Source organism: Talpa occidentalis, unplaced genomic scaffold (assembly GCF_014898055.3).
Source record: "Talpa occidentalis isolate TD23 unplaced genomic scaffold, MPIMG_talOcc4v2.1 talOcc4.7, whole genome shotgun sequence".
Taxonomy (NCBI): Eukaryota; Metazoa; Chordata; class Mammalia; order Eulipotyphla; family Talpidae; genus Talpa; species Talpa occidentalis.
Window position 1 is genome coordinate 117735022 of NW_023605083.1, and position 258593 is coordinate 117993614.

The window sequence follows — 258593 nt, forward strand, 5'->3', positions numbered from 1 at the left end:
TTCATTGCCGTGATCTGGAAGCCCCACATCTGACTTACATTGTGCGAGTTCTTCCTGGCTGCCTTGTGGAGAATGGGTCACAGAGGCACGGAGTAGAAGAGAAAAAGTTGGCCCGGGGGCCGCTGCCATCGTGAAGGTGAACAATAAGGGCAACCAGGACTGGTGTAGTGTCAGTGGAGATGAAGAGAGATCTTTTGAGACAGTGAGACAATAGGTTCAAAATATAGTCACAGGGCCTCCCCGGTGGCGCAGCGGTTGAGCGCTGGGTTGCGAAGCTGCCCGCAGCCTCTGCGGCGCCGGTTCGATCCCCGGCTGCTCCCCGGCCACCAGAGGAGGGTCCCACATGGCGCGCAGACCTCTCCTGCCGCCCGCTGCTCCCCTCAGCAGTGTACTTCGGTCCTTCTGCCTGCTCTGCTCCCCGCTCTGGCTCTGGTGGATTCTCTCACCCTCCTGCGCTTCTGACCGTACCCAGTGCTTGTATAAATAAATAAAAATAAATCTTAAAAAAAAAAAAAGAATTTATCTCCCTTTCAAAAAAAAAAATATATAGTCACAAATTCCTTGCTATGTCTCCTTTCAGGAGAGGACATTAATTCTCCTACCCTTGAATATGGGCTGGACTTGGTGATTCATTCCTGATGAACAGAATACAGCAGACATAACAGTGTGTGACTTTCCACACAAGATCAGAAAAGGCTTGCTCCATACTCTCTCAAATCACTCACTCTGGCAGGAGCCAGCTGCCATGTCCCGAAGACACTCAGGCAGCTCTATGACGTTAACATGGCAAGGAATTTGGGCTTCCTGCCAACCATCAGCACTAACTTAGGTAGGTGAATGAGCACCCTTAGAAGCAGACCCTCCAGCCCCAACATGCCTTTGAATGAGTGCATCCATGCCAACATATTTTTTTAAAAGACTTTATTTTTATGTATGCATTCATGCATACAAGAACTGAGGTATACAGAATTGCAGGGGGGAGGTGAGAGGATTCACCAGAGACAGAGGGGGGAACAGAACAGGTGGATTGACTGAAATACACTGCTGAGGGAACAGCAGGCAAGATAGGAGAGGTCTGCTGCGCCATGTGGGTCAGCTCCCTGGCTAGGCATAGAACTCATGCTGCAGTGGCTGGCGATAGCTTGACAACACTGAGACTTCAACCCCTGCACAATCAGGGAGGCCCATGCCAATGTCTTGAACTATCACCTCATGAGAGACCTTGAGTCCAGCTTAGTCACTTCTGGATTCCTGATCCAAAGAAGCATGTCTTATGTGACATAATAAATGTTAATTATTTTAAACCACTAAGTGTTGGGAGTGATGTGTTACTCAGCAATAGATAACTAATACAGAGGTGAGGGAGAGAGGATCAAAGACTTATTGTGGATTTTTGGTCTTGACCAACTGGATAAATGACAGTTACTGAAATAGGAAAGCCTGGGGGAGAAAAAGAATTAGAAATCACAATACTGTTTCAGTCATGTTGATTTTAAGATGACTTTTAGACCTCCAAGTGGAGATATTAAGTTGGTGTTGGTAGGAGTCTCCAGGATGGAGAAATAATTGGGAGCCCCTGGTGTGGTGGTTAAAAGCTTGGACACCCAGGGAGAAAAGATGAGGGTTTCTGGAACCAAACCCTGGGGCTCTCCAAACTTTACAAGTAGAAGAGAGAAGGGGTGGCCAGCAAGGTGGGAGGAAATCCAGGTGGCAACTCAAAGCCAAGAGAAAAGATTTTCAAGAACAGAAGTGTGATTAGCTAAGGGATTGGCAAGGAGTTCAGAGGGACAGCTCCCCCTTGGTGTCAGCTATGGCACTATCTACGCTGAGAAACAAGCTTATTGATAAGTACAACAGTTGCCATTTCTTGAGTGCCTCCTGAACGCCTGGCACTTGAGTAGATGAGGGTAATGAGCCCCCTTAGAAGCAGACCCTCCAGCCCAGACTTTGAATGACTGCATCCCAACTTCATGCAATGTGGGGAGTAAATATCATTCCCATTTCACAGGTAAGGGGAACGAGGGACAAAGACATTAAATAATTTGCTGGAGATCAGACAATTTGTGCAGTGGCAGAGGTCAGGTTGAAACTCAAGCATGCGGGACACCAAAGCGGATCTAGACTACAAGAGGGGAGAAGAATGCAAGTAGCCTGCCTTCTTTTTTTCCACATCTCACCGCAAATGTGTTTCCTGGTTTTTTGTTTTTTTGTTTTTTTTTTTTGTGCTAGCCCCTGGAGAACTTAAACGAACATGAGACCCATGATGGATGTTCCCCAGAATGTGAGCAAAGAAAGAGTAGGGGCCTCCCTGCACAGGAGTTAAAGACAGTGCTATCAAGCTATCACCAGCCACTACAGCACGAGTTCAATCAATCGCCAGCCAGGGAGCAACCCACATGGCACAGCAGACCTCTCCTGTCTCGCCCACTGCTCCCCTCAGCAGTGTATTTCAGTAGACCCGCCTATTCTGCTCCTCACCCTCTCTGGTGAATCTTCTCCCCCCATCCTTCCACCTGCACCTCTGGCTTATACCCCAGTTCTTGTATGCATAAAATAAATAAATCTTTTAAAAAAGGAAGAAAAAGAAAGAGTAAAGGTGCAGATAGAAGTCCTTGCAAAACTGGGAAAGGCAGGAGAGGGGCCAGGAGATCTGTGCCTTTTGACTTTAAAGGAGCAGCATGCAAATTATATTTGAAACATATGCAAATGATATGTAAATTACATTGCCAAAGCGCATCTGTTCTTTTTGCATCAACTGCTCAGGCACTTTTGGGTGAACCCTCCCCAGCTTTTTCCCAGAATTGCCAGGGGTCAAATCTCTTACAGGATCTATTAACTAAACTGGAGAAGTACACAAACCACCCCCAGCAAAGTAAACTGGGCTCCGGACAGGAAGGAGAGTGCTGTCTACCTCCTCCATATAAGTCGTGTGTCCACCCATTCATCTGACAAATACTTGCAAAGTGCCCGCTCAGGGTGAGGCACAGAGGGAGATGTGGGAAACAAGCAGAAAACTGGTTATTTCTAACTTCTGGGAACATGCTCTCAAGTGGAGAAATAAATAGATACAGTAGGGACTCTGGTACCATCCAGAGTTTCCACCGAGGTTTCTCAACCTCAGTACCATTGACATCTGTGTTGAGAAAGCTTTGTCTAAGGGAGCTGTCCTGCAGCGTGCTTAGCAGCATCCCTGGTCTCCCTATCCATTAGATGTCAGTAGCAGCCCCTGCCTGGTCCTGACAACCAAAAATGTCCCCAGACAGTGCCAAATGTTCTCTGGAGTATAGGGGATCACCTTTTCCCCCGCTGAAAACCACTTCCCCAGACCCTAAGGCTGCCAGCTCTCTGGATCAGTGGACATATTAAGAGAGCTAAGGTTTCACCTTCAAGGACCCTTGTTGTTCCAGGTTTTTCTATTTTAACCATTGTGGAGTGCAATCTTTCTCAATTTCTCATCTAATTCCTTTCCACTGAACATGACCTTCCCTTGATGTACTGTTACTGAGCCCAGCCCCCAGAGAGTCTTGAGAAGCAATCAAGGTCACCCTAAACTAAATGAGCCCAGCCTACACACCTTCAGGTTTGCACGTCTGCTCCTTAGCATCATTCTACATCTTCTTCCTTTGTCATCCAGTTGTCACCTATGGGACAGTCACCCCTATCTTTGCCAGCCCCCATTCCTTTTGATTGGCAGCTTCTAGAAGTACAAAAAGTAGATTTTGCAGATCAGTGTTTTCTCACTGTGCTCTGCCAGCACTGGGGGTCCTGTAGGGTCTCTCAGAAGTCCCTGGGGGATAGTGGGACAGGGGAGAGGCTTCTGAGAGGCAGGATGGGTAGAGAAGAAAGGGCCCCCACCCCTTGCCTTGCTCCACAGCTGCTGGACTGCGGACATGCGTGATATTCTTTGAGCAAAAAGTCTCAAGGTAAAAAGGTGTTTGCAGCCACTGACCTAGGTGGGGGGCACTGTGAGGAACAGAGGGCTCCCCCAAGTGTAAGATGTCTGTGCTGTGCTGCACATCTTGGTGGGCTCCACCATGGCTGTCTGGGAGCCCTTTAAGATTCTTTCCCAGCTCCCTGTTGCTAGATGCATGGTAGGCGTGCTGACCAGGGGATCTCACTTTATAGAAGCCAAGCCCTCTACATATGTGGGCAGGGGGATGGACCTGAGAGGCAGACCAGGTGTCCAGGCTTCCATCTCAGGCCACAATGCTTCTTCCTGGGTAGAGGAGGCAGCAAACCCCAGGACATAAGAGCCCTGGTCCGCTCAGATAGAAGAACAGAGAGTAACTGCCCTGAAGTACTAGCAGAAGAAATGAGGTTAGACACCAGGAAGAACTTCCCACTTGGCACCTGGCATCTTGGAAACTGCTCTGGAACTGTCTGGGGCAGGAGGGCATCCCAATTGCAGGCTGAGGGATAATCACATATGCTCTTCCCTGTTTACCCCTTCTTAGCCCCCTCCCCCAACCAGAGCTGAGTCCTACACAGATAAACCTCCAGGCCTGGAAACTTGGCAAGGGGGTGGGGGGGAGCAGGATGGGGCCACACCCTATTCTGCCATCTCTAAGAAGCCCTTTCTGTGGGAGCCTGGCCAGGCTGTAGCAGAATGTGTGGTGATCTTGTTCCCGAGGGCCTTGGAAGATGGAGAATCCTCTCCCCTCTCCCCCTTCTCACAGCCCCCCCCCGCCCCCCCCCCCCACCCCCCGACCTCCAGGCCCCACTGAACCCTCTGGACACAGGCACAATCAGGCATTTCATGCCTTGCAAGGGTCAGAATGAAAGGCCTGTGTCTGTCTGTTCTCCCCTCCCCCACTTCCATCTTCAGATTTTTCCATCTACCCTGGGGCCGGAACCTCATCTTCTCCCTCCATTCCCCCCCTCCCTGCTAAGAAAGATTCTCTGCAAATACCTGGGAACAGAAGGAATTGCCTTCAATATTCTGTCCTATTCACCACCAACTCAGTCTCTAAGATGCAGGGGGGAGGGAAAACGCTGATGGTCCATCCCTGTCACTCACAGGAACCTGGAGAACTCAATGACACTCCAAGGTCACACAGCAACTGCCAGATCCGCTATTCTCCTGCCATCTCCTCCCTCTTGTTCTGTCCTCCATGGTTTGCCCTGGTCTGAGGTGACTCACCATTTCCCCCCATGGAGTCAAAGAGCTTCCTCTCGTTAAAAAAAAAACCTGACACTGAAGACCAAGGCCCAGAGCAGGCTCAGAAACTGAAAAGCAAGTTCATAGGAGGGCTTCCCTGGCAAGGGCGGTGTGCCCCAAGGAAGGGAGGGGCTCTGTGCAGGTGTGGGGGGAGGGGCTGCTCTGAGCATCACATGCTCTCCCCACCCCCACCCCAATGCTGGAGCCCAGACAAGCAGCCAGGAACTGGCGTCACCATCCCCTAGTCCCCCAGACGCCATCCTACCACCACCACCCGTGAGCAGCCATTCCGGGGCCTGACATTTTGTCGACTTCACACCACCTTCCAGGGCCCCAGCCAGGAGTGCTTCCTGGATAAAATATTAAACATGCAAATCTGAGACAGTGCCTTAACGAGCGACAGACTGCACGACCACAGCCTGGCAAACGAGATGCACGCGTCCGGGGGTGGGGGTGAGAAGTATATATAGATAGAGTCTGTGGATCTATCTGTGCAATGTGTGTATAAGGCAGAGAACAGCAGGGATGGAAAACTACCGCAGCAGCCTCCAGCTGGGGAGGCCTGAGGTTGACAGGAGGCTGGTAGGGAGGGAGGGTCAGGAGGCTCCCCAAAGCCAAGCTCAGAGTGGGGAGTGACAAAAGCCCTTTGTGCTTAGATTCTGTGTGGCAGGGGCCAGAGACTCCGGGCTGGGGAAGAGGCCTTTGGTTTTGGAGAGGGGTATTGGTTAGGGACAAGGCTTCAGAGGAAGAAGAGGAAGGTGAGAGAAAAGAGGCAGAGGCCTGGGGACCCTCAGGGAGAACACAACTCACATGGACAACTGAGGGCTCTTACATAATGCCCAGTTGGCCCCAGCATCTTGGAACTCACTGGGTTGGTACAGTTAGCTTTGACTTGCATTTGACAGTGGGGCACCTCGAACTTTAATGTGTGTACAATTATGAGGGTCTCCTTAACAGTGCAGCTTCTGATTCAGGAGGTCTCAGATGATGGCCCTGCAGCTGGCTCGTGGACCCCAATCCAGCAGCCATGGTCTACAAGGAATCAGAACAAGATGCAGTTCCCCTTGACTCAGTTGGACTTGGAACGCACAGAAGGCCCAAGGAACCAAAAACTGATGAAGAAGGACCAGGGGTTAAGACTATACAGCACTTCGTTACCCAGGCCCCAGTTGACATGCAGCCCCCAGCCTGGAATGCCAAGAGCCCCCACTAAGGAGTCCAGACTGGCAGGAGCTCAAAGAGCTTGGAATGACATGGAGCCCAGGGGACCTTGAACTAGCTAATATGGGGCCCACAGAGCTCAAAATATCACAGAGCCCACATGGAATTAGACTGAATGGAGCCCGTGGTGACCACAGGGGTCTAGACTGACTTGGAGCCCACCAAGGACCAAGGTGACACCCACATTGGCCCAGGAGACAAGGGCTTGGACAAGGGCTTGGACAGAAATGATGCCTAAAACCACACTTCTGCCCTAAAAAGGCACTGCAGTGTGGGTCCCAGATATAGCAGGGGCCTTGCAAGTCCCCTGCAGGATACAGAAGACAGGAAGGGAGGGGCAGGAGGAGGCTGCAGAGGGGACAGGCTGCAGGCAAGGAGTGTGCCAGCTCAGGACTGCTGGGAGCCGGCTTGCCGTGGGCTGAGCGGGACTTGGCTGGGCCCCGGGTTGGAAGGTGTTAGGAGAGAAGGTGCTGTTACTGCGGCTGCAACAGCGCAGATGGAGGAGGAAGTGGGAGGCTGGAGGCAGGGTGGGCACAGGAGAGATGTTCACCCCAGGGAGGCCTGGCACAGGGGAGGGCCCACAGCCCTCTCCAGGGTCCTGCCATTCAGACTCCATGCTCCCCTTTCTTCAGGGACCATGGGGTGAGGGGGTTAAGGCTTAGCCCTGAACTCTGGGTCCTGGAGTATCCAGCTTCAGGGGGGACAGACTGACAAGCCTGATCTTGGTGGGGAAGCTCTAGGCCCAGAGGAGTAAGGATTCTGGCTCCCTGTGATGGGAGGTCTGTCCCATGCTGCCAGGTTCTCGCCAGAGTGCCCTGAGCATGTTTATCCATCCCCAAGGGAAAGAAAAATGCAATGTAGATCCCCCGCCCCAAGTCCCAGGCAAAGGCACATCAGTGTCTGGAGACAGGTACCATCCATCGTTTTCTTAGCTAACCTAGCTCTCACTCCCGACCTGGCCAGACACCCCACAGTCCTCTTGCACACCGAGGAGAGAGGCTACCCGGGATCTACCTGCAGCTTCCCTTCATGCCCAGGTGAAGGCAGCAGAGGGCAGGCTGGGGGAGAGCATGCCACTGTGGAATCTTGCTACAGCAGATCCGGTGGTACCAGGCAGGAGAGACCTCAGCCTTTTTCCAAGGGACAAAGAGACATTTTTTAGACCAAAGTCCTAACAGCTGTTTCATGACACCCCCAGCATCTGTCTGCCTGTCTCCTCCACCCCATTCCTAGTCCCTGAGTGATAAGGTTCTCCCCACACCCACTTCCTCCCCCAGGGCAGGTGTCAGGAGAGACTAGGAGGCTCCCTGCTCCCTCCTCCACCCCGCCCCTGCCTTTTCTCCCCATTCATTCTGTTGATGCTGGAGCATCGATCCCTAACTCCACGCCCGCATGCTGACCTAGTTTCTGCCTCAATGCAGAGGGGACGCGTCCTTACACGCTCCTAGACACAGAGCCTGCATAGACGAGAGGTGGAGCTCAGGGCGTGCTTTCCAAACACACTCAGACTCACACACACGTCTGGAGACACCTCCCCAGCTCGTAAACATGCCAGGAACCCCCTGGTGCACACACGCACAGTTCTTTGCTCAAAGCACCAGCAGATACACATGAACAGACACACAGTCCCTGACAAGCCAGGGACTAAGTTCCCCTAGGGCCCCCCCTCCATGCCCAAGTCCCCATCCTCCTGGCCAGCACATGCCTCCCCACGCCATCCACACTGCCACGGCCCTAGGATCAGGGAGCACCTGGAACCTGGGACTGGAACCCCAGTATCCCCTCCTCCCCACACCGTGTCCACCAGAGACAGCAGCAGCTGCCTTGCTTCCCGGAGACAGGAACTTCCTGTACCTCCAAGGGCAGGACCAAGGGTGGGAACATGCTGTTTCATGGCAACAAGCTTAAGGTCATGTGACCTAAGTCTGTGTGTGAGCAGGAGGGGGGTAAGGTGACCCCAACCCCCAACCATGGGGCCTTACCATCTAATCCCTCTCAGCTGTTCCTCTGTTGAAACAAATACTGGACCGCTCAGGGAGGGAATACGAAAGCCTTTGTAAATGGTCAAGTAGGATGCCATAGATGAACAAGATCACTGTTTATTCTGCCCATGGGTGTCAGCAGAGGGGACCGCCCGCCTCTGCCTTCAGCAGCCCACCCTGTGCTGCAGGAAGTCCCTCATCCTGGGAAGGAGGGGGTCGAGACCCAAGGAGGACATACTAGGAGCACAAGGAGGCTCAGACCACCACTCTCTGGCTTTTTCTGGGTGATTACCCTGCCCACACCACCCCCACCTCGCCCATACTTCAAATCCTCTGCCTGAATTCTCAGAAAGCCTCCACCCAAGTTCTATTTGTCATCCTGGGCTGCCCTGGGGTCCCTGTAAGAACTTGAAGGTGGGAGCCTCCCTGGAGGCCTAGGGGTTAAGTCTCAGTGCTCCCACCTAAATGGCCCACAGATGGCCTGAGTTGGATCCCTGGCCAGGGAGCTACCCACATGGCAAAGCAGACCCCTTTTTTCTCCCCCCACTGCTCCCCTCAGCAGTATATTTCAGTAGATCTGCATGTTCTGCTCCCCATTCTGTCTCCGGTGAATCCTCTCACCCCCCACCTCTGGCCTACACCCCAGCTCTTGTATGCATAAATAAATAAAAATAAATCTTTAAAAAAATAAAAGAACCCTAAGTGGGCAGCCTCCACTAACCAAACTCTCCTCCTTCCAGGCCTCTTCCCTGCCTTCTGTCACAGCTGCTCTGTGCTCTCGCCAACACTTCCACATCCCCCCTAGTCTCAATTTTCTACCAAATTCTACTTAATACCAAGCCCAGACTTCAACTTCCCACCCTGTCCAGCCCCCTGGATGCCCGCTGCTCTCCAAGACCCCAGAATCTAAGTTCAAGTGGAAGGAGACCCCACCCCCAGGAAGCTGGTCAATTTCCATGCTCCCTCTGCATCTGTATTGCTCCAGAGTCCTCCTCTCAACTTCACACTTACTCCCAACGCCTCAGTCCTCCACCCAGCTTCCCCCTCCCCCACAGCACGCCTCAACCTCGTCTCCCACTTCCCAGAGAAAATGGAAGCTCTCTAGAAACCATCCCTACCCCCCTGTCACCACAGCTGTCAACTTGCCTGGCTCCACACTCATCCACTTTTCTGTGTGTGTGTGTGTGTGTGTGTGTGTGTGTGTGTGTGTATGTGTGTGTGTGTGCTGGGGTCCCGGAGTCAGAGTGTGTTTGCTCACCTGGTGCGAGTCCCTGCCCCTCCACAGAGGCCAAATTCCACACCCATCCTTTTCCCAGTGTCTCCAACCCTTACTCTCCCCAACTCCACTGTCGTCATGCTTGGTTCTGGGTCTCCTTCTAGACCCTTCCTGTCTCTTTCCCTCACACTTAATTTCCTTGGAAGAGACGCCTGCATTTGTGGCATCTGCTTCTCTGCCTCCCATTTCCCCCACTCCTTGCTACTCCACAAAAGGATTGGCCAGAACTGCCACTAACCTTGTCTGCCAAAGCCAATCAAGCTTCTTCTCCCCTGTTCTTTTTTTAAGATTTATTTTATTTATTTATGCATACAAGAACTGGGGTCTAGGCCAGAGGTGCACGGCAGGGGGTAGGAGGTAGAAGGATTCACCAGAGACAGAGTGGGGAGCAGAACAGGCAGATCTACTGGAATAAACTGCTGAGGGGAGCAGTGGGCGAGACAGGAGAGGTCTGCTGTGCCATGTGGGTAGCTCCCTGGCTGGGGATCGAACTCATGCTACAATGGCTGCCAATAGCTTGATAGCGCTGAGACTTTAACTCCTGCACCATCAGGGAGGCCCTTCATCACCCCTGTTTTTTCTGATCTTGTATATTCAGGTTTCCCTCTTTCTCGATACACTGCCCTCCCTTGATTCTTATATTAGTGAGAATGTTTTATTAGTTGGGCTAATTGTTATTATATTGTATTTCAATTTTATATTGTCTTTGTTAGGTTAATTTTTTTATTAGGTTAATCCCTTATATTCATTGGGTTATGCTAAACTGTATTTCCTTGGTGAGGTTAAGTTACTTAGGCTAAACTACAACAAAGGGCCAATAAAGATAGCGACTTAAAGAATAAGAAGCTTCTGGGCCTCCCCGGTGGCGCAGCAGTTGAGCGCTGGGTTGCGAAGCTGCTCCGCGGCCTCTGTGGCGCCGGTTCGATCGCCGGCTGCTCCCCGGCCACCAGAGGAGGGTCCCACATGGCGCGCAGACCTCTCCTGCCGCCCACTGCTCCCCTCAGCAGTGTACTTCGGTCCTTCTGCCTGCTCTGCTCCCTGCTCTGGCTCTGGTGAATTCTCTCACCCTCCCGCGCTTCTGACTGTACCCAGTGCTTGTATAAACAAAACAAACAAACAAACCAGCAAACAAATAAATAAAGCATGCCTCTATTAAAAAAAAAAAAAAAAGAAGCTTCTTTCCTGTGTTCCAAGGAAACATTCCAGGTCAGTGGAGACCTCTGATGGAACCTCACTCAGAGGCCCGGGTTCCTCCCTCCACCTTGCCCACAGCCCAGTAGCACATCCCTGGGTTCCAGCCACAGGGAGGGTAAAGGGGGTGCAGAGAGGATAGGCCCAGGGTCTTAAAGCCAAGGGTATGATGTCACGTGGCCACACCTGACTGTAAGAGAAGCTGGGAAATGAATCCAACCAGGCAGCCAGGGGAGCACATATTTAGGGGGACACCCAGCCGGCTTGCTGTCCCTCGCTTCCCTCTTGGGGAAGCTTCTCAATGGACACACGTCCCCTGGTCATTCTCGTCCAGTCACAGGCTGATGACTCCAAACATTTCAGTCTCCACTCACCATTTTCCTTTTGAGTGGCAGACCCATCTCAACACCAGGGCCAAAATCTGGGACCCACGCCAGACCCCTCTCCCTCACCCCCACTCAATCCATCCCTATCACCTGGCTGTCCTACTTCAGGAAGGCCTCGCCCATGAAGCCTCTTGCTCTTCTTGCTGACTCCCCCATCATTTCTCAAAGTCTCCACGCTGGTCTCCCTGCCTCCACCCATCCCTAATACTTCATACCATTCTCCAGTGAAATTTGGGGACATATCAAAGCCTGGCACTAAGTCCTCTTCTCACTTTTAGTCTCCCTGGACCCCACATCAGCCTCCAGTCCCACAGACACCCAGGTGGCTCCCAAAGTAAGTGTAGCTCTGTTCTCACCTTTTTTTTAAAAAAAGATTTATTTATTTATGCATACAAAAGCTGGGGTGCAGGCCAGAGATGCTGGAGGTGAGAGAGGATTCACCAGAAACAAAGTGGGGAGCAGAACAGGCAGATCCACTGAAATACACTGCTGAGGGGAGCAGTGAGCGAGACAGGAGAGGTCTGCTGTGCCATGTGGGTCACCTGGCCAGTTGTACCCCCATCCACTTCACTCCCGCTCCTGTCCTCCAGGTTCAGGCCACCATCCTCTCTTGCCTATCTCCCCACATCTGCTTTTGTTGCCATTGTCCGCACAGATGCCATGGTGATACTCTCCAGACGTAAATCTGATTGTCACAGCCCTGCTTAAAACCTATCTCTGGCTTCCTGGTACTCTCAGAACAAGCCAAAATCCTTCCCTTACCTGCAAGGCTCTCAGCATGTCTCAGCCTCTGCCTCTGCCCTGTCTCACCCCTACTCTGGGTTCCCCCCACCCCGGAGTTTCTCAACTCTGGTGCACCTTGCTCCCTCCACCCCAGGACTGTTATCCACACTGTCCTCCCTGGGGTCCCTCTCCTCTTCCTGTCCTAATTCCTAGGCAAATCCAAGCGCAGCTCCAACATCATTTCCCCAAAGAAGCCTCTTCTATTCTTCCTGATGAAAGCAACCCCTCCTGGCATAGCCAGAGACCCTCTCCACAGTGCCCATCTCAGCTGTGTGGTGGTTGATTATGATCAGTGCCCCACTCTGCAAGCTCGAGAGGGCCAGGACCCTGGCTGTTCTGCTTACCACTGTCTCTCAGCAGCTGGCACAATGCCTGGCCGAGAGTAGGGGCTCACAGCTTATTGAACAAAGAATAAGAGAATGAAAGTTTATGGCCAATACAATCTTGATTGAGTGATCCCTCAGGAGACTCCCCCATTGCCTTCGAAATAAACTCCTTACCCTGGCATTCAAGACCTTTTATGATGTGACCTCACCTCAGATCACATGCACCCTGTGATCGAAGCAATATGATCACTCCAGCTTCAGTGCCTTTGTTCTGCCTGCTTGTACTCTCTCCTTAGCACCTCCCAGGCCTTCTTTGTTTCCTGAATTCAAGCCTACCCTTCAAGACACAACTCAGCTCTCTGCTCCACAGGGAAGTCCTCCCTGGCCCTGCTACCCCATTGTTGCCTCAGCTTCACTGATCTTCATCTCCACCCTCATCACCTCCATCCTTGCTGTACTGTGACTATTTGCTCACTTGTCCCTCTTCCCCACTAAGCTGTGAGCTTTGAGGAAAGAAATATGGAGTTTTAGTCATTTCTTATCTCCAGCCCTTAGCCCATTGTCAGGGAAGGTTAATGCTTGAGTAAATGTTAGCTCCCTCTACCTCTCTCCCCGGCCCCCTCCCCAGTCCCTTAAAACTGTCACACCACTTTATACATAAAGCTAAAAACGGGAAACAACCCAGACATCCACCAGCAATGTATAAATTGTGGAATAGCCATACAAAAAAGTGTTACATGGCAATGACAAGAATAAACCACTGTTATATGCAACACATGGTGAATTGCATAGGCAAAGACTGAACAAGAGAAGTCAGACCCAAAAGAGATCCTTCCATTTCTATGAAGGTCAAAAACGGGCAAAATGAACCTGCCGTGACTGAAGCCAGCATGGTGGTTTCATCGGAGGTCAGCGAATTACCTGGGAGCGAGCCTGATGGTGCCCCCGCTGCTGGAAGTGGCGTGACCACCAAGTGTGTACATGTGCCAATGTTAATCAAGCTGGGCTTTTTGTGCACTTGAGAGTGGGTAATGTGACACCTATTTTTTAAGTACTATAATTTTGTAATAAATCATTGTGGATAACAACACCCCTGTGTCTGAGAAACACTTGCTGCTACACAGTGACATGATTTCAGGTGACAAGGCTGAAGCCCAGAGAGGGTAAAACATTTATCTGGAAACACCCAGCACCTCTGTGGAGCCCACACTGTAAGGAAGGGCCTGCTTGTCCTACTTTCCCCATACAACTAGAGGTTCCACAGAGAGTAGGCTCTGTGTCTTTGTGTCTCTGGCACAGCATTCTGTGACCTCCAAATATCGGTGGGGCTGGGTGGGCCACCCCAGTCTGTAACTGTCGGAGTGGTCAAATCAGGCAGCAGCACAGTTATTAAGAGCACAAGCCCTAAGGCACAATCTGTTGCTGTGTGGGTTTAACCTCCTATACCTCAGTTTCTTCATCTGCAAAATGGGAATAATAACTTTACCCAGCTCATAGCGCTGATCTGAGGATTACATGAGTGACCAGGCATTCGGCACTTAGAACAATGCTTGGCTCCAAGTAAGTACCATGTGAGTGTTGCTACAATAACCCCTACTACGGAAAAACTCATCAGCCAGCTCAGGATTAAATTGCTGCTCCACCAGCTTTGGGACTTCAAGCCAGTTACCCATTCTGAGCCTCCATCTCCTTATCTGTTATACAGATAATAATGGCTGTCTATTGTCATGAAAGCAAAATAATGCGTGTAAAGCACTGGACACCTATCCTAAATTCCTTGTGTGACATCTCTCTCCCCACCGCTCAGCACTGGGAGGCACTCAGCTGCTTGGGAGATTTAATCCCTTCCCCACCCACCAGTCCCCGGCTGGGCATCCTCCCTTTGGAGCTGGCAGACAGCAGCATCTAGTGGAATGTTTTGGAACTACACTCTGGTCAAGCGCCACTGGTCAAGTTTCCATGCAGTCCGTCCTTCAAGTCTTTCAAAAGGGGGCCTGGACTAGACAAGTATTCACCAGGTACCGTAGTGTACAGGACATGGATGCCGGGAGCTAAAGAAAATGAAATGAGAGGTACAAGGTGGCCAGAGAGGGGTCATCAGGGAAAAAAAAAATCACAATTGTAACTTCATCTTCAATACCCAAACTTAAATGTTTTTATCTTAAATTAAAGAAAATATAAACACTCTGTAGGGCACTTAGCACACATAGCAGAACTCTTGGGGAAGCTCCTACAATTGCAGGAGTGATTTTGAAGTGGCCATTTCCTGTCACTGACTCAGTTAAGGCCAAAGCAATGAAAGGAAAGCTTGGGTCAGAAAGTGATTCCTGGGAGCTGACTTAGCTTCCCAGGTCCTTCATGGAGTTGGGGGAGCCAGAGTGCTGGACTCCAAAGGCCATATGTTCTACCCCAGGGTCTAGAAGTAGCACAGATCACATGCAACTGGGGGAATCAAAGATCACATGGAAGAGCTGTGATTTCAACTGAGCTTGGAGAATAAAGGTGGAGAAAGGGGTGGGTAGCCAGGGAAGGAAGGGAGTTTCAGGGCGATGACCATGCAGTGCACAAAGCAGCAGAGGGAGGCTGGACAGGAGAGTTAGGACCAAATCAGGAGACCCTAAATGACAGGTCAAGGAAGCTGCATTTAATAAAGTCAGGGAAGTCGCCAGAAAGAAGGTAACCTGATCCCAGAGGAATCCAAAAGGAAAAGAATAAAACAGCTCCAGAACCAAGCTAGGTGGCTACCACAGCAGTCCAGAGTAAAAGTCAAGTCTGGGGCACTGCACTCTAATGGGCGGATACAAGAGATGCTGGGGAGGTGATGAGAAGCAGGAGGAGGTTCAGAAATTGGTAGTAGTGGGGCAGGCAGGTGACAATTTAAGGTGCTGAGTCTTGGGGAGACGTAAAGGGGAGAAAGGCCGAGCATTACAAGAACAGGACTTGGACTTGACCACAGGCTGGGAGTGAGGGGTTCTCATGTGGCCAGGGGGTGGAGACAAGCTTGGTCATCAGCAACTAAGAGTTTAGGGTATCCACTTGGAGAGAGGGAGAAAAGGGGCCACAGCTCAGAAGAGGACTTGAGCTGGAGGGAGAGGAAGCAGGGACGGTCATTTGCAAGTCACGGACCAGGGGAGGAAGACAAAAGCAATCCTGGGAGGCTTGGGGAGTGGAGAGCAGACACCACCTGGACAGAATCAGGCTTCCTCTTTCTCCAGCTGCCTAAGGACAGAGGAGGAGGCACGGAAGTCAGAGGAGAGAACTTTGAGGGGAAGAATTAGAAGATCCTGGTAAGCATCCAGCAGTGTCAGAGGTCAGAGATCGGGTCAGAGTCGCAGAGAGGCAACCGTTGGATTTGTGGTTGGGGATTGTGATGGGGGACCCTGGAAAAAGCAGTTTCAGGGGACAGAAGTCAAGCCCCAAAGATTTAAGAGATAAGAGGCAGAGGTGGGGGGGCAGCTGAGGCTTCCGGGAGAAGAGAGGTGATGGCAAGCAGGGCTGGACTAGGATGAAGGCAGGCAAAGCACCTTGGAAACAAAACGTAAGGAGGTGCTGGCTCTTGGGGTGTTACAGGTGGCCCTGATAATGAGAGTAGAAACCCAGTCCCAGTACTGCAGAAAGATAGAGGCCCACAGAGAGCAGCAACCCTCTGAGACTAAAGAGACACCGGCAGCCAACTTAGAGCCCCGGAGAGAAGCTCAGACCCTTCCACCTCCACATCCAGGCCTCCACTTGGTGGCCAGTGGCAGAGCCTCGAAGGACAATGGAGGCTGGGGAGGGGACGATGAGAGGACACTGCCTGCATGCCCATGGAGGGGGTCCTCCCATCTGGGAACACTGAGAGGAACCAGGGTGGGAGGGTGGAAGCTTCCTCAGACCCTCCAGGAGAGATTGAGCTCCCGCCCCGCTCCTAGGGGGAGGAGGAGTCTCCGTATCCATGAGAAAAGCAAGGGAACATTTCCACCCTTTCCCCAGGCTGTTTCAATTCAAGGAGATTCCTGGTGCCCCCTAATGGGCCACACCCCACACTAACCTCCCCAACAATGCTTTCTTCCCCACCCCCCTCAGCCCCCAAGTCTGAACAAGTGTCTTCTTCTGGGGAGGTGGGGGGGGCTCAGTTTCTGTCCTGGGCTAAACAGTGGCACCCAAAAGAAATACATTTCCTAACTCCTCCTCCAGACCTGTGACCGCGATGTTATTTAGAAAATGGGTCTTTGCAAAAGAGATTAAACTAAAGTTGTCAAAATGAGATCATCCTAGATTAGCTGAGTGGTCCTCAATCCAGTGTCAAGTGTCCTTAAAAGAGGCTGGGTGGAGACAGAAGCCGAGGTAGGAGTGGTGCAGCCCGAGCCTGGGAGACAGAGCTACCAGAGGCCTGGAAAGCTTCTCCCCTAAAGCACTGGAGGGAGCCTGCCCCACTGAGCCCTTCGCTCAGACACTGGCCTCCAGAGCTTGTGAGAATAAATGTCTGGGGTTTAGACTTGTGGAAATTGGTTAGGGCCATCCTAGAAAACTAATATAGGCTGCTAGTCCGTAAAATGCCTAGAAGTTTCTAGGAATGCTTCCAGCCTTGAGGTTCTCAGAAATAAACCATGCAGCAAGGATGTGACCAAAAGGTGTGCTTTTTAACTCACCGCCCACCCCCTTCCAGGTTGAGGTTTAATACTTTACTTGAGGGGGAAGGAGGCAGCGGCCAAATTAAGGCATCACCTCCCACTCCGCAGGGAATATTACTAAAAGAGTTTTTCCTGACCCACCTCCTGCACCCAGAGCTCTCATCCCTCCCAGGCAGGTCGAACCCGCCAAAGCAAGCAGTCTACGAGCAGTCTGCTCTTCTGTATTTCTCCTTGTAAACAGGATCCCCTCTTCACAGACCTTCTCCCCACCCCCTCCCATACTTCCTCAGCCTTCCCCATTCTTGGGGGGCTGGATAAGATGGATACCCCTGAAGCACAGGAATGGAAGTCACTCTCCCGCTCCCCTGCCTCCTCCCCACGACACAGCTGGAGGGGGGAGGGGAGGTCAGCAGGGTTCATAAAGGCCAGATGTTGAGGAGAAAGAGAGCAGTGCCCACCCCACGCCCACCTACCCCACCCCCACCATTCCCAGAGAAAGAAAAATTAAGAGCCGGCTTTTAAAACAAACAAAACTTTTTAGTCCAAAACAGTTTTTCTCAAGAATCTGCTCTATGCAAACAATAACAACTTTTTACAAAGCATTTTCACAGAAAAGGAGACAAGTCCTTCCCCAGTATCGTATGTGGGAATTGTTCCTCCCTTGCCCCATTTTGGGGGGAAAGGGTGCTATTCACTAGTATGGGCTGAAGGGTCCGTGACTTCCTCAGCTGTTGGGCAGATCCGAAACCCCAGGGTCCCCTCACACTCAGATTTTGGATCTCCCTAAGAGCGACCGTGCCCTGACCTCACCTGGGTGTTGGGGAAAGCAGTGCTGCCTCCCTGTGACTGGAGGGGATTGGAGGGCGTGGTCCAGGCCTCCCCTCCCCCCCAAAAAACAGAACCTCTGACCTCAAAACTAATCCCCTGGCCCTGCCCCCTTCGGATCCATCAGGTCCCTGACAACTCCCAAAATGCCTCAAATTGGGGGTGGGAGGGGGGGAGCTGAAGGCACCTCAGCCCAGTTCCCATCCAAATCCAGACTTTCTCCTTTCAAATCCCACGGGCCCCTTGTGTGTAGGCCAAGAGCCCTTCATTTCCCCTCCACAAAAAGCAGCTTGTCCTGTCACTACTCTTTAAAGGGGCTTCGTTTGGGTGTCAAAAGAATGGACCCAGGCCTGCTCCCTACCTCTACCCCCTCCCATCCATAGATCGTGGAGGACCACGAACGGCAACTCTTTGGGTCTGATTTTACTGATTTCGCCCACCTTACACTTCCATGACTTTCCCCGGGACAATCTCTGGCCCCTTCTCCAGGCAAAGTCTGCCCTTTTGGAAGGGAAGAGATCCCGCAACCCTGGCCCTCCTGATGAGAGACGTAGTGGCTGGTTTATCACAAGAAAAATCCTTTTACCCACCAGACCTTACAAGTTGAAAGCAACAGGGAACACCAAAGAGAGAAACTCCAAAACTGGACAAAAGGGAAAGGCTGGTGGGTGAGGCTGAAGATCTCACCAATTAGAGGTCACCTGACTTGGGGGCCCTAGGGAAAAAAGCAGGAAGGGGTGATCTTCCCCTTGCCCAAGCTGCCCCCAGCCCCAGGGAGACTCCGATGGTGCCAGGAGCGCTGGGGGAAGGCCTGAGGGGAGTAAAGGGTTAAAGGCCTGGATGGTGGGGGTGGGGGGGAGTGGATGCCCCCAGGGAGCTGCCAATCACCTCCCCACCCCCACCGCAGCCCCCACATCCCCAGGCTTGCCCACAGAAACAACCGGTTTGTCCATCACCAAGGTCTCTCTCCCTTTTTTTTTTTTTCTTTCTGTCTTTGAGCCGTAGCCTCCTTTGCTCCCCCTGGGGTGAAGGCCCTGCCCCCAAAGATCCGAGATGGAAGAGCGGAGGGGTTGCCATCTATGTCATTAAGCCTTTTTCGGTTAAGTCTTCTCCTGACTCCAGCCCTGGGCTCATCTCCAAAGGATAAGGGGGAGAGGGTGTCACCCCAACTAGTTAGGTGCTTGAAGATCACTGTCATTTGAGCACCTTCTGATCACAGCCCATAAAACGTAAAGGGGACAGGCAGATGGAAGAAACGAGGCTCAATCCTGCCCGCAGTTTGGCTGTGGCTCCAGCTTGTTCCCCTAGGCAGAAGAGGTCTCCGGCTCAGGGTTCCTCCAAGTTGATCCCCCAGAATTTGAGGCCGGGGGGCTCAGGAACAGCGGGACCGCCGACCTGCCACCTCCACAGCGGGTGAGCAGGCGGAGGCTTAACATCTCCCTGGAGGCGAAGCGAGGATGCCGGCCCCAGGTCTCCGTCCTCCCCCACCACCAAGGCCGGGGGGCAGGGGAAGCAGTCGAGGAGGCTGAAGGTGCTCGCGGTGGGGAGCGTGGGTGCCGGGCGGCGGGGCTGCGCTCGGCGACGCGGGGATGTCGGCCGCCGGCGCTTCTTGGCGGCTCCCCGAGCAGGCCCTTTCGCTGGCGGCCGCTCGGACCCCCGGCGCAGACTGGGGGTGTCGAGGGCAAAGCCCTTCGCGTAACACCAAAGTTTCGACCGGCGGATCAGACGGTCGAAATGCTCCTGGCGGAGCTCGCCGGGGGCTGCCGGGGCTCCGCTGGCCGTCGAGGCGCTGCCGGCGGGTGCCTCGGGGGCGGCCTCCGGGGGGCTTCCATCGGCTGCGAGCGTCGGGCCCGGCAGGGCTGGCTCCGGCGCGGCCGCGGGCCCCGCGGGCTCGGCGCTGAGGTCCGCAGGTGGCGGCGGAGGCCGAGAACCCGGCTCTCCGCGCGGGCTGGCGGCGGGGCCGGCCCGGGCGTCCAGAGCCGGGGCTGGCCGAGGCGGAGCCGAGGCGGAGTTGGTCGGAGATTCCCGAGGGCGCCGGGGCGCCAGGCAGCGGCCGGGAGGTGCGCCGGAGCGGGCGCCGAAGTGCGGGAAGCCGCCTCCGCCCTCTTCCTCCTGGTCGCGGCCCCGGCACACGGCGGCGTCCGCATCCTGGCCGGCCGCGGCGTCCGGGCCGCTGGACCGCCCGGCCTGTCCCGCGAGGTGCTTCAGGCCATCCGCGGCCCAGGCGCCGGTGCACAGGGAGGCGCGCGGGCCGAGCAGCAGCGGGGCCCGCGACGCCGGCTCCCCGGGCCCCAGGCCGAGGGCGGACGCCCGGGGCTTGGCAAGGGCGCAGAAGGCGAGGGCGCGCAGGCACAGCGGAGAGAACTCCTGGGTCCCCCGACGCGGCTTCCGGGGTGCGGGGGCGCAGGGCGACCCTCGCGGGGACGCCGGCACTGCGAGGCGGGGAGCGGGGCACAGGGTCTCCATGGAGCCGCCCGCGGGGGTGCCCGCTGCGGGGGCCCGGGTCCCAGCGGCGGATGCCTCGGCTGCCCGAAGAGCCCACGGGCGAGGGGAACATCGCCCCCCCTCGACGGGGAGGTCTCCGCTCACGGGCGCCCCCGGCCCGCGACCCGGCCCGCGGCGCTCGGGCCCCTCTCGATCTCGGCGCGCGGCCCTCCCGGCGGCCGGACTCCTGGGTCCCCGCGAGTCCCGGCGCGGCCGGCCGCCCTTCCTGCCGCCGCTCCCCGCGCTGCCCCCGCGAGCGCCCCTCTCGGGGGGCCCCGAGCGCAGAGGCTGGGGAAACAAAGCGGCCGTCGGCCGCGGGAGGCGGGAAGGACCCCGGCCCCGGCACCCGGAGCCGGGCCCAGGCGGCGGGGAGGGCGCCTTCCGCCCGCTCGGCTTCTTTCTTCCCCGCTGGCTCCGGAGACCGCGTTATAGAGAACTGCCCCCTCGCTGCCCCAATACCAGCGCCGGGGCCGCGAGCCCGCCGCCGATTGGCCAGCGCTGCCCGTGACGCGCGCCGGGCCCCGCCCCCGCGGCCCCGCCCCCGTCCCCATTCCGCGCACAGACCCACACACGTGGACCCGGCGCGGCGCGGCGGCGGGGGGAGGGCGCGCGGCGCGGGGGGGGGGGGGGCAGGGGGGGCGGGCGCGGCGGGCGGGAGCGTGCGCGGGTGGCAGCGCCGCGGGTGAGGAGCGCCGCTCCACGTGGCCCCGCCGGCCCCGGGCCCAGCCGTCACAAAGCGACCCGGCTTTGCCCTTCGCAGTCCCGGTTTTCATGTCTGTAAAATGGGAACCTTCAGATCCCCGCCCGCGGGGCTCGGAGCAAGGGACGCACCGCCGTGGGCGGCTCTCAAGACAGTGTCGGGGAGAAGATGGGATGAAGCGATGGCTGTTGACACGCTTGGCGCAGCGGGGACCCAGGCCGGCGGAGCAGGCGCCCCGCCGCCCCCTTTCGTCCCCTCCTGCGTTGGTCGAGTGAGGAGTTAGGGATTCAGGGTGTCCAGGACGAACAAAGGAAAAAACGAATGAAGAGCGGCGTGGTATTAGTACGCCCGGGGAGGTCGATGAATAGGCTTTCTCGAGACCCGTTTCCTTTTCTCTGATGCGATTTCTAAAGGGCCTCCTGCCCACGTTCTCAGGTGCTGACTCTACAGCCCCCCCTCTCCAAACCCCAAGATTCTGCCCTCAGGTTTGAGTTGCCAAAATGGGCTGAGGAGCGGCCAAACCGACGCTCACTCTTATCTCCTCCACAGAGAGTGAAGCAAAGAAGTGAATTCCCAATAAAAAATCCTGATAATAGAGAACACACAGTTCTACCCCTTCCCTTCTTTAATTTCTGCAGTTACAGTTATAGGAAAGTCTGTGAATATACTTGTTCTCTACTGTCTCTCCATTAGCCTGAAAATGAGCTGGTGAGGATTTGTCTTACTCATTACTGCATCCCCACTGCCTAGAACAGTGCCCAGGCTTAATAGGTGCTCAGTAAATAGTGGTAAGTGAATGAAGGAATCCCTGGACTATTTCTCTCTTGATAAAGATCGGATTGTTGGAATATGGCTGCTTCCCATCCCCAGAAATACAAAGAGAGGGTAGCTTGCATACTGCCAGTGACAGGGGAAGCATTGTTTTCCAACTTGTCCTCAAATAACATTTGGGAGGAAAGGTTTAAGGAAGGTCTGCTTCTCCACCTCCCTTTTGCAGAGGCCAGAGTTGAAGGCCTGGGGATGGGGCTAGGTTTTGAGGGATGAGTGTGTGTGGTGTTCTGTTGCTCAAAACATTTACCCCCTGCAGAATTATCTGCAGAAGATTCAGGGCTATAGTCATGAGGGGAAATGCTAGGGTCTTGTGAGGTCTAGAGTCCAGATTTCCAGGGTGCCCCAAAGTCTGTACACAAATACACACTTGGGAAGAAGTTTCTAGAAGGATAACTATCTTCCTCTCTTTGTCTTCTAGGGGACAGTACTAGAAACTCTTACCCTGAGACAGCAGTGCCAGATTTCTTCTGCTTGGGGGATAGGGGGGCATCTGCTTCAATCGACTATCCCCCTAACTGCTTTGCTATGGAGAGCTTAGAAAGGGGGACTTAGACCCCACATGTAGGAGCCTGGACTGGGGAACTCCTTTTATGCCTGATTCTCTACCACATTTGCTTTCCTGTGCATAGCACAATGTTGACAAAGGAGAGAACATCGAGAAATTTTCCAGCATGAATAAATGAATCTTACATAATAGTGCAGATCAATGGTTTCCTCTTCCCATCCCAAAAGCCACCAGTCCCCCAAATCTGAATTTAAGGGCTTTATTAGAGTCATTACTATTGAGAATCCTTCTCTGGAGAAGGAATTCCCTTACTTCCATCCTCTCTTCTTCCCCTTCCTTGAATCAAGCACCTGGGAATATAGCCAGGATGGGAAATTCTTTCTTGGGCTCAGAAGCACCTTACAATCAGTAAGTGTTAATATGAGCAATACTCCAGCTGAAAGTATCTGAAGTCATCGATCCTCGTTTTTTTCAGAAGACTTGGGCTGGGGGAGCAGACTGTGCACCCTCATATACACTATAAGTCTCAGTGTCCCTGTGCGTAAAAAGGGGCCAGTTGCTTTCTCACAACAAGAGGGTGGAACTGTAAGGTGAGTAGTTGGCCCATCTGTTGCAATATCCGTTGCCTGCAGCAGAGGGCACTGCACTCTGTCCTCAGCCTACCTCTCCTCCCAAAGGAGGAAAAAAAAGGCTGGAGGCTGGGTCCAACTGACACTCCAATGGGTGTCAGTTGGGAATGACCCCCAAGGATCTGGGAGTGAGCCCTTCCCCTTCTTTGGTCCATCCAGGTCTCACCCAAAGGCCTGTGATCACTGATCTGGGAGCAGAGCACCTGCCTGGTTGCCCTTCCCCAGAGGATGGCGCAGCAGAAACTGTGTCCTGCCTCATAGTATTCATTTCTATAGCATGGATGGTTTTGAGGTCTGTTCTAAGAACTTTGCTATTTAATTCCTATAAAAATTCAATGAGATAGATGCATTTAATTTAAAATTTTTTACATTCCATACATGACCCATTTAAAGTGTCCAACTGAATGATTTTTTAGTAAACTTGCAGTTATGTAACTATCACCACAATCCATTTTTGGACATTTCCTAAGAGATTCCCCATTTGTAGCAACTCCCCATTCCCACCTCTAGCCCTAGGTCACACATCTACTTTGTCTCTATAGATCTGCCTTTGCTGGACATTTCAGTGAATGAAACCATATATTAATTGTATGTGGTCTTTCGAATTTGACTTGTTTGACAAAAGCATAAATTTTCTAGATGTATCCATGTTATAGCAAGATTAGTATCCTGCTCTTTTTTATTGCTGAATAGTATCCCATGGTATGGATATATCACATTTTGTTTCACTCATCACACTTGGGTTGTTTCCACCTTTCATTATGTTATTATGAATAATTTATGTTATTAAGTTATATATCACATATAATTATAATATTAAGTCATTATTAATACTGTTAAGAAGGGAACAATGGTTTACAAATCTTTGTGTGGATACGTTTTCATTTCTCCGAGTAAATAGTTAAGAATGAAATCTCCAGGGCTTATGGTAAATTTTTATTTAGCTTTTTAAGAATGGCCAAATTGTTTTCCAAACTAAGCCATTTTACCTTGCCTCCTATCCAGGCTTTAAATGAGAAAAGTGAGAGAAAGAAGCTTTAAGTGACTTTCCCAAAATCACACTGCTAGAAAGTGTGAGAGCTGGGTCTCAAACCTGGGCAGCTGTGCCCCACATCCAGGTTAAAGACAGTGAGTTCACCCCATGATGATGAATCAAAAAGGGAAGCCATTTCCCCTCCCACCACACGATGGCCTCCACCATGGTTGCAGGTCTTGCTCCTAGAATTCCAAGTCAGACTCTTGTTCCACAGATCAGGGTGTATTTTTGCCAAGAGCTATACTTTATCTCTCTAAAAATTTGCACCCTCGATTCATAGCTTAAGTTTTTAGACTTAAATGATTCTGTTCATATTCCAAACTCATTATTTTACCAGCTATGTGATTTGAGGGTAGTCACTTAACCTCCGCTTTAGATTCCTCATCTGTAAAATAGAAGTAGCATTTTCCTTCACGGAATTAAAACAATGCTTTATTATGGAAAATTGCAAAACTGTACAATAGGAAACAGGGGATATAAGCTTCAATGTCCCAATATCACACCTATATACAGCCTTAACAGCATCAACTCAAAGTCAATCTTGTTTCATCCTTCCCACCATCGACACCCCTCCATCCAATTTAATAAATCCATTTTATTGAAATCTGATTTGCATACAATAAAATGTACATTTAAGTGCACAGTTCATGTAGTTTTCACAAATGAATACACCCATGTAAACACCACAATTAAGATATAAAACATACCCTATATTACCTCACGCACACTCCAGACATATAATTTTGTTCCTAAATATTTTAATACATATTTCTACAAGATAATGACCCTTTAAAAAGTAAGCACACTACCAACGTTATTATCAAACCTAAAATGATTTAACAACCATCTTTTAACATGTTCAAGTAGTCAATCAGTATTCAACTCTCTAATTATCTTGTGGTTGTTTTTCTGTATAATTTGTTCCATTTATTTGAATTAGAATCCAAAGAAGGATTTCAAGAAGTCCATATGTCTCTCTTTTTAATCTATAAATTCCTCTCTTCTCTCTTTTATTTTCTCCCTGCAAATTCTTCATTGACAATACCTGACTGTTATTAGATTTCCCACAGCCTAGAAATTACTGATTACATCCCCATGGTGTCATTGAATGAAGCAACAATTTCCAACAATATTTATTTATTTTAAGATAACCTTTCCTTTTTTTAAGAGTCATTTATTTATTTATGCATAGAAGAACTGGGGTGTAGGCCAGAGGTGCAGGGAGTGAGAGGATTCATCAGAGACAGAGTGAGGAGCAGGACATGAGGATCTACTGAAATACACTGCTGAAGGGAGCAGCTGGTGAGACAGGAGAGGTCTGCTGCGCCATGTGGGTTAACTCCTTGGGCCGGGATCGAACTCAGGCAGCAGCAGTGACAGTGCTAAGACTCAACTAGACCACCAGGGAAGCTCTCCAACAATATTTATTAACCATCTACTATGTCTAGGATTGCCAAATTTATCACAAAAAATATAAAACATACTTATAGTAAAAAATTATTTCTTTTTTCTTATTCAAATATAACTGTACATGCTGTGTTTCTTCCTGCAACCCTATCCACGTGCTTATCCAGTGTTAGAGGCACAGGGATGAGCACACAGACAATGCCCTACTGTTAGTAAACTAGGGGAGCTACGTAATGTACAAGAAGACAGCATTCCTCCTGGGGGTGCTGGGAGATTTAACGAAAAACCTGGATATTTAGCGCCCAGACCACAGAAGCCCTTAATGAACGGGAGTGCTCCTGGCATTGGGTTGGCCTTCCCCCTCCTCCTGTTTCTTCCCTTTTCCCATTCCTGTTCTACAGCCCCCCCACAATGACTACATTCCTTCCATGTATCTACAGTTGGTCCATCCATACAGTCCCCCTACTATCACTGAGCAGGCCCCTTGAATCAGGCCCCAGAGAAGGACCTGGGGACTCACAGACAATGGGGACAGCCTGGTGGGGGATCTGGACATCATAGGCTGTTCTTGGAAGCAATGGTGGCCCTTGGAACAGTAGAGGGAGGAGGTAAAGATGGCTGAGGAAGTCTTTTCAGAGAAGGTAACCCTGCACTTAGTCTCCAAAGGCAGAAAGAGTACACAGAGGAGATCCCAACTGAGGAAACTGTGGCCAAGAAACAGAGGCAAGTAAGAGCCTGTCCCGTGCATCACCAACTACCAGCCCTCCCTGTCTTTCCCTCCTATTGAGGCAGGCAGTGTCCTGGCCTTGGTCCTCCTCTGCCCCACCACCCCATCCCTCTCTCAGAGTCACCCCTTGTTGATCCCATCAAAAAGCCAAATTTTCCCTTGACCCCGGAGTCTCTAGGCCCCACTCCTCTCTCCTCCCTTTTGCAGCCAAACTTCCCCCAAAAGCTGTCTACACACTGTCTTCCTTTTCTCACTTCCCACTTACTCCTCAGCCCACTCCCATCTGCTTCCACCCCCGCCTGCCACTGAAATAGCTCTTGCTGCGGACCCAGTGGCCTCCATCTTCTCAAAACAGGCAGGTCCTTGTCAGCCTCTAGTGTTGACCTCTTAACAGTATCCCACATGACTGACCACTTCCTCTATCTAGGAACTTTCTAGTCCCCAGCCTCCAGGGACTGTGGTTCTCCTGGTATCCTTCTGTCTCACTGGCTGTTTTTCCTGGTCTTTAGCCAGGTTCCTCAAGGTTCGGTCCAGAATGAGATCTCTTCTCACTCCAAACACTCTTCTGTGACTGCTCCACAATTACTGTGCATAGCCCAGGGTTTGGGCCACACCTCCCAGCTCTCAGGTATGTCAAAAGCACCACAAAGTGGGTCTCCCCGGTGGCACAAGGGTTAAAGTCTCAGCGCTATTGCCAGCCACTGCAACATGAATTCGATCCCCAGCCAGGGAATTAACCTACATGGGGCAGCAGACCTCTCCCGTCTCACCTGCTGCTCCCCTCAGCAGTGTATTTCAGCCAGTCTGCCTGTTCTGCTCCCCACTCTGTCTCTGATGAATCCTCTCACTGCCTACACCCCAGTTCTCATATGCATAAATAAATAAAAATAAATCTTAAAAAAAAAGTGCCACAAACTCCACCTGTCCCAAACCTTCACTGCCTCTGCCACACGATCCACTTCCAGGAAAAGTTCTGGCTCCGCCATCCATCCACTTCCACAGCCAGAAACCCAGGAGTCATCTGGGCATCTCCCAGCTACTCATGCCATCATTCCACCCCACGTCAGCTTCTCCCCACCTCTGCTGTACCCCCACATCCTGCCGTGACCTCTATGAGCCACCAGAGTTCTCCCTCTAAGACACAAATTGAATTATGTTCCCTCCAGCTCAAAACCTCATAATGGCTTCCAGTTACTTACAGGATGAAGAGGGAAATCTTTCCCTTGGCGCACAGGTAGGGTTACCTAAGCTGACAACCCTGCACAGGTCCCCTCTCCCCCAGGCTGTTCCCTCTCCCTTCAGTATTTCCTGGCTCCCTCCTTTTGTGCTAGTCAAAACCTACTCCTTTTCAGAACTCTATCGAATCACTTCTTCCATTGCCCATCCCAGGAGAAAAATCTCTGCCCAACACTCCAGACTGACAAGGTCAGCTTCCATCAAATCCGCCATAAGAATTGTGTAACTTGGGGCCTCCCTGGTGGTGCAAGGGGTCAAGCACAGCACTATGAAGCAATCTGCAGCCACTGTAGCACAAGTTTGATCCCAGCCAGCCAGGCACATGGCGCAGACCTCTCTTGTCAGGCCCTCTGCAATGTTTTTCAGTAAATCTGCCTGTTCTGTTCCCCACTGTCTTCTGGTGAGTCCTCTCACCTCCTGCGCCTCTGGCCTGTACCCCAGCTCTTGTATGCATAAATAAATAAATCTTAAAAAAAAAAAAGAATTGTGTAACTTTCCTCCCAAATATTTTTACCTGCTTGTCAATCTTCATTTATTAGTGTGCCCTAAGAACAAGGACCATATTAGATTTTGCCTTAGCTCCTAGATAAACACATAGTTGGCTATCAAACACATTTTTAAAATATTTTTTATTATGTACATATCAAATCAAAGGAAAAGTCAAAATAGTGAAATTAATCCCCACATACCCATTACCTAGATAGGGGATTCTGTTAATTATTATTAACATCTAGTATATTTCTACTGAACTATTTTTTTTTAAGATTTATTTATTTATGCATACAAGAGCTCGGGTACAGGCCAGAGGTGTGGGGGGGTGAGAGGATTCACCCAGAGACAGAGTGGGGAACAGAAGAGGCAGACTGACTGAAATATACTGCTGAGATGAGCAGTGGACGAGACAGGGGAGGTCTGCTGCGCCATGTGGGTTGCTCCCTGGCTGACCAGGGATCGAACTCATGCTGCAGAGGCTTTGGATTGCTTCATAGTGCTGTGTTAAACCCTTGCGCCACCAGGGAGGCCCACTACTGAACTATTTTTAAGTGCATTGGAGTTTGTATGACAGTCTACTCCTAAATACTTCAGGAAATTGGGCCTCCCTGGTGGCGCAAGGGATTAAGACGTAACCTATGAAGCAATCTGCAACCACTGCAGCACCAGTTCGATTCCTGGCCAGGGAACTACCCACATGGCACAGTAGACCTCTCCTGTCTCGCCCTCTGCTCCCCTCAGCAGTGTATTTCAGCCAATCTGCCTGTTCTGCTCCCCATTCTGTCTCCAGTGAGTCCTCTTGCCCCCCAACACCTCTGGCCTGTACCACAGTTCTGATATGAATAAATAAATAAATCTTTTTAAAAAACACTTCAGGCAATTTTCTTACTATAATATGATCATGGCTTTCACAGTTAAAAATTAACAATAATTCCTTAATGTCATCTAATACCCAGCCCACATACAAATTTTCCTTGTTGGCTCCCCAAAGTAGTTTACATGCATTTGATTTGTTCCAAACAGGATCCAGATAAGATCCAAGGGTTCATTTGATTATGTATCAGTATCCGATTTATGTCTCAAAGGCAGTTTTTGAATTGCTAAAGTATCTTAAGTAAATTACAGACATAATGTCCCACCTTCTAGATTTCTCTGATTGTTTCCTCATGGTATTGTTGATAGTGGATTTCCTATAAACAGGAAATTAGATCTCCAGGCTTAATTAGATTTAGATTTCTGTTGACTCTACAGGCAAAAACACTTCTGGGGGGATGCTTCTACCCTCATACTGCACTCCACAGGGGCATCCTCAGTCCTGAGCTCCATGCTTAGTGATGGGGTGATGAGTAGGTGTCATTGACAACAGCCAACAGCTTTACTGAGAAGACACATCTTCTTCCTTTAGGGTTAGAAAATAATCATGGGGTGATACTTTGGAATCAATGTGTTTTTATTTATTTTTTATTTTTTTAATTATGTGATACCTATTCTTTTTAAAGATTTATTTATTTATGCATACAAGACCTGGGGTACAGGCCAGAGGTGTGGGGGGTAAGTGGATTCATCAGAGACAGAGTAGGGAACAGAACAGGCAGATCTACTGAAATACACTGCTGAGGGGAGCAGTGGGCGAGACAGGAGAGGTCTGCTGTGCCATGTGAGTCAACTCCCTGGCTGGAGATTGAACTCATGCTGCAGTGGCGGCAGATAGCTTCATAGTGTTTCATCTTAACCTCTTGCGCCACAGGGGAAGCCCCCACTGTGGTTTTTTTGTTTTTTTGGGTTTTTGTTTTTTTGGGTTTTTTTTTATAAATTCTTTTTTTTTTAAGATTTATTTTTATTTATTTATACAAGCACTGGGTACAGTCAGAAGCACGGGAGGGTGAGAGAATTCACCAGAGCCAGAGCGGGGAGCAGAGCAGGCAGAAGGACCGAAGTACACTGCTGAGGGGAGCAGCGGGCGGCAGGAGAGGTCTTTTGCCATGTGGGACCCTCTTCTGGTGGCCGGGGAGCAGCCGGGGATCGAACCCGCGCTGCAGAGGCTGCGAGCAGCTTTGCAACCCAGCACTCAACCGCTGCGCCACCGGGGAGGCCCCCCACTGTGTTTTTAATACATGAATGATATTAAGTCAGGGTGGCCGAACAGTGGTGAGGACAATGGCAGAATCCAGAACTCAAAGGGCTCAACCTGATAAGTAATTTGCACTTCATCCTGTGGGATGTGGGAAATTATAGGCCACAGTTTAGCAAAGGAAATTACATGATCACACTTGGGAAAGGGCAGGGGTGGGGAGGCAACAAGAGAACGGGAGCCAGGATTTCAGGATTAGTCAGCCCAAACCCAGCACCATGCCAGGCACTTGGCATACTCAGTTTCAGTGAAAACTTCACTGTGTTTAAAAGAAAAACCCTATTTTCCACGTGAGGAAAATGGAGGCTTTGATGGGTTCAGCCGTGCACCCAAGTTTGCAGCAAGAGATGGTGAAGACCTACAAGAAGGCAGTGACCATGAGTCTGGATCGGTATCTGCAGGAGAATCAGCAATGCTTGTACCAGCAGGCTGTGGGAAGGAGGGGGACCAGGGCCCTGGCTGAGGCCCAGGCTCCTGGCAGGTACAAGGCACAGTGGGCCTTATGAGGAGATGCAGGTCAGGCAGAGGGGAATATGAGCTTCCACTCCCTGCTCCCCAGATGTCTCCAAGTTTCTCTCTTGAGAAATGCTGTTTACAACATGACAATGTCTATAATTTGGCTTCCGGGATGACTTGATAATTAGCTTAAGTTATCCCTCATTGGCATTTCATGCAAAGCAAGGATACCCTTTCATTCATTCTGAGGAGTCCTGTTTTCTGAGTTTGTTTTTTTTTTTTTAAGATTTATTTATTCATGCGTACAAGAACGGGGTACAGGCTGGATGCGCGGGAGTGTGAGAGGATTCACCAGAGACAGAGTGGGGAACAGAACAGGCAGACTGACTGAAATACACTGCTGAGGGGAGCAGCGGGCGAGACAGGAGAGGTCTGCCGCGCCGTTTCGGTATCTCCCCTGCCGGCCGGGATCGAACCCGCGCTGCAATGGCTGTGGACAGCTTCACAGCACTGTGCTCAACCACCTGCGCTGCAAGGGAGGCCCAAGTTTTCTGAGAGTGTTATGGGGTGAGCGTGTACCTGGAGCTGTAAGGTCTCTCTCGGTTGAAATGGGACATAGTCTGTAGCCAGGGGTTAAGTGGGCTGCCTATTCTCTCAGTCTGTCTGTGGCTGGGGGTTGGGGATGCGGCTCCCCCTTGAGAGGGAGCTGCCTGAGGGTGGGGTCCTGGAACCTGACATTCAACTGCCCAGCAGGAGTGTGGTCCAGAGGGTTGAGCCATGTGCAGGATGCAGGCACCAGGGAGATGGGAGGTGAGTGGTCAGCGGGGAACAGTTGCCCAGCTCTGCTACAAGGATGCTTACAGCTGAAAAGGGCCGAGTTTATTGGTTTTTTTTAAAGATTTATTTATGCATACAGGAGCTGGGGATTATTTATGCTCCCTTGCTGGGGATCGAACTCCTACTGCAGTGGCTGAGGACAGCTTCATGGGTTACATCCTAACCCCTTGCACCACCAGGGAAGCCCAAGAGGGCTGAGTTTAGGGCAAATGGGAACTTTTTGATTTAAGAGGTATTGACAGGGTAGATTTTATGAGACTTGGTGACCGATTTAGAGAAGATACAAGGGAGCTAAAGAGTTGAGGAGGAGGCCTCCCTGGTGGCGCAGGCAGTTGAACGCCACACTGTGAAACTGTCTGCTGACTTTGCAGCGCGGGTTCCATCCTGGCCAGCCGGTGGGAATCCCACATGGCGAAGCAGATCTGCCGCCCTCAGCAGTGTAATTCGTCAGTCTGCCTGTTCTGTTCCCCGCTCCGTCTATGGTGAATCCTCTCACCCTCCCGCGCACCTGGCCTGTACCCCGGTTCTTGTATAAAAATAAATCTTAAAAAAAAAAAAAGTAAAGAGTTGAGGAGGAACCCTAGGTTTTTGTCTCAGGAGAGAGAAGAGGTTATTAACGGAGGATTAACCTACAAGAGGAAGGAATGGGGAGAAGTCCTGTGTTGTTTTGGACTCACTTCACAGAACCAAACCTAAGGGGGCATGATCTAGGGGGCCTGGGGAAGGAGGTGTGGGGCCGGAGACCAGTCAGGATAAAGCAACAGGCACGGTCAAGGTGGAAATTGCTTGCATGGACAAGCTTGTCCAGGGAAAGTCGAGTGGCTCCAGAAGAGGCCCCAGGCAGGATGGGCAGGGAGAAAGGACCTCGGGGAAAGCAGCTGGGAAATGCGAGGGAGTAAGGCCTGCGGGCGGTCACGGGAACCGAGAGTCACGGGGTAGTTAAGTAGGACTTCACTGAGCAGCTACCAACCTTAGAATTCTGCGTAAACCAGGTGGCTGGAGACTGGGAAACCTGACTTCTTTTTTTTTAAGATTTATTTATTTTATTTATACAAGCACTGGATACAGTCGGAAGCGCGGGAGGGTGAGAGAATTCACCAGAGCCAGAGCAGGGAGCAGAGCAGGCAGAAGGACCGAAGTACACTGCTGAGGGGAGCAGCGGGCGGCAGGAGAGGTCTGCGCGCCATGTGGGACCCTCCTCCGGTGGTGGCAGTAGAGCAGCTGGGGATCCAACCGGCGCTGCAGAGGCTGCTGGCAGCTTCGCAACCCAGCGCTCAACCGCTGCGCCACTGGGGAGGCCCCCTAAATATTTATTGAGCACCTCGTATTTGCCAGACAAAGTCCTAGCCCCTGGAATATAGCAACAAAATCCACAATAATCCTCTCTCTTGGCATTTACCTTAGAGGGGAAAGACTGACATCAAGCAACAATGAATGAATGAATAATGCAGATGTTAAAGAGAAAATGTAAGAAAGATGGTGAGTAGGGAAGGCCGGTGCAGTCTACAGTTTTAAATAGGGTATCCCCAGGAGCCCATTGAGAAGGCAGGAGCACGCCTGGTGTGCACAGTGAAGAGGCAGCCATATGGCTGCAGCACATGAGTGGGGGAAAGAGGGGAGACCATGCGGAGGGACTGGGGAGGCAGACCTTGTGGGCCCTGTCAGGACTCAGGCAGCCCCCCTGAGAGCACAGTCCCAGAGGCCTTGGGGCCCAGGGGTGACCTGACCATCTTATAGTGTAATAGGATCACTCAGGCCACTGTGTAGGGACTAGATGGCAGGGGCAAGGGTGGAGGCCCTTGAGGAGGCCACTGTCACAATCCAGCAGCAAGAGCAAGGGTGGGGAGTCATCAGTTTCCCCTATTTTGTGAAGGGAGAGCCAGCAGGATTTGCCACAGAATGAATGAGGGAGAGGAAAAACAGGTGATTCCAGGGCCTCCCCGGTGGCGCAGCGGTTGAGCGCTGGGTTGCGAAGCTGCCCGCAGCCTCTGCAGCGCCGGTTCGATCCCCGGCTGCTCCCCGGCCACCGGAGGAGGGTCCCACATGGCGAGCAGACCTCTCCTGCCGCCCGCTGCTCCCCTCAGCAGTGTACTTCGGTCCTTCTGCCTGCTCTGGCTCTGGTGAATTCTCTCACCCTCCCGCGCTTCTGACTGTACCCAGTGCATGTATAAACAAAACAAATAAATAAAACATGCCTCTAAAAAAAAAAAAAAGTGATTCCAAGTTTGAGGCTTGAACAACTAGAAAGATCAGTTCCACCCACTGAGACAGAGAAGGCTGAAGGTGAAGCAGTTGGTATGACGGGAAAGGGGCGATGGAGAATTCTAGGGTAGGTCACCTGGAATAGGAAGGTGGACACTGAACGGCCACAACCTCCAGAAAATGACCACAACAGACTGGGCAGGACTTCAGCAGGGCTGAGGGAGACAGAGAGGAAACCTAACCTACACAAAGTAGAGGCAGCCTTGGGGTCTCCTCATCCACAAAGCACAGCGGAGATGGGAGAGAGCAACCGAGAGACAAAGCCAAGGCAGGGGCTGTCGGGATGGAGGGGTCCTGGGGCCATATGGAGGCTGGTGGGGAGGAGGCCTGAGAGGGAGCGGTTGCAGATCAGGATAAGAGGAGAAATGGGCCCCTCTACAAGGCTGGCCTAGAAAAGCAGAGATTCAAGTTCAAGGTGCTGAGGGTCAGGGACCAGTGGGAAGGATGGGAGGATTTTGAATCCCGAACCCCCAGCACCTGGAGGCCTTCTAGGTCCACCTCTCAGTCCAGGCTTCCTCACAGTCACACCACTTCAGCCCCCAGGCCCCACCCCACCCCTGGTCGGGTCTGCTGCACCCCAGAATCCTTAACACTCTGAGCATAGGCTCATACCTGAACCCAAATTCCCACAGCTGACTTCTCCACTTCTGCCTCTGCCGATGGCTGGAGGACACTGCACCTGTTTCAGGGCTGACCAAGAGAATCCAAGCACAGGTGAGCACATTATATAAGATTCCACTTTTATGAAGTTCTAGAACCAGCTACACGAATCTATCGTCACCCATAGTGGTAGAAATCACATCGGCGCTGCCCCGGGGCTGGAAGAATACTCGCAGTAGGGTCTGAAGGAACTTTCTGGGAAGATGGAAATGCTGTATATCTTTATTGGGATGGTGATTACGCAACTGTAGAAATCTGTCAAAAGTCATCACTTGTACACTTAAAACATGCAAAAAGTTGATTAAAAAATACAGAAGTATGGGAGGTGGGGGGCGGGAGGGGAGGGATTGGGGTCAGAATGGGGGGGTTGCAAGTGTATGGGGAATATAAAAATAAAATTTATTATTTAAAAAAAAAATACAGAAGTAGGCAGCACTCCGTCTGCCCTCCTGTGACTATGCAGGTGCTTCTTTTCACCCACTCTCTCCCTCTGCAGGGCAGCAGCCTTCCTGCCTGCCGGTGACCTATACCATGCCAGGACTTCTCTTTCCTGACCTCCCTCAGCAGAGGCCGCTATCCTCAATGCCTCCTGCAGGCCTCTCTTAGCAAACCTGTTCCTTTGGGGCAGCTCTTCCTGCTCACTTGTGTCTATGCAAGTGTTCTCTATTCTTCTGTCCCTTTTCCTAATAAACCTGTTCTTTAAATATAAAAAAAAATATACAGAAGTAATTTTTAATATATGCTATCAAGCAGAAAGCTCCCCCCCCACACACACCTACACATTCATCTATCCCCACCTTTTGCTTCCTCCTTTTCTCTGAGGAAGCAGAGTGCCCTCAGGCCCCCCCAAACTCTCAGACTCTCCCACTGAAACTGAGGCCCCGCCTCCCTGACCTTGCCTCTGCCTCCTCTGTTCCATGTCTCCCTCTAGCTCACAGCCCAGTCCCAGGGAAGGAAGTTTGCACTCCATTGCCTCTCCTTCCTCACCACAATCTGCCTCCACCGCCTCTGCCTCGCTGGACCAGTCACCCCTCTCTGATACACTTGCCTCTTCCTTTCTTTCTCCTCCCTGGTTTCCATGACACCACTTTGTTGGGGGTTTCCCCTCCATCTCTGGACACTACTCATGCTCTGTACCTGATTTCTCTCCCTGTGCCCTCTCCCCTTAAACGATGCTGTGCCCTGGGCTGCTGGCATAGCCTTCTGCTCTCTGCAGCTGCACGACCTCCCTGTACGAGCCAGGGTTTCCGTTACCATCTACTGCTGACAATGCTTAACGATATCTCTGGCAGAAGAGGTAGACAGAATATTACATATGCTTCAAAAGCATTTTATAATTTTTAAAGAGCTATGCAGATCCAACCTTCTTCTGAGATGGTCTACTAGACCATAAATTCATCAAGCCCCAACCTGAATTCATCAACTTTTTCCTCATTCTGCTTCACCTTCCTTCTGTGGGACTCCTGATATTTAAGACAGAAACCTGGGAGTCGCCCTCCCACTCCATGACTGCCAACTATCAATTACCCTTCTCTCAATTTCACCCCCTACACTGCCCCTCTGTCCATCCTCACCGATACTGTGGAGTTCAATGTTCTTCCTCACTCCCAGAGATGGTCAAGGCTTCACCCATTCACTCATCCATCCATCCATCCATTCATTAACTGAGCATCTATTATGTGCCAGTCATTGATTCAGGTGCTTGAGGTACATCAGTGAAGACAACACACAAACCCACTGCCCTGTGGACTTTACATTCTAACTCTTGCCATCATTTCAGAAGTTACTCCATCTTCCACATAACCCCTGTGACCACCAACTCTGTTGTAGCCACAGTGAACTGTGTAACATGTGCATCTGCTCAGCCTCTGCCAGCAGACCCCAAGCTCCTGGGGTCAAAAGTCTAGGCCATTTGTGTGGCACCCTGATCCCTTCTCTCCTGTTACTCTCCTCCCCCCCTCTTCCCCTCCCCCTGCTTTCTAGTCTTCATTCACCAAACATTTGTACCACCTGAACACAGCAGGGTGCTCTTGCTAGCATATGCACTTGCTGGTCCTCTACCTGTGATGCTCGGCCCCCCAGCTACTCAGCAAATGGCTGGTCACTTTCAAGTTGTAGTTCAGACCCCAGCTTCCCCAAGGATCCTTGGCCAACATTCCCAGGTAGACTCTGGGGTACCTCCAGGGCTCCCTCTGTACATGATCCCTCCCCTAGGGGAACACAGACACTGCATGCTTGGTGCAATTTGCCTGTCCTCCCGCTAGTGTTTCCTCTGCACCCTGAGCGCCTGCCAGGCTGCACCCTGCTTTAACCAACATCACCAGTGCCTGACCCAATATCTGGCATGTAGTAGGGGTGGCAGATTAAATAAATGACACTGAAATAATAGTAGCATCACAAATAGGCAGAGGCTTGGGAGGAAGGGGACAATGAGTTCTGAACTAGCTCCAGAATAGCCCCCTTATCAATAAATTGGATGAACCCCAAAGTTAAGAGCTGGGCTCAAATCCTGCTTCTGTACCACCTGGCTGGATACTCTTTGGATTCTCTGAGTTTGTTTCCTTTCCTGTCAAGACTAGAATCCACCGCTATACAGAGCATGTGAGATGCCAGCGCGGTACCTGGCTCATGTGCTCTCATCAGAAGTGAACTGTCTCCACCCCCTAATTATTAAGTTCCTTTCACTTTCCTTTTTTTTTTTTTTAAAGATTTATTTATGCATACAAGAACTGGGGTACAGGCCAGAGGTGCGTGGAGGGGGTGAGAGGATTCACCAGATACAGTGGGGAACAGAACAGGCAGATCTACTGAAATACACTGCTGAGGGGAGCAGTGGACGAGACAGGAGAGGTCTGCTGCGCCATGTGGGTATCTCCCTGGCCAGGGATCGAACTTGTGCTGCAGTGGCTGCCTCGAGCTTCATAGGTTACATCTTAACTCCTTGCGCCACCACAGAGGCCCTCCTTTCACTTTCTTTTTGTTTCTGGTTTTCATTTTATTTATTTTTATTTTATTATTATTATTATTTTTTTAAAGATTTATTTATTTATTCATACAAGCACTGGGTACAGTCAGAAGCGCGGGAGGGTGAGAGAATTCACCAGAGCCAGAGCAGGGAGCAGAGCAGGCAGAAGGACTGAAGTACACTGCTGAGGGGAGCAGCGGGCGGCAGGAGAGGTCTGCGCGCCATGTGGGACCCTCCTCCGGTTGCTGGGGAGCAGCCGGGGATCGAACCTGCGCTGCAGAGGCTGCGAGCAGCTTCGCAACCCAGCGTTCAACCGCTGCACCACCAGGGAGGCCCTCCTTTCACTTTCTGAACCACCATTTCCAAATGTGTAAAATTAGGTGCATACCTTGAATATGCCTATAAAAATGAAATAATACAGGCAATACATATGCTAAATATTTAATAACTGTGAACTATTGATATTTTCAACTGTGATCCAAGCCTCTTTTGTACACTCTCACCATGGATACCTCTTTTGGTTCTTATGTTTACTGGTATTCATTGGCCTTTCAGTATTAATTTTGAGAACTTTCATCTTCATTCTGATTTTATTTTTTTTATTTTATTCCTTTATTGTAAGAATTTTATTTTATTTATTTTTGTGTATCGGAACCGCGGTGCAGGCCAGAGGTGCAGGAGGTGAGAGGATTCACCAGAGACAGAGTGGGGAGCAGAACAGGTGGATTGACTGAAATATACTGCTGAGGGGAGCAGCAGGGAGATCGAAAGGTCTGCTGCGCCATGTGGGTCAGCTCCCTGGCCAGAGATGGAACTCAGGCGGCTTTGCTGCAGGAGAGCCTTTATGGTGGTAGCGCTGAGACTTAACTCTTAGACCACCAGGGAGACCCTTCTTTCTGATTTTAAAATGTAATATTAAATTACAAATGATTCAATATTTCATAATGACCTCTTTTTACAAATGTGTTCACTTCACTGCTATCTGATCTTCCCAGTAGATTCATATCTCCTTCTGGAAGTAAAAAATAAGTAAAAAGCTAAGGAGGAACATCAAGTAGTGCATCTTATTAAAGTGTGACCTTTGGAGCTCTAGAGTCCACCTATGAACATCTGTCTAGAAATAACCCTGCCTTAGAAGGGATTAAATAATTACATAGAACCATTAGAATCTAAGCAGAATGGGAAAAATAACTGTAAAATAGCCATTAGTGAAGAATTTTCCCTCATTTGCAGTCAACTGATTTCTCTCAGAATTTGAAATTTTTTTCAAGAGGTCATGCAATATGGACAACTTCCAGTCCACATATATTGTATACATCGGGCATCATAAGGACTAGAAAGGAAAAACTGCATCTTGTTTGGGAGAATAGCACAGAATCTGCAACAGAGAAACTTTCTTCCTGTGGGGCTACAAAATCAACTCCTTAAATAACTGTCTCTGGCAGACTTTTTAAAAAAGATTTATTTATTTATGCATACAAAAGCTCAAGTATAGGCCATTGATGTGGGGAGAGGGAGTGGGTAACAGGATTCATCAGAGACAGAGTGGGGAGCAGGACAGGCAGATCCACAGAAACACACTGTTGAGGGCAGCAGCTGGTGAGATAGGAGAGGTCTGCTGTGCCATGTGAGTTAGCTCTGTGGCCACGGATCAAACTCATGCTGCAGATAGCTTCATGGTGCTGAGACTTAACCCCTTGCACCACCAGGGAGGCCCTCTGGAAGGTCAAAGCAAGACAGCAAAGAACATGTACTCTGGGCTATGTGTTGAGTCTAGAATCGAACACTATATTCAGAGGAGGGAGTCCCTAATGTATGCTGTCCCCTTAACCTGGAAAGGCTGGGAAAGAAATGTCCAGGCTTACCTAAAAATAAATTAAATGAGCTGCTGCTCTTTTCAGTGCTAGTGTCATCGTCATTGTCACCATCATCAGTACAGGTGTCCAACCTTGCCTCCTGTCCCTATAGTGCTATTCTCCACTATGGTGTTTTCAGTGCCTGAAACTTTTCAGGCTGAGGTCACGAGGGACCACCTGCTTGCAGGAACCCTCTCTCCCTTGACCTCTCAATGGTAGTGATCCTGGCATCACTTCCTCCCTCTTAAATGTCCTTCTCTGATATTCATGCTGTGTGTTTTCCTGCTTCTTGGGTCAGCCTCTGGCAATTTCACTCTGGGCCTCTCCATTCCAGACTGTGCTAAGTCGACCCAGACAATCCACTGTCTCCTGAGCATCACCACCCCATGTGCGAAAGACACTGGAGTCACCATGTCCACAGCAGTTCCTAACCAGCTCCACTACCCACCCCCACTAGTTGTGGACAGATGAGCCCCATCTACCAAATTCCCCAGGATGCACCCTGGGAGCATTTGCTCCATCTTGCCTTGGCAAGCAGTCCCACTTCTGGTCTTAACATCCCACCTTCTTAATATCCCCACACTCAGCTCTCCTTTCATTCCATTTCTGCCCACACTCAAGTCCTCATCTCTTCACCAGACCCTTGCACGTCTCCTCCCACCTGCCATTCAAGTGTGTGCTTTGGATCGGCCACTGGACATGACTTGGGAACTTGTTCAAAATGGTAGATCTTGGGGGGCCTCCTTGGTGGTGCAAGGGGTTAAGAGGCAGCCTATGAAGCAATCCACAGCCACTGCAGCACAAGTTCGATCCCTGTCCAGGGAGATACCCACATGGCGCAGCAGACCTCTCCTGACTAACCCACTGCTCCCCTCAGCAGTGTATTTCAGTCAGTCTGCCTGTTCTGTTCCCCACTCTGTCTCTGGTGAGTCCTCTCACACCCCACACTCTAAAGACATCCAAGTTCCCCTAATCTGGGTTTGCCTTAAGGCTCTAACCACTGCCTACTGTTGTCCTACCACTCGCATCACCGCGGTGTGTCTGCCACAGGGCACAACTTCAATAGGTTCTCCGCTGGTTCCTGCCTCTGTGCCTGCTGTTCCCAATGCTCTTCTGTTCCTTATCTGCCTGTAAACCTTCCTTCACCCACTTGGGCCTAGCTCAGGCCTTCCCTGACTTAGTAAACAAACACAGTTATTTCCTGCCTGACTGTGTCAGCACTGTTCTTAGCACTATCTCAGTCCTTATCATCTTGAATTGAAATCACTTCTCTTTATGTCACTCCCTCCAGCCCTAGAGCTATCTGTGTATTTCCTATAGCCCGCCCATGAGGGTTCAACGAAATGTTGGCTTGAAGACTGAGTAATACAACTTTTTTCAACTTCTGTGCAGAGAGCAACTCTGGACTCTGGAGAGAAAAAAGAGGGATGTAGATGAGACTTCAGGAGGAACTGGTAGAAAAGAGGAACATGTCAGGGTAACTGTCAATTCTCAGCCTGTAGGAGCAGAATCATCAACCACAGACTGTTAACTCCAAGGGGGTTTTCAAGATCCAGTCACCCAACCCAAATGACAAAGAGAGCAACTACTTTATCCAAGGTCACACCGCTACTTAGAGGAAGATCTGGGACTAGATTCCAAGTAGTTCTGTTAGGGGGAAAGGATGTCCAACGCTGGAAAATTTTCATCTGAGACTGTATCCCAGCATCCATATATTTGATCTCCATCACCATGGAAATGGTGGCAAAAAGTGAAAGGGGGGAATTGTTAGGGGGAAAGGATGTCCTGAGCTAATTCCATGCAGGCTTTGTGGACTCCACCCCCACTCCAGACCAAAGCCATCAGGACATTGGGAAAGACAAATCCCATCACCACCAAAGGGAAGGTTGCTGGGACCTGAGGGTGGACTTAAGCAGCCAGGTTTGGTATAAAAACCAGACACGTGGGCCTTGGGGTCTCACTCGCCTCCTGGCTTCATGGCTGGTGGCTCGTGGCCAGCTCTCAGAGTGCCATTTGGGAGTCCAGATCGGTGGATCGGGTAGGACGCATTTAAGACTTTATCTCCCACTTTTCTCCCTGAGCTGTACATTTCCTCATTTCCCCTTCCCTTGTAAATAAACCTTTTATTAACCTTTTGTGTGTGTGTGCCTGCAGTAGAGCATTGATAAATCCTTTTAAGCATGCGTGTGAGGACCCACAGTCAGGCAACCCGGTTTGTATTGGGGCTGCCCTGTTACAGTTCTGGGAAAAGGTTAGGCAGATGACTACTCTGCCCCATGATCCTCTTCCCCTTCCAACCCATTCTGACTCCCCAAAGGAAGTCCCTTCTATCCTACGGTCCAAGGGACTAGTTCGTGCACTCAGAGCTCTTCAAGCACTACTGAGATCTTGATTGGCTGGAGCTGCCAAAGTCCCACAGATGGGAGGAGGCGATACAATTATTCCCGTTTTACAGACTGGCAAACTGAGGTGCAATACACTGTGTCACATTATTAGCTAATGCAGAGGCAGGATTTGTCACGGAGTAGTGAGTTCTTCCGGTAAAAATTCTGAAAAGCCAAAACTCCCACCCTGCAGAGTCACTGTTTACATTAATCATGACGCTGACCTAATGCCAGGGGAAGTCCCCACTCCCACCAGTTTCTCTTTAAATCGAGCGTCTATGCCCCTTGCACAGGATGTCTCACATAGGAAAGAACCAGCACACCCACCCTCACCCCAACCAGGTCTACCAGAGACGCCACGGCAGAGTCATATAACCTTTGAAGGGGAAATCACCTTTCTCTGTGCCTGGCATTTGACAGTATCGCTGCTCACATCCACCCTGAGGTTGGTCCTAGTAATCCCATTCTGCGGTGATGAAACTGAGGGTCCCAGATGACCCATGGGCAATCAGTAAGTGGCAGCACCGGGAGTCGAACCCTCGTCATCCGATTCTAGATTCCCTCCCCCCTATTTGGCCCTGTCTCTCTCTCCCACCCAGCAGGTAGACTACCTAAAGCCTCGCACTGGCTAGGTTACCTCAGGGATGCAACTTAACCTCTCTGAACATCCCCAAGGTCAGAAGCTTGGCTTTCCGGGGAGAAAGCGGTATGCAAAGAGAAGCAAACCCGCGGCGCGGCGCAGTTCTTTCTCGGCCCCCGGGGCTTTCTAATGACCAAGCGGGGCGGGCGAGCCCCCAACCCCGGAGACGGGTGAAACCAAGCTCCCGGCCGGCTAGCAGAAGCGAAACCTCAATGCTCCTCAGCCTCCCCCGCTCGGTTCCGGGAACCGGCGAGCCTGGTTTCGTGGAAACGCGCCTGGCAGCTGCCGGCTCGGGCCCGGGGCTCGCGGGATCCCAGCCCGGAGCCCGCGGCCCGGAGGCGCCGGGGCCGGCGCGGTCGGGCCCGAGCAGCAGCGCGACGCGCGCTTCCGCCCGGCTCGGCTCCGGCAGCAGCCCCACAATCCCCTTCTGGCTCCGGGGACGGGCGGGGCGGGGCGGGGCGGGGCGGGCCGAGCGGGCGGAAATAATTTTCTGTTTGGTCCTCTCTGCCCCAGTCCTTTAACCGCGGGACGCTGGAGCCCGGCGCCGAGCCTGGAGGCGGGAAGCTGGGGCGAGAACGCGCCGCCCTGGCACGCTGGGAGAGGCCGCAGGGACAAAGCGCCTACTGTGTGCCTGAGCGCTTACTGCAGGGTCTTCGTTCAGGCTTCACCAATGCCCTTGCCCGGAGTCGGCGCCCCATTCCAGAGCGACGGGCTGAGCCGGTGAGAGTGAAGTCACTCGCCGAACATTGCACAGCCAGGATCGGCGCACAACCCAGACCCGCGCTCAGTTCCCCCAGCAGAGCGGGCTGGACTCGAACCACTTGGCCTAGGTGTGTATGTGTGAACCAGCACATAGTAGGTGCTCAGGGAACCATCGAAAGATGGAGAATGAACGTGACAGCTCAGCCTGGGGGGTACCCGCCGCGAATCCAGCCCGGTCGGCGGGGCACCGGGTTTCACCAGCCCGCAGAAGCCCACTCCGGCGGTGGGCGGGCTCCACTGACAGGGTGGCGGAGCCGCAGCCTCCCTTCGGGCGAGGTGGTTTTGGGCGTCACTTCATCCGCACCTCACTTGCTCCATCTATGAAATGGGACTAACACCCACCCAAAGGGCGGTCGGGAGGGCTCAGCGACACAGTGTCCCCCCGACGCACTTACTAAACGCACAAGTATCCTCACCGGTTGTTTCCACAGCTTTAGGGCCGTGCCCCGCGCGGGGCGAGAACCCGGGACAAAGGGGGGGGGTCCTCGGCCCCCGGTCCCCAGGTCGCCCACTTCTGCACGCATGATCCAAAGGGCCTTCGAGGGGCCCTGGTTCCGCGAAACCCAACTGCGGCCACATCAGCCGCTCTCAGTTCCGAAAGCACAACTCAAATATTCCGACGCCGGTGCACAGTTAGCACTAACACGTTTGCATTTCATTTTCTTCAAGTTTTATTCTGGTGAGTAAAAGTAATTCGTGAGAAACTGCTAAGTGAGACCAAGCGTCTGTGTTCAACTTTTCGCACGAGCGAAGTTCACCCAGCTGACCGAGACGCCGGCGAGCGGCGGTCCCCGCGGGGATCCCGGCTCCCGAACGGGTCCGCGACCGGCCCCGGCTCTCGGCCCCTCCTCCGGGCGCCGAGGCGACAGAGACAGGCCTCCCTCCGCCCCGCCCACGGAAACCACCTCTGCGTCCTGGCAGCCCTCGGGGACCCGAACCCCCGCAGGAGCGCGGGGAGGTCGGGGGCTGTAGCCGGAGCTCGGCTCCCCCGACCTCCCCAAACTCCGGGATTAAGGGAGTAAATCCCTGACGCCACAGACCAGGTCAAGGACAAGTTCTCCCCCGCCCTACTCCCCCCTCCGGGGCGGGGATTCACCCCCCTTCCCGGATGAAAGGTACTAAATAGACCCGAGGGGAGGGGTGGCGGCGGGCCGAGGCCCCTTGATGTTCCGGTTGAACAGGTGCTGCTGAAAAGGAGGCGGTCCCGGCGGAAGAGACGGCCGGGGGGGCTGTGCACCAAAGGCAGGGGCAGCCTCCTCCGGCTCGGGTCCCCCCGCCAGCCTTCCCGCTCCTCTCCGTCTGCCCCTCCCCCGCAGGAAGCGTTCCCAGCCGCGAGGCCTTTGAAGTGTGGCTGAAGCCCCCAGGGTTGCCTTCTCCCCTCAGCCACCCCACCTCCTGAGAGAGTGTGACCTTTAGTCTCTGAGGGCGTCCACCCCCCCTTTAGGAAGCAGGGGGTTCAGATTTCACCCCCCGTACCCACACTGGCCTTGGGGCTGACGCCCCGTCACTTCTTCCCCAGAACCCCGTCTCAGGGGCTTCAGTCCTTGAGGGGGCGACGTGAGCGCTCGCGCTGTGTCTGGTGCATGACCGCCCGGAGGTCAAGTGTAACCTGTAGCCCGCGCGCGTCTCTCCAGCCGTGGGTCGCTCACCCTCCTGTGGGGCTCCCCCAGGGCCGCACCTGGGGGCTGCGTGTCGGGAGGTGTGTCCGGGGAGTCCGGCTGGGTCTGTGGGTGCCTGGGGGGGGGGTGGGTCCCGGCGTGAGCGCGCCGTTTGGGAGCCGGCCCGGCGCGCCCCGAGGGCAGGAATACCTGCTCTCTCCCGCGGCTGCACATAGTATGCATTCGATAAATATTTGTGGCGTGAACAAACGTCTGCGCGCGTCTACCCTGCAGAGGGGCCTCGCGGACCGAGCGGCCATCCCAGGCGCCGTCCGGACACGGAGGGGCGAGCAGCCCACGGCGCTTCTGCTCCTTGTAGCACCCCTTCCCCTGCTCCCCTGCTCCCCGCCCTCCGGTTTCCTTGGGGTGAAGAACGGAGACTCGGGCTGAGGGGGGCTGGAGAATCGGAGACCCGGGGCCGAGACGGAAAGACGCGCGGGGAAAGTCTGGGGCGCCCGCCGAGGGCCCCGCGAGCAAAAGAAAGGGGAGAGCGGCGCGGAGCAGGCGGGCGAAAAGCTCCCTACCCAGCCGGGCTTTGTTCCCTGAACCTAAGACTTTACCCGGCGGCGGGCGGCGGGCGGGCCGGGAGCGAGCAGGCGGAGGCGCGCGGCCATGGCTGCCGCGGCCGGGCAGGGGGGCCGGGGGGGCGGCGCGTGAGCGGGCGGCGCGGGGCGGGCGGGCGGGCGCCCGCGATGTGCCACTCGGCGCCTCCCCCGCCGGGCCCGGGCTGCGCGGGGCGCGGGCGGCCCTGGTGACTGGGCGCGCGGCGCGCAGGGGCGAGTCCGGCGCGCGGGTCTCATTGTTGGGGGGGCCCGTCGGGGCATGAGGGCGAGAGCACCGCGGGGGGGGCGGCCAGACCGAGCGAGCGAGGAGGAGGAGGACGCCGAGGAGGAGGAAGGAGCAGGCAAAGAAAAGAAGCGGCGGCGGCGGAGGAGGAGGGAGCGAGGAGGCGCGCGGCCCCCCGCTCCCTCCCTCCCCCCCTGACCCCCGACCCCCGCCGGCCGGCCCCCCGCCCCAGCCCCGGAGGGAGCTCATGGGAGTATGAAGGAGATGGTAGGAGGCTGCTGCGTATGTTCGGACGAGAGGGGCTGGGCCGAGAACCCGCTGGTCTACTGCGATGGGCACGCGTGCAGCGTGGCTGTCCACCAAGGTACGGGGGTGGCCCGCGGGGGGCGGCGGGACCCCAGGGGCGGCGCGCGCGGGGCGCCCCCGGCCGCGCCCTCCCGAGACCTCCCGGGGCTGGCGCGCCCCTCCCCCACCCCACCTGAAGGCGAGGGAGGCGTCGGGGGGGGCTCCCCCGGCCCGGTCCTGGAGGACCGGGTCAGGCATTGTTTTCTTGCCTATTGTTCCAGTCCCGCGCCCCCCACCCCAAGTTGAGGGAGTTTGGGGACAGTGTGGGTGGCAGCGAGCGCGCTCCCCGCGCCCCACACTGCCGGGGTCGGGGCCGCCGGGGCAATGTTTACCTGCGAGGTGTCCCCTCGCGCCCGGTTATTTTGGTCCTGGCTCCCGGAGGGTGAGGTCAAGGGGGGTCACCCCCCCCCCGCTTCCGGATACTGGGAGGAGCAGAATTGGGAAGGGAGGAGCAGGGTCCCCGGGGAGCGGGACGCCGGCGCTCCTCCCGGGAAGCGCGGAGGCTCGGAGAGAGCCCGTACCGGGGCCCGGGGAGCGGAGAGCAGCGATTTGGAGTTTCCCCCAGCAGCACATGGCTCGGGAGTTAACTCCTTGAGGAATCTCGCCGAGGGCGCCGGCTGGCATCTCCCGCCTGTCTGGCACAGCCAGCTGGGCCCCCACTTTCTGGGACAGCCCTTAGTGCAGCCTCTGGAGGCTCTTCCCGCCACTCTCCTCTCGGTTACCTGCACGGCACCTGCCCTCAGCCTTGACTTTTGACCTGTACCTATTAGAGTTAGAGGCAGAAGATGAGGTCCCTGGACCCCCGACTTTCCTGCCTCTTCCCTTACTGGCCCTTTAAGAAATACCCCCCCCTCCAATAACAACAAAACGTGTTCGACTGTGTTGAATGTTGTCTCCTCTGGGTTTCTCTGTTCCTGAAGTGGAGGACTGGTCCCTGGCAGGAGCTATGAAATAGGTCCAGAAAGGGCATGTGGGGGGCAGGGGGAGGATCTTCTGGAAGTTTAAGGTCAAGGACTCGGACTTCCCGCCCATGGTTGCAGAGCTTGGTTGTGTGGTTGAAGGCTGGCCCTACGCTGTGCTGTCGGGCATTGGGGATGGTCTCTCAGTCTAGTCAGTGGTCCCCCCCACCACGGGAGCAGCCTCCCCCTGCCCCCCCCACCCCCGCTGGACCTGGTTCTAGTCCTTTAGTCACCCCTTTCTCCCAGTTACACTAGGACAAGCCGCTGGCTGACAGATTTGCTCAATGACTCTCCTCCCCCACCCCCAGCTTGCTATGGCATCGTCCAGGTGCCCACGGGACCCTGGTTCTGCCGGAAATGTGAATCTCAGGAACGAGCAGCCAGGGTGGTGAGTTTGAGACTCCCCTCCCCCTCCCAAACACCTGAGCGTCTCCTCCCCCTTGTACTAGGGGACTCTGAGGCTAGGGTGGGACTCAGTTCTGTCACCCGGGACTTCCTGTTTCCTGCACACCTATCTCCAGCCCTATCACTTCACTCATCCTTCATCTACACCACCCCAGGCATGCAGGCCTTTTGTTTACTTGTTGGTTTGAACTTTTATTATGGAAAGTTTACAACCTGCACAGAAGTAGAGGGAATATTCTAGTGAAAGTCTTATTCTCATTACCCATTTTCAACAGTTATCAACTCATGGCCAGTCCTCTTCCCTCTACCCCCCACCCATCCTGCACAGACATCATTTCCTCTGAGTACCTTTGCATGTGTTTAGGGAGGGCTGGGCTCAGCAGATACCCCATCTTGTTTTGGAAAGATCCCCCTCTCAATCTCTGCCCCCTTGCATTGGCAGAGGTGTGAGCTGTGCCCACACAAAGACGGGGCATTGAAGAGGACTGACAATGGAGGTGAGGGTAGCCCTGAGCCCCGGGCTCATCTGTGGAGGTCAGCCAGGCCGCCTGAGCAGGGTCTGGGAAGGCAGAAGTGGGCTGGGGTGGAGTGGAGGCTGGGTTCGCCTTCCCTGTTTGACACTGGAATCTGATGGGAAAGCCAGGGATGGAGACTGCAGTTTTGGGTTGTGAGGGGCCAGGGTCTCCAACCTGCCATCACGGCTGAGGCCTGCCCCACACCCGCTGCCCCAGGCTGGGCCCACGTGGTGTGTGCCCTGTACATCCCCGAGGTGCAGTTTGCCAACGTGCTCACCATGGAGCCCATCGTGCTGCAGTACGTGCCTCATGATCGCTTCAACAAGGTCAGCAGCCCTTGCCATGCGTGTATGATCCCCTCCCTAGCCAACACCCTTGGGTCCCTCAAACTCTGTCTTCATCCAGTGTAATTTCATTCTGTCCAACTGACATGTTCAGGGAATTCAGGAGGTGGGGAGGCGCCGTCCGCTCACACACCCACACCCATGCTCTGGAACTCCGGGAAACAGGCAGCCTTGCAGTAGCACTGCCAGGGGTCAACCTTAGAAGCAGGTCACTCGTTCATTCCCTGAATACATTGTACTGGCCTACTATGTGCCAAACCTAGGTGAGATGCCAGGCGCAGTGTTCAGTATCGATCGAGATGAGTGCGGGTTACTCTTGTGTGAACTCACACTCTTGTGTTTGAAGACTGTACATATCAAACAGGCAAATAAAGTCAATGCAGTTTATGGCATTATGAAGAAAGCAATTAGGAAGTGAATTAAAAAAAATCTTATTTTAAGGGTTTTGGATAGAGACAAGGACAGAGACATTTAGGCTGAGACCTGGAGAATGAGAAGGCGCCATCCTGGAGTAGGGTGGGGTGCCCGGTTCTAGGCAGAAGGAATAGCATGTGCAAAGGCCCAGAGGTGGGAATTGGCTCTCCAGTGAGCAAGACACAGAGACCCTAGGCCTCACCATCCAAGGTCACCATCCAATATGGTGTCCACGGGCCACATGTGGCTATGTAAATTAATTACAGTGAAATATAATTTAAAATTCTGTTCCTTAGTCACACTGGCCACATTTCAAATGTTCAGCAGCCCATGTGGTTTGTGGCTACTGTATTGGATAATACATCACAGAACATTTTATCACAGAAAGTTCTACTAGATAGCCCTGGCCTAAGACCAAAGGGAGAGGGTGGAGTTGAGGGGGAGGCCAAAGGAACAGTCAGGTGGAGGCAGGGGACCACTGCGCTGTGTCCTGCAGACTTGTTACATCTGCGAGGAGCAGGGCCGGGAGAGCAAGGCTGCCTCAGGAGCCTGCATGACCTGTAACCGCCATGGATGTCGACAAGCTTTCCATGTTACCTGGTGAGACCCCTGCCTATCCCCCATGCCCCTACCCTGTTCTCTAGGGTCCCAGGCCAACTACCAACTCCCTCCCAGGTTTGCCATAGATGGTAATGGAATGGGCTCCTCCTAGCTGCTTTCTCTTGGTGGTGATGGCAGTGCCTTTCTGGTCCTTGGCTTTGCCCCTGTGGGGTTCAGGAGGGTGGGAGGGAGGTGGCTGGTTTGGCTTGTGGCTCTGTCCTTCTCAGGCTGCTCTCTCTCGGTTAGTGCCCAAATGGCAGGCCTGCTGTGTGAGGAAGAGGTGCTGGAGGTGGACAACGTCAAGTACTGCGGCTACTGTAAATACCACTTCAGCAAGATGGTGAGTCTCATCTGCCAGAGCGCGCTGCGGCAGTCAGCCATGGGTTAGAAGGCACGGGCTCCGGGTCAGGCTGATTCCTGGTGCTAAGAGGATAGAGACGAAAAGAAATCTGTCCCTGCCCTTGAAGAGCCCACCACTGGGTGAGAAACAAATGGAAGTGCAGCCTGAGGGGTGTGAGAGCTGAACTGAGCAATTCTTTTTTTTTTTAAAGATTTATTTATTTATGCATACAAGAGCTGGGATACAGGCCAGAGGTGCGGAGGGCAAGAGGATTCACCAGAGACAGAGCGGGGAACAGAACAGGCAGACTAACTGAAATACACTGCTGAGAGGAGCAGCAGGCAAGACAGGAGAGGTCTGCCTTTCCATGTGGGCTCGAACTCGTGCTGCAGAGGCTGTGGACCACCTCATAGTGCGGTGCTTAACCCCTTGCGCCACCAGGGAGGCCCCGAACTGAGCAGTTCTTCCCAGAGTCCAGAGAACCCTGTCTGCCAGTCTGGGAGGCTTCAAGGAGAGGTGGCATTTGAGTGGAAGTGATAGAAACAATAAGCACCAACAATGAGCCTGGCCTCTGTACTAAGTTCTTTACGTGCGTTATTTTGTGTGATCCTCCCAGCCACCCCCATAATTAGCTGTACTGTATTTCCCCATTTTACAGACCAGTAAGCTGAAACCCACCAAAGTTATGAAATTTATCTCACAGCTGGTGTATGGGATTGGTTCTTTCAAGATTTTAAAACTTGAAAGAATCCCAGGCAGAGGGACTGCCATGAACAAAGTTGTGAAAGGAGAAAGAGCATTCATTTGCAGCAGGACTGGGTGTTTGGCGGGGATGAGTCAGGTAAAGAGATGAAAAAGCTCAGGCAGGGCCAGAGTCAGGCTTGCTTCTGCCCCATGCTTCAGTGGCCCAAGCAGAGCTGGAGGGGGAGTGGCATTAACCCATGTTTATGGAGAGACCTGTGTCTTCCAGAAGCTTTGGGGTGTCCTGGAGAGGCAGGCATGGCTAGGAAAGCAGCCTGGACCTCACCTCCAGGCCACAGGCTTATAAGACTGCTTTCGAGCAGAAAGGCAACCTGATCAGATTTGTTTTTTAGGAAGAGCACTCTGGCAGCCACCGTGAAGCTGGATCCAAAAGGCCCAGGCTGGTAGCTGGGGACAGCTGCAAGAATGGGGGGGTGGAGGCATAAGCCTGGGCTCTAGAACCATTTCTAGGTAGACATGCCTTTGTGTGGGGGTGGCTAAGGAAGACTTGAGGGTAGCACATAGGAGCCAGGCCCTGGACATTGGGTGGATAGGGCTTGAATCCCTGGGGGTGCTGTGACTGGGGAATGCAGCAGACTTCCGTAGGGTTAGCATGTGTCATGCTTTGCCCCCACAGTCCTGGTTTGTGACAGTTGCCCTGTGTAATTACTAATAGCTACCCCTTTCGTTTTCAAAAGTATCCTGATTTGGATCATAAGCTATATGGTCACCTTGGTTTCAGGGCTTGATGACAACTTAGGAAGGTTGGGAGTCAGTTCTTCTTATAGGAGGTACCAAGTGGGGAGGTCAGACCATTTGGTGACTGTCAAACACCTGGGCAGGGTGTGTAACAGCCCAGGTGTGTAAGGCTGGGCCTGGAATTCCCAGGTGCCCACCAGAGTAGAGTGGGTCAAGATGTGAAAAGATGCATGGAAGAGCCTAGAACTCAGCAGGGTGTTATTGGTGTCCACTGGGGGTACTGACAAGGTCGAGGCCTCAAATTAGTCCTTGGGGTTGGCAATTGGGAAGTAGTAGGTGACCCTAGAGGGAGTAACTGCAAGTCTAGGGTGGGTGAAGCCACCAGCCTGGACCTGCAGCGGGAGGTCCACTGGCAATGAAGGTTGGGGGACAGGTCCTGGCTGGGAGGCCGGCAGCATGGGGGGTCACTTGGGCTATTGCTATTGTAGATTTTACTTCCCTCTTTTAAGGGCAGCATGTGGACAGAAGGAACCACTGTTTTGGTGGAGGGGAAGGCCCAAGAACAAGAGCACAGGGGCTGGCAGCTAGAGGGAAGTGCCTGGGAGTGATGCTGTGTGGAGTAAAGGGGAGCAGGCAGCAGAACTAGGCTGCCTGAGAGGGGTCCAGAGAGGGGGGTGGGTTGAGAGACAGAAATGGGGCTCATCCTAACTCCAGGCCTTGCTGGGGCTGAGACACAACCCTGCCTCTTCTGGACTTCAGCTACCCAGTGCTTTAGATGAGCCAGTTGGGGAAGTTCTAGGATGCTTGCCCTTCTACCGAGCAGAGCACTGTAGAGGACACAAGGTCCTCCATGTGAAGGCAGGGCAGTCCTCCATGCTGGAGGACTGGCCCCCAGCATCATGTGACCGTTACGCACCTCTCCCTAAGCTAGTGAGAGGAGGGTCTGGCCATACCCCTCACTTCTTTCCCCAGAAGACGTCCCGGCACACCAGTGGGGGAGGTGGAGGAGCAGGAGCAGGCACAGGGGGCAGTGGCAGTGGCTTCATCGCTGACAGGAGAAGCCGGTCAGCTTCGCCTTCCACCCAGCAAGAGAAGCACCCTTCCCACCACGAGAGAGGCCAGAAAAAGGTAAGGCTTCTTCCACCTCCTGTCAGATTCACAGACATCTCTTTTAAGAACCCACCGCAAAGTGTCCCCAAGACCTCGGGGTCTGCCCGCTTCCTTCCTCCGAGGCCACTGAAGGCCAGGAGGAGACTGAGGAAGTAACATGTAAGGGTCACAGAGGGAAGTGAGGGCCGGACTTTCCTGAAGCTGTGTGGTTCCTCCTGGGTCCTCATGCCGAGACAGCATCCCAGTGCCCCCATGTGTGTGCCACCTCCACAGTCTAACCATGTTGCTGCCCAGTTTGTAAGTGTGCAGGACAGCATCCCTCGTGCCACATGTCCCAGCATGCTGGCACCCGTCCTTTTGCCCAGGTTCACCTCCCAGTGGACACCTTTGCAGGTGCCGGCTCATGCATGCGGTGCTCTGTGTCACTGGTATGATAATGGGACAGGCTATTTTTAGCAGGCAGTGAGGATGAGGGGGGGGGCGGCTGGCTCTCAGAGGAACCTGCCAGCACACCCCTGTCTGGCCAGAGTCACCCAGCCCCTCCATAGGAGAGGATGCCCACCTGTCACGTTTATCCTCACCCAGACTGTTCCCCAGCACCGATATCTGGTCACTTCTTCCCCAGAGTCGAAAGGACAAAGAACGCCTTAAACAGAAGCACAAGAAGCGGCCTGAGTCACCCCCCAGCATCCTCACCCCGCCTGTGGTCCCCACTGCTGACAAGGTACTATTGTCCATACCCAGGAGGGATGGTCACAACAGTGGGAGGGAGGCAAGGTATGAGAGGTGAGGGAGAGCCAGGGGCCTGGGCACCCCCCCAACTCCAGGTTAATGGCTTCTGCTCCCCACCCTATCAGCCTCTAACACCCCATCTTTCTAACCTAGCAGGGGCCTGTGCACCTCACCCTCACCAGTCACTGACCAGCCAGGAGGGTGTAGGGTCCCACCCTGCCTCCTGGCTGCCAGAGATGTTCACATCTGCCTCTGTCCAGACAGAGGCTCAGCACAGGGCTGCAGATACAGTACTCAGGCAGTTCCCCCAGTAGGTACCCCACCCCCCACATCAGGAGGATGCCCAGAACCTGTCACCTAACCAGTTGGGTGACATGCAAGTTGGAGGGATTCAAAGTGGGAGCCACAATGGCATGCAGGGCAGGCCTTTGGACAACTCCCTGAAACCCCACTCATCCCACCCTTCCCAGTGGGGCATGGTATGTCAGGCCTCTCTCCAGAAATGGGCAACATCTGGATGAGCAACTGATAGACCCTAGCAGGGGCCAGGGAATCGCTAATCCAAGCCAGAGCAGCCCTCCCCACCCTTTCCCCAAGGAAGGAGAAGAGGGATCAGGAGAAACTGCCCCCTTCCCCTCCACCTGCCTCAGGAGGTTGGCAGAGCTCTGGGCATCTTAGCAGGCTAGGTGTCAGGTTTCCAGGGTGATGTTGCTGTGGCAACTGTCCCAGTAATCTCCCCTCCCAGTTTCCCAGGACTCACCTGGAAGAGTTCATTATCCACGCCCAGTGACCTTCCCTGGGGCCTACAGACTGGTGGAAAGAGAAGGCCAGAGGTCTAGGCAGTGCCCCAAGGGCTGGGCATCTCACTAGGACAGGTTGCCATACTCCACCTATCCCCCTCCACAGCCCCAGTATTTCAGTTACCCCTCCCCCTTGCCCCTCTTTTCCCGGGCTCTCAAACACATCTGGCTCCCTTCAGAACTCCAGCTGTTGAAAGAACAAAGAGGAAGACTAGAGACCAGGGTTCCACCCATGGAGGGGCAGTGGGGGTGGCTCCCCATCCCTATCCATCCTCCCTCCAGCACGTGGGCCTTCAGCACCATACTGGCTACCTGTCTCCACCAGCAGGAAATAACAGGAAGCCCTAACTCGCCTCTTGCCAGACGCTCTTCTAGAATGGGGATAGAAGGGATGCGTGGGAAGTAGCTCATTTATCCTCAAAATAACCCGATGAAGGAGGTATTTTATTAGCCCCATTTAATAAGAAACTGAGGCACAGAGAAGTTAAGTAATTTGCCGAAAAACAAATAGCTAGTAAGTGGTGGAGCCGAGATCTGAATCCAGGTGTGAGACTTGAGGGCCTGTATCTTAGTCGCTGCACAACATCGCAGTATGTCGCAGCCACCACCATCAGGACTACCACCAGACCAGGCCCCACACCACTACCTGGCACTAAGCACCGTGTAACTCTGCAAATAGGCGTCATCAGCCCCATAAGGACACTGACGCTTACTCAGGCCGTCGAGACCATGCCCTGTCACTGTGGCAAATCATGAAGCCTGCTGGGCTCACCACTCACTCTGCCCCACCCAGAGTCCATTCTCCAGCTATCACCTCACCACCCTCGGAGAAGGGCCTCACACCTCAGTACCCTGAATGTAAGACAACAGAGTAACTGCTGCACCCAGGGATCCAGGCTTCATGGGAGGAGGGACTTTCCAGCTGGTTTTGATGGATGAGAAGTTTCCTGGGAGAGACGGGATGGGCTCCCCTGGAGAGGGCCTGCACTACAGGCTTGCATTGCTGAGGAAGAGCCCCCTGTCAGCCAGGTGGCTGCAGCTTGGAGTGGGCAGGGAGTGGCAGCAACGGGAGGGCCCACAAAGGGGGCCAGGACAGCCCATTTGCCCCGTGATCTCCCTTAAATGAAGGAATGAACGTGAGTATATCTGTCCACATTCCAGGAACAGTTCATCTCTCCCCTGCCCTCGACATTCCTGCCCGAGGTGAAAGACTGCTTGGTTCAGAGCACTCCCCGGTCCTGCACTCAGGAGTTCCACAGCCGCTTCGCCATCCGTAGTTAGGGGCTCCCACCACCATCGCCCTGCTTGAAAGTCTTTCTGAAGCTAACTGCCCTCCTCCACTCCCAAGGCGGGGTGAACCCAGACCTGGATGGCTGGCCTTGAACCTTCTCCTCTTCCACCTTCAGGTCTCTTCCTCAGCTTCCTCCTCCTCCCACCACGAGGCCAGCACTCAGGAGACCTCTGAGAGCAGCAGGGACACGAAGGGGAAAAAGTCTTCCAGCCATAGCTTGAGTCACAAGGGGAAGAAACTGAGCAGTGGGAAAGGTGTGAGCAGTTTCACCTCCGCCTCCTCTTCTTCCTCCTCCTCCTCTTCCTCCTCCTCTGGGGGGCCCTTCCAGCCTGCAGGTGAGTGTGGGCATCCTGGAGAAGGCTGACAGAGGCCACTTCCCAGCCTGTGCCTCTCTAGCAAGGGCCTTTGCATACTGGTTTGCATCTCATTTGCTTCTGGATCAAGACAGGGAAACCCCACAGAGTGACTCTTCCAAACCCTCCCTTAACTCTTTCCCTCTGAGGGCCAGTCCTCTCGCCCTACAGCAGTGTCCATTGGCCCCTGCAGAGCAAGGGGCCATTTTTTAAAAAAGATTTATTTATGCACACAAGAGCTGGGGTACAGGCCAGAGGTGTGTGTAGGGGAGAGGATTCACCAGAGACAGAGTGGGGAGCAGAACAGGCAGACCGACGGAAATACACTGCTGAGGGGAACAGCGGGCGAGACAGGAGAGGTCTGCTGCACCGTGTGGGTAGCTCCCTGGCCAGGGATCAAACTTGTGTTGCAGTGACTGTGGATAGCTTCATAGTGCTGAGATTTAACCCCTTGTGCCACTAGGGAGGCCCCACTTTTAAAGCACCAACACTGATGTTATCCTGTAATTGCTAGAGTCCTTCGGTGAGGCCCGTAGGGTGGAGTTTATTTCTTCCCACTTGATCACAGGTGGGAAAGTCAGAGAGAGGGGACACTGACCCCAGGACACAGAGACAGTGGCAGAGCTGGGACAAGAAAACAGGCGTATTCATGGCCTGACCAGAACTCTCTCCACCAGTGCCAGCCCGGTATGGGATGGAGGGGCTCTGGGGCCTAGCTGTAATCCCCTTTTTCTTCTGTGCAGTTCCATCCCTGCAGAGCTCCCCCGACTTCTCTGCATTCCCCAAGCTGGAGCAGCCAGAGGAGGACAAGTACTCCAAGCCCACAGTCCCAACCCCTTCAGCCCCCGCCTCTCCCTCAGCCCCCGAGCCCCCCAAGGCTGATCTCTTTGAGCAGAAAGTGGTCTTCTCTGGCTTTGGGCCCATCATGCGCTTCTCCACCACCACCTCCAGCTCGGGCCGGGCCCGGGCCCCCTCCCCTGGGGACTATAAGTCTCCCCACATCTCTGGGTCCGGGGCCTCAGCAGGCACTCACAAGCGGATGCCCACACTGAGCGCTGCCCCTGTGCCTACGGAGGAGACCCCGGAGACAGGCCTAAAGGAGAAGAAGCACAAAGCCAGCAAGAGAAGTCGACATGGACCAGGCCGTCCCAAGGGTAGCCGGAACAAGGAGGGCGCTGGGGGCCCAGCTGCCCCCTCCCTGCCTGGTGCCCAGCTGGCTGGCTTTACAGCCACTGCTGCCTCACCCTTCTCCGGAGGTTCCCTCGTCAGCTCTGGCCTGGGTGGTCTGGCCTCCCGTACCTTTGGGCCTGCAGGGAGCCTGCCCAGCCTGAGCTTGGAGTCCCCTCTGCTGGGGGCAGGTTAGTGACCCCTGGGGATGGAGGGCATCTCAGGGCCCAGCCAGTCTGGTGAGGGGCTAGAGGCATAAACACGCTGTTAGAAGGAAATGAGACAGAAACTGCTGCAAAGGACAGGGATGAAGGACGGACGTGACAGTCACCTCAATACATGCACTTATCGGTCTTCTGCTTGGTTGCAGGGGGAGATTGGGATAGACTACCTGTAGGACTTACCAAGTTTTGGTCTGGGAATTAGAAAAGCTAGGAATTCTCCAGGCCTGGGCGGGGCAGTTTACTAAGCAGGCACGTCAAGCAGATACTACCCAGGCAGGAAGTGACATCTTTGCCACCAGAGGATTAGACTGGAGGGTATGGCCAGTTCCCGGGGAGTCCTCTCCCTGAGGAGGGGCTGACCCAGCTATCTGACTGAGGCGGGCTCTGGGGGAGTAGTGACTGGTTTCCCTCTGTGTCTCTCTTGTGCCTATAGGCATCTACACCAGTAATAAGGACCCCATCTCCCACGGTGGCGGGATGCTGCGGGCTGTCTGCAGCACCCCACTCTCCTCCAGCCTGCTGGGGCCTCCAGGGACCTCAGCCCTGCCTCGCCTCAGCCGCTCTCCATTCACCAGCACCCTCCCCTCCTCCTCTGCTTCTATTTCCACCACTCAGGTGAGGCGTCACTCCTCCACCCCTGAGCAGGTGGGGCAGGGCTGCAGAGGACCCCGGCCGGCCTTCTGGGGAATGTGAGAGAGCGGACTTGATGGCCACCGGAATGCTCTAGTTCTGGCTCCTCCCCAGCACACCTGGTGCCCTCCACCCCAGTACACACATTTGTGCCCTAGATCCAAGAATAACCACCAGGCGGGATGTACCTCCTTTTCCCTTAGGTGTTTTCTCTGGCTGGCTCTACCTTTAGCCTCCCTTCTACCCACATCTTTGGAACCCCCATGGGTGCCGTTAACCCTCTCCTCACCCAAGCCGAGAGCAGCCACACAGGTATGTGACCCCATTCCACTCTCTTCCAAATCCTGAGAGTCACCCATTACTTGCATGTCACCCCATAAAGGATGAGCGGGCTTTCTGCCTGCCCCGTCCCTCTGGCCTTTGCCCACCATGCAAAAACAATAATTTCACACACAACCAACCAGGGTGCATTTTCACTTTAACACCAGGTAAGGGGGGCAAGGCAGCAGTCTCCATCTCACAGAGGAAAAAGGCAGATTAATGACTTGCTCAAGGCAGTTGCGCTAGGGAATTAGGGAAAGGCAGAACTGTAGCTCCAATTCTGGTTTCCTGACTCCAAGCACAGTTCTCCAGCCGCGGCAGCACCGCTCCCCGCAAGCCACTGACCCCGCCGTGGGGTCAAGGTTGCCCCACAGTCCGTAACCTGCTCTCCAGGTATTTAGGAGTTAAGGGGCGGGTCACGAGTGCCCCACCTTCTCACCGAGCCTACCCTGCCCGGGAGAGCTGATTGCAGAGACACCACTGGGCCCGCTAGGGGGCGGGATTGCGGGCCCGGCCGCCGGGTCAGGTGGGTCCTCTTAGAGGTCGAACCCACTGCAGGGTTAAGACTCGACAGAGAAGGATGACTCTTTTCCTATCCCAGACCCTAACTCTCTGGCCCAACAAAGGGTTCTACCTTCTGATTTTTGAGATTATGAACATAAAAAACCATGGAAAGCTAATTATGATCATAGCTATAATTAAGAACACGCAGCATGCCAGCCAGACCCTCCAGTTCAACACGTCACATTTATTACCTTATTTTAATTTTCATAACAGTAGCTTCAGAGAGGTTAGTTTTGCACCCAAGGTCACACAGCAAGTATCGAGTCCAAGCTTCCAGTCCAACCTAGGTCTGTCCTGATCCCAATTACAGCAGCTTCAGGAAAGAAATTGGAAGGTGGATTATGAAAGTAGCCAGGCTGCCTCAAGAAAGAAAGGCCAGATGCGGGGGTTCGTCTCCCAAGGGCCCAGATTTCAAAGCCAGGATTCCCAAGCTAGAACTCCCAATCGGGTTGGGAAATCCAGGGTGATGGACGGGGGTGAGGTCCCAGGTCCCTGGCCCACTTCTCTGGCGGGAACCCGGAGGTCCTTGGCTTCCCTTCCCCGCTGATCCCTAACCTCCCTTCTCCTTCCAAGAGCCAGACCTGGAGGACTGCAGTTTCCGGTGTCGGGGAACCTCCCCCCAGGAGAGTCTGTCTTCCATGTGAGGGAGGGGGCCGCTCGGGGGAGGGGTTGGGAGTGGGGAGGGTGGGGACCCTCGGGTAAGGCCTGGAACCCCTGTGGGGAGGTGGGAGAGGGAGTGAGACCTCACTGGGGACTTGACGCAAGCCTGAGCCCGGTTTTCCCTTGTGACCCCAGGTCCCCCATCAGCAGTCTCCCCGCGCTCTTTGACCAGACGGCATCTGCACCCTGCGGGGGCAGCCAGCTAGACCCAGCTGCCCCCGGAACCACTAACATGGAGCAGCTGCTGGAGAAGCAGGGCGACGGCGAGGCTGGAGTCAACAGTGAGAAGGGGTGTCGCCGGGCTGGGAGACCAAGATCCCCAGACCAGGGTCACGTCCCCACCAATGTCTTTGAAGTTCTGCCTCTCAGGGCCGGACTCTTACCGACTTCGGGCCTCAACTCACCTTTAACTCTTGCCGGCCGGGCGCCTGGCCCCAATCCCTCCGCACCTGCCGTCGGCTCGCGCCCGCCGAGCCACACCTTACCAAGCCCCAATTTCCGCCCGCCCCTTCTTTCTCAATCGCCAGGCCCGGATCCCGAGCGCAGGCCCCGCCCCTGGTCCTCACACCTCTAGATCCCCAGGTCCCGCAGCTCTGCGCTCACCTGGGTGCCCGAGCCGGCGCCTTCTCCCGTGTGGGACTCGGTCCCGCTTCCTCCGCAGGCCCCGCCCCTGGCCCTCTCGCCCCGCCTCCGCGGGCCCTCGGGGCTCAGGTGTGGGCGCCGTCTCTTTGCAGTCGTGGAGATGCTGAAGGCTCTGCACGCGCTGCAGAAGGAAAACCAGCGGCTTCAGGAGCAGATCCTGAGCCTGACGGCCAAGAAGGAGCGGTTGCAGATTCTCAACGTGCAGCTCTCCGTGCCCTTCCCCGCCCTGTCTGCCGCCATGCCTGCCGCCAACGGGCCCGTCCCCGGGCTCTATGGCCTGCCTCCCCAAGGTGAGGGGAATCCCCTCCAGCCCAGGAGTGGGGTCCTCAGCCGGGAGGTTCGAACTGGCTGCGACTCCAGCCCCTGACCTCCCGCCCCGATCCCGTTCTTCAGCCGGCAGCAGCGATTCCTTGAGCACCAGCAAGAGCCCACCGGGGAAGAACAGTCTCGGCTTGGACAACTCGCTGTCCACGTCTTCCGAGGTGGGAGCCGCGGGGAGGGTGAAGGGGCGGGGGTGAGTAGGGGCGGGAGGCACAGGAACTTCCTGCCCCACCTCCATCCTACAGCCATTGGAGCCTGGGCTCCAATTGATTGATCCATTCATTTATTGATTAATAATTATGAAGTGCCTACTCAGTGCCAGGCACTGGCTAAGCAATCAAAATCAACACAGTCCTGCTCCTGAAGATAGGTTTAATCCCAGAAAACAATAGCTACAAACCAGGAAAAGGACTGGGGTGAAAATAATTTGAGGGCTAGGAGGGAGGACGGGAGGGTTTTTTTTTCCATAGATATGTATAAGGTGGTGCGGGAGGGCCCCTCTGAGTATTTGTGACCGGTTTATTACAGCGCCTCACACAAAGTAATTCCTGTGTAATTGGCAGTGGTTGGGGTAGCAGTTGCTATTGTTAAGCTGTGGTTATTATTGAAATCAAACAATGTGGGTTCTTGTTCTCCCTGGAACTTACTAACTGTGTGACTTGGGCAATAATAACCATAATAATGACTAACACTAATTACCCACTTGCCCTTTGTCATGTCCTGTGCTGAGATTTTTTTTTATAGCTATAGGTTTTTTCAGTCTTTACAATAACTTTATAGGATAGGTACTGCTACCCCCCTTGTTGTCAGTGAGTAAACTGAGACAGAAGCCAGTCAAGCCACTGAACTGTGGACACAGGATTTGCATCTGAGCCTTGCGTGCCACTTGCTGGTCTCTTGCCTGCAGTTACTCAATCTAAGAGTCAGTGGTTTCGCCCATCAAATGGGGGTAACGACATAGTTCAGGCCCAGCACTGATCCCGGGCTACTAGCATCATCACTGTTTGTCATTAAACAAGGTTGATGAGTGTTGCTGGGCCTCCAGAAGTGATCTGTACACTTGATTTGTGAAGACAATTTGGGTTCTTAGTCGTGATCCCTGGGCCTTGCTTCTTCCTCCTGGGTGGCTCTGCTTGGGGGTGAGGTGGGGGTGACTGTGTACTGTGAGAATGCTGGTGGGTGCTGGGCCGGGGGCCAGTAATGTCATGCTGGCCCCCTGCCTCTCTGACCCCTCCCTTCCCCCTCCCTCCCCAGGACCCACACTCAGGCTGCCCGAGTCGCAGCAGCTCGTCGCTGTCCTTCCACAGCACGCCCCCACCGCTGCCCCTGCTCCAGCAGAGCCCTGCTACTCTGCCCCTGGCCCTGCCTGGGGCCCCTGCCCCGCTCCCGCCCCAGCCACAGAATGGGTTGGGCCGGGCACCCGGGGCAGCGGGACTGGGGACGATGCCCATGGCTGACGGGCTGTTGGGGGGGCTGGCGGGCAGCGGGGCCCTGCCCCTTAATGGGCTCCTGGGGGGGTTGAATGGGGCTGCCGCCCCCAACCCTGCGGGCTTGAGCCAGGCTGGCGGGGCCCCTACGCTGCAGCTGCCAGGTTGTCTCAACAGGTGAGGGAGAGCTCAGCCCTGGGGAAGGGAATGGGGAGGCTGGCTCTGGGGGGGACGCCCTGCAAACCCCACAGTCCCCTAGACAGACAAGTGCCCTCCAGTCTGACAGGGTATAGAATCTAGTCATCTCTTGGGCCCAGGTACTCCCCAGACGTTAGGTGCTAGTGTGCCCTTTGGATGGTCGCTCTGCAGGGACAAAGCAGTCTGTGTACTCTGTACTCTAACTTGCGTTTTCCTTCTGGGAAAGTTCTTTGGTCTAACTATCCTCCCACTGTACTCTGAGCTCAGTCTCTTTCTCTTTAGTTCTGTAAAATCACATACCCCTGCCTCTCTCCACCTGGGTCTGAGGGAGTCTGGGAGCTGTGGGGGGACAGGGAGGATTGCTTCCCTGTCCCTTCCCATGGTCTGTGTTTTCTGTCCTTGCCTCAGTCTAACGGAGCAGCAGAGACACCTCCTGCAGCAACAAGAGCAGCAGCTCCAGCAGCTCCAGCAGCTCCTGGCCTCCCCGCAGCTGACCCCGGTAAGGCCCCTCCCTTCCCGGGCCACCCGAGCCCCCTGCTTCCCTCCGCCAGCTCTGCCCAAGGGCCCATCTCAGGGCATCCTGGGCTAGAGGTTATGCCTGTGGGGCGAGAGCTGACTTCCTCTGGCATGTGGGGGCCCGGGGGCAAGGATGCTGTAGTGGCCCCACATCACAGCCTCCTACCAGGATCTGCAGGGTGCCGAGTCCTCAGTAACTGAGCACATCCTATCGTGCCCCGAGGATCTTCAGGGAGAACCCCAAGGTCTTTGTGGAGAGGTAGCTGAGCCCTCGAGCAGAGAGCTCTTCTGGGTCTTTCTTGTATGTTGGATTTTGCTAAGATTTCCTTTAGAGAATAGGAGTTTGGCCTCTTAAAAAGGCAAAGGAGGAAGTAGTTCTATCTTCAAGCACAGAGACACAGTAAAAATAATATACACACATGCATATATACACACGTAACTGCAGGAAGTTAAAAAAAATAACCGTACTCACACGAAGAGACATTAGAGATACAGACCCGAAACCAGTTGAGCCAGTTCCCTGTCAGTGCCAGATGGGAACAGGGGTTGGGGCAAGATTTGTTAAGGTAAAACCTGGATAAGTTGTTTTGGCTTGGGGAACGCTGAAAATCCTGCCTCTTCAGAGCAAAGTAATGACTCTTAAATGAAAAAAAGTGGGAGAGTCAAGAACTATTGACCTACTTTAGTGTTCCTTGACTTGGGGTGTTCCCTCCCCTGTGGGCAGCTGTGGCTGTCACAGCAACTGAGGAACTGATTTCATGAGGGAGGTTGGAGCCAGAGACGTTCGGCGTCCTGCCCTCGCCCTTAGCCCCGTCTGGCAAGCGCTGATGGTGGACAGCCACCTTCTCGCCCAGATGGGGGGCCCTGCACTGAGGGCCTAAAAAGAGAGTGGGAGATAAAACCTTGGTGTCTGCTGATGGGAGGCCTCTTGCCCCGTGGTTCCATTGTGTGGGGTGGGGCCTGGGCTCAGCAGGGCATGCCGGCCCCCGGGAGCCCTGGCCAATGGGCAGCCTGGCCTCCTCTCAGGAACACCAGACAGTTGTCTACCAGATGATCCAGCAGATCCAGCAGAAGCGGGAGCTGCAGCGGCTGCAGATGGCCGGGGGCTCCCAACTGCCCATGGCCAGCCTGCTGGCAGGAAGCTCCACCCCGCTGTTGTCCGCGGGCACCCCTGGCCTGCTGCCCACAGCATCTGCCCCACCCCTGCTGCCCGCCGGAGCCCTGGTAACTCCTTCACTCAGCAACAACACAAGTCTCATGGCCGCAGCAGCTGCGGCCGCAGCAGTGGCAGCAGCAGGCGGACCTCCAGTCCTCACTGCCCAGACCAACCCCTTCCTCAGCCTGTCGGGGGCGGACAGCAGTGGCAGTGGCCCCAAAGGAGGGGTGAGTAGGGGCCTGCGGCTGTCCTGTCTCCCTTCTCCTTGATGGGCTGAGCTAGAAGGTACATTATCAGACGCATGACCGGCAGGAAGAAGTGATCCCTAGGTCAGCAAAGTCCCCTCCCTGCTCCAGATCCTGGAGGGCCTCTGCAGCCCTCTGGCAGATCCCGGAAAGGTGCCCTCTGAGCTCAGCTAGTGGTGAAGGGACCAGTGGTGATGCCCCCCACTGAGAAGATCAGCTGGAGAATGCTGTATCCTCTGAGCGGCCACTTAGAAAAAGATGATACCCTGCGTGGGCCATTTTGAGAAGAGGGCCTCCTTCTTCCAGAGGATGTACACTGGGACCCGGGGCTCCAACCGTGGCTGGCATGTGCCCACTTAGCCGGGCGCCCTCGTATAGGGCTCCTTCCCCATCCCTGGTGTGCACTGGCCAGGGCCCAAGCCCAGGGGCTTCAGCTCGCCTCCTTCATTGCCCCCACAACAGCTTTCTTGACCCAGGAAGCTGTTCTTGGCTGGGTGTGAGGATCAGACACCTCGTAAACACCCAGCCTCCCTTCCTTTCTTTCCAGGCCGCTGACAAAGGAGCCTCAGTCAACCAGGAAAAAGGCTAATCCACCCACACCCCGCCTGACCCCCCAGGTGGAGGGGGTAGGTCCTGGCCTGAGGGGTCCCAGTCTGGAGTGAGCACCCTGTGCTCAGGCACTGGGGAGTCCCGGCCCCAAGTGTGCGCTGTGTTCTAGGGAGTGTGGGGCACTCCTGGTGCCGAGGACTGAGACCCAGAGGGGAGTCCCTTCCATCTGGTCCCCTTTGCCCTCTGCACTGACCCCTTTGTGAGGGGTCAGAGGGAGGACAGGCTCCCGGGCTGCCTAGGAGCGCCCAAACTCAGCAAATGTTTTGAGGTCGCCCAGAGAGAGAAGTGGGCATGGCATAAGTGGGGGGTTGGTTGAGCCTGCCACTAAAGTGGATCAGCAATTGAGTGGGAAAAAGTGGAGGGATGGGCCCTGGGCCTGCCCTCTTGCTGTAGTCTTTTATGGAAGAAGGGGCGGCCCTACTTTACCTGCGTTCTTCCCAACTCGGATGGATGGCAGGAGGGATCCTTGGACTGTTTCTCACTGGTCCCCTTCCCCTGCCCCCCAACAGGGTTACAAGCTGAGCTTGTAGAAACCCACAGACTAGGGGGCTGAGGAAGGGACAGGATGGCAAAGCTCCCCACCTCTGGGTTGGGGACGGGTAGGGGGAGGAGGCCCGGCCCCCTTGGTGCCCTGCCCCTTGTTTGCACTATTGGATATAGGAGTGCCAGGGTGGGAGATGGAGCTGCCTGACTCAGAGTGAGTGTGCGTGTGCGTGCATGTGCGTGCGTGTGTCTCCCACACCCCCGGACCTGGGCAGCCGAGGGCAGGGAGAGGAGCAGTGCTCAGATGACGCAGCAACACAGGGGGCTCCCAGCGCTCTTGTTGGCACCCTCCCCACCTCACCAACTTTGGTCCCCTTCTGGGGCATGAATGGTTAACAAAAACCAGAACAGTACTCCAATATTGGAGAGTAACTGGGGGCTGGGAGCTTTGAATCAGGGTAATATCCTGCCTTCCCTCCCCATGACCCATGTAGTGTCAGTGCCCCCTCAGGGCGCCCCTTCCTCCATGATAGCTGGCTCTGCTTCCCTGGCACAAGGGGAGCCCCAGGGATTGAGGGAGGGGGTAGGGGGCAAAGTGCTACTTCCTCTAGCGAAAACCTCCTCCCAGGATTAGCCAGCCTGCCTCCCCAGCCCTATCCTCAGCCCCGCCTACCAGGGGAGACTTAAGCTTAAACTGACCTAACAGCTGTCCCTTCACCCACCAGCTATTTCCCTGGGGTGCAGTGGGCAGTTCTCACCTTAAAGAGCCCCCATCTGCCTGGAGCCTTTGGTGGCAAGGGCAGGGGGAGGCGCACCGGCCAGGAGGGAGCAGACGATGCTGTGTGTGTTTCAGTTGCACTGGGGTGGGAGCGAGGAGGTGGCGTCTCCAGCTTTCCCTGATGCTCGTGTCATGTCAGTCTCTTTGCATGTGTGGAGTTTTTTGTGTGTTTCTGTTTGGGTTTTTGTTGTTGGTGGTTTTTTTTTTTTTAATAAAGAAAAGAAGATGTGTATATTTTTGGCAACAACAGAAACGTAGTGCAGATATATTTTTGCCTGTGCTGCTCAACTGGTTTTTTTCTGATACTGAAAATAATATTAATATTCCTGTTGATAAGACTTTGTAAGATGTTAGGGAGCTGATAATGGAGGGGGGTGGGAATCCTTCAGAGGCAATTTCTTAGGCACTTGCAAGGGCTTGGGGGAGGGGGGAGCAGTTGTGATGACCTCAGAAATACTCACTTTTTATTAATGCTAAATATCAGTTAGAATGAAATGATAGAATTCAGCATTTTATGCTTCTACATCTATTAAGCTCTCTAACTCCCTGCCCCCAAACCACTGAAAAGAAAAGAACCCTCAGAGAGATTTTTAGAAGAGCTGCCCATTCATACCCACGCCCTGGCCCAAGGCCGGCCACTTAGCGCTCAAGTCCACTTCTGTTCTGGATGGTGAGGGAAGGGCTCCAGGACTGCTGTGAGAGGTCCAAATGATTAATGCACTGGAACCAAGACTCCCCCCTCCCCCCGCCCCAGCCTCCAGGGCCCCAGGTTTTCATCTCTCGAGTCTGTGTTCTCCATCTTTCCCATACTGGGGTGCAGTGGCAGGTAGTCAGGTGAGATTTGAAGGACCCAGGCTGGGGAAGAACTGGGGCTGTCTCAAGTGAGGGGCTGGAGGGTGGGGTGGGCGTGATGGCAGTAGCAGCATTTCCTTCTTTTGAAGGAGCTTTATAATTGGAGCAGTGTGGAGATCCTCTGAGGGAGCTGGATCTCAGCGCAGGTCAGGGGATGGCTATCCTGGCCTCAGCCCCTCCCAGCCTCGGGTCTTTTTCCAGGATGTATTTGGATGGGGACGAGATGCAGATTTGTAGGTCATTCGTCTAGGGGGAGGGGAAGGATGTGGGTTTGGGGCGGAAGCAGAGTGTGAAAAGACCTGTGCTTGGAGCTCTGTGCACGCTCAGGAGGAGCTGTGAATGGGGTGTGGGTGCGGAGCCGCAGTCCAGCCTTGAGGTCATGGTGTGAGTGTCCGCTGGAAGGGACCTGTTTTTAGAGATTGTGTGGGCCAGCTCCAGTCACAGGTTATAACTCCAAGCCTGGGGGGCAGAGCCGGGACCAGCCCTCAGGGCCCTGACCTCCTGGTCTCTGGCTCTCCTGCCCACCCCTGGCACCCACCCCTGGCTGGCTGGCCCTGTGTATGCGATTGTGGTGTGAGTGCAGGGCGTGCCCGGTGGGGGTATCTGTGTAGCCCTGACCATGGTAGCTCAGAGCTCATGGATCCTCTCCATAGAAAATGACACTTTAAAGGTTGCCTTTTTTTTTTTTTTTTTAAAGTTTTACCTATTTGTGTGTGTGAGTTTCCCCCTCAGGCTCCTGGATCTCCTGCTGCCTCCAGGTGTCCTTATGTTGAGGCTGGTGAAAGGACCCCTGCCCATTGCTGTACTGAGTTCTGGGGAGTACTCCAAGGAAAGGCCTAGAAAGGGGAGCCAGCGTCAGGGGCCAGTTTTGAGAAGGTTAACCCCACACTCCCCTTGCGCTGAACTGGAAATGCTGGCAGGATTTCGAAGATAGGTTCCCCTGGCCAGCCGCCAGCCTCAGCACACCGTGGGCCGGGGTTCCGGCCTGCAGCTCTCCCAGTTGTCCCAAACTTATTTTCCTGGGGAGAGGTGTCTGGAGGGAGTAAGGTCACTTCACCTGGGCATTTGGGGGATGGCAGGGTACAGTATTTCCCAGCCTCCCTCCATCACATCAATCCAGATTCAAAGTGGGTCTGGCTCCTGACCACTTTGACTTGATCTACTGAAAAGTGGGGCCTGAGGGTTGCTGTCTTGGCCCCAGTGTTCTCTTCCTCTGGCCGGACCTGGGACTGGAGGCCCGAGCTCTGCCTCACCGCCATCCGCCCCACCCTTCTCAATGTAGCAGACTCTTCCCAGGGGAGCAGGGAGGGGAAGCCACAGTTTGCAAACCCAGGGGCTTCTTTTTCATTCTTTCTAAAACCTTTATATCCTCAGCCCAAAAGGCAGTGTCCCCCTCCCCCCAAGCCTGGAATTGTGCATCCCCGGGATCTTGTATCTTTGTATAACGGATGTTATTTGTACGAAGGGCAGTTCGTAAACAGCACTTGTTCTTTTAATAAAAGAATGTTTTACAAAAAAAAAGTCCAGAGAGACGCCGTATTGTGTGGCTTTATTGACGGGAAAGAGGGGGCATGCCGGCTGCGGCTGGGGTGGGGTCCGCTCTATCGCGCTGCCTTGAGCATGGGGAGTCCCACGTAGCTGGAGACCAGACGCGCCGACGCCGAGGGCGCAGCTGGCCACGCGCGCCGGGGCCTCCCGCTCGGGCGCGCGCGTGGCCAGGCCCGCGGGGGGCGAGGGGACGCGGCCTCCGCTCCGCGGGGAGGCGGCTCCGGGGGGAGTCCCGCTCACACGGGGGCCCCGGGAGAGGCGGCTCGGCCTGGCGGCGCCCTCCAGACCCCCGGGGGGGCGTGCGGGCTGCGGGGCGGGCGCGCTCCGGGCGGCCCCCGCCCTCCCCGCGCCCAGCCCGCGGCGTCTTCTGGGCCGGGGCGGGCCGGGGCGGGCCGGGGCGGGGCGGCGCGGGAGGGAGGCGGGGGAAGCGGGAAGGTGACCCCGCGCGGGGCGGAGCCGGCCTGGCGACGCGGTGGGGCCGGCATGGGCGGCGCGGGGCTGCTCCTGCGGCCGGCGGCCTGGGTGAGCCCCCGCGCCCCGCGTCTCGGGCCTGCCCGCTCCCCCCCCCCGAGCCCCGCCCTGCCTGTCCCTCGGCTCGGCCCCCCCCCCCCCCCGCCAGGCCCGGCGTCGCCCGGCGCTTTGCACCCCTTCCTGAGCGCCCGCCAGGCGCCAGCACTTGCCCCGCGAAGCGCCTTCCTCTCCTGGGGTTCCCCTCTCTCACCCTCGTTTTCCTCTCGCGTCCTCCGCGCCGGCGACTCTCCCCCGCCCCCATGACTTCCCTCTGGAAGTCCGCTCTTGGCACTGATAGATTTTTGTTTCCAAACTTCCGTGTCCTGATGGCCTGCGTGCCTTGCAGATGCTGAACCAGAGGCGGGGCATCGCCTCCTGGCTGGTAAGCACCCCCTTTTCCCTTTCCCTCCGCAAGTCCCCTAGACACCCCAAAGGTAGAGACCAGAGACCTGAGCCAGAAAAGGTCAGCCCTGCCTCCAGCTTCCCAGCGTCCTGCTTGGAGAGGTGGGTGGACCAGAGGGCACCAGGCTTCTGCGCTGGGATCACTGGTGCCCGAGAACCCCAGGGGCTCTTGGCTCTGCTTTGGCTGGTAGAACCCTGCTCCCTGCCCAGCACCAGGTGGGAGCCGGGGTTGGGGGAAGGCTGCTGGATGTGAAACCTGAGAGTCCTCGTGGGCTGGAGCTCAGGGGGTCTTCCTGGGTGCTGGGGAATGTGCTTGTGGTTGGCATCAGATCAGCCTCACCAGGCTACAAACGGGGGTGAGTGGGAAACTGGACCTGGATGAGGCCATGGGCAGGAAAGTGCTTCTAAGGCCTGGACTGACCCGGTTCTCATCTTTGCCGCAGGCTCGGTGGTTCCCCAAATCCCCAGCTAAGTCTGTGGTGGCCCTGAAGACACCCATCAAAGTGGAGCTGGTAGCTGGAAAAACCTACAGGTGGTGTGTGTGCGGCCGGAGCAAGAAGCAGGTGAGAGACTCTCCACCTTTGCACTGGCATCAGCACCCCTGGTTAGGCACAGCTGTGTCTCCTGGGAGCTCCTGACCAAAATGTACCTCTTTTCCTCCCACACACCTGAGAGATGGCAGAGGAGACTGGGGGTCAGCACCACCCGCAGTCTCAAGGTCCCTGTTCTCTGCACCTGCCCTTGGAGATGAGATCAGAGCAGAAACTCGAGTCACAGGGCCAGGTGTGGACCGCAGGATCGGGGCTCCTGGTACTCCCTCTTCCTCACAAGCACATTCAGGCTCCCCCCACCCACACCCACACCCACACATACTCTCTTAAGCACCCAGAGACACTCTTCTCTCTCCCCACCTTCCTCCCTCCAGGAAGCATCTGGGCTGAAAGTTCCCGGACTTTGGACCCCAGCTTTGGGAAGACTGCTCAGGTGCCCTGCAGAGCTTCCTCTGCCTCCCAAGGGCCTCCCCTTTCTCAGCTGCCCTGTCCTTCCTGGCTGGCAGCGGCCACTGAAGCCTGTCTCTGCCCTGTTGCCTGCCCCCACCTCCCTTCTGCCCCAGGAGCCTTGGATCCAGCAGGACCCTGCCCCGTAGTCTTAGCCCCCAGGCCCCTTTCCTTCCCAAGCTGAGCTCTCCGCTGTGTTCCTCTGAGCCTTGTGGTGTTCTCACCAGCCTGAGTCCCTAGTTCAGCTCTGCACCTGATTTGCAGGGGACTTTGCTCACAAGGTGGAGTGCGCTAAGAGGGCCCAGGCCAGGTGGGGCCTAGCCCAGGTGGGCACTGGGCACCTCCCTGCTTCAGCTTCCCTTAGACAGAGGGCAGATTTTCCTTTGAGCACTTCCCCCAGCTCTCTGCCTGCCCCATCCTGACCCCATGTCAAGAGGCCTTGGCTCCAGCTTTGCTACTAACAAATTTGGGCACTTCTTTGGGCCTCAGTTTCCATTAACAAGAGTCCCTCCAACACCTTCAGGACAGGGAGCATGTTCCCGCACCCGGCGGCCAGTTCACAGAGACATCTGCTTCCCTCTAGGAACAGCCCGTCCCTCGAATATGCCCAGTTCTTTCCTAGAGCCAAACAAAATTGATACCCTAGTCTTTTTTTTAGAGATTTATTTATGCATACAAGAACTGGGGTATAGGCCAGAGATGGCAGGGGGTGAGAGGATTCACCAGAGTGGGGAGCAGAACATGCGGCTCGACTGAAATACACTGTTGAGGGGAGCAGTGGGCGAGGTCTGCCGTGCATGTGGGTCACCCCTGGTGGCGTAAGGGGTTAAGTTGCAGCACTATGACATTGTCAGCAGCCACTGCAGCATGAGTTCAATCCCCAGCCGGGTAGCTGATACCCAGGTCTTTTTTTTTTTTAAACATTGGTTTAATTGTACAAGAGCCAGGGTACAGGCCAGATGCGCGGGAGGGTGAGACTATTCACCAGAGACAGAGTGGGGAGCAGAACAGGCAGACTGATGAAATACACTGCTGAGGGGAGCAGAGGGCAAGACAGGAGAGGTCTGCTGCGCCATGTGGGATTCTTGCTGGCTGGCCGGGATCAAACCCGCACTGTAGAGGCTATGGACAGCTTCACAGTGCGGCACTCAACCTCCTGCGCCACCAGGGAGGCCCTGATACCCCAGTCTTAAAGCAGCACCGTGAGGCATGCAGGCCTCCTCTCCATGGTCCTTCAGAATGTGGGGAAGATGAATTTTATCAACCAGTGGAGACTCAGCTGCTGAAATCAACACATCTTACTGGTAGAAGCATTCAAGGTCCCAGTTCACCTTGAAAATTCCGTCCTTGTGTCAGGCCTTCGGGGTCCCCCAAAGACTAATGCTATAAAGCCTCCTACTTAATGAACACCTACTGCAGGCAAAGCTCATAACCATTGCATATTTTATTTCCTCAGAACAATTCTACCCTTTCTAGCATTCACATAAAGAGCTCCCCTGGCTAGTGAACCCAGGCAGTCACATTCAGGAACCTGGGCCCTAAGTTAACCCTGTACTCTGCCCCTGCCAGGCCTGCCCAGCCCAGCAGGTGGGTTGGGTCTCTAACTTCTCTTTCTCTCACCAGCCCTTCTGTGATGGGTCCCACTTCTTCCAACGCACTGGCTTATCTCCACTCAAGTTCAAGGCCCAGGAGACCCGCACAGTGGCCCTCTGTACCTGCAAGGCCACCCAGAAGCCCCCATATTGCGACGGCACCCACAGGAGTGAGCGGGTACAAAAGGCAGAAGTGGGCTCCCCACTCTGAGGTAGCTGCTGCCCGGCCCCAGGGGCCTTAGCACCTCCTTTGTGGGGAGGGAAATGGAATGCTGAGCCCAAAAAGGGGTCCTCCAGGGACCCAGTACTGGCAGCTGGCTTGTCTAGGGCTTGTTCTCCAGAACCTGAGGTCTTGGACCTGGGCATGTGCAAACAGAGCCTGGTTTAAGGCTGGCTGGTGTGATGATGGCATTAAAGGCTTGTCCCCGCGGCAGTGTGTTCTAGTTGTCACTGGCGGGAGGTGCACGGCCCATCCCTGTGTGGGGCAGAGGGCACCTGACAGACCCCAGAGGGGCAGTGCATGTTCAGTCCATAAAACCCCCCTCCCCGGGGAGGCGGCCAGGGGACCCCCCCCCCGCCCTTTCCCTGCCCCCCTCCCCCAAAGAACTACAGGCTCGGAGAGTATGCAGCATTTATTACAAAGCCAGGAGATACAAACGTCCCAGGGCAGAAGGATACAGTCACAGCACCTCAGACACAGGACAGGTGCAAACACAAAGGTGGAGGGGCGCCCCCAACCCAACACCTAGGCTGTGGCAGTTCTGCCTCCTAATCCCCTCCCCATGTGATCTATGTACATTGGAGGAAAATGGTGAGCAGGGGTGTGTTGGGGTCTGCCCCTCAGGGGGTGGGCCATTGACCTCTTGGGAGGAAGCTGAGGTCAGAGCTGAAGGGTTTCTCTCTTGTGCTTTTACATGCCTCTGTCTTTGCTCTTTCCTGACTTGGCCACAGCTGGAGGTGGAGGAGGGGCTGGAGGGCTGTGGCCTTAAATCTGGGGGTCTGTGCTTCACAGAGATCAGCCCCACTCCACCTTTCCCCTCCAGGTCCCCAGGTAAGACTTTACTACCACCAGCCTTGCTCCTGAGGGTTCCTGGGAGGGGGGCAGGGGGCCAGAGGGGGTGAAAATGGTTCACAATCCTAAAGCCACAGTAGAATTAAGGGCCAAGGCCTCCCTGTGGCTTCAGTCTTTTCTCCCACCAGATAAAGGATGCAAAGGCCACACACACTAGGGGGAGGGCCAAGGGGGAGGGCTGAACTATTTATTCTCTGCACAAAGTTTGCACTGAATGAGGAGGTAAGGGAGACACCTGCCCCACTGCCCGCTGCTCCTCAGAAGCAGGGAGTAAGCTGCATGGTAAAAGGCACTGTCTTAGTGAGTCTCTGGACATTCAACAATGGGGGGAAGGGCACCAGTTGGGGCAGGCCAGCAGCCAAGATGGGGGAGAAACAAGGTGGACCCCATACAGTTAAGTTATGCTTAAAGCTTTGGGGGGGCTGTTGAGAACGGCCCAACACCCCACCTGCCTTAGGAAACCGAAGGATGGGCAGTGTTCCCAAGCCTCCAGTGGCTCCTCCAGGCCACCTCTAGGCACCCCCAAAAGAGCAGAGAAAATTACACGAAACCCCCTAAAAATGAACACCCCAACACACACACACACACACGTTTGTTTCCTGTAGCATTTAAATTAATCTGGTCCATAGAAAATAAGTATGTATATTTGGTTTTACCTATGTACATATATATAGAGATTTATTTATAAAACCCTCCCCCCACCCCTAAGGTGAAGGGGCTGGGGAAAGTAGAAGAGGTGGAAAAGGGGGCCCAGAAAAAGTGGAGGGGTGGAGAGACATGGCTGGAAAGGAGGGAGAAGGTCCCTTTCCTCAAGTTAAGGGGGGCACAGGAGCTCCATTGACAGTCATCTTGCGCCCCCTGCTGGTGGAGGATGGTGCCTGCAGGCAGTTTGAGGTGCCCCCGTTGGCAGCTGTGGTGGCCCCACTGGCGGTGGAAGGAGGAGTGGGGGAGGTAGGGTGGGTGGCTGGGGGGCAGTGGGAGCTGGGAGAACCATGGGAGGGAGTGGCTGGGCTGGGCAGGGAGGAGGAGGTGGCCGGCAGGGTGGCAGGGCTGGGAGCCTTGTCGCTGACAGACTCACACTCGGATGCCCCGCTGGTATTGGTGCCCTCGGAGGGGGTAGGCGCTGTGGGCAAGGTGAGCCGCTTGCAGGCCGGCTGGACGCGGTACTTGAGGGGGAGAGGGCCGTTCTGCAGGGAGGGGGAGGAGAAAGGCAGGGAAGGGGAGGGTATCAGGAGGGAGGCTAAGGAGGCAGCCCCCCAACCTTACCCCCAGTCCCAAGCAGGAGGAAAGCAAGGAAGGGGCTGAACCTTGGAGGCGAGAAAGACCCAGGAGAGAAGGGGAGCTAGCCAGGGTAGGGGACACCCAAAGACCTGAGGCAGGAAGGACGCAGAAGACCAGAGACTTGAGTGAAAGGAGAAGGAGCACACAGAGCAGAACGCCGGGGCCACCAGACCCTCTGCCGACCCCCAGTCAGGCCATGTGAACTGCCAAAGGGTCCTTTCTGTGCTGAGTGTGGGGGGTCATCAGCGAGACAGCCCGGAGGCTGCCCTCACGCGTCGGGGCGCCTAGACACGCCCAGTTTCATGGAACACTGGACACTGACTAGAGCAGGGCAGCCCGTGTGGTCACTGCGGCCGCAGCCAATGCCAGGTGCCCTCCCGGCCCTGCCCGCCGGTGCCAGCCCAGCGGCTCACCCTCCGCCAGGGGTAGATGTAGGCGATGTCCATGAGGGTGTAGTACTCCTTCAGTGGCTCGTCCTTGTACAGCACCTCCACCTGGAGGAGGAAGGGAGGACACCATGACCCTGGCTGGGCCATTTAGCAAAGAGGATCCAAACCGGGACTCTTGGGAAGGTGAGGAGGCGGGGCGATGGGACTTGCAGGTATCCCCCACTACTCCAGAGTCTCATGGTGCACCTGCCTTGACTATCTCAGTTGTCCCAACTCCAGACCACCAGGGGGAAGGGATGCAGAGAAGCAGCTCACGTCTTTAATACCCTCTCCCCCGGTCAGCCACACAGCCGCCCGGTTCCCTCTGTCTCTGGCAGGGCCCAGAGGAGCCAGTGAGCAAAAAGGCCCAGGTGGGCAGGATCAGGAGGAGGACTGGTTCTCACTCTTGCTGCAGGGTAAAATCACCCAGGGGGCTTAAAATACCAACACTTGTGTGCACACGTGCATGAGCACACACGCACACATATTCACACACACAGGCTCTGCCCCAGAGGACGTGAGTCAGGATTTACAGCTCCTCACAGGTTTGGGAAAGTTTGGGATCTGCTAACATAGAGCCGTGGTACTTGAAGTGTGGTCCGCTGACCAGCAGCAGCAGCACCTGGGAACTCGCTAGAAATGCTGCATCTACTGTGCCAGGATCTGCATTTTAACACGATCTCTAAGGAATCACAGATGCATTCAAGTTGGAGAAGCAACATCCTAGAGCTCCTCTGGAATCCCAGGCTGCCCTTCCTTCAGCCAACTGGCCCCAGATAAGGCCCTGTATTTCGCACACACACCTCTGCCACAGTTCTGAGCGTGCAATCACATGTGTACACTTACATGCACACACACACCATCTTGGTCTTGTGTATCTCTGCACACTGATTTCAACGGATGCAGATGCTCTGTCCTTGCTTTCAATTACCCTCTCCCTGGGCTCAGTTTCACAGCCACACAGGCCCCCCAGCCAGTTCAACGATGGCCGAGACGCACGGACAGTCAGGTACCCCCGCACCACATGTTGTCTCGAAGGGCCCAGAGCGCACCTTGTACTTGCTGGGCACATCCATCTTGTTGCGAAGAAACTTAGCGAGATGCATGACGGTCATGGCTGCCGGGCATCGCAGGAAGCGCACCCCTGTCTGCTGGGGAAGAAGCACTCGAGGCTGGGGTCCACCCAGCACTCCCTCCCAGCCCACATCCCACTCCCGGGCCGCCCCCACACTCACCTTCTCCTTCTCCCCATCACCATTCTCCAGGGGGCCCTTCTTCTCCTCCCGGTCCCTGGGGGAAGAACATGAAGCTTGGGAGCTGTGGAGCAGGCAGGATCCCCTAACACACACCCAGAAGGCCCTCCGGGAGACACCCTTTCCCCCCAGGAAATATGGGAAGAGACAGCCCAGCCTAGAACCCCGAAAGGACCAGCTGTAGGCCGGACTTGCCTGACGCCTTCGTAGAACTCGATGGAGAGACTGACAATCTCGTCATCGCTCAGAGCCCCCTTCTCCTGTTCCAGGACCTCGCCTCGGTCCTCATTGGAGCCATTGGGGACTGCGGCAGGACAGAGCTCTGAGGCGTTGGCCCAGGAAGGGGGAAGGAGCCCCACCCAGGAATCTTGGGGCTCAGCGGGGTGGGCCCAGCCACCCTCAGGCGGCAGTGGACAGCCCAGTGCACCCACCCTCAGGGCTGGGCCGCTCCAGCCCCTGATGCCAGGCCCGGGGCGCGCACACACACGACGGAGCTGGCGAACAGCTCACCTTCTGTTAGCGGGTACGCTGCATAGAAATCCCGCCGCCGTTTCATCTCATCTGGAAGAAGGAAGTGGGGTGAATGGGGAGCAGCGGGTTGGGAAGTGGGGGGCAGTAGGCAGTAAGTGGAAGGGTGAGTAGATACCTTTATTTATTCAATTTGGGTTGTTTTTGGTTTTGGTTTTGGTTTTTTTTGGTAGATACCTTTAAAAAGCCCAGGGACCAATTTGTAGACGATGTCTTGGAGGGTTTTGTCAGATCTGGGGAAAAATGGACAGGGGTCTTTCAGCAACCACCCTCCCTGATCTCCCCAGCCTGGGAACCCTGCTGCCCACCTCCCTTCCTTAGACCCAGGGCCCAGGCACTGGGCTCCCTGCAGGTCTTTTCCCCTCTCAACCAGCTGGATGCAACTTCGGAGGGAGGTGGCCAGTGCTCCCTGCCCCCACGTGGCTCCAGGAAGCAAGGAGGGCGAGGAACAGAGGGACACTGGCCCAGAGGTCAGGATCAGCGTGGGCAGGAAGGGCAGTGTCAGGCCCACCTGATGCTCAGCAGCGGCCGGGTTTTATGAACCTGCACGTCACACATGGGGCAGTACTTGTTGGTCTCCAGGTAGCGCACGATGCAGGTCTTGCAGACTTGGGGGGTGTGGAGAGAGGGAGGCAAATCAGAGCCCCCTTCATAGCCCAGGGCCAACACCACACCCTCCGCTCCAAATCAGGTGTCCCTTCTCTCCCTTGTCCCCGCCTTCAGGCCTGTGCAAAGGCCCCACCTGGTCCTGCTTGACACGAATAGCGAGCGGTCCCTTCTCCCTCCTTGGGGGAGGACAGATCTGAGTGGAAGTGGCCAGCGCCCAGTAGTAGCACAAGGCGAGCCCCAAGTCCCCCAAAGGAGTACAAAGCAAGAGTCAGCCTGTTAAATACCTCCCAGGGTGCTTGACCCCTTGCCACCCAGGGGCACCTGTGTCCCAGGGGGCACAATTTCAGTCACAGTGATTCAAGCAGAAAACTGAGATCTCAGAAGACAGTCCCTGAATTCCACTTCTAGGCTGAAACTGCCCTTTCCCCTCCGGGCAGCCCCCCTGTGACGTGGGAGCCCTCCTGCTCTTTAGGGCGGGGGTTTGCACGGGACCTCACCCGGGCAGTGCTTTGCCAACCCCAGCGGAGGCCACCCATCCTGCCAATCAGCCATACACCAACTCACAGGAATGCAAGCACTCCACGATGGTAGTGGCGTCGATGAAGTACCCCCCGCACAGGGCACACATGAGGTGAGGGTTCAGCTCTGTGATTTTGATCCGTGTGGTCCGATGCATGATGCCGGGGTGGGGGGCGGGGGGCTGGGGAGCGGCACCCTGGGAAGTGAAAGTGGGATTGGCTCGAGAGCCCCTCCCTCTCCACCGCGCCCCCCTCCCTGCCACAGCATCTCCCCAAGTCGCAGGCCCTTCCTCTCTGCCTGCAAGGCCAGACCGAGTCCACGCACGGGCCGGACCTCTGGCCCTGAGTGTCCACTGGGTGCCGTGGGCTCTGGAGATTCACACAACCTTGAGGAACAAGGTCAGGCTGTACTTCGGGAGCAGCAGGGAAGCCTGGGGTCACAGCCCGGGAAGGACCGCTGTGTACAGCTCTCCAGAGGCTGTGGGGAAGCAGGAGAACGGAAGAGACAGAGGGCTTCAAAGTCTCTGAGCTCAATCTACATGCACTCAGGTGAGTGCTAGGAGCCAGGAGGAATCAGGTAAACAAGCCGCAGCCCTGAACCTCAAGGAAAGGGAAAGAGTAGATTGTCCCTCTCACCCTCTCTGTCCAGTTGCAAGGTCCTGACTTGGTCTTTCTTCTCCATCCTACCCTCATTCCATCCCACCCACCCTTCCAGGAGGCCTTGCCTAGGAACATGGTGGGCACAAGCCGCCTGAGGATCAAGAGGGCACCCCATCACTGTCCAGCTGGCTCTCAGCCAGCCCCGGCCCCAGGAGAGGCTCCCTGGAAACCCACTGTCCACTGACCATGTAGGTTCCAGGTCTGGTCCTCGGGCAGGAAATACTGAGGACGCTGCTTACATGACCAAAGATGGGAACACACAGCTCCAGCTTGGACCCCACAGGTAACTGCCCCTTCCCTAGGAGGGCGCCCACCGTGACCTGAGGGCTAGCCCACTGCACCAAGCTCCCGGGTACACACCTTCCAGGACCCCCTGTCCTCACACACAGGGATTTCCCAAGTGGACACCGCCACCTGCCCGCCGGCCGGCCAACATCAGGCTGGGCTCTCGGCGATGCCTGCTAAAGCGAGGCCAAGTTCCCTGTCCCCAGCCCACCCGAGCACCCAGCCTGGCCCCGGCCCGGTCCAGAGAGGCCAGGCAGAGCCCAGCTCTGGATCGGCTCACGTGCTCACTTCTTAGTATAGAAATTGAACCTGCACCTAGACGGGAATCAGCCGCCCGCCACCATCCCGCCTCTTCCCAGAGCGAAAGCCCAAGGGTTGGGCTCCGGGAGGGTGGCCAAGCCCCCACTGCTCCTTTACAACACACGCCCTTCTCTCCTTTCCAGAAGCTTTCTAAAGCCACCACATTGGGTTTTCTAGGACCAGAAATTCACAGCCGGGATCAGCAGTTTCTATAGAGACCCCAGGATGAGTTTGGCCAGGACCCAAACAGCCACCAGAGGCCCAGGGAGCCTGGCCAAAGGCCGAAAGAGATGGAGAGACACGTGGGAGAGACACGGAGCTGCAGGGCCGACGGAGGACCACCAAGTCCGGGGAGCCAGCAGGACACAGTGGCCCAGGCCCGCAGACCCGGCCGGAGGAAGGAAAGGGGATCCCGCCCCACACAGGCAGCCTCGCCAGCCCTCCCAGCATAGGTCCCCCCTTCACAATTACACAGGAGGCTTGCTGGCTACTCCACTGTTTGGTGGTTTCCATAGTAACCCTGTTCCTGGCAAGATGCCCAAATATTATCACAACCATCCAGAGGGGAGAACAGACTCCAAGCGCTGTCTTGCTGAGCGTGCGGAGTCGCCGTCGGACGTGTTCGTGCCGTCTGGGCCTCCGAAGGCGCTCCGCGGGACTGCCCGGCCCCTGGGGGCCGTGTCCACCTGGGCTACGGGTGCGTGCAGAGTCGGAAACAAAACATTCTGGGGTCTCATAATGCGGGGGGTCCAGGTTGCTATGAGTCTCATACACCCTCCTTTCTTCCACACTCACACACACACACACACACACAAGCACACGCACATGCACACAAGCACCGGCATTTGCCGCTGCCCGAGCCACCTCATTCACACTCGCTGTGTTTTCAAAACAGACACTTGCTCTTAAGAACTCCTGTCCGGCCCCACCAGGCAGGCTGTGACCCTCACCCCTCTCACTTCCTCGACCATCTGCAAGAATCCAGACCAAGACTGTCCCTCAAGCTGCTTTCTAGACCCACAGGCTCAGCGACAGCAAGAGGAGGATGTGTTCCTCCTTCTCCCCTTGAAGAAACGAGTCCCCTTGTTACACTCCCTGCTCCCCCAGCATCCCCAGGGGCCTCAGATGGGTACCTCTGGGGCTGGGGGTGGGGAGAAGCACTGATTGGTTCCTCACCTGATTGCCATGGTTACCTGCAGGGCCCTGTCAGCAGGTGCCAAGAACAACTGTAAACAGGAGCTCTGTTCCCCCATTGCACCCCCTCCCCATCTCCCCCACTCCACCAGGCCTCAGGGCCCCACATTCCAGACACACAATTCCTCCCCAGCTGCAACTGGCTGGGGTGCTGTGGGAAGGAGAGGGAAAAGGAGCTGAACCTCCAGCTGTCATCGTTTCAAAGAAGAGACTGGAAGATGGGAACAACCTGAGGGACACACAGATCCCAAGAAGCAGAAAAGCGAGACCAAGGGTCATTTGGAAGTGGCCGCTGTGGCGCTCTGGAGGCTTTAACAGGTCAGTCCCAGCTACATGCCCGCCATGAACCTGAGCGCTGATCTCCCACGCTCAGTCCTTTCCCCCAGCCGGGACCAAGTTCTGTCCCCAAACAGTCTTTGCAAGGGCAAGAGCCCTGGGGGGCAGGTCTTAGCCAAAGTGACAGGACAGGAGCAGCATCCAGCACCCTATCCCAACTCCTCCATCCAAGCCTGGCGTTTCTTTTCTCCATCTTCAAAACCCCTGACTTCTAGAAACCATTCTAACCAGTTTCTTTCTGGACGCTCCCTGGAATGCAGGGCTTTGGCTGTCCAGTGTTTTCACTTTCCCCTGCAGAAACAGTCTTTGGTAACCCAGAGGTCCCTTGCGCGCCTTCAGATGCCCGGCTATCGCATTCTTTGCTCCATCTTTTTCCAAATGAGATTAGCCCAAATCCTTCCCTAGCAAATCTTCAGGTTTTGGGAAGTCACTCAAGGTCACATCCAGGTATCTAGAATTGCAGAGGCACAAGGGATCTTGGAGAGCATCTTGTCCAATCCTCTTACTTTACAGGCAAAGAAACTCAGAAAGTGACTCTTCCAAGGTCATTCAGCAACACAGTGGAGTTCTAGAACCAGAAACCGCCTGATCCCATTCCAGTGCTCCTCATGCCAGCACCCAGGCCAGTGGGAGGTGAAGGACACAGCTGGCAGAAGACCACTCACTCAGTGAGCAAGTCCGGCCCTCAAGACCATCAGCACACATTCTCATCTCAAAATAGAAAGAGGGGGCAAAGGCGAATTGCCTTACCCAATTTCCATGGTACAAAAAGGTAAACTGAGGCAACACGGCAGCAATGATCCCAGAAGCCATTCCTCCCCCAGCAGTGTGCATTCAACTGTGCAAACCCTGGGTATGTGTGTGCATGTGGCACTCTGTGGCACGCAGGGGGAGCCCGGCTCTGGCTGGTGACATGCAAGGATTTGCTCCTCCACCCCCAGCATGGAAAAGGGATCTAGCCTCCTCAAACTGGGCTCATGCCACCCTCCCACCTCCACCATCACACAAAGACAAAATCCAAAATATACACACAGCTACACACTGCCAGGTATATACACACATATGCACAGACAGACACACCCCCTCCATCTCTCTTACACTCACAACACACAGTCCAGACAGACATCATACCTCTCCCCGATCCCTCCACCGCGGCGAGACAGGCACTTGGCCAGACACATACACAGACACACTGGCCAGACACAACCCATCACACAGACAGCCACACCAGAGCCAGGCCCACACTTGCCAGATGCACAACTACCTCCCACCCACCCCATCCAGAAGCCCCAAGTCAGACATCCCTGGCTGAAACCAGGGCAGCAAACACACACTAACCTTTTGTGCATCCCTGGTCCATCCAGGGTAAATCATAACACACCTCTTCTTCTAGCAACAAAGGCAGTGCAGCTCCCAACCTCCACTCAGAGGGCCAGAGGCTGGAGGAGTGGGGTGGGCATCTGACCTGCACAAAGATGTAACTCTTCCTCCCTCCATTCCCATGGCAACAGCTTCATCAACCAAGATCTCTTAGACACGGCCAGAGGCAGCAGAGACCCCCTCTTCCTGCCCAACCCCCAAGACTTCAACTTGAACCCCTTCCAGCTAGGCATGGACTCGGCACTGAGTCCCTGGTCTCAGCTGGGGTCTGTTTCCTGCTTCATTCCAACATCAGCTGTAAGACCTCAACCCCCAACTCATAGTCAGGGAACCCCTGGGAAAACCTCCCCACCAAAAGGCTGCAACAGAGCTGGCTTTATGCTCCTTCTCCAAGTACTAGCACCTTGGAACAGAGTGGCGAGGGGGAGGAAGGAGAGAAATTAGCTTCAGCAACCAACTGCAGGAGACCCAGAGAAGGTGGCATCAGAATGGAGTGAGAGACGACCAGGAGTCCCCCTCCAGTGATAGGGAGCCCTGGAGAGACTGATGCGGGGAAGGTGGGGTACTCCGAGAGACAAAGACCAGGGGGCAGCGCAAAGCGCGGGGTAACACTTCCACAACATTCTCAGGCACATTCACCACCCCCGGGCCGCCTCCTTCCCCACCTCAAGCCATCCGGAGCAGTTCTGGGCAGATGGGGGCAGTGGGGGAGGGGGAGAGGCATGCCGGGGCCCACCGTGGAGACAGGAGGGGCGGGGAGTGTCTGCTTGGGGGATCTCATCCCCTCAGAGCTGGCAGCAGGAGGGTCCAAAGAAGGAGGGGACCGCCCTGCTCCCCAGGGGGACAGGGGCTGGCCCATCAGACCCTCCTGCCTCCACGGGCGAGAAAAAATGTCGCGATCAGCCTCCTCCCATCTTTAATGTTCCTCCCCTCCGCCCTGGCCTCCCCAGGGTCCTGGGCCGGAGGATCAGGACCCCAGCTGCCGGGTGGCCGCTCCTACCTTCCCTAGAGCCAAACTTTCGGCGGGGCCCGAGGAGGGGTGTTCCGGAGGAGGCTCCGAGAGGTGGCTCGGGAGGGGGCGGGGCGCCCAGCATCAGGACGGGGGGAAAGGGACCGGCTGGGGGAGGTGCCCAGAGGACAAGGACCCAGGCGGCGAGGAGCGCCCTCCCCCGGCCCCCAGCAACCCGAGGAGCAGGTCCCTCTCCTCCCGGCCGCAAGTGCCCGCGCGCCCGCGACGCCCCAGAGCCCGGGGCGCCAGAGAGCGACCCCTCCCCAGCCCCGGGGGCTGAGCCCGGGGCTGCCCCGGCTCGGGGGGGGGGGCGGCGGGCGGCGATCGCCCCGGGGCGCAGCCGGTGGCCCCACGGCTGCCTCGGACCGTCGCCCCCCACCCCCGCTACCTCGGGAGCAAGGCTGCGGCACAAAGAGGTGGTGGTCGAGGGAGACGCCAAATCACTAAAAGGGGAAATCCACTTCGGCCATCTTGGAAGGGAGCAAAGGCAAAAAGGGACAGAAAAAGGGAGAAAGGCGGCCGGGGCGAGCGAGGAGCGGGGCCGGCGGCACCGGCGGGGGCGCGGGCGGCAGGCCGGGCTCCCGGGGCGCGCCCTCCCGCGGGCGGCGAGGGGAGGCGGGCGGCCCCAGGCCGGCCCCCGAGGGTGCGGGGCGCAGCAGCGAGGGAAAGGGCGTCCGCGTCTGCTTACCTGGGCTCGGGGTCCGACGGGTCTCGGGGAGGGGGATGGGAGGGAGGGAGGGAGGGGAGGGGAGGGGGGCCGCACCGAGTCGCACGCCCCGGCGGCGGGAGGGGAGAAACCTATGGCGAGGAAGGAGTTTGTGAAAGCAGCTTGGGGTGGGAGGGAGAGAGGGGAGGGGAGAGAGGGGAGGGGACCGGGGGGGGGGACAAAATGGCTTTTTTCCTCCAGACAAGAGTAGTCCCGCCCACCACTCACCCACGTGACCTCATTCCTTCGGGGTGTTTGCAGAGAGGGCATGAGAAAGAGGGGGGAAGGCTAACGCGACTGCCCCCCACGGGGCCCCCAAACTAGGACACCACCTCCCCTTTCCCCAGCAGCCCCTAACCCTGGAAGATGCACCCTCTTTTGTTACCCTCAGAACTAATCCCTCCCCTCCCCCCCAAATCTGTGTGCGCCCCCCCCCCACACACACACACCCCCGCCCCTTGACCCTGCGATCCCCACCCCTAACTGGGGCTCCTGGAAGACGGTGAAATGAGGCCCCGGCCGATGTGTGGCTCGAGCTGCCATCGGTCACCTGGGCCTCGACCGAAAGGCCCTGCTGGGCTCGGGCGGGGCGGGGAACGCGACGCCTCGGGCCACGCGTCCGGGTTATTCTCACTCACTCTGAGTGACCCTCCGTTAAAATGAATAACTGCATCTGCGCGGAGTGTCTCCCCCACCCCTTCCCCCCGTGGTCGGCCCGATCGCCGGCTCTGAAGCGCCGTGCCCGGGAGCCAAGCGCCGGGCGGGGGCGGAGAGGCCCCCGAGGGTCCCCCGCGCCCGCCGCTTGCAGGGCAGGAGGCCGCGCCCGGCGTGCTGGGGCCGAGGAGAGCAGAGCGCAAGCTGGGGCGAGGGACGAGCTGCGGACCCAGCTCAGGCTCCGGGCCCGGGACACAATAACCCGGCCGATTTGGAGAGGCCCCCAAAGACCAGAAAAGGAGGCCCCGGGGCAGGAAAGTGGGCCCGCGCTCTTCCCCCGCCAGCGCGAGTCCGCGCGTTTCTCGCCGGTGCGCGGCGCGCGCTCTGCCCGGCGGGATCCTGCGAGGGCGCAGCGGCGGGGCCGGCCCACTCCGCCCACGGCTCCCGGCTCCGCCCGCGCCCGGCCGCGCGTCCCCAGCGGCTCCCCCCGGGAGGTGGGCACCGGCAGGGAGGCCTGGAACAGCCGGGAGAGGCGCAGCCGGCGCCGGGGAAGCCGATCGATGCTCTGTGACGGCCACACCGCGGGCCGGCCTCCTTAGGACGGTCGATTCGCCTCTTCGTTATTCAAGATGTATTGCCGATGGCGCCTGGGTCTGTCCCTCCAAAAAGCCGGGTTCTCCGGCCAGAAGCGCCATTAAGCGCACTGGCGGGGGGTGGGTGGCTCCAGCTGGGAAATTAGGAGATGAATCTTCGGCACCTTCGGAGCGCCTGCCCCCCGCCACCTCCCTCCAACTCGGGCAGGCCCAAGCTGGGGCCGGGGGACCGAACGCTTTCACCCTGTGGCCGGCGACCAGGAGGTCTGCGGACACTGGCCGCCCCGTGACCCCGGCTTCAGCCTTCAGTCCACACCGGCCGCATGGGGGCGGGGAGGAAGGGGGGGGCGGGAGAGATCGCCCCGGAGGGGGTGGCCCGAGAACCCGCGGAAGCAGGGCCCGGGAGGACCCGGTAACCTGCTGCCCAGCCCTGCGTGCGGAGACCCGGAGTTTGCCGCGCCCACTGCCCCTGGTAATGTGTCTCCTGCGTCCTGGCCACGGCCAGAGAAAACTTGAACAACTTCCTATGTCCCCCAGCCGCCCCCGGGGAGCAAGTGCCGTCTCTCGCGGTCTACCACTCCTTTCGGGCTGAAGGATCCCGAGCAGTGAAAACTTGTAGGGGTCTCGTGAAAATCTCAGTCTCACCCACATTTCATAGGGGCACCCAGGGGCTGTGGGGGAGACGGGTGGAGGCATCCGCTAGCAGGAAGAGGGCCGAGGTCCCTGAGTCCCTGCCTCCACCCTTGAATCCCGGACTGCTGCCTGAGGAGGCCGCGGTGCCCGGCCAGCTGTCCTTTCGCTCCTTCCGCAGACAGTAAGCGCCAGTGATGAGCAAACCACAAGACAGAGCAGCACGCAGAAGACCCCAGTGACCCTAACACTTTTTATTAATTTTAGTCATTTCTGTTTTGGGTGACCACTCTCCACATCCCTGGCCTTTTTGGTTTATCAGGAGAACCTCAGACCCAACCTTCGCCACATCTGAATTTCCATGGTTTCTGAAAAAGAAGCACCTGTTACATGTCGCTGTGAAATGCTGTCAGTAGTCAGAAGACCCCCAGCTCATGAGCAGGAGCTTCTGCCCGCATGGGGCTCACGGGCAGTGGGGGCAAAAAGGGAGGGCGACACAGCCTTTTCCCTTAGCAACCAGGGCAGTGTACCCCTCTGCTTTACCCCACCCATCAGTGAGCACCAGCTCAGGGTCAGTGACCCCCAGAGGGATTTCAGAAGTGGTCTCTTGAGTCCACTCATGAGGAGAGACCAAATGTGCACAGGAACTACTTGAGAGAGCCCTTTGCTTAGACCCTCCATGCAAGTGGAGGCTCTATCCTGTGCCCTAGATTGCGCCTCCCTAGGCGCCAGTGCTTCTCTCTCCATCCAGTCAGTGTTAGTGTTATTTCGGTGTCTTCCAGCTGTCCAGAAGAGTCACTGTGTCTGTCACAGGCTAGAAGTTCCCAGAAGGCAAGGACACAGGAAATCCAGGTGATGCTTTCTGGCGCATACCAAGAGCCACTTGGTTTCTCATAGAGGTTTCTCATTGGAAGATGAAAATAGTAGGAGAGGGCGGCTCCTCTGGAGATGTTCTGTCTGTCTTTACCTGTGTGTCCTTTATTCCTTTCTCCCTCAAAACAATGTTCTTTGTTAGTTCCTGCTTCTATTTCTCCATCCTCCTTCCACTTCCTTGTGTGTATTTTTAGAAAACAATATGCTTTGTTGTTGTTTTCCTTAAATGCTTCTATTTTCCCTCCGTTTTCTCTGGGGTCTTGCTCCCACTCACCCCGCCTATTTTTCTGTCCCTGTCAGTCTTTCTCCCTGTATACCACAGCTGTGTGTTCTCCCTTCCTCACCTTTCTCTTCACCCCTCAGTTTGTCTCTGCCTTTGTCACGCTTTCTTTCCTTCCAATTACAATATTTCGAGATTGTAACATCGATTGAGGTAGACAATGGAAAACTGTCCAACCTCCTCTGCAAGTTCATTTTGAACCTACGAAAGATGCAACCTGGAACGAATTCCCCAGTAAGACAAAAAGCTGTCTGCTTTTCCAGCAATTCAGCCTGGGGAGGGAGGCAGAGACAGGGAGGCGGTGGAGGGAAGAACCAGAGACATTATCCCATCATTGATTGAACAACAACGAATTTTCCATCACAATGACTGTCTGATTTACTACAGGAAAAGTGTTTTCTCTGCTACTTCAACACAAAATTTGGCTTCTCAGCCGTAGGGGCATTTTTCTTTCTCGCCCTCACTTCACAGGAGCAGAAAAGACAGCGTCCCTGGGTGGGCTCGAACCACCAACCTTTCGGTTAACAGCCGAACGCGCTAACCGATTGCGCCACAGAGACCGAGATAGCTGCCGGGGTGGCTGCAAGCCGAGTCAATGGAAGCGAGCCTGCGTCTGCGCAGGAGCGAGAACAGAAATTGAATCCTGAGGAGAAACGCAAGGGTCCCGATCCCCGCAAGGGTGAAGGAGGAGGCGCCCCTCTCCTCCATCGGCTCTCGGAGGGGTAGTCGCCGACTTCCTCGGGATCCAATTTAGACAAGGGGCAACCCAGAACGCCCCTTTTGGGGTGCCCTGAGACTAGGTATACGGGAGGTCGGCCTGCTGAGCGACTGAAAGAGCAGAAATCCCTTCGGGCTTCAAACGTCACCTTTGCAGCTTAACCCCTGTACCCGACGGACACCCCCAGCCCGCCGCCTCGTTGACCGTACACGTAATGGGCACCTCCTAAATACTTGGCATCGTTCTAGCCAGGGACTGTCCAGAGCCTAACACAGCGCCTGGCACACAATACGTGTAAGGCTTTCTGGGATGAATAAATGAAACAAGCCAGCAGGCGTAGGGCGCCCGGCCCATGCAGTGTGGCTCAGCCACAACGCGGGCGCCGCGCGCCGACGGCCCCCCGGTCGCCAGCCCACGTGCGCGCACGTCCGGCGCGGCTCTCAGGAGTCCGCGGGCCGGTCCCTCGGGATCCCAGCATGCACCGCGACAGCAGGCTCTTCCGCACTCGCAGTGACTGTTCACTTTCCTCTTTCCCGGTCTCGGTTTTGGCTTCTCAACCAAACTGCCTGTCCTGGTGACTGACAGCCGAGCGCAGCCACTAGAAAGCCAAAGTGCCCCGGAAGGGTCCGCCTCCCAGCCAATAGAGAGGAAGCAGCGAGAGTGGTTGCGCAGTGAGGGTCAGAGCCGGCTTGCGGGGATTGTGGCCACTGGAGGTCCCAGTACAAGCGCGATCATGGTGAGCTGGGGGCCGGGGCAGGGGGACGGACCGAGAAGCGGGCGGAGGTCGTGGAGGCTCAGGAGGCGGAGAGGGTCTGGTGGCCTCTTGGAGGAAGTGGCTTCAGTTTAAAGGGGAGCGGACCGCGGTGAGGACCGAAGGGGGGGTGCGGCTCCTCTGAAGCCCCACGGCTAATCTCAGAGCTGGAGTTCGGGGCGTCCAGGCGCCTCCAGAGTGGAGAACGCCGCGCGCGGGAGCCCCGGATCAGTGCCTGGGCCAGGGGCTATGGCCACGTTTGCCCCTCGCGCTGAACTCCGCTCTGTCTGCCCCAGTCTATTATGTCCTATAACGGAGGGGCCGTCATGGCCATGAAGGGGAAGAACTGTGTGGCCATCGCTGCCGACAGGCGCTTCGGGATCCAGGCCCAGATGGTGACCACGGATTTCCAGAAGATCTTTCCCATGGGCGACCGACTCTACATCGGCCTGGCCGGGCTCGCCACCGACGTCCAGACCGTGTAAGTGTCGGGGTTCCACGCCCACACTCAGGCCTTTCTTGGACCAGCCTTGCCTGGCGTCTTGAGTTACCTGGTAGACAATCATGTCGCCGAACAATGCCAGTGAGTCTGATACTTTGCGGGACATAGAGTTGCGCCCTCACCATTGTTAACCAACGTTTGGTTTGTGCCAGGTTCTGTGGAAAGCACCTTACCCATGTGGACTCATGTAGTCCTCTTGATGACATTACCATGTTGTTGCACTATTTTGCAGATAAGGAAACTGAGGTTCTCAGAGAGGGTCTTGCCCAAGATGCCACCAGGACCCTCAGAGCAGGTCTTTCTGAGGCCAAAGCCTGCATTCAGTCCCTAAGGGACTTCAGGCCTCGTGGGAAGACAGGGCAGATATATAAAAAGATAACCATGATGAGCTGGTGGACAATAACGGCTAGATTTGAGAGATGGGAGACTCTGAGAGAAATGTGTAGCTATTGTGGTGATCCATGTGTGAGGGTTAAAGTCATGATGGGGGTAGTAGCACGAAAGGGCCTTTCTGAGAGTTGATGCTCCTCAGCCTAGTGACAACTTGAATATTTTGAGGCCAAAGAGCCACGCATCAAGATCAGGATGCTCATCTTTTTTTTTTTTTATTTTTTTTTTTAAGATTTATTTATTCATTTATACAAGCACTGGGTACAGTCAGAAGCGGGGGAGGGTGAGAGAATTCACCAGAGTCAGAGCAGGATGCAGAGCAGGCAGAAGGACCGAAGTACACTGCTGAGGGGAGCAGCGGACGGCAGGAGAGGTCTGCGCGCCATGCGGGACCCTCCTCTGGTGGCCGGGGAGCAGCCGGGGATCGAACCAGCGCCGCAGAGGCCGCGGGCAGCTTCGCAACCCAGCGCTCAACCGCTACGCCACCGGGGAGGCCCAGGATGCTCATCTTTTTACATTACTAAAAAATCCGAACTAGTCCCTGGCATCTGGTATTAGACAATTCAGAAATATTTTTTTAAGATGATTCCTGTTTTGAGTATGTTGACTGAAACACAGGAATTAGGAGGACTAGTGTCAGGATTATGTTAGGACTGGGTGATGACTTTGATACAAGTTCTGTTGTTTTTTTTTTAAAAGATTTATTATTTATTTTATTTATTTATTTTATGCAAGCACTGGGTACAGTCAGAAGCGCGGGAGGGTGAGAGAACTCACCACAGTCAGAGCAAGGAGCAGAGCAGGCAGAAGGACCGAAGTACACTGCTGAGGGGAGCAGTGGGCAGCAGGAGAGGTCTGCGCGCCATGTGGGGCCCTCCTCCGGTGGCCGGGGAGCAGCTGGGGATTGAACCGGCGCCGCAGAGGCTGTGGGCAGCTTCGCAACCCAGCGCTCAACCGCTGCGCCACCGGGGAGGCCCCTGATACAAGTTTTGAGAAGATTAAAGGCAAGCCAAATAGAAAATCTTGCAAGCAGGTGGAATCTAGAGATTATGTCTCTAGGCCATAGAGGCATTGGTGAGCTGTTCAATCTGTGGGAACAGATTCTGGGGAGGGCCTCCCTGCTGGCACAAGGGGTGAAGCACAGCACTGTGAAGCTATCCGCAGCCACTGTAGCATGAGTTAGCTCCCTGGCCAGCCAGGGAGCTACCCACATGGCGCAGCAGACCTCTCCTATCTCGCCCACTGCTCCCCTCAGCGGTGTATTTCAGCCAGTCTGCCTGTTCTGTTTCCCTCTCTGTCTCTGGTGAGTCCTCTCACCCCCTGCACCTCTGGCCTGTACCCCAGCTCTTGTATGCATAAATAAATAAATCTTGAAAAAAAAAAAAAAGGTTATCAGAATGGCGTAGTCACAGTCCTGGACTTGTGAGAGAATCACTGAGGTGGGGGGAGGAGGGACTGAGATTGTGTATCTCCGTACGTACCTCCTGACTGCAGAGCAGACACTAGATAGGGGACACTGAGCAGTGATTTACTATCTCACTTTTCTCCTCTGACCACAGTGCTCAGCGCCTCAAGTTCCGGCTAAACCTGTATGAACTGAAGGAAGGCCGGCAGATCAAGCCTTACACCCTCATGAGCATGGTGGCCAACCTCCTGTATGAGAGACGGTAAGTGGACTCGTGGTCAGGGAATGCAGAGGGCTTTGCTCAGCCAAGAAGACCTGTAGTATGGAGGGATGCCCACAAAGGGGATTCCTTCTCCCATTCTTTTTTTTTTTTTTTTAAAGATTTATCTTTTATCTATACAAGAAACGGGGTACAGGCCAGATGTGTGGGATGGTTTGAGGATTTACCAGAGACAGAGTGGGGAGCAGAACAGGCAGACCAACTGAAATACACTGCTGAGGGGAGCAGCGGGCGAGACAGGAGAGGTCTGCTTGCCATGTGGGCATCTCTGTGGCTGGCGGGGATCGAACCAGCACTGCAGAGGCTGCGGACAGCTTCACAGCGCTGCGCTCAACTGCCTGCGCCACCAGGGAGGCCCCCTTCTCCCATTCTTATTTGTAGGACAGTGGCCTTATTTTCTGAATCTGTTTTCTCTGTGCCTGGCAAGCACATAGGAAAGCAAGGACTACTTAAGAAGGCAAGGAATACAGATAGCAGATGAGTTGACTTCTAGGCACCCCCCAAAGTATGCCCTGGAATCTCTGGATTAGCAGCACAGAACCTGGAAACTGAGTATGTTAATTTTTGTCAGATCTCTTTGAGGACTTTATGATGAGAAAAGAAGAGCCCTTACTGTAGGATTCAGTGTAGATGCTCAGATAGAATTGAAGGGAGAACCCAGTAGGTACTTCACCTACCTCTCAGCAAAACTGGGTAACAAGAACATAATTTGAGCACCCCCCTTCCTTTTTTAACTTTTTTATTTTGAAATAATTTTAGGTTTTATAAAAAAAATTGCAAAAATGGGGCCTTCCTGGTAACCTAGGGCTTGAGTCTTGGTGCTATCACTGATGCGGCCTGAGTTGATCCCTGGCCAGGGAGCTACTCACATGGCGCAGCAGACCTCTCCTGTCTTGCCCGCTGCTCCCCTCAGCAGAGTATTTCAGTAAATAATGCCTGTTCTGCTCCCCACTCTGTCTCTGGTGAATCTTCTCACCCCCGCACCTCTGGCCTGCATCCAAGTTCTTCTATACAAAAAAAATAAATAAATTTTTTTTTAAGAACAGTTGCTAAAATACTCTTCAGCTTTCAAAGCAAAGTATTTGCCATTTCCATATCTGGAGCAGTATTATTACCTTTTTAGTATTGAAAAGTTAAAAACAAACATGAACTAGATGAAACAAAAATAAACTTTTAGACTACAAGACCAGTTAGTGGTCTGGTGAAGGGGAGGGGGACAAAGCAGACAGGGGTGTGGGGAAGCATAGTGGTGAGCGTAATGCAGCGTGTGTACACTGTGACGTCCAGTGGTGTGCGCTTATATAGCTGTGATGCAATGTTACTTCAGTAAGTCAATATAAAAATTAAGGGGCCTCCCTGGTGGCGCAAGGGGTTAAGACGCAACCTATGAAGCTATCCACAGCTACTGCAGCATGAGTTCGATCCCCCACCAGGGAGCTATCCACATGGTGCAGCAGACCCCTCCTGACTCGCCCACTGCTCCTCTCAGCAGTGTATTTCGATCAATCTGCCTGTTCTGTTCCCCACTCTGTCTCTGGTGGATCCTCTCACCCACCCCCCCACACACCTCTGGCCTGTACCACAGTTCCCGTATGCATAAATAAATAAATCTTTAAAATATATATATATATAAATTAAGGGTTATGTTTTTTAGGTGTGTGTCAGTTTCCTCAGCTGTGAATTGTCTGCCATGTGTGGTAGCCACAGGTCTCAAAATCCCAAATGGAGAATGGCTTAACAAGACTGAAACTGACTTATATGCGGAAGAAAAGCCTCACAAAGTTATATATGTTCATGTTTAGGTATATGTTTAATGACTCGTGTTTACTGAAAATAAGAAAAATACATAGCATTTAAACTGACCTGGAAAATTCTGGAATCTTAGTTGGTGCAGCTAGGAGCTTTCTTCTCTATTAGTCCAACTGAAATCATTGGTTTTCCAGCAGCATAGGCTGGTGCAGGGATTTGCAAGCTTGAGCAGTATACAAACCCTTTTTAAAGGAGAAAATGTGTCACAAACCCTGGAGAAAGCTTGCAGGCACCTCTGTGAAACACTAGAGGGAAAGTCAGACATAGCTTCAGGAGATACTTGGCATCCTGACTGGAAGTGCAGCTTCTAACTTGTGTTATTGTCGGTAAAGATGGTGACCCAGGTAATTTTCCTCAGTCTGTGGAGAGAAAAATACAAAATATAAAAAAAATACAAAATCAAAATTTTCTTACAGAAATTAGTACCTAGGGGGAGTCTATTTTGAGAAGTACCCTTCTCCAACTCCTTCCCCCACCTTTGAATCGTGTTACTTTCCTGAGAATTATTTTTTTATTATGCTATAACTTATGGTCATGCACTTAGAAATTACTGAGAGCTAAAGAAAAAAGAACTCACTGAAAGCACATATAAGACATGATGACCCTTGTTTCTGTTGTGAAGAACGGGCGTTAGTTTTTGAGTATTTTATGCATAAAGACCCCTAAGATGGAGTCTGGAAGCTCAGGGCCTGCAGCATATTTCTGACAAGCTGCTGTTCCTGCTCCTAGGCTTTGAGCGTGAGCCAGCCCACCACTGCCCTCTGCCTTGACTGCTAGAAGGGCCAAAACAGAGCTCTGGTTTTTAGTCTGAGCATCCATGCAATTTATGGTTTAACATAAATTAGTGGGTTAATTAAATAATTTAATTTGTCATAGTGTTTTGTTTTTTTTAATTTTTCCTATAAAAGGCCTGCAGTCTTTTTTGAAAAGAGTAGAGGCATAGGTGCACAGAGAATGGATGAATGGTGATAGGACGTGGATTAGCATAGGGAAGAAAGCAGAATTCCCTAAGAAAGGAGGAAGGGCTTCGGGGGTTGAAGGATATGAAGGTAAGTGTGAGAGAGAAGAAAAAAGTCTTAGAGCAACTGCAGATGTCAAGAGAGGGGCAGTAGAGTTGGTCGAAGCTGACCACAGGGAAAGGTCCCAAACAGGTCCTCCGTTTCCCTCCCAGGGTCTGGGCTGGGGCCTGGTCTGAAGAGGCATGTTTGAGTTCTGGTTTCTCTGTGCCCCTGGCCCCCACAGGTTCGGCCCCTACTACACTGAGCCAGTCATTGCTGGGCTGGACCCGAAGACCTTTCAGCCCTTCATTTGCTCTCTAGACCTCATCGGCTGCCCCATGGTGACTGATGACTTTGTGGTCAGTGGCACCTGCGCTGAACAGATGTACGGGATGTGTGAGTCTCTCTGGGAGCCCAACATGGTGAGTTGGTGGCCTTCTACATATGGTGGGCTCTGAAGTCCCCACACCTTGGCCACAGGGGCAAACATGTTTAAGTGGCGCACGATGGGAGGATAATGCATGTAGGAGAGAAAGCCAGAGCTGCTGAGCCCCCGTGGGTGTCCAGGAACTCTGTCTGCCAGGGCCTTGGTGCAGCTGGCTGGCCCCAAGGAGAGAGCCTTCTGCTTGGGGACCCCAGCCTGATACTTGCTACAGCCACAAATAATGCCCCACATTGGGTTTGCAGGGTTCTCACATCCATGCATTGAACAAACCTTTCACAAGGTGTCGGGCTAGAGGCAAGACAACAGAATGGGCTCTAGCCAGGCTGTCTGGTTGGAAACTCAGATCCACCTAGTACTGAGAGCTAGTGCGAGCTAATCTGAAGCATGGATAGTGCCTCTGTTTATGTTCTTGAGTAAGTCCCTTTATCTCTTACCTCCATTTCCTCAGCGATAAAGTAGGGGTAATAGAACTACTTTATGAGTGGAGGTGAGAGAAAACAGCGCAGGACGGCTGGGTGTGTACAGTGGCTGGAGAGCGCTTCTGTGGCTGAAGCAGTGGGGGCAGCATGCGGGTGAGGTAATGATGGAGAGTAAGACTTCAGAAGGCCTTGAAGGCCATGCACAGGAGTTAGAATTTTCTTTCTTTGGATGGTGTCAAAGACAATAGGGAGGACCTCCCTGGCGGCCCAACGGGTTAAGCACCACACTATGAAGCAATCCACAGCCTCTGCAGCATGAGTTCGATCCTTGGCTGGCCAGGGAGCAACCCACATGGCGCAGCAGATCTCTCCTGTCTCACCTGCTGCTCCCCTCAGCAGTGTATTTGAGTTAGTCTGACTGTTCTGCTCCCCACTCTGTCTCTGGTGAATCCTCTCACCCCCCGCACCTCTGGCCTGTATCCCAGCTCTTGTATGCATAAATCAATCAATCTTTAAAAAAAAAAAAAATAAGGAGCCTAAGGAACCAGAACAAGCAGGCAGATGTGGCAGACTAGGTAAGCACCTGCAACAGGAACTGACTTGAGCAGGTGGGAGGGTAGGGCAGCCAGCATCAAGAGGACCTGGCCACTTACAGCTATTGAGGACTTCTAGCTAATTAGCCAAGCAAGATATAGGATGTAGGAGAAGGAACTGGGAAAAATAGATTTGTGATTGAACAGGGTGAATTTTGAGGTACCTCTTGGGACACCTGGGAGTGATAGCTGATAAAGCATGTAGGTGCCAGACAGGGATTGTTGTCATTTACAGAGGAATTGAGACTTAGTGAAGGTTCATATGACTTGCCCAGGGTGACACTGCTGGATTATGGAGGATGTTCAAGTTTGAAGTCATTTCACTTCCCTTACAGAACCCTATTTCCTTGTGCATTGAATGGACTTACTATGTCCAGGGAGCCATCCCTTGCTTCAGGCATGGAGGCGCCAGCGCTGGAAACCTTGCGTCTAGAAAAAAGTTGGGAGTCAGACAAAGTGAGGGTCTGAAAGCTGGGGTTCGAAAGACTTCTTTGTTGGCAGGATCCAGAACACCTGTTTGAAACCATCTCCCAAGCCATGCTGAATGCGGTGGACCGGGACGCAGTGTCGGGCATGGGAGTCATCGTCCACATAATGTGAGTACAAGTTGAGAGCAGTCTAGGAGCTGCAGACATCTGCCTCCCCTCCTCCCCCTCCATGACCCCATCTTCCCAACCGCATGGTCAGGTGCCAGGTAAGAAAGATGCTTGTGGCAGGCCCGTTCTCCCCTAGGGATGCTGCAGGGAAGCTTACCCAGATTCCCCTGGCCTGTCAGGTCAGGCTCCCAGACCCTAAGTCTTCTCCCCTTTGTGGAGGGAGGAGACATTTCTTCCTTAAGTGTCCCCAAGAGCTCAGGGACACGTGGGGAGAAGCCACAACACAGCTACTGCAGAATTTACCACCCCAAGTTTCTTTTATGTTCACTAGGGTGAAGCTTACACCAACTTCCTAAGTTAATTTTGTGCTGGGGGGTGGGAAGCTCCTGTTGTTCTTCGGAGGACATCATGCCTCAGCCCTGAATAATCCACTCTGGGTGGTTCTGTCTGTAGAGAGGCTTCACCAGCACCTCCCTATTCCACCACTCTCCCTTTTCTGGGGGGGAGGTCAGGGGGGAGGGTGGCGCAGGTTGGGACGCTGAGGAGACAAGCAAACAGTGATGCACCTGAGCACTTAGACTTGTCGAGACAGCTGCTTATTCTGCAGTCTGGATGGGCGTAGACATTTCCTGACTTTCTCTCTCTACAGTGAGAAGGACAAAATCACCACCAGGACACTGAAGGCCCGAATGGACTAACCCTCTGTTCCCTGAAACCACTTTTTTTTTTTTAAATAAAAGGTTTTTCTCTCATTCCTGTTTGTCTCTACCACACATCTGTATCCTCAGCTGGACAGTTAAAAATAGCCATCAGGGTGAAGCTCAGTCCTGGGCTTTTCTTCTTGACCTGCAGCTACTGGCCGGTATTGCTGCGGGGATGGTCTGCTGTCACTTGCTGAGGGCCTGCTCTGAGCAAGGCCCTGCCTGAAGTGCTTTATGCATTCTAGAATTTAATCATCATGACCTAAGGTAACTGACATTATCCTTGTTTAAGGGCAGCTGAATAACTTATTAAGGGCTATTTAATTAGTAGTAGAGCAAAGATGTAAACCCTGTCTCCAGAGTCTAGAAGCCTTTTCATTCAGCCCTGCTGGAAAACTCTTAAAATTTCATTGTTTCAGTTAGAAATTTGGCCAACTACCCACATGTAATCACCTCCTAGAGCAATGATTAACCTTGGCTGCACGTTAGTGCCACCTGGGGAGCTTCTACGACAGCTCCTTAGATCCCATCCCTCAAGATGATTTCACCCACCTTTTAAAAAGGAACCTGGGCGCCATCTTTTCTAAGTTCCCCATGTGATCCCAGCTTACAGCCTGGAGCAGATGTGTTCATAAGCATGTGGGAAGTTCCTGTAGCCTAGTGGTTCCCAAACTTGAACCTCCACCAGAATGACCTGGAGAACGCAGTACAACGGTTTCCGATTCGGGTCTGTGGAGGGGTCTGAGTATCTACATTTCTGATTCGCAGGTGCTGCTGATGCTGGTTCGGAACACCCTTTGAGAATCACTATGTGTTCAGCACAGTTTACACGGAGAATGTGAGGTACAGAGAGCTTGGTGACCTGCTCAGTGTCAGCTACACAGCTAGTCAGGGAGGGCTGGGAGGTGTGGCTCCTGGCCAGTGCTGGCTTGCACAGCTAGAGGAGGGAAGCGGCGGGCCAGCCATTCCTCAGTGTGTGCTGATGACCCCCGCGCTAACCGTGCTTGTTAGCTGGATCTGAAAGCGGGCAGCTAGGCACTAACTATCCTTTCTCCAAACTCAAGCATAGATGGATTTAGCCCAGCCGGCCTCTGAAACCTGGATCAAACATTTTAATTCTGGGAAGGAAAAAAAAAGGGGGCTCATTTCCAAAGGACTCAAACATGACAGACGTGTACACAAAGCTTTTTGAGTTTTATTTTTTTCCCTCGGGTTTGGGAGTCATCTTAACATGCATGCATTTTAAAACAGTAACAGGGTCTCGAACTGTTCCGAGCAGACGTTTAGACAAGCACAGGGGGGTGAAAATTCCTATTTAAAAAATGGAAATTGCAGTGGGAACTCAAGAAATCACACATATGGTGGGGTGATAGTGTATCCTGCTCCCCCAGAAGTTTAAACTTCTTTCACATTTGATCACCACGGTCTGGCCTGATGCTCAGCGTGCTGGGCAGCACCAGGCCTCCCCCACGCTATAGATTCCCACCTCCTCCGGAATGGCCAAGCAAGGGGAAGGGGCTCTTCTCAAAGTTTCCTCTTCAGCCTCCAAAGGACCTCAGCACAACCTGCTGGGGAAAGCCGAGTCTCCTCTTCCCTTTGGAGGTGCTTTAAGTGGCACATCTCAGAGGAAAGCAGAGGCCACATCCCTACCCCCTGCAGATGGCTGGTAGATTTGGGGGCAGTTTGAATGTGTTTTCCCTTTGATTTCCTGTGCTCAGGCTGGACCCCTCCCCCTATTTTTGCCAGAGAAGTGAGGTCCCTACACTTGGGGGAGCCACAGGTTTAAGGCCAGAGCGCTAAGGGTTGTTTAAACACCCTGTCCCTTCCAGCCCCTGACACTTGAGTAGCTCAAATGCCCGAGTGCTAAAGTTTTTTTCTCTCCCAACATGAATTGGTAAAAGACAACTGGGGGGTGAGATTGGCTACTAAGAAAAGTCCTGGGTCTTTGGTCCACCTCCCCAGGGCAGGCCCTGGCAGACTGAAGAGGGGCAAGTCACAAGGGCAGGAGTCTAGTCCCCAGCCCTGAGCACTATCAGGGGACTGGAACAGGCAAGAGAAAAAAGTGAAGTAGGCAGAGGTGGGGGAAGAGCCGCCTGTGGTGGGAACTTAGCGCCACGAAGAACAGCCACAGAGGCGACTCGTGGCACCTGCCACAGGCCAGTAACCCCTGAGCTAGATAAGGAGATGGAGCACTGGGCTCCTGGAACTGCTGGCTGCCCAGTCTGCCCGAAAGCCCCACACCGCAGGGCACAGGAGGGGGCTGGACTGGGAGACAAAGACTCAGTGGTTCAGTAACAGGAACAGGGCCGAGGCCTTCATCTAGTGGTCTAAGCAGAGCTCTCAGAGAACGCCTCACTCTGGCTGGGAGACTAGTTTCTCAATCACAGACTTTCAGAGGAAGGGCGGAGGGAAGAAGCTGTGGCTGGTGAAGGGGCAGTGGGAGGAAATGGGGAGGAATCCTGCCCTTATCCCACCCAGCCTCACCCCTTTGGCCAGGTCCTATTCTACTTTTGTTCTTGGGAGACCCAGAATTACTCTGGGATGCCCTAAGACTGTTTAGCTTTTGTTCTTGGCTCCAAAGAGTGAGGTTGAGAGTAGTCACTTCCCCTTGGATGTCTTCCATTGCAGAGGGAATGGGGGGGGGGGGGCAGACAAACACCTGGTATCAGTTCACTTTCTCTACATTCAGACCGCAAACCAAATAGAGTATCTTCATCATTACAAAAAGAGAAAGAAAACTTGTATAAACCAAGATAAATAGCTTTTAAACATTTGAATACCTAAGGAATTAGAGGGCCAAACCCAAGGTTTTGAAGATAGCACAGAGAATGAATGACCTTTTAAAAAAAAAATCTAAAATCCACCAAACCACAGCTCAACTGTCCGACCCAATCAACAATACTGTCAGAAAAACAGAGCATTTGAAATAGAATGCTTACCTCTCAAAATGTAAACAATATACAAAAAAAACAAAAACAAAAAAAACCCACAAAAACACAAAAAATTCAATGTTAAAGAAGTTAGATACCTGGTAGCTCGTCTTTAACCATGTGATTGTTACACTTTTCCACTATGGCGACATGACCTGCAGGCCACTTGCAGGAAGTGGTGGGAGCCCGAGGCTGCGAGGCTGCTGATGCGCAGCCTTCCAAGCTCTGGGGGTGCTGGGCCTGACCAGAAGCAGATCCAAATTTTCATTCTGATTAGGAGGTGGGGAAGTCAAGTCCAGATATTTTTCCTACATAATCCCTTCCAAAATCAAATCTGTTTTTTGATTTTCTGTTTTCTCCCTGAGCCACCTGGTTCCAGTTCTTCCCCAAGTGACTCGGTGGCCTTCCTGCTGATGTTCACAGCTACTTACGGCCCCTTCCTGAGGCCACAGCAGTTGCTTGACCCCATCTGCCTCTTCCAGAAGGGTTCCGGCAGCCCTATTGGAATGCCGTCTCCATTCCTCCCTGACCTAAACGTTGCAGATGGGACAGAGACACGGAGCTGGCTCTGCTCCAGAAGCTGTGCTTGGCCAGATTGGGAGGGAGCCACAGGAAACCAATCCATTCATTCAAAATGGTTCCACAAGCTTTCTTCGCTTCGATGAGGGTTATCTACAGGTTTTACCCCCAGTTCCTGGCAAGGGGGTGAGAAGATGCAGGAATGTACCTCCCCCAAAGCAGAGCAACAGGATCATTTTCTCTCCTAGTCAGATCAGACTGTTCTGACGGCATCACAGAATGACACACAATTCACCTCTGAGGCCTGGGGAGCAGGGTCAGAGGTGGATGGAGATCCTGAAGGAACTGCAGGACACCACTCCTCCCGAGGAAGCCCATGAGTGGCAGATCTGCAACGTCTCAAGGAAAAACAGCCTCGAGGCCGGGGCCAGGTGGAAGCCCACATCCAGCCTCCAAATTGGATTTCTTGGGTCACATCCACAAGTGACCCAGAGGTCACCTCAGGCTCGGGTGCCATACTCCAAGGTGTGGGGGGGGAGGGCACCATTTCCTGTGGCCATAACTGTCCAGGTGGCAAACCACAGGTGTGGGGAGTCAAATCATCTACAGGGTGGCCCTGGGGCTTGAAGAGGAATCTCAGCAAGGAGCACCTCAGGTATGTGGAGATCTGTCCCCGACTAAAAGCTCATCAACAAGTGAGGTGCCTGGGAGAAGGTCTGAGGGAAGTAAATAGATGGAGGCACAAGACCTCATTTGACACTCATCAGCTTCTGGGGCTTTCCCAAGGGTAACAACCATTTAAACACAAGGGTCCTGTTATATCCAAAGGTGCTCTCTAGTTCCTTTTGACCCAGTGGGAGGCAGGCTTTAGAGAGAGGACCTTTGAACTCCAGGAGCTGAGAGAGCCCAGGGGCTGGGTGATGATCACAGGGTTCTCTGAGAACCAGCCGTCCGAGAGCCCAGCAGCTCCCCCAGCCCCTCACCATCCCATGAGGATGAACTCACTCCCCTCTGAGATCTTTGATTCTCATCCAAGATGCCTGATGTTGGTCTGGAGTGTTCCTTTGGGAGAAAAGCATTTACATGGAGAAATCAATCATGTAACATTTCACTTGGATCCGAGGCAGAAAGGTGGAGGAGGTTGCACACAAAACTCCATAAAATTAAAAAAAGTTAATCCGGACAAGATCAAACGCAGCCAGGCTGAGGCATCTGACCGCTTCTCCTCCGGCGTCAGAGTGCTCTGCTCTGAGAGGACCCTTGGCTGGGTCTGTGGGGTGCCTCTTTAATTGAAGGGACGTGACAGCAGGGTGGGATGGGGAGGGTGAATAGGGTGATGACATACACTGTTATAAATAGCAAACCTGGGGCAATCGAATTTTAGAAATAAAACCCAAATAAGCCCACAAAGTCATCTCTGGCCCCAAGGTATCTTAAAAGGTTGCAAGATAACAAATAGGAAACCCCCTTTTTAACCTGGGTCAACTGGGTAAAATAAAAAAGTCAAGGAGTAAGCAGGTGAGGCTACACCCTGTGAGCAGTTGTGCTAGCGCATAGCCCCTCCTCCCCAGCTCGTCTTGGAGTCACAGGCTGCAGTCTATTGCTAAAGCCCTCCCCTACCCCCATCTGCTCCCCACCCGCCCATCTAGCCCAAATACACCCTCTCCCTCTTTCCATTCCTGACCCCACATCCAGCTCTCTGGCTCTGGCTGAAGGCAGAAGGTAACTACGTCAGGATGTTGGACATGAACTCGTTGAAGCGTTTGGAGTACTGCTCTGGGTTCACAGTCGAGATCTCGGCCCCTGCCTGAAAGACACAGAGGCCGACTCAGGGTGAGCTCCTTGGCCCTCCTCAAGAGGCTGTGCCTAAGCAGGGCCTGGGTGTGAGGAACCTCTGGCCCATCTTAGGAGCCCCTAAACCAAGCAGGCCGCCTTGAGGTGTGGTTCCCACGACCCAGAATTGCCCTAAACTCACTCCCCTGATTCATAGCCTAGTGTTACACCCACTAAGTAGGGGCAAAGCAATGAGAGGTAAGAACAGGCTCTGAATCTCCCAGTTCATCAGGAAATGGTCCTCTGGGGAGCAGTGTGGGCATGTAAACAAAGCTATTACCAGAGGTCAACAAGATGCACCACATGCCCAGCAGCCCCAGGGAGAGGCGCCAGGCTGGGGCCCTGGGGGCCAGATAACTAGGGGAAAACAAGTTGGGCTGTTACCCAGCCACAGGGAGGGGCTAGTCTGTAGGTGGCAGAGAAAACAAGGCAAGAAGGGGGGCTGCTCTTCCCTTTCTCTGCTCTGGGGGTAGGGGGACAGGACTACTGCCCTAGGGGTCTGGGAGCTCCTCACCCCATGTTTCACCGTCTTGGCGGCATGTGCAGCTTTCTTCTTAGCATCGTATGGCGTGAGGATGTCAATGATGGCCATGAAATAGACCTCCTTCTTAGGGGCACCTGAAGGAGAAGGGAACAGGAAGGGAGGAAGCAGGGAAAAGAGCAGAAATCAGCTGGGCCCAGCTGAATCCAGCACCTTTCAGACCTGTCTAGCACTTTGGACCTGAGAAAATGGGTCCTTCTAGATGCTTTATTTGCTTATTTGCTCTTCAGTCATCCTGTGGGCTGACGTAACAGTGTTTATAGGGTTTTGTCCATCTCATGAATCAAAGCAGAACCAGCCTCCAACATCTCAGGACAAGGAGAGAGGTGGAGGAAGCCTGACAGTAGGACCCCAGAGCCCCTGAAGATAGTTGCTAGTCGTGATCTAGTATGGGAATCTGAAGGCAGAAAGTCGCCGAAGTCAGCAATTAATGAGGTCCACATACTCACAGGGGCATCTAGACCCCGGGCCTGAAGGGGGCCGAGGGGGGATAGGGGCGGGCAGGGAGGCACAGGCTCCTACTTACTTTCATGGCTTTTCATGGCATAGACATCAACAGAGGGATCGAATTCCCCAGGACCAAAGAAGCGGGGGCAGCTGAGGAGGTTGCCGGGACTATCTGGAGGGGTGCCGTAGGGGCAGAGCAGGTTGCCCCCCATGCCATCGTTTTCACACTCCTCCTCCTCTGCCCGCTCCTCCACCTCCATCTCCTCCTGCTCGGCTCGGTCCACATCATGGATGCCGACCAGCAGGCTGTAATCCATGATCTTCAGCTGGGCCAGGAACTAGGGGAGGAGGGGGAAGGAGAAACGGAAGGAAGAGGTTACACATAGCAGTGGCATCGGCAAAGAGGAGAAAAGGTGAGACTTTCAACTCAATCCTCTGGTTCTGAGAGACAACAGGGAATAACACATCAGGATATCTGCCCTCAGCAAGCTCCGTATTTACGAGGAAGACAGTCATTCCCCAGGGGCAAGGAGCTTGCCAGTTCAAAGCAGGCCAGGAGAGGGCCTCCCTGAGGGGAGGAGTTGAGACTGAGCCAGATGGGTGAAGAGGAATCAGGCAGGTGGAGGCAGAAGGAGCACTGCAGGAAGAGAAACAGCCCGCACAGCCGGGGATCAAGAGAGGCCATGGTGAGTTTGAGGAAAGAAATAATGCAAAGGAACACTGCGGAAGAGGCTGGAGAGGCACGCGACACAGCAGTGTCTTTCAAAGCACAAATCTCAGCCCATTACGAGTCCTAGATCCAATTTAGTGGGCAGGGATTAGCACTGTTAAGAATTATTCAATACCGGGGGCCTCCCCTGGTGGCTCAGCGGTTGAGCGCTGGGCTGCGAGGCTGCCTGCAGCCTCTGCAGCGCCGGTTCAATCCCCAGCGGCCCGCGAGGGTCCCACATGGCGAGACAGACCTCCCCTGCCACGCCTGCTGCTCCCCCCAGCAGTGTATGTCGTCAGTCTGCCAGTTCTGCTGTCCGCTCTGGCTCTGGTGAATTCTCTCGCCCTCCCACACTTCTGACTGTACCCAGTGCTTGTATAAATAAATAAATAAATCTTTTTTTTTTTTTTTAGAGGCATGTGTTTTTATTTATTTATTCGTTTGTTTTTGTTTATACAAGCACTGGGTACAGTCAGAAGCGCGGGAGGGTGAGAGAATTCACCAGAGCCAGAGCGGGGAGCAGAGCAGGCAGAAGGACCGAAGTACACTGCTGAGGGGAGCAGCGGGCAGCAGGAGAGGTCTGCGCACCATGTGGGACCCTCATCCGGTGGCCGGGGAGCAGCCCGGGAACGAACCGGCGCCTCAGAGGCTGCGGGCAGCTTCGCAACCCAGCGCTCAACCGCTGCGCCACCGGGCAGGCCCCAATAAATAAATCTTTTTAAAGAAAAGAATTATTCAATACCGGGCCTCCCCGGTGGCGCAGCAGGTTGAGCACTGCGCTGTGAAGTTGTCCACAACCTCTACAGTACGGGTTCAATTCCCAGCCGGCCAGGAAGATTCCCACATGGCGAGGCAGACCTCTCCTGTCGTGCCCGCTGCTCCCCTTACCAGTGCTTTCGATCTGTCTGCCTGTTCTGCTCCCCGCTCTGTCTCTGGTGAATCCTCTTACCCTCCCGCACACCTCGCCTATACCCCAGTTCTTGTATAAATAAAAATAAATAAATACTTAAAAAAAAAAGAATTATTCAATACCACAAAGTAAACTAGAAAATATCAGACTACATAAGATGAAGTGAGGGTGGGCTTCCCCTGGTGGCGCAAAGGGTAAACATGCAACCTCTGAAGCTGTCCCAAGCCACTGCAGCACAAGTTCAATTCCCAGCCAAGGAGCTACCCACATGGCGCAGCAGACCTCTCCTGTCTCGCCCACTGCTCCCCTCAGCAGTGTATTTCAATCTGTTCTGTTACCCACTCTGTCTCTGGTGAATCCTCTCACACACGCCCCCCACCTCTGGCCTGTATCCCAGTTCTTTTATGCATAAATAAATAAATCTTTAAAAAAAAAAAAGTGCTGCAATAAACATAAAAAAGAAAAGATGAAGGAAGTGAATAATCAGTTGAAGGCCTGAACAGAACAAAAAGGCTGACCCTTCAGCCAATAAGAGGGAAGTCCTCCTGCCTGACTGCCTCTGAGACATCAGCTCTTTTCCTGCCTTCTAATAGTGAAAAACATCAGCGCTCCTGGGTCTATAGCCTGCTAGCTGCAGGATGTGTGACTTTTCAGCCTCCATAATCATGAGTCAATCCCTTACAATAAACAACCATCTATCCATCCATCCTTCTGTCTATCTCTCTACATCCTACTGGTTTGTATTGGTTTTGTTTCTCTAGAGAATCTTAATATACCAAGTGTCCATCAACAACTGCATGGGTAAACAAACCAAGGGTTTATATATGTACCATACACACACACACACACACACACTGAATTTTATTTAGTCTTAAAAAGGAAATTCTAACATGCTACAACATGGATGAATCTTGAAGACATTATGCTAAGTGAAATAAGGTAGTCACGAAAGGCAATTATTATGATTCCGCTTATTTGAGGTTCCTAATCAGTTTCACGGAGACAAAAAATAGAATAGTGATCGCCAGGGGTTGAGGGGGAGGGCTGAGGAGTTAGTGCTTATTGCGGACAGAGTTCCAGTTGTAGGAGATTAAGAAGTCCAGGGGGACTAGAAGGGTGGTGGTGGTTGCATCACAGTGTGAATATACTTAATGTCATAGAACTATACACTTGAAAATGGTTAAGATGGTAAATTTTCTGTTATGTATACTGTACCACAATAAAAATATTTTTTTAAGGTTTGTAGGATTTGGCCTTAACAAGCAGACCCCCAATTTATTAAAATAGCAGTAGACAGCAAATTATCGAGCAGTCCAGACAGCACATGCACCACTTAGCATCTGTCCTCCCGGAGGAATCTCTCCATAGGAAGTCCCATTCCAACCAGAAGGCTGCTGAGTAAGGGGAGAATCACAGCCAGAGGAGGGTCTGGCTGGTGGATGTGAGTAGCTGACTTCCTGTCATGCTGATGGCAGGCTGCCCCTTCCCCAGGGGGACAGCAGCAGAAGTGAAGCTTGAAGGGTAATCTAAAGAAGGTGCTGCATTCCAAACTGAGTCACAGAGGTCCCATTGGCACAAACCGGGCCGCTCCCCAAATGGCATGCCCACTTGCATGCTCAGATCACATCTCCTTTGTCTATACTCCTGGAAACCAGTGAATTCAATTTTTCTTAAGGTTAAAGAGGCTCCTGCTCTGGGGACGAGGGAGCCCTACTCAACCAATGTGAAAATGAGGGTTAGTAAGTACCTCTACATCCCGTTTCAGTTTTTCCAGGAAGTTCTTTTTACTCTCCTCGCCCACATGCAGCTTCTGCCCTTCGTTGAGGAAGTCATTATCTTTGAATGTTGGCAAGTCCTTGGCCTGGGAGAACAATGGAGAGTCAGGGTGGGGAGGCCTGGTTCATTCACCCCAAGGAGTACTCACTCTGCTGGGGGTAATGGTATAGAAAAGGGAAGGGGCCTTAGCACATAGATGGTCAGTGGGCCAATCAACAGCGCAGTGTAGGAGGTGACATCTCTGGCTCCCGCCAGGCAGGGATGGATGGCAAATGGGGTGCATATGTCAAACAATGAGAACTGACTAAAGCATGACTTTCTGCCAAGCGTGGACTACCTCAAACTTGGGCAGCCACTCGCTGATTCAGGCTGGACTCAGATGGAAACTGCCAGTCCTCTAGGAGTACAAAGAGCCCAGCAAGGGCAGAGGTTAAAGGCTGGGGACCAAGGCAGATGCCAAGGATGAGGACAGGCAGGTCTGAGCAACACAGAGAATTCCATGTTGACAGACTGTTATCTGGGAACTGGGCTCAGGGCCACGGTGGAAGAAGGGACAGGATGTCTGACAGAGGGGGCTTCTGATCCAACTGACCCAGCCACACGTGACCAGCACAAGTCCCAGCTTACCTTCTCCTTGTCACTTGCTTCTCTGGCAACTGTAGACCCCTGAAAGGATAAAAGCTATCAGAAGTCCTGTTGAAGTAAATTCATTGAGTTAAAAAATGTGCACCAATCTTTGGGGAGAGCCAGCAGGGAATCCTAGAGGGGCCAGGAGGCAGCAACTTGTCCACTTCCTCTGTCACAGACCATCTTCAGAGCTCTGAGCATGTGTGGACAGGTGAGGTGCTCAGGAAACAGGACCACACCAAAGACTCAGTCCCTGCCCACAGGGAACTTTCCTTCTAACAGGGGAGACAGACATTATGCAGTGGTTACACGGTTAATTCATTCGTTAATTACAGAGGTGCTAAGTGGTACAGGGGAGGGGACAGGACACTCAAAAGTAGGCAGCACAGGACTACAGGGAGGTGGTGGTCAAAGCCTACTTCCTGGGAGAACTGATACTTGAGCTGAGCTCAGAAGGGTAAGTAGGAAGTAATTAGGTGGGAAGGCAGAGGTAGACAAAAGGGCAGGAAGAGAGGCAGGGCTGGGAGGGAGAGGATTCCAGGCAGCCTATGTGATCCTGGGGAGAGAAGTGCACAGGCACCTAGGGATGGAAAGGAAACTGCGACAGACAGGTGGAGTAGTGTGAGGTGACAGAAGTCAGGGAGCCAGGTTCAAAAACAACAGAGTCCCATGGCTCCGAGGCACAGGTATGTCTAGAAATGCACTTGGGACTGTCAGCCCTCCAGGCCTGGACAAGTGCAGAGGGTGTGCGTCAGCACAGCCTGACATGTACTGCTGCCCTTGTGCGCACATCCCACTGATGAGAGTTGAAGAACATTCATTGTTCTTGGTGCTAAATAACCTCTTGTCACTGTCGACCAGACTTTGGTCCATAGGAATCAGGCATATCATCTCTGGTTGCCTGTTCATACCAAAACACATGCACCAGCCTTCCCGATAAGTGAAAGCTGGTGATGAGGCCCCGCCCAACCACAGGGAAGAGGCAGCCATAGAGCTGGGAAACACGGAGCCTTACCTTGAGGTCATACTTGCGGTGCACAGTGAGCCGATGGCTGAACACATTCCTGGTGACCACCATGTAGGTCTCCACGCCATCCACAGTCAGGCGGTACATGCCCAGGAACTGTGGCAAAAGGGTGTTGCCATGACACTCCACTATGAACTAGGAAGAGAGGGTGGGAAGGCTAAGGAATTTACGAAGATAGCTGATTGGATAGGGCATTCTCCAGGCTAAAACACTCCCCAGGGTTCTAACTTTTATTTATTTATTTATTTTAAAAAAAGATTTATTTATTTATGCATATAAGAATGGGGGTGTAGGCCAAAGGTGCTGGGGGGGTGAGAGGATTCACCAAGACAGAGTGGGGAGCAGAACAGGTGGATCTACTGAAATACACTGCTGAGGGGAGCAGCGGGCAAGACAAGAGAGGTCTGCTGTGCCATGTGGGTCAGCTCCCTGGCCGGGGATCGAACTCATGCCACTGTGGCTGGTGATAGCTTGATAGCACTAAGACTTAACCCCTGCACCACCAGGGATGCCCTGTGTTTGGAGCTTGAAGGGAAGCTAGCTTCTCTCTGTGGCTCCTGAGAAGTGGTAAGAGGGATTTCTGGTTTGGGGGAGTTTACAGCAGGGCCTGGGGCAGGGCATGGATAAGAGCTTTTAGAGAGGGGCTTCCCCCAGGCCTCCCTGAGGTTAAAGTCTAAGCACTATCAAGCTATCACCAGCCACTGTGGCATGAGTTCAATCCCTGGCCAGGGAGCTGACCCACATGGCGCAGAAGACCTCTCCTGTCTCGCCCGCTGCTCCCCTCAGCAGTGTGTTTCAGTCAATCTGCCTGTTCTGCTCCTGACTCTGTCTCTGGTGAATCCTCTCCCCCCACCACCACCCCTCTGGCCTACACCCAGTTCTTGTATGCATAAATAAAAGTAAATCTATTTTTTTTTTTTTAAGATTTATTTATACAAGCACTGGATACAGTCAGAAGCACGGGAGGGTGAGAGAATTCACCAGAGCCAGAGCAGAACAGGCAGACTGACCAAGTACACCACTGAGGGAGCAGGAGGTGGCAGGAGAGGTCTGTGTGCGCCATGTGGAACCCCCGCCCAGCGGCCGGGGATCGAACCAGAGCTGCAGAGGCTGTGGGCAGCTTCGCAACCCAGCGCTCAACCGCTGCGCCACCGTGGAGGCCCAAAAGTAAATCTTTTTTTTAAAAAAAAGCCCCACACTGACTTAGAACAGGCACGCAGATGGTGCCCCTGCACTCCCTGATTTTCCCGTGGACAGATTTCAGAGCAGTGGAAAGCAGAAGCGGAAAAGAAACCCTGCCGCCTGCCCAGGCCTCTTTTAGAATAAACGAAGCAGGTGCCTGAGTGTGAAGACTTCCCAACTCTGACAAGAAACAGCTGTTCAAGTGGGTCTGAGTCAGTCACTGGCTTTCATTTCTCCTTTCTTCAAGTAGGCTTTCACCTCACAAAAATATGACAGCAGGGGAGGGCCAGGTGCTGAGTTCTCAAATGTCTGCCACCACCAGAGAGGACCAACCCCTCCCAGGAAGCTCCACTGGGCTCTCTTCTCCCCCTTCCAGCCCTCCTCCAATGTCCAGGCCGGGGACTCACCATACCTGGTGGTATTTCTTTAAGATGTTGTGCATCTCAGCCACATCCTCGCTTGACACAGTTTTGATGACAAAGCGCCGATCGTAAGTGGTGAGGAAGCGTGTGCCGCACCGGCCCTGGCTGTCACTGTTGATTGGGGCGCTGCGTGTCACTGAGTTCTGATGGACCAAGACAAGAGCAGGCTGGTCTCGGGAGGAGAGCAAGGACTCTGACGTTTACTCTGAGTCTTCTCATATAGGCCGGACAGCTGCTCTAAAGCAACACCACTAAGACAGAGGGCACCTCGCCCACCCTTTCTTGTAGGAAGTTCATAGCCCCCTAGAAGTCTTCCTAAATGTTCTCCCCTACTACCTGGCTCCTGACCCCCAACTGTGATGGGAAGAAGACTGGGAAATGCTTCCTTTGACTCTGATCCCAGAGCTCCCCTGCCAACCCTAACTCTGCCTCACACGTCAGGGGACTAGCTTTGATCCCGATGCTCACTTGGGCTTCACAGAAGCCACTTCACTTCTCTAGCCCTGAGCTTCCTCACCTGGAACACGGGGATGTGGACCAAGCCGATTCTCCCAGTCTCTTGGGGTGACAGTTTAGGAAATATTCCAGAAGTCTAGTATAAGGAAGCAATGGACGTGGTAGTCTCTTTTCGCTGGAAAACCTTTCCAAGAGCAGGAAGTTGACCCTCGTCCTGCTGCCTCACCCCTCTCCCTCACTCAAACTCCTGCATCTCTGTACCGGACTACAAGGCGGTTCTGGGGACGTTTCCTGGCTCTGTCTCTACTCCACCTCAAGGCCCCATTCCCCTTAGGATCAGAGAGCACTAGAAATCTCCAGGGGCCTGGCAGAGAAGGTGTGTCAACCGAAGGTATGTGTCAACCAAGCAGAGGTCAAGAGAAGACCTCTAGGGGACAAAGTAGAGGAGGAGAGCCCCAATGTTCTCCAATGTGGTGCCAAGAAAACACATATGGGATCCCTCACAGAAAAGCCTCATCTCTGAGCCCATTCCTCAGGCCCTATCTCAGGTCCTACTTACCCCTTCACCTAGTGCCTCCTTGTAAGACCCTGGTAGAGAAAGGTGCACTGCCTGCAAGGCAGAAATGAAGTCTGAAGTGGTAAGAGGCTCTCTAAATTAAAAGAGCGCCCCTCAAAATTGGGTGTCCCCAGTTCATGAATAGGCTACATGACTGAGTGCCTCACTCTCCCAGGATGACCTACAGGCCACGAGCCCAGGTGGGAAGAGGGGCCTATCCCTGCCTCACTCCCAGGCATAACTCTTGGACTCTGTGGTGCTGGTAGCCCACAAGTAGACTCCTCTCCGTTAACACCATCCTCCCGTCCCCATTTCAGTTTTGGGCACAGTCATTTGCCCACAAGGCTATCAGAGAAAAAATGCAGACACTGAGAGGATGTGGCTGGATGGTAAGGGGAAGGGAAGGCGCCACAGTGAGGAAAGAGGTCCTAGCAACCTCAGGTTGCAATAATGGCAGGAAGTTTTCAGAAAACCTCAGGCTCCGACCAGGTCATGACTGAGTTGAGGACTCTGACCTAACAGAAGGGACTTCCCAGTACCTCTCAGATGTGAACAGTGGGAGTTCCAGTCCTGGCAGCTCCTCCAATCAAATCCCCTCCCCCTCCGCCTCAGGACACATATCTTTGCATGTGTTCCCGGCTCATCCCACTTCTCATGAACTACTCTGTGAAGGGCATCCTGGGAGTGGGGTAGGAGGAATTACAGTATTCTGGAAGATTTGGACATTTCACTAGGCTATATGTTTTTTTTTCCCCCGCAGACAAATGAAAGTTAGTTATATATTTCTTAATGCTCTCAAAGTGAAGTGGAAAATCTCCCACCTTCGCTACCAGGCTGTCTGCCAAGGGAAGAAGGTCCAAGGAAGGTGCTAGGTGGGAAAGCAACAGAAACCATAGACTATGAGTCAGCCAAACTCATCCCTCATTTGGGGACTGATTCCTCCCACTAAGTCAAAGGTCTCTACGACAGTCACCCCTCGAAGGGGGCAATTGCCGGCCATGTCTATCCCTCCCTCCCAATACCAAGGCAGGGGACATGTTTAGGAGGTGACACTCATACCTGGCAAGAGGTTATACTACCCTTGAAGTCTTCCTTTTCTAATCTGTCTTATCTGCTTTAAGAGGCCTCATCTCTCGCTGGCAACAATTCTCTCTCTTAAGTCAAACTACGAAGGAGAAGTGTTCTTCAGCCTGGACTGGGAATGTCAGACTAAAATGAAGCAGCTTCCATGGACCCCTCTCCCTCCCGCTGCTCTCCCTCCCAAGGAGCAGAGCTGGGCCTTGCTCTCAATGAAGCCTGAGCCTGTAAGGTCTCATCAGAAGCACTTCTAAGGCCCTGACCCCTCCAAGCACCCACCAACTCTGGGAAGGTGACTGCCTGGGCAAGGGACACCTAGAAGAAGACACAGCCCAGGAACAGCAAGCGCTTTCTCCCCCACCTGTCCTGCCTGTGGCTTCCTGACCCCACTCCACTGCCCAACCCCTCCAATTCTGCAGACACCCCGTACCTGGTAATCCTGATCATCAATCCCAAACCTTTCTCGGAGATTTCGGAATACCATGGGGCAGTACTCCTTAAACTTAAAGCGGCTGGGGAGGTTCTCCCTAGGGAAAAGCAGAAAAAATAACTTCATGAATCTCTACTTGCTCATCTTAACACTTAATCAGAACCTCTCAAGTGTAGTCCACAGATCTGGATTTGAACAAATCACTTAAGTGCTTAAAATGTAGGTTTCTATGCCTCACAAATTCTGGAGCTGAGTGTGGAAATCTGCATTTTGAACAGAGTCCAGGTGAATTTGAGCAGGTTAAAGTTTAAAAACTTTTCAACCCTTGAATTCACTTTGTAAAAATTAATCTAGCTATAAAGTTATCACTTACGCACTCTTCCTGAGTGTATGTTACCTTTCTACCACATTTACATTACAGGGAAAACACCTGACCTGCAAGGCTGAGCACAGGTCTCACGTCACGCACACTGTACTTGCTAGAGGGGTGACCACAGGGAACTTGTGCTGTGAGATGATCTTCGGGCTGAATATGAGGAAAGGGCCCTCTCCTTGGGAGAAGTTTCTATGAACACATCCTGAAGATGGTTACATCCAGGAAGCCCCACCCTTGGCTTCCACTGGGCTGGAGGGAAAGGGAGCTTTAGATAGAAGAAGTCAGTTGACTCGATCCCATCTGTTCATGAAACCTTGATTGCTGGCTGCTGGCACCAATCTCCACGCTTCCCACTCCTTAGTCAACACCGATTCCCAGGAGGAAAGAGAATCACCTTGAATTGATGCCTCCTCCAAGTCCTCCATCATTTCAAGAGTCACCCTGCTTGCAACACTCCCTTTCAGAAGCATATCTCTCCAATGCTCCAGGATGATAGACTTCAAGGAAAGAAAAGTCAATGGCTCTGTATGAAGGTCTCATATGCCCGTCTTCTTGTGAACAGCACTACATGTTAGAAACTGGCACATCAACAGTTGTTGAAAGGACAAAAGGAATGAAGAAAGCTGGAAGAGGCTGCTTTAGGCCAAGCCCTCAAGGTGGCAGAACTTCACCAGAGATCATGGACCCTCAAGGCAGCAGTGCCAACGCCGCTGCCAGAGCCCTGACCTCTGCGACAGAACACAGCAAGCCCTTTCAGGAGATGACTCCTAGAAACTCTTCAGGTTGCCAGGGGAACCAACTAGGATGAAAGGGTTGGAAATTTCAGTTTCCCCCCTGACCTGCAGGGACAGCAGAGAGGCTGGAGGTAGAATCAATCACCAAAGGCCAATGATTTAATCTATTATGCCTTTATAATCAAGCCACCACAAAAACTCAAAAGGACAGATTCAGGAGCTTCTAGGTTGGTGAGCACATGGCGGTATGGGGAGGGTCCCCCTGAGGCGGGGGACCCTATGGGACTCTCCAATCTACAGCAGTTTGGTCAGAAACACAGGTGACAACCTGAACTTGTGTTTGGCATTGAGGGGGAGGGGGAGCAAGGGCCTCTCGTGGAACTGAGCCCTTCACCTGTGGGACCTGGTCCTAACTCCAGGTACATAGCGTCAGCACTGAACTGAACTGCAGCACACCCAGCTGGTGTCACAGAACTGCCTGAGATGTGGAAAACCCACAGAGCTGATGTCAGAAGTGAGTGAAGGATGTGTGAGAAGAGGAGAAACACAGGAGAGTTCTCCATCTCCATTGGTGGCCACTTAGCAAGCGGCAGCACTGAAGACAGACAGCTTCTAGAACAAGATGTTATTACTTACTATGGCAGAGAGAGGCCACTAAGGGATGGTTTCAAATCAAGCTTCTCCTCCGGGCTAACAGTCTGGGAATGGTGGCATGACAAAGCCCAGCTGGTGAGGTGGTGGGGACTGTGGGACAATGGAGAGTGGAACGAGGAATCAAATGCAGAAAGGAAGAGAATGTGATCAGCAAATAATTCCTGGGGGGACCCACAGTGGAATGAAAAAACTAGGTCTCCAAAGGGCTTAAAACAGACCCTAAACTGTGCCAAGTGAGAGGGCTGCTCCAACAAAATGAGACAACCTTCACAAGAAGCCACAGGGAACAAAAAAATACGAAGAGTTACTTTGGACAGCACCCTTGGGCACGTGCTCAGCCTGTTGTTCACACACCAGTTGGAGAGAAAAGAGCTTGGCTGCACCCCAGGCCAGGAACATGCCAGGCAGCTTCCTGCCTCAGACTCCGATCGAGACAGAACCACTGCTGTCAGCCTCCTACTGGATACCTCAGTTTCCGAGGAGCTCAGTTCTACCTAAACTGACCCTAGATGAATCACCCAGGGCTGAGCCACATGCCCTGAGGGACCCTGGGGGTAGGCTGCAGGAGCGTGATGACAACAGGGCGTGGGGGAGAGGACGACACTGAAAGCATTTCCCAGCCAGCTTTTCAGCTGTGATCCAGGTGTCAATGTCACTCTGCCAGGTGCTGGCTCGGCCCCAGCATGCAGGAGTTCAGAAGCTCTCTGCCTGGAGGGAAAGAACCCCCTATAAAATCTGAGCCCACTGAGCAGCAACTTACTTATTGAAGAGATGATTATCCACCTTGATCTTGCTGTAGGCTTTGAAGTCATCTGGCATTAGCATGACAGGGACAGGGACATTGCTCAGCTCATTAATCTGCAAAGCAAGGGGGAAGTCAGGTTCTCAGCCAGGAGGCCACCAGCCTCTAAGAGACAACGCAGTACAGAGTGGGGACCCCTGCATCACCAAAAACATGTCCGTGATTCCCTCCTTGTCTTCATTTCTGCTCTTCTCTTCAAGTAAGTTCCCAAGCTCCTCTCTACCTATTAAAGTTCTCCCCACCCGATAAGGTATGTCCTCCATAAAGCTTTTCTGTCTAGACCAAAAACGTTCTTTCTCAGCTTGGAATTCCCGAAGCACTGTTTGTATACTGCTTTTGGCCACCTCACACCTCCCCTCACATTGCAGTTAATGTTTATAAACCTCACACGCGTGCTAGACTGTAAGCCAGGCGAGACCACATCACTCATCTTTGTAAGCAAAGATCATCTAACTGACCTTTGGGGACTCCTTGGTGCTTAGCACCATGATTTGCCTATAGCAGGTCCTATATAAATATGTGTCAAATGCAATAATAAATGGATTAAAAGATAAATGTTACCCAACCTACGTGGGTATTAACTGACACTTTTGAAATCTTTACAAAAATGACGGGTCACTCCAAAAATCAACCTGAGGCAGGAAAAAAAGCTGGATGGGTTTGTGTGGGTGTGTAACTCATCTACAAAGCAAAGCATTACATTTAAATTTAAAGTGACATCAGGTCACTGGCTCACTCCTAACTCTCCTGATTAAAGCAGGGCCAGCTACTGCCATGTCCTGTCTTATGATGAACTGGGGGAAATGGAGTAGGGTCCCTCACCCCCCAGGGCAAACAAACCTTCTGGTTGTCTTTCATCCCCCTTCAGGGAGCTAGAGGGTGGACAGGGACCTAATTTCCCACTGGAACAGAGCAGAAGGGGCAGATCCTGCCCTTCCCACCTCCAGCTTAGCCAATTAGTGGTCTAATTAGCCACAGATATCCTCTCCCATCACAACGGAGTATTTGACATCTGACCCTCAACCCAGTTGCCACTAATGCACTCAGAATTTGCAGAAGAAACCTTAGTTCTGACTTAATGGGAGGTGGGGAGGGGCAGCACAGCCTTGTGCTACCCAGATACCTTCTTTGCAAATCCTATTATCTCAATGAGGCCCCATGTGGCAGTAGGGGAATAACCCAGAGTCATTAGGACTCCTCCAGGAGCATAAATGGGGGGAAATGGCATTTAATTTGATGCCCCTTTTTATGTTCCAAACCTTTTTTATTTAGAAATGTCAGAAAATGAAGGAAGTACAAGTTAATGCAGTAACTGGGCTAGGGAACCTGGAGTAGTGAAAAATCGTTACTTGTGGGGAAATTAAGGCAGACCCAGGCGTGTATGGGGAGTATAGGGTAGTACTACAAGTTGGCAGCAGGGTAGAGGCTCTAACCTGCTGGCACAAACTGTCAAAGACACAACAGTACATGCTGTATGATTCCTTCACATGAAATTCCAGGGCAGGACTCCACAGTAAGAGAATTCCAGTTAGAGGCTACCTGGGTTGGACTAGAAAGGGCTGACTGTAAAGGAACATGAGAAGTGTGAATCAGGGTAAAAAAAAAAAATTCTCTGTGTTGTTTGGGGTGATTATTATATGGCTATACACATTTACTGAAACTCAAACTATGCACTTAAAACTCCCAGCATACCCAGGTCTGTACAGCCTGCCATTGACTAAACACACACACAGCCCTGCCAGCTCCAATTCCAAGGTGTGCTCACCAGAGAACCTGATTTTTAAGTGTCTGCCTGTGGAGGAAACCACTCCACTTCCTTGTTTTTCTGCCAACAGAAACAATTCATGGTAGTTGTTCTACTTCCTTTTTCCTTGCATTTTAAGCCTGGCTCTGACAGTTAAGTCAGAAGTTCATGGCTCTTAAGTGATCCCATCTTTCTCGCTCATACTTCCATGCTAGAAAGAGCATAGCACTGGCTCAAAAAGTATGATTTTACACCAAAATGTTACAGCGTGTATTCCTAATTGATCCTGCGTACATCCAAAATCCAGGCCCAGTGCCAAGGCCAGCACTTGATGTTAGGAAAATGAAAACTAAAGCACTTGCTTGAGATGGGTCAACTAGCCCTTGCCAGGGTGAATGATCCCAACAGGAATGTAGGGTAAGGAAAAATGTCAGGCTTTTCTGCCCTCCCGCCATCAGGATAGATGATGGATCCTTGCAGTCCTGAATGCATGCCTCATGGCGGGCACCTGGAGTAGGGTGTGGGCATAGGTAGATGGGATTCACCTGGGCTAAGACTGTGCTTTTAAGGGCGGCATCACGGGGACACCAAGAGAAGCCAAAAGAAGAAGCCAAGAACGAATGGAAGCTGAGAGAAGAAGAAGAGAAGCCGAGAGAAGCAGCAGCAGAAGCTGAAAGAGAAGCCGAGAGAAGGCTGGAGAGCCCAGATAGTGAGGATTTGCTGGGGGCTAGGAGGACTGCCAGCCTCCTGGCCCCCCAGCACCCCTGCCTGCCATATGCCTGGTGAACCCCAATAAAAAACCTGCAAAACCACTGAGAACTCTGACTCCTCCTTTACCCAGTCTGCATGGGATCAGAAAACCTGCACTATGGTCCATTCCTGCCACTACAAGGAGTATTCAGGAATGCTCTATTCATTATTTTTCTGTGTGACTCTAGTGCAGCTTAGAGTAAGTTAGTCAGTTTAGTTCTCATTTCACACCTATTCTCGACTATATAAACCCAACTGCAGGAAATTTCTGAGATGTACTGACAAACAACCCATGCATCTCAACTCACAGACTCACCCCTCATTTCCACTGGGCCACATGTAGATGATTCACTCTAGGGATTAGCTGCACAATTTTTTTTTTTTTAGTTGTGCTAAATTTTATATCCCCAGAGACTTCTATTCAATTTCAGTTGAACAAGCACTTACGAAAATACCTACTACATGCTTCATTCATTTCATGTTAGGGAGGAGGGGTTGTATGGGGGCCGGGGTGTGCATTGTGCACACAAAATAAGTAGGGAGTTATCATCTTATGAGGAAGATGAGACAAACCCAAGAAGAAGTGAAACTTGAAATTGAGCAGGGTACCAGTAAGAACGCGGACAGAGACACAGGGAACAGCAGACGGTCAGAGGGGAGGGTGAGGCTGATGTGGTCAGCTGGACTGCCAGCCCTCACACATCAGGCTTAGAAACAAGGCACCTAAAGCCTCTCCTGGTATTGCCAAGAGCACTTGACCCTGGAAAGATCATATTACAACCCTTCTTAAAAACCTTCCATGGCTCCTCACCCAGCTCAGGGTAAAGCTTTAACTCCTTAGCCTGGCATTCAAGGCCTTTCCCAATCTGGCTCAGGCTCTGCCAAACATATATTGAGCTTACTTCTGAATGTACTGAGGGCCTTTTAATATGCCCACACTATGCCAGAAGTTGGGGACTGGTTTAGCTGGGAACACAGATAACATAATATAATATAATATAATATAATGAGTGCTGCAGATTTATGAATAAAGGGAGATGGACAGATTAAGAAATGATTTGGAATGGGAGTGAGAGCATTGGTCACTAGAAGGAGTTACAGAGAAATATATCTGGAAAGGCCTAGGATGTGGTTCTCAAAAGAAAGGGGGAGGGGGAATCCCAGGTGACAGAAACAGTCAGGACCAAGCCTCAGAGTTGTGGAAGTGTAATGCCCATTTTAGGGATGTTATGTGTGGATGGAGGAGGGGAGGGAGGCCTAGAGGCTGGCAGGGTAGGCTAGGAGGATAAGGAGTGGAGGGAGATAGCCTAGCATGTTATGTATATGAATAATTAACAGCTTGTTTACCTCTGCGCGGGTCGGCAGCACTTGTTCGATTCACTGAATGCCTATAAGTGACCAATACTTTGTTACTATATATATCTCATATTCATTCTGTTCAATGCTAGTATTTTTAATACTTACTAGCAACATAAAGTGTTAACATGCTATTGTAACAAAAGGGTTGGTTCAAGTACCTCCCTCCAGTCAGGCAATGTGTGCTGATTCAAGACTGATCCCAGGTCTGTCTGGTGCCTAAACCTGGGCTCTTGTACTGACTGGGCTGTGCTGCCCTCATGGACAGATACCTTGACTAAGGTGCTGTTTTTCACTCCTTGCCTCTGTCCTAATATTCTGCACGGAAAGCATTATGTTCATTTTATAGAAAAGGAAAAGGAAGAGCAGAAAGAAAAACTGCTGCTCAAAGCCAAACTATTACTAAGAGGCAGAGCCTAGATTTGAATTTAGGCTTGTGCACTACAAGATAAATTTGGACTTGACTATGCAGGCAATAGGACGTCCTCTCAGGTTCAAGCCTAGGAATTCATATCATCAGATGGGTGATACAGAAAGGGAATTCTAGAATCAAAATCAAGCAAACATTGGATAGGGCAAAATAAGCCATAGACCATTTATGGAACCTTTACAATAGTTCAGGTGACAGACTGCGGCAGCAACAACAGAAAAAGGGATAAAGTTAAGCACCCTCTGAGATCTGGCTCAATGATACTTTCTCTGTGAGTGCTTCCCTGTCTTCCCTGGGTTGAATTAATTACTCATTCTTCTGTGCATCTTCATCTCCTAAAGATCACATTCACTCAGATAATCATTTGTTTACATTTCGGTATCTCCTCAGACTGTGAATGCCTAGAAGGAAGAGACTATCTTCCCCATGTCACTATCGCTAACACAGTGACTGGGCATCAGGAGCTGCACAATCAAAGGGAAGGCGTGGGGGCCTGGCGGGTGGACTAACACTAGGGTGAGCAAAGCCAGCAAAGCTGGCATGGCCAGAGGCTGATGGACTGGAGGAGGGGAAAGAAGATTACGGTTAGTTAGGAGGATGTGACCAAATTGTAATCTTAAGTGCAAGGGAGAGAAGAAACATTATGAAGTAGACAAAGGGGAGTGGTGAAAGGTTTTATAGCAGAAAGGTGGTGACAGAAGCAATGTTTCAGGAAGATGTGCCTTTCCTTTACAATCTAGCACACTTATGGGTCAACTTCTTTCACCTTCAGTCACAGTGCATTTGTGCAATGCAAACTCAATCAAACATCACATAAACACAAATGATATTAGTAAGTCTGTTGTACCTTAAATTCATCATATAAGTGGTTTCTGGATTATCCACACGATTAACTCCATGAGCCATCAGCATAAACAGTGAGGTTAAACAGGCTGAGTGAGAAACAACTTAGTAGCGGAGAGGCACTCCATGCTGACCCGACTGGAGGTGAAAATTCAGTCCTAGTTCTAGTCTGGTGAACTTCTCATTCCAGAAGCCTCTACTTCCCTGTGTGACCTTCAGAGGAACTGTTACCCAGGAGGCATGGGCTGGACATGCAGGTTTCCTGACATGTTGTGGGCTTCCATGGGTGGTTCAGAAATGGGTGGGCCAGCACTGACAATCCCCTGTAGCTGCCAGCGTTAGAAGATACCCCATGTTAGGAAACACACTCCCAACACCCTGAAGGTCCAAGCAAGACCCCAAACTCCAGCGAGGAAAAGAGAAAGACAAAAACTATGGGGGCCCAAATCCACCCCTGGGTTCAGTCCTCCTCTTTACACCTTGGTTTTTCTTCTCCTGCTGGAATCCCACTGTTCTCTGTGAGGGGGAAAGGCTTGTAGAAAGGCAAATTCATCCAATGGCCTCATTAGAGCCAAATATTTACTAAATATTTGTAAAGTATTGATGCAGGATAAAAGGTCAGGTTAGGGAGGTTCTAGGTCAGCAGTAAGCAAAAAAAAAAAAAAAAAAATTTAAAAAATGATTGCACTCAACAGGGGTAGAATGTGAGAGAGAGCTGAGCAATCCTAAGAACGAATCTGTTCCTTATGCCATATACAAAAATTAATTCAAAATGGATAATAGGGCCTCCCTGGTTGTGCAGAGATAAAGGTTCAATGCTATCAAGCTATTGCCAGCCACTGCAGCATGAGTTTGATCCCCGGTAGGGAGCTGACCCACATGGCACAGCAGACCTCTCCTGCCTTGCCCACTGCTCCCCTCAGCAGTGTATTTCAGTAGATCTGCCTGTTCTGCTCCCCATTCTGTCTCTGATGAATCCTCTCTCACACACACACCCCCCACCTCTTGTCTACACTCCAGTTCTTGCATAAATAAACAAATAAATCTTTAAAAAATGGATTATCGATCTAAATGTAAGAGCTAAAACTATAAGAGAAGTATAGGAGCAAATCTTTAAGATCTTGGGTTAGGAAAAGCCTTCTTACATAGAACACCAAAAGCATAAGCAACCAAAGAAAACAGATAAGCTGGACTTTACCAAACTTAAAAACTTGAGGTCCAAAAGATACCATCAACAGAGTGAAAAGACCACACAGAAATGAGATAAAATATCTGTAAATCATGTATCTGACAAGGGACATAAATCTAGAATACACAAAGAACTCTTACAACTCACTAACAAGACAACCTAACTTTAAAATGGGGAAAGTTTTTTTTTTAATGGGCAAAGGATATTAATAGATATTTCTTTTTTTTTTTTTTTTTTGTGGGACCCTCGCCACAGGCCAGGGATCGAACTGATACTGCAAAGGCAGCCTCACAACCCAGCGCTCAACCGATGCGCCACCAGGGGAGGCCCTTAATAAATATTTCTCCAATGAAAATACATAAATGGTCATTAAGCACATGAAAAGATATTCAACATCACACTACCAAGGAAACGCAAATGGAAATGCAAATCCAAAACACAATGAGATACCACTTCACGCCCACTAGGATGGCTATAACAGAAAGACAGACAATAACAATAATTGACAAGGATGTAGAGAAGTTTGGGTCCTCAATACAATGCTGAAGGAAAAGTGAAAGGATGGGGGCCTCCCTGGTGGTGCAAGGGGTTAAGACACAACCTATGAAGCTGTCTGCAGCCTCTGCAGCACAAGTTCGATCCCCTGGCCTGCCAGGGAGCAACCCAGATGGCTCAGCAACCTCTCCTGGCTCACCCGCTGCTCCCCTCAGCAGTGTATTTCAGTCAATCTGCCTGTTCTGTCCCCCACTCTGTCTCTGGTGAATCCTCTCACCCCTGCATCTCTGGCCTGTACCCCAGTTCTACTATGCATAAATAAATCTTAAAAAAAAAAAAGTAAAAGGATGCAGTTGCTCTGAAGAAGAGTCTGAGTTTCCCAAACACTTAAACATCGTTACCATCAGCTGCACCTACGCCTCTGGTCTCCTGGGTGAGGCTTCACAAACGCCTGGCTCCTAAAATGGCGAAGAGGTCATGAAGCAGGTCCACCTCCTGCGTCCTACACACCGCCCTGAGGCCATATCCTCCCTACCTCCAGAGCCTCTGAACAGCAGTCCGCCTACTAAACCAATGGTTTTCTATCTTTACTAGCTCTCCACTGATAGATCCAAAGTCTTCTGACTTTTCTCCCGATTTCCACAGGGTCTCCCTCCATGAGAAGGGTTGCTTCTCTTGCCCACAAGAGGAGTTCTTTGCGACAAGACTAAGGTCCTAGAGTTCGCTTTTTCCACCAGAAGTAATCAACCATCTCACAAGAAAGTCAGTGGTGTTTACTATAGATAAAGACATAGCCATTCCTCATATCTGATGTACCATCAGTCAGACCACCAGCTAAATGCCCAAAATGGGTGAGAAACTACAGAATGAAAGAAAAGGTGTATGTGAAACCCTGGGTCACAAAACATTATGGTAACAGGCTTCTGAAGGCAACCTTTCCAAAATGAGTGGCAAAAGCCATGCGATCCTGACCCCCTGGAGAATTGCAAGGTTTTATATTTTTTTTTCTGGAGACCTCGTTGCAGAGCAAGATGATGCAATTAAAGTTGGAACTAACTGCCCTCCAAAGCTTGGCTTATCCAGGGCCATGGAGCACAGTATATTTCCCCTAAGGAGTTCACTCATTATGCCCAGAGGTGTGGGTCTTGCTTAAAGTCAATGCCTTTCCAGCTAGCCCTCAACAAACTTTCTTAAAGTTAGTCAAGAAAGGTGGTAACCTAGTTAGTCCAAGAGGACAGGAATCACAGACACCCAGCCATCTGCCATTCAGAGGTTTCTATCTGAAGCCCACATCTGACCAAACTCACTGACTATCAGAAAACCAGGCATCAGCACTCCCAAGAACTCGCATGCACGGACACACACAGCTGAGTATACATTCAGGCTTCCTAACAAGATGGTAATTCCCACCAATCCTGGCACTTGGCTGAGAGCTAGGACAACGAAGAGGAGTCCAAGAAAACAGGACCTGCCACCGAAGCACCACCACTGGCCAACACAGTCCTGGTGATGGACAGCGAGCAGATCTTCTGCTGTGCCCACAGGTGAGCTAACCTCTACCCAGAGCCTCCATTTCTTCATGAAATAAGGGACACAAATTCCCTTCCAGTTAGTTGTAATATTCCTGACTCTCAGACCTCTACCAGTTCACTACACAGACAGGATGCTTTCTAGTGAGAAACAAACTGCAGAACAAAATTAGAGATTGACATCCAGGCAGGGACACAGGGTTCTCATTTTTATGACCCAGTTTCCCATGCAACGTGGTCAGATGACCCCTGAGGCTGCAGGAAGTAGGAGGAAAAAACTCTGCTGACCATGGTCCAGAGGTCTTGACATGAAACCAGAGGTACTCCCTACCCTAGTCAGTAACTGCTCACCTAGTGAGGCCACTGAAAACAGCAACCCATCCACGACCAAGACACCAACAGAGCCCTCACCATCCACATGTGCTTTTCTGTGGACTGTGGTTCATCAACCTCTAGGGAGAGGCTCCTCTACTAAAGTTAAGCACAATGTCTTACTGGGCCTGGGTCCCTTCGTCATTCGGTCTTGTGGGCAAGTTCAAGTGCTTAGAAAGTTAAGGAGGCTAAAGAACTGAAATCCACAGGATACTCAAGGTATTAACTTCATCTCCCTCATTCCAAAGTTGTATTCGGTAGAGTTGGTGTTTCAGGTGCTTTTACTTTTCTCTGCTCATTCCCAATGTAGGGACTCACCATGAAATGATCAGAGACGGCAAGGCGCAAGCGGCTGGAAGACCCTAAACCAACAGCACATAAAGTGTTCCAGCCAAAACACTGTGTTAGGCTCAACTGCCTAACAGGAAGACTGGACAATCTCGAAGTCTATCTCGAAGTGCCCCAAAGATCAGGGAAGCCCTCTCTCATCCGAATCACCATCCATTATCATGCCCTTCATGCTCATACAACAGAAAGCTCAATAAATAAGAAATCAAGGTCTTCCATAGGCGAATACAGGAAGACACATTATTTCTACCACGAAGAGCCCTCCTAATAATCAGGCCTCACCTTCTCTCAAATGGTTACATTCTCTCTCCTCCCTAACCCCGGGAGGAGTCCCCCCCAAAGTGTGTGTGCTTCAAGAAGCCTGGGTTTCTCCAGTTGATACATCTTGGTTAAGATGAAAAAAAAGGAAACCTAGGGAGGGTTTCCACGGCCAGGGGTAAGGAGGTCTGGAGGCTGGGACTCTGAGCTGCCACATCAACCAAATGACCAGAAACAGGAGTATGCGGGCGGGTCAGGGCTGCTTGCCCTGTCGACTGGACTGCGAGCTGGCAGCTCACTAAAGAACAAGAGGGGAAACGCATGCAATAAACGGGATGAGGTGAGAAGAGAGCGAGAGGGGCTGGAAGCGATTCCACCGCACCAGGCCTTGCCTCTGCGCTCCGGGGTCAGCTCCAAGCAGGCATGCCCGACACAGGAAGCCAGAGGGGCTGGAGGGAAGGGGAGGCGGCGACGGCATACCGCCGAGACGCCAGGCCGCGCGTGGCGCGCGGGGAGTGCACAGACGGCCCGGACGGCGTGCAAGGGTGGGGTGGGCGTGCAAGCGGCCGGGCGAGCGGTGGCGAGCGTCGCCCGCAGGGTCCGCGGGGCGAGGGCCGGGACCGCGGGGGGCGTGGGAGCGCGCGCGGCCGCGCTCGAGGGGCGCGCGCGGGGGAGCTGGTTACCGTGTGGTTCACCCCCCACATCAGGACGCTGAGGATCGGCTCGCTGGCCCGGAATAGCTTCACTTTCTGGCACACGAAATGCTTCTTCTTGGTCTTGGTCTTGCTGGCGCTGAGCGGCGCCACCGCCACCGCCGTGGTGCTGGTGCAGTTGGACGACATGCCCGGGGCGGCGGCGGCGGCGAGAGGGGGGGCGGCCGAGACGGCGCACAAGCCAGCGGCCCCAGGCCTCCCCCGGACGGATCCCCACCCCCGCTCCCTCACCGCGCCATGGTCGCGCCCGTCCCGTTACCTCCCCACCCCGCCCGGGTGGTTTCGTCCGCCCCACGCTCCGCCCCCCCGGCCCGCCCCGCCCCGGGGAGCCGGCCGGCGGCACCGCCCCGCCGCCTCCAGGCCCGCTCGTCCCCGTCTGGGGGGCTCGGCCCGTCCCGGGGAGGCAGCGGCCGCCCCGCCCGCCCTCCCCCCCGGGCTGACAGAAGGCGGCTCGACCTCCGCGCGCCTCAGAGCCCCGCGCGAGCGGGAAGGGAGGAGGCCGGCAGGTCTCGCTGCCTATCGCGGGAGGGTCTCCCTGTCGGGGCCCCCCCCAGGCAGGGTTTGGCTTTTCCCCTCAGCCTGACGTGCCAAGATGGCGGCGGCCCCACAGCTCCGGAGGGGAGGTGGGGCGGGAAGCCGAGGAGGAAGGGACGTACCATCCGCCACCCCGGGGGAGAGAGGAGGAACGCAGCAAGGGGAAAAGGAAGTCCTGCCGGGAAAACCGAGGAACGCCCCCTCGCTCCACCCGAGCGTGGATCTTCCCACTCCCTCGGGCCCCGGGCGCGCTCCACCCGCGGGGCACGCCCCCTTCCCCCCAGGCCAATGAGAGGAGCAAGCCTGGAGCCTCGGGTTTTATGAATGGGTCCTACACCCACCCCCCTGCCGCCGGCCTCCCGCGGAGGGTCGAGCTGAGAGGTCGCCCGCCTCTTAAGGCACCCACCCTACAGCAGAGTCATAATCGCCTATTCGCTGGTTTACTTTGTAAAATCTTTGAGTAAACTGTACCCACTATTACATGATTCCTCTGGGACGAAGGATCTCCCTCTATTCAACACAACTATGGATCAATATTGGTCTGTATGGCAACTCCTAAATTCCTTACTCGGCACGTGGTAGCTCTTTAAACAGTTACAAAAATAAATGTAACCTTTATTACTAAGTAATAAAACGAAAGACATAATTAACCTTTGCATAGGGAATCGGGATGAGGTGATGAAATGAATAACAAGTGTTACTTTCTAGGGAAGGACTGGGCATTATCGTGCCTGACATCCTAAGTGCTCACAAATAAAAATCCAAATTCATTTTAAGAAGATTTAGAAGAAGCAGAGCAAGGAACTAATCCAGCCAATGAGTGTGAGGGGAGGATAGGGAAGGGGGTGTCAAGAGTGCCTAGTTGCTGCTAAGAGTCAAATGAGGGCTTCTGGGGAAAGAACAGAGAAGGGGAAGGAATAGACAGAAAATTGATCCCAGGAGTTTTTGCGTTTTTTTAATACCTGACCAAAAAATAGTAGCAAACAATTCCTGGAAATCTAGAATTATAATGTGATTACTACATGATAAAAGGGCAGCCAAGAAATAAATAGCTTCTGTTTATTTTAAGAGCTAGGGAGCATAATGACTCTTAAAATCATTTGACTCCACCACTACGCTGCCCACATTGGAGACTAAGCCATATAAAAGGGGAGCTACTCTGAATCCTATCAATACACAAAGGTCCCTCCTAAGCTAGCTGGATTCACTTGCCCTGCCTTACTGTTACTCCATAACAAGATACAATCTGGCTTCCTTACATAGTAGTCTTTACCAATTAAGATAGTTTCACAAAGCTAACTTTTTTTAAAAAGCATGTAAAAATTACACATTTGTATATATACACACACTTTTACAGCTTTTACTTTTACAGCTCAAAGGATAGTCCAAATAGTTCAACAGTTCATTTAGGGCTTGTTTGCATTTTTTCTAGATTCCCTGTCACTCCCTTGGCTCTACCCTAACCTGACATCATTCTGTCACATATCTACCGAATATATGTTCATTTACCCAAGCAAACACTATCTGGGTGACTCTGGAGAGAGCTGTTTCTGCAAGGTGTGGTCTATACAGAGGAGCTGGGTAAGTCTGTTCACCTGATGGGAGGGAAATAACAGAATAAGCATAACAACCACAGCAGCAGCCTTCCAGAGCAGGATGCGAGCTCGCATCTAGAGGGTCTAGTGCCCACTCTTTGAAAAACAGGTCAAGACCCACTGTGCACCCAGAAAAAAATTACTGAGATTCCCATAAAGCAAGTCACACTGTGTCTCAAAAGAAGTCAGCTGCTTCAGGAATCAAGAGAGTCACTTTGAACAGTGGTGCTTTGACATCTGTGGAAGAAGTCATATGAACTCTTATAAAGAGAATGTTTAAGGGGTCAGCAGCCTCCCTGGAAAATTCAGGAAAACACAAGAGAGGGGATGGTTTTCATCTTTTCATGAAGTTCTTTTCCAGAGCTACTGAGGTCCTCTGCAGAGAGTAGATGTTCCGCTTCACTCGATCCTCCAGAGAGGACTTAGACGCGCTCTCCAGCTTCATGCGGCTAGGAGAGAAGACATAAGTAACAACACTCATCAACTGGCAACTATCTGGCAGGCTGCTGCAGCCATAAAGCAGCTGTAGAAACACAAGCATTTGAAGCCCTCAGAGATAACTTTCAAGTGACTATCTAGAACTGAATTTTCAAACCAATGTCCATAAGGAAAAATGATCTGTTTTGGAAATAAGTCAAAGCCTCATTGGAAATAGGCTTCCTGGACTATGAGTTCTTATTTAAAAGGAAGGCCAAGGGGGTTCAATGAAAATACCATTCCCTTCTCCTCCCTGCAAATCAGAATCATCCCACTGTCTGGCCAGATGCAGGGAGTTATAACAAAGGTGGTATGGGGGTGGAGCTTCCTGTCTCTGCACAGAAAGGAACACAGAGAATACAATGAATCCAGTTGCTACTGCCTCCTTGGGACCACCCCATGAACACAATGACGCAGAAGGATGTACTCACTGGATAAACTTCCCATCCCGGGAGTCCAGCTTTTCCAGCCTCTGCTCCCGTTCTTCATCCTTAGCATGCCGCTTAAGGGTGTTCAGTCTCTCTTCTTCCCGCCACTTGGCATTTTCCATCATCTCTTGCCGCTTTCGCTCTAATTCCTCTGATGAGAGTTTTCTGTAGAACACCAAAGTCATCTTATTAATCTACTTCCTCCCAGCAAAAGCCAGAAACACCACCGGATGTTACTCTGTGAGAAACTGTTTTATGGGAGAAAGCCAAGTTCTCCAGTCCACTGCTGTCTTTCCGTGGAAATGCCCAGCTAAGTGATAAGTTTGGTGTGCGTTTTCCTTCCTTCCTCACACCATGGTCAAGTGGTTTTATCCAAATTTCAAAAACTTTTAGAGAAGAACCCATATTCTCACTCTATAATCTCTGGAGTGATTATTCTGTAACATTAAATATGAAATAAACTGAGAATTTATCAGGAGCCTAAATATACAGCAATTACATTCCTATTATACAACAACTTTAAGACAGAGAACCAAGGTATTTACTAAGTCACTGATACCACCTACCCACTAGAGATTCTTAGAAATTCATGGGTATACCATGAGTATTAGGTCTAAACTAGAAGCTAGAAGTCACAAGAATTCAACTCAACCTCAGAAAGTAATAGGTGGGTCTACTTTTCAAATTAGTTGCAAATTAGTTAGAGCAAGAACAGGTAATGAACCAGTTTAAGCACTAGTAAACAAAGTCAGATGTCCAAATCTACTGCTTCTCAAATGAGTGTGCACAGATCCCCCTTTAAAAGCAAAAATATAAGGGAGTGGGAGAGGAACAAACTTAAGAACTTAAGACACTTAAACTTGACAGTTATCTATAATGAAATGACAGGCTCCCTTTCAAAAATTCCACTATACAAAATTTGTAAAACCTCAAAGAGAATGGGGAGAAGATAACACTGGATAAGAGATGTCAAAAACCGTTGGAAGATCAAAGTGGAGGGAATGATAACTGCCTTAAACAGATTAGAAGAAACTAAATCCTAAGCCTGACATTGATCAGAAGCAAGCAGATTCACACTGCCAGGAAAGGCTCAGGAAGTGCAGGCACCAAGCACTTTGGAGAACTGCAGTGAGGCAAAGGGTGAAAAGTAAGGGATTACTTTAAAGGACTAATCACTCCTGTGTAAGGAGCAATTAAGACATATCCATCCATACACCAAGCTTGGAGAAGCTGTGACTGCCATCCCAAACATTTTCAGGAGACCATTCAGAGAGTGGCTCCTCTGGTGATTTCTGAAGATAAGATGCAGAGGCATCAGGCATGGCAGAGGAAGCTGGCTGGGCTACCAGGGCAAACCAGCAATAAAGCTGAAGTCCACAGACTTAACACTGAGACTCTCAGCCCCCACTGGGATCTGTGTCTCCCAGAAGGCCAGGAGCCAGACTATAGCACTTGGTCAGTCAACCAGAGGATACTTCTCCAGAGCAATCTAATAGGCCCTGACAAGAGAACCAAAGATAATGATCTAAGATTGTTCCTAGCTAAAAACCAGTTGAAATCCAGTTTCCCACCAGTAGACAAGCTCTGCCCATACATATGCACAAAATCCATACATTAAAGATTCTGGGCTTTTATTCCTGGGAGAGAGAGGTCTTGGGAACTTGAGCTCATTTGAAATCACAAAACTCAACAAAACATAAAAGGGAGATGAGAGAAGCGGACAAGATAAATTCAAGTGATGGCAGATGGTAAGAGACTGAAACACAAAGCAAGATCTGGAAAAGCAGAGTCATGTGCTGACCAGGAACCTTAAAATATATGAAAAAGCACACAGCTCATGAGCATCCACGCCAGAGAGGAGCAGGAATCACAGCGCAGCTGACGCACCGACCCAGTGTCACCAGTAAAACATGAAGTTGTAAGTAATATTCTCTGGGAAGGCAGAGAACTATGCTTTGGAAAGCTGCCAGCCAAAATAATTAAACCTTTTAAAAAAAGATTCTGTTTCCTGGAAACGCAGAGATGAAGAATTCAGAGTAAAAAGGAATCTTAGGGTCCACCACCTCTCTTCTAACAACACAGTGAAAAAAAAGAGGTGGTTACAGATTGCCAGTGGTTCTCAGCAGTGGCTGCACCAGGAGTCACTGGGAGCTTAAAAGTACTAATGTCTGGGCCCACCCCCAGAGATTATGTTCTAACAGGGCTGGAGATAGCTGGGTAATGGGGAACATACCGAGGGGTAGCTGGGTAATGCGAAGTTTTTCATTTAAGCTTCCCAAGTGATTCTAATGTGCAGCCACTTTGCTTGGTCAGGAAAAGGATGTTCATAAAAGTCACTCATCTCCTGTAAACTTCTACTAAGCAACCAAAATCCTGAGGGACAGCCTTTCATGGGCACAGGCAACTCCCCTCAGGTCCCGCAGGTGCACTCCCAATTCTATCTGACCACCCCACAACCAACTCAAACAGAGTCCACCTGACAATGGGTGTCTGCCTCAGAGAGAACATCCTGCCTTTCAGCTGATGCATCAGGAAAGGAACACTCTCTTAAGAAAAGCTTCTCTGTGGAATCTCTCTGGGAAGTATCAGGCTGACAGATGTTGAGAGTATTTTTAATCAAATTGTTCATTAAATGAAAACGATTTACTTTGTCCTCTCGATGTACCTCATTTTGGACATGATAAATAAAAGGTGAGAGATTCTCCACCTGCCCTGGCTTGAACCCCTCCAGGGCTCAGGCAGCCTGGGCTCTTGACTCACCTGGTATACCCAGGAGCATGCCGCCTTTGGTAAACCTCTTTTTTAGGCGATGGGCTCTTAGTTCGGTCTCTGTCTCTCCTTGTTACCTTAGAATTGTGCCTGTAACAGACACAGGGGGCAGAGACGTTTAGTATATCCCTCAAACAGAAGACCAGTTAACAGTTTTAGAATTATATCCCACATTGGGCCTCCCCTGGTGGCGCAGCGGTTGAGCACTGGGCTGTGAGGCTGCCTGCAGCCTCTGCAGTGCCGGTTCCCGGCCACCAGCGAGGGTCCCACATGGCACAACAGACCTCTCCTGTCTCGCCCGCTGCTCCCCTCCACAGTGTATTTCCTCAGTCTGCCTGTCCTGTTCCCTGCTCTGGCGAATTCTCTCACCCTCCCGTGCTTCTGACTGTGCCCAGTGCTTGTATAAATTAAAAAAAAAAAAAAAAAAAAAAGAATTATATACCACATTGAGAGGAAAGAGGGCAGAAGTGGAAGAAAAACGAAGGCATAAGGACACCAAGATTTCAAGATTTGATATGAAATTCATTCCAAGACTCCTCATATATTAAAAAGGAGTTCCAGGGTAAGCTTCACTTTGAGGTAGGTGGAGGAAAATGATGTGATGGCAGTAACAAAGCAAAGACAGACAAAAGCAAGTACCTGCTCTGACCAGCTCCACACTCACAGGTTTGAGTGAATTCCCACACTCACTGAATTCCACATGAATTCCCACACTCACTGTTTGCTTGGCCTTGGGGAGTGTGACCTTCTGCCCAGGGAACGCGACCTCCTGTCCCGAGACCCTGCTTCTCTGGTACTCTTCTTGCTGGCATGTCTGGGAGGTGAGTGGGAGGAGCTTCTGGATCTGGAATGGTTCTTCAACCTGTGTACTCCCTTTTGTTGAGCCGTCAGAGGACCCTGCAGTCTTTGGCTATGGTCAGAGTCCCTGATCTGTACCATCAAGGAAAGGGAGAAAAGCTGTTCAGAGGAAAATCCAGAAATTCAGGAAAATACTATGAAGCCGGGGCCTCCCTGGTGGAGCAGGCAGTTGAGCACAGCGCTGTGAAGCTGTCCACAGCCTCTGCAGTGCCAGCTCAATCCCCGCCAGCCTCGGAGCAACCCACATGGTGAGCAGACCTTTCCTGTCTTGCCCACTGCTCCCTTCAGCAGTGTATTTCGTCAGTCTGCCTGTTCTATTCCCCGCTCTGTTTCTGGTGAATCCTCTCACCCTCCTGCACATCTGGCCTATACCCCGGTTCTTGTATAAATAAAATAAATCTTAAAAAAAAAAAAAAGAAAAATATTATGAGGCAGAAGGAGCCCAGTGAGGATACCAATCCCATTGGATCACAGAGAACCAAACTTAGGAAAGTTATCTCAGTTACCCCCTAAAGGAATGAGCTCCCCTCCACCCTCCCAGCTGGTTGGCTCTTCATTTACAGTCTAAGGAGGAGAAGAAGCAGCTCATAGAGGACATGACCGAGGGTTAAAAGCACCAAGGGGAAGATAGGGGGACATACATTTGCCAAGTATACTTAAAATGTATACTTAAAATGCATCCACTTCCTAAAAATCACCTACAGAGGGATGAGCAGAAAGCCTAAATACCCCACTGGTGGTTTGGCCTCTCTGCTCAGAGGGCCTTCTGCCATGGTCAGAAGCTCAGAGATAAGGAATGGGCCTGTTCCCCAGCAGCCCCAGTCTTTGTCACCCAAACTCTTCTTCCCACATGATGCTTGATTGGCTGCTAAAAATGTTCTCTATTCAAAAGGCTGTCAGGTTGACATATTCCATTTCCCACAGTCTCTCCTTTTGAGAAGCCTCTATCTTACCTGTAAGCCATATCCAGGGACTTTGGACAAAACAGGACAAGAATTTGCCATCTTCTTTTGAGATCTAAGAGGTTAAAACACACAATCATTGACATGGAAAATGCCTGACAGTCCATGTTAAATCTCTTATGAGGAAATGTGCTTCCTGCTTCAAATGTGGCCTTCCCCACCTCCCAGCCACTACTTGGGAGTGTGTTTCTCTATTTGGACTGTCTTTGCTGGAAGAAGGCATCAGCAGAGTCATGTTTTTCCCGTGAAAATTCGTGGGCCTAGCTTTGCAGCCCCAACGCCTGAACACATTCTCCTCTCACCTCGTGCTGCTATTCCAGGGACTAATAGTGAGTCAGCAGCAACAGCGCCGACTGCTCCCACAGAGAAGACACACAGAATGGGCCCAGGTGGGCCCAATAATCCATTAAAAAAAAAAAAAGTCTACAGAAAACCCACTTCAGTCTTGGAGGAATCACAAGCTAAAATGAAAGTCACGGCTAGAATGTGTGACCTAAGACCTATGACGCCACGGTCCACTCTCTCAGGAGTCATGCTAAGATCTCCAAGGAACTCCAGTGCTAGATGGCAGGCTGTGAGCACAGAGCCCATATCCAAGGGTTCATCACCACTGAAACCCCAGTACCTGGCAGTGCCTGGCTGGTGCTAGGTTAATACCTGTGGAGTGATTGAATGAGTGAATCAATGATGAGGGAGGCCCAGCCCAACATCCTCACCTCCCCCGGCTACGCTCATCCTCGCTGCTGCACCGATCGCTACTTGAGCTTCTGTGCTTGTGTTTCTTGTGCTTCTTTTTCTTCTCCTTCTTTTTCTTTTTCTCCTTTTTTTCCAGACTCATTTGCAACTAGAAAATGCCCAGAACATAATCAAGCAAGATTACTGAGACCCCTGTCAGTCTCTCTGAGGGGACTAAGACAAGTACCAATTACCTAACTCCATGCCCCTAGGTCTATGGGGGTCCAGGACATTGTCAGAGGTTCCCCATCAACAAGAGTGGGGGGAGGGGGTCTTCACTGTGGCTATACACAAACACCCCCTACACTACTGAACAGAAGCGCTGGTGGGGGCCTCCCTGGTGGCACAGGCTGTTGAGCGCAGCGCTGTGAAGCCGTTAGCAGCCTCTGCAGTGAGGGTTCAATCCCAGCCGGCCGCAGAGAAACTGACATGGCACAGCAGACATCTCCTGTCTTGCCCGCTGCTCCCCGCAGCAGTGTATTTCAGTCAGTCTGCCTGTTCTGTTTCCTGCTTTGTCTCTGGTGGATCCTCTCACCCTCCCGCACATCTGGCCTGTACTCCAGTTCTTGTATAAATAAATCTTTAAAAAAAAAAAAAAGCGCTGGTGGACGGGAATAGGAATTTGTTTTTTTAATGGTCCCCAGAACCACCGCCTAGTATTTTCATTCTAGGTCAAAAGAACTCCAACTATGCTGAAAGCAAACAGAGGACACTGCAAAATTAATCTCTTGTTTTCCCTTCCAAGTGACCCCAGAAACAATCATATATATCATGTGAATGATGAGTGGGCCTCATGCCCCCGATCTCCTAAACACGCTGTCTCATCATAATCTGTCCATATGTCTGTCCACAGACATAGACCTTACCCTCTTTTTCTGGAAAAATGGTATCACATGGTATATTAATCAAAAGACATGAAAGAGGAAATCAAGTTTAATTAAGCTGGATAAACTAAGATTGCTAAAATCACCAGAGAAGGTCTCTAAGAAACAACAATTTTAAAGGCCATTCTGTTTTCCTTCTCATAAGAGTAAATGGAGAGGGCCTCCCAGGTGGCGCAGCGGTTGAGCGCTGGGTTGCGAAGCTGCCCGCAGCCTCTGCAGCGCAGGTTCGATCCCCAGCTGCTCCCCAGCCACCGGAGGAGGGTCCCACATGGCGCACAGACCTCTCCTGCCGCCCGCTGCTCCCCTCAGCAGTGTACTTCGGTCCTTCTGCCTGCTCTGCTCCCTGCTCTGACTCTGGTGAATTCTCTCACCCTCCCGTGCTTCTGACTGTACCCAGTGCTTGTATAAATAAATATATGTATCTTTAAAAAAAAAAAAAAAGTAAATAGAGAGACATCCTCATCGTGAGTAGTTAAAAGATACTCTTGGTGTTTATTTGAGATAGCACTTACCAATTCTTTGATTTTCTTCATTTTCACAGGATTATTCAATACCTCTCTTTTTTTCTCCTCTTCTTTCTTCCTACAGAAAGAGAAGAAAGTACAAAAATCATGACCATTTCTTTTGGAAAGGAGAGTAAGTCATTCAGTCTACTCTCCACAATTCTATGTAGCAATTGTTATCGCAGAACAGATAGGCTGGACAGGATCTATCTTGAAGTCTACATAATGGTCTGGAAGCTAGAAATCATCCCCAAATCTGCACAAGGGATTGAACACTGTGGTAAAGTCCACACCAGTTCCCTATGGTGCAAGGAAGTGAGTGAGGGCGTCTAATTGTCATTAGGCTTCATGTCCAGGGCTTTCCAACCAGTGAAGGACATGGGTGTCATCCAGTGAATGAAGTGGTTGCTTTGTAACTACCAGCTGCAACGTATCAGTCCTACTGCCACTGTTTAGCATGACAAGCTCCTGGGAAACAGAGAATGGATTCCTCCTTTCAAGATGCTTTACTCTCATATATTGTTCATAGAAGAGTAAACTAGCCAAACTTCTTGGATGACAATTTGGCAAAACTTAAGACAATCTGCACATACTCTTTAATCTTACAAATTCTTCCTTCAGAACATGTTACTGTAAGGTAATAACCAAGGAAGGTCACTACAAAATTGTTCTTATTACAATGAAAATTTGGAAACAGGTTAGGGACCAAATAGGAGACCAACATTCACAGCATCATTCACAATGGCCAAAAGGTGGAACTTACCCAAATGTCCATTGACAGATGAAGGAATAAACAAAATGTGGTATATATGCACAATGGAATATTATTCAGTTTGGAAGGAAGGAAATGCTGATATCTGCTACAACATGGATGAGCCTTGAGAATGTTATGCTAAGTGATGTCAGCCAATCACAGTACGATTTCACTTATATCAGGTTCCTAGAGTTGTCAAACTCATAGAAATGGGTCAAGGGGCCTCCCTGGTGGCACAGGAGTTAGGTCTGAGTGTTATGGAGCTATCACTGCTGCGTCCTGAGTTCAATCCCCAGCCAGGGAGCTAACCTACACAGTGCAGCAGACCTCTTCTGTCTCACCCAGTGCTCCCCTCAGCAGTGTATTTCAGTCAGTCTGCCTATTCTATTCCCCACTCTGTCTCTGGTGACTCCTCTCACCCCCCTGCACCTCTGGCCTGTACCCCAGCTCTTGCATGCATAAATAAATAAATCTTTAAAAAAATTAAAAAAAGAAATGGAATGTCAAATGGTGGGGTTCAGGGGGGAGGGAAAATGAAGAGCTGTTGTTTAATGGTTATAGAGTTTTAGTTTTGCAAGATGAAAAACCTCTGGAGGTTAGTTGAACAACAATGTACATATACTTATTACTAAACAGTACATCTGAAATGGTTAAGCCAGTACATTTTAAGTTATGTGTCTTACCACAACTTTTAAAAGAAGAAAATTCAACATAGGCTACAACAGGGATGAAACTTGAAGACATTATGCTGCCTGAAATAAGCCAGTCACTAAAAACAAATACGATGTGACTCCGCTAATCGGAAGTAATTGGAATAGCCAAACTCTCTGAGACGGAAAGTTGAATGGAGGTTGCCAGGGCTTGGGGGTAGGGAGTAAGAAGGCGTCACTGCCGCATGAGTCTAGGGTTTCCGTCCAAGATTATGAAAAAGTTCTGAAGATACACATGGTGGCGAGGGCCACAGCAAAATGTGAAGGTATTAAAGCCCCTGAACTACACAATTAAAAATGGCTGAGATGGTCAATTTTGTGTTATTATATTTTACCACTCTTTAAGAAGCTAACAAACAAAAAGCTAACAAAATGGGAGCAAATATTTACATATACATAGCTAGTCCTAACTTTAAAAGAATTTTCAAAAGAAGAAATGTAAATAACAAATGAGCATTTTTCAATGTTCAACCTTTCACATTTTAAATAAAATAATGCAAATTAGATAAAAAAGACAAAACAAAAGCCACAGACAGATCTCTTTTAGCACCCAAAATGCAGTTCCACTTTGATTTATTACATATTAGGGCTTCCCTTTAAAAGGATTCTGCTATCGGAAAAAAAAAAAGGATGAAGGTCTGTTCATTCACTGAGACATCTCTACATATAACTCCACATTTCTAAGAAACTACCAGACTCTCTCACTTGCTTCCACCTCCTGTTTTCATTTTAGGACCAAAGGTAAATGAATACACCTGATCTGACCCAGCGCATCTGTCGATCTCTTCCCACAAGGCCTAGATCAGGCACCCTTCATGGAGCCCTCCCCTGCATTTGGAAGTCCAAATGCAGACAGATCCTTTCACACGGCAGACAAAAAACAAGGGAAAGGAACTATGAAGTGAAAGAATCAAGGGCCTTAGCAACAGCTATCGCATCTCTGTAACTAAGCCCCCTCCCATTAGTACCTGATGATGAAGAGAGGGTCCTCCCGGATTTTGCTGGCCATGTCAAGAAGGGAATTGGCACCCGATGGAGCAAAGATAGAGCCTGGGAGGAGTCCTGTCTCAGAAGAACAGCCTGCCTCCTTCTCCTCCATCTTCTCAAAAACATATTTGTCGATGGGGCGCCCCAGCAAGTACTCGTCCCGGTTCACCATCCCGCCAGGGCCCTGGTACATCCAGTCCAATTTCTCTTCTTTTTTCCTAGTTCAAGGGAAAAAAAACATAACAAAAGAAAATGTATGCTTTTGCAGACCTACACAGAGAAGCCAAACACAAGGGTCACTGGAGGATGGTGAGCCTTTAATTGCTTGAAAGACACCACGGCTGTGGTTCCCATCATAGAGATCCCACCCCAGACTTGCACAATTCACCAGGGCACAGCTCCTCCTCATGCTCCTCCACCTTGACTCCAGCAGTGTGAGTGAGACCAGACAAGCTGAGTGGAGTCTGACCCCAGTGGCTCACAATCAATTCTTCATTTGTGTTTCTCAAACCTATAGTTTTAATAGGAAAAAATAATTCTAAAGGGTTATGACCTTCTATTATTGCTTAAGTTAGTCTTATTTAAAATATTCATGATGAGGGCCTCCCCGGTGGCGCAGCAGTTGAGCGCTGGGTTGCGAAGCTGCCTGCAGCCTCTGCAGCGCCGGTTCGATCCCCGGCCGCCGGGCGAGGGTCCCACATGGCGCGCAGACCTCTCCTGCAGCCCACTGCTCCATTCAGCAGTGTACTTCGTCATTCTGCCTGTTCTACTCTCCGCTCTGGCTCTGGTGAATTCTCTCACTCTCCTGCACCTCTGACTGTACCCAGTGCTTGTATAAATAAATCAATCTTTGGGCCTCCCCGGTGGCGCAGCGGTTGAGTGCTGGGTTGCGAAGCTGCCCGCAGCCTCTGCAGCGCTGGTTCGTTCCCCGGCTGCTCCTCAGCCACCGGAGGAGGGTCCCACATGGTGCACAGACCTCTCCTGCCGCCCGCTGCTCCCCTCAGCAGTGTACTTCGGTCCTTCTGCCTGCTCTGCTCCCCGCTCTGGCTCTGGTGAATTCTCTCACCCTCCCGCGCTTCTGACTGTACCCACTGCTTGCATAAATAAATAAATGAATCTTAAAAAAAAAAAAAAAGAAAAGAAAAAAAAGAAGTCTACTCCCTGAAGACTTCAATTTAAAATAAATAAATGAATCTTTTAAATAAATAAATGAAATAATAAAATATCCACGATGATACTAGGAAAATATTTATGCTAATGGATGGTATATATAATCTTAAAAACACAAACTAAAACCAAAAAAGCCATTGAATTGAGGACCTCCCCAGTGGCGCAGGCGGTTGAGCGCTGCACTTGGAAGCTGTCCAAGGCCTCTGCAGTGTGGGTTCAATCCCAACCGGCCATGGAGATTCCCACATGGCGCAGCAGACCTCTCCTGTCTCACCCACTGCTCCCCTCAGCAGTGTATTTCGTCAGTCTGCCTGTTATGTTCCCCGCTCAGTCTCTGATGAATCCTCTCACTCTCCCTCGCATCTGGCCTGTACCCCGGTTCTTGTATAAATAAATCTTTTAAGAAAAAACATTGAATTGAATGTTATAGATAATACTGTTTTATGAAACTGCTTTGTTGCTTGCAGTGTGAATGTGCTGGTGGCTGCTTGACCACACGCTCTGTGGAACTCAGGTTTTTTGTTGTGTGAGGATTCAGTTTTGTCACTATTTTATTCTCTCAGAACCACAGGGAAGTGTTTGGCATAATATTGTGATGTAGTCTGGCTTAAAGCATTAATTTACTTATTGAGTTATCTCTGGTCTTTCCCATTTTCCTCTCAAATGTAGTATGCCTGGTGCTCATGGGACAATGATCCTCAAAATAGTACAGACACTCTTCATGTCACTGAGATTGTTCTTGGTGATGGAATGATCCAGAATGAGCTTATTTCCAATTGTTCTCAAAATATAAGCATAATACACAAACTTTGTAACAAGACTAGAGAAGCCCTGAGCAGAGTCATGCCCTAAGTTTTTCCCCATAATTTGCTTGAGATGTGTGCATAGTCTCTCTCCGTGGTGAGCTCCCTGCCAGCAAGCACCACTTCTTCCTGGTACCACCTGGGGTGCTATGTTCTGCCCACGCACGGGGCTGTAGCTTAAGGACTGTAGCTGTAAGAATAAATCCAAGACCATAGCCATTAAAAGCAGGCCAACTACAAAGTTGAGAAGCAGCTTTGTAGTTTGGGGAATTCTGTCTGCCACAACCGACAGCAGTACAGTTCAAGTTCAAGGGAAGGAGGACCCCTGGAGCTCCATTACAAGTGCTGCTTTAACAGGAGCCACAATGGCAGTGAGAAAGGAAGCAGTGGCTATGGCTATTGGCCGTCCTGGGTGGCATTCTCTAAGGTTAACCAGAGGAACTGGAATCCTGTTAACAAGATGTGCCTCTGTGCAGTTCTAGGTTTGCATTGCATGTAGACCTAGGTTTGCTGGGGTCCCCTCCCAGTTTCCTTCAACCCACTTACCACCTCCATCTTTTGGAGACTATTGACAATATTAATTGGACTTCCTTCCCAGGATTTCTTTAACAGAATGAGCTATAGTTCAAGAAGGATTTTAGAAGACCGAGATAAAGTCTATTTTTAAACCATAGATGGGACAACTATGGTCAAATCGGCTATGAAGAGACATTTAGCACTGTTTTCTATTTAAAAGAAGATAGGGAGGCCCCCCTGGTGGTGCAGGGGTTAAAGTCTCAGCACTATCAAGCTATCACCAGCCACTACAGCATGAGTTCAATCCCCAGCCAGGGAACTAACCTACAAGGTGCAGCAGACCTCTCCTGTCTTGCCCACTGCTCCGCTCAGCAGTGTCCTGTCATCTCCCTGTCCTGCTCCCCACTCTGTCTCTGGTGAATCCTCTCATCCCCCTCCACCTCTGGCCTATACCCCAACTCTTGTATGCATAAATAAAAATAAATCTTAAAAAAATAAATAGGGCCTCCCTGATGGCGCAAGGGATTAAGACACAACCTATAAAGCTATCACCAGCCACTGTAGCATGAGTCAATCTCCAGCCACGGAGCTACCCACATGGCGCAGCAGACCTGTCCTGACTCACCCGCTGCTCCCTCAGCAGTGTATTTCAGTCAATCTGCCTGTTCTGTTCCCCACTCTGTCTCTGAAAGAAGGCCTTCCGCTCAGCCTTCTTCCATACCTCTGGTCTGTACTCCAGTTCTTGTATACGTATATAAATAAATCTTTTAAAAAAAATAAATAAATAAATAGAAGAATATGGGGGAGAGGATGTATGAAAAGATAACAGGTGATCCCCAGAATATTTTACTCACCACTGATAGTCCTGCTCTGAGTTCCTTAAAACTTTAAGGCCTATGGCCTTTTGCAATCAGTTATTCTCTCCACCTTCAGATTTTCTTATTGTTTGAATAACAGGATACCGAAAACCAGGCAAAAAAATCCCCAAGAAAATGACTGTCTTGTTTCACTATTATTTGTCCTTCAGTTCTTCATCTTCTAAGCACTTATTACACACACACACACACACACACACACACACACACACACACCTGAATTCGATCCCCAGCCAGGGAGCTGACCCATATGGTACAGCAGACCTCTCCTGTCTCACCCACTGCTTGCCTCAGCAGTGTATTTCAGTCAGTCTGCCTATTCTGCTCCCCACTCTGTCTCTGGTGAATCCTCTCACCCCCACCCCCACACATACACACCTCTAGCCTATATCCCAGTTCTTGGATGCATAAATAAAAAAAAAATCTTTTAAAAAAATTAAAAATAAGACATAATGGTGCTCACTTCGGCAGCACATATACTAAAAAAAATAAATAAATAAGACATAATGGTTAAGAGCACTAGCTCTGGTATCAGGTAACATGCATTTGAAGACTGGCTCTGAAGCCTGACAACTTCTCTGAGACTTGGTGTCCTTACCTGTAAAATGGGGATAAATCAGTACTTACCTCACAGGGTTGCTGGAAATTAAATAAGTCAATGAATTAAGAATCCAAGACACAGGGGAGGGACAAAAAACACTCACTGGTCTCTTTATTACCTATGTTGGTGTTTGTCTCTCCCCCACCAGGTTTTTTAAAACTCCTTGAGAGCAGGGATCACAGTTTACTCACCTGTGAGTTCTAAACAGTTGCCTAATGTGTTCAGTCTTTGACAATGAATGGGCAATGGACCTTGAGCTAGGCAGCACTTTTTAAAAGAAAAGCAGGTATTAGTGACAGAGGGATTTTAAAAGGAGATGTCAAAGGTGACAGGGATGATGCCTGTGCATTCTTAACACTAGCAAGCACAGAGAATGTGGGGCTAGTTATTCGTTCACTTGTCAGCATTTACACAGCATACTTCCTGTGTGCCAGACTAATGAGTAAGGCCAGAAGGATGAAAAAAAATTCAGGCAGCCAAGCTGCTCACAGGCTACTGGACAAGGCACACCTGTCAACAAATGATGAAACCGTGTGGATGTGAATTAGTCTTCTGTTGAGATGACTCTGGGACACTCAAAGTAGGCAGATGAATGTACAGTGATAGGAGAGTGGAAGGAGTAGGTTAGTAGGACTTGAGGATTCAAAGATTCTTAAAGATTTGAGAGAGACCAGAGGGAGAGCAGTGAGCCACGGAGACTATAAACAGTAAAGAGATGAAAGAGAAGAAGCAAAGTAAGTATAGAAAAGAGAAGAGATAATATGAAGAGGTAGGAAGACCAGGCTATAGGCTAAGGAGCAAAATGTTTCCATGGCAGGACAACTAGATTAAATACAGAAAAAAGGATATGAAAAAAGAATACAGAAGCTCCTATAAAGTAGTACTTTCATGGCGCTAGCTAATCTTAAAAGAACTCAAATAGGGGGCCTCCCCGGTGGCACAGCGGTTGAGCGCTGGGTTGCAAAGCTGCCCGCAGCCTCTGCAGCGCAGGTTCGATCCCCAGCCAGGTTCGATCCCCAGCTGCTCCCCGGCCACCAGAGGAGGGTCCCACATGGCGCACAGACCTCTCCTGCCGCCCGCTGCTCCCCTCAGCAGCGTACTTCGGTCCCTCTGCCTGCTCTGCTCCTCACTCTGGCTCTGGTGAATTCTCTCACCCTCCCGCGCTTCTGACTGTACCCAGTGTTGTATAAATAAATAAATAAACAAACAAACAAACAAATAAATAAATAAATCTTAAAAAAAAAAAAAAAAAAAACCTCAAATAGGGCCTCCCTGGTGGTGCAAGGGGTTAAGATGCAACCTATGAGGGCCTCCCCTGGTGGTGCAGTGGTTGAGCGCTGGGCTGCAAAGCTGCCTGCAGCCTCTGCAGTACCGGTTCGATCCCTGGCCCCCCGCGAGGGTCCCATATGGCACACACACCTCTCCTGCCGCGCCCATTGCTCCCCTCAGCAGTGTATTTCAGTCAGTCTGTCTATTCTGCTCCCTGCTCTGGTTCTGGTGAATTCTCTCACCCTCCTATGCTTCTGACTGTACCCAGTGCTTGTATGAATAAATAAATAAATCTTTAAAAAAAAAAAAAAAAGACACAACTATCCGCAGCCACTGCAGCACTTGTTCGATCCCTGGCCAGCCAGGGAGCTACCCACATGGTGCAGCAGACCTCTCCTGACTTGCCCGCTGCTCCCCTCAGCAGTGTATTTCAGTCAATCAACCTGTTCTGCCACGTGCACTAGGAATGATAGTATGACAGTACAGATTTCTCATTTGAGTCTATCTATGGTTTGTTTTGTTTTTTTTTTAATTTTTTTTTTTTAATAGAGGCATGTTTTATTTATTTATTTGTTTGTTTGTTTGTTTGTTTGTTTGTTTGTTTTGTTTATACATGCACTGGGTACAGTCAGAAGCGCGGGAGGGTGAGAGAATTCACCAGAGCCAGAGCGGGGAGCAGAGCAGGCAGAAGGACTAAAGTACACTGCTGAGGGGAGCAGCGGGCGGCAGGAGAGGTCTGCGTGCCATGTGGGACCCTCCTCCAGTGGCCGGGGAGCAGCTGGGGATCGAACCGGCGCTGCAGAGGCCGCGGGCAGCTTCGCAACCCAGTGCTCAACCGCTGCGCCACCGGGAAGGCCCTGAGTCTATCTATGGTTTTTATTCAATTCTGATTCAGAACATACTGCATTTTTCATATTATTTATTTTTCTCAAAACATATTTACCCCCACCTCCTTTTACCAGATGGGTAGGGTTATTACGACCTGCTATTCCTCTCCTATATTACACAAGAGGAAACCGAAGTAGGGTAAAATTAAGTGGGACTGTTCCACCGCTTTCTTCTATGGGAATTCAATGCCCCTAAAATGAGGACATAAAACAGGACAGGGGGCACCACACATGCTGAGAGGCAGGATAAGGGCAATCTTCCTCAGTCACAGTTCTGTTAGTCACCTGCCTACACTTGACCGTAAGGAATCAGGTATTCTCACTCCCCGGTTCTAAGGAAGTAACCAAGGCACTCAAACTTGCTCCTAGACACATGGCTAGGCTAGGGGGTACAAAGCCAGCCCTAAACTCCTAGGTCAGGCTGACTCTGAAACCAAGCTTGCAATGAGTTTCTATGCAGCAACTGGATGATGCACCACCAGGCCGGTCCTGCAATTACCTACACAGCAGGACCCACCCTCCCAACCCCAGTCCACTGCACCCTCAGCTCCTCACTTACTTGACAGCCCCGACATCCTCTGCATAACGCTGCATCTCTTCCCGGGCCCTCTCCTCCCGCAGCTCCCGCTGAAGTTCCTCAATCTTCTTCCGCTCCGCCTCATGCTTTTGCTCAGCTTTCCACACTTTCTCCACATTGCGGAGAGTCTGTGGGTGCCAGCTCTTCTTCAGATTCTGTGGTAAGTGAAAGGAAGGAAAAAACAATTCCGGGAGTAAGAGAATGGTGAGTTATATCTTGCCTGGCCTGGCCTCACTCCCCACTCACGCCATATTCATGCCAAGGCAGGCATGTAAGACCAAGACATCTTTAATAATGGCAAAGGAGGCACCCAACACTCTCCCACACATCTGGAAGGGTTCTGAAGATTTATTTTATTTATTTATACACACAAGAACTGGAGTCTAGGCCAGAGGTGCAGGGGGTGAGAGGATTCACCAGACAAGAGTGGGGAGCAGAACAGGTGGATCTACTGAAATACACTGCTGAGGGGAGCAGCAGGCAAAACAGAAGAGGTCTACTGTGCCTTGTGGGTTAGTGCCCTGGCCGGGGAAGGAACTCACACCTAAACAGCTGGCGATAGCTTGATAGCGCTGAGACTTTAACCCCTGTGCCACCAAGGAGACCCATCAGAGGGGTTTTGTTCAAGTATATAAAGCTTCAAGTTAGAACAGGCCCTTCAAACACCTCTAATCAGAAATGCACGTGAATCTGACTTTCATTAGCTATACCTGAGTGGGGTTGTGGATAACAATACAGGAGAACAGAGCTTGAGTGCCTTTGGCACTGGATATTCATCTTATGAACTCAACTGTCTTTTCCTGAGTCACTTAACCTGTTACATATGTGTGGTTCCCAACCCCACCTCGCACCTTCCAATCTTCCTTCTCAAGAATCTCTCTTTGGTTTTGATCTCCCCTCACCCTCAAGGAATCCTTCTTTTCTCCCTCCTCCCCATGAGTCACTGCTTTGGCTCAGCTTCCCAATCAGGGAAGGCTTCCTGGAGGAAGTGACATCTAATTATAAATGAGTTTGGTATGGCTGGAGACAGTCAGGGTTCTCAAGATGAAGCCAACTAAGAAAGAAACAGATTAGGGTCTTATAAACCACATTAAGGAGTTGAACTTTATCCCGCTGACAGTGGGAAACACTGAATAGTCACATGCAGGTAAGAGACCTAACAAGCTATCCTGTGGAGAATGGATCAGAGAGCACCAAGATTGGAGACGGAAGTCCTGCAGACCAGTTAAGAATGAAAGGTAGGGGCCTCCCTGGTGGTGCAAGGGGTTAAGTCTCAGCACTATGAAGCTATCCACAGCCATTGCAATGCCAGTTTGAGCCCCAGCCAGGGAGCTGACCCACATGGTGCAGCAGACCTCTCCTGTCTTGCCCACTGCTCCCCTCAGCAGTGTATTTCAGTCAATCCGCCTGTTCTGCTCCCCACTCTATGTCTGATGAATCCTCTCACCCCCTTCCACCTCTGGCCTGTACCCCACTTCTAGTATGCATAAATAAATAAATCTTAAAAAAAAAAAAAAAGAATGAGAGGCAGTTCCACAAGGTACCTGACGTGTGAAAGATATTAAAATGAAGGCTCCCTTTCTTCCTTTTCTCTGTCACTCCTGGTCCTCCATTTCCCATCTTCAGGTTATTCAATCTATTCATCCTTCCTTCCTTTCACTTGCCCCAACCCCCTCACTTTATTCTACTGGTCACTCCTCTCCCTCTTTAATACAGATGATTTTGCCTCCCAGAAAACATATGACAATGTCTGGAGACATTTTGGGGTGTCACAAATGGGGGAGGAGAGTTCTACAGGTATCTAGCGGCCAGAGGCCAAAGATGCTGCTAAATATCCTACAATGCACAGAACATCCCTCTACCCACAGATAAAAAAATTAACCCCAAAATAATAGCGAAGTTGAAAAACTTTGGACTAGAGCTCTCTATTCCTAGACAGAGTTACCTAAAGAATACATTAAGTTAAACCACGCTTAGTGGCACATTTTTGACTCCCATTCTAACTGGTAATACAGACAAACTAATACTTCTATTGGACAGATGCCTAAACTGATCTATTTTCTTATTCCATTAGTTATACTTTTGAGAGGTTAGTATTTTCTAATCTTGTATTATCCTTTTATGGGTACATTTGTCCTATTTAAAATCTTAGCCTCCTACAAATGAACAATATAGTTTTTGTTTGTTTACTGTTCAGAGGTGGTTGGAATTTTGTTTTGTTTTGTTTATATTAATCATGCCATGAATTCCTAAGGTATAGGTTCCAGGAGCACATGCTTCTTTCAGTTGTTCTCACTAAGTGTGCTTCTCTGGGTGGGGCAGGCTGGCACTTCAGATGAATCCAAGTACCTTTCTCCTTGGTTGCCCTCTTTTTCTGGTCATTTTCCCTCACATGTATCTTGGCTCTTAGAGGGCTTAATATGCAATACCAACATTAATTTTCCTGACAAGAATCTTGCCCTTGCTTGTTTTTACCTATCCTCATTGCACAGTGAGTAACACCATAAACTGTTTCCATTTTGCCATGGTGACATTTATGAGGCATTCCTTTTTGAACAGTGATTATTCTCTTGAAGTCCATAAGATCACCTTTCTGGTAGATTTCCAAGTATGTGGCCATAGGAACAACTCCATGTTTTCTAAAAGGTCTAGAGAACATATAGCAGGTGCTCTCCTCTTTCCCTTTATGTCGGTTTTGGTTTTTTGTTTTTGTTTTTGTTTTTTTTTTTTGCATAAAAACACTGGAAGAAGGTGGTTCTGGCCAAATTGCTGAACTGTACAGCTTAAGAGAAATTGCCACATAATTTATATTCAGTGCTATGAGTTTAGAAAAAAGCTGTCACTACAGATCAGAATGCAGCATTGAAGGAGGAGTGGAAGGCACAAAGGTGAACATGAAGAAGATGCCCTCAAGTTTAAAATAAATCGCAGACATGGCTCAGGGGAGAACAGAATGGTCCACAAACCAGCCCAGGACATGACTGAACTCTAGCTGAGGAAAGGAGATATGTCCCAAAACCAGTTATAAAAACAAAACCTATGGGACAGTCTTTCGCATCTGTTTCCATTTCCTAGCTATAGTTCCAACCACTTCCTCCGTCCCAGCCTTTGCATAATTTCCAAACGACAGGGCCCCCACCAAGAAACTCAACACTGCCTGCCACTGTCGGCGACACACTTGGCACACCTTCCGAAGTCTCGGCCCGTGCCCCCGTGACCTACTGATCTGTCCCCTCTCCAAGGCTATGGACTCCTTCTCCCGAAAGCAGGGTTGCGCCGACGCGGTTACCACCCACAACCTCCACCCCCACCCCAGTTTCAGTCCCCAGCCTTAAAGTCTCCGGCCTCCGCCTCTCCCGCCCAGGCCTCCTTCACTTACCAGGTCGCCGCCCCCCATGGTGCTGGGGACGTTTCCTCACGGCGAGGCCCCGGAACTCCTAGACCGAGAAGTCACGTCGTGAAACAGTCCAGGGGCGACCTCCCCAGATGTGGTCTGCGGCAACCGGCTGCCGTTTCCACTGTCTTATCCAGAACCCACTTCCGGGCGGGCGTCCTGTTACAGTGTCGGTGTCGCGGAACGATGACGTTACACGCGCTGTTGCGCTGTGCGGCCGCAGCGTCACGTGCAGATTCGCCGTCGGGGCTTGATGTCGCGCTGTCTGTAGTCTCTTTCGGACCCCCCGCCCCCCCCCCCCCTCCTCCCCGTAGGCCGGCCTCTCACCAGATTTTCCAGCGTGTGTGTTAAAACGCTAAGGCTGGTTTGGATTCCTTTTGCCGCGGGCCTCGCCGGCGCTCCTGTTGTCATGGCAACGCACCGCGGCGTCCCCAAGGCGCTCCACTCTACTGGGCGTTTCCCCCGCGGGCTCCAGCGCCTGCCAGCCTCGGCCACTACACCGCCGTGGACACCCGGACACGCGGGTTTTTCGGTCTGCCGTTTTTTCAGACCCGCACTCTCCTCAGCCTCGATTCTTGGTCAGCCCCTCACTCCAGACTTATTTTACGGAGATTAAATAGTAAAGAGCGAACCAAAACTCTGTTCCCCACTTACCTGCAAATTAAGACTGTCAGCTTCCCCAGTTCCTTTTCTATGCTTACTATGGAAGACGCACACCTCATTTCTAAAGCCCCACGACTCACCAACTGTGGATCCATCCTTCACATTCGGTATTCCTCCGTTTCTCTCTGTCCTTTATCCCCCCTCAATACTCAGTATTACCTGTTTGTCATCAAATTTAATTTTGGGGTTTCTAAAAAGATTTATTTATTTATGCATACAAGAACTGGGTGTAAGCCAGAGATGCTGGGGGTGAGAGGATTCACCAGAGACAGAGCGTGGAGCTGACAGGCAGATTTACCGAAATACACTGCTGAGGGGAGCAGCCAGCTAGACAAGAGAGGTCTGCTGCACCATGTGGATTGGCTTCCTGGCCGGGATGGAACTCATGCTGCAGTGGCAGGTGCTGGCTTGATGGTGCTGAAACTTAACCTCTTGTGCCACCAGGGAGGCCCCATTGATATTTTTGTATTATCATTCCATTTGGCTACACATTCACCTCAACACCTTGAATGTAAAGGAGTATGAAATATTCCTTTGTCACATACAATTCCCATTTGTATCTGAGTCTATTTCTGGATTCTCCATTCCATACCATTAATCTATCCTTGTTCTACTACCAAACTGCCCTAATTATGACTTTGTTTAATGACCAGTAAGCCTGCTTCTACCTCATGACACTTTTTCTGAAATTCCTTGGCTCTTCTTACACTTTTATTTTTCCAAGTGAACTTTAAAGTCAACTTGTCCAGTTCCAGAAACAGTCCTGTTTGTTTTTATTAAATTTATAGCTTAGGGGGCCTCCCTGGTGGCACAAAGGATTAAGATGCAGCACAAGTTCGATCCTGGCCAAGGGAGGTGACCCACATAAAGCAGTAGACCTTTCCTGACTTCCCCTCTGCTCCCCTCAACAGTGCATTTCAGTGGATCTGCTCCACTCTGTCTCTGGTGAATCCTCTCACCCCCAACACCTCTGGCCTGTATCCCAGTTCTTGTATGCATAAATAAATAAATCTTAAAAAAAATAAATTTATAGCTTAGAAGAATTGTTATAGCACTTGTCACTCTATTATAATTGCCTGTGTACTTGTCTGTATCCACAACGCTAGAGCCCTTAGTTTACCTTTATGTCCCTTATGCCTGCCACAGTTTTGTTAAATTGTTCTCTAGTTTTATTATTTTTCAGCTTTCGCAAAACATGGACTATAACTCATTTTGAGATTTTTCAGTGCATTTCACAGCAAAAATGAACAAAGGAATCATTAAAATGATTGAGCATAAGCATAACCTTCCTGTCTTCATATTTTCCCATGTTTTCTTTTCACAGCTTTATGGCTATGATCCTTCTCGAATTTTTAAAAAAGATTTATTTATTTATGCATACAAGAACTGGGATACAGGCCAGAGGTGCGTGGGTGAGAGGATTTACCAGAGACAAGATAGGGAACAGAACAAGTAGACTGACTAAAACACACTGCTGAGGAGAGCAGCAGGCGAGACAGGAGAGGTCTGCTGCACCATGTGGGTTGCTCCCTGGCTGGCAGGGGATCAAAATCATGCTGCAGATGCTGCAGATAGCTTCACGGTGCTGTGCTTAACCCTTTGTGCCACCAGAGAGGCCCATCTCTTAAATATTTAGATAAAATAAAGATTTTCAGACCTGCAAAGATGCAAACATTCTATCTCCCATATGTTTCTTGTGAAGTTCTTAGGGGTTATTCTCTACTATAAGCAGGAGGAAACCAAGAAAAAGGAGGATATTGCCCAGGAAACAATCCTAAACAGAGGAGATGAATTCCCCAGGCACCAGCTGGTGGAGGGTCTAAACAGCAGGAAGAGGGATGGAGGGTGTCTAGAGGACTGCCTTGGAGAATTTGTTTGGATACATTTGGGCCAGGTGAATAGCTGTACTGTTAAGCTGGTGAAAAACTTGAAAACAGTTATCAACAGGGCCTCCCTGGTGGTATAGGGGTTAAGTCTCAGCACTACCACCCCTATGGCCTGAGTTTTATGCCTGATCCTAGACTAGGGAGCAGACCCACATGGCACAGCAGACCTCTCCTGTCTTGCCCGGCTGCGCCCTTTAACAGTGTATTTCAGGGCCTCCCCGGTGGCACAGTGGGTTGAGTGCCATGCTGTGAAGCTGTCCGCAGCCTCTTCAGCATGGGTTTGATTCCCGGTCCACCAGGGAGAAACCCACATGGCGCGGCAGACCTTTCCTGTTTCACCCGCTCCTCCCCTCAGCAGTCTCTTCGGTCTGTCTGCCTGTTCTGCTCCCCGTTCTGTCTCTGGTGAATTCTCTCACCCTCCCGCACCTCTGACTGTACCCCAGTTCTTGTATAAATAAATCTTAAAAAAAAACAAAAACAGTGTATTTCAGTAGATCTGCCTGTACTGCACCCCACCCTGTCTCTAGTGAATCCTCTCACCCCAATACCTCTGACCTGTACCCCAACACCTCTGACCTGTAACCCAATTCTTGTATACATAAATAAATAAATCTTTTATTTTTAAAGAAGTTAAATCTGGAAAAAGTGAATAGTATTTTTAAAAGGTATTTCTTTGTGAGCTACAAACATTTGGCTCTTCCTCTGAGGGCTGTGTATGAATGTACCAACTTCCACCTGATTGAAAACTGTGGAGTGGGAGTCTCTTTCATCTTTTATTTATTTTTTTAAAGAATTATTTATTTTTGCATACAAGAGCTGGGGTACAGGCCAGAGATGGGGGGGGGTGAGAGGATTTACCAGAGACAGAGTGGGAAACAGGACAGACTGACTGAAATAAACTGCTAAGGAGAGCAGCGGCGGAGACAGGAGAGGTCTGCTGCACCATGTGGGTTGCTCCCTGGCTGGCTGGGGATTGAACTCGTGCTGCAGAGGCTGCGGATTGCTTCATAGTGCTGTGCTCAACCCCTTGTACCACCAGGGAGGCCCATCTTTCATCTTTTAATTCAGAGCAGCCATACATATGTATTTCAGTCGATCCACCTGTTCTGCTTCTCACTCCAGTGAATCTTCTCACCACCTCTGGCCTATATCCCAATTCTTGTATACATAAATCTTTTTTTTTTTTTTTTCAAAAACTCTTGTTTCTAACATTACACTTACAATTTCATCAGAACTTGTCAGCCTAAAGTGAGTTCTCTAGGACTCTCTCCTTGGCAATTACATAGCGAGTAGGCACCCTGTAACTGGGAATGTATGTGGAGGTGTTCATCTAACTTCCATTAACAATGGTGAAAAATGAGGACAGGAAGGGGGCACCCGGATTTGAACCGGGGACCTCTTGATCTGCAGTCAAATGCTCTACCCCTGAGCTATACCCCCACAACCTATTAGACTGTTCTTCCTTGTCCACTTATGGTGACTCAATACAATCAAGTTCCACCCACACCAGAACTCTGGCAAGCTTCATGTTCTAAAGCCCCACCTACTTTTGTATCCATCATCTGCTTTGGCTTTTCTCCTGACCTGGAATAAACTGGGTGGGAGCATTTGAAAAATGACATCCTGGAAACTTGTTGAAAAGGAAACTGATACAGCATTAATAATGTGCCCACAGAGTATCAGCATCCTTGAGCTAAAAAGCACTCCTAGATATCACCTTGTTCATCTCCCACTTCTTGAACTGAGTGTGAGATGTAGGAAGATGTCAGTTCTTTTGGATGGGAAGACTATTAGGAAAATCAGAAAATAATTCCACGATGAATGCCAATCCCTGGGTTCACTGCCTGCTTCCTTCTTGATGGAAACAGTAGCCACTTCTGACCTGGGGCCCGGCGTTGAGAGCCAGGTAGTGTGGTTCCCTTCCTTACCACACCTGCAGGGGAGAACTGAGACCTCACCTTTCAACTGGGCACTGATTGGCCAGGGCACTGTCTGACTAGCCCTTTCTCCTCTCACCTCCTCCAGTGTTGAGAAACTAGCTTGCCCCCTCCCCCAACCTCAGGAAGAAACAAATACTTGGATACACAAATAAAAATCTTTTTTTTTAATAGAATAACTTTGTGAGTTCATTTAAACATGTCTTATGAATTCAGGTTGAGGGGTGTGAAAGGAAGATATGCTGCTAGAAGAGAGGGAACTGGGTAACCTCTCCAAAGACAGATGGGCGCAGGCGGAGAGCTGGGGTATTCCGGCGATAGCCAAACCGACCGTTGAACCCCTTGACAGCTTTCAGATCAGCATTGTACTGGTCATGCCCGCTCACCTGATGGACGGAATGCCCTTGGGTGTGGAGAGAGAGGCCTGAGCCTGCATTCAAACCCCTTGCTTCCCCACTCGCATAGGGCCGGTATAGAATGCCAAGTCAGTTATAGTCACTATGCTGCCCCATGTCCCCACTGAACTTGCAATCCTCACTTGTCTTGAGCCGCTAGACTGAGAAGCTGGGAGTTAGTGAGGTCAGGAGACAGATGACTTCCTAAAAACCAAACCTCAAACCAGGAATAGCATGCAGGAGGAGCATGAATGGTCTATTCTGGAACAAGGAGGATCAGAAACTTCTAGGTTTGGCTGAACTTGCCTAGTCCCCAGGGGAACCGAGAAATTTTCACCCTTGCCTCTGACCTGGAGAAAATGGGTGAGCTCAATTTATTCAAATGATGACAAGGGTCATGTGGCTAGAGAATGGTCAAAGGGTGATGGAGTTGGGTGGAAGGGAGGGTTCAATTCTTCAACCCTTCCTTTCCTGTTGCTACTAAATCGGGCCTGGGAAATGAGCCAGACACAGCCTTCCCTGGGAGCAGTGAGAGGAACAACTAAGAGTGGACTTTCTTTCAATCTCAACTCAGCCCTGTTAGCAAATCACTTTAACTCTCCAAACCTCAGCTTCCCCAGCTATACCACGGGGCCAGCACCTGCTATACAGTATCTAAACATGGCAGCACTGTGACATTATCTGTTTCTGCAAGAGAAGCAAGATACGGTTCCTGGACTTCCACCCCCACAACCCAGCTTGGCCATAGCCCAGTGTTTTTCTCTGAACTCCGAGAGCACGCCAGCTTCCTAGGTGGGTCCAGAGTGAGGCTGGAAAGCCAGGTGGCACTTGCCTGCCCCTGCCCAGTTTCTCCTGTTGAGGTATCTCTGGCCTTGTCCGAAGATGTGGAAATAATCCACTATCCAGCCGTCCCTTCCTGTACCGCAGTGATCCTGGGTGAGGGAGAAAATACAGAACATTGTGAACCTTCTTTCTGGGTGTGGAGAGTGCAAATTCCCGAGGCTTGTGGTGGGGAGAAGAAGTCATAGCCAGGGGCAACTGGACAGTAAATATAAATTTGACCTATTGCTTTCAGGGAGAGGCAGCTTCGTTTGGTAGTTTAGAACTCAGCCTCAGGACAGACTGGTTCCAGATCCAGCTCTGCCACTAACAAGCTGCATGGGGCCTCCCCGGTGGCGCAGCGGTTGAGCGCTGGGTTGCGAAGCTGCCCGTGGCCTCTGCGGCGCCGGTTCGATCCCCGGCTGCTCCTCGGCCACTGGAGGAGGGTCCCACATGGCACGCAGACCTCTCCTGCCGCCCGCTGCTCCCCTCAGCAGTGTACTTCGGTCCTTCTGCCTGTTCTGCTCCCCGCTCTGGTGAATTCTCTCACCCTCCCGTGCTTCTGACTATACCCAGTGCATGTATAAACAAAACAAACAAACAAATAAATAAATAAATAAAACATGCCTCTATAAAAAAAAAAAAAAAAAAAAAAAAAAAAAACCAAGCTGCATGAATTCTTCCCATGACAGACTCCTTCCTCCCTCCCTCCCTCCCTCCTTTCTTTTTAAAGATTTATTTATTTATGCATAAAAGAACTGGGGTGCAGGCCAGAGGTGCTGGGGGTGAGAGGATTCACCAGAGACAGAGTGAAGAGCAGAACAGGCAGATCTACTGAAATACACCGCTGTGGGGCCTCCCTGGTGGTGCAGGGGTTAAAGACAGCACTATCATGGCAGCAGACCTCTCCTGCCTCTCCCGCTGCTCCCCTCAGCAGTGTGTTTCGGTCATTCCTCCTGTTCTGTTCCCCACTCTGTCTCTGGTGAGTCCTCTTACCCCTTCTATTCCCCCCCCCTCACCCCCGCACCTCTGTCCTACGTACCAGCTCTTCTACGCAAAAACAAAAAAACCCGGAGAAGCAGCAAATGCGCTTATTCACAAACTTAGGGGAGGAAAATGACTCTGTAAGCTCGCACTCAGCACCTGTCACCCTCTTCTTCCAACTCGGGGGTTTCATTAAGAAAACTGAGAAAGTGGGAGTGGAGGTGGAGGGCGGGGAGAGGGTCCTCCCTGCTGGCGAGGGAGCCGGAAAGAGATGCGGGATTTGGGAGCCAGGCGCCAGGAGGCGGAGACTGCAGGTCCTCCGCCGCCTCCCGTACCTGCTCAGTTTTCCGCAGCAGCGGCGGAACCACGTGGCTCCGGAAGTACCGGTGGGCGTGGTAGTCCTGCTGCGCGTTGTAGGGCGGAATCGCTGACCAGAGCTTAGGCCTCAGGTGCTCATAGTTGCGGGCCATGGTGCTCACGGCCACCCCATCCAAGATGAAGCCCTTCTCCAGCCGTGAGTGACAATCGCACAGGTACGCCATCCCAACCGCTGCTGCTTCTGAGGGCCTCCCGGGTGAGAATGGAGGGCCCCAGGCGGGGGCTCCCTGCGCATTATTACGTGGAATCTAGGCGCAAACCTTATTGTCCCCTTTGACCTGGGAGGTCCTTAGGTTGGCGGGGAAAATTGCTAGTACTGCCCTGAGGTGAGGTGACCAGGTGGAGAGTGATGATGAAAGGCCTAGGAGGTTGAAGGGGCTCCTGAAGGCGGGCAGTGTGCGTGCCCAGCTTCTGCTTTTAAGAAGCTAAATGGGGGAAAAAAAAAAAAAAGAAGCTAAATGGGTTCTCTATTCCTGGTATTATATACACTTCTTCAACTCAGTTCCGCTGAAGTTTCTCTGCACCCAGAATGGAACAGAGAATTCATAAAGCATCTACTTCCAACTCTCAATGTTACAGAACTGGTAGCTGAAACTCAGGAACACTCTAAAATCCCCACATCCATTTAGCAGCAGGGTCAGAACTAGCATCAAGTCTCCTGACTTTCACGTTTAAAGCACTTACTTCCTGACCCTTTTTTCATGAACTGCAGTAGTATTCTCTTGTATATATTTTTTTTTTGGAAAAAGAAATCAGTAAGTTGACGTATTTTTCAACTTCTGGCTAATTTTACGTATATACAGGGGACAGCAATGTGAACGTTTTTCTCTGGTTGGTGTGACTAAGGTGATTTCTATTTTCTTCTTTGTACCTTTTATTCCTCAAATTTGGCTTGAATAAATCCTTATGTAGAAGCTTCACTTACTCAAACTCTTCTGCTCCTCACACAACTCTTAAGATGCTATTATCTGGGCCTCTTAGGTGGCCCAAAGGGTTAGTTTGATCCCCAGTCAGGGAGCAACCCACAAGGCCCAGTGACCTCTCTTGCCCGCTGCACCCCTCAGCAGGGTGTTTCAGTCAACCTGTTCTGCTCCCCATTGTCTCTGGTGAATCCTCTCACCCCCCTGCACCTCTGGCCCTTACCCCCAGTTCTTGTATGCATAAATAAATCTTAAAAAAAAAATGCTATTATCCTCATTTTACAAATGAGATAGGTTCAGGGAGAGATTTGCTTTTATATTCACTATTAACACAATTACATAGACATGTTAATTAGAAAAAGATTACATTATTCCTACACATAAAAATCACTAGCCCTGACAATTCAATACTTCCTATATTTAATCTTTCTACACTGTAACTTCTGAAATTGCAGGAAATTACTCCATAGCTTGAGTCCACTTTATTCAATCTTTTGTTTTTTTAAATTTTTTTTATAGAGACATGTTTTATTTGTTTTTTTGTTTTTGTTTATACATACACTGGGTACAGTCAGAAGCGTGGGAGGGTGAGAGAATTCATCAGAGCCAGAGCAGGGAGCAGAGCAGGCAGAAGGACCGAAGTACACTGCTGAGGGGAGCAGCAGGCGGCAGGAGAGGTCTGCACGCCATGTGGGACCCTCCTCCGGCAACCCAGCGCTCAACTGCTGCGCCACCGGGGAGACCCCACTCTATTCAATCTTTTGCCTGGAAAGAACAGGGAAGATAGAAACGGTGCAGTTGCAGAAAAACCAAAGTGTCTCCCATCTTCTAGCCACACCATTTTAGGCCATGATGGGTAGTTGCCCTAACCAGGATAGCCAATTTCCCATTGTTTTCAAGTGTATTAACCTGCTCTCACTATACACAACTCTATTATAATCTTGAACACACAGGTTTCTCCCTGGCACTCGGACTTATAAAAGATCACACACACGGTAAAGACATCTTAAAAGGTGAGGCGGGGTATGCATTCTTTCTTGACCAAAGTCCTGTCCACCAGCTTCAGTGCTGAGGACCCCTGTACAAGTTGCTCTAACAAACTTTGTAGTGAATGTGCCTTTATTCTTGGGACTCAAATTATCTCCGTTTGGGGAAACATTCATTCTCATAGCAGCCGGACTTGAAGCAGGAAAATTGTTTTGTAATCAGAGAAAAAAAGGATTCATTTTAGGGGGCCTTCCTGGTAGCACAGGGGTTCGTCTCAGTGCTTTCAAGCCATTGCCAGCCACTGCTGCATGAGTTAGATCCCCGGGCAGGGAGCTAACCCACTTGGCTCAGCAGACCTTTTATCTCGCCTGCTGCTCCCCTCAGCAGTGTATTTCAATCTGCCTGTTTCGTTCCCCACTGTCTCTGGTGAATCCTCTCAATCCCTGCACCTCTGGCATACACCTCAGTTCTTGGATGCATAAATAAAAATCTTAAAAATTCATTTAAACTAATGGGCTAGGGGGGCCTCCCTGGTGGCGCAAAGGGTTAAGAACCGCACTATGAAGCAATCCGCAGCCTGAGTTCGATCCCCGGCCAGGGAGCAACCCACATGGCTCAGCAGACCTCTCCTAACTCGCCCGCTGTTCCCCTCAGCAGTATATTTCAGTCAGTCTGCCTGTTCAGTTCCCCACTGTGTCTCTGGTGAATCCTCTCACCCCCTGCATCTCTGGCCTGTACCCCAGTTCTTGTATGCATAAATAAATCTTTAAAAAAATAAAATAAAGGGCTAGGGACTTGATGTCACATTAAATTTTACTAGGTTGGATGGGTAGGGGAAGATAACAGGTCTGTACTGATTTATGAATTTATTACTCCCCAAATCAAGAATGGCTCAGCCTACACAGACCACTGGTTCTCAGTCTTGAATACACTTTGTTTTAGATTATGGCCTGGACACATTAAACTCCTCAGGTTGAGAACTGCTCTTTATATGGGTTCTATTTCATCCAGATCTTGGACAAAAAGATAATCAACTCACCAAGTGACTGTGCTGGAGTCGTACACACTCATCATCAGCCTTGCACTAGACCCAAATTACAGTATTTTCAAGGCCTTCCGGGTGGCACGAGGGGTTAAGTAAGTCTCAGCACTATCAAGCTACTGCCAGCCACCACATGAGTTCCATCTGAGCCAGGCAGATAACCCATAGGGTGAAGCAGACGGCTCCAGTCTTGCCTGCTACTCTCCTCGCCAAGTGTATTTCAGTGGATCTGCCTGTTCTGCTCCTGTCTCTGGTGAGTATTCTCACTGCCCCCCACCCCAGCACCTCTGGCCTACACCCCACTTCTTGTGTGCATAAACACATAAAAATAAAACAAAACAAAAAAAAAAACTACAGTATTTCAGATACTAGGTATATAAGCCTACTCCAGTTAATCCTATACACTTAGAGAAGTCCAAGGACTACCTTTTTCTCTAAGCATATGCCCACATGCACTGAGTTTTATGTTACAAAGGTGCAAGGTTAGCTGGTGTCAAAGAGTGACATGTAGAATGAGCAGGAAGGTAAACACTGGGGGCAATTAATTCTTTTAATGACTTCTTTTTTTACAAATAGGCCTAAGAATCATGCAATGCTGCCAGCATTGGATGCAATCCTAGGCCATAAGTCTGCACATTCTTTTGCAACTGGTCCAGTGATGGCAGAACCTGTATTTAAAATAAGAAAAAAAAAAAAAGAGGGAACAGTTAAGAGTATCCTTCTGCTAAAAGTCTTATACCCAAGATTTAAATTATTCAATTTCAAAGACCCAGGGAACCATGTGGATTTATTTACCTTTCATCTCGCCTTTGTTGTTTACTATTACCCCAGCATTATCTTCAAAATAAAGAAATACACCGTCTTTTCTCCGATAGGATTTTCGTTGTCGAATTACCACTGCTGGATGTACTAAGAGGGAAAGAGACAGCAACCATTAACCTGACAAGACCCAGGACAGGATTATAATCACCATTACCTTTTCATTTCCTAAAAGCAGGTCTAACTCTGTATTCTTCATGCTAAGAACATTTTATACTGTCCACCAAACAGGTGGGTGCTGTGCAGTTTCTAGAATTGTTTAGATCACAGACTGGGGATCAAACACTCCACAGAAAGAAAGAGGAGTAAGCACTGCTGAAATTAAATACATTTTACAAATATTAACTCATTCGAAACTTACCAAATGAAACCTGTAACTACTAATGTGCTTATACAAATACACACACCCCTTGAGTATGTCCAGAATCGTAGCTGTACACTCTACCTAATCTGAAATGCCCAACTGTAGGATGTTCTTTTAATAAAAGGAGAAAACAAAAAAATACCCTAAATATACACACATGCACAGAACAGAATCATTTTAATTGTTTATATTTATATGTAGGAATATCATCTATGAAGCAAAAGTGGATCATGGAATGTTACACAGGATGTTTACAAACTAAATTTTTTTTACTTAGAAGCCAGGAAAGATGAAAATATAAAATACTAACAATGAATATTCTCTTGGAGGCTTAAGGTAATTGAAACTGTACTTGCATTTATTGTATAATGAACTTTATCTTTTTGAGGAACCGTTTTCTAGGGTAACACGTAATTTAAAAAAAAAAAAAAAATCTACCCACATGAATAGGACACTTATCCAGACCTTAAAAACATCTACTATGGGGGCCTCCCCGGTGGCGCAGCGGTTGAGCGCTGGGTTGCGAAGCTGCCCGCGGCCTCTGCGGCGCCGGTTCAATCCCCAGCTGCTCCCCGGCCATGGGAGAAGGGTCCCACATGGCGCGCAGACCTCTCTTGCCGCCCGCTGCTCCCCTCAGCAGTGTACTTCGGTCCTTCTGCCTGTTCTGTTCCCTGCTCTGGCTCTGATGAATTCTCTCACCCTCCCGCGCTTCTGACTGTACCCAGTGCATGTATAAACAAACACAAACAAACAAATAAAATAATAAAGAAAGAAATAAAACATGCCTCTATAAAAAAAAAAAAACATCTACTATGGACTGGAATATTTGAAAGAACTTTCAAATCTTGACTGGTACTAAGCTTGGAGATGTTGAACCTTCTGGAGTTCAAGTTTTTCTGTTAAAACAGGGATAAAAATTTCATTTCTGGGCCTCCCCGGTGGCGCAGTGGTTGAGCGCTGAGCTGCGAAGCTGCCCACAGCCTCTGCAGCGGTGGTTTGATCCCCAGCCGCTGGCAAAGATCCCACATGGCGTGCAGATCTCTCCTGCCGCACCCACTGCTCCCCTCAGCAGTGTACTTCGTCAGTCTGTCTGTTCTGTTCCCCGCTCTGGTGAATTCTCTCATCCTCCCGCGCTTCTGACTGTACCCAGTGCTTGTATAAATAAATATTTTAAAAAATGTTTCATATCAGGGTCTCCCCTGGTGGCGCAAGCGGTTGAGCGCTGCGCTGTGAAGCTGCCCGCAGCCTCTCCTGCCTGTTTGATCCCAGCTGGTCGGCGAGGGTCCCACATGCCACGGCAGACCTCTCCTGTCTCGCCCACTGCTCCCCTCAGCAGTGTATTTTGTCAGTCTGCCTGCACTGTTCCCTGCTCTGTCTCTGGTGAGTTCTCTCATCCTCCTGCGTATCTGGCAGGTTCTTATATAAATAAATACATCTTTAAAAAAAAATTCCTCACTCAAAGTCAGACCCTGAAAATAAAGGATTTTTCTGATGGGGCTTCTGGCTATCCTTGAGATAAGTACCATCTAAGTAGGCAGTCTCTGATGAAGTTTTTAACAATGGGATACACACTCAATGACAAGTTAAATTTTCAGAAGAATTTCTGTGCATTGCACTTAAGTCTAAAGTGAAGGGATGTATTCGTTTAGCAGAAATAAGGAACAATGTTGATATAATAAAGTTGGAAAGTAACAACTTTTAAAAAACATGAAGCATTAATGAATTAAGTGTTCTCTGATCTGTCCCATGACTGAGAAGGAGCATGATCTGCTTCTGTCTCACCCATGGTGATGGTTGTTTGCTCTGCCCTTCCCTGACAGCTTCCTAGGCCACAGGACAGACCTAGCAAGAGTTCCAAGAGGAAAGATAGCACAGCTGCAGGTTCCAGCATAAACATCATGCTACTTATTCCTTGCCTACCAATTCCGCAAGTGGTTAAGGTATAAAAAGATTTCTGGGGCCTCCCCTGGTGGCTCAGCGGTTAAGCGCTGGGCTGCAAGGCTGCCTGCAGCCCCTGCAGTGCTGGTTTGATCCCCGGCCGTCGGCGAGGGTCCCACATGGCTCGACAGCCCTCTCCTGCCGCGCCCGCTGCTCCCCTCAGCACTGTATTTTGTCAGTCTACCTGTTCTGTTCCCTGCTCTAGTGAATTCTCTCACCCTCCCATGCTTCTGACTGTACCCAGTGCTTATATAAATAAATCTTTAAAAAAATTTCTGAAAAGGACAAATAAAACCTTAAAAAGAAATACAGGCATATAAGGAGTAACTAAGATACTTGGCCATGACCCATCACATCTGCATTGTATATCAAGAGATGGCTAGGACTTTGCAGGAAGAACAAGACATCCCAGGGCAGGTAAAATAAACAGGCAGAAAAGTTTATGACCTGAAAAATTAAACCACAGGAATATCTCCTGCCTGTCTGTGACTGTGGAGGTGCCTCCTCTTCTTCTCCTTTTCCTAATAAACCTGTCCTCTTAAAATGTAAAAAATTAAGTCAGACTGGGCATCACAAGTGTTCTGAAGGCTTCCCCTTTTTAATTCATACCCCTTAGCCAACAAAACTACAATGAACAGCTGTTTTATATTCTATCAGATTTTGAAGTAATCATGCCAAACTTTTGAAAAACACGGCTCAATTACAAAGAGAATACCATCTATTAATCTGTATGGGAAAAGTGCTAGACAGCAGGCCAGATACTCTATATTTAGCTTATGACCTGAATCTCACAACTACATCGAGAAGTTATGGACCATTCTTCTCTTTCCAATTAGTAGTTCCAGAAAAGAGAAACTGGTCTGTGATGATGTTAAAAGTTATGATTTCACCTGGTTGAGCTCAAAACACACACACACCCCATATTTACTAAATACCACCATGAGCATTCCTTTTAAGGAATTTAAGTAGGAGATAACCACAAACAACACACACACAAATTACCACCTTGGTTAAGGGTTATGGGAAACAGAGGTGTAAACAACGAAGTAGAAGATGGCTGGATTAGAGTCTAGGATCTGAGGTACAAAGTAAGTAGCATAATTTGAGTGAAAATTAAGAATGAAAAGGTGCAGAGACTAGGGAAGGAACCATGAAGACTAAATTCCAGAAAGACAGGGCTTTTGTTTTCATAGGTGTAGGTATATGTGATGTTCTTTATCTGCTGGACTGAGCTGGGAAGTGGCAGGATTAGGACAGCCTCCACCAGAAGCTAAAGAACTTAAACAGGGAATGGACAAGATTTACATTTTCAAACACTGGTCCTGGCTGTGGTAGGGCAAATACATTAGGGAGTAAGGGAGAAAAAAAAAAAAAAAAAAACAGTTAAGACCACGGCCATTAAGAGAGCAGGAGCTTTAACTGCAGATGCTTCTCACACTGCCTCTCAATAGAAACTAAGCCTGAAGAGGCCTTGAGAACAGTAAAACTATTCCATTTTCCAACACAGGGAGATAGACATTAACTGCTGAGGAGGATTTGGTCTCCACTCACCCTTCTTTCTGAGCTCTGGTTTGCCTTTCTTAACTGTGGCCATCACCATGTCGCCCACACCAGCAGCAGGGAGTCTGTTCAGCCGTCCCTTTATCCCTTTCACAGAGATGATGTAGAGATTCTTGGCGCCTTTAAATAGATGTGAATAAGACAGCTCATTTTTGAGGGCCTATTAGGCAAGTGGCCACAGGTGCAACATGCAACTCCACACTTTCAAAGCCTCTCCTTCCATTCATACTCCCAAGCAGTGAGTCCAAGGTGGACACCGTGTTACACCACCGATTGAAGCAAGACAACACAAGATGCTGCTACTTCACCCAAAAGCGGTGTTTTTTACTCTGCCCTTTCTTGACGGCTCAGTGGGTCATTAGTAAAAGGCCTACTGAGTGCTTTTAAAAGGGGGGGTGTGGGCGGGGTGCAGTCCAAGGCCTCACCTGTGTTGTCAGCACAGTTGATCACGGCTCCCACCGGAAGACCCAACGAAATGCGGAATTTCGCACCAGAGGACCCACCACGTCCTGCAGGTTAAGAAGGTAAGTTAAACAGCAGCGGTCACTGTCCAGTCTTGGTTCGGCGTTCCAGAAAATCTCAAATTCATCAGCACGTTTTGGGAGATTACTACCTACAGATCCTCCAAAACTCCACATATTCCCTCCCCACACCACGGGTCACTCAGTTTTTACTGCAAATACTCGATCCCTCACTCCCATCACCCTTCCACTGAGATTAAGGAACCTGGACGACTCGCTCCAACTTTCACAACACGTAGCTCTTCCTGCAGGGCGGGGGACCACACAGGTCGCCCACTCCGGCGTCTAAGTCAGTTCAACTTCAACCCCATTACTGCAGCCGTCGGCACGGAGCGACCACGCGTAGTTAGGCCTAGAATCGGGTCCGGATACTGCCAGCTCGGCGCTCCAAGGGTTCCCCCTCCCCCTGCCACTTCAGACGCCCTTTCGCCGTTCTCGAGGTGCCGCGGGTCTTCCTCTCCCGCCCAGAGGAGAAGAAAGAACCCCAGTTCCCCAAGGCCGCCGCGCCCGGCGAGGCCAGGAGCCACCACGCGACAGATGGTGAAGGATTCCACCACAGCCAAAACCTTACCTCGCTTCGACATCTTGAACGCCGGAAAGGGACAGAAAGGAAGTAGACACAAAGCACGCTGGGATACGAACGCTGACGCCCCGCCCTCTTCGTCACGTGATCAGGGGCTAGCACAGCCCGCCACTTCCCCATGGCGCAGCTTTTACGTAATCAATTGAGGACATCAGCTGGGAGTCTTGCTGCAAAGTTAGCGATGGCGGGGTTGGGGGCTTGGGAAGCGAACGAGTTTCAGAGGCTTCTTTATGAATTGGGGGCACAAAAAAGTGGTTAATTTACCCAGTGTCGTCTTTTGAGGACTCAGTATGTACCAGGGTCTTCTCCGGACAAGATATTCAGAAATATGTGCGGCGTTTAACAGGAATTTGCCAGGGCTTGGGGGTCCGAAGGAGGGCGGGCTCTGAACATTTCATTGGAATGTGATACGTGACATCGAGCGCTACAGGTCACGCCGCCCATGCTGTGCTGTAACCATACCCAGCTTGTTTTATTACGAACCTCTTTCACAGCTTCAACATGTCCCATATTTCTGACTGCTTTCCGTTAGTTGATAACATTCATTCATATATTTGAGAGCCTACTGTGTGCCAGATCCTGTTCTGGACATACATTAGACTCCCTCAGGGGACAAATGAAGAATGACATTGCCATCAATCAAGATGGGGAAAGCTATGAGAGAAACTGATTTGATGGGGAATATAGGGTTTCAATTTTGTACATATTGAGTTATATGTCTATTAGACAACCCAATGAGATTCAGTTAACAAGTCAGACTTTAACCTGGAATTTGGGAGTTGTTACCATGTGATATATTTAAACCTTATGATAATGGATAAGATGACCAAAGAAATTAGGGTAGATAAAGAAGACTAGGGACTGAACTCTGGGGCACTTCACTGTTAGAAGCCCGTGGCCTCCTGGTGGCGCAAAGGGCTAAGACCCAACCTATGAAGCTGTCTGCAGCCACTGCAGCACAAGTTGAATCCCCCGGCCAGGGAGAAATCCACATGGCGCAGCAGACCTCTCCTGACTCACCCACTGCTCCGCTCAGCAGTGTATTTCAGTCATTCGTCCTGTTCTTTCACCCCCCATATCTCTAGCCTGTACCCCAGCTCTTGTATGCGTAAATAAATAAATCATTAAAAAAAAGAAGCCGGTAACTATATATTTACAAATCTCTCTTTTCACTCTTTTAAAATGCCTTCACTTGATCTGGCCAGCTTCTGCAGCTACCAATTTTTCTTTTTCACTTCTTAAACAAATTCTGCATTTCTGAACATATATTTTCCTTGCCAGATTAGTCTGTCTTGATAAATGAAACTGCCATCCATCCGAGACATTTTCAGTTCCCTTTCAGTTGACCTTTACATATCTCTCAAATTTATCCACTGAAATACACAGATGAGGGGAGCAGTGGGCAAGACAGGAGAGGTCTGCTCTGTCAGGTGGGCTAGCTTCCTGACTGGGGACCTAACTTGTGCTGCAGTGGCTGAAGTTTGCTACATAGTGCTAAGATTTGACCCTTTGCACCACCAGGGAGGCCCCAGTCTGGTCTGGCGCCGGTCATAGGACTGGTTCCCAGTACTCCTCCAGATGTGTCCTTGGGCTGGAAAATTAACTCAGAGTTGACAGGAGATAAACAATATGTGATGTAGATTTCTACTATAATATGACAGCGTCCTACCAGATCCCCACCCCTCCCTAGCACCTATCAAGAGGAGTGGCTTTTTAAATCTGGCACAGAAAAATTTTCACAAATTAAAATTTCTTAGCAAGTCACTACAAACAAATTACACACAAACACACAGAATCTTCACAAAGCCCAAGCCAGTTTTTCAACAGCAAATTGACATATGAAACAAACACACCAGAGAAACCAAAAATCACATTTGCGCTTATGGTAGCCAGTGCCATAGGGAAGCCCAATTTCCCCATGGGGCTGACTAACCACGGATGGCTCTGTCCTAAATCTTCGTGGTCGCCAAATCTGTTATAGGGCAGGGAGAGGGGCAGCCCAAACCCCGCAAACCTGCCTATTCTAAATGGGTTCTGCCATCCGCCGCATCAACACAAAACATAGGAGACTTTAATGGGAAGGAACTTTAATAAAACTAGGAAACAATACAGGAAAGGCAAAGAGTCTAGTTTCTAAATGAAGCACCCAAAGTTACCCGTCCCCTCGTGGGTAAAAGTCCATCCATATGGGATCGGCCCAGAACAAGGCCCCAAAGCCTGCTACAAGTCTAAAGCATCTTCCAGTGGGGACCCACAGCAAAGGGTCACAAACAACCGGACAAGCCCGGAAGGAAAAGAGCAAAATCAACATCAAGATAAAAGCTGCCATGGTCACCTCCCCACGGGTCTCACCCACATCTGTGTCACCCAGTCCACGACCAAAAGACAAGCGCAGTTTCTTCACGTGTCTCTAGGCTCCATGCGCCTCCTCCAGGTCTCCTTCTGGTTCCATCCTGCTTCCTTCCTTCCTCAGTCTCTTCTGCAGCTTCTCCTCTTCCTGCTCAGCTCCACCCTTCCTTGGGTGGGGCAGGGAACCTGGAACTTCCCCCTTTCCTGGGGACCACCCTGTTACAGCTTTACTTTACATCATTTTAGAAATCCCCTTTAACACCTCAATTAATAAGAGTTGAAATTTCATGTTTTCACTTTTAATTTGTTAAGATATCACACATCATGTAGCCTCTTCTGGAGAGCTCACCTGTATACAGATGAAAGAACAGGAGAGAAACAGCATGTAGCCTCTTCTGGAAAGCTCACCTGTATACAGATGAAAGAACAGGAGTGAAACAGTTAATTAATGTAGTCATTTAAATAAGTAGCTTTTTTTTCTACCAGGAAGGATCACACCTAATCATCCCTTCTCCCCAGATCACACTTTACTAATCACAGGTCACCTGGATTGAGGCAGACAACACATTGTTATATAATCCCCTTACATATTGGCAGGAGAACGTGAAATCTCTGAAACCATAGTTTTTTTTTTGCTCTATTTTGAGAAAACACCGAGGATGCTTGCCTCAGTAAATACTAACTCTATTTATGGACCGTGAGGCTTAAAAGTGAAACTCCTAGGGGGCACCCGGATTTGAACCGGGGACCTCTTGATCTGCAGTCAAATGCTCTACCCCTGAGCTATACCCCCTCTGCTGGTGGAAGGAAGATTACAACTTAATGGTAGTGAATGTAGTGTTTTCTGACCCGCCACCCATCTCGGGAATAATAATAAAAATAGTCTTGTATTTATAATTAACTGCTTCAGGTTTTCTGTTTCAAGAGAAGTTTTCAAAGGCAGTCGGGATTTAAGCGTTGGGAGAGGAAGAAGTCTCTTCAGACCCAGGTTTGAAAGTCCTGTGGGTGGGTATGTTGGGATTCCTCTCCTCCATTAACGACTGCCTTTTCTACCTCAGGCATCTTCAAGTCTAATTTCCATCCTTTCAGCCTATTACTTGAACTGCATTGAATCCCCAGTCCAGTGCTTTGCACACTAGAGGAAATAATTCCTTTGTCCTTCCTACCAGATGTGGCCTCATTGTCTCGGTTCTCTCCAGCATCGTAAGTCACTTTCTCTCCCCTGGCTCCTTCAAACATCATCATTATTTCCTAGACTGGAAAATCCTTCCATTAGCTGTGATAGCATGTCCATTTCTCTTTCATACTACCACTCCCCCGCCCCGCCCCACTACACAGTTTTATTGTTAATTGACATGCATCATTGTAAAAATGTAAGGTGTACACCATGTTCTAGATGCCAATATTTAAGAGTCTGAGACTTCTTTCTCTCATTATCACTACTCAGCTCCACAATTCAGCTACTCTCTGCATCTGATTTCTCCACTGTGAGTTATTTTTCCCTATGCACAAATATCTTGTTTCTCCAATTTAGCCTGTTCTGTTCTTTGAGGGGAAGGATCATGTCGCATTCCTTTTCCTATCCTATAAGCCTTAGATTTTACTTGCCCTCTTAACCACAATCCTACTTAAACTCAACTATCGGATCACACCATGCCTGCAGCCAAGCAGTTGAATGTTGTTAGAGAAAGTTCACAAGTTTGTGTCACTCCACTAACCTGAAACACTTTGTTTAGTGTTCCAAATCACTGCCTGATGAGATCACTTTCTCACTCTCCAAAGTGATTGTCTCACCCATGTCCTCTGTCTCAAACTCTCTACAGATCATCTCTCTTCCTTATTCTCTTAGCTGAAAACCTTGGCTTTTCCTTTTCGCAGAAAATAAGAATCAGATGCAGATGTGGTGGTTAGAGACAAATGATCAACTGCGATGGGAAGCCTGATTTATACCATTTGCCAATTCTGTGATACAAATACCCCCATCTGCCCATTTCAGGCTACCAAAGTCAACTGACTTAAAATTCCTGAAAATTTAACCATGGATTCTCACTAGCCACTAAGAGCCAAATCCAGCACACTTCAGGAAACTACACCTCCTTCATCAACTACCATCTAAACACCGACTCCTGAAATTATATCTCCAAAATTATATCTCCCTGAACTCCCGAATTAACTGGATTTCCAACTGTGTACTGAACATCTCCTCTCAGATGTCTATTGGACACCTGAAGTTGAACATATTGTCCCCATACTATCAGGGATTGAACTCATGCTGCAGTGGCTGCAAATAGCTGCATAGGTTGCGTCTTAACTCCTTGAGCCACCAGGGAGGCCCCCATGGCTGGCTTTTTATCCATTTAGAATAAAATCCAAACTCCTTCACTTGACCTACAAAGTATCCATAGTATTAGCTGAATTGAAATGCTCTCCCCTTATCCGCCTTCCTCCAGCCACTCTGGCCCTCCTACCTGTGCTGAAGCCATTTATACTACAGAGAGTGCCTGCTTTCCACCCTGACCAAATGACTCTCTGTTTCACGTAATCCCGGCCTTAATTCTTTTTTTTTTTTAAAGATTCATTTATTTATTTATAGAAGCACTGGGAACAATCAGAAGCGTGGGAGGGTGAGAGAATTCACCAGAGCAAGAGCAGGGTGCAGAGCAGGCAGACTGACAAAGTACACTGCTGAGGGGAGCAGTGGGCACGGCAGGAGAGGTCTGCGCACCATGTGGGACCCTCGCCGGCAGCTGGGGATCCGGCCTTAATTCTAAAATAACTGCACAGTAAGGCCTTCCATGGTCATCCAACCTGAAATAGTCCCCAGTACTTCCCTGACTCACCATTTTATTTTTTACTTTAATCATTTTATCAGTACAGGGCATTTCCTTGTTAATTCATTTGCACACTTTATTTCTAGACTGTCCCCACTAGATTTTTAAACATGAGAGTGAGAACCTTTGTATCTTACCGAAAATGCGTTTTACACCTATAGTGGGACACGTCATCACCGTGCCACAAAAAGAGTGAGGATAGCCAGGGAACGCTGCTCACTGGGGATGACATTTTAGCTGGTATTTGTATTCTTTTTAGAGAATCAGGGGAAAGATTTTCTATCCTAGTGTTGTAAGAGGTTGTTCTCTTAACTTCTTAAAGAGATGGATGGGGTGGTAGACACAGAACTAATTGAGTCTAGAAAGGGCAAATTGTAAGTTTACATGTTTTCAAATACTCTGTTTTCATTTGGTCCTTTAATTTTGTGTTTTCTCATCAACAAATTCAGAATCATCTAAGAAATGTAAGAGGGAAAAGGGAATTTTGAACAAATTTCCATATGATAAATTGAATATTGATGTAAAGGAAATCTGGCAGATGCTTGCCAGTAGAGGGGGTATAGCTCAGTGGTAGAGCATTTGACTGCAGATCAAGAGGTCCCCGGTTCAAATCCGGGTGCCCCCTTCCTTAGCTGTAAGTTTTTCACAGATATTGAGGTTTAACCCAAAATCACCCCTATTGCTGACTGGTCTCTTTCTTCCTCATTTTCCACCAGCAAACATTCTCCATGTCTTAGAAACACCAAGACCTCAGAGATATGCAATGGAGAAATCTAACATATACCTCAACCCAGCAGCAAGAAGCCCTCCTGTGCTTTTTATTTTAAACTCAACAATGCATTTTATTATATATCTTAGACTTACATATTTCACATATGATTTTAAAACTTCAATTAGCAGTTCAATACAAAAAAAAAAAAAAACACATAGAAGCGGCCCTCAGGCACAGAATTTAGGAGGAGATTCCAACAAACTTTTCCCTTAGCATATTGGAATTTTTCCTTCCCACCAACCTGCCTTTTTGATTGAATTTCATTATAACAATACCTCTAGCAGGGCCTCCCTGGTGGTGCAAGGGGTTAAGCACCACGCTGTGAAGCAATCTGCAGCCTCTGCAGCACAAGTTCAATCCCAGCCGGTCAGGGCGCAACAGACCTCTCCTGTCTCGCCTGCTGCTCCCCTCAGCAATGTATTTCAGTCAGTCTGCCTCTTTTGTTCCCCACTCTGTCTCTGGTGAATCTTCTCACGCCCCGCATCTCTGGCCTGTACCCCAGCTCTTGTATGCATAAATAAATCTTTAAAAAAATAATACCTTTAGTAGGTATGATATTACTATTTGGAAAAGAGATCTAAAATAAATTTATAACCTGTTTTTTTTTTTTTTGGAAGTCTTTAAGACCTAAATGATGACTTTTCTCCTAATAGAATGCCAAGAACATCCAGTAAAAAAAAATATTGTCCATAAACTATCTGGAGCGTCAGCCTAAGAGCCACTGCCCATGATCATTTAAAGTCTTTAGGCCTCACAGGATGGGGTTATGCAGGATGGATTTCTTCTCAGTGACCCTGTAAGTACTTTCCTCAATCCAGTGGCTTGTCCATCTTCACTGCAACTTGGTCCCATACCCTTACCAAGTGGTCAACAAAAACCATCCACTCTTTCTTTCTAAAATCTCTAGTAACTCCATAAGTTTAGTAACAAAACTAAGGCATCAACTTTCTGGGGTACCAGAACTGTAATACTCCTGGGCCATTCTTCCCTGGCTACCCGAGCCTCTGCTTTACCCATAATATAAACCATTCACTTTCCACCAGGTGCCTCTACAACCATGAACCACTCTGGTTAGTGGGGTGGGCAGGCACTATAAGTAAAAAGAAACCCCACGTTACTGTAAGTGCATCCAAGTTAATGTTGAAGCAGAACAGGTTGTGGCATGTGATGGGCGGCAGCATGGCCATCCCCAGCACCCCCTTCCTAGTGACCCCTCCTGTACTCTTGTAGCTAGAAAGAAGGCACCAAACCATTAACTGCAGTTCCTCTTTGGGTGAAAATGGTGTGTCAAGGGCAGGGCAGTATGATTTTGCCTAGTTTGTGCTTGACCAGAAGACTAGAAGAACGAATTCACGTTCAGAATCCACATTTAGGGCCTCCTCGATGGCGCAGCAGGTGGAGTGCCGTGCTGTGAAGCTGCCCACAGCCTCTGCAGTGCTGGTTCCATCCCGTCTGGCCAGTGAGAATTCCACATGGCGCAGCAGACCTCTCCTGTTGCGCCCACTGCTCCCCTCAGCAGTGTATTTCTGTAGTCAGCCTGTTCTGCTCCCTGCTCTGTCTCTGGTGAATCCTCTCACCCTTCTGTACCTCTGGCCCGTACCCCAGCTCTTGTATAAAAATAAACAAATCTTAAAAAAAATCCACATTTATATGGTTTCTCAATGTTTAACAGGACATAGCACAGGTAAAAGCTAGAAGGTAAAAAGTGGACAGCTTCTTCTTTGGGCTGAGAACTTATAGTTGCTAAATTTGAGGCCTGCTGCCAGAAAAGGAGTAAAAAGCTGGCCATACCTTGGGTCTGGGCTTTCCATGGGACCGCAGGCCTGCTCAGCCTCCAAGGCCAGCCTAAAGACAGTAATGGGAACCATGGAGAAAAATGCGCTCCAGTATTCCCCTGGGGCTCCCAGGATGACACAATGAGATTCCGGGTTTAAAATATCACAGCTGCCCCCTGACCCAGGGAGCTTGCCTCACTCTTTCTTCTTTATTTTTCCTTTTTTTGGGCAAAACTTAGTTGAGGGTGACACCCTTACTCCCTTTACACTTACGTTTTTCTTCTGCTTGAGAGAGATACTGTCAGTTACACAATCAGCACACATGGGTCCTCACCTGTAGGCTATGAAACTCCGAGGCCTTGTATGATTCTGAGTACGATTCTTTGCTCAACAGTATCATCAAGGTACTGGTTGAAAATGCATATTCTCTGGGTCCCACCAGAAACCTACAGAATCAGAAACTGGTGCTTTTTTTTTTTTTTTTTAAAGATTTATTCATCTATGCATACAACAGCTGGGGTGCAGGCCAGAGGCGTGGGGGTTGAGAGGATTCACCAGAGACAGAGTCGGGAACAGAACAGGCAGACTGAATGAAATACACTGCTGAGGGGAGCAGCGGGCGAGACAGGAGAGGTCTGCTGCGCCATGTGGGTTGCTCCCTGCCCGGTTGGGGATCGAACTTGTGCTGCAGAGGCTGCAGATTGCTTTACGGTGCTGTGCTTAACCCCTTGCACCACCAGGGAGGCCCCCCCACAACTGGTGCCGTTTTAACAAGCCATCCTGGTAATTCTGAAACATACTCAAGTTTGGGAACCACAACATTAGTTTTCATCCGTTTGCATCAGGAGGTAACTTTATTTTTGTGAATGAAAATGAGCTTATGGATGTACACTGGTCATTTTAACATTCTTGAAGCTTCCACTCTACACTTGTGTCATGAGCAATAAGAAAGGGCCAACACAGCAACTCCAGGTTACCGGTAATAAAGAGAGCTGAAATTGGAGAAGGCCCTGTCTGTGGGTTTACCTCTCCCCATCCACCAGAAAAAGTGAAACTGAACCCCAGCTTGGGGGAGTCTCTCAAGTCCCTTCAGTCCAGAGCCTCAAGCTACCTGACACGCCTGAGGCTGTGCGCGGTGGGAGCAGATGTTCCACTACCTCTGGCTCAGGGAAGGGGAACGCACAGCTGTCATCTGATTTGTGCCTGTACCACGCCATCTTTTTGAAATGCATAAATCAAATCCTAAAGCTTTTCTCTAAGGGAGGGAAATGAGGAAGAGACTTTTAAATACGGTTTTTCTGAACGTAGGACTCAAGGTTAAAATGCAAACGGTGAGAAGGAGTTTACACCAGCTGAAAGGGGGAGGAAAAACCACCAAGGGGGCACCCGGATTTGAACCAGGGACCTCTTGATCTGCAGTCAAATGCTCTACCACTGAGCTATACCCCCGCGCCGTGGCTGCGACTGGAGATGGCTCTTCTGAGTACGAAGACCCTGCTGCACTGAGGTGGGAAGCAAAGGTAAGAAGGACTGAACAGGAAAGGGGGGGCTGAGGGGGGGCAAGCAGAAAGCAGAGGTTCCCGGATCCGGGAACCTCGGAGACAACTGCACGCCGAGGCGCGGGAAGGGCGGGACAAGCCGGGACTTCGAGGCCCTGAGTCCGGGAGCGAGAGCCCGGTTCCGCCCTGCAGAAGTGGCAAAAGATGGGGTGGCGTGGGGAGAGGGGGGCCGCCACCTGAGGGGCGGGGCAGGGCGTTCCCATTCGGCCCCGGGTTCATATCGTCGGGTACAAAGGAAAGTCCCCGACTCCGGTGGATCTGGTCTGGGGTTCGGGAGGGTTCCCAGCCCACTTCGACGGGTGCGAGGGCTTCGCCGGCCCCCCGCAGCCGGGTCGCCCCCGAGGCGCTGCCAGCGCGGCCCCGCCGTGCGCCCGGCCCCGCCGCGCCTCTCCCCCCCGCGCCTTTCCCCCGCAGCCCGGGCTCGGGGGCGCCGGGGCGCGGCGCCGCGGGGTGCACCCAGGCGCGCGCCCTCCGCGGGGCGGCCGTCCCCGGAGCCCGCCCCCGCGCAGCCCCGCGCAGCCCCGCGCCGCCCGGCCGCGCGCCCGGCCGCGCGCCCCCGCCGCGCAGCCCCTCCTCCCCCCGTGTTTATTAGGGGAAGGAGGGCGGAGGCGGAGGCCAGTCCCAGCTCCCGCCGCCGCCGCCCGTGCCGTTGCAGCCGCGGCCGGCGCCAGCCCGCTCGCCCGCCGGCAGAGAACGCGCGGCCTCGGGGGTCTCCGCCCCAGCCCTGCCCGGAGCCATGAACCCCAACTGCGCCCGGTGCGGCAAGATCGTGTACCCCACGGAGAAGGTGAACTGCCTGGATAAGGTGAGCCCGGGGCCGGGAGACGTGTCTGTGCAACCCCGAGCGGGGCTCCGGGCCGGGCGAGGAGCGGGGGGCCGGGTCTCTGCTGCCTCGCCCCGCGATCTCAGGGGGCGGCGGGCGGTGTCATGGGGTGCGGGGAGAGACCCCAGCCTGGAAACGTGGAGCTCCGCGGCCGGGAAGGGTCCACGCGTGGTGAGCAGCCGCTGTTGGGGACGCGTGGGCTCGGGGCGCGGGTGGAGGGGTCGAGGGAGGAGTCGGCAGCCAGGCCCCGGGATGGGGGGGTGGGGAAGGTTAGGGGTGCAGTCCCGCCCCCTAGGACCGGGGGAGTGGAAGGAGACGGCCGCTCCCTCTCCCCGCCAAGCGGAGCGCCAAGTAGGCGGAAGCGGGGCTCTGGGGTGGGGGGAGAGCCGGGGGCGGGGCAGAGGTTGGGGAGCCCGGCGAAACCGTCGGCTCCCGCAGTGGACTGCCCGGCTCCCCGGCGGGGACTGCCCCCAGCCGGCGAACGTTGCGTCTGGAGGGCTGGGCTGCGGATGAGGACCCGACCCCACCGCCAGACCCCTTTTTTTGGACGACCGGAAGCTCCCTTGGTGGTTCAGTGGTTAACAGGCTGGCAGACCCCGTCCACAGCTTCCCAGCCCCCACCCCAAATATGAAGCCAAGTCCGGACGCAGGGCTGCCCGGTCGGAACCGGGCGGGCCGGCGTTCTGGAGTAGGATGTGTGTGTGTGTGTGTGTGTGTGTGTTGGGGGGGGGGTGCTTAGCAGAGATCATCTGAAATTGTGCTCAAAAACCTAAGCCCGGCTTGAAGAACAAAGAGCTAACTTTTCAAAGCAAGTCTCCCCGATAGAGGGTGGGATTGGCTAAGTTCAGGGGAAGCTAAGAAAAGGGGGGGTATTTGGGGGGAGGGGAAAGTGGCCTTCTGGAAATTCACTGTCCCTTGGGGGTCCTTATGCGTGTACCCCCCCCCCCCATGCTGGACTAGTTCATCTGGTTGCCATTATACTTTGAGAGGGGTGGAGAGTAGGACTGGGTGTTTCCAGCAGTTTGGGTTAGGATCCGGCCCTTTTTAAAGCTCTGTGAGATCCTTGGGCAGAATCTGCCCCTCCCCTGCATCCCCTTCCCAGTCTGAGGGAGAGGCCTCTGTGATTATTACCTTTTCTCATCGTGGCTTTTATTCACCTCCAAGCGTCAAGTCCAAATATTCCTTCCTTTGCATCACACCTGGCAGCAGTGAGAGGCTTGGGATGGAAGAGGGGTGTAGGGCCCTGGGTCAAGTTCATCGCCCTCCTGAAACCAGATTTTGTTTGTGAATGGAGAGTTCTTTGGATACTTTGTGTCTCTCCCCTCCCCCTTGGACTTGGAGCTCCGTCAGTGACCTTTAGCCTCTGAGTCAGGGTGAGAGGGTGGGGTTTGAACTTGCTCTTGGAGAAAGAGGGTGTATTGGACTCCTGTTCTCTCTCCTGGGCTTGGCTGGGCAGGAGGAGAGAAGGGCCATATTGTTGGCATAAGGGATGTGGGTGCTGACCTTCCCCAGTGACTGTACCAGCCGCTTGAGGGCAGGGCCTGAGGTTGAAGGCACTGACAGAAGAGCTCTCCCTGCACACTGGGCTTTTTGCCCTTGCCCAGTGGTAGGAATTTTGGTCTCTGTGTCTTGAATCCCTGCGTCCCCTTCTCCACAGCCATGAATTGGGAAGCATGTTCACCTGTATATGAAGCAGAAGCAATCAACAGTGGAGGGTTGGCGAGCCCAGGACTTGGGAGACTTGGTTGTAGTTCCCAGGCTGCTTCCCCTGGCTGTATGAATGGCTCCAGGCCTCAGTTTCGCCTGGGTCAGATGGGTGTGATGATGTCATTTCCTTGGAGGTGGGGCAGTGCACTAAAGTGCCTGCCAAAGTGCCTGGAGGGGTTGTGGCATGGTTGCCTTTCTGGGATACTCTATCTAGCGCCACACCTGGCCCCTTTATAAAGACCTTCAGGTCCTGGTGTTGGGGGAGGGAAGGGCAGGGATCCTGCAAGGTGTCCTGTTCTTTTGCCCCAGTTGAAAAAGGGCATTCAGGTGGGGGTTGCCCTGGGAAGTGGGAGATGGTGAGTTCTCCCTTTTTTTAGAGCGCTCCCTCCAGGAGATGGCCTTGGGGAAACCTTGCCTTCCTGCACTGAGCAGGAGGCCTGGAATATCCAGGTTTTGTCCTTATTTCTCCCAACCCCCTCCAGGAGGTAAAGACAGGCACCTCAACTGGGGAACTGGTGCCCAGAGGACTGAGACCTGGGAGAGGGGAACATTCAGTCCCACAGGCATGGTTGCTAACCAACTTTCCAAGGCTTCCCATTTACAATAGGACAGAGTCAGATAGACTTACCCATTTCGCTGTAGTTTCCCTATGCACGGAGCACACAATGTCACCTAAAGCATGTGTTTGTCCTTGGTGTTAACCTTTTTCTCCTCCCTGAGCCTTATCTCCCAAAGTCTTAGGTGGGTAAAGGCCATGTTACCTCTGATAGATAGCTACCCTGCCCCCAACCTGCAGTTCCCAGTGTGCTCTGCACGCTGAATAAATATATAATGCTCATGGTGGTGTTTGAGGAAGGAGGTTGAGATTTGCTTTCCAGGAAGATTTCTGGGATGGGGGGGCAATTAGGATGACCTTATTTGTTCATTCATTCAACAACTGTTTATTGAGGATCTACTTAGTGTCTTGCACTTTGAAGGACTGCCACAGGGCCTTTGCCAAGGAGAGGTTGCATCACCCACTTCCCCACTCACCACTCCCGTCTCTCCTATGTCCTCTGTATTTGGAGAGAGGTGGAAAGTTTTGTCCCAGACCCTGTTGGGAAGCATTTGTATTTGGGGGCCTGCATTGTTAAGCATCTTGCTACATCCCTCTCCCCTGACTTGTTTTTTGGGGTGTGTGAAAACAGGTGGAGACATCTGGAAGGGGTAGAGGATTGGCGAGTAGCTAATTCTGGAATATTCCCCATTAGGAGAGCTCTGCCTTTGGTTGTCTGTCTGTCTGTCTGTCTGTCTGTCTCTCTCTCTCACACACACACAGAGCAGCAGCAAGATAGAAGGAGGCTGGACACAATCCTTGCCATGATGTTCCATTTTCCTGGCCACACAATTGAGTATGTCCACGATCACCTTTTTATACTAGTACTAGTACTACTTAACGCAAGGTGCCAGGCTCAGTCTTCACAGGGCTTGATAAAACAGATGTGATTGCCCTTGTAAATTCAGAACCCCATGAACTCAGTCAGGCCACACAGCTCTTTCCCCTCACCCCCAAGCTGGAAGTGAAATCCAAAGTTCTTTGTACTCAGCTCTTCTATGCTTTAAAAAGTCCTCTTCAGGGCCTCCCCGGTGGCGCAGCGGTTGAGCGCTGGGTTGCGAAGCTGCCTGCAACCTCTGCAGCCGGTTCAATCCCCGGCTGCTCCCCGGCCACCTGAGGAGGGTCCCACATGGCGCGCAGACCTCTCCTGCCGCCAGCTCTGCCTGCTCTACTCCCCGCTCTGGCTCTGGTGAATTCTCTCACCCTCCCGCGCTTCTGACTGTACCCAGTGCATGTATAAACCAAAACAAACAAACAAATAATAAATAAATAAATAAGACATGCCTCTAGAAAATTAAAAAAAAAAAAAAAAAAAAAAATAAAAAGTCCTCTTCATTACCCCAGGGGGCTCCCACCCCTTCCTGGCCCTGTCCTGAGAAATGCTCAGGGCCTGGGGCCTTGCAGGGCCTGGGGCACTAGGAATAATAGTGGAATTCCCCTGGAATTCAGGAACCGGTAGCCAAGGTCAACACCTGTAAGCAGCGAGCCAGGTGTCTGGCAGAGCTGAGTTGGTGACCTGGCCAGGGTGGAGCTGGTATTGCCCCTGGCACGGGGAGAAACTGTAACCCGGGGCTATAGGAAGGAAGGGAAAGACCGCTCATACTCTTAACCCTGAGTCACGGCCACCCCAGGCAGCCTGGATGCAGAAGGTAGGATGCCAGGCTGCAGCGACAGTGACCTGAAGCTCCGCATGCCCTCATCGGAGCTGGGAGCAGCCCTTCCCCCACTGCCATGGTGAATGTGAAGAGAGAGTTACTTGCCCAGCAGCGGAAGTGCCATGGATCTGGCCCCCTGCTGCGCCAGCCTCCGCTTGCCTTTCTGTGGAGTGGGTGTTCTGTGCAGTGCGTTGCAATTTGGAACTGCAGGCAAGGGAACTTGGGAGATGGGCTGAGAGGATGCTGATGGCACCAGAGGTCTTTTTGTGTGTGTCACCAGGAAGACCATGAACTTCACGGCACCAGAAGGATTCGCCGGGGGCACTTGCACACCTGTCGGTGAACTTTGCTCCCTGAATCCTGAGTCCCGGGGATGTGTCTTTGAATCTTTCTTGGGGCTTCTGAGGAAAGGGAGACTCTTGCCCTGGCTTCTGGTTCAGGGGGGAGGCAGACGCAAGGTCGTTGTGGGTTGTATTGACTTCCTTCACCAGACCCTATTGAGACAGAAATGGGGTTTCTTTCACTGTGGGGCCCCTGACCCCGTCTTGCTGAGTGATTCCCCACATTCTACTCCTCTGACCTCAGCTTTCCTGCCTCAAGGAGGACAGACACAGTGGCCTGCTCCTGGATTTTCATGAACCTGGGAACCCTGTTCCAGAGAGTGGAGGGAAGGGGCATGATGCAGGCAGAGCTACCAGGTTAGGCCCAGAGCCCACCTCTGCTCAGACCGCTCTGCTTCTCCATGGAGCACGCTGTCAGCTCTGTTTACAGACGTAGAGATTTGAGTTTTCAGGAATGACCCTGCAGGCTCCTCAGTGTGCTGTCTGCAGCGTTCTGCTGCTCAGCCCCTGTAAGGGGACAGATGTCCCCGCCCCAGGCCTAGAGCAAGGGCCTCAGGGTGGCAGGAGAGCTGCTGATGGGAATAGGTACCATTCCATTTCCTCCAAATGGCAGCCTGGAGGGTTTTTGTGGGACCCCTGGATTAGGCATTGGCCCTGGACTTTCACCCTGTCAGTCTGTACTCTGCCCTCCTTCCCAAGAGGCGTGGTGGCTTCACATGGGGGAGCTGGCCAACTTCTAGGGTAGGGGTGTCTGTCTCTCTCCTTTTGTCTCCCCCAAGAGGTGACTTTGGAGGTCCCCAGTCCTAGGACAGTGCGTATTCCGCGCGCCTGTGTGTGTGTGTGTGAAAGTGGGTCATGGTCTGGATTCCAGAGAATGTTTTTCCTGGCAGGCCCTGCGGGGGTGGTGGAGGCAGGGGCCCAGGCAGGGGCATGTGGCTGAGCAGGCAGAGGCCAGCAGACTGGGTGGTGACAGGACTGCTGGGGCACTCTGCCAGCGCCTCCCAGGCACTGTGGGAGGGAGAGGGGCTGCCGCTTTTGGGGGCCGGTGGGGCCAGGGACTCTAATTTTCCTGTGGGTGTATTTATTGGGGCTTTGCACGGGAGGAGTCTGGGCTGGGCTCTGGGCTAGGCCCGGGTTGGGGTGGGGGCCAAACTTAGTTGGGGGCCATCCCTTTGCTTCCAGAGTTCCATCGGGCTTTCTTCCCCAAAGAGTGGGTCTATTGCTCCTGATACTGTTCAGCCAGTGGAGAGTCCTTCAGGCCTCCTGGGCTGGGAAAGGGTCCTGTCAGAAGGCAGTGGCCTCCTGGACCCTGGTTGAAGTGGTCCAGGTGGGGAGATGGTATCCCAAATTCAGCTGTCTCTTTTCCTGTGCCCTCCTCCAAAGTGTCTCAGAAGCACCCCTTCCATCCATCAAGTTATTGATTAGCTATTCATTTACAAATCTATAAACTTTGAGAGGTACAGCTTCACCCCTAATATGTGTACGTGCTTCACAGACTCACCTCCAAAGTTCCAGTGCCACTCCCCTATTACCTTTTCCCCTTCTGTCCCCTCTCTGTCCCCAGGAAATACATTTTGAAAAGTCCCACCTGGGGGAATTCCTTGAGGGAGGGCTCAGAATCAGCAGTGGCTGGACACCTTCCCTGGCTTCTGCCCTCCTTCCTTAAGGGTTCGGGAACCCCTCCTGCAACTGCTCAGAGACGGGGCAGAGACAGGTCAGCCAGGCAGCCTGGATTCTAGGGGCCTGGAAAGCAGATAGTGGGCGCTGGTGCTAGGGTCTTCTGCCTGGACTAGGGTGCTAGGGTCTTCTGCCTGCTAGTTGACTGCCTGAGCATCCGCATTTCTTAGGATGGGGATGCTTTGCTGCATCGTTCCCCTTCCATCATCACCTTCTACTCTCGCTCCCTTTCTGGGCTTTGCAGGAGTCTCACCTTGTCGTTCACACTCATCTATCTCTGGTTGGCACAGCGGAGCCCTCCCTGCTCCCCAGCACACACAAGCTCCCGTGGGTGCTCCAGAGTCCCGTGGCTGAGGTTTATAGCCGTGGCGCCTGCCTCTAACATTTGGGTACCTGGAGGTACCGGGTGCTGTGCCAAGGGCTCATTTAATCCTCAACAGTCCCAAGAGGGGCAAGTATCATTGTGCTCCTTAGGGGGACCAACTGTAGGGTGCTCTCCTAGCCTTACCCTGTAGGGAGAGTAGAAAAGGTGTAATCAGAGTTTGGGGCCCCGCCCCTGGGGGTCTTATAGACAGTAGAGGGTACCAGAGCTGGAGCATCAACTGGGGCTCCTGTGGGGCTTGAGGGCCTGCTGTGGGAGCCAGGAGCATCTGAGTTCTGCAGTGGGGTGTATGGGGGCTGGGCCATCTTCTCTGGGCCCTGTCAAGGCTGAGCCCCTCAGAGTTCAGCAGCTGCTTCTTAGCAACCCTGGTGAAGCTTTGCATAAGCAATGAGGCTTCTCCAGCTGAAGGCTGAGGAGTGGCCTAGGAGGTGCAGCCAACCTTCTGGAGGCTCCTGCTGTCACTGTAACTCACTCAGCTTCCTGTCTGCCCTTCTCCCCTTCTGACAGTTCAAATGGCTGGCTAGTGGGATGTGGGGAAGGGGAGGGGGTGTCAGCAGCAGCAGAACCCGTGACCTGAGATGTCCCCTGCTCACCCGGGGTGACTCTGTTCTCCGCATGGTTATGGGCCCGGGTCAGTCCCTGGGATGGAGCACCCCTTCCTGAAGCCCTGGTGTCTGACAGGTGTCCTCTCTGCCTCTGCCCCTAGTTCTGGCATAAAGCATGCTTCCACTGTGAGACCTGCAAGATGACACTCAACATGAAGAACTACAAGGGCTACGAGAAGAAGCCCTACTGCAACGCGTAAGTCCTGCTTTGGATGGAGGACCGGGAGGGCCCCGGGCTCCCCCCAGTTCATCCTTCCTTTCTGTAACCACCCTAAGGCGACATTGCCGCGCAGTCCGCAGCCTGCGTGTTGGTGCTCATCACCCAGCCCGCAGTGAGCTAAGGAAGGAGGTGCTGTTGTTCCCATCTTACAGAAAAGGAAACTGAGGCTTGGAAAGGGAAGGGGTTTTCCCAAGATTGCATGGCTAGTGGGGGGCCAGTTCAAACCCAGCATCTGGGTGCTAAAGCAGGCATGTTCTTTCCAGGTTCTCACATTGTAGCCTGATGGCAGGGAGGGGACCAGTGTGTTCTTTTTCTAGAACAAGTGACCAGCCCTGTTTCTGCCATTTGTGTTCTCTGTCCACTGAGCCCCCAGCAGCTGACTGTTTCCTCTCACCTGCCCCGCAGAGTGTCCAGGCTCTAGGTTTTGGGGGCTTCTGGTGGCAGCCCATCTAGTGTTCATGTCTTGAGAAGTGGGGGCAACATGAAGGGCTCGTCTCTCCCCTGCCTGGTGAGGACATATTGTGTCTCTCTTGCAGTTAGCTTGGGCTCTGTTCCTTCCTTGCTGGGACCTGCAGCCTGGCCTGCTGCGAGAAGGTGGAGAGATGGGGAGTCCCCATCCCAGAAGGATACCCCCATCCCTTCCTACCCCACTCACCCCACCCACCCCACACCACCTGGTTCCAGAAAATACACCACCTTCCACTCTCCAGCTGACCTTGTGTACAGCAAGGCCCACTCATGCTGGCCACCCTGCTGGGGGGGGACTTGGAAGGTCAAGTCACTTCAAGGAGGGGGCAACATCAATATTCAAAGATTCAGGATCTGACTGAAGTCCAGGGTTTTTTGTTGAATCCTCAGTCAGGAGGCTCTTTGCAGCTGAAGTATGCCCAGGAGGGGGGGCTTTGGGACTCAACTCGAAGGGGTTAGGGACTTAACCCCCTTTGAAAGGCTGTCTCTCCAGTACTTTACCCCATTTCCTGCCAATACTGCAGCCTCATCCCCTTGGGGGTTTGATCATGCATTAGGCATTTATTGCCTGCCGGTTGTTGTATGCCAGCCTGTGCCAGGTGCTGGGAAGATAGATTTCTGATAAAATCTCATGCCCAAGAAGCAGCAGGAATGCTGTCCCCGGGAGGGTTGGGCTGCCTCGGTAGGATTGTCACACTCTGTCCGGACTCCTCCTCCAGTTGCCCCTTCTCTTTTATTAGCTTCCACTGGTCCTCTTCCCCCTCCAACCCCTCCCCCTCCCCCCCAAGGGAAATGGGACATTCTTTGAATTCTTAAGGGCTCACACAAGCCCTGATTCTCTGCCTTCCTCCCTGCTTTGGGGAGTGGGGTGGGGTTCAGCAAAGCCAGTAGCTAGGGCAGTTAACCCCTTCATTCCTGGACCACAGGCTGGATTCTGGGCACCCAGACTCCTTGGGGGAGCAGCTTCTAAGCCTCCACCTTCCAGGCAGAAGTCTGGCTGAGCCCTGGAGCCTGGTGGGTGGTGGGGATTGAAGCTTTGTGTCTAGCACCAAAATTCCAGCTTAGTTTCCTTGCCTTCTTTTGGGGAGGTTGCAACAAGTAGGGTTGAGGAGTTGCTGCAGTTGTTGAGGGGAAGGCAGAAGATGAATCACCCCTTTCTGGGTGCTGCTTCCAACCCCTTGAGGTTGGGAGAGTTTGCCCCCCTATACCCTCCCATGAAGGTCTCTCTCCTGGCCCCTAGCTGAAGAAGCAGGCCGGCCTCGCCTTTCCCCCCTAGCCTCTGCCATGGCCAATAGCCCTTTGGCCCAGCTGGCATGTTACCTGGGAGGAGTCTGGGTGAGTGGGGACGTGTGGCCTCAGCTCTGCTGCACTCCAGCAGCTGTAGTAGCACCTTGCCCATGGCGCTCACACTCTCTCAGCCAGCATCCGCTGAGTAGTGGCCTGTGCCAGCCAGCCAGGCGTGGAGGTTCCAGAGCAAACCCGATGCAGACCCTGCCTACAAGGATTGCCCTACTGGCCAGTCTGAGCCTCAGTTTCTCGTGCTTCCAAATTCCCATCCGGGGACAGTGGACCCTAGGCCAGGAATTTACTGAACACCTGCAGGCACTGTGCTGAGTATCTGCTCTCATTCCTTCCTGTTCTCTTCCCGCCTTGGCCCCATCCTCCGCGAGAATTCAGGTCCCCAAATCCTGGGGTTTCCAGGGTGGAACTGTCCCCCTACTTCCAGCTGGGCCTTGCTTTATGGCCCTTAGGCCTGGTTTCCTTCTCAGCAGTACCTCCTGCTCAGGACCCACAGGGTCAGGTGACCGCTCCTGGCACTTTGCCAGGGACTTGGGTCCCTCCAGTGAACAAGTATGTGTGAGGCCTCTACATCCTGCCCACCTGACCAGTCCCTTAGCCAAAATCTTGGGGTGGCATGGGTAGGGGAGTGGGAGTGGAGTGTGTGGCATGTGTTCAGGATTGGAAGGGGGTGGTTAAGCTCAAAGGGGCATCCTCAGTGGCCAAATGTGGTCAGCCTCAAAGTAGCCCCCTAGATCCTTAAACTGAGATGTTAGGGCCTCAAGGAATCTCAGGGATCCCTTTGCTTGCTAACACCCCCATTTTATAGATGAGGAAACTGAGACCTAGTGCTTCCATGCCTTGTCCACCTATGAGCTAAAAAGCAGACTCATTGGGCCTCCCCTGTGGTGCAGCGGTTGAGCACTGGGTTGTGAAGCTGCCCGCAGCTGCGGCACCGGTTCGATCCCCGGCTGTTGCCCGGCCACCGAGGAGGGTCCCACATGGCGTGCAGACCTGTCCTGCCGCCCACTGCTCCCCTCAGCAGTGTACTTCGGTCCTTCTGCCTGCTCTGCTCCCTGCTCTGGCTCTGGTGAATTCTCTCACCCTCCCGTGCTTCTGACTATACCCAGTGCCTGTATAAATAAAAATAAATAAATCTTGAAAAAAAAAAGGCAGACTCATTGCTCTTTATAGCCATCGGGGGCAGGTGCCAGCTTTGATTTTCCTGTTGCCTGCACGCCCGAGGCCTGGTAAGTTCTTCTTCGTGTCTAGCCTCTATCTCTTTGACCGCTTGTTCTTCCCTCTGACCAGACAATGCCTCCTTGTTGCTTCCTATCCCCCCATTTTAGCCGCTGAGGCTGGGGGGCTGGTGAGAAACTGGGTTAACAGGGAGCCCCCCGCCTGTCCCTGGGCAGTGTTCCCAGCAGGGGAGTCAGAGGCAGGATGTAGGGGCTGGTGTGGGGTTTTTTTCCCCTTTTGGTAAAACCAAAGGCTCCTTGTTGCTTTTGTTGATGTATTTTTGTTCCTCTGTGAACAAAAAGCTGTGGTTTTTGAAGGGGTCCAAGGCTGGAAGGGGCGAGGTTGCATGTGGAAAGGGGGAGCTGGGCTTTCAGGCTCTCTGGTCTGTTCTTGTTCTGCTCCTGGCACACAGCTCCCACAGGGCTGGGGCGGGGAGCAGTGCTGACAAGCCGTCCCGTCACAGCCAGGCCTTAGTGGAGATGTGCAGCGCCTCTGCGTCCACCCTGACCCTGTGGTCCCTCCAGGCTGGAAGGTGACCCTGGGACCCTCAGCCAGATGCCCCTTCTGCTGCAGTCTCACAGGTCATTGGACTCCTACTTTAGAAAAATTTGAAGGAGACACCTGACTTGGTGCCTGTGAGGCAGGTGTCTTTCATAATGGCCATGCTTGGAAACAGTTGGGTTCGAAGGGTGACATGCTTTGTTCTTGACCGGCGGCAATAAACGCAAGTTTCCCTGGGCTCTGAGCTGGGAGGTGGGGCTGGGGCAAAGAAGAGGCAACCCGAGCAGGCAGCTGTGCAGGAGGGGGAGTGCATTGGTCAGGGTCTCTGTCCTTGATGTGGAGCTTTTCGGTTTATCAGTAGAATGGACACAGTGATAACCCCTGCCTTCTAGCCCAAAGCCTTTGGCAGATTCCAAGAGAATGTGCTCAGGAAGTCACTGTGCATCTGTAGCTGCTGCCAGCAGCTGCCTGATTGCCCGCCGGGTCCCTGTCTTTGTGCGGGTGGTAGCTAGGTCCTTTCCCCTGGCCCCCGGCTTCCTGTCCCTGCATGCTCTGTCTTCCCCACAGCAGCTGATATTACTGCTGAAGGGTGGGGAGGGGCATCCTTGGAGGGTCCAGTGCTTGGAATGATTAACAAGGGGCAGAGCACAGACTGTTGGAAGGGACAAAGAACAGCTGTCCTCAGCTTCAGGCCAGGGCTGGGGTGTCCTGATCTCTCCACCGCGCCCTTGTTGCCTTGCCTGGCCCAGTTTGATCGGGCTGCGCTGGGTCACTAAGTGGGATGGGTGGTGCACCCATTGGCACACATGCCTCCATCTGTCTGGGGTCCCAGTGTAAAGGGTGAGGGACAGAGAAAGGGAGTAAAGGGATAAAATTCCCCGCAATTGTTTCTGGAAGGAGGTCACATCTGCTGGAGCCCTCTTGGAAGGCAGTCATGTTGGTGGGGGAAGGGCGCAGCCCTGATGTTCCTGCTAAAATCAAACCCAAGCCTGCCCGCCTTACCTCAGCTGTGTGCAAGGCTCCTGCAGACAGTCTCCTGGTTTTGCCCTCACGGGCTCCTCCGCAGTTGAGGATGTCCCTGCTGTCTCTGTCTCCTCCCCACCCCCACAGACTTCCCCTCTCTGTCTGCTGCTTTGGCGCTCTCCTGCCTGGAGCTGAGGATGAGGTTGCCATGGGAACCTGAAGCGCTGTGAGCAGGGAAGGGAAAGGCAGGGTTGTCTCACTAGGGTTGGGGGATGTGGGCTATGGAGAGGGGACAGGGTTGACCCATAGGGAGGACTGCAGCCTACCTTCCTCCGGGCTGGGGGTTCAGGGGCCAGGGTAAGAGTGGGGACTCTGGAGCTCTTTAATCTAATTAACCTGATGCAGGATTAATGTCCTCCTCCCCTGCCAGATTAAGCCAAGTTCTAGGCTGTACCCCCCAGCTGATGGGATTAGTATTCTGACTGTGGGGAGCTGAGATCTGGGGTAACGATGGCTACAAAGAGAGGATGAAATACCCTCCAACCTGAACTTGCAGCATGTCGGGGGGCTTCCGAGATCCTCCTGGTGGCATGCAGAGAGGGCTGTGACGGTGCTGTTGCACGAGGGCCTGCGGCCTGTGTCTGGGAGGCACGCACTGCCGCGGAGGCCTGGATCTGTATGCATGGTGCATGAGGAAGAACGCGGTGTGTCGGGCCTCGGGACTGCGGCATGGGGACGTGTGCCAGGTGCACGTATCTGGTGGTCCTTGGGCCCCTGGGGGTGACACTCCATTTTAACTCTGTACATTCGGTCTGCCCCAGGTTGGCAGACTGGCTCCCCAGGATAGGTGCCAGCCATCCTTCCCCACCAAGGGCTAACCAGTGCCAGCCCCAAGAAACCAAACCTGCAGGTTCTGGGAGAGCAGCGCTGGGGGACTGCTGCTCCATCCCAGACCCGGGGCCTGAGCTGTCTCCTCTGCCTCTTGAGTCTCTGCTTACAGACACTCCTCACCATAACCGCACCACTACCCCCTCACCCCCCTACCCCCACCCCAGGATGCCTTCAAAATGCTTTGGTGGGAGGGTCAGCTTCAAAGCCTCCACTCCTAGGACCTTTAGGGCTGGGCAGTGCTGCTGGAGATCTTGCTTTGATCCTTCCTGCTGTTGTCTTTCTGATATCTGGAAACAGCCTCCCAGTTGGTCCTCCCATTCCCTGAAGCTGCTCAGGGATTTTGAATGGACTCCTCAGCTGTGGGACCCGCAGCCTCAGCCCTGCATTCTTCCTCGGACCATTTCAGGTGTCAGCTGCAAGCACCTGTGTTTGCTTTGCAGTCTCCTCCCTCCCTCCCTTTGCTGGGAGAGTTGGAGGTTGACCTGGGAGGCAGGACACTGGGGGAGGGGCACAGCTGGAACCGCCTGGGCCCAGGACATTGCAGGCTGCTCTAAGGAGAAAGGATCTGCTGGCATCACCCAGTCAGTGGCAAGGCAGAGCCCAACACTGCGCCCTTTCTACTCATGCCCCTCCTTGGTTTAGTCTTCCACACTCCTCAACCATGGTGTTCCAGAGGGAAGCCATGTGAGTGCAGGCAGTTCTCACTCAGGGCGGTGTGGGCAGCAGGAGGACGTGCCAGGTTTGGGGAGCGCACAGAGGTAGCTCCTGACCAGCTGCAGGGCGTGTCAGCCAACCGGGGTGGAACATGCCTGGGAGGAGACCGTCCTTCCCTCACCCGGGACAGCCTGGGAATCAGGAATCTGCTGGTGGTCACCATCGTGGTGGAGTGTGGTCAGCCAGGGCTAAAAATGGCCACATCCCAGACTCCTGCTTGGAGAAACCACCCCCAGTCCCTGAAATAGCCAGGGCCCGTGTTGACCTCTTGCCATGGCGCTGCCGACGCATACCCACAAACCAGACACTGGGGGCTTCCTCTCCTCTGGCTGGTTCGCTGGGGGACTTCATGATGACCAGGCAGGAAGGAGACCCACCCGGCCCAGCTTCATCGCCCATGTGACATTCACATACTCCACACATCTCTTGACTACCAGGTACTGTTCCTGGGGTGAATCATTGAGCAAGAGACCAAAGATCCCTCACTTCAGGGACACATAGAAGACAATGAACCAGTGTGATAAATAAGTCACTTATGAAGCCAGCTGAGTGCCTGGCGCCAGCACGCTATTTCCTCCCCTGGGAAATGAGAGGGTTGGCCCGGATGGGCCTGGAGGTCCCCGTAGGCTTGGCTCTGAGGGTGGCCTGGCTCCTACTCCTTCCAGGTCAGCCCTCTCTCTGGGGACAGGCCCCTGCTCTGTCTTGTGTTTGCAGTTTGTAGGTTGACTCAGATGCCGGGCCTTGGGGGGGTGTCTGGGTGCAGATCAGATGCCACCACCCTTGACCAGGGGCCACATTGTTTAAGCTTCCTGAGCCTTAGCTCTCCCATGTGTCTGAGGGGAGCAATGCCGGTGTGAGTACTGCTGGACTAAGGAATGTGAGCCCTGAGCACAGGGCAGATACCGATTGTTCGAGTGTTCATGTGTTACCTGTCACCAGTGGATGACCTCCTTTCTGGCCTCAAGCTGATCTCACCTGCCCCCCAAGGTCCAAGGACCTTGTTTGCCCTTGAAATTCTACTTTTAGATGTGTCTATATGTTCTCCCTTTCTCTGTTTCTCACCCCATACCCTATCCCCCTCCTTCTCCTTCTCACCCCATACCTTATCCCCCTCCTTCTCCAGGAAGCCCTCCTGGATATGCATGTCTCATTCCCTTTCTGTCTCTGTGTCCCCTCCTCTGCCTGACTGGTCTTCATTTCTGGTCCAAGCTGAACTTTGTCCTGACCCCATGCTCATGGTCTCCCCAGTCTGGCTGGGCCTCCCTGTGGCCCTGCATCCTCAACCTCCCTGTGTGGTAGTCTGAAAGGCCTGGGTTATCACCAATCAAGCGTGATCTGAAACCCTCAGAATGTCCCCATGGCCTCCCTTTGGCCACTTAGGCCTGATATGTCTTTTTTTTTTTTTTTAAGATTTATTTTATTTATATATGCATACAAGAGCTGGGGTATAGTCCAGAGGTGGGGGTAGTGGTGGTGAAGAGGATTCATCAGAGACAGAGTGAGGAAAAGAACAGGCAGACTGATTGAAATACACTGCTGAGGGGAGCAGCGGGCCAGACAGGAGAGGTCTGCTGCACCATGTGGGTAGCTCCCTGGCCAGGGATTGAACTCGCTCTGCAGTGGCTGCTGATAGTTTCATAGTGCTTACACTTAAGCCCTTGCACCACCGGGGAGGCCCCTGATATGTCTTCCTTGTCTAGCTCAGGTGAGTCTGAGAAATACTCATCTCCCTTCGGCCATGGGTCGGGGACACCCCGGTCCTGCTGCTGGGCAGGGCCTGCCCAGGGATTTGAGGAACTTTCCAGGAAAGGTGTCAGAGGTCTGTGAAAGCCTGGAGCTCCCTTCCTTCCCTCAGAGTGACCCCCACTCTTTTCTGTCCTGCAGACACTACCCCAAGCAGTCCTTCACCATGGTGGCTGACACCCCGGAAAACCTCCGCCTCAAGCAACAGAGCGAGCTCCAGAGTCAGGTGAGGGGCGGGGCAGCCCCCGTGGCGGTGGGGGAGGCTGTTGTAACCCCTGGGTTTGGCAACGACTCCTTCCCCCTGTGGTTACTTAGCAAGGCCAAGGTGCTGAAATCCTGGCACTTGCCCTGTCTCCCTGCCCCCCACGCCTACACACAGTTACTTCATATTTCCTGACTTTATCACAGGAGTGGGGAGAGCGTGCCCCCTTCCTACCTAAAGTGGGCTGGAGAGGTGTGGGTGTCCGATTTCTTGCTCCGGGATATTTCACATGGATCAACTTAAAGTCTGCCTCCTCCAGGAAGTTGTTTCTCTTTCCCTCCTCGCCACTCACAACCGCCCCAAAGGACGGGCCTCTCATCTTTGTTTGGCACATGCCACCCCGAGGCTGCACAGCCTGCCCTCCACAGCCGTGTCTCCAAATCTCCATCATTAGCAGGCCAGGGGTGAGGGGCCTGTCCTGCCTTCGTCTCTTTGGGCCTGATTTTTCCGAGTATCTGCTGTGGCGAGAGAGGGGGTGCCACAGAGGAATGAGCAAGGGACCCAGAACCCTGAGACCAGAGCAACCACTGTCTCTGGAGGCCTTGTGGGTGCTTCTTGGGACAAGCCTGGCTGCATCGTGGGGTGGGGTGGGGCTTACCAAAGCCCCCTTGGGAGACTTCACCCAGCGAGCAGGGTGCACAGGGCCAAGAAGATGTTACAAAGGATCCACCTGGGCCACAGAAGGGCATTGCCCCTGCCCCCCTGGGGGGTGGGATCCCACCAGCTGATGGTGATATGACTCTGGGCACCTGGCTTCCAGTCAGTCATGTGACTGGCTTGCTTTCTGTCATCAGTTCTCCCAGCAGCCCTTCGAGGAAGAAGCTATTTCCTCCTTTTTTTTTTTTAAAGATTTATTTATTTATGCATACAAGAACTGGGGTATAGGTCAGAGGTGTGGGGGGTGAGAGGATTCACCAGAGACAGAGTGGGGAGCAGAACAGGCAGATCTAATGAAATATACTGCTGAGGGGAGCGGCGGGCGAGTCAGGAGAGGTCTGCTGTGCCATGTGATTTGCTCCCTGTCCGGGGATTGAACTCTTGCTACAGTGGATTACTTCACAGTGATGACGCTTAACCCCTTGCGCCACCAGGGAGGCCCCTGTTTCCCCCTTTGTACAGATGAGGAGACCAGGCGCAGATCATGCGGCGGCAGTAGTTGACAGCAGCAGGGTGGTGTGCTCTGCGCACATTAGCTCATTCCGTTTTATGGAAGAGCAAATAGATGTGCCTTTGAATGGTGACCTGCTGGGACTCTGGCACTTGTGTTCTTTCCCCTTTTTCCACCCAGCTCCCCAGGAGAACTATCTCCACCTAGATAATAAGGACAATAGTTCCTTATACTGGGGAGAACTTTCGATGCTTAACAAGTGCTTTCAGCTCCTTCACCTCATTTATCCTTGACCTGCTGGGGCGGGCGGGGTGGGGTGGGGTGGGGTGGGGTTGGGGTGTATCAGAGGAGGGAGCCGAAGCTGAGGGAGGCAGCGGACTCTGTTCCCTGACACACACGGTAAGTCAGGTTTTCAGTCTTGGGCTCAGAGTCAGTGACCTTGACCGGGGCAGTGAGACCTGGGTCCCATGTGGCCTAGTAGGGAGTAACTGGGGAAGCTTGTTTATCCCAGGACAGCAGCCACGTCTTTGGGTGCCAGACCTATGCCTACTGAGTCGGCCAGGTGGCCCAGCTGCAGGAAAGGGGTTGAGGGTATGCTGGGCCGGGCCTACCCTGCACTGCAGAGGAGGGTGGGGCTTCACAGGGCAGGCAAACATACTAGGGCCACCTTTACACACCCCACAGCTTGAGGGGGGCAGTCAGAGACCCACCAGAGAGACCTGGAGGCCGAGGTGGAGCAGAGAACCGCAGGTCTTTGAAAACTGTGAGGAGTGTTCACACACTCAGGCAGAGGCCAGGGACACATACTCCTATTCTCAGGAGGAAAATTAAGCCTCGCTAATTCCCTAGCCTTTGTAGTGCCACAAAAGCTCAGCTGCGTCTCTTTTTGCCCCTGGAACCTGACCCCTGAGAGGCGGGGTCTGGGTGAGGAAGCGCCCCAGCTGGCCTCTGGCTCTGGAACTGGATCAGAGCAGGGAGCAGGTGGACAGTGTGGGCTCACTGCTGGCAGGAGCCACCTCTACTCCTCCTGAGGGAGGTGGGCACCATGCACAGGATCTGAAGGCTCCTCTGCTTGACCTGTGCCCCCTGCTTGCCAGGGGCCTGGCTTGCTCCTCACCTCCAGGGGGTCTGGATTTCTGTTGCTCAGCAGTCACTGTCATCAGGTCCTCACTGATAAGGTCCTAATCTCTTGCAGGTCTTGACCACATTTAAACCCCTCAGCTGCCAGATAAAGGAGAGACATTCTTGTATCTCCATCGCACAGAGGGGCACTGAGGTTTAGAGAGACCCCCGTGTGCCCACAGCACAGAGGCAGATTTCAAGCCCTTTGCTGGAAGCGATTCAGCCCGCTGTTGGCCCCAGCCCAGGCCTCAAACCGTACGACTACTGATTGTTGGGAGGCTTGTTCAAATGCAGCTTCCTAGACCTCTCGAAAGGGCTTCTGGTTGGCAGTACAGGACCCAGGAATCTGCATTTTGATTCACTTGGTGATTCTGATGAGGGCTTTTGGTCCCACAGATGGACTTGAGAGGCTTGGAGCTGGGCTGGGAGCCAGAAGGAGGCAGTCCTCGGTAGAGCATCATGAGCGTTTACCTTTTCTGCTTGAGGGGTGTCCGCCACAGGAGGTAGGGCTCTGCCCTGAGGACATCTCTGTGATCTGCAGTTGGGGTTCCTGGAGACTAGGGCAGGCAGAGGGTGGATCAAAGGGCCCTGCTGCCTTTCACAGCCTGGCTTTGTGTTCCTTCTACCACCTACTGGCTGTGTGGTCTGAGGCTGGCCGCTGCCTCCCCGGAAAAGTGGGGACAGCAAACTCCAAGAGCCTGAAGGTTGGGGGCTGGGACTGGTGCTTTGGAAGGGCTGAGTGGGCCTGCCTGGGGCTGGCGACAGGACCTAGTTCCTGTGGCCCTTGTGGGGGCAGAGCTGGCTACAGCCACCTGTGCTGGCAGGAAGAGAAATAGGGGCCTCCCCTGCCGCACCCCACCAGGTTTCTTCCCAGGCGCCTTCCTGGCCCTGCCGCCTCAGGTCTCAGCCCTCCTCTGGGGAGCTGCTTCTCCTATCTCTGGATTGGCTCCCAGAGCTGTGCTGTGGTTGTCTGGGACACCTGTCTTGTCCCCTGTGGGGGAGGTGACCACAGGGATGACCGGAAATGACCCTCTGGGTGGTCCTATCCAGCCTGGCTGAGGCTGGAACTGGCAGCTGGGTGTCTGGCAGAGTGGAGGCAGCAGCTTTGCTGTGCGTGAGTGGGGGCTCGGCTGGCGTGTCTGTGCAGCTGGGCGGGTGAGAAGTGTGAGGAGGGTCTCTTTCGTTCCTGCTCATATCACATCTGCATGGCGCTGTGCCATCCCTACCCAGCATGGGAAATGCCATGGGGGACAGGAGAGTGCAGGGGCCCCATGCTCTTATTTTGGATCCTGTGGCCAGCACGGCCGGCAGCACACCTGTCGCCTCTTACCTGAGCCAGCTGGCCCAGCGTCAAGCCCACATCTCTCGCCACTAGCCGAATGACCTTGGGCACGTAGGTGATTTAACTTCTTGGAGTTTCAGTGCCTTTGTCGGTAAAGCGAGGCTGTTTGTCTATATTCGGCGTTTGGAACAGTTCCTGGCACAGTATTAGCCCTCAATAAATTTTTGCCACTACCACTCCCCTGGAAAGGAGAGGAAGCAGAACGTGGGCTCACTGTGGCTGGGGAGTGGACACAGCGACCTTTAGATGATTGCTTCCAGCGCTGACCTTTTCCACTAGCTCGCCTCCCCATCCATGTGTCTAATAAAAAAAAAAGATTTCTTTTTTGTTCCAAGGGGGCAAGTTACAGAGTATGTGGGCCCAGCACATTTAGGCACCAGAGTAAGTAAAAATTACTGGTCACTGTATTTTGCTCAATAAAAAAACATTTTTTTTTTTTAAGTCACGAGCTTTCCTCTTCTGTCCGGCCAGCAAGGCAGTTGTTTTCTAAATTATGCTGCTTATTTGGACATTTTGTGTCTACTTTCAATTCATTCATCACTCGCCCAACAAACATTTGTTTGCAGCTACTGTTTACTAGGGTAAGGGATGAACAAGATAGGTCCAGGGTGAATAATTGATAAACCTACACATAAAAAGTAGAGTTTCCTGGTGTTGGCTATTTGGGCATGAAGGATCAGGCCCTACCCTGCCTCAAGTCCTTGAGACAGGGCCCTGGGCCAGAGCACTGAGCGGTCCCCTGACTGGGTGATGTTGGGCAGAGGGTCTCTTCCTTCAGCAGAGACACCCCCCCCATCATGTCCTGGTGAGGGGTCCCAGACCAGGGCACATACTCCTGCCTGGGTGCCAACAGGGCCCTAATGGACAGGCTGCAAGCCAAGCCCATTCTATGTCCTGGCTGCCTACACAGGACCTCCACCACTCCCTCCAGCACCCAAGGCCTCTCAGAGACCCTTCCCCACCTGGTTCTCCATAGTGAGGACCTGCAGAGGCTTAAAGACGGCACAATCGCCAGAGCTGGGAGGGGCTTTTAGAGATAGCTAAAAGCTGCCCCAGAGAGGGGGACTGGCTGGCCCAGGGACACAGCAAGTGGTGCTGAGTGTAGCCTTTACTCTGCCCCAGCCCTGCCCTCTCTGGGTGGCCTGTGCCAGGAGTGAAATGAATTATCCTTCCCTAGCAGGGAGGGAGAGGCAGTTCCCGAGCCTGGGAACTAACTGATGTCATCGCAGTGTGTCGCCATGGCGATTATTCCTCTGGATTAGGAGGCTGAGCCTTGCAAGGCCAGGAAGTAGGGGAAGAAGTGGGGCCATTTGTTCAGCACTTTAATGTTGACGAAGCACTTTCTCCCCTACCCGCACCAGCTTGGAGTGGGTCCTTTTGCAGGCCCCGGTGCGTGTCTGGGCCTTAGAGCCGCAGCTGTGACCTGCACCTTTGATTGGAGTGGATGGTATTATGATCCCCAATGTATAGGAAACTGAGGCTCGAGAGGTCAAGTCATTTGGCCAAGATCCCTTAGCAAGGGGGAGACTGAGCCTGTGTTGGTACCAGCTCCCTCTGGCTCTACCTCTCTTGGGGATAGGATGCCCCCTCCCAAACCTTAGCTGGTTCCTGTGACAAGTCTTTCACAGGCCTCTGGCCATGGATTTGGGACTTCTGCACGTTGCGATACTGCATCAGGGCTGTTTTCTGATGCTAAGTGTCTTACCTTCCTTGAGGCCCAGAGGGCTCCTCATGCCCTCCATCCCCATCCCAAACACTAAGATGCCTGCTGGGGCTTCCTGGAAGAGCTTATTGCTGGGGCAGTTCTGGCCTTCAGAGGTGTGTTGGCACCTGCATCTACATTGTGGGAAGTAGCATGTCCAGGCTTTTGTTTTTAGCCTGCATGAGAACAAAGGAGGTTCTGTAACCTTTTAGGAAGGGGAACCCCATGGATGGATGGACTAGGGCTCCAGGAGACAAACAAGTACTTTGGAGGGTGTGCAGAGGAACTGACAGGTGTGGCCATAGTGTGTGTGTGTGTGTGTGTGTGTGTGTGTGTGTGCGCGCGCGTGCGCGCACAAGTGATCGTGTGGGTCAGAGTGTGGCCGGATGGCTCCAGCCTGGGCGCTGCCTGGGCCTCCCATCCTGGAAACTCCCAAGTCCAGGGCCTGGTGTCCTGGACTGACCTGCCTCCGGACAGTGCAGCCCGTGGCGGAAATACAGGCAGCTGGTGGGCGTTGAACAGCTGGCTGCTGGGTGGACGTGATGTCACTGCAAGCTGAGGCAGTATTCTGTCCTGGGGGCATTTCCCACTTCCATTTTGTTCTTGAAAACCCCCAAGGGAGAATAAGATGTTCCTTATATTCAGTTCAGTTAGTGTTAGGGAAGTCCTGACTTGAGTTTCTCTAGTACGCCTTTTCCACGGTGTTCTTGGAAGTGGTGGGTGGTGGGGTTCCTCCTTGGAGCTCGCACCGCTGTTCTGCGGTGCTGTCTCCTCTCTGTCTCCACCCCTGGCCAGTTTCACCTGTCCCGTGGCATTGGCCACAGAAGCCGGCATGGAGCTTCCCGGAAGCCACCAGTTCTGTCTGAGGCTCATTAACGAGCCTCCTTTCTGGGTGCCCACTGTGTCCCTGGGCACAGCCGTCCCTCAGCATCCCTGTGCTTCTGGTGGGTAGGGCTGGCTCCTGCCGAGGGTGAGAGCTGGGCTGTGCAAAGACCCCTCCTTCCTTCCGTCAGGCAGGGGGCAGGCAGGGCTTGTGGCTCGGTGGCTCTGGACATTTGCTGCCGATCCATGTGACCGTGGGCCGGGGGCTTTGCCGCTCTGTGGCTCAGTTTCCTTAACTGCACTAGGGAGCTAATAATAGTATCTCGTAAGGCGTAAACGGCATAGTTCGTGTAAGGCGCTTGGCACTGTGCCTGCCACGCAGGGTGCCCCGAATACATATTAATGTGTTAATACTTTTTTGGCCAAGGCTGCTGCTTTGAGTTGGGGTGTGGGGTGGATGCCGCCACAGTGGGATTTCTGGCCAGAATCTCTTCCCGGCTGGTGGCTGCCTTGGGGGTGGCCAAGGCTGGGGCCCTCCCTGCCCGCCCTGGCTTGACTCCAGCCCTTGTCCCCGCTTGGTATTCCAGGTGCGCTACAAGGAGGAGTTTGAGAAGAACAAGGGCAAAGGCTTCAGCGTGGTGGCAGACACACCCGAGCTCCAGAGAATCAAGAAAACCCAGGACCAGATCAGTAACGTAAGTGCCCTCTAACCACCTGCTGGCCCCTCCCTGCCAGCCTGGCAGACACCAACGAGGCCGGCGCTCTGCTGCTCCTGTTCTCCAGGGCTGCCTTGCTGGTGGCTGCTTGAGCAGAGGGAAGGGAAGGGTTTGGGGGTCCCAGAGGCTTTCTCTCATTTCCTGCTCACTGCCCACATGGCATTTCTGCACTGGGGGTGTGTGCCAGGAGGGCCTGTGTGCTAAATCACCCCCACTTTCTTTGATGTTTTTGTTTTGCTTTTTTCTGCCCTGGAGATTGTGGGTTTCCGGGTCCAGACTGGCAGTTTTGTCTAAGCTCAAAGGTCAAAGTGAAAACTGGGTGGCAGAGATGGGGAGGCGTCGGCCTCTCTTGTCTGCCTCTGGGTGCTGACATTGCAGTCATTTCCGCCCGCCCTGGGCCCCTTCCCCCACCTTGGCTAGCTCTTCCTTCCTGTTTAAAAACCCCAGTCTGCTTTGCCCGCTGCCTCGCACCCCCTGTGCTGGACCTCCTGGGCTGGGGCCGGCCAGCAGTGCCTGGCTGGGTCCGGGCTTGCATGAAAGAGTGGGCGGTACATCGATGGGGCCCCATGGCACCCCTGGCCAGAGAACAGGTCTGGGTTTCCTGCTTGGCAGAACCAAAGACCAATAGCCCATGTGACTCTGAGCTTAAGGGGAGGCAGCTAAGGGGGCTTTGGGCTACGTGGGGCAAGGTGCTGCTATGAGCCACCAGCACAGCACATGGGCTGCAGGCCCACACACGGGTTCTGTGTAGCGTCCTGGGACATGGAGGGGCAGGGAGTGTCCAGCCAGCCTGGGCGATGAGGGCTTGTCCTTGAGGAACTGGGCAAGCAGCTGTCCTCACATCTGGCAGGAAGGCACTGGTGAGCTGCCCAGTGTCAGCATGGGCAGAGGGGCTGGGGATAGAGGCTATGGAGGGCGAGGATTTCAGGTGGCCCAGTTGGCACCCACCCCTGGCTCCACACCCCTCCTGGGATGCTACCTCCTTGGTGGGACACTCCTTCTGAGCTTCTGGGCCTAGTTTAGAGAGGTGCCAGCACAGTTCAGGTGGATTTCAGAAGCCAGGGCTCTTGTCAGGAGAGCCAACCCCTGCCCAAGGTGTGGCTCTCCAACATGGACTGCGACTGACCACGTAAAATAAATCGCTTGCTTAGGTAGAGAGAAAACATGGTCAGAGCTTTCGTGCAAGAGTTCTTAATTTGGAGAGCGTGCAGATATTATCTGTTCTGTTTTATTTTGTAAAGATGCGAGTTGCAGACTTAGCTAAATGGTTTCCATGAGGTTGTTGACTGTTGACCTGCAGTTTGCAATTCATGATGCCCTTGGGCCTGGGTTGGGGGGGTGACGGGGCGGGGCATGCCTCCAGGACTGTGATCCCTGGTCTCCCTTGTCCCCCTCCTCCATAGCTTGTTTTAGTTGCTTCCTTCTCTTTTTCCAGCATTCAGTCCTCTTTGTTTCCTTTTTAAGGTATTAAGATTTTGTTTTTTATAGAATACTTTAAGGTTCACAGCAAATTTCAGGCGAATGTATAGAGATTTCCCAGACACCCTTCCTCCTACTCATACACCACCTGCCCCATCACAGCCTCGCCTGCAGAGTGTACATTTCCATCCATCTACACTGACACATAATCACTCCAAGTCCAGGGTTTGTGTCAGGGCTCGCTCTTGGTGGTATAGGTTCTGTGGGTTTTGAACAAATGTGCAGTGACATGTCACCACAAGGTAGTCCCGTACAGAGTAGTTTCCCTGCCCTAAAACCCTCCTGCTCCACCTGTTCGCCCTCCCAGACCCTGGCAACCACCGATCATGTCACTGTCTCAACAGCTTTGACTTTTCCAGAATGTCATATAGTTGGAATTGCATAGTATGTCGCCTCTCTTGTTACTTCTTGATAAGCTGGGGCCTGGTTTCACACCCCAGAACTTCCTCCTGTGGTTTTTCATAGTGAAGACATTTTGTCTTTTATGGTTGACACTCGCTCCCCCTCTGCAGCCCCAACTCCCCGACACACTCATTGCTTCCAGCCTGTGGGTTTTAGATGGGAGCGGGATGGGGTGGTGGAGTGAGGACAAGTAAGCCCAGTCATCCCTGCCTCCCTCCTTCCTGGAAGGCTTCCAGAAGACTCCACATCCAGCTGATCGCACTGCTCTTCTTCCCCCCGCCTCGTTAATGGAGGTGTTCACATCTGGGCGTCCTGGTCACCGAGCACACTGCGTGCGGCCAAGACATCCACACCGGAGAGATAGCCATCTTATCGCTAACCACAGGCTGCATTTAGCTAATTGCCTTCTGCTCCGAGCTGGGGTGTGGAGATGTCTTGAAGCTGACATGGTTCTGCTTTTGCAGCTTTGGTTGGGTCCTGTGAGGTGTGACCACAAAGCTGGGACTCTTGGTTTTAGTGACTGCATTTAGAATCTTACAGGGGCCTTCACACAGCTGTGAGCATCTCTTGGGAAGGTTTGTTGAAAATGCAGATTCATAGTTCTCTTCCCTGGGCCACCCAACTCAGCATCTCAGAGAGGGCCTCAAGAACCAGCATCTTACACACATCCCCTGGGTCACTGGGCTGCTCACTGACGTCTGAGAACCATTACCTAAGAGTCTGAAAAAGCTTCATCGAGGCCTCAGTCAGAGGGCACCGGGCCTGGCTGCACCCTGAACTCCAGGAGACTCCAGACCACACTTAGAGCCATTACTAAGTTGTTTCACCTCCAGAAAGGCTTGGGAAAGATGCTGTTTAGAAGCCTCCCTTTTGTTATGTAGCTAAATTGGTGTACCTGTATGTCGCTTGCTGCTCACCTCCCAGGTGAGTGTATGAAGTGAGCACCTGTCGTATTTAACTTAATGCTAAGGACCTAGCTGGAGGATCTGACAGGCAGAGATGATGCCTAGTCAGTGAAAGAAACCGCTGGATACAATTAGATACAGAACTGTTTGATATTTACAGGATCACAGAACCATAAACTTCAGAGTTATCCTTGCTACAGACAGAAACTCTTTGCATTTCTATCAGTCAAAAATAATTAGCAGCTTATATTCTTTAAGTTAGCTGCAGTTTTTAGAGTCTGTGCCTAATCAGTAAATAGTTAAGATGAGGAAAGTTCCAGCCCCAGAGTCAAATGGCATGGAAGCAGCCTTGTTGGATAAACCTTAGCTTAATTTTATTTATAGCTCTAATTTCAACTATGCATTTCTAAACATGAGTTTTGTTTTTCCTGATTTTGAACATAGAACATGTGTTCTTTTGTGTCTTGTTTCCTTTGGGTATTGAGATTCCTAGATTGATTCATACATAGATTCATCTATGTATGTTTGCATATAGCTGTAGTTTGTTCTTGTTCATTGCTGTGTAATATTCCCTTTGGACCTTCAACCACATTTTATTGCTCCTGGTGCTCATTGGCCTTTGGATTGTTTCCCCAAGCTTTGGATGTCCTCATATTGTATAGTGGTTCAGGTTTTGATGTGAGGACTGAATTCTGGCACCACTGCTTATCTACCTCCTGAGGCTTGGCTTCCCCATTTGTAAAAGGGGGATGATAAGAATATATTGTTCTTGGACTGGTGAAAAAAGGAAATGATAATTCATGTAGGGGCACAAAATAGGCCCTCAAAAAATAGCAGATGTTCCAAAAATAGACCCTGGCTAGCGAGTTGATTCTTCCATTCAAAACCTGATGACTGTCTGTAGCCGTGATATAGAATCATGTGGGAGTATGATTTGTTTTCCACCACAATCAGAAGAGCAGAAGGTCCAGAAAACAGAACATTTGCTAGCAGAGAAAATGCGTTTTCTTTAGTGTTGGAACAAACTCTCAAGCAGTAATCCCAGAGTTCTGGCCAATAGTGGCCTGGGCCTCTCAACCCCCATGTCCCTGGATCTTGGGGCTCAGTAGAGCCTGTGTCCTTCCATGAGACCCAGGTCAGTTCTTAAGCTGGGGCTCTGCTGACATTTCTGGATGTATGATGACTCCCGTTCGGGGCCTTAGGTGGTCAGAAGTTTGCTGAGCTAGGATCAGAGATCTGCCAGGCCTTTGTAGTCTAGAAAACATTTCTTTTCCTATTGGATGTAGAAAGCTCTTTTAATGTGCCTGTTTGCTTCACATACTTAGGCAGGTCAGCAAAACAATAGCAGTGTGCTCATTTGCTGGGGGAGGGGAGAGAGAGGCGGCAGGGCCAGGCACCGCCTCTGTGTTCCCTTGCCTGGCACCCTCTTCTCTCCAAGTTACTGTGACCCTCTGACCAGCCTCCTTGCTGAGAGTGAAAGCGGATGCTATTAATATTTGTTCCAGAAGAGAAGACTTGAACTGGGACTAAGAGCAGACTTGGGTGTGGGGTCACCTGTTCCCCGTCTGCTCTCAAGAAAGAGCCCCTCTGGTTGTGACTCTGTCCTATGTTACCAACCTCAGCCCTTAGCTGGGGAAAGCTATGCTGCAGGACATCATTTAACTTGGGAGCTTTATTTTCCTATTCTGTAAAATGGAAATTATAGTGTAGCTGTCCGACTTGTATTTAGGTTGATTATTGCCAGAGCCAAGGGCAATAATATGTAAAGAGTCTTTATGAATTCAATGTGAAGAGCTGAGTAAATGAGGAGGTTATTCATGTTAATAAACAACAGGTGATGCCTGCAGCCATGGGGGCAGGATTTTGTGTTCAGGCTGCCACTACGCCATCTGCCTGCATCAGCTGGCCCTGGTTTGATAAATATTTACCCAAGAGTAGGGCCTCTTTAAGCAGCTACTTGTGGAATCACATATGTCCATGCTTGCTTTTAGCTCTAGGGTTTGGTTAGGCACTGTAGGGGCAGGAGGACACGGAGCAGGTTTTCTAATCCAGCAGACTGGGTAAAGGAGGAGAGAGTGAGTCCTGGAGCCCTCAGTGGCTTTTGTAGGCTTTTATTGGGATTTACCAGGCACACAGCAGGCAGGGGTGCTGGGGGGGCCGGGAGGCTGACAGGCCTCCCAGCCCCCAGCAAGTCTTCACTCTCTCTGGGCTCTCCGGCCTTCTCTCTGCTTCTCTCATGGTTCCCTGCTTCTATGTTTCTTCTTTGCTGGCGTCCCCGTGACACCACCCTTAAAAGCCCAGTCTTAGCCCAGGTGAATCCCATCTACCTATGCCCACACCCTACTCCAGGTGCCCGCCATCAGGCATGCATTCAGGACCACAAGGATCCATCATCTGTCCTGATGGCGGGAGGGCAGAAAAGCCTGATACTTTTTACCTTACACTACAGGCACCTAGAGCGAGTTGGGACTGTCTGGGAGTGCACAGTACCGTGGCCTCATTTACAGACAAGGAAACTGAGGCCCAGAGTGGGAGAGGCCACATGAGTAAGGGAAGGGCTCTTGATCCCCCAGGGTTGTGCCAAAGGTCACAGATAGGGGACCCACGCTGGGTCTTAGTCCCTTGGCAGGGAGGGAGCTGGCACTAGACATACCCTTTTCCCCAGGGTTCTCTGTCACCTCATCATTAGCTTAGATAGGGTCACACCTGAGAGAGAGGGGACTGTCACCCGGGGTAGCTGTACCTCTAGTCCACCTCCTGCACCCACGGGCCCCGTGACAGCCTCTGTCTGCCTCCACATTGGCGGGTCACTGGCTCCCTGGACCAAGCCTCCTTTCATTAACAGAAAGTAAACACGGGAAGCTGACCTTTCCCACCCCAGGACAAAAGTCGGAAGGGCAGTTGCCTTGTGAGCCTGGAGGCCTCAAGAGGATTGTCCCCTTTCCTTGCCCCCGCTCCACCCACCAGCAAATGGGGGCTACTAAGGGGGTGGAGGTGGGGGAGATTCATCTTTTGCCCATGTCTTAGGAATCCGTGAACAGGGCACTGGCCCTTGTGTCTGAGAACTTCACCCCTGCTTGCCCTTCCTAGTGGGAGTCGGGGGCTCCTCTGGGTTCTCAGTCTGGCCAGGGTGGGCAGCTGCCCCCTCAGGAATACACTCAGTGTGTTTCACCATTCGGGTGTGGGGCCCTGCTTGGGCATGAGGGAAGGGGCAGGGAGAAGCGGGGGCTGGTCCTGATCTGAACCCCTAAGTGAGACTCTGTGCCTCCAGACCAGACCCTTCCCGGGCCAGTCCTTCCAGCCTAGGCTGCGGGGACTGACCCACTGACCGTCACTCAGCCAGCGGCAGCACGCAGGTGCTCCCAACTGGCCGGTGCTCCCAGCTGGCCAGTGCTCCCAGCTGGCCATGGCTCAGACCTGAGCTTCTGATGCAAGCCCTGTCCCGCCAAGTGTTAACCCCTGCCCTCCATGCAAAATGAATTCCAGGGGCATGGGAGGGGCCAGGGAGTAGGCAGCAGAGAAAGTGGGAGTGGATGGCCAAAGGGGACTGCCCGGGGCCAGGGGGTGGGGGCAGGTTTTGTCCCTCTTCTTTCCCTGACCTACCGCCCCCATCCCCACCCTATTTTCCACGAGATAATCATAGGGAAGGTTCCTGGTGGACCAGGAAGTGAGAACCAGTTTCCAGTCAGGTGGCCTGAGGCCTACAGAGAATTCAGGACCTGGGCCTGCCTGAGACAGGACCAATTTCTCAGTGTCCTGCTTTCCGAGTTTCCTCTAGGGGGTGTGGGGAGCTATTCTGTCACTCTCTGTCCCACTTCCTCTTCCCCTACCCCCAGGTCAGCCCAGCTTTCCTGAACACTCAAACTGCAGGCCTTAGCACCTTCCTGAGCCGCTTCCCACCCCACGGGGGGTCTTCTAGGTGGGGTTTGGGCTGCGTGCCCCTGGAGAGTGCAGGGGAAACGCTCAGGTCTTCTCGCTTGAGCTCCTTTTCATCTTACACTTTCAAAAATTCGTGTATTTTATGTAAGTTTTACAGTATGTGTTCCTTATCTGTCCAGTAGGACTGTCATTTATAAAATAGATGTAATTTAGGAGGATCGTGCTAACGTATATTTTACTGACAGGAGTGTGCATAGCTGAGGTTAGCAAACTTTCTGTGAAGGACCAAATAGTAACTATTTTAAGTTTTGTGGGCCGTGTGGCTTCTGTCCCAGCTGCTGGGTTCAGGTGACAGCTGAGAGCAGCCACAGATGACAGGTAAATGAAGGGTGTGGCTGTGTGTCGATGAAACTTTATTTTTGGACAGTGAAATTTGGATTTCAGCAAAATTTCATGTGTCATGAAATATTCCTCTTGATTTTTCCCTGCACATGTTAAAATGTTTAGGAACCACTCTGCTCAGGACCATGAGCATGGCTGAGGGACTCAGCCAGGGGAGCTTTTGCTAAATTCAGACTCACCTGGGGAGCGTTCAATAAATTCCCCTTTTAGAACCTCGGCCCTGATTTTGCAGGATCTGTGGAAGGCCTTGGAACTTGAATTCTAGCAAGCAATTCAGTGGGGTGGAAGCAGATTTTAAGAGCAGAAGCTCTGGAAGGTCTCCAGGATCCTGATCTGTTTGACGCTACCAGCCTTTGCTGAGTGCCTGCGGTGTGTGGCTTCCCCGGGCCTCATTTTGCTCATTTTTGGAATCTGACAAGAGGAAGAGTCCATCTCTAAGAGAAGGAGCACCTTTAGGAAGCACTAAGCATTTCCTGTCCAGGGATGCTGGGTCCTCGGCAGAGCATCCCTGGACTCTGGCTCTGCAGGTGGCATCTGCAGAGGCAGAATTGATTAGGAATCAATCACTTTGCTTGTCAGTGCCTTCATTTCCTTTGTGTCTGTTAAACGGGGGCTGTCATTTATAAAATAGATGTAATTTACCTATCATCTCATAGGTGCTGACAAGATAAGTAAGCCTGGGATATAGAGCACCTAGCACTGTGTCTGACACCTAGTAGGTAATCATTAAGCAGGAGCTGCCACTACTGACCCAACAGGAAGCTGGGGAGCCCCAGTTTCTGCTGTGGACAAAAATCACAACTCACACTCACCTGATGCTTTGGTTTACATGCCCTTTTACAGCTCTCATCTCCTCACCTCCTCCAGCAATGCCTGAGGTAGACACCATTTTACAGAGGTGTTCATTGTGGCTCAGCAAGGTTAAGTAGCTTGTCCAAGAGCAGACAGTTGCTCCAACCCCAGCAGAACCTGCCTCTCTCTACCTCTTCCCTCCCAGGATTGTGAGTGGCTCTGTGGGTTTGCTGTGGGTTCTTCATTCAGGGCTTTCTGCCTCTGCAGATAAAATACCACGAGGAGTTTGAGAAGAGCCGCATGGGCCCCAGCAGCGGGGAGGGCTTGGAGCCTGAGCGCCGAGATTCCCCGGACAGCAGCAGCTACCGGCGGCCCCAGGAGCAGCAGCAACCTCACCACATCCCAACCAGTGCCCCAGGTGAGACTGCAGCCTGTGTGGGCAGAAGTCCCGAGACCAGGCCAGCTACAGGTGGGAAGATGTTGGAGAGACGCCTGTGCGCTCACATATGCTTATACATGTGCACACATCAAACCCTCAGGTCCCATCCTGAGTGCCCAGGGCATGAGTCCCGGGCAGGGCCTGTGCTAGGCCCCAACATGATGGGGGAGAAGAGCTACTGCTGCAGAAAACAGCACCCACCAACATGCACCCACAGATGTACGCCTTTGAGAAGTGGGGTTGAGCTAGTTTGTGGGCTTCATGGGGGAAGACAGGGGCTGGAGGGGCTGGGTGTGACAAGACAGTTTCTGAGCCAGTCCCGTCTGTCTTACAGTTTATCAGCAGCCCCAGCAGCAGCCGGTGGCCCAGTCCTACGGTGGTTATAAGGAACCTGCAGCCCCGGTCTCCATGCAGCGCAGCGCCCCAGGCGGGGGCGGGGTGAGTAGCCCTGGTTTGAGGAGAAACTGCAGAGTTTGGAGGTCAGAGACCAGAGGTCAGAGGTAGTTGGGCCTAGAGAAGGACTTCTGGACATAGGTCATGGATTCTCCTTGGAAAACCCCTTCCAGAAGGCTTGGCTTCCCCTGACCTTTGACCCTGGCTCCAGTTGTCATCTGTTAGTAGTGTAGTGTAGTGGGCAGAGCCCTGGGCTAGGATTAGGGCCTGTCTTCCAGCACCTGCTATACCCTGGGCAGGTCAACTCCAGCTACCAGGGGGTGTGCAAGGCATACATTTCTGCTTGAGGCCTTCCAGACCCAGGCCCTGCTTCCCAGTCTTGAGAATAACCACCCCCCCCCTTTCAGATCAGCGTGCCTCTGGGGGGCCCTCCCAGACCATCCCATGACACCATGACACTTGTATCACTGGGTTCCTTCACAGTACTTTTTCAGACTTAAAAAAGTTCCCTGTTAACTTCTGTGTGTGTTCCATGGGCTTGACTGCCGACAAGGTGTCCCTTTCCTTGAGTGAGGCACAGGGCGAGCACTTGTCAGCTGGGCTGAGTAAATGAAGGAGCCACGTAGGAAGTGGGGCAAGACAAGGCTTGTCAGCCCCTGGCCTATAAGTCTGGCTCCCCCGCCCCCTCCCCGCTGGCACTGGGCTCCCCCCATGGATAGCGCCTCTGAGCTGGGTGCAAAGTAGCTCTTGGAGGAGGGGAAACAATTCTTAGAGACATAAAATAGCCAGAGATAAAGGCCTGCTGCTACCTCCTGCTCTGGACACGCAAATGAAGGCGCATCAGTGGTGGGTGGGGTGCTGGGTGGACCCAAGAATTTGTATGAAGGGTCAGGTTCCAGTCCTTCAGACACTTACTAAGCCTGACAATACTCAGGATTCTGAATAAAAGAACCCCTTCCTGCTCTCTGGAGCATTTATCCTCCCAGGCAGGGAGACAGATGCGAAAGCCATAAATAAGCAGGTATATGGTGTAAGGTCAGGCCGTGCATGTGCTGTAAAGAAAAAGATGGTGGGGGTGGGGTGGGGTGGGGGTTGAGCGAAACCTCAGTGAAGGGAAGGCGTGAGCGGTGCAAGCAGCACTCAAGTGCCAAGAGCTTCCCAGGCCTCTGCGGCAGGTGTATTCTAGGCAAGGTCGAGGATCAGCAGGAAGGCCAGTGACTGGAGAAGGGAAGTGGGTGAAAGATGGCGCCCGGTCATGTGGGGACTCGTGGGCCACAGGGAAGGCCTTTGTGACTGGTGAGCTCTGCGTAGTCACAGGGTCTGACTTGTATTTTTGAAAGACGGCTCTGGAAGCGATGTTGAGAAGCAGCAGCAGGAGGCTGAGGCGGAGAGGCGAGCTGGGAGGCTCTTACAGGATACAGGTGTAGATAGTGGTGGCTGGGCCAGAGAGACAGAGGCAGACACCGAGGTCGTTTGGGGGCCGGTGGAGCTGGTTCCTTCTACTTGAAAGGCTTGAAATGTAGTGTGGAAAAGGATCGGGACCTTTGAAGAATTTAAAGCCAGAGAGTAACATGCTTGGGTTTGCATTTGCAAAGATCCCGAGATCACGGTGGGTGAACAGCTGCAGAGGGGAGACCAGGGACTGGAAGCTGAGGGTCGGAGCAGGGATCTTAGAAGCGGGCGTGGAGAGGTGGGGGCACATCAGAGGCTTCCCATTCAGCCCTGGACCCTCATCTCTTGAGCCTTATCTCAGGACCTGGACTTGGGGACCAGGAAGGCTGAGCACCCCCTCTAGACAAGTCAAGTCGAGGGCAGGTCAGAGGCGGTCATGACCTTGGCCACCCCAAGACCCAGAGGTGGGGTGTCAGCCAAAGATTTGGGCTGAGATTGGAAGGTAGACCCTGATAGACACCCCTGTCACCTGGAGAGTCTTCTCCCGAGAAGAGGTCTCCGCCTGAACTTGGGAGTGGAGCAGACGCCTCCCAGCTTCAGACACGAAGAAGCACTCGAGCTCACGTGCAGATGACAGCCTGCGGGGCTTGGCACATCTTTACTGCCCCGCGGGTGTCCTGCATTCGGAGGTGGCGGGCAGAGAGGCCCTCACCTCCCCCCTTACCTTGTGCCTGACCACTTCGTAGATGCCAAGTCTGTTATTAAAAGGGTGATGGTTCTCAGGAAGTGCCTCAGAGGTGACAACAGCGGGGGCGGCTGGCCCTTCCTTGCCTCCCAGGTCCCCTCTCCCCTGGCCGTCTGGGGTCCCTGGGCAGGGGGCTGTGTCCCGCGCGGCTGACTGTGCCCCACCCCTGCAGAAGCGGTACCGCGCCGTGTACGACTACAGCGCGGCCGACGAGGACGAGGTCTCCTTCCAGGACGGGGACACCATCGTCAACGTGCAGCAGATCGACGACGGCTGGATGTACGGGACCGTGGAGCGCACCGGCGACACGGGGATGCTGCCGGCCAACTACGTGGAGGCCATCTGAGCCCGCCGCGCCGCCCCGCCCCATCGTCCAGTGCATTCCACGGCATCGCATCGTCCGGGCCGGACTGCCCGTCAGTGTCTGTTTTTTTAAGTCCGCGACAGCTTCTTTCTGCCCACCCTCCTCCTGCTTCTGCCAAGCGAAGCCTTGTTCTGCCGCTCCTGCGGGCTCCTTCCTCTGGCAGGTTTTCTCCTTGACCAACCTCTTGGTTTTCTCTCTGAATGGAACAGGTGTGGGCCTCTCTGGGGGAGGGCTGGTCTGGAATGGGGGACCCATCAACTCCCAGGTCTCTGTCCTCTCTCTCGCCCACCCCTCAGACTTTCCCGCTGCCCTTCTCACACACTCAAACATTCCAGGGCTGGTGAGCCCAGGCCCCCTGAGCCCCAGGGGGAGGGGCTTCCTACACTCCCACAGGGATGGGGAGCAGGTGGGGGCGGCCTTTGTGTAGGGACCAGCGAGAGGGGCTTTGCCTCTGCTTCTCAAAGACGGGCCGCTGGGCCTCCCCACCCGCGCCTCTCTCCAGGACAACAGCGGAGGTGAATTCTCGCCTCGGGATGCATTCATCTCTCCCCGCACGTGTTCCTTCTCACACTGTGATTCTGCTCTCCTGCCCGTGCAGGCCTCGTGTGGACAAGGAGCTCCCCGGGAAGCTCAGCTCGGGTTGTTCTTGCCTTTCTGACTGGGAGGGACAGCTGCAGGAAGGAGGGGGACAGGGTATTCTCTCCGCCGCCCTTTTTCCTGAGTCCCACCTCCGGTCTCCAGGACCCCTGGCTTGGAGCTGCAGTCCTGAAAGGTGGGGCCAGGAAAGGAGCCTCCCAGTCTATGCCAGCCCAGAGCCCCGAGATCTGGGTCGGGTGGGCCACTCTCCCCTGCTCCTCACTGGAAGGCAAAGGGCCTGCCCAGGACCCTCCCCAGGATGTGTGTGCGGGGGAAGGCGAGGTGGTGAGCTGGCGCATGCCCTCCTGCAGGAGACCTGCCTTCCCCTGGAGTTTTTCTGAAAACCCAGTGAGAGGAAAGGGCCCTGGGGAGAGAAGTTAACTTATGTTTTCTTTGGAGTGAAAATTCCTCCTCTTCCTCTGTCCCCCTAACAGAGGACGCCCACCTTTCCATGTGCAAGGGGATGTTGGGGCCTTGGCTTACGGTGTTGGGGGAGGCTCTGTGGCCCCAGGCATGTTCTCTTCCCCATCTCTGTCCCCTGGGCTGCAGAATAGGGGGCCAGAGGGCCCTGTTCACCCATACTGTGGGTGTCTCACTCCAGGGCCTCTCCCCCTAAAGCCCCCTAGATGCAGAAGGAGAGCTTCCCAGGCCTATAAAACTGGAAGCACAGACCCCGGATGAGGAAGGGAATGATGGTGCTATCTCCAAGTCCCTTGCTCACTCTCTGGTGGCTGTGACCCTCCTTGCCGGGCTGTCTTCATCTCTGGGCTTTCTTGTCCCCCCTCACCCTGCTCTCATTTTCACTGAGTCCAACCAGGCCCCCAGCCTACTTTACATCCTGTGTCCTGCAGGGAGGGCGGGGGCTGATGGTGCTGGCATAGTCACAGTGTCCTGGGGGTGTTTTTACCAACTGCTTTTGAGTTTACTTGGGGACACATCCCAAATCAGAAGACCGAGGAAATGACTGGAGGAGCCCCTGTCCCCCCAGTATGTCTGCATGGGTAGTGCAGACATACTGGGCAATGAGGGGGCAGGGAGGGAGCTGGTCTATTCCTTTTCCTTTGATCTCAAAGCACAACACAGATTCTGGGACCAAAGGTCAGAGACACATCCAGCTGAGGGCCTGCAGGGGAGGGTGTAAGGGCAGAGGGAGGGCCAAACAGCAGCCTGTTTTCTTTCGACTTCATCTTTGAAAACAAGGCAAGCGGACCACTGGAATCTTGCTACCAGCCCCTTACTCCTCCCATCCTAAAAATAGGGGAACTTTTCTGGTAATCCCCAGAGAGAAGAGGGACTGTCACACTGGTGCTGAGGGACCCAGGGGCTGCTGGGAGTCCTTGTTCCTTTCCACAGTCATCCATCCCTAGAAGAGCACAGAACGCGGGCTGGGCCGAACCCCAGCCTCTCCTTATAGTTCACGGTTTATTCCCAGGAAAGGAGAGGAGTCAAAGCTAGACTGTGAATATAACTTTAGTGGAACAATAATAAAAGGCAAGAAGCCCAATGGTGAGAAAAGTGAATTCTCTCAACACTGCTTCCTGTTTTCTTCCTCATGTCCCTCCAGGGAAAACTTGGTTGCTTAATTTCTGCCTTTTTTCCCTCACATATGCACTTTTGGGCCCCCTCCTTTCTTTTTACTAGCTGGAAAAAAAAAAAAACCACCCCACAAACCTGTATTTAAAAAGAAACAAATAACCATGTGCGATTTGTGTCCAAACATTTCATCGTGTGTGAAGCCGTCCTTTCATCTTTCTACTTGGGGTGGTTGTCCTTTCTTGATCTGTTTTGGTCCCCTCCCTCGTGGGCCTGTGCTTGGGAATCAAACCTTTCTGGATTAGGATTCCGAACATTTGACTTGGACCACAAGTGAATCTTTCTCCTGGTGACTCAAATAAAAGTATAATTTTTACCTGCGGACTTGGTTTTCTCCCTGGCTTTGCGGTGCTGCTGTGTGTGTGCATCTTGTTAGGGGACATTGACCCATTGTCCTACAGGGAGAGAAAGAACGTTTGGAAGCCGGCAGCATGGGAGGAAGGGAGAGGCACTTTGCCGGCTCTCCGATGGGGCCCTGGGCTCAGAGAACGCACCCACCTACCCACCTGGGTGACACTCCGAGAAGCTTCCCTGAACTCCCATGGTCTCCTACAGTTTGCCTCCCTTGCCTGTGCCCCGACCTCCCCACCAGCCAGTCTAGTCACAGAGCAGGCCAGGGTGAGGCTTACAGACAATTGTTGCACTAATGAATGAGCTCAGCTTGGGGCAGTTTTAGGTGCCTGGCATAGTAGGAGCTTGCACATCTGAAGACTGGAATGACAGGGCCTGGGACAGTGCAATGGGATGAGAAGGCCATCCCATCCAGAGCAGTTTACAACGCCTTACCAATCTTCAACACGTCCCTTTTACCTTTGGTCTCACTGAGAGAACTGTTGCAATAACCATCTTACACATGGGATTCCAAGAGACCCAGAAAAGCTGTGGTTTGGTGGAAGCTGCACAACCCAGCAGCAGGGCTGGAGTTCTAGGACTTTGTCACTGGGCACTGCCTCGCCACAGTGGATGGGACCCACGCCCTTCACACCTCTCATGTCAGCATCTCCCAGGCCCCCTACCTTGCTCCAGGTTCCCTGGACCTGACCTCTGACCAGAAAGCCAACCACCTCCCCTCTTGCTCTGCAGGGCTGGGAAGGGAGACAGCAGCGGAGAAGGAATCCAGGCCCTTCCACCCCAGCTTCATGCTGCCATTGGCCTCCTGTGCAGATGCTTCCCTCCTGGGGCTTCCGAAGGCTTCTGATGTCTGGATAGCAGCAGGGTGCAGAGGGGAAGGGCTTTCTCCAAAGTGAGTTTTTATGGTGCAGAGAAGGATGCTGCTGAGTCAGCAGGGCCAGATCAGAGCAGGGAGTGTCAGGCAGCTCGGGATAATTAAAGACAGCACACACCTGCTCCCCGCCCCAGGCCTGGTGGAAGGAACTCAGCTGGTGAATCTTGCCTCCTATTGGCCTTCTCCCTGCTTTGTCTGCAGAAATTCAGCCCCTTCTCCCCAGAAGCTGTGCTTCATTCACTTTCTGAGTAACTTAGGGAGGACTTGGGAAGATATGAGGAGGTAGTCTGCTTGGGAGGGATTCAGTGCCAAGTGTCCGGGCCCACAGAAAGCTCTATACTCTGCCTCCTGGGCACCGGCCAACAGAGGAGTTTCTAGACCCCCTTTTAGAAGTGACCTAAGTTCCTGAGGCCTAGCATGAGGAGGGGGTTACCATTGCACTTACCCTGAGATCCTTTAGTTCCTTAGAACTATTTGGGGTAGAACCAAAGGTACTAGGCCTCAAAAATGTCACAGGGTGTAGCAGCAGGATGAGCACAGGGCAGGTCACCAACCTAGTGGCAAAAGACAAGATTATTGGCACCAGCAGATGATCTACCACTTCTGCTGCCGAAGGCACTGCTCATGCAAGCGGGGAGCAACTCAGACATCTGCCGTCACATGCCAGGAGCCGTCAGGCTTCCTGGCCTTCTCCAAATGTGGTCTCGGCCACAAGCCACACCGCATCCACCCCCAGGATGCGCTCAATCTTGGATTGGCGATTCTGTACTTTGGGGGTATCGCCCAATCCTCAGGGTTGCTGTCTGCGGTCATTCCAACACTCGGCTTCCATAGCCACCAATGCGACACACAGACCCCTGCTCTCAGGCCAACCCACTGCACATGCACGTGGGTGGGGGATCTGTGGATACAGCTCTTCATGCGGCCTCTCTTGGGTCCCCTCTTTGGCTGTGGGTGCCACAAGACACGTTCCCAATGACGGGTTCCTCAGCTCCTCACCCTCACTCAAAAATGAGCGGTGCATCACCCACAGGTGATTTTCAGAGACTCACTGGCATTCTTCAACATATTTAGGCTGTTTAACAGCCGCTCAGGGCTTCCCAATCTCAGCACCAGCTTTCGCCTAAGTTGGCTTTTCCTCTGCCTGGCTGCAGAGAACTTGGCGAGGTTTCCTCCCTCAGCCAGTCGTGGGCTCTTCTACCAAGGCCCACCAGCCATGCCTTAATTTTTATCTCCTGGGGTTTATAAACAACACCATCCATCCCCAGGGTCCCCCAAAACATAACCTGCCTAAGTTCCTCCGTAAGTCCATCAGTTTTTTTTTTTTCCTTGCGTCAGCACTGGCAAGCTCTGAATCATGGTCCTCTTTCTTCATGGACTATTCTGCTGCCTCGGGTCGTTGGCTGGTCCTTGCAGGCCGTCTCCTCCTCCAGGAAAGGTCTTGTCCCACAGCTCCCGGACCTTGTCCACCTCCTGTGCTGCCATGACACCTCCAGCGTTGTCCAGTCTCAGTCTGCTACTCCTCAGTCCCTCCTGAGGTCTTCACAGGACTCCACACCGTCTGCATGGAATCATCTTGCCGACTTACACCAAACATAGCGGTGGGAGGCCACAATGCCGGGTCTCCATCACCCAAGTAGACGGGCCAAGGAGGAGTCCTGAAGCCCTCGGTGGCTTTTGTGGACTTTTATTGGGATTTACCTGGTACACGGCAGGCTGGGGCGTCTGGGGGGCCGGGAGGCTGGCAGGCCTCCTAGCACCCAGCGAATCTTCACTCTGTCCGGGCTCTCTGGCTTTCTGTTGTGGCCTTTGCTTCTCTGCTCCTTTCGCTCTTTTGTTCTGTTGTTCTGCTCTCTTGCTCTGCTGGCTTCCCGTGACGCCGCCTTTTTAAGCCCCGGTCTCTCAGCCCAGGTGTACCCACCTACATATGCCCACCCCCCCCACTCCAGGTGTCTGCCATCAGGCATGCATTCAGGACCCCAGGGATCCATCATCAATCCTAATGGTGGGAGGGCAGAAAAGCCTGATACTTTTTACCTTACGCTACACAAGGAATTTTATAAATTTAATAGGAAACAAGACATAAAGAGATATAAAAACACAAGACGTAACTAAACACCCACCACCCAACTTAAAAAATAAAACATCTATTTCTCCTTTCCCCTTGGAAGATGCCAGGTGAGTGCATTTCTAGAAACTCTTAACTCTCTGGGCAGAATGCTGTGCTGAGCTCTCTGAAGTGCGTGTAAGAGAACAAGTAGGTGGTGGTAGCCACAGGGAGACAAAGGAGTAGTCTGCGGAGGGACAAGGGACAGCTGATGCTCACCCAGTAGGTGGGGTGAAGTGAGCAACAGCCTGGTGGCTGGGCAGTGCAGGTAGGCTAGGGTCTTTCGGACTCACAGGGTGGGCTGGGCTGGAGCTGGACACCGACATACAGGCTTGCTTAGTTTTGAATCTTGGTGCCAGCCCTGTCCCATGGAACATCAGGAAGTTCCCAGTCCACTGAGCCTCCTCTATAGACAGCATGTGGGGAGGCTGAAATGACACCGTCTGTGCCATGTCTGGATGTCTGGCACAGCCTAGGAATCTCATACAAGGCAGGCACTACACCCCAGAGGAGCCAACCTCAACTGGCACCAAGCTTTTGCCTAGGGTTCCTCTATAACCAGACTGACAACTTGCCCACGGTCCACCCAACTCCCAACCATTATCTTTCTGAGATAATTTGCCAGGGACGAGTGAGAGGAAAAAGGAAGACAGGCAATCAGGACCATTCCTAGGGGTTCTGGCTGGAGAGCGGATCTCCTCCCACGTCCATATCATGCAGACTCACTTAGATTCAGAGGGGTGGGATTGGGTTCCTGGGGGAAAATTGAGCCTCTTCAGATCCTCCTGGTCTAAATCGGGCAGTTCCCTGGTTACCGGCTCCGGGCTCTGTGATTGGTTGGCTGGGGGGTAAAGGCTGATGGAGCTGCAGCATCCCTGAGTCTCGGGACCTGGGAGGGGGAGGGGACGGAGGGCTGAACCGTGAAGGGAAGAGGGAGCCATTTCTCTGCGCTGAGTGCCACCTCCGTGCTCCCGGCTCGCATTTCCCCGGAATCCAGAGGCCTCATCAGCCAAGGCCTCCGCAATGCTGGATATTTTCATCCTGATGTTCTTTGCCATCATAGGCTTGGTCGTTCTGTCCTACATTATCTATCTGCTGTAGTCCTGCAGCTGCGGCGGGGAGGCGCTGACCGGCTCCGGGGCAAGGATGAAGCTGCCGGGCGAGGCACCCTGCTTGCTGACGCACCCGTGGATTTTTGCTGCTGGTCATTATTTCGGGTATTGATTCAAAAACAAACTGAAAGCGATCCTATTTTCCTTTTTTTTTAACCTTCCTCAAACGCATTGCTGTGGCATTTCTCGGACCCCTCAGAAAAGAATGCCAACTTCCTTCTTTCGGATCTAGTTTAAAATAACAAAATTTTAAATTAAAAGCAAAACCCATAGAGTGTGGGATTTTTCGGTAGAATGGGTTGGGAGTGCTGTGCATGGTGGGGGGAACTATTCTTTTCTAGTTTTTCCTTAAAGTTAGGTGCTCAAACTCCAAGATGGCCATTTTCTACCAATAATTGAAGGCAAAGCACTTCTTTATGTCAACAGAGTGGTTTACAATTATGCCTGCATCGTTGCATCGATTAATTAATTAGTGACTCACCCTCACTGGATGATGAGACAGCTAGTGAAATTTACTGGGGAGTGGGGTTTGGGATGACATGTTCATTCTTTCCAAACTATGGGGTTTGGTGGAGAGGAGAGAAGAGATCCTAATTCTTAGTTCATGAACAGCATCTGGGAGCTGGTACCTTTGGGATCTGGTTCCTTTGCCACCATTCCCATCTGAACGGTTTTGTGTCTGGATTTCCCACAGCTCCTGGTTTCCAGTCCAACAAATGACCTCACCTCAACTTCTTCCAGAGTCTTCCAGATATGGTTAACCCTGATCAAGCTGAGATCAGAGGCAGAGGCACTCGTCTGGGACATCAGAAATTCATGAGCATGGCTGACAGATGCTACGTGGGTTTGAGCTGTAGATAGAGGGTGTCGAGAATGCACGGAGCTGAAATGTAGACTCATTAAAATTAAATTGTAGACTGCTCAAAAATTCATTTCTATAGCCTTTCCTGAGATCTGAATGCAATTGCATATTGTGCTCAATGTGTTGTTCACTTTCTCTTTCACTTGCAGGGGTGCCCTTGAAGGTTCAGGAGCACATTGTGGGTCTTCATCAATGAAGTTGTCACTTTATCTTTAGAGATTGCCCAATCTGAGGTTGAGTGGTTTCCCTTGTCTTACTCTTTAGCCAGAAGGAACTTGTTATTTGACTTTTTAAGATTTATCACATCTTCCCCTCTTGTGCCCCAGCTTCTCATTTTAAGGCAGTAACAGTTTATATGGTACTCATTCTTTATGTCTGAATGATTTATAAATTATTAAAACAAACTTCTTATTTGAAAGAAAAGAATCTCTTACCCCAAATGAAAGTTTTTTTTTATATTGTCAAATGTTCCTTTTCTGAAAACAAAAACATAAACTTCCAAGATATTTCTTTATCCAATTAAGATTGAGGAAACCAAATATTCTGGGGTCCAGAGCAGAATTAGGGCCCAAATCTGTAGTATCTATTCCTTTGAGAAGCCCATATTATTTGTTCTACATTTGATTTTTCTTTCTAGCTTAAAAATAAATGAGAAAATATAACTCGTTTTTACTCATAACATTGTATTCAATTTCCATGTTTTAAAAAGAAAGAAAATTGAGGCAGTAAGATATATGCAACAATTTAAATGGAAAACTTGCATTTAAAAATTCTGGTTAAAAAAAACTATTTTAAAAGCTGTCTTGGTAATAAATTATGTGACCTTCAATAAGTTACTTGACCTTCGGGGCTTCAGTTTATGTTGATAAGTGAAAGACTTGGACTAGAAAATTGTGAATGTCCCTTTCTTTTTAAAAATTCTACAATTCTCAACTGCATTGTTTTTGGAAAGTATACCTTTGAGACAGAATTCCCATGGAACAAACTCTTATAGTTTACCAGTAGTCCCCTTTTCTTCTCTCCTAACACAACAAAACTCAACTGCAAAACTTCTTTTGGCACCAAAAAATAATCCCATTGTGAGGAGAAAATGACAATGCTCAACTACCCCAGACATATGTCAGTGATAATTTGCCCAAGCTGGTTAGGGAATATTAATAAGAGCAACACGACTTGGTGGTAAGTAACAAAGAGGCCGTCTGACAGATATACCCATGCAGGAAGCGTGGCTGAGAACATGCTGGCATTCAGCGGCATCTTGAGGGTCTGCAGAGTCCTTGAGGTGACAGGTCTCACTACAACTTTCCTCTGACTCTGGCCTAACCTTGTATTTCAAACTAAACTTTCCTACATGAAGTCAGGGTAGCAGTTCTATATCCTTATCATAGTAATTAGGACAAACGTCACTGTTTTGGAGAGGCCCAAGTTATCCGTTAATCATGGTGTGTGTCTTCATAGTATAGTCTCTAGCCACACTCTTAAGTCTTTGATGAGGTCAAGGTTCTCTGCCTGAAGCCATATGAAATTGAAATGACTAATCAATTTAACGAAAAAAATCTGCCAATTTCAGGTATAATGCAGTAAAATATATCAGGCAATGGGTGCACTATAAGGGCAGCAAGATTACCTATCTTTTCAGTGACTTGTGAAATAAAATGATTTTAAAAAGTAAATACATTTTGGAAGAATTTTTATGATTTGTGTTTATATTCATATAATATGTGAGTTTATAACAGAATTTTGCTGTTAATCATTTCAATAAATTTTTTTTAATTCCACATTTAAACCATTTGTATATTGGCAATCTAAAACCTAATAAAACACTGAAAAGTTTACTAATTATGTATTATAAAATTTTGTATAAATTTTAACAAGTCTGTGATAAGAGTAATTATGGCCTATAAAATTGGGATTTTTCTTGCCCCCACATCACCTATAGATTACTTAGAACAAAAGTAGTGTCTAGAGTTATCTAATGGAAATAAACTTTCTCTGGGTTGGTAATATAAGTTCAGGAACATAGAAAATAGAATCATGATTATAAATATTATTATTACTATTATGGTTATTATTGTTATTTTTAGATTTACAAGAGTAACAAGATTTTACTAAAGTATGGTGACATATTAAATGTTTCTGTATTCCAGAATAAATGACTAGTTACTTGATATTAGAACAAAAATCCTATCTTACTTTGTTTAGGTGAGAAAGCCAGTATAAAGAAAGATTTGAGGAGATTGTGTATCTACTTACAGAATTCATTACAAAAAGTTGTTCTGAAGAGGTGTGAACCTATACCTCTGAATCATATATAGTGTTGTAAATCAACCTCACTTCAATAGAAAGGAACACAATTAAAAGAAAAAATAGTGTGGTATAAGGTCAAGAATTATTACATTAATAGACGCTTTCATGATAAAAACAAGGGGTTTGTAAGGGAAAATGATATATTTTACTTTAGGAAAAAGAGGATATATTTTGGGAAATAGTTAAAAAATGAAAAGTGTAAGTTAGTTACAGTCATTTAAGACTCATTGTTCTGGATGTGTAGAATCAAATCCACACTTTCTAACTTTGAAACTCAGCATGACATGACTTACTAAATTTCAGAAAATTTGCTTGAGTTTAAAAGGCTTAACGGGGCCTCCCTGGTGGTGCAAAGGGTTGAGACACAACCTATGAAGCTGTCTACAGCCACTGCCCCAAGAGTTCAATCCCTGGCCAGGGAGATACCCACATGGTGCAGCAGACCTCTCCTGTCTCGCCCGCTGCTCCCCTCGGCAGTGTGTTTCAGTCAGTCTGCCTGTTCTGCTCCTCACTCTGTCGCTGGTGAATTCTCTCACCCCCCTCCACCTCTGGCCTGTATCCCAGTTCCTGTATGCATAAATAAATAAATCTTAAAAAAAAAAAAAGGCTTACATGTAGCACTGTTCAAACTTCAAAATCTCTTAAAAGTATAATTTTAATTTTAAATTTTGCAAAATATTAGAATTTCCCTCAATAAAGCACTTAAGCATAAAGTAGAAAATTATCTGTAAATTATAATTTGCTTTCTTTAAGTTACACTGGCTTTATTGCACTCCAAATGTTTGCTAAGCTTAGTTTTGCTCCCATCTATTTTAGACCAAGATAAAACCAGAGTCTTAGATAAAGGAGGGAAGAGAAGAAGGTGTGGGCATAACTTCCATTATAAACTCAAACATGCTAAGTCATATTCAATTAGACACATTTAGGAACTTCTTGTTAGAAAAACAGTAAGCTTTTGTTGCTATGGAAAATTGCAGGTAAGTTATATATTTTATTTTATTTTTAAAGATTTATTTATTTATGCATACAAGAGCTGGGGCACAGGCCAGAGATGCGGGGGGTGGTGGGGTGAGATGATCCACCAGAGACAGAGTGGGGAACAAAACAGGTGGACTGACTGAAATACACTGCTGAGGGGAGCAGCGGGCGAGACAGGAGAGGTCTGCTGCGCCATGTGGGTTTCTCCCTGGCTGGCCAGGGATGGAACTGTGCTGCAGAGGCTGTGGATTGCTTCATAGTGCAGTGCTTAACCCCTAGTGCCACCAGGGAGACCCAATTTATATATTTTATGATATATTTTGTAACCAGTTATTTTGCTTAGAAATTTGGTCTATGAACTAAACAGGAGAATAATATGGAATACTGTTCTACTTATAAATTACTGTTCAATTTATGAATTATTGCAAGTAGATAAATTTATTTACTCATAAAGTATAATATTAAGCATTTATATATAATATATAGCTAATTGCAACATTATTTTAGAACATTTTGGCTTTTGAGCATAATAAAGCTATACTAAACAGCTTAAATAAAAATAAGTCCCTGTACAAGAAATAATTTAAAGGAATTACAAAACCAATCATTTGTATAATGACAAACTCTAAACAAGTTAAAAATGTTTCTAATTTTTATTAATAGGAATAAATAAATAAAACAGCAAATATTAAATACTTAGGTATCAGAGATATTTTACCATTGATACAAACTTTCAAAAACAACAATGCATTTTTTTCAGTGTTGTGAACTTTAAAGAAAACAATGATCTCAGAATATCTATAAGCACTAATTTTTTCCTTTTAATTTAAAAACCTTAAAGGGTTTACCTAAGTTTTTTTCAAGTCTTTAATTAAGTAAATTTCTAGTTATATTTACTTTCTTGACCAAAAAAAAAAAAAGTGCTTCTAATTCCTTGGCACTTTCTTTTTAACCTGGAGAAGACACCTATCTGCTCTCAGTGATGTCTCAATAATCCAAGGAACATGTGTCCAGAGGGTGATGTCAACAGGTTTCCCGGCTGCCTGCCAGTGGAATCAGTAAAGAAGTATTACTCAGTAATACAAAAGTATTACTTTTGTAGTGGCTTTGTGTTTTTACCCTTCACAATACTTATTAACATAAAAATCTGTGATCATGTATTTGAATACTATTCACTTAAAGAGGTTTACTCTTAAGTAATAATCATATGAAGAGGATAGGTTATTAGGGGTATAAAATGGTTCTTCCAATTGTACCTTGTGTTAGGCACCTCTTGCTTGTTCTAATCTACAAAGGTGAAAAATTACCTGGCAATAAAATCTTTGTTATGAGATCTGGAAGCAAGAACTGTATCACAGAGGCTGGAGAAGTGAAGTAGATGTCTATAGTTCAGGCCATGGAGAAAACAGCCTGACACATAACCACTTGAACTTCTCAACTGTGTTATGGTGTGATGTGTTTAGAAACAGAAAAGATAAATATAATGCTCTGTGGTTGAGCTTGCCTTCTAGTGCAAGGGAAAAATTCATTAACTAATCAAAGTCAAAGGAGACAAAGAAAATCACAATAAAAAGGAAAAAAAGAGCTAGAAGTCCAGATCAGTCTTCTAATCTGGAAAAAGGGACTGGATAAATTATCTGACCCATTATTAGTTTACACAGTGATGTTAGTATGACTGTCAAGAGTTAGAAGTGGACAGTCTCCTAAAGTTTGAAGGTTATTTATTTTGCAAACACTTCTTTTGCCAGCATTATGACTGCCTGTCCCATCCCTTAATCATCAGTACTAATAATAAAATATGCTTTTGCAAGTCAATTTCCCAATTTAAAATTTGATATCATACTTTATTCCTGATAGCGAATGTATTCAATTAAAAAAATAGACTGCTCAATTGAGAAAACTGCAAATTTGGCCTCAAATATTTTTTTTCTATTAATAATTGGAGGACAAATTTGTTACTTTACGTTTTATTGTTAACTAGATGATGTCATTTGTCTATTGAATGAATAGAATGAAAAGAATGAATCAGATTTTTTACGTTCCAAATATCTGAAGAGGATGACTTAATAATCTCATAACTATTGAGAATGAAATAATGTTAGTTTAAAAAATTACAGCAGCAACTGTGTCAGTTCAACTGTGTTAATATCTTGCTCAAAAATGTTTTAAATTAAACTATACTATCTTGAAAAGTAGCTGAAAATAACTTCTATGGAGACTTGGATAATTCAAGGAATTAAGGAAACTTCAAAATGCCAAAATTCCTTTTCTAAGTAAGTAAAACTCAAAATCTACTTAGTAGAATGTTAAAAATATTCATTATTTATATTAAAATTTTTACTTTTTCACTGTATTTTTCCCTTTTTCCTCAAATAATCCAATAAGGTATATTCTCAACTTGGAATCATCAGTGTTAGATAAATGGATTAGGTTTTCCCCAAAGCATGTATGGGAAAAAGTAAGAGAGGGAAAAAAAAGCAGATAAAGATGTTCTAGTATTTGCCAGCTTTTAACATTTATAATTTAGTTGTGGGTGAATTCTTAAATTAAGAAGAAAATGAAACAGGATAAAAACATGGACTTTAGTTTTTTCATAAATATGCAAATGCTAAATTCTGTAGGTAAAAATTCCTGCCACCCATGGAATTATAGTTGGACAGCCATCAAAGAATGGCAATTTATTTCTGACCCTCCAGAAATTAAGGTAAGAGCTTTTGTTATTGAACTACAGTAAAAATCTTATCACTGTTTATATTTTCTCCACAAATCATTTAATCCTGTAAAATCTTAGGGAGCCCCCCTTGCCCAACATTTGAGAATTTCTCACAATTTATATCCTACTTATGCGAATAATTTCTGTATCTTTTAGTGTTTCTTCCCTTCATCAGCTCCTGAGGTGAGCTAAGTAAAGGACTCAGGAAAAGAAAGTCAACTTCTGAGATGCCCAATGGGAAGGGGTGTGTCTACAGCAAAAGGAAATCAAACCCAAGGAGAAGAAAATGCGTGATCCAGGAGGGCTCCAGCATTATCTTAGCCTGCTGAGGCATGGTTATTTTCTACTTTAATAACAAAACTGGTGGTGGCAGATGCTAGTCAGACTGACATAGTCCTGGAGTTTCCTGGAATCCATTTACTGGTGTGAAGAAAACCCTTCTCCCATGGTCTGCTCTTGCTCTAACAATCCATGCTTCTAGTTTCCTTCAAGTCCCACTCTTTAAGTGAGGACTTGAAGGAAGAAAAGTTTAGAAGAAACATAAATTATTTGTAAACACTGTTCTGGCAGCAAATAACTACTTTCTTTTACTTTTTATCTTATTTGCAACATGTTACTCTAGTCCCCAGGGAAGAATGAAAGAGGATCTGGTTATATTAAGACAATATAAACCTCCCTCTATTAATAGCTACTTTTTGTATGATTTGTCTTAAAAAAGATATGTGTGTATATGATTTGTCTTAAAGAAGGAAATATGTCTTTATATACACACCTACTTCCTTTGGTTTTTGATCTGTTCATGCAAAATGTGAACAAAGTATAATGTTCTTTGTGATATGCCTAGAAGGTGGTAAAGAATGTGATTTATATAGGCACATTCTAAAACATATTGTAAATCTTCACAAAACATTCTAGGTTATAGCTACCCAACCTAAGCAAAGTGAACATGTACATACTATCTAGTGACTCTGGGTCTGCTCTAAGTATAAAACAGAATTTTCTCTTGCTTTGAAGATCCATACATACAGGTTGGCAGGCCCAAGATTCTTGGACACTAACATTCCATTTAATTTGGTGTTTGGTTTATAAAAGTCTGGAGAGGCACAGCTTGTTTTGAGAAATAATATATTCTTGGGTTTGCCTACACTTTTTTTTATTAATAATGGTATAAACGATTGCTTCTAGAATTCTATGCCACTTCTGAATTCTTAGTTATTTAGGTGATAAAAAGTTCCATGGATGCTATTTTTGAGAATGCGAAAGTAGCACTCTTCTGTTATTTCAGTGAGGCATTCCCTAAAGGCAAGGCTTTGTGAGAATTTAGGTAGAGAGAGTATTCATGGTCAAATATAAGACCTCTTTATGGAAGTTAGCCTGAGCATGCACAAGATGGAACAAATTCAAAAAGCTTCTGTCATCTTCGTCACGGTCTCCTATATGCCATATGCACGAATGGACAGCAGGGGAAAGAAAATGACAGTTAGCATTTTCGAAATGTGACTTATTTGAAACATAAGAGGTTCCACTTTTTCTAATAATATGTAGCAGAAGACTAGTTAGTGATCTTTACTAAGTCAGATAATAGCCAATGAAGTTTATTGATTTATAAATTCCATAGCCATGGAATTTTATAAGTGGACTGGAATGGAAGTCAGAAGAAAAAGACACTGTTCATATTTTATTGCTTCTAACTTTATGACCTTGAGCTAGTCTGGTAATTTTGCTAATCTTAATTTTCTCATAAGTAAAATAGGGTTGATTATTATGTTGGCTACCTAATAAAACTGTGAAGTAATAAAAGTTGAAACTATACAAACATAGGATATGGTGATGATTATCATAATTGGTAAGTGAAGAAGTTAAACTTTTTCACTGTGGAAAATTGAAATTAGTTCCTTTCAGAGCAGACTTTTCAATTTTATGTTTTCCATTAAAACCAATACCAGATTTTAAAAATGACAAAACCAGGAACTAAATATAGTTCATGGAAAAACAAACAAAAAATGTCTGCTGCTTCTATTCTTAGTTGAGAAAGAAAAGTCAATGCAAAATTATCTCTAAGTGGAGAGTAGAACGCATTTTACTCACATCTGTGCACGATCTACACATGTACTCACCAGCCATAACTGCCTGTAGCATCTCCATTATGACACATGCAAATGCATTTGCCACACTTTGCAGGAAGTTATTTCTTTCCACTGGAGTGCTAAATACTTTACAGACTTTTTGCATCATTTTAACTGCCCAATCCATGCAGTATAGTTCTTTCTCACACACCTGATTAAGACATACAAAGCATTATGGTAAATCTTCACATAAAGGAAGCTGTGGAATTTTAAAATGTTATTAACAATGACAGTTTATGAACTTATTGCACGTAACATCACATGGAAGCTGAGAAATAACCATATCTAATACTCCTTTGTTTATAGTACAATTTTAATGGGGAAATGTGTGAAGTAAAGGAAAGCCTGGTTCAAGATTACCATAGAATATTATTTATTAATATAAGAACTAATTTTGAAAACAGTTATCAAACATGAACATGACCTCTGTTCATTCATTCAATAAGTCTTTACCCAGCACATGCTAAGAGAGACAATGGCAAGCCATAAAGCTTACACATAAAGCTTAAGCATTTATCAAGAGGTCTTTTTATATTTTCAAGAGGTCTAATGAAGGTAACAGATAAATAGGCAAATTTCAATAGGCAAGAGAACTCTATGGTATCATAGCAAATTTCCATTTTGAGATATGTAGGGAATATTTGTCTCTAGTATTTAAAATGTAATTAAAGAAATGCTTTAAAATAAAGATTGCATATTAATAGTTAAAACTGACAAATGTTTTATTTACTAACATTTTAAATGACCAATTTAACTTACATAAGCAAATAATATCCAGAATGAAAATAAAATATGTAGCAGTGTGGCTAAATAATGTTAATATTACAGGAAAGATTTCTCGACTACTTATTGTGTAAGTTACAGTACCAGGCTCTATGAAAGAAACAGTTCTGGATTTCAAAGATCTTGCAATCTATTTTGGGAGATGACTGACCCCACACATACAACAACTTAAGAATACTTAGTGAAGGAAGATAAAAAGAAGACAAATCTGAAGCAATTAAGAGAAAATTAATTATCAGAGTTGGGGTGTTAAATCAGTGAAGACTTTATAGAGAAAGTTTCTTCACCCCAGTGACTTCTTTCTATCTCCTTTGCCAAAGAGACCTTCCAAAAACATAAAACAGATCTGTCTCTCCCCTTCCTAAGACTTTTCAGCAGCTCCCTATTAAAACACAGGTTCAGGCTCCACAAAATACTTCCTCTTCTGTAATCTCACTCTTCAGAAACAATACTGAATTACTTACAGTCTCTTGAATAACCATACAGTACACTTCTCTGTTTCTTTTTTTTTTTTTTTACTGAGGTAATTTGCTTAATTATTAAGATAAATATGTACATTGAAAATGTAGTTAATTTAGTAACTTCCCTCAAGTTTTCACATTTTAAAAAGAGCTACAGAGGTTTTGTTTGTGTTTTAACACTTGGTACAGATCCCATCAATTACTCTTTACAGAAGATTACTCTATTGCTTTTGAAGCACTGGTTGGTCTGGCATCTGTGATGATAGCCAAATAAATGAGATTCTATGTAACACATGCAGGTGCATGCTTGAATTATTTGCCCACTCTTCCTGCTTGTAAACTCTTACTATTCTTTTTTTTTTTTTAAAAAAAAGATTTATTTATTTATGCATACAAGAGCTGGGGTACAGGCCAGAGGTGTGGGGGCGGGGGTGAGATGATTCACCAGTGACAGAGTGGGGAACAGAACAGGCAGATTGACCGAAGTACACTGCTGAGGGGAGCAGCAGAGGGCGAGTCAGGAGAGGTCTACTGTGCATGTAGGTTGCTCCTTGGCCGGCCGGGTATCAAACTTGTGCTGCAGTGGCTGTGGACAGTTTCATACGTTGTGTATTAACCCCTTGCGCCACTAGGGAGGCCCCCCTTCTATTCATTTAAAAATACTTATTTCTACTGAAATTGGGGGAGTTTTTTCTGTGTTCTATAGTCACCCAATATCGGCTCTTCTCTGATACCACTAAACCTTGTGGACATATATTTTTCACTAATATCTCTGAATTTATTCACATATATCTTATTACCTCTTAAAAGACTGTAAGCAGATCTTGGTCAGAGATTTGTGCTATTAATTTCCATAGTCTTAGAATCTTATACAGCATACAGAAATTGGGTAAAACCTCAATTTGTGTTAGATGAGTGAATATTAATTATATTTTTATACTGTTTTATTTTGAAAAACATTGTAACTATTCTAAAGTAGGGAAATAATATAATGAACTCTCAGTACTCATTTTCCAGCTTCAACAATTACCAGTCTTATTTCCTTTCGACCACCATTCACTTCCATATCTTCTCCCTGCTGCCCACTGATAATTCTGAAGCAAATCAAATGAGGTATTTTATTTTTTTAATGAAATTTAAAAAAAGAATATAACTTGGAAGAGATGTGTAGTGGCATGAAGTGGGGAGAGTAGTTAATATAGGTAATTATTCCAAATATGATAGTTTATTACTATATTTAAAAATTTTACAAGCATATATACTTAAGTACTTATTCTTTCGAAATGTTTTGTACATATTTCAGTTCCTTTAGGGCAACTCCCTGGTAGGGCAACTATCATGTTAAACAACTTGCTAAAGAAAAACTTATTATTTGCTTACCAAAGCCAAAAAGACTATCAGTCTTGCCAGTTCGATGGCCCTTCCATTCACTGCTTTACTAGCCATGAAAGTGAAACAGATGTTGTTTCCACTTAGGATTAGGAGACGTGCATTATTCTCCAGCAGCCACTCACGGGGAACCACTTTTATCAGAGGATAGAGTTATTTAATGAGAAATTACATAATAGCTATAGTAAACATCATTAAATACATGTACTATTATATCACTTGATTGGAAATACAATGTGTGTCAAGGGAAAAGCTCAGAAATAATGCTTAAGTATTTCAATTACAGCATTTAACCAGAGGTGAAGATTACTGTCATGTCAAGGCAGCTCTTACAAATGAACGTGTAATATACTCAAAACATTTCTCTATCCATAGGTCAATAGACAAGGTGGCCCAATTCTGTACAAGGAAAGAAACCTTGTAGGTATGGGAAAATTGGTTCATCTTTTCTGTACCAACAGGAGAGGGCTTTCTTATATAATCTAGGAGGGTGTTTCTAAGAACTGGCAAAATGGGAATAATTGAGCTAATTAAATTTTAAAGTTTTTGGATAATAATAGTAATATATGCATATTTATAAAATTGGCAATTAAGGAAAGTAAGTTTATTACACACATTCTCTTCAAACATGTCAAACTCTTTAAATATTTTAGAGCATTCAGTGATTTCCCATAGGTAGTTCATTTGTTACCTGTAGAATTATCCTTACAATATTATAACTATATGCTAATAACAAATTTCTATTGCTCTGTGTGGTAAATATATATAGATAGATATATGTTTTACCTGATAGTTCATCTACAAGACTGATAACATCATCTGCTGTCCACTCTTTGGTGCCTGTGTCATACAGCAATTTTATGGCATCAGCCAAGCCTTTCAGACTGGATTCATCGGTAGGCCCTTCTATCATTTTCTGCCAAACAACCTGTCCTGAATGATAATTGAAACAAAAACTAAGCTATGACAGAGAGCTGGCTAAAGACTTGATGGATTGTTTAAAAAGGAAATTGGATTGCATAATGGAGTCCACTAGTTAGATATATGCTACTTTTATTTTCATTTTCATAACAAAATGTCAACTCTGATGATGTGATGAAGCACAGCAAGGATAGATAGCTAACTGAATTAAAGAAAAGGTAGTTTCACCAAGTGGAATATTGCTTCTAGTTTGAAGATACTGCTATTCCTATAGCAGAAATTAGAATAAACAATTGATGTAATCTTATTAAAAAGAAGTGAAACCTCTCTTTCCAACAAGAGAGCATGCTGAATTAAGAATTTCACAAACATTTAAATCAAAATTGATTAATCCATTCAATTTTTATTACTTATATGGCCTGTTATATTTGTTAATTACATACACACAATTTAATCCCAGACTGACTTTCTGCTGCTACTCTGAATACTTTAAATCAGTTACCTCCTAAAATAAGGCAATATGAGGTAACGAAATATATGCTAATCTTAACATGAATCTAAATAAAACTTAATTAGAAAGGCAAAAAATGCAAAAATTCATATTATGCATCTAAATTTAAGTAAAATATCAAATCTAACTGCTACTTTGCTTCACTGGTACCATTAGCCCCCTCCAGCACCAAACATAACCTTGAGTGAAGATAATGTCTACAAATGAAAAGCAGCTATTTTAGGCAAGCCAAAGATAATGGGAATATATACAGCAAAGGCCAACAATATAATTATTTGTCCTGAAACTTAAGTTATGCACAAGTTAATGTTGTACACAACTATAAAATCATAAAGCACAGGAATGATGAATCTGAACAGGTACAAAAAGATACACTTTCTGAAGTAAAAATAATTAACCAGTGTTAAGACAGATGTCCTTAAAAAAATGGATTCTCACCATCTTGAGGAGATATTGGTCCAAAGATGACATATAGTAATCTTGCCTGATTCACCATTGGCCATGGTTTTAATATACGAGTCAACCAAAAAGCAGAATCACTTTGATGTATCCAATGATCAAGTAGGACATTCCTACAGAACAGTCTGATTCTTAACTCCAGTTTTCGGGCACTTCCTATAAAGACAAAAGAATTGTAATTATTCTTCCTGGAAAGGTTGATAGGTATATTGCATAGGTCAAAGACATCATCAATATACTTTGTACTGAAAGCAGTATTTTATTTTCCTCTTAAAAATTTCAGATTAGCAAAAGGCTAATTTTAAAAGTTTTATTGAGATATAATTTACACACCACAGTTTACCCATACAAAGTGTACAATTCAATGTTTTAGTATATTGACAGATAATGTGCAGTCATCACCAAATAAATTTCATCACCTCAAAAAGAAACTTCTTTTAGCACTCGCTCTTCTGTCCTTCTATCCTTTACCACTCCCAGCTCTAAATGATCAATAATCTATTTACATTCTCTACAGATTTCCCATTCTGGACTTTCATGTGAATGAAATAATATAGCATATGGTCTTTTGTGACTGGCTTCTTTCCCTTAGCATAATGTTTTCCAGGTTCATCCATGTAATGGCAAGTATCAATACTTCATTTATTTTTATGGCCAAACGATAGTCTACTATTAACTATACCACATTTTGTTCATTCATTTATCCACAGATGAACATTTGGGTTGTTTCCACCTTTTGGCTATTATAACTAATGCTATTAACATTTATGTACCAATTTCTGTATTTCCATTTCTCTTGGGGATATATGTAGGGGTAGAACTGCTGGGTCATATGATAACTTTATGTTTAATCATTTAAAGAACTGTTAGACTGCTTTCCAAAGTGAATGCACCATTTGACATTCCCACCAGAAGTGGGTTCCAATTTTTCCACATTCTCACCAACACTTGTTATCTGATTTTTTTATTCTAGCCACCCTAGAATCAAATTCTAGGTATGAAGTGGTATCTTCTGTTTGTTTCTTTAACTGTTTTTTTTTTTGGGAAGTACATATAATTTAAATATTATATACTATTTAAAGTAAAGTATATAATTCAAGGCCTATACCAAAAAGATTGGAAACAAGCTGGCCTAAAAGCAGACACAATAATCAACACTGTGTGCCAAACTCCCAGCTTTCTCAAAGCTTTACTATCAATATATTTGCTTCAGATTTTAAAAACATTGTAAATATAAGGCTTCTTATGTATCACTCCCAGTCCCCTTCATCTTCTACCCCAGAGACAATCACATCTTGCATTTGAGTTTTGTCCGCCTGTATAAGTTAGGGTTTTCTAGAGAACGGAACTAAAAGGTTATGTGTATATATACAGAGAAGGATTTATCTTGAGAATAATAGGCTCACACAATTGTGAAGGTCCAGTATCTGCAGGGTAGGCTAGTAAGCTGAAGACTGTAGACCAGCAAGGAAGAGTTGTTGTTCAAATGTAAAGGCAGTCTGCTGGGAGAATTCTTTCTTGTTTGGGAGGTTTAAATTTCAGTTTAAAAAAAATTGAATTCAACTGAGTTTAAAATGAGAATGAGCAGTATGTACACGATCTACCACCTTATTAATTATGGTGGAAAATCTTGCTTCTGATTTACTGTAGCTTTTATATATTCTGAATAAAGTCAATTTAAAATTTAAAAAAATAAAAAAAATGAATTGTTAGTTCATTCGGTCTTTTTCAATTTTGGCTTTCAAATGATTAGATGAGACCCATCCACATTATGGAGGGTAATCTGCTTTATTCAAAGTGTACTGATTTAAATATTAATCTCACCTAAAAAATAATTTCAGGGAAACATCTGGATCAAATACCTGGGTACCCAACCCTACCAAGGTTAACACCAAAATTAACTATCAAATCTCCCAACTATGTTCTTACATTTTTAATGTAAAGAATATATAGAATTATTTTGCATGTTTTACATACATATATAATTAATATAATATAGAAAGTGTCCTTTTTTCTTACATTTTGAGATTTATCCATATTTACATGTGTGACTCTAGTTCTTTCCTTATAACTACTAATATTTTTAATTTCATGAGTGTGCCATAATTCATTTATCCATTCTCCTGACAATAGGCATTTGGATCGTGCACAGCTTTTCATGGTGACATGCTCTAATGCTCATCCTTACACATTTCTCCTTGCACACGGTGTAATTAATATGGTATAGGGTTCCATCATTTTAAAACGATGCAGTATTTTAGATATGCATAAAGGTTTAAAAGATATACAATGGACACCTTTGAATCTTAAGAAAAAAATATTAATACAGTTGAAACCCTCTGAGTACATCTTTCTCTAATCACATGACAGACACTATTTGCTCCCTGTCCAATTCAGAGTCTATCATTCTCTTACATTTCTTTGTTCTTTTACTACATATAAATGCAACAATTTTTAACTCTGCTTTTTTCCCCACTTTAATCTCTGTCTATGGTGAACTGTAGTTCTTTACCTGGTTTGCTGCAGACAATTGTCTGCATCTTGCGGGAGAGATTAGTCAGCTCACATAAGAAGTTATAAACACGATGGCACTCAAGTTCATCCCAACCTGCTGTTAATGTCTGAGGATAATAGAATAAAGGAAATGTTGCCGATGTTCAGGCTATCAAGTTAAAATGTAAGTCACTATTGCCTTATGAGTGTAACTGTTGTAGCACATGATCCAGGTGATGTACAGTTCTTATCCACTATGGAACTATTCAAATTAATAAAAAAATTTACATAAACAAAAGCTAAAAAATGCTCCAAAATCCAATTTCATTTTGGTTATAAAAAGAGTATTTTTTCAGAAAACCCGTAACTCTGTATGAGGAAAATAAAGTAAGGCCCAAACCCTAAAACACAGCTGACATCTAATTCATAACTATATTATGAATTAGAGTGTAACCTCTTCCCCCCCACAACTATCATTTATGATATTTCTTACAAATGATAATGATCTCATTTTAATGTGACAACAATTTTTGACATTTGGATGTAAGTAAGCAAAATGTTTTTATTAGGACAAAATTTAAGTGTTATCTTAAACCATAATGTACAGATAAACATATATGAAAAGGAAATTCAAATGCTATAGCACTATAATTAATTTTGCAAAGGTTGATTAATCATATAAATTTTTCTTAAAATAATTGAACTGAATTCCAGTAGTTTAAAAATTCATCTTAATTTCTCTGGAAGGACATACAAGAAGCTTCTGTTCAAGGGAACTCAGTGGATGACGAACACGTGTGGAACAAGATTTACTTTTCACTTTCTACCATTTTGTACCTTTTTAATTTTATATGATTACATGTGCTTATATTACCTGTCCAAAGAAACAAGCAAAAAAAAAAAAAAATCTATCTTGAAAGAGGGTTAGTAGCAGGGCTTAGTGCCTTGGAATCTGGGCATCTATACGGCAGCTGTGATAAAGAGCATGACTATTGCAAACCTCTTAAGGTTGTATGGCTTAAGTAAGTCATTACATGTAAGCCGCTAAATAATATTATTTTACTTTTATTTCTTTTAAATTCTTTTATTTTATAATCTTTTATTTCTAATAAAAGATTAGCCAAAATCTTCTCTCACACAGCTGATTTCTTTTGAAAATACATTTCTTTTTTGGTCCAGCTTATTGAGATATAATTGACATGTAACAGTGTGTAAAGTTAAATTTATACAGCACACAAGGCCTCCCCTGGTGGTGCAGCGGTTGAGCGCTGGGTTGCGAGGCTGCCCGCAGCCTCTGCAGTGCCAGTTTGATCCCCGGCCACCGGCAAGGGTCCCACCAAAAAAAAAAAAAAAAAAAGTTATACAGCACAGTAATTTTATACATAGTGGTCTACCCTTATCAACACTGGCAACACATCCCAAGATTCTCTGTGGATGCTTGAAGTCATGGATAGTATTTAACCATAGATATACTACATGTTTTCCTACATATACATACTACTAATAAAGTTAATTTATAAATTATGCACAGTAAGGGATTAACAACAATAACTAAAAATTAAGTAGAACAATAATTACAATATACTGAAGTAAAAGTTATGTGAATGTGGCCTCTCAAAATTATCTTAGTGTATGTAGTATTTTCAGACTGCAGTTGACTGTGGATAATAAAACTGTGGAAAGTGAATGCAAGGATAAGGGAGACTATTGTATGTATATATTGCAAAATGATTATCACAATAAGGTTAGTTAACACATCTGTCACCCTGCCATGATTTTTTTTTTCATGTTGATTTCTAAAATCACATCTTAAATAACTGACCCAAGACTTAAAATTGATCACACACACACACACACACACACACACACACACACACTCCTCCCTCTATGATATTTTTAGTCTTTATAATTGACTGGAATTTTTGAGAAGATTGGTATAATGCAAATAAACCTTAAATATTTCTTACCATGAGAAATTCAAGAAGAAAATTTGAGGTGGTAAACACACTATTAGATTAACACATTTTCAAATCTTTACAATTTTATCTTCCCTTTTTATATTATTACTTTTATTAAGCTATGGAAAGATAAATTACATGCTCTACTTGTTAACAATTCAAAAAGCATCCCTTTTCCTTCATTAAAAAAAAAAAAAATGTACCTGCACACCCTCCCTGGTGGTGCAGTGGGTTGAGCATGCACTGTGAGCTGTGAAGCTGTCTGCAGCCTCTGCAGCGTGGGTTCGATTCCCAGCCGGCCAGGGAGAAACCCACATGGTGTGGCAGACCTCTTCTGCCTCGCCTGCTGCTCCCCTCAGCAGTGTCTTTGGTCTGTCTGCCTGTTCTGCTTCCTGCTCTGTCTCTGGTAAATTCTCTCACCCTCCCACGCCTCTGACCTGTACTCCAGTTCTTGTATAAATAAATAAATCTTTAAAAAATTTTTTTAAAAAAGTGTACCTGTAAAAATATGCCATAACATTGTAATCCTAAACATTGCATTGGAGCTGCACAGCCACTGAATTTAAAACAGGAAACCTATAAAGAGAATATCTGTTAATTCTTCCTTTTCAGTGGAATTGTAAAATGGTTTGACATCCAAATTTAATGGAAACATGTAAGAATTTTTTTCAGTATTAAATGAAAATAAAAAGCTAAATAACTGACAAGCATCATGATATATTAGGTGGAGATAAGAAGATGTATAAAATAGTCTCTGATTCAAGGGTCTAACACTTATTCAGAGAATAGGATATACATATGTGAAATCATTTTGATAATTCAGGTGAGAAGATGACCAAATAAACACTGTATCAGAACCATGACAGAAGGGAAGCAATGTCCTGAAGTAGAGTTTAGATACAACAAATGGAAAGGATTGGTGAGGGAAACAATAAGGACAAAACTGTATAGAAGTACGAATATAAAAGGTTTATTTGAGAAGAAAGATATACTAGCTCAATTGGGTCCAAATTAGGAGGATGTAAGTTTGCATTATCAGAGAGAATCCTAAATAACAGCTATGAACTTCCTTGGACCTTGCTTCCTGAAATTGAGTAGCCACTGAAAGATTTTTAAACAAGCAACTGAACTTGGTGAAAGTGATGCTTTAGGAAGAGAACCTTGATTTATAGTAAAAAAATGGGAACTCCCTGGTGGCACAGGGGTTAAAGTCTCAGCACTATCAAGCTATTGCCAGCCACTGTGGCCTGGCCTGAGTTTGATCCCCAGCCATGGAGCTAAGCCACATGGTTCAGCAGACCTCTCCAGCCTGCCCCCCTGCTCCCCTCAGCAGTGTATTTCAGTAGAGCCTCCTGTTCTATTCCCCTTTCTGTTTCTGGTGAATCCTCTCACCCCCTGCACCTCTGGCCTACATCCCAGTTCTTTTTTTTTTTTTTTAAACTTTTTTTTAATATTTTTTATTTATTTATTTATACAAGCACTGGGTACAGTCAGAAGCGCGGGAGGGTGAGAGAATTCACCAGAGCCAGAGCGGGGAGCAGAGCAGGCAGAAGGACCGAAGTACACTGCTGAGGGGAGCAGCGGGCAGCAGGAGAGGTCTGCGCGCCATGTGGGACCCTCCTCCGGTGGCTGGGGAGCAGCCGGGGATCAAACCGGCGCTGCAGAGGCTGCGGGCAGCTTCGCAACCCAGCGCTCAACCGCTGCGCCACTGGGGAGGCCCACATCCCAGTTCTTGTATGTATAAATAATTAAATCTTTTAAAAATGTATCATGGGGCCTCCCCGGTGGCGCAGCAGTTGAGCGCTGGGTTGTGAAGCTGCCCGCAGCCTCTGCAGCGCCTGTTCGATCCCCGGCTGCTCCCGGGCCACCTGAGGAGGGTCCCACATGGCGCGCAGACCTCTCCTGCCGCCCACTGCTCCCCTCAGCAGTGTGTACTTCGGTCCTTCTGCCTGCTCTGCTCCCCACTCTGGCTCTGGTGAATTCTCTCACCCTCCCGCGCTTCTGACTGTACCCAGTGCTTGTATAAATAAATAAATAAAAATAAATAAATCTAAAAAAAAAAAAGTATCACGTAGTAAGAAATGGATGGGAAGCTGCTGCAATAATATCAATCTGAACACAATGCAAATACTGACATAAAAAAAAAAAACAGTGCATCAGAAATCACCTACTATTGAGAGTAGGAGTGAACCATCAACATTAGATGCATGTTTGGGTTTGCATAGTAAAACTCAATGTCTTATTTGGAGGTTATATTCAAACACATTCATATACAATTTCAAGTCATATATTATCATAAAAAATATATATTAAACATACTTTCTTATGTTTTTGTACATTTGGATGGTAAGATTTTAACATTCAAAAAATTATTTCATTTAATAAAATATCTAAGTCACCACTTTGAAACATTCTCAGGATTTCCATGTGGAGCAAAAATACTTTTATACTCTGATAAACCTGATAAACTTGAATGATATACTAAGTTATACATAAAAGTTGTTTTATAATAAGTAGAAGACAGATGCACTACATTTTGGTGGTTTATAATTGGAAAACTATAAAGGATTAGATTATCATCAAATAATTTTTACTACTAATTCATGAAGTCCTATTAAAGATAGATTTAAAATGAGTGTAAGACATTATTAACAGACTGTCTTTACTGGAAATCAAGATTGTGAACTAATTCAGAAGTATAACCTTACTTCTGCAAGTATCTTGTGAATGTACTTTAGTCTTTCCTTTGTGGGTAGCAGCAACGTACATCTCTTAAATAGTAGACCTGTAAGCAAAGAGACACATGAAAAAAAAAAAGACAAAAAAAAAGACAACAAAACAATTAATTAAAAAATGTCTAAAAAGCAACATAATGCTTCCTAAAAGTCAAGTATGGTAAACCATGGTAGACTGTGAGCTGATGGTTTTTAAGAGGAAGTTGGGGAGAAAGGGTACAAAACACTTAAGATATATGATGTTTACCAAGTGCCTCTGGTAAAGAGGCATTGTCTTCCCAAGAGACATTGACATAAAATCTCATTAAAACTATGACACTGATATTATAGGATAGGGATGGAAAATAATTTAGATTTAATAAGATACAATAACAAGACACAAAATACATTAGGGAAACTTTAGTCTTTATATAATAGAAAACAGATTCCAATATCTACTGAAATTAACTTTGTAACCACAAAGGAAAAATGTTTTTAAAATTGATAATGTAAAACTTGGAAAGAATGGGAAAAGTGATTTTGTATTCATTTCTTCAAAAACAAAAATTTATTGAGTTGTAAGTAACTAAATTTCAGAGGTTATAAGTAATTTTTGCTCATAGAACATATCCAGTTTGGATGAAATATTTATCTCTTCAAATGTTTCCTTTTATGGAACATGCATGTGAAGAATGTACAGAATTTGTGTTCAGAGATTTAAAAAAAAAAAAGAAACTCAATTTCCCAGTAAGATTTGTAACTTGAATTACAGTGACAGGAAGTCTATGACTTGTTTCCTCTAAGTGTTCTGTTTTCCTAAAATGGCAATGAGTTGTTAACATTCCTATAAGGACAAATGTACTGAAACTAGAAATAAGACACATGGTAGAAAAACATACACCTGAGCAGCATGACCTTCTTCAGTTTTTATCTTATCTGCATTTACTTTTTAACATAACAAGTATACTTTATGTAATTCTGTAGGAATTCTATGGGAATCAAATTTATTTTTAGAAGTTGCTATGTTTGGGTAACACATGATCAGAATTGAGTTTTAAACATAAATCCTCCTTATTTTTATACATGAGAAGCCAGTTTCGGTGTTTGGTTTTTAGAGTGAGTTATTTTCATGTTATGGCATATCATAACTGGGGAATTATAAGCAATAATTGAATGTTGGTTGTTTTTTCTAATGTAAAACTCCTATTTTTAAGGCTTGTAGTTCACCATAAAAACCAAAATGGGCTCACTTATTTTTTAACACAGGTGTCCTGCAATACCCTTTAGAAATCAACTTCCTTAACTTCAAACTAAAATAGTTAGATGTAATGTTCTTTCCATACCAGCCATCTGCTCTGTTTGTATAAAGAAGCAAATTAAAATTTATAATCTTCAGAGCTCAGGATTCTGAAAATATTATTTTAATGTCTGAAAACAAGAACAGATCAGCTAGGAATGGCAACATATGAAAATGATAAGCACATCAAGCATTTCTCTAATGAATCAGCCATAAGCCAGGTATCTATATCAAAACTAAATGAAAGGTTGAAATTATCACATGAATAAGACCATTTTAATCTGATAGCTATTATGATCAATGTATATTTGTATTTTAATCAAGTTTTAGACATATAATTGTCTTAATGATTTTTTGTTTGTTTGTTTAAGCAACTGAGACTTGGCCGGGGAGAAAAAATTCTTTCAAAAACCAAAAAATAAACTGTTACCAAGTAACTACTTTCTTTGCAACTCATGATTTTAAAAAAGCTATCTACAATAACAAGTGTCAAAAACTCATTGCTGTAGTTTATTGCTGTAGGACTATTCTAGACATAAATACTGAATCATAACATTGTAATCAGATTATATACCTTTCATTTATCTTATTAAAATATATGTCATACTGCAGGGAAGGAGGAAGAGAGGGATAAGAGGAAGGGAGGGAGGAGCACAAGGGACTGAGGTGATGATGCACAGGTCTATTGGTGAAGGAAACTCTATGGGGACTACACCTGAGTGGGTGGGGGGAAGCAAATATTGTTTAAAAATGAACAGTGATATACAAAATTTTAAAAAAATTAAAAAAATAAATAAAATACATGTCAAATACCCTTTGATGTATTACACAACTATGTGGTCTTATTTGATTACCTTATAATTAAGCATCCTGGGGCTACTAAAAAGTAATATTCATTTAACTTACTGTTATGCCTTTATTTAAATCTCAACATCACTTTCATATTTGAATTTATTGCCATGCTTTGGATAATTCTAAACTGATTTCATAATTAAATCGCTGTCATTAGTCAAGTCAAAATTAGAATTTTATTCAGCACTTCAATGGGGAATGAAATCAATAAATAGGATGACAGACATAAGTGATTACAAATCAAGGGAAGAAGGATTATAAAGAATTTCCTTTGATAAGGTTAATTTAATCACAGCAAAAGGAAACCATTGCTTCTTATAAGAGATTAAGTGATCTTCCACATGATGGATTTAAACTGTTCTATTTTAAGGACTAGATTATGGTTGAAAGGGGAAAACCAGAAAGAGAGATAAAACCTCTAGATCCACAGAAAGCACAGAAATATATCAGTTTCCTAAACTGGTAAGCCACCTAGACAGTAACAATAGATGACACTGTATTCCTATAAAATCACAAGACTGACACGTAACATTAAAGTGCATTCTCTTATCTTTAAAAATAAGTGTAAAGGACTGTTAAGCGAAAGTCCTCATTACCAAAGAGTGAAAGCATCATAGGAATATACCATTGCCCACAAGCCTTAGAGAATTGCTAATAAAATTCCCTTAATTAAGTACATTTCCTTACTTGTTACAATTTTCATTACATAAATTACCTAAAGATCTGTAGTGCTCCAGTATAGTGGATTCTTGTCTCCTGCCAGGTAGCTCAAGGTTATGAAAATCTTGTAGTAAAAGTCTTTTACTTCCCCATGAGGTTGATATATAATTAATAATGTGCTGGCTGATTGTCTTGGACACCATGCTTAGCATGCTGATATCCTTCACTACCAAAAGAAATACAAATATACATATATACACACACAAAATAAATGGTTCAAATTCAAGAATGTCACTATGAGTCCAATCTATTAATTTGTAAGTTGACTAATAATACTAAATAATGATAAAAATAAACAATAAAAGTGGGTAAAAGGGGAGAAATCTTAAAATTGTTTTTAATCCAGTATACAATGAATTAGAAATATTTTGGGATGTAACAAACTACCATATTCTTATAATTAGAGACATGCTTTAAAAAATTTGGACATCACTGTACCCCTTAGCTCACAATGATGAAACTTCATCATTATTAAGCATTCACCAAGTATTAGCAAAGCCTAAGATGTCAAATTAGTTCTTCGGAAAATGAAAATATTCAAGTATCTTTGTAGTTTACTCATAATCCCCAAGCCTCACCTGACAAATATCTTAAGATTATTTGGAATATTTCCAATGGCAAGGCCTTAAAATTTCCAAGCGTTGATAAGGGCTGAGAATCTGAATTAAGGGTGTTGGAAAAACAGCTGGATCGACGATTACTACGTCTATATTTCTCGTTGGGAATCAAAGTGAAACTGGTATTTACTCTAGATGCCATCCTTTTCCTTCTCTCATGAATTTTTCCTGGTTAGAAAAACAAACTACAAGAGACAAAGAAAAAAGGAAATTGTAGTGATGAAAGGCTATTGTTTTTTTTAAATGAGGCTGATACTTTGATGTGTAATAGTAGTGTCTATATTTACAAGCATAATTTGATATTCAATTTAAGGAGTTCCCACCAGTCTATTTACTCATCGCAGCATGATATAAAATATTAAAAAAATCTTTGCCTTCTTAGCTAAATACTCTAGATAAACAGGTTTGGTAGAAAGTGAGATGGGTATCTGGATGAAATGCGTTCTAAGAAAAGAAATATAAAATCAAAAGGTAAAACAAAAACGTAAAAGATTTTAACATACTTAATAAATTTAATACATTCAGTGTCTATCAATTAGTACGTAGCTTTTACAATAATCTTTATATTCTAAAAATATCAAAATATTAGCATAGCTTTAAAAATGTGTAGTAAGCTTTTCTATTTTTTAAAAAATTGAGTGCCATCATTTTTGTTAGAAAAATAAAAGATAAAAAATGAAGACTAAGTTTAGAACTTCTAAAATTTACAAGTTCTAATAAACTAAGAAGGCTGCATTACACATAATACACAACTAAGCAGTGAAATGAGTCCTGTAAATTAATAAGACTAGAATAAATATAAGAATAACAATTATTTCCTCCTCAATTTCACTTTTGGTTAATAATAGTTACAGAGAGCTCTATATCTCAAAGACAAACATTTCCTAAAGGGAACTTATTGAATATGACTTACTAAAATCACTGATAATTTACTTACAATAAACAATAATTCTTTTAGCATATATTATGCCTCACACAGTGACTCTGTGTCACTGCTGCTCCAATTCAAATCGCATCTTCTTTTGCACACACACATATATGTATAAAATACATATATTTGTACATGTATTTTATATATACATACACATACGTATAACCACAGCTCCAATGTAAGGCTCCTTGTTTCTGAGGTAACAACTAAGACATTTCATCAGGAGTTACAAATAAATCTTATGAAAATATCAAAATGCAGTTTCTGCTTTTGGCACAAAATTGCGAAGATCATATTGTTACTTACTCATCTTAAATGGCTACATATCAACTTACACCAACTTAAAAGACATCTGAAAATATGGCAGATATTCAGTGCTTAAAGCATTAAGCTACTAACCTCCTCTGAAAGCGCACCACAGTACTTTGCTTTAGCACTCAATGAACACTTCAATTAGTAGATACTTTTAAAATAATTAATTATACAAGTAATATGTGCATTGTCAAAGTTTACAAAACACAGCAAAATAAAAAGAAAATGGAATTCACTTAAAATAAAAACACGTTGGGTTATACTACTCCAAGTATTTTACATATATATTTTTTTAAACAAAAAAAGGGGGGTGTCACTATTCATACTAGCTTGTATTCTCCTTTTTCACAATTATAATTGTAATTAAAATTGTCAGGTCTTTCCATGCTAACAGACACGCTTCTTACGAACATTTATCTTAAAGGCGGTGTGTAATTCCACCAAATGAAGGATCTTGATTTCCTTAATCCATGAGGTTGTTTTGCACGTCACAGTAGGCATTTTAAAGCCTCCTCATTATCACAAATTACACAGCTCGCCTGGGGCTCGTCCTGCTTCCCTGAGGAGCCCGGACGCGGGCGCGCGGCTCCCGGGGGCTCAGTGACACCTGGCGGCGGCCGAGGGGCTCCGGCGCCCCCACCGCGGCTTTCAGAACCTCTGAGAGGGCGAGGGCGCGCGGCCCAGCGCCCCGAAAACACCCTCAATCTCAGTTTCCGACGTACCCCCCTCACCTCTGGGGCGGCGGCATGTTTTTCTGAAAGCCCTCGAGTGTAACGCATCCCCCGGCCCCCCCAGAGAACCCCCAGCCCAAGTAGCCATGAAACGGCGCCTCAGCACCCCGGCCCGGAGCAGGCGCGGGGCGCCCAGGCCGCCCGTGAGAGAAAATTCCAGCAGCCACTCCCGGGTGTGTTTTATTTTGACCCACGAAACCCCGTGAGGACGCCCCTATCTGCTCGGGCAGAACCCCAAACGCCTCCACAGAGGTAAACGAGGGAAACCAGAAGAGACGAACTGGCCCGGACAGGAACCAAACCTCACTGGGATGCATTTTTCAGCCCCTGCATCCATGAAGAGGAAACTGTTGGGGGGACGGGGCTGCCTGTGACAACACTAACTCTCTCAGGAAAGTACTGGGGGGATAAAGCCTCTTTTTACCACAGATTTTGATAGTTTTCCGGCTAAAGAATCACAGGAAATGGCATCTAGTCGTTTTCCCCCACCATCCTTAAGTTTCTTATATTTAAAAAAAAAAAAAAATCTTCTCAAAGGCTTCCCGCCGGGAAGAGGGAGGGTCCGTCTCCGGTTGGCTCCGGGGCAGCGTTCCCGCCTCCCGGGCGGCCCCGAGGCTTCAAGAATATTTTAGAATCCTCCCAGGAGCCCCAGCGGGAGGAAGGCCCCGCCCCGCCCCGCCCCGCCCCCAGGGGTAGGAACGCCCCTACTTCCATAGCGCCCTCCCCTTCCCGAATATTTTAGTACTCTCAGGCTCCGCCCCCTCATGAATAGGGAACGCCCCAGCTCCCTGCCTCATGAATAATTCACGACGAGGTCCGAGGCTCGGGAACCCACCCTGGGCCACCCGTTGCTCGGGTCTGAAGACAGGAAGGGGTGGGGACGTTATTGACAGGGGAGAGGGTGCAAGGCTGGAGGCCCCGCTTTTGCTCCAAACCACTTCCTTTCCTTCAAACCTAGTTTTGAACCCGTGTATGTTTTTATCCACCCCTGGCTCCATCCTATCACACACCCCAACAGGGCAAGTTTAAGAGCTAGATCCATCCGGGGCCTAGAGTCAAGATGGCTGAGTGCTTCCAACTTCTCAAGATGGAGGCCAAGACAAATCTAGTTTGGCCCTCCTCCTCAGACGATTAAATTCTCGTTCCTTTATCTGTCCGTTCAGTAGCTATTTACTAAGGCCTGCTCTGGGCCAGTCGATGGAGTAGGCCCTAAGGAGACATCAGAGGACAAGACACATACGTTTCCTGCCTTGTTGGAGTTTATTAGTCTAATGAGAAAGAGACTAAATGTGAAATACAGACGGAGGGCAGTGTTATGGAGGAAACAAGGCAACAGAAAATAAGATGCTTATGGCTCTGTGTGTGTGTGTGTGTGTGTGCACGCGCGCCAATGTCAGGGGGGTTGGTGAGCAAGGTCCCTTTAATTTGAGGAGGTTACATTTAATTTGAGAACTAATGAACAAACCAGTCAGAAGAGCTGGAGGATTTTGCCCTTGCCAGCCACATCAAATCTCTGTCATTTCTTTAGCTGTCTCTAGTGGATTTTTTCCCTGTTTGCTCATTCATTTGTTGCATTTGATCCATGCCTACTTTCTGCCAATCTTAGTGTTAACTGCAAGGTTAAGTAAATTTCTGCCTTTCAATGACTTGTACCCAAACTGAACTAACAGGTACTCTGTGTGCATGTATTGGGGTGAGGTGGGTGGGGGGGGGGGGGGGGGGTGCTGTGGAGCAGGTGGAGAGGATTTATGGAAAATCTATCTTCCACTCAGTTTTGCTGTTTGTCATTTTATAGCCTGAAGTCTCTTAAAATAGGAAAAAATTTAAGCAGAATCACTTTGTTTTCTTTTTTTCTAGCTTCATTCCTGAGCAACCTTGAGAACTGTGTTACTTTTCCATCAGAATTTTCTGTGCCACTCCATAGCTAACAAAAGCATCAGGGCAAGTCTCTGCTAGACATTAAGGGCTGTTAGCCTCAGAGGAACATTATCTGCTGGAAAAGATAAACATTGTAACTCATGGTGCCTACTCCCCTGGCACCTCCCTGGTGGGAACAAGAAGCCCCTCACTCCCTTTATGTCCTGCATTTCTTCACTTTCCTTCCCTCAAATAATCACGGCCTTCCCCCTTCACTTGGGAAGCCAGCAGCATTAGTGAGCTAATCCAATTGCTGACTCCCTTGGTGGGCACCTCCTATAATAAACTCCTTGTGCAAAGACATCCTCGTCGTTCAGAGTTTGACTTTTTGTGCATAAGGGAAAGACCTGGTTTGGTTGCTTACATTGTGAACCTAAAACTGCTCTAAAAAATTACATACAAATACATTTGTATATATATTTACATATATATGTCATCACTTAGCTTTTATTTTAGGAAAAAAACCCTAGACTTTCCAGATACAAGACAGATTAGAAAAAACATGTATATATATGTATTCCAAGTTGCATATGTGTGTATGTGTATGTGTAAGGGTGTGTGAAAGTAAATGAACAGTGTGTCCTTTTTTCTTTTTTTAAATTTTTTTAAAAAAGATTTATTTATTTATTTATACAAGTACTGGGTACAGTCAGAAGCGCGGGAGTGTGAGAGAATTCACCAGAGCCAGAGCGGGGAACAGAATAGACATACTAATGAAATACACTGCTGAGGGGAGCAGTGGGCACAGCAGGAGAGGTCTGTGCGCCATGTGGGACCCTCGCTGGTGGCTGGGGATCGAACCAGTGCTGCAGAGGCTGCGGGCAGCTTTGCAGCCCAGCGCTCAACCACTGCACCACCAGGGGAGGCCCAGTGTGTCCTTTTTTCGAAGCACAATTCAGTTTTTTAATTTAAAATTTAAACATTCTTTAAAAGATACTTTAAGAAAAATATTGTTGGTTCTATCAAATACATCTATCAGCTCTCATGAATGCAACACCAAAGACAATTGGAAAAGCAGATTCCCAGTGAGTAGAGTTGGCAAGACAGGCGTTGCAAAACACTAGGCAAGTATAAAAAATACTTGCCTGTTGGAAATACTGCTAAAAAATTAATTTCCAGATGATCGAAGTTCAGGCTTGCCTCATTTGTAATATTTTACAACAGAAAACACTGTGGCTGGGAAAACTCAGAAAACGATTGCTATATGGCACAAAGGAAACTTGGACACCAGGGCAAACAAGAAGCAGGTTTATTGTACTGGTACTGGCCCGGCAGATTTGCATCCAAAGTCTGAGCCCCATTTGTAAGCAGTCAGGGGCTTATATATACTTTTAGTTTCTACAAGGTTCCAGATGGGTTCGCATTGGCAGCTATACATGGTCAGATATGACATGGTCACAAACCAAGAAGTGACTTGTATAGTTGCACACCAAGAAGTGAGTAAAGGGTCAGTAGTCAAGTGACTTTTCAGGTCCATCTTGCTTCTTGGTTAACACTGGCGGCGTTACATGGCATACCAGGAACCGAGCAAAAAGTTGTTCAAGACCCCTGCTACTTATCTCAGGTCACCATGCTTCACTATGAATTCTTATTCATTGAAGTTACTAAGTAAACAAACCATGGATCAACTGACTAGTTATAGAATAAAGCTTATTTCAGGCAGAAAGATGTGCTGTAATTTTTCCAGCAGGTGGCACCAGAAAGCTGTATAAAATTTTAATATTTTCTCCAATTAGGCAAGGAAATGCTAGAGGCAGAGGACTGAAAAGCACCTTAGCTGTGACAGAACACCTTAGGTTTGCAGATGAGAAAACAGAGCTCCACAGATGATCTGACCTTCCTAAGGCATAACTCTTCACTAAAATCAATAACCTAAAATATGTCAGACTAAGCAAATTTCATTTAAAATTACATACTCAATGCAGACAAATCTAAACAAGGCAAACACTCAGAATTTTACATGGAATAAGTTATGATTTAAAAGATCCTTTCAAGGATTTCCAGAACCTTCCCCCCTTTTGAGTAAAACCTTAAAAAATAAAGGAAAAAGAAAAAGGCTGTCTGAAAGCTTTCTGACGGGAAGTACACTCCAGGGGAAAAGTATAGGTTTGGGAAGTAAATCTGAATTTGATTCCTCATTCATTTGACACTTGCAACCTTACCTTGAATAAATTACTCAAACTCTGTGTTCACTTGTAAAATGGAGTAATAATGCATACCTCATAAAGTTCGTTGCAAGGCTCAAATGAGATCACACTTGCAATGCAATTGACTTGAACATAACAGGCACTCAATACACTTCCTCTTCTGGAACACTCCAGGGCACACAGAGGTGGAGAGACTGGGTACTTCCACATAAGTATGCCCTGACTTTTGCATGGCACACTCTCATACTAAAAAAATTACTTCTTGTTTATCTAAAAATTAAACTTTCACTGGGTATCCTGTAATTTTCTTTGGTAAACTTGGCAACCCTAATTTTCAAAGGCTCCTGATTTATTACACAAGGAAGAAACACCAAAGCAATGAATATTTACATTTAGTAAGTTAAAATGCCAAATCAGGGCCTCCCTGGTGGTGCAAGGGGCTAAGCACTGCACTATGAAGCAATCTGCAGCCACTGCAGCAGATTGATGCCATCCCGGGCTGGGCTGGGCTGGGCTGGCCTGGCCCACCAGGGAGCAACACACATGGCACAGCAGACCTCTCCTGTCTCACCCGCTGCTCCCCTCAGCAGCGCATTTCGGTCAGTCTGCCTGTTATGTTCCCCTCTCTGTCTCTGGTGAATGCTCTCACCCTCCTGCACCTCTGGCCTACACTCCAGTTCTTGTATGCATAAATAAATAAATAAATAAATCCTTTTATGAAAAAAACAACAACAACCAGTTGTTTGGTCATTTTTCACTCCCTAAAAGCTGTAAAATAGTTATTTTGTATCATGTTTCTGATAATTCCTATATCCAAAGTCCTTGCAAATCTGATTCTCCTGTCTGTATTTCTGCTTCTTTGCCCATGGTGCCCAGTTTCTTTGGGTTTTGTGATTCTTGACTGTGAACTTGATGGGGGTGCTGAGATAAAGGTGGGTTCTTCTAGAGGGAATTTGTGTTTGCTTTCAGCACTTCGGCAATCAGGACTACTTTTAAATTCATCCTGGTGCTTTTCAAACCATCCAACTAAATGACTCTGGGATCCAAACTTGTGTTAGGGCTAGCTTTGGGTTACCCACATTTTCATTGATCTTTTTATTTTCCTGCGGTGCCAAGAATCAAGATAGCCCATTTGGGTTGCAGGCCCTCCAGGTGGAGGGATTAGATATATTTCAAGATCAGCCTAATTGAAAGTATGCCTTTAGGGCCTTCCCTGAAAGCTAGGGTATCAGTAGAATCTCTGCCTTGGGCAGACCCTGGTTTGTGTCTCCTGTCCCCGGAAGACTGAAAATTCACTGGTTTGGAAATTGCTCCAATTATCTCTCTAGGTTCCTAGCATCACACAGTTTTGGCTGAATTCTCACTTTCATTCATGCATTTAGAAGAAGATATTTTTAGTACTTTATCAAGAAATTTTAGTTGTTTTCAGCAGGAATGTCAGCTAGGGTCCATTATATGGAAGTCTGCATCACTTATTTTTCAATAATATCCAAGTTTGTCTAGAAAGTACTCAGGCTTTTATGAGCATTGCTTCCCAAATCCTATTTCATCTCTTCACTTTATTCTTTCCTCTCAATACCCTGTCCTTTAAGTATGACACATACTCACTAAATTTTAGCATGTGAAACTGATATCTTTGGCTGATGAAGAGTTATATAACGTTAGGCAGAGAAAAAGATTTCAAGGACAGCTGAGGTCTGCAATGTTCATGTAATTTTGGATTATTTTTGCCTCCTGTTTTCTCTTATGGCTTAAGCTTCAGTTTTGAAATACTCCTAAATAGCCCTGTTGTTTATTTTCCTCGTTAACATTTCTGGTAAACAGAACAGTTTAATGTTTATCAAAGGAACATTTTTTAAGGACAGCATGATCACATTGGATGGCCTCCATTTTCAACGTGTCTGGTTTTAAAGCACATAATAGAAACATTTGGAACATCTGATTCTCCACATTTCATCAAATAACATGCTTTATTTTCTGCGAATGCACGGATTATTGCAGCAAGAGTTGAGGAAACACAGCAAAGAGAGGAGACAGACTTAGCCCGCTCTTCGTCCATATGTCAACTTGAAGGAGTCTTTCTTTTTCTCACTTTCCTTCTAGTTCCTAAGACCTTCTCTGACTAGCGTGCAGGGAGCCATCTCTTCTCCCCTGAAAGCAAAGGAGCTGCTACCCTTCTGTCCTCGCTCTCACTAGCATCCTCCTGGTGACCACCTCATCTCACTGTCTACAGAGCTGTCATTTTCTTCTTTATTAAATCTCCTACCTCTCTGATGTCCCCTTCTCACCTCTTTCTCAAATTTCTTCTCTTTCACTTACTCTTCAAATGCCCATCCATGCTCCTTAAATTGTGTGAGAAACCATTTTCTATTCTCCCTCTAAACACTCACCCCACCACCTGTGGCTCCAACCACGTGGCTGACTCACAAAGACATATGTCCCCATCAGCCTCCCCTTGAGCTCCAGATTCCCATATTCAGATACTATTGTGCACCTCCACCTGGACACCCCATGGCTTCTCAACCCAATCTGTCGTGAACTCATCTTTCTACACAACTCCCCAGCTCCACCAGCACCTGTTTCTGTTTAAACCAAAATTTGAGAATCTTCCTAGACCCTTCCATTTCCTCATTTCCTTATCTCTTTCTTCGTCTAAGATTGACCAGTTCTTGCCTCATATATATTCAATCTCTGTTCCATTGCCAACGTCACTGCCCTGGTCCAGGCTGGTCCTCACCCTTTCTTGCCCCAGCCACTACATTTGCATTTTACCTGGTCTTTCTGCTTTCCATAACATCCCCCTCTAATCTGTCCTCCACAGTGCTTCTGGGGACCTGGAGTGTTTGTTCTAGAATGCAAATCGGATGATGCCTTTCCTTTGCTTAAAACCCTTCCCTGGTGCTTGCCCCTAAATTGGGATTCCTCAGTGTAGCACATCATGCTCCCCACCCCCATTCTGGTGATGCCTCTCTGGTACCTGACTGCACCTCCCCTGTGTTCCTGTGGATTTGAATTGCTCACAGATCCCAGAGGCCTCTGGGCTCTCCCACACCAGTCCCCCTTGTTAGGAACCCTTTCCCCTTGTGCTCCCTCTGTCAGATTTTTCCTGTTTATCCTTCCAGACTCAGCTGAACATTACTTCTTCTTGAAACCTCTCCCTGAATTAGTTGCCTGCACTGAGCATACTTATGTCTTGGGCTGTATCTGTCAGTGGCGTGGAGGTCACACTGTGGGTTGTGAGTTCCTTGAGGGCTGGCTTGTTCCCTGCTCACTTTGGAGTAGGTGGCACAGTGCCAGAACAGCAGGCATTCCCTCAATGAGTGTCTTTTCTTGACTTTTTGATCCCAAGTTCATCTGTTTATAAATGTGTCATCTTGTGTGAGTCATTTCAACCTCTTGTGTTTTAGTAGAGAGAATGATAACATGCCCATCACAAAGATTAAATGAGAAAAAATCTATTGAAATACTTTATAGATTGTATTTCACTGCTTTTCAAAGGTAAGGACTTATTGTATCCCTGCTTCTGCACTGCTTGGATTTATAGGCTTTTGAAAAATGTCCTCTCTTGATTTCCCCTCCTTCTCTGGGACATTGCTGGGCTCCACCAAATGCCCTCTGATTCCTCTCCCTCTGCACTGCTTCTTTCTTCCGCCCACAAATCTGTTCTCATCTCACCCATTCTAAAAACACATCTTCTTCCAACCCTACCTCCCCCTCAAGCCATGGTCTTCCTTTCCTCTCCCCAAAGCCCTTCACGGAGTGTTTGAGCTGGTTGCTGTGGGGCTCTCACCACCCGCTCCTGTCTCACCCAGCACAGTCAACTGTTACCTCCGCACCTCGCCTGCCCTGTGACCTCGGGTTCCCTGATGCAGTGGCCCTGTTCCATACCTGGACCCACTTGACCTCTGAAGGATCTGGCCTGCAATCACCACCCACTTCCTGAGATCTCCCTCCTGGCTCACCCAGCCTGCACCTCCCCCACCCTGATTTTGCTTTTCTCTCTCTAGCAGTTGCTTGTCCTCTTCCCCTGAGTGTTGGCACTCCTCAAGCTCTGCCCTGGCGTTTCCTTTCTTCCCTGCTTGGTGATCTCACACACTCCTACGAGTGCCACTAGAACCTCTCTGCAGTCTGTGCTTTTAGTGCCAAGCTCCTTCTTGGACATTAGTTCTGCATGTACAGCTCCTGGCCAGGCAGCTGCAGGTATTGCTGGCACCTGAAATTCAAAATGTCCCAAACAGAAAATATCCTTTTATCACCTTTCCCCATCAACCTGCTTCTTCTGTTTCTTTTTCTATTAATGGCCCCATCATGTTCTCAGTCATCCTAGATTTCTCACTCTTGCTTTCCTCCCACATTCAGTCCCTTGCCAAGTCCTATAGTTTCTCTCATGGAAATATCTCTGGCTCCCTCACCTAATCATTTCTGCCACCTCCACCTTTACAGAAAGGCCGTCCTCACCTCTCCCTTCAACTATCTCCATAGCCTATTACAGGTTTGACTTTTTCTCCCTTCCCTCCCTTTTTCCTTTCTCTCAACAAAATACAAATCGAGCATCTACTATGTGCCAGGTTCTAGTATTTATTGAGCACCTACTATGTGCCAGGCACTGGGAAAACAAAACATTAATGCAGTGCATGTCCATTCATTCCCCAAGATGTCTGGAGACGGTAGGCTTGTTACAAGAGGCCCCCACTCCACCGGGCACCAGGGATAAGCGAGAAGTTAAGTACAAGCGCGTACCCCAGGACTGCCAGCTCATTTCTGGCCCCCCACTTCCCTCCTCCATTCCATTCTGGGTTACTTGCTGTGCCAGGTTGACATTTCTCAAGCATGGAGATGATTCTGCTCTTTTTTTTTTTTTTAACATTTATTTATTTATATAAGAACCAGGGTACAGGCCAGATGAACGGGAGGGTGAGAGGATTCACCAGAGACAGAGCGGGGAACAGAACAGGTAAACTGACTAAATACACTGCTGAGGGGAGCAGCGGGTGCTACAGGAGAGGTCTGCTGCGCCCTGTGGGACCCTCGCCGGCCGGCTGGGATTGAACTGGTGCTGCAGAGGCTGCGGACAGCCTCACAGCACTGAGCTCAACTGCCTGCGCCACCAGGGGAGGCCCCTCTTCATTAGCTCTTCATTGCTATCTAACTCCTCATGTTTTTACCAGTTTTCATGAAATGCCCAGCCTGCTTCTCCAAATGCTCCTCCATACCTCTCCCTCCCGCCCTCTCTCCCAGTCCATTCTCCAGTTGGAGTTCTCTAAAAACACTGTTCCTGACCCTGTGCTTTCTTCTTATAGTTTTCTCTTCCCTCCCATCACCTCTACCTGTAAAAATGCTAACCAGGGGTCTGTTTTCTGTTCTAACTCCAGCAGGTACGACTTTTCCCTCCAAGGGTGTATCAGTGTTGTGAAACCTTCCCAGGCGGGCAGGCTCACTGGATTCAGGCAGATGGAAAAAGGAATCTTGGAGGCCTTGATAGATTTGACAGGCCTCTAATGCTGAAGCAGGAAACCAGGTGCACATGCACACCAGGCAGGGAGGCTGGCAGCAAACAAGTCCCCCAGCCCCTGCAACCTGTTCCCTCTAGTGTTCTCCCTTAACCCCCCTCTCGTGTCTAGTCTCGCTCTCACAATCTTGTTCTCAGTCTTGCTTTTCTAGGTTCGCATGCCCCGTGCCCGCTGACTTCTTGGCGCGGGTGTCTGTAATTACAGGTGTCTGTATGTGCCCCGTGCACATGCTCCCAAGGGCCTCTTGCAACAACACAATATCACAGTAGCAATGAAACCTGGGAGGAAAGCAAGACTGCAGGTGTCGGCCTGTAGAGGCCTGTGGCAGGGCAGAAAAAAGCCTGAGCCGCTCCTCTTCCCTACAGTCAGTTTCCCCGCCAATCTCACCGTGAGCAGGCAACCCAGGCCTCAATGAGCAAACCCATCTGTGGAGGCACAGACAACCGTACCATCCCCCAGCTTTGGGGTTCCCCAGCAAACCCCAAAAGTCATATCACCACCAGCAACCAGGGTTCCTGGTTAAAGGGACAGACATCCCAGACATTGAGAGGGTCCTTCAAAAAGCAGATGGGACCAAAGTCACACACAAGGAGTCCCAGCATCACCATGTCATGGAGAGGAGGTGCTGTAGAGCCGAAGCCAGTGCATGGTCTCTTGTCATTGTGCCAGACAAGCAGAGCAAGCTCTCTGCCTCTCCCGTGCCACCTGTCACCAGCACAGTCCTGATTCTCTCCAGTCATGTATTGCTGCTCTTGCCTTTCTGCTCCCATGACATGCTATTTTTACATCTGTGGTGGTAGTTGATGTGTTTCAGTCTGTGGATCTACTTATTCATGGACTTTTTCTTATCCAGCCTACTAGACTTCCAAGCTCCTTAGCATGGGGACTGCAAGCTCCCGGCACAGAAGAAGAGATTATGAAATCATTGCAGACCTGAATGCTGTGAAATGTCTTCCATTGGATAAGAAGATAGAACTATATTCTATTCTTGGTATCCTCCAGGGTGACTTGCAGGATGGCTTACACACACACACACACACACACACACACACGTTCTCAAGAAATGCTACCATTTAATGGATTCAGTTCTTGCAGGGATTATATTATTTTCTCCCAAAATATTCCAGCACAGGATGGAAGTCTGGGGTGATGTACATCTTGCAAGAAAACATATGTTGAATGTCCTCTTTTATAGACACATGCTAACCAATTTAGGAATGCGCTAACATGATGTCTAATATTTGCTGCAAAATCACCTGGTGAAAGAGGATGGGGGGGCTGGACTGCTGGAGACAGTCCTGTGTGGGTACTAGACTCAGAGACAGGCACAGGATGAGTCACGGCACTAGCTGGTGGTGCTTTTGGATATGTCAGAAACTTCCCATCATAGAAATTTTGTAATGTTTTGTTTCTTGAAGCACAGACTTCAGAGCAGGATAGACAAGGGTAAAATGTCTTCTCTGCTGTTTTTTGGCTAGATGATATTTTCATTTAATTCTTCTGAGCCCAGTTTCTGCATCTGTAAAATGTTAGTAAGAATAATTCCTGGCTCACAAATGTGTTGTCAGTATATAAAGCACGAGGACAAAGCCCAGGACAAGGCAGGGAACCAATAATTCCACTGTGGGTTTACTTGAGTCTAACCCTGTTTGTTATACTAGTGCTTAGGAACAATGGACAATTGTGGCTCTTTGCAGATGACGGACCATTAGTTTCGACTACATAGGGCTTTAGTAGATGAGATGAATTGGGGATCAATTCGACCCATTACTAAAATTCCTGGAGAGCATTTCTTTTATTTCTTTTTTTAAATTTGAAAGTGGCGGTAAGGGGCTTCCCTGGTGGCGCAAGGGGTTAAGCACCACACTATTAAGCAATCCACAGCCTCTGCAGCATGAGTTTGATCCCCGGCCGGCCAGGGAGCTACCCACATGGTGCAGCAGACCTCTCCTGTCTCGTCCACTGCTCCCCTCAGCAGTGCTTTCGGTCCGTCTCCCTGTTCTGCTCCCCACTCTGTCTCTGGTGAATCCTCTCACCCCCCACATCTCTGGCCTGTACTCCAGCTCTTGTATGCATAAATAAATAAATCTTAAAAAAAAAAAAAAGAAAGTGGCAGTCAGAAGAGGGGAGAGGCGATGATAGGATTTGGTGATGCCTCTTCTTTTGGCTGCAAATGTTCCTGGGTTTGCTGTTCTGTTGTCACTGTGAGGGAGCTGCAGGTGGAGAGGGGTCGACCCAGAGAGAAGACCCCTGAAATACAGTATCAAGGGCAGGGGTCTCATTTGCAGGTCCCTCCTCGTGTGGGTTGTTTTTTTTTTTTAAGATTTATTTATTTAAGAACTAGGGTACAGGCTAGAGGTGCAGGGTAGGGGGTGAGAGGACTCACCCCCAGAGACAGTGGGGAGCAGAACAGGCAGATCTACTGAAATACATTGCTGAGGGGAGCAGCGGGGAGACAGGAGAGGTCTGCTGCGCCATGTGGGTCAGCTCCTGGCCGAGGATCGAACTCGCGCAGCAGCAGTGCCTAAAGATAGCTTCTTAGTGCTGAGACTTAACCCCTTGCATCACCAGGGAGGCCCCCCCGCTTCTTGTTTTATGCCTTGGGCATTCATCCCAGAGCAGGCATTTCATAAGCTCTCCCAGGACTCGGGGTTCTGCCTACCTGGGCACTTTTACTGGCTCCAGCTGGCAAGACATCCCCATCCATTTTTGCAGAGGAGCATGAGCTGGAATAAGGAGGGTGAGATCACAAGGAATTCATTAGCATCCCAGATTCTTCCTCTTCTCTCTATGCCTTTCTCCACTCCTGACCCCCAGCCCTTACCCCAGCAATTTCTTTTCCCCCTTAGAGTAGCAGAGGGAGTCTGTCAAAGCCAGGCTAGGAGATTGCCTTTTCTGGTGTCTTTTCTAAAGACACAGTGTTCAGCCCTCACCAGATGGGAACCTGTCAGTGCAGCAGGCAGATAATTATCCTTTCAGCTCTGGGAGGTCTTACCATGAATGGAAATTGAGGCATTTGCTGCAGCTGTGGCCCCACAACCACATTGTGGAGGTGGTGTACACCCACCAAGCCGGATCTACCTGCATCAGCAGGAAGTGCTGGGTCGTGGAGATGGGGCGGGGGGTTCAGATAGTACAGGGATCCCTTTTCCATGAAACTGTGAGGAAGCTGCTGGACGCACACCTGAGGCCTCTCTTTAGAGACAAGTGCAAGTTGGCTCATCTTTTCAGCCCAGTTCAAGTGGGCTACATCCTCCAGGAGGAGCGAGAACTCAAGGATCTGACTTAGGACTCGACTTAGGATGGACAGTTTTCTTTTAAAAAAAAAAAATTTATTTATACGTACAAGATCTGGGGTGCAGGGGAGTGAGAGGATTCACCAGAGACAGAGTGGGGAGCAGAACAGGCAGATCTACAGAAATACACTACTGAGGGGAGCAGCGGGTGAGAAAGGAGAGGTCTGCTGCGCCATGTGGGTCAGCTCCATTGGCCAGGGATCAAACTTGTGCTGCAAAGGCTGCGGATATCTTCATAGGTTGCATCTTAACCCCTTGCTCCACCAGGGTGGCCCTGGACAGTTTCTTATTTAGGGGGGGAAAAGACTAAACAACCAGGTGGCCAACACAGAGCACACTGCCTAGGGAAGCAATTAGCTCCCATTACTGGAGCTATTCAAGTAGATGCTAGCTGGCCACCTTCAGGGATCTCGCAGAGCAGACTGGACATGGATAGGCATTTAACTCCTCTGCCCCCCAAAACCTTTTTACCTCTATGGATTCTCATGGGGATAAGAGCATCAACTAAGAGTCCTCGTATGTCCAGGGTTCAAACCCCCATTTAGTTACTTAAGCAAGTTACTCAATGTCTTCATTTAAAGTAAGTTCTATAGGCATATTTTATTTTCCTGATAATGTATGGTCATTGTGATGAATAATTATGGACACTTTATTTTCCAATACATCTAGTTTTAACATCTTTTTATTTTTTATTATTTTTTTTAAGATTTATTTATTTACACATACAAGGGCTGGGGTACAAGCCAGAGGTGTGGGACGTGAGAGGATTCACCAGAGATAGAGTGGGGAATAGAACAGGCAGATTGACTGAAGTACACTGCTGAGGGGAATAGCGGGGCTAGTAAGAAGAGGTCTGCTGTGCCATGTGGGTTGATCCCTGGCTGGCCGGGAATCGAACTCATGCTGCAGTGGCTGCGGTTAGCTTCATAGGTTGAGTCTAAACCCTCGCGCCACCAGGGAGGCCCCTTTAACATCTTTTTAAATAGCTGTATACTTAACTCTTTTAAACCATGGGCTTCCTCATCTGTAAGTTGGAATAATAATGAAATCATGGAGATGATACAAAGATTAAATAAAGGAAGCACATAGAGGGCTTAGCATATAAGTTAGGTATCCAGAACATATTGGTGACTGATCATTAGTCAAAACCAGCACTTTCCAATAAACTATAACATGAGTCTCAAAAGTAATTGAAATTTTTCTAGTAGCCACATTTAAAAGGTGAAATTAGGGCCTCCCTGATGCACAAGGGGTTAAGATGCAACCTATGAAGCTGTCTGCAGCCACTGCAGCACAAGTTCCATGCCCAGCCAAGATGCTGCCCACATGGCTCAGCAGACCTCTCCTGGCTCGCCTGCTGCTCCCCTCGGCAGTGTATTTTGGTCGATCTGCCTGTTCTGTTCCCCACTCTGTCTCTGGTGAATCCTCTCACCCCGGCACCTTTGGCCTGTACCTCAGCTTTTGTATAAATAAATAAAATCTTTTTTTAAAAAAAAAGGTGAAATTCATTTTAACAATTTAACCCAACACATCCCAAACATTGTAATTTCAACATGTAATCAAAAAACTTCAATGAGATGTTTGCAATCTTTTTTTGGTACTAGATTTTTTAAACTGGAAGTATGTTACCCTTATAATATATCTCAATAAAGTCAGTGGCTACGCGTGGGCAGTGGCTTCTACAGAGGGGTATGGCTATAAATCTTGCATCTCAGATCTCCTTTTGAAACAGAATACGTGGCTGCTGTTACCCTGGGGTGTGCACGGGCTGAAGGGCCAGCGGCACATGCAGTCTGGCCAGACCCAGCTCTGGTGGCATTGGCCTGGGTGAGGGACAAGCCCTGGCCAGTCACAGCTTCCCTGAGTGCAAAGCCAATGAGCCTGCCCTGGCCTCATCCCAGGTCAAGTCTGGGTGCACAGGCTGGGGTTTCTCTTTCAATACTGCACTGGATTGAGTGAGCTGACTGGTGCATAACAGACACCAATCAGATAGCCAGAGCTGTAAACGGGCCAATATAGGCAGGCAATACAAGCTGAGGTTCCAGAGGGCTGAGGTTTGCACTCTGGTTTTGTTCCTTTTGTCCCAGACTAGCTTGCACCCTCCTACCCCTTCCCTGTGGCTCCCTGCCTGAAGGTGCCTTAGACTTGTGCCTTAGACTTGGGCACAACCTGTTTGGCTGGGCATTTACATAGGAGGGGAGGGGTAACTTTGAGTGTTTCATTGGGAAACTAATATCCTTTCTTCTCTTTCCTCTCTATGCAATTTTAATGTTCTTTCACACTAAGAGTATGCTTTGTATTTATGTGGTGGGTGGCAGAAACTATTTAGAGTGTAACAGTTTTGGGGTCCTGGGATACCCCCATTCCATCCCCTAACACTTGGAGGTACCATTACTCTGAGGACTTAGTCTGCTTACCAATGTAGGCCAAATTTATGGGTTAGAGTATTGTTTTCTGTGACCTTACCTTGTCTTACTGCTGCACGTAAGTTCCACTAGTTCTTATTTTCTGTATTTCCGAAGCTCCTGCTATGCTGGGCTCAGGGTAGGTGCCCAAGATGTGCATTGTGATTGGCATCCTTGGGAATTCACTAAAGATTGTTAGGTTTCCTTCCTACTTTCCAGTGCGAAGAGCCTAGGAAATGCTTGGCACTGCCTGGACCACAAAAGACGCTCATCACCATTAGCTCTCGCTGTTAACTATTAATAGAGATGGGAGGCATTGAAGTTCTCTGTGATCTTTTGGGCAGAGGCAGTGGGACCTGGGAAAATCATTCTGGGCTCTGGGCTTTAATGTCCTTTATCCTTAAAGCAGGATGCTAGTTTACACCCTGCCAACCTCAAAGAAGAATTGCAATGCTCAGAGGAGATACTACCCTGAGAAAGTGTTTTAAAAACTAAGGTCTATCAGTATAAAGTGTGGTTATGTTGAACCCAGCATCCTGCTTGGGCCGGGGGCTGGGGCTGGGGGAGGGACAGCAGAGGGTGTTCCCATGGCCCTGAAGCATGAGCACTGCTTGCCCTGGCTTTGAGACACGAACATGTGAGAGTGTTTTGAAAGCTGTAAAGTCCTATGCCAGGGCTCTTTTATTATACATGAGAGTGGAGGCGTAGGGAGAAGGTCTGCAAATGACAAGCTGATGAGGAACTTTGTTTCACTGGCGTGCAGGCAATACTGGTGGTGCCAGAGACCTCTGCTCATTTAGGTGCTTGTAATTGCTAGTTGTCAAAACCTACACAGTTGCCTGAAAAGAGACTCAGATGGAGGTAACAGAAACCATGGTAGTGAGTACGACTTTAACCGTCAGATCCAAGTAGAAGAACCGGGCGAAATGTTAGGGGAGGCCATCTGTGGGAGCCCACTGCTGCTCTGGGATCTCAAAGGCAGAATTACTTCCTCAAAGGGCCTTTCTGGTAAATGTTCACAAACAAAGGGCAGGGGGAATTTCTTTGTCCCCTTTCGGTACTTGATTCTAATCCACTGTGGCCATGATCTCAAACCTCCCACTCTGCTAGGTGTTTACACGGCAGAAAACGATTTTCCCCAGAAACTGATCATCTGGATTTACAAAGCTGGGGCCTGGAAAGAATTTATTCCAGAAACACTCGCTGTGCCTCTGGCTCTTTGCTCTGAATTTCCTCACTTTGTAGCCTTTCTTTGTGTAGCGGGCTGCCAATGAGTCATATATTTGGGTGCAGAGGATGGAGAGTTAATTTGGGAGCTTTTTTCTTTTTTTACCAAACAACAAACCGGAAGACCCAGGCCTGGGGCCCTCATGAATGGGAAATACTTCCATGTCCGATGACCCTGTTCCACTTCTGGGGGCTGACCCTGTTCCACTTCAACATTCTCCCCTTGTGAAGGAGAGGAGACTGGTGAAAGGAGACATCCATTCCACATTTGGGTGTTTCTGTGGACCTACAGAGACTCCCTTTACAGCCTGCAGGTTTATCCCACCAGCCCTCAGCCTGTTACCAGGCCCCATCTGAAAGCAGAGCCTGCAAGAGAGCCACACCTTTTCCTCAGGTTGAGGAAAAGAAGGGTTTCTGTTTGGGTTAAGAGGGACGCCCCTTAATTGACATGCATCTTTTCTACAAATAAAGCACCTGTTAGGTACCAGATCTCATGGTAGGGGTTTTATTGGCTTAACCCATTTTTTTAAAGGGAGCAGCAACAATTAATCTAATTTAGGTTTAAAGGGAAATAGAAAGGTAAACCCAGTCCCTTATCTGGTCAACTTACTAAAACAGTCACCTTGGGTTCTGAGGCCCTTCTTCAGAATTATTGATGGAAGTTTCTGGGGTTTGATTTCCATAGGCTGAATTCTGCAGTTTCTCTTTCTCACGTGCCATCTCCCTCCCCAGAGACTATAAACATGGACTATGTTTTAAAGATAAATATAGAAAGCTAAAGAATGAAGGGCTGTTTCCCTTGGAGGAACCAGAGCAGCCCAGTTTCAGGAATGTAGTGAGGTGCCAGTCCACCCTGGGTCTAGAGGGAGACTTTCTGAGGGAGCAGGGCTAAACTGCCCAGAGCGCCTCCTTCTGGCGGAGCAATGTCTAAACAGAAAGGCAGCAGGAAGCACAGAAAACCCACTCCCTGTCCTGGAGAACAGGCCCTGGTGCTGCGGGTCATTAAGCCAACTTACTGAGTGCTATGCTTGGCTTTGGACACTGGAATGTCTAGTCGTCACAGCAACACCTGGTGAGGCAGGTGCTATTTTTTCATCGCTTCCGTTTACCCTATGCTGAAAGTGAGCAGGGATGTTGAGGGACCTGGTAAGGGCACGGGGTGGTGTATGGTATCTCCAGGATTCAGCTCAGGCCTGGTGGCTTCTAGGCCACACACTTACGACGCGTGCCAGCTCTGAGAGCCAGCAGTTGGCCGCGGGCAAGTCATGCCTGGTCTTTGTGAGATCTTGCTTTTCTCTGTAAAACTAAGGGACTGGAGGGCTAAACAAGAGTCATTTTTTTTTTCTTTTCTTTTTCTCTTTACTGAGGTAATGCTAGTTCCAGGAGTACAGTTTCCCACCTCTCAACTACATATATCACAGCACCCACCACCCAATGTCCAGTCACCATCCACCAAGACTCATTCTTGTGAGGTTGGGCTCTCAGAGACTCGAACACAGCAGGGAACCACCTCTAAGATGTGTGGCCAACAGATGAGAGGAACAGCCCAGAAGGTTCATCCCTAGAGGTTTAAAGCTTAGTGAACTTAAAGACTGTGAAACTTCAGAGACTGAAAAATTCCACTGGATACTCAAGCAACAGTGCTCTTTCCACCTAATTCCACTTCCTGGCTGGGAAGGGAGGCTTGCATGGAGGAAAGGGCTCCCAGTGCCTTTGATAAAGACCGGGTAGGAGAGTGGGCCATCCCAGCCTCAGAAGCCAAAGGCCAACACTTCTAGTTACCTTTGCTGAGTTTAGCAACCTTGCCCCAAGGGACCTCGCTGGTAACCTTAAACTCCAGAGTGCTCAGCGGTCTGCTCGCTAAGGCAGGGATGACAATAGCATAGGTGATGATACAAATACACCTTGTAAGACGTAGTCAGCACTCAGTAAATGAGAACCACTGACTCCACCATCTTAGAGGACAAACTGCGTCCGCCATCCTTGAGGACACAGCAAATAGCCCAGGGGCTTTTTAAGGAAGCTTTAATAATGCCCACTTTTGTTAGTTTTGGTTCTTCCTCTGCTTGTCTCTGAAAGTGCGGATGCCAAAAGGATTTGGGAGAGAGGAGCACTGGTAACAGAGGGCTGAGGCAGCTCTGGAGAGGGGAGAAGGAGGTCCTGGGGAGGGCTGCCCATTTGGCCTGGAGGAGGGCTCTTGGAAAGACTTCATGTTCCTTGGGAGCGGGGAGTCAAGACCAGGGGTCAGTATCAGGCACCCACCCCCGCGCTCGGGGTTCACTGCAGCAGCCACTCTGTGAAGCCAAAATGAGGGGCCTGGAGGAGCAGCGGGAGCTGTACTTTTTGAAGGATTTTCAGACTTTCCTCAGCTTAGTTAGACAAGGTGAGCCTTCTATCTTTCGGATAGTCTGAATAAAAAATTTTGAAGAGGATAAAAAATGGAAGGGACATTTTTAACCCAAGATTGGGGAAATATAATGAAATTTTATTGGACTATTTCAGATATTTTTTTCAGTGCTTTTAGCTTTGAAAAAAAGCTGTGGGCATGATTTAGTTATCTCTAGGGACCAAATGTAAAAATGTTTTATGAACATCAGAAGAATCATCCCTGAAGACTTTCTCTTTAAGTTTTCACAGTTCAAATAAGGATTTTTCCTTCCCTTCCCACTTCCCTCCTCTGCAGTGCCATTGTGGCAAGTGAAGCAATCAATTGTCTTCCATTCAAGAAGATAAATAGCACAGAGGCCTGGCCTTGGGGTTCTGAAGTATTGTGGAGAGCACCTCTGTAAGGGAACCGAGTCCAGGTGGGCAGGTTCACTATTGATTCAGGCAAAGGAAAAAGAATCTTTGTACATCCGCTATCTCTGACATGCCTTTAATGCTGAATCGGGGACTGGACTCAGGCAGACCAGCAGGCAGGGACTCAATCCCTTGAATCATCCCTCTTATGCCTCACTTCTCAGCCCAGGTGTCCTTATTTACACGCCCCATGCTCGCCGGCTTCTTGGCCCAGGTGTCCATAATCCTAGGCCTGTGTGCCCCATGCTCACACCTCTGCACCCCAGATGTTGTGCAAAGCCCATGCTCCCAAGCACTTTTTGCACCAACATGATATCACGTGTGGGCAATGAAACCAAGGAGAAAACAAGGCCACAGGCGGTGGTCATAGAGGTTAATAGTGGAAGGGAGGAAAAAGCCTGAGTAACTCCATTTCCCCTACAACCTCCAAATCTGCCGATGGGAGGGTCACAGGAATGGAGGAGCAGGGAGGAAGAAGCAGCAGAGATCACTTTTCAAGCTCTTGGGGGCCATGTAAATAAATTAGCTGTTTCAGGAGCCAAGAGTGTGTTTGAAATCATTGCTCTGCATCTTTTTGAAGCTCTGTACCTACAGGCCTCTGTCATAATTTGGTTTCCTTATTAACTGTGGCTAAGCAATCTGGCACTGCTCCCGCACACAGAGAACAGCTTCAGGTAGGAATCCTATAACCTGGGTATGGGGATTGTCTTGGCTGATTTTGACCTGTGTGACCTTTAGTAAGTCACTCAATGGTGCCTAGTACATAGTAGGTGCTTCATGAAAATGGATCAAATGAATAAACAACTAAACCAACTGTCTGAGCTTCAATTTCCACATATGGGAAGTGGGGGGAATAATATCGCTCTAATAGACTGATAGCATGTCGGTAAAATTGTTTTTTAGACCGTGCTTCTCTCCTAGAGAACTGCTCAATTGCAGAATCTGACATGAGATCTGGGGTGGGTGGGCAGGCCTGAGTTCTGCATTTCCAGTTCACTCCCAGAGGATGCTAACTGCCCCTGTGGCACCCCACTTTGAAAAGCAAGGTCCAAGAATCTAATGGGCTCTACAAATGCTTGATGTTATTATCCTTATCTCTTCAGATAACCAATTGTGCCAGGGTGTCCATGATTAAGGGGCTTCCTGGGATACATGATTTTCAGTGTCAGAACTGGGAAAGTCTCAGGCAAACTAGGACAAGTTGGTGGCCCTATCAAGATAATGGAGAGAAAGGATGACTTGGGCTGAGCGGCCAGAACTGGGAAAAACCAGGTGAGGCTGTTTGCTAATTAGATCAATTAGCACCCGCACTGCCTTATTTTACAGCAGCTCAGAGAAGTTGGGTAACTTGACCCTCACCTCCAAATCCTTAGGGACAAGGCTCGGGTGACAGCTCCTGCCTTCTCAAAGCTCAGCGCTTTTTGTACCAGTCCACATTGCCTTCTCCAACACATTCCTCTTTATCTGGCAAACACAGCATGTTTATTTATATACCGGCTTGTTTGGAACCTGAAATTTGGCATAGCTGATTCTGACTGTGAGGAGTTCACATTTTTCCTCTCTTTATTTTGGTTCACTTAACCATGTTTTGTGAGCAAAATTAACAAAGTATTAAAAACACAATGAGGCTGCTAAAGTGGCCTAAATGCAGAGTATCCAGAAACGGGGCAGCATCAGCTTACAGCGATGCGTCTCTGTAGATGGTAGATTAGAAACCCATGAGGTTTACTTCCAGGGATTTGCAAACCCAGGACAAATAAATAGCTGGGGTCTCCTTCTAGGCTATTTCTCCTGGAGTTGGGGCAGAAGGTTGGGCAGGTTGGTGGAGGCTGTTTCTGGGCTCCTTGGTGAGGCCTTTGAGATGTAGGTCCTCAGCACTAAGGTATGTGTGGCGAGCTGCAGACTGGCTCAATATCTTTTGTGCTGTATTTTGCACACAGCAGAAGTGAGAAAAGAATGTCTTCTTTTATTATTAACACTGAGATTCCATGCAGAGAATTCACATTAAATACGTGGCTACATTGCCTTTGGAACCTAGTGCCCAGGTCCTTTTAATTGTGCTAAAGTTTGGGTGGGTTTCTGTTGTGGGTGTGGGTGGGAAGAGGGGAAGAGGGAGCTA

General features: G+C 49.9%; 11 protein-coding genes and 6 non-coding genes across 24 annotated transcripts; 5 read left to right on the forward strand and 12 right to left on the reverse strand.

Annotated features, from left to right (window-relative positions):
- Positions 1 to 17482: 17482 nt before the first annotated feature.
- On the reverse strand, positions 17483 to 20227 carry EPOP (elongin BC and polycomb repressive complex 2 associated protein). The gene has a single exon (XM_037492478.1). The coding sequence runs from the start codon at positions 20225 to 20227 to the stop codon at positions 19088 to 19090; it is 1140 nt and encodes a 379-aa protein (XP_037348375.1). The 3' UTR covers positions 17483 to 19087.
- Positions 20228 to 45412: 25185 nt separating this feature from the next.
- On the forward strand, positions 45413 to 67187 carry MLLT6 (MLLT6, PHD finger containing). Of its 4 annotated transcripts, none has more exons than XM_037491884.2 (20): positions 45413 to 45569; positions 46818 to 46897; positions 47357 to 47411; positions 47646 to 47755; positions 48684 to 48787; positions 49034 to 49127; positions 51540 to 51695; positions 52303 to 52401; positions 54616 to 54835; positions 55597 to 56211; positions 56678 to 56859; positions 57078 to 57186; positions 58333 to 58399; positions 58555 to 58700; positions 59154 to 59351; positions 59455 to 59543; positions 60637 to 60986; positions 61416 to 61506; positions 62550 to 62906; positions 63472 to 67187. In XM_037491884.2, exons 1-20 carry the CDS (start codon positions 45461 to 45463, stop codon positions 63511 to 63513), a joined length of 3273 nt encoding a protein of 1090 aa, XP_037347781.1. In that variant the 5' UTR covers positions 45413 to 45460; the 3' UTR covers positions 63514 to 67187. The 4 variants fall into 4 exon arrangements, with proteins under 4 accessions (XP_037347781.1, XP_037347784.1, XP_037347782.1 ...); XM_037491887.2 differs by having other exon boundaries at positions 54616 to 54754; XM_037491885.2 differs by having other exon boundaries at positions 51543 to 51695.
- A 483-nt stretch (positions 67188 to 67670) lies between these two features.
- CISD3 (CDGSH iron sulfur domain 3) lies at positions 67671 to 71141 on the forward strand. 2 transcript variants are annotated; one of them, XM_037492553.2, is made up of 4 exons: positions 67671 to 67716; positions 68051 to 68086; positions 68550 to 68669; positions 70728 to 71141. In XM_037492553.2, exons 1-4 carry the CDS (start codon positions 67678 to 67680, stop codon positions 70905 to 70907), a joined length of 375 nt encoding a protein of 124 aa, XP_037348450.1. In that variant the 5' UTR covers positions 67671 to 67677; the 3' UTR covers positions 70908 to 71141. The 2 variants fall into 2 exon arrangements, with proteins under 2 accessions (XP_037348450.1, XP_054544897.1); XM_054688922.1 differs by lacking the exons at positions 67671 to 67716; positions 68051 to 68086; positions 68550 to 68669 and adding an exon at positions 68676 to 69090.
- Positions 71142 to 72423: 1282 nt separating this feature from the next.
- Positions 72424 to 78882, reverse strand: PCGF2 (polycomb group ring finger 2). 2 transcript variants are annotated; one of them, XM_037493093.2, is made up of 9 exons: positions 76432 to 78882; positions 75770 to 75866; positions 75436 to 75491; positions 75241 to 75291; positions 74926 to 75034; positions 74713 to 74767; positions 74530 to 74625; positions 73463 to 73543; positions 72424 to 72955 (listed from the first exon to the last, which is right to left on the reverse strand). In XM_037493093.2, exons 1-9 carry the CDS (start codon positions 76541 to 76543, stop codon positions 72578 to 72580), a joined length of 1035 nt encoding a protein of 344 aa, XP_037348990.1. In that variant the 5' UTR covers positions 76544 to 78882; the 3' UTR covers positions 72424 to 72577. The 2 variants fall into 2 exon arrangements, with proteins under 2 accessions (XP_037348990.1, XP_037348988.1); XM_037493091.2 differs by having other exon boundaries at positions 74530 to 74628.
- A 6889-nt stretch (positions 78883 to 85771) lies between these two features.
- On the reverse strand, positions 85772 to 85845 carry TRNAN-GUU (transfer RNA asparagine (anticodon GUU)). Its single transcript has one exon. It is a non-coding gene; the product is annotated as a tRNA-Asn (tRNA).
- Positions 85846 to 86504: 659 nt separating this feature from the next.
- Positions 86505 to 94955, forward strand: PSMB3 (proteasome 20S subunit beta 3). The gene is made up of 6 exons (XM_037495446.2): positions 86505 to 86739; positions 87051 to 87235; positions 89206 to 89313; positions 92383 to 92560; positions 94097 to 94191; positions 94841 to 94955. The coding sequence occupies exons 1-6, from the start codon at positions 86737 to 86739 to the stop codon at positions 94887 to 94889; spliced, it is 618 nt and encodes a 205-aa protein (XP_037351343.1). The 5' UTR covers positions 86505 to 86736; the 3' UTR covers positions 94890 to 94955.
- Positions 94956 to 99983: 5028 nt separating this feature from the next.
- On the reverse strand, positions 99984 to 123102 carry PIP4K2B (phosphatidylinositol-5-phosphate 4-kinase type 2 beta). The gene is made up of 10 exons (XM_037495445.2): positions 122898 to 123102; positions 112859 to 112956; positions 110335 to 110431; positions 107806 to 107958; positions 106200 to 106346; positions 105185 to 105223; positions 104529 to 104642; positions 101242 to 101500; positions 100689 to 100792; positions 99984 to 100148 (listed from the first exon to the last, which is right to left on the reverse strand). The coding sequence occupies exons 1-10, from the start codon at positions 123054 to 123056 to the stop codon at positions 100068 to 100070; spliced, it is 1251 nt and encodes a 416-aa protein (XP_037351342.1). The 5' UTR covers positions 123057 to 123102; the 3' UTR covers positions 99984 to 100067.
- Positions 123103 to 123877: 775 nt separating this feature from the next.
- CWC25 (CWC25 spliceosome associated protein homolog) lies at positions 123878 to 145383 on the reverse strand. The gene is made up of 10 exons (XM_037493556.2): positions 145201 to 145383; positions 141804 to 141976; positions 135105 to 135341; positions 132682 to 132751; positions 131267 to 131394; positions 130542 to 130605; positions 129449 to 129660; positions 128722 to 128820; positions 125965 to 126126; positions 123878 to 125505 (listed from the first exon to the last, which is right to left on the reverse strand). Exons 1-10 carry the CDS (start codon positions 145216 to 145218, stop codon positions 125391 to 125393), a joined length of 1278 nt encoding a protein of 425 aa, XP_037349453.1. The 5' UTR covers positions 145219 to 145383; the 3' UTR covers positions 123878 to 125390.
- A 3749-nt stretch (positions 145384 to 149132) lies between these two features.
- Positions 149133 to 149204, reverse strand: TRNAC-GCA (transfer RNA cysteine (anticodon GCA)). Its single transcript has one exon. It is a non-coding gene; the product is annotated as a tRNA-Cys (tRNA).
- Positions 149205 to 149889: 685 nt separating this feature from the next.
- CUNH17orf98 (chromosome unknown C17orf98 homolog) lies at positions 149890 to 152697 on the reverse strand. Its single transcript, XM_037492599.1, has 3 exons — positions 152235 to 152697; positions 150929 to 151028; positions 149890 to 150104 (listed from the first exon to the last, which is right to left on the reverse strand). The coding sequence occupies exons 1-3, from the start codon at positions 152439 to 152441 to the stop codon at positions 149947 to 149949; spliced, it is 465 nt and encodes a 154-aa protein (XP_037348496.1). The 5' UTR covers positions 152442 to 152697; the 3' UTR covers positions 149890 to 149946.
- A 2900-nt stretch (positions 152698 to 155597) lies between these two features.
- On the reverse strand, positions 155598 to 161093 carry RPL23 (ribosomal protein L23). The gene is made up of 5 exons (XM_037493955.2): positions 161000 to 161093; positions 160333 to 160416; positions 159899 to 160027; positions 156022 to 156135; positions 155598 to 155894 (listed from the first exon to the last, which is right to left on the reverse strand). The coding sequence occupies exons 1-5, from the start codon at positions 161010 to 161012 to the stop codon at positions 155812 to 155814; spliced, it is 423 nt and encodes a 140-aa protein (XP_037349852.1). The 5' UTR covers positions 161013 to 161093; the 3' UTR covers positions 155598 to 155811.
- LOC119233166 (small nucleolar RNA SNORA21) lies at positions 160164 to 160300 on the reverse strand. The gene has a single exon (XR_005122317.1). It is a non-coding gene; the product is annotated as a small nucleolar RNA SNORA21 (small nucleolar RNA).
- A 2988-nt stretch (positions 161094 to 164081) lies between the features above and the next one.
- TRNAC-GCA (transfer RNA cysteine (anticodon GCA)) lies at positions 164082 to 164153 on the reverse strand. Its single transcript has one exon. It is a non-coding gene; the product is annotated as a tRNA-Cys (tRNA).
- A 2591-nt stretch (positions 164154 to 166744) lies between these two features.
- Positions 166745 to 166816, forward strand: TRNAC-GCA (transfer RNA cysteine (anticodon GCA)). Its single transcript has one exon. It is a non-coding gene; the product is annotated as a tRNA-Cys (tRNA).
- A 3299-nt stretch (positions 166817 to 170115) lies between these two features.
- On the reverse strand, positions 170116 to 170187 carry TRNAC-GCA (transfer RNA cysteine (anticodon GCA)). The gene has a single exon. It is a non-coding gene; the product is annotated as a tRNA-Cys (tRNA).
- A 765-nt stretch (positions 170188 to 170952) lies between these two features.
- LASP1 (LIM and SH3 protein 1) lies at positions 170953 to 206940 on the forward strand. Its single transcript, XM_037495388.2, has 7 exons — positions 170953 to 171102; positions 178184 to 178278; positions 186241 to 186325; positions 193045 to 193152; positions 201300 to 201450; positions 201806 to 201909; positions 204174 to 206940. Exons 1-7 carry the CDS (start codon positions 171034 to 171036, stop codon positions 204345 to 204347), a joined length of 786 nt encoding a protein of 261 aa, XP_037351285.1. The 5' UTR covers positions 170953 to 171033; the 3' UTR covers positions 204348 to 206940.
- Positions 206941 to 215870: 8930 nt separating this feature from the next.
- FBXO47 (F-box protein 47) lies at positions 215871 to 237776 on the reverse strand. 3 transcript variants are annotated; one of them, XM_037494031.2, is made up of 12 exons: positions 237598 to 237776; positions 235161 to 235384; positions 234578 to 234748; positions 231708 to 231784; positions 229498 to 229575; positions 227061 to 227169; positions 224528 to 224704; positions 223444 to 223590; positions 222649 to 222791; positions 220016 to 220175; positions 219255 to 219331; positions 215871 to 216228 (listed from the first exon to the last, which is right to left on the reverse strand). In XM_037494031.2, exons 2-12 carry the CDS (start codon positions 235339 to 235341, stop codon positions 216112 to 216114), a joined length of 1437 nt encoding a protein of 478 aa, XP_037349928.1. In that variant the 5' UTR covers positions 235342 to 235384; positions 237598 to 237776; the 3' UTR covers positions 215871 to 216111. The 3 variants fall into 3 exon arrangements, with proteins under 3 accessions (XP_037349928.1, XP_037349930.1, XP_037349931.1); XM_037494033.2 differs by lacking the exon at positions 229498 to 229575; XM_037494034.2 differs by having other exon boundaries at positions 215871 to 219331.
- Positions 237777 to 258593: the final 20817 nt, after the last annotated feature.

Excerpts from the sequence above, each read along its gene's own strand:
- FBXO47 (XM_037494031.2), bottom strand. The coding sequence starts at position 235,341 with ATGGCATCTAGAGTAAATACCAGTTTCACTTTGATTCCCAACGAGAAA. Across the intron at positions 231,785-234,577 it reads GGAGCACTACAGATCTTTAG|GTCTACTATTTAAGAGATGT; the intron begins GTAATTTATGTA and ends CTTTGCTTACAG. Across the intron at positions 227,170-229,497 it reads GTTATGGCATATTTTTACAG|ACATTAACAGCAGGTTGGGA; the intron begins GTACACTTTTTT and ends TATTATCCTCAG.
- EPOP (XM_037492478.1), bottom strand. The coding sequence starts at position 20,227 with ATGGAGACCCTGTGCCCCGCTCCCCGCCTCGCAGTGCCGGCGTCCCCG.
- LASP1 (XM_037495388.2), top strand. The coding sequence starts at position 171,034 with ATGAACCCCAACTGCGCCCGGTGCGGCAAGATCGTGTACCCCACGGAG. Across the intron at positions 171,103-178,183 it reads AGGTGAACTGCCTGGATAAG|TTCTGGCATAAAGCATGCTT; the intron begins GTGAGCCCGGGG and ends CTCTGCCCCTAG. Across the intron at positions 193,153-201,299 it reads CCCAGGACCAGATCAGTAAC|ATAAAATACCACGAGGAGTT; the intron begins GTAAGTGCCCTC and ends CTGCCTCTGCAG.
- PSMB3 (XM_037495446.2), top strand. Across the intron at positions 87,236-89,205 it reads GCCACCGACGTCCAGACCGT|TGCTCAGCGCCTCAAGTTCC; the intron begins GTAAGTGTCGGG and ends CTCTGACCACAG. Across the intron at positions 92,561-94,096 it reads CTCTCTGGGAGCCCAACATG|GATCCAGAACACCTGTTTGA; the intron begins GTGAGTTGGTGG and ends CTTTGTTGGCAG.
- CUNH17orf98 (XM_037492599.1), bottom strand. The coding sequence starts at position 152,441 with ATGGCGTACCTGTGCGATTGTCACTCACGGCTGGAGAAGGGCTTCATC. Across the intron at positions 151,029-152,234 it reads TGCTGCGGAAAACTGAGCAG|GATCACTGCGGTACAGGAAG; the intron begins GTACGGGAGGCG and ends TCCCTCACCCAG. Across the intron at positions 150,105-150,928 it reads GAGAAACTGGGCAGGGGCAG|GGCATTCCGTCCATCAGGTG; the intron begins GCAAGTGCCACC and ends TCCACACCCAAG.
- PCGF2 (XM_037493091.2), bottom strand. The coding sequence starts at position 76,543 with ATGCATCGGACCACACGGATCAAAATCACAGAGCTGAACCCTCACCTC. Across the intron at positions 75,492-75,769 it reads CGGCCGCTGCTGAGCATCAG|ATCTGACAAAACCCTCCAAG; the intron begins GTGGGCCTGACA and ends ATTTTTCCCCAG. Across the intron at positions 72,956-73,462 it reads ACATCTACCCCTGGCGGAGG|AACGGCCCTCTCCCCCTCAA; the intron begins GTGAGCCGCTGG and ends CCCTCCCTGCAG.
- MLLT6 (XM_037491884.2), top strand. The coding sequence starts at position 45,461 with ATGAAGGAGATGGTAGGAGGCTGCTGCGTATGTTCGGACGAGAGGGGC. Across the intron at positions 57,187-58,332 it reads AGCCGAGAGCAGCCACACAG|AGCCAGACCTGGAGGACTGC; the intron begins GTATGTGACCCC and ends TCTCCTTCCAAG. Across the intron at positions 58,400-58,554 it reads CAGGAGAGTCTGTCTTCCAT|GTCCCCCATCAGCAGTCTCC; the intron begins GTGAGGGAGGGG and ends TTGTGACCCCAG.
- CWC25 (XM_037493556.2), bottom strand. Across the intron at positions 135,342-141,803 it reads GAGGATGTCGGGGCTGTCAA|GAAAAAAGAAGAGAAATTGG; the intron begins GTAAGTGAGGAG and ends CCCTTGAACTAG. Across the intron at positions 125,506-125,964 it reads CGGGATGGGAAGTTTATCCA|CCGCATGAAGCTGGAGAGCG; the intron begins GTGAGTACATCC and ends CTTCTCTCCTAG.
- CISD3 (XM_054688922.1), top strand. The coding sequence starts at position 68,782 with ATGGCAGAGGAGACTGGGGGTCAGCACCACCCGCAGTCTCAAGGTCCC. Across the intron at positions 69,091-70,727 it reads GCTTTGGGAAGACTGCTCAG|CCCTTCTGTGATGGGTCCCA; the intron begins GTGCCCTGCAGA and ends TTCTCTCACCAG.
- PIP4K2B (XM_037495445.2), bottom strand. The coding sequence starts at position 123,056 with ATGTCGTCCAACTGCACCAGCACCACGGCGGTGGCGGTGGCGCCGCTC. Across the intron at positions 112,957-122,897 it reads TGTGGGGGGTGAACCACACG|ATTAATGAGCTGAGCAATGT; the intron begins GTAACCAGCTCC and ends CTTGCTTTGCAG. Across the intron at positions 100,149-100,688 it reads CCAAGACGGTGAAACATGGG|GCAGGGGCCGAGATCTCGAC; the intron begins GTGAGGAGCTCC and ends TGTGTCTTTCAG.
- RPL23 (XM_037493955.2), bottom strand. Across the intron at positions 156,136-159,898 it reads ACCAGAGCTCAGAAAGAAGG|TACATCCAGCAGTGGTAATT; the intron begins GTGAGTGGAGAC and ends TTTCCCTCTTAG. Across the intron at positions 155,895-156,021 it reads CAACAAAGGCGAGATGAAAG|GTTCTGCCATCACTGGACCA; the intron begins GTAAATAAATCC and ends TTTTAAATACAG.